The sequence below is a fragment of the Bos indicus genome, chromosome 8 (assembly GCF_029378745.1).
Source record: "Bos indicus isolate NIAB-ARS_2022 breed Sahiwal x Tharparkar chromosome 8, NIAB-ARS_B.indTharparkar_mat_pri_1.0, whole genome shotgun sequence".
NCBI classification, from domain to species: Eukaryota; Metazoa; Chordata; class Mammalia; order Artiodactyla; family Bovidae; genus Bos; species Bos indicus.
The window spans coordinates 41,377,407-41,665,764 of record NC_091767.1 but is presented as its reverse complement, the minus strand read 5'-3'; the positions used below and the strand labels follow the sequence as shown (position 1 = coordinate 41,665,764).

Below are 288,358 nucleotides of genomic sequence, written 5' to 3'. Positions count from 1 at the left end.
ACCCCATTCCTAATGGCTAGTCTTTCAGTTCACTAGGATGGGTCTGCAGTAATGTCTTTACTTTAAGAAGCTTGGGTCTAACTAATCTCAAAAATATACAAGCAACTCCTACAGCTCAACTCCAGAAAAATAAATGACCCAATCAAAAAATGGGCCAAAGAACTAAATAGACATTTCTCCAAAGAAGACATACAGATGGCTAACAAACACATGAAAAGATGCTCAACATCACTCATTATCAGAGAAATGCAAATCAAAACCACTATGAGGTACCATTTCACACCAGTCAGAATGGCTGCCATCCAAAAGTCTACAAGCAATAAATGCTGGAGACGGTGTGGAGAAAAGGGAACCCTCTTACACTGTTGGTGGGAATGCAAACTAGTACAGCCACTATGGAGAACAGTGTGGAGATTCCTTAAAAAACTGGAAATAAAACTGCCTTATGATCCAGCAATCCCACTGCTGGGCATACACACTGAGGAAACCAGAAGGGAAAGAGACACGTGTACCCCAATGTTCATCGCAGCACTGTTTATAATAGCCAGGACATGGAAGCAACCTAGATGTCCATCAGCAGATGAATGGATAAGAAAGCTATGGTACATATACACAATGGAGTATTACTCAGCCATTAAAAAGAATACATTTGAATCAGTTCTAATAAGGTGGATGAAACTGGAACCTATTATACAGAGTGAAGTAAGCCAGAAGGAAAAACACCAATACAGTATACTAACGCATATATATGGAATTTAGAAAGGTGGTAACCGTAACCCTGTGTATGAGACAGCAAAAGAGACACTCATGTATAGAACAGTCTTATGGACTCTGTGGGAGAGGGAGAGAGTGGGAAGATTTGGGAGAATGGCATTGAAACATGTAAAATATCATGTAAGAAACGAGATGCCAGTCCAGGTTCGATGCACGATACTGGATGCTTGGGGCTAGAGCACTGGGACGACCCAGAGGGATGGTATGGGGAGGGAGAAGGGAGGAGGGTTCAGGATGGGGAAAACATGTATACCTGTGGCAGACTCATTTTGATATTTGGCAAAACTAATACAATTATGTAAAGTTTAAAAATAAAATAAAATTAAAAAAAATAAATAGAACATGAAAAAAAAAAAAAAAAGAAGCAGCTTGGGTCTAACACAAGGGAGGATCCAAGATTCATAAGGCCGAAAGCTTGTATAATTCAGGATCTCCCCTTAAGAAAAAACTTAAATTACAAAGGCAAAATGAGGTAGCAGGCTTTTTGGAATGCCCAGCAAGCATGGGGCCCTGAGGTTTAAACCTTGCTGGTTTCACAGGAAATCTGCTTGCAGCCTACTGCCTCCCATCTGGCCCTGCTTGCTGACTGCATACGGGATCGAGGACACAGTTCAGGTGACAGCAATTAGTCAATCATGGACCCCTTTATCCAGAAGGGACGCTGGAGATGACACTATCAGTGGATTTTTGGCTTTTAACAGCAGAACCTGGTTACAAAAAGAAACCAAACTCTTAAGTGGAGTTGCTCTCATTGGAGCCCAGGTGGCTGGCTGGTCAAGAGTCCCTTCTCTCTGCCCCCACCTCCTACCACACTGCTGCTCCCAAGGCATCTCAGGGCTAAACCGGGACTCGAAGGGTCCCATCCCAAAACCACCAGGCACACATCTATCCAACGCCCTTTTCATTCAACTGTAATTATACTGATTTTTAGGCCAGCCCTCAAAAGCATTTTGCTGAGATCTCACCTAATTCCAAATGTAGGACTTGTTGAACTGTAAAGTCACAGTACAACGGAAATCAGCACAAGCCTGCCTGTCCCACCACAACCATGGTGGAGGAGGGCTGGGAGCTCCTTCCAGGTAAACCACCCAACATTATTCCCGTGAACTACCGACCCTCTTTCTCCCCTCCATCCAGCCAGCACCTCTGGCCGAGTCTCTGGCACACTGCAACCGCTGCACTTGGGAACCAAACAAGGCAAGGAGTATCTAATGGGCACCATCACATACATGATCTTGTTGGATTCTGAGTTCAATCCTCTGAAATTTTCAGGTACTATCTCTGTTTTCTGGACTATAAAGAAAGTTGAGCACCGAAGAATTGATGCTTTTGAACTGTGGTGTTCGAGAAAACTCTTGAAAGTCCCTTGGACTGTAAGGAGATCAAACCAGTCAATCTTAAAAGAAATCAGTTCTGGATATTCATTGGAAGGACTGATGCTGAAGCTGCAACTCCAATACTTTGGCCACCTGATACAAAGAACTGACTCATTTGAAAAGACCCTGATGCTGGGAAAGATTGAAGTCGGGAGGAGAAGGGGATGACAGAGGATGAGATGGTTGGATGGCATCACCAACTTGATGGACATGAGTTTGAGCAAGCTCTGGGAGTTGGTGACGGATAGGGAAGCATGGCGTGCTACAGTCCATGGGGTCACAAAGACTTGGATGTGACTGAGCAACTGAACTCTGTTTTCACAAATAAGAACAGAGAAATTTCTAGATTGTGACTTACCCACATTCCTGGTCAAGAGTCAGGGTGGAGCTTCCAAGCCAGGTCTTCTGTAAGCAAACTCCAAGTGCTTTTCACTGTGGTAAGGCACTCAAAACCCCCTCCCATTTGCAGTGAAACTTCATGTTAAAAAAAAAAACAAAAACAATCACCTGGAGTTAACCCACTGGGTCTCCAGGTGCCGACTCACACCCACCTCTGGATGCCTAGACCACTACCCAAGTTGAAACCCTGCACTTCTCTGCAGTTCTAGGCTTCCTGGCCGTGGGGAATGACCTCAAACTACCCCAGTCCTTCCCAAGGAAACAAACTCCCTCTTCAACCAGCCTAGCTCCCAGCATTCTACCTGAACAAGCTGATAGACTCTGAAGGAGTGTTGATCACAGGCGGCAGCTGGAGGTGCTGTTCCTACCAGGGTTATTTGCATTTGAAAAGGAGCCAATTTGGGATGAGTGCTTTCACCTTTGCTTCCTAACCTGCAGGCAGAAGAAAAGCTGGGGGCCTGCAAACACTACCTTGCCCCAAGCATTAGCTACTAACGCAGTAAGAGCTTTTCAAAGGCACTCAGCTGTTTTAAATTGTAAAAATCTGTATTTAAAAGTGATGAATTCATGGGCCTTCTTAGGTGATTTCTTACCCAATACAAACTCAAAAGAACAAATGTAATATTGCGTTTTGGGGCAAGGGTTGCTAAAATGTTTGATGTTAAAAAAAAAAAAAAAAAAACCCTCAAAAATGGGAACTTACTATTTGACTTCCAAGTCACAGCTGTGTGACAACAGCAGCCTTTCCGGCCTTGTCCAAGCCTCCCATGATTCTTCCACTAGGAAGCCTGGCCAAGTGTGAGGCCTACTGTGTATTCAGGCCCAGTTCTCCATCCTTTTCACATATAGACTCAACTTAAGCCTCATAGTGACCCAGTGAAGTGAAAAGACCCTGATGCTGGGAGGGATTGGGGGCAGGAGGAGAAGGGGATGCCAGAGGATGAGACTGCTGGATGGCATCACCAACTCGATGGACATGAGTTTGAGTAAGCTCCAGGAGTTGGTATGGACAGGGAGGCCTGGCGTGTTGTAGTCCATGGGGTTGCAAAGAGTTGGACACAACTGAGAGACTGAACTGAAGTGTGTATCATCTTTTTACAAATGAGGAAATGGAAGCCAGTTAATAGCCAGGCTTCACATCACAACATGACTCTAGCTAGGCCAGCACTCCTAACACTGTCCTCTACCACCTCTAATTTTACGTGATGTTCATTTTGCAAAGGAGTTATTATTTTTGTGTAAATATATGGCAGGAGACACCTAGGAGTTCAGCAATGAAGTTCTGAGAGAGAGAAAAAGCTGCCACAGGAATGAAATCAGGCTCATTAAAAAGAGAGGAAAAGATGGATTCGGTTTTTTACCAACTGTAACACCACCTTGATGTTAAGAAAATGACCAGACTGAGATGCCACTGACTATAAGGTGCATCCTTGCAGATTTGTTAAAATGTATGTTCGATGGGCTTCCCTGGTGGCTCAGAAGTAAAGAATCCACCTGCAATGCAGTGGACACAGGAGATGAGGGTTAGAAACGGCAATCCACTCCAGTATTCCTGCCTGGGAAATCCCATGGACAGAGAAGCCCAGAGGGCTACAGTCCATGAGTCGGATGCGACACACACACACACACTTGGTGGGTGGGCAGGGAGGTGGTGCACACATGCACACACACACACACACCTGGCGGGTGGGCAGAGAGGTGGCATGAGCCGGGGTGGAGAGTGCATTTTTAGAATTGATGAAATGTAACTACAGCCTGGTGGTGCTGCCTGGTGGTGCTGCCTGCGTAAGGAGCTTGAGACCCCAGGGAAAGGCGGACCATCTCTCACAAGCTGTCTCAGAAGCCCCAGAGCTCTAAATGCTGTTTCTGGTCTCATGCCAGATTCTGATTTGATGCAATTTATTAAAAAGAGTACTGTGCTTAGTTGCTCAGTGTCATTTGGGAGACTTGGGTCACATGCAACTGGTTAAAGCGGGTCATGATGGGTTCAGCCTACCTAGGGAGGATGGCTGTGAAATGTGGGAGGGGGGAACCCCCAAAGAGATGCCAGCCAGACCAAAACTCACGTCCACCAGGTTGTATCACATGCAGATATCAATATAGTGGGTTCCAACAGATCTACATTTAGAACTAGACTTAAGCGTTAAACAATAGATAGGACAGAATAGTTGATTTGGCAAGAAAAAATAAAACCCAAGACATGTTCAGTCCCTCAAAGGCACTTCCTTGCTGTTAGGAAGGTCTTTATAAATCATGTTTATTCTATCACCGTGTACTGTTGAAAGTAACAGCAGTAAGTGTCTTTACTGAAGGCTTATTAAGAACATGAGTTTTAAATGCAAGAGGATTTCTATGTAAAAGGAAAGTCTTGTTTTCAAGCATCTGGAAGTCATTTGAAATATCTAAATTATTCACTATGCTTAATTCTAGTCATCAAGAGCACAAAGTCAGATGATTCCCATAACCTTACCAGGTTTCTATCACCTTCCACATAAGTGTTGCACGTATCAGGCAGAAGAACTAATCATTTCCCCTAAGAAAGAATTAACTTCTCTAAAAACAAGAGCGCATGGGCCACAATTTCTCATTACTGTTTTTGCAGCTTTCTCTGTCCACTTCAGCAATAGGCATGGGTCCGTGTTTAAACACTAGAAAACATTTTGATGAAAGATTCCAAACACGATCCCTTCACAGGGATGGGAGTGAAAATATTGGCACCATCTTCCCAGTCACTGTTTTGGGTACAAACATGCAGAGTAATCAGTGTCTGTCTGTACACTCTGGGATGCAGAACAGAGGCCATTTAGTTACTATTCATAAAAGACACGTGATCCACAGAACACAGTGTGTATCTTCTGCTTAAGACTGCATTTACAACCCTAAGAATTCATCTGGGGAAAAAGGTTAGGGAATCTGGGGGCACTGTGGTGGTGATGGCTTTAAATTTAGAAAAGGGAAGATGGTGTATTAAGTTTGCTAGGGCTGCCCAACAAATACCACAGACTAGGGGGCTTCCCAGATGGCGCTAGCAGTAAAGAACCTGCCTGCCAATGCAGGAGACAGCGACATGGGTTTCATCCCTGGGTTAGGAAGATCCCCTGGAGGAGGAAACGACAACCCACTCCAATATTTTTGCCTGGAGAATCCCATGGACAAAGACTGGCAGGCGATCTTCCACAGGCTTGAAAACAGTCAAACACGACTGAAGCGACTTACCACCCATGGGAAGCTTAAAAAACAAGACGTTTATCCCCTCACAGGTTCTGAAGGCTGGAAATCCAAAGTGAAGGTGTAGCAGGGTTTGTTCCATTTACAGTCCTCTGTCCCTGGCTTGGGGAAGGACATTTTCTCTCTTTTCTCCTCACATGGCCTTTTATATGTTCCGATCTCTTCTTATAAGCACATACCCAGTCATACTGAACTAAGGCCCACTCATGGGACCGCATTGTACCGTAATTACCTTGTTAAAGACCCTATATCCAAATACAGTCACATTCTGAGGGGTGGGGGAGCACAGTTAGACTTTTTACACCCAGACTTGAAGGGGATACAATTAATTCAGTCCTTAACAGATGGAGATGGTTATAAACCTAGTTTCCTAAGGTTGAACAGTTCAGAAATGAAATAAAAAAAAGTTTAAGGGGCAGATTTTTATGTTTGTTAAGTCCATTAGCTTTTTTTTTTTTTTTAATGTTTATTTACTTATTTATGTTGCACTGGGTGTTAAGTTGCAGCATGTGGGATCTAGTTCCCTGACCAGAAATTGAACCTGGGCCCCCTACACTGAGAGAACAGAGTCTTAACCACTGGACTACCAGAGAAGTCCCAAGTTTATTAATTTTAATATAAAAATAGTTTTGATTAGTGGTTCAATGTAAATGGTTGCTGCTTTTTCTGAGACCTCGTCCTCTCTTAACCATTATTTTAAAAATAAAGATACATTCTTTGTAAGACATACTCTTAGGAGTGACTAACTTGCTTTAATTAAGATGTACCTTTTCAAAACTTCATTGCAAATAGAAACAGAAGTGCCATCACATTTTTTAAAGAACCTATCCTTTGCATGCAGGAAGCCTTATTCCACTAGGCTAATGCACATTACCCTAGTCTTAAAGGTCAGGAAGCAACAGTTAGAACTGGACATGGAACAACAGACTGGTTCCAAATAGGAAAAGGAGTACGTCAAGGCTGTATATTGTCACGCTGCTAATTTAACTTCTATGCAGAGTACATCATGAGAAACACTGGGCTGGAAGAATCACAAGCTAGAATCAAGATTGCCGGGAGAAATATCAATAACCTCAGATATGCAGATGACACCATGCTTGTGGCAGAAAGTGAAGAAGAACTAAAGAGCTTCTTGATGAAAGTGAAAGAGGAGAATGAAAAAGTTGGCTTACAGCTCAATATTCAGAAAACTAAGATCATGGCATCCAGTCCCATCACTTCATGAGAAATAGATGGGGAAACAGTGAAAACAGTGGCTGACTTTATTTTTCTGGGCTCCAAAATCACTGCAGATGGTGATTGCAGCCATGAAATTAAAAGACGCTTACTCCTTGGAAGGAAAGTTATGACCAACCTAGATAGCATATTCAAAAGCAGAGACATTACTTTGCCAACAAAGGTCCGCCTAGTCAAGGCTATTGCTTTTCCAATTGTCACGTATGGATGTGAGAATTGGACTACAAAGAAAGCTGAACACTGAAGAATTGATGCTTTTAAACTGTGGTGTTGGAGAAGACTCTTGAGAGTCCCTTGGACTGTAAGGAGATCCAACCAGTCCATCCTAAAGGAGATCAGTCCTGGGTGTTCATCGGTGGGACTGAGGTTGAAGCTGAAACTCCAATCCTTTGGCCACCTGATGTGAAGAGCTGACTCGTTTGAGAAGACCCTGATGCTGGGAAAGATTGGTGGCAGGAGGAGAAGGGGACGACAGAGGATGAGATGGTTGGATGGCATCACCAACTCAATGGACATGGGTTTCGGTGAACTCCGGGAGTTGGTGACGGACAGGGAGGCCTGGCGTGCTGCGGTTCATGGGGTCACAAAGAGTTGGACACGACTGAGCAACTGAACTGAACTGAAAGGGAACAGGTTCTCCTTTCTTCCAGGCAAAGTCTGTTAAATCCCTGAGAAAAGGATGGAAGTGCAATCTGAAAACTACAAAAGTTAAAATTTTAAATTAAAAACATTTCTCAAATCCAGTGAACTTTTCCATGGAAAATACAGCCTCCATTCAGTCAGGTAGGTTGTTCTCAATGTAGTTAAAACCATCTGTTGATTTCTGCTAAGAATAAATAAAAATAGTATAAAGTTAAAAACAACAGAGGAAACAGGGGAGAAGTCATCAGTGACTGAACAATAGCAACAAATATCTGGAAGAAGAGGAAGCTGTGGAGAAAGTAGCAGGGCCAAGAAAGCTGAATAACAGGTACATGCAGAGAAGCAAGCTAATTCTCTCTGTAATTACAGAAAATTTCAGCAAGAAGAGGTGCTAAGTACTGGAAAGAGCTGGGGTAAGGCCTAGGATAAAAATGGTGGATTGGCTCAAATGGGCTATCACTCCACACAATGGCAAAAGACTGAGTTTATTTTGTGGATTCCAGTGGTTCAGTTTCGCCAAGCTATGGAGTCCCAGATACAAGAGAGCATGACAGATAGGCACTGTATGCAAAGCAGGTGGGTGAATGAAGGCCTGAACAGTGCTGAGCAACCAGAATTCTGGCTGCTAGCTGGCATCCCCTCTAGAGGCACCGAGAGGTCCAAACAGAAGCCCTACAGATCCCGACATGGCGGACTCCAGTCCAGCAGCAGCCGCCACACCTCATCACCTGTGCAATGAACTGCCAACACTCCAGAAGGTCCTGCCATCTTTTCTCATCAGTTTTAGCAGTCTTATGTACATAAAGGGGGGGCTTTACATACATGAGGAGGAGATGCAGGTTTGATCCCTGGGTCAGGAAGATCCCCTGGAGGAGGAAATGACAACCTACTCCAGTATTGTTGCCTGGAAAATTCTATGGACAGAGGAGCCTAGCAGGCTATAGTCCATGGGGTCACAGAGAGTCAGACATGACTGAGTGGTTGGGCCCACACACGTGTATATAAAGGAAAGCCAAAGATCTCTCCCAGAAAGACTCAAACGTGAGAAACCAAAGTAAAAAGTGCAGACACCAGAAGAGAGACAAAACAGGTGGGTGAATGAAGAGACAAAGCAAAGTAAAACAAAATGAACATAAAAGACAATGGAAGGGCGGAAAGAAAAAGTGGAGGAAATATTTCACCTAGAAAGCAAATCAAAAGGCCAAAGAATTGAAAGAAAAAATTTGCGGATCAAATCAGCATTCAAAATCTGCAAAATAGGAGCTTCAAAGAAAAAGAATAGAGAAAACAGGGTTGGAGGAAGTGGGGGTTAGGGAGATAATACAAACACAGCCCCTGGATGAGAGGGCTTGCCTTCTCCAATGAAAATCCTAAACAATTACCCAGTATGAAGAATGAAGAGCAGATAACACACAATAGATAGCAATGCCAAGATCCTGAAATACGAGGATGAGGCTGGTGATAAAGTCCTGAAACCTTTCAGAGAAAACCCTTTCATCCCTCCAAAAAAGGCCACACACAAAAGACTGAGAATAAGAATGGTACTGAATTTCCAAAGTCACTCTGCAAGGTGAAGGAAATACTGACCCATGTCTTCAAAATTCCACAGCAAAATTAATTTCAAACTAGAATTCTATAACCAGCTAAAATAGATGCCCAGATGCAAAAGGGTAGAATAAAGACACTCAGACTTTAAATTTTGACCACATATGCATTCTTTCTCAGGAAGTTACTAGAGACTGTGCCCCATTCAAAAGAGGATGTTAAGCAAGAAGATGAAATGCATGGGATCCTGGAAATGGGCTTTCCATATGAGACATGAAGGGAAGGCCCAGGATGAAAGCCAGCTGGCTCCAGGAGAGGTGTCTGCCGATGACTTGATGTACTGGACAGAGTGGAAATTACTATCAGTGACAGATAAGCACACTTTGGGCTGCAAGTTTCCAAAGATTCAACTCGAAATGGCCTAAGTGATAAATGAAAGTTAATTCTCTCACGTAGCAAGAAGTTCAGTAGTAGGGCAGGTGATTATTCAGCAGTTCAACATCAAAGTTTCAGATTCTTCAGCCTTCTGCTCCACCATCCCCAGTGTGCTTTCTGCATATACTAAAGTCAGTCAGCAGGAAGGGGACTCTGTTCTTTGTGGGTCTGAGACCAAAGCAAACTTTTGCAGGAATATACTTCTCCTCTGAGAAGCATATTGGTCAAGACCCTCCTAAAACCCATCACTGACTTAAGGGAAGGGTCCCTGGGATTAGTTTGCAAAAGAACATTGATGTGAACTAATCAAGGAGATGTGTGTAATGGCTTTGTGGAATAAGGGTTAAAGCTGTTAAAATCTCAGCACATTTCTGACCCACCCGAAGCACATGAGGTGAGACATATCAGAGCCATGGGGAAAAGGGTAGATACCAAAATGACATGGGAGCCTTGCCAGGCTGAAAAAAACAGGAAACGGGGGCCTGCTGGAGAAGAGTTTAAACAATTCTGATGGGCAGTTTGAGAAAAATAATAGGAATGTAGGAAAGAAAGTAAATAAAAATAAACGAGGCAATTTATTAATCCCAGGAAAAAGAAATTAGTATAGGAAATGTCATGACAGTTCATTACTTCCTTCAGTATTTAAGAAGTGACGTCAGCATAATCATATAAACTGAACACCAATTTTTCAAAAATGATGCAATTCTACTGGGAAAATGGAAAGAAAGGAAGTAGGGGAACAGTGGTGGTAAAAGGTCTCACTCTGTATTTTGCCATGATAGGAAGTTAAAAGAAAATGTTTAAAACATATATATTTTTTAAAACCTCAAAAATTCTGTTTAAACACCTAGCAGAGCTAAAAAAGAACTGAAAGTTACTTCTGGGTAGGACAAGGCCAAGAGTGAAAAGAAGTAAGGCAGACGAAGGGTTTCTGGTTTTGAGATATGCTTCCTAATACTCTTAACCTTCAAACCTGCAAATGTTATTTTATTTTAGTCTTATAGATGGAACAAATAGCAGAGTTTTGTCCCCCTTCTTTGTAAATGGGCCCATTATATGGAAAACAGACTCACAATACACTCATAATCACAAAATTCACAATACAAACAAAAGCAAGCTTCTTCCCCATTATATCTCATCACCCTACCCCCAGACCCAGCAGTTCCACATCTCCACCCTTAGTTGGGAGTGGGGATAGGGGCAATCTACACAAAAGAGAACCACCGGGCATGGGCTCTTTTCAGGGCACCTGCCAGAAAGGGCAGCAGGTGACATCGCCTGCGTTAGAAGTAGTCCTGGGACCGGGCAGTCTGGCAGGAAAGGCTCCGCTGTTCTCGGGTGTAACCCTGGCGCAGAATCAAGTGGCTGTGCTGTCACAGCAGACTACTTAGAGAAAGCACTGAAGCTTGGTTTCAAAAGCAGCCAGTATTCATAGGCAGGGCTACGTGAACCTGACTACGAATCCTGCCAAGGTCTACCAATCCTTCCAAACTTGGTTCCTTGGGAGTCAAGTGTAGTTTTAAAATTCAAACACTCGACTTGTACTTAAATTCAAATTGCTGCATTATTAACAAATCCGCATAACCTTCCTTCTAACTCAAACCCTGGAGGCCTCAATTACTTTAGGGAAAAGTTCCAAAAGAGAAAGTCTCATTACAAACAGCTGGAAGGCCCAGTTTCAAAGACAGGAAGATCTTCCCTGTGACCCTGACATTCACACTGCGACCCAGTGTGATCCTTTCATTCATCCAGCACATTTTCCCCTACAAATCTTAATTTACTGCAGTCGCTTGTTTCCAACAAAATCTAACATGGTGTCCAATCCATCAGGCAGCTGGGAATGCAGCTGCCCTAGATGTAGAGAGGCCCCATCCCTGTGCCCATTGGGCCCCAAGGGTTCCTGAAGCACTGCTCCCACCAAGGACTCCCCAGGGCTCTCATCCACCACATCCTCGGGAAGATCCCCTGGAGGAGGAAACGGCAACCCACTCCAGCATTCTCACCAGAAGAATCCCAGGGACAAAGGAACCTGGTGGGCTACGGTTCATGGGGTGGGGTCACAAAGAGTCAGACGTGGTGCCCCTGAGCACCTGAGCACGCACACATGACCTCACCTGAAGCTCTGCGATGCCTCCTCCTCCAAGAAGCTCTCTCAGACTGTTCACTCAAGGTTCTTTCCCCCTGAATCAATGCATACAACTACCTTATATGAATTTGTTTGGTCCTTGTGTACGACTGTCAAACCTTTTCCACTGTGACTTGCTTACTATTCAATATGATAAAAGAGAAGGCTGAGACTGTTTTCTTAAAAAGGACGTTTTTAGAAACCATTTTATAAATAGATTCTTATACAAAGAAGAAACACATATACAGAGCACTCAAATTACCAGTAAGATGGACCCTAGCCCTTCTTTCCTGCACTGGGAGAACAGAACAAGAAAAATGATTCCAACTGGTTCTTAACTGTTTCCACCTAGGCAGTCAGTTTTTCAAGTAGCATTTCTATTCCTTTGCTGGTGTTTTTGCTTTTTTCCAAGGCAGGAATCAAGCTTTTCAGTCCAGCTTTGACTTTATTTGCAACTTCTTGATCAGAACTCTGGAGAAGGCTGAAGAGAGAAGACAGAAATAAACAACAACAAAAAAGTGTATTTCATAAAGCCTCCTAGATTGGTCTGCAAATACTACCTTCAGACACTGTAAAAAATTCAGAGCAGATAGTCAAGAAATGCTCAGAGTAGCTGAGTTAACATCTACGAGTAGGTGTACATGTAGGGAGGTGGGCAGCATAAAAGGTAAGCAGTTAATGAATGGCCTTCTTGCTGAACTCTGTTGCTAAAACATTGACTGAAGGGGCGAAGAGGTTTACCTTATACCTCACCTGTCCAGATTTGAGAAATGCCCCTGACACTCTAGTAACTATACAACCAAGAGCGTGCATTAAAATTCTCAAAGACTGCAATTTCCTGGCCTATAGAATGGAATCAACAAAAGAATCCACCTTCTACCTCACAGGGTTGTTTTTTGAGGCTCACATGATCTCGTACGTAAAGCACCTAGCCAGAGCCTGACACGTAGTTAAGTACTCGATGTGAGTCACTGAATAAGATAAGGTCAGCTCTGCTCTCTGATTCCTTGCTGGGGCACTCTATCCCAGGTAAGCAGGGCCCTGCAGGCTGGCAACAAGTAGGCCCCTTTCTCTAGATAGGGGCCAGGTCATAGGGACTCTGTTGTCAAACACCAGGGCTGAATTTCTTATTCTCCCCTGACTTCCTCATGACCACATTTACTGACCACTGAAGTACATCCTAGAAAGTAATCACTTGGCACTTTTGAAAGACCTTGGCTGCAATATTTCCATAATGTCCATAGAGAGGAGGGGAAATGAGCAGCCCCCAACAGCATTCCAATGCCTGTGGGAGACAAGCAACAAGTACTGCCTGCCACCTGCAAAGCTGAAAGGTGCCCTCTTAACAGACTTGTGACTCACTAGGTGTTTTTATTTTATATACCTTGGCTAAACACACAGTCACATTGTGCACAATAGTAATACAAGTTAATATTTACTGAACATACGCATTAGACCCACTGCTAAGCATCACGTATGCATTATCTCATTTAGTTTTCCTAACAACCTAGGATTATTATTAATCTCATTTTACATACAAAAAAAATTAAGGCTCAGAAAAGTCAAATAATTTGTGCAAGGCCACACAGTGAGCTGGGAATGGAACCCATGCTGAATAATGCTTCCCTGAGTTATTTTTCAGACTGCATACAAGGCTGTTTTTTTTTACCCAGAATGAGGCTTTTCCACTTACTCCTAAAAAGATTTAGCAAAACAAACAAACCAAAAATAAAAACACATACATGTACTGCATGAGTTTAAAGAAAAATATAAACAAGCAAAGAATCCTGCCAAACAAGTCAAGCACGTGACTGACAATAATCTATAACCAAATACACAATAATTATAACAATCAATTATTATCTACAGCTTCACTTCTCTTAGAACCTCAGATATTTCATATTTCAGTTTTAAGGAGTACTCCATAATAAACCTACAGTATCCTTCTCATGTTTGAAATCCATCCAAGGGGAGTTCTGATTGATGATCAATCTTAAAAAATTAATTTTATGGCACTGCCAGAATTTTTAGTTAATTGCATGTAATGAAAGAATATGTCAGTAGGTTGTTAATACTCCAAATGCCTGGTAAAGAAATCCATGTCAAAAAAGTTCAGGTTTCAACTAATGGACTCCAGCTGCTCAACATCAACTGGAAAATAAGCTAATTTTAATGAGGAATAATCTAGTGATCAATATCACCTGTGCATCTGGAGACACTGATATACCAAAAAAAAAAGAATGCCCATTTGGAATGTACATACTTGTGAGTACATGTGTACCAAATCAAAATATAAACTGAAGAAATACCTGTGACGTATAAACAATACAAATTAAATTGCAGAGGATCTTGCATGTGAAATACTATGGGAAATTTAAGCTGAAACTGGTAACTGTTTTTTCCAAAGCTTGATGACACAGCAGGGGTAAAAATCAACTGTGATGGCTTTAAAACAACACAGAATCTATTTTAAAATGAATATCCTTAATAGAAGGGTTTTACCTGGGAACAGAATACATGGCAATTTCAATGCCCTGTAAATTATAAACTCAACCTATGTCCAGGCAAAAATATACAAGTTAACCACATGTCTCAATTCATAAGTCATTAATTTTCTATCACCTTAATTAGAAACAAAGATAAGCAGATAGACTATAATAGCTAATGCTTCTCGAATCCTTTCAGAATAGTTGAAAACAAAGAATTATATGTAAAGTCAGTTGTGATTTAAAAAAAAACCTTCATCAGATTCCACAGGAACAAAAAACTAATACATTAAAAAAAGCATACAATTATACTGTGGTCAAAACCAAAAATATGGTGAAACAATCAAATGATACCTTGTAAACGCCCTAATTTTATGATCCTTAATATCCAAAAGAGGGCATATGGAAAAAGTGACATTTACTCTCTAATATTTGGCAAATTAAGACCAAGGGTGACTGAGAGGAATGCTGGGCTACTGAAAACAGACATTCCAACTGAGAAATAAATGTGAAGGAACCCCGTTTTGCACCAACAGGCGTTTGGATAAGAAGCCTCAGCAGGAAAGGCACACACTCTACATACCTAGAGAGAATAATGGCTCCTCGATTGACACTAGCCCAGGACTTCAGGTTCTTCACACCAACACGTTCTATGAGTGTTTTTGCAAAACAACCTGTAAAATAAACTGAAACTTCATGAACGTCATATACCAATATTTAAACTCCCAATCACTCTCTCTCTACTACTCTTAGAGTGGGAAACATGTTTTAATAAGAAAGCTAATAGAGTTCTCACCCAATATCACTTAACACGATATTGTTAAGCTAAGCTTGACAATGTTAAGCTCAGCTTGATACAACGCGTTTTTAATATAGCCATTTCTTTCAACTCTGACCCAAATCCCCAGCTATGTTTAGCAGTAATTACTCAAGAGAAACAATGAATTTTTATAAAATGCTCACTTGGTCAGGTTTGCATTTCTTTGTACTATTTAATGATTTAACCCTAATCTGAAAGTTATTCAGGAAGCAAAGGTTGTAATAGCAGTGTTTGGTTAAAATCAAGTTGCTCCTCAAGGAAAATGCTCACTCCAAAGGTGCCATGAACACAATTATGTTTTCTCTCTACAACACTAAACATTTGTTCTTCCATCAAAAATACCATTCATCTTTTGTTATTGCAGTACATCTGATTCCCAAGGTTTTAGAGTATATTACCGTATTCACTGGGTCATCTAAGCATGACTAACTCCAGGACAAAGGAGAAACTCTGAATACCAGGATCTGGTACAGATGGAAGTAGGGACAACCTATTTTAAAGGCAGATATCTTGGGTAGGTCCTAAGTATAATTCATTCAGAGATATCCAATAGTGAGGAACCTTTAAAAGCCAAGGGGTCTATGGCTATGTCACTCTGTGGCTTGTGCTCAAGAGGGACAGAAACCAGCTGGTGAGGCAGATGACATTTTGCAAAGGTGGCCACAGCAACATCTCCTTTCCTGTGTCTGCTTCTAGAATAGTGCCACTTCCCCATCTAGAGGTGGAACTGGTATCTTCTGTGAACTGGATGGGCCTTTGTGACTGACATGAAAGTATGGGACAAGTGACCTTAAATCACTCCTGAGGCTAAATCATGAAGTCCCACATACCTACTTCATTGTCCTGAAACTCGACCACTATGTTGTAAGGAAACTCAGCACACCAGAGAGGGGGACTGAGACTGCTGGGCTTAGCCACTGCCAGTCATGGTGTAAGTGGATACTCCAGCCCCAAGCCAAGCAGCCCTGGATGACTCAGGGCAGAGCTCCACCAAACACCACCAAATGAATGCCGTTCTGAATACGACTAGGTTTTGAGGCAGCTCGTTCCACAGCAACAGATAACCAAGACTGGTAGCCATGCATCCGGTGCTACGTGAAAATGACGAATACTTCGAGTCCAAGCAGATGTGTTTCAGGGTTGCCAGTGCAAGTGAAATAAGGAGAAAAGTCACTAGAAAATTCTTCACATTTTAAAAGCAAGAAAACTTTTCTGACATAAACTCAGCTCAACTGTGTATCGACTTTTTAATAATGAAAAAGATGATTCAATATATTATTTTTTCTTCAAAGTTTATTACAAGAAGATTTCTTTTTTACTAAAAAAAAAATTACAATGAGAAATAGGGCCAAGTCTATCTTCTTAAAGACAGAGTGAGAAGTGACAGCTCTACTGCTTCCGTGATTGCCTTGCTAGCCATCAGCACTGCAACTTGCCTCAAGACATAAATTCATGATCTGTCACTTTTTCCAGACACAGTAATAGAAAGGCTGAACTGTTTTAACTCAGTGGGAGGAAATCTCTTTAGTGGCTAAAATAGAGTCTGAATCGAGTTTGAATTTAGAAAGAGAAGGTCTGGTCAAAGAGACAGGACTAACAGGGGAAGGACATGCAACTTCTCACTTAGATAAAAGATGCCGTCGTCCTCCTGGGAGCTAAGTTTCTACAGAGCAGCTGTAAGGTTTATGAAAAACCGAGAAGTGCCAAGGACTGGCTTGCTCTTTGGTCATATGCATTCCAAGGCCAAACTGGCATCAGTTCAAAATTCTCTGATAAGGGTAATTTTCTTCTGGTTATCCTTTCCTCAAAACTAGAGATAAATATGTTTTTCAATTGGGGTGATGATACTCACAAATGGGCCCTCCTACTCAGCTCTCACCATCCTCAAATAAAATGGCATTTTAAAGCACTGGACAAGCCTTTTTTTTGAGGTCTGAAGTAGAAGAAGAGGGAGGGAGGGTGGGAAAGGGAAAGAAAATGGAAAGATTCAAGGAGACAAATCTCCAGAGGAAAAAGTAGTAACCACTAAATCATTTCTTACAGCTATCATGTCTCAACACTCAATAAGCTTTCATCTGAGCTCATAAAAGGCCAGCATAAAGTTCAAGGATGCCAGACATTACTGAAATTTCACATACATATCAGAAGAGGTCAAGTTGCATAGCCTACCTTCTCTTCCACGTTCTTTCATCTTTTTATCTTGCTCAATTAACCACTTCAGAACCAAATGTCCAGCAGGATGTTCTGCTATGTGAAGCTGTAAGTGGTCAAGAACACATTAATTAAGAAGCTGCCTTCATCCATCTGATATCACCACATACGGATAAGGTCTCAGGCGAGCTGCAAGTTCCACATGGCCTGCTGCTGCTGCTAAGTCGCTTCAGTCGTGTCTGACTCTGTGCGACCCCATAGACGGCAGCCCACCAGGCTCCCCGGTCCCTGGGACTCGCCAGGCAAGAACACTGGAGTGGGTTGCCATTGCCTTCTCCAATGCATGAAAGTGAAAAGTGAAAGTGAAGTCGCTCAGTCGTGTTTGACTTTTCGCGACCCCATGGACTGCAGCCTATACCAGGCTCCTCCATCCATGGGATTTTCCAGGCAAGAGTACTGGAGAAGGTGCCATCGCCTTCTCCATCCACAAGGCTTAAGAGGTCTTTATTGAGAATGACTACTACTCCTGGAGAGACAAGACCTACTCCAACCCCAACTGAAACAAATACAGTTATTCAAGATAACACAGCCACCAAAGCAGCTCACACTCAGCTTCGCGAGCTCCAGATTGAACAGCCTTACTACTAGGCTCGTCTTAAGATCACACAAACCACTTTTCAGATCATCATATGCAGTTCTGAGGAGCAACACAGTAGAAACACTGAAACCTGATGTTGAACGATGTTTAAGTACAGGTGCCTGAGGAGCACTGCCTGGTGAGCAGGATAAGAAACCATCTTTCTGCTTAACCTCCCTCCTTTTCAAGGGCCATATGAACTGTTTGCATAGAGATCAATCTCTCCATGTCCAGTGTGGGAGACAAGCTCTATCTTCTTACAGAGGAACTTTCAAGACACAAGCATCATCCCAATTTGTTCATAGGATCTGCTCCATGATGGCAGGAGTCAGGGCATCTCTAAGACCCCTGACCCATTTCTTTCCCCATCTCTTGTGTCAGACAACGGCCAGCTCCCCAAACATGTCTTTCCATCAGGAGCTCACAACCCTGCACGGGACGAGGCCCCAGCAGAACATGGCTTCTGCCTTCCTCTTCCCTCTGCTCACTGATTTCCAGCCCCCTGTGCCTGCTGTTCTCAAACATGCTGAGCTCTTTACTTCCTCCAGGAGGCTGCACATGGCTCTTCTCTCTGCCTAGAATCTTCTTCCTTCACTCAGCTACCGATCTTCTGGGTCTCAGCTTAGCTTTCACTGCCCTAGGAAGTCCTCTGAGGACAAGTTGGTTCTCATTCGTATACAATCCCATAGAACCTCAAGTTTTCCTTCACACCGCTTATCTCTATTCTACAATAAACAATCATTTGTGTACATATTTATTTAACTATAATGTTTCCCCAAGTGGTATTCTCTTTTTTAGGTGGGGGTAGGGGGAGTGTGGGCCACTGCCTAGCACGTAACTGATGCATGAACCGATAAGCTTGAGATACAAGACAGAATAATACAAGGCCCAAATAACATAAGCAAGAGCAATTAGAAAGAGCAAAGAGGATTCTCCTGATGGTCCAGTGGTTAAAAGTCTGCCTGTCTATGCAAGGGACATGGGTCCAGTTCCTGGTCTGGGAATTAAGATACCACGCGCCAATGGGGCAACTAAGCTTGTGCACTGTAACTACTGAAACCCACTCACCCACAGCCTGTGCTCTGCAACAGGAGAACTCACCACAGTGGAAAGCCTGTGCATTGCAGCTAGAGAGCAGCTCCTGCTCGCTGCCACTGGAGAAAGCCTGCACACAGCAACCAAGACCCAACACAGCCAAAAATAAATAATAATTCAAAAAAAAAAAAGGAAAGAGCATAGAGTTTCTGCTTGAGAGGGAATTAAAAAGACTTCATGGAGAAGGATTCTGAGGACTCGGAAGAATAGGCAGTTTCTGCAGGAAAAGTGCGGGAAAATGGAAGTATGGGCAGCACTTGCGACTGAGAAAAGAAGTACATACAAATGAAGAAGTACAAAAGTCCGCAGCAAATTCTAAACAGAATTAAGAACACAGAGAATGCTGGAAAGGCAGCCTGGGTCAGTCATGGACAATATTAACAGGAGTCTGTTTTCACTCTGCAGATAATGTAGAATCATCAAAAGACAGTGAGTGTTAAAGTCAGTGTTAACAGCATCGGTGTTCTGAATTCACAATTTCCAAATGAACTATGGGTAAGGCGTGAGTGAACAATCATTAAAAGGCTCTTTCTAGCAGTGCTCCCAGAGACGGGGGTTTCTGTGGCCATGGCGGCTTTCTCGCCTGTCTCACAGTGGCATCTTACCTCTCCGTCCTTGCCGCCAGGATGTAGCTCTGCCGCTGCCAGGCTGGCAACAGCGTCCATGGCGGGCTGCACGTCTCCCGTGGCGGTGCCCAGGATGTCAGCCACCAGCACGCACGCGGACTTATCCAGGACCACCTCCTGGGCGTGTCCCTGCAGGTAGCTTAACAAGGCTGGAGAAATGGACTCTAAGAGCTCTCGTCGGCGGATCTCTGTGTCTTTCTTACTGTGGGAACATGATGAATGAAGAATCAAGGTAAGATGAATAGCAAAGTTAATGTGGTGCTTTGCTCATACAGAAACCTCTAAGGCTTTTAAGAGTTAATGTCCTGCTCTGCTATAATTGTCTGATTTCTGCTGTGCACATGGATAAGCAATTGGAGGCTGGGATATCTTTCATTTTTGGGTCCCCAGGATCTGAACAGTGCCTGGCACAGAATGGGCACTCAGTAAGTGAAGCTCGCCTTGTGTAACACACACACACACACACACACACACCCCAAACCAAATAAAGACAACAACAAAATATCTCACAAGACAACACATGTTTAGATTACAGTATGGATTCTGCTCTCTAGAGGACCTGACTAACTGGTTGCTTTAAATATAAAGCAAAATCACAAAAACACCACACACCCAGCCACCTACTATGTGCTGGGTCCCAGAGGCATTCTTTTGGCAGGATACTTTCATTTCCTTTTCAGGATAAAAACTTTTAAGAATCTGCCACAACTACAGGCTTAAAAATGGAATTCACTTTTGGAGTTTGAGGGAGGAAGCATGAGATGTGGACACGTGTGCCACTCAAAATGAATGAACAACCAGAGTGGGCTTAAGCCCTTACCTGTGTGCATTACCGTCTCCCTTCTGCAGAACTTCAATGATCTCTCGTACCGTGTGGGCAGGATCTCTGGGGCTTAGTAAATACAATAGGACCTTCCTTCCATATTTGTCATTTACTATGTTCGGCAAGGAATTGATAATTTCCTGTAAAATTATAGAAACAGAAAGTGAAACTATACACTTAAACTATGCTTAGAATCTGAATGGAAAAGGATACATAACTTTCCCCCAACATAATGAAAAATGTACAGCTAGTTCTGAAATCGTCTCATTAAAGCTAAAGAAATTTCTTACACAAGGAACACAGAACTGCTTCTCTACTGGGACTAGCGTTACTGAACAATCCATTTATAGCTGACTGACCAAGCCCAAGGACTTAAGGAGCTAACTCATTCATCGTAACCAATATTTCTTAGGCGGCCATTACTTGGGACACTGCTTGCTGGGGCCACTGAGCAGATACAGTTAATTTGCAGCTGCACTTAAATGCAGCATCAGCATTGATCGGGACCATTCTTCCTAGAATTTCCCCACTGAGATGTATGTGAACGGAGATAAAGAAACTCTGTTAAATAGAACAAGTGGATAAAGGCTTTTAAAGTTAGGTTACTTATTCATAGCAAATGAAGTATCGCATGAAAAACAAAAAGAGGGGGGAAGGGAAATAACTGCAGAAAGACTCTATGGAGCAGCTACACATAATTGCTTTCTATGACATTTCCCATCAAGTTACCAAGAACAGTAACCTCCTTTTCTAGTTGTTTGAGTTTAAGGAACAAAGGCCATGTCATCCCCACCCGAAATGAGCTCCCATATAGATTTGGTGATGTCTACTAAGACAGAGAAATCACTGTGTAAAAATTCCTTTATTCTAAATATGAAACAAAAAAATCATTCGCCTTCCCCTAACATTCCTATTTGTTATAAACAAACCTAATAAATATTCAAAGCCATGTGCATCTGAACACCAGAGATTCTTCACAACTGGTTGGGGCCACAGAAAAACTCCAGCCCAACCACACACGTTTACAGAAATGAGGAACCCCGAAAGGGGGGAGGTGACCCACAGGATGACGCTGGGTGTTAGTAAAAGGGCCCTGACTAGTTTTGGTCCCCTGACTTTCCAACTCTAGTCTCTCTCAAACAGAACATGTACCCCCTCATCAGGAAAGGAATTCTCCAGGAGATGTTATACTCAGATCTGCTATTCTCTTTAGTGCCTATCAATTAGAATGAGATTAGTAATTTTAGTGGGGGCAAAAAAACAAGCTGGAAAATATGTACAATAGATATCACCACCTCAAAATGAATACAATTTTAAACCACTCAGAAAAAATGAACTTAAAATTTCAGTAAAAAAGGGGAAGACAGAAAAAAAAAGTACATAATTTACCACGGGGATGGGAGCTTTTCTCCAATTTCAAGGTAAACTTGCCTCAAAGTAGACTCAATATATGGATTTCTGATAAAGAACATTTAGTGCCACAAATATGGGCTATCTTTAATGTGGCTTTTTCAATTTCAATTTTAACTAAGGCATAAAAGAAAACAAATGCTTTAATCAGTTGAAGGAAGAGACTGAGAATTACATGTAGCTTAGGTGAATTTCTACAATCGTTAAAAGACCTCCATAACTTTGCTGTCTTTTTAAAAAACACTCTGGAGTATTATACCTTTAAAACATTTGATTTTTTGAAGGGAAAAAACCAAAAAGGGAAGGTGGGGGGTGGGGTATGCTGTCAAGAACTATAAATGGCTGCTATTTAGCTATTTTCTCTTGGTATAGGAAGAAAAGGGGGGTGGCATGAAGCCAGCATGTATTCTTCAATGGACTTGGTCTTCTCTACACTTACGGGCTAGTGCAGTGTATTTAGCTTAGGCAGAAATGGCTTCACTTTAACACAAGATGCATATAAAACCCATGCAAAACTACTACTCAAGGACTAGCCCCCAAATTCACTGAAATTTAACTACCTTTCAGTTTGCAATTAAGGAATTTAGAATCTACATTCAGCTTGGTCTGTTTCTTGAAATAGCATAATGTTTATAAACTAACAATCCTAAGAAACTAAAAAATGTTTACTTAAAAATGTGTCATTTAATTCTCCCCCAACTCCTACTATCTTGGGAAAAAAAGGCAGTCTGAGTGATGCTGTTTTATGGAATTCTAATTCATTTCTATTTAACCTGGGGTACACAAAGGAGAGAAAATTCTAGATGATCACTTGGGGAACACCGAGTGTCAGAACACGCAGAGACAAGAAGAGGGAGCTATAAAGCGCAGCTGATTTGTATTGAATTTGGTCTTTGAGTTCAAGTTGTGTAGCCTTTGGAAAAACCTTAAACCTCCCTACACATCAATTCCCTTCTCTGTGCAAAAGGAAATTGATATATCTGCCCAACCTGTGGGCCACTACCAGGAGTAAATCAAAGAATTCACTCTGCAAACTGGGAAGTGCTATGTCATTTTCTTCATATAAAAAACTCCTCTCAATGTACAGCACCTTTAACTATGGAGATTAAATAAAGCTGATGGGGTCATGAGTCTAGCATCCTCAAAAGAGAACTCCAACAACAAAGGTTCAAATGCACAGGTTTTCAATTCACTTTCCCTCTGACTTAGAGAAAATCAAAACAATTTTAATTGTTGCAACTTCTTTCCCTTATTTATTTTACTCTAAAGCAGGTATGCCCAAAGAAAGGCAATGCCAAAGAATGTTCAAACTACCACACACACTAGTATCTCACACACTAGCAAAGTAATGCTCAAAATTCTCCAAGCGAGCCTATAACTGTATGTGAACCGAGAAGTTCCAGATGTTCAAGCTGGATTTAAAAAAGGCAGAGTTCAAACTGCCCACATCCACTGGATCACAGAAAAAGCAAGAGAGTTCCAGAAAAACATCGACTTCTGCTTTATTGACTATGCCAAAGCCTTTGTGTGGATTACAACAAACTATGGAAAATTCTTAACAGATGGAAATACCAGAGCACCTCCCTCCCTCCTGAGAAAGCTGTATGCAGGTCAAGAATCAACAGTTAGAACTGGACATGGAACAACAGGCTGGTTCCAAAATGGGAAAGGAGTATATCAAGGCTGTATATTGTCACCCTGTTTATTTAATTTATATGCAGAGTACATCGTGCGAAATGCTGGGCTGGATGAAGCACAAGCTGAAATCAAGATTGCTGGGAGAAATATTAATAACCTCAGATATGCAGATGACACCTCCCTTATGGCAGAAAGCAAAGAGAACTCAAGAGCCTTTTGATGAAAGTGAAAGAGGAGAGTGAAAAAGTTGGCTTGAAACATTCAAAAAACTTAGATCATGGCATCCGGTCCCATCACTTCATGGCAAATAGATGGGGAAACAATGGAAACAGTGGCAGACTTTATTTTCTTGGGCTCCCAAATCACTGCAGATGTTGACTGTAGCCATGAAATTAAAAGATGCTTGCTCCTTGGAAGAAAAGCTATGACCAACCTAGATGGCATATTAAAAAGCAGAGACATTACTTTGCTGACAAAGGTCTGTCTGGTCAAAGCTATGGCTTTTCTAGTAGTCATGTACGGATGTGAGAGTTGGACCATAAAGAAAGCTGCTGCTGCTGCTGCTAAGTCGCTTCAGTCGTGTCTGACTCTGTGCGACCCAATAGACGGCAGCCCACCAGGCTCCACCGTCCCTGGGATTCTCCAGGCAAGAACACTGGAGTGGGTTGCCATTTCCTTCTCCAATGCATGAAAGTGAAAAGTGAAAGTGAAGTCGCTCAGTCGTGTCTGACTCGTAACAACCCCATGGACTGCAGCCCACCAGGCTCCTCCGTCCATGGGATTTTCCAGGCAAGAGTACTGGAGTGGGGTGCCATCGCCTTTTCCATTAAGAAAGCTGAGCACCAAAGAATTGATGCTTTTGAACTGTGGTGTTGGAGAAGACTCTTGAGAGTCCCTTGGACTGCAAGGAGATCAAACCAGTCCACGCTAAAGGAAATCAGTCCTGAATATTCCTTGGAAGGACTAATGCTGAAGCTGAAGCTCCAATACTTTGGCTACCTGATGCGAAGAACTGACTCACTGAAAAAGACCCTGTTGCTGGGAAAGATAGAAGGCAGGAGGAAAAGGGGACAACAGAGGATGAAATGGTTGGATGGCATCACCGACTTGATGGACATGAGTTTGAACAAGCTTCGGGAGGTGGTGACGGACAGGGAGGCCTGGCATGCTGCAGTCCATGGGGTTGCAAAGAGTCAGGCGCGACTGAACTGAACTGAAGTGAAAGAAGGTATGTACACAGAAGAAAAGTGAAGGAAGAACAAAAGAACTCCCTTGTGAAAACCTGTGGCCATTCTGACCTTGTGATGGACCCTTGTCAGACTCTTTGGCACTCCTGTTTCGCCACCCTCTTTTAAGAAGGAAAGGTAAAACTCAAAATGAAAGGTACACGCTGCAAGCAGGGTTAGAGCACACACGGATTTTCAATGGAAGAAAGAAACGCAAAATGCCCATCCATGGTGCTCGTTCCTCCATGGGAGGTTGTGTGTGGAACAAAAAGAAATGCAGGCTGGCCTTAACCTTAACGAGCTAAAATCTAGCAGAATAGGCAAGAAAACACAATAAAAAGTTAAAACTAAAAATAAGGGATTTAAATAATGAATAAAAACAGAAATGTAAAAAGAAAGATCACTGGCAGTGATTGAGTGTTTTGTTTAAAAAATACAGTGATTTATCCAGAAGTCCAACTTTTGGGCTGTACTCAAAAACTTGGGATGTGGTTATTAAAAGTAGTGTTTGGTTTTGTAAGATAGAAAAGCTATGGAGACTGGTTGCAGATCAATGTGAATATACTTAATATCACTTAACTGTACACTTAAAAATGGTTAAGATGGAAAATTTTATCACAATTAGAAAGAAAAACAAGTTGGAAGACCTAGCTCCATGGGGCTCACATTCCCAGAGATGGGAGCTGGGGATGGCTATTTCCTTGGACAAGGCACGGACACTCCCCACCTTTCTTCACAGTGTCCCCACCACCCCTCCAACTTGGCCTGCCTCACTCATTTACCTGCCTGGTCAATGAATGTTTCTGAGTCTGTAAGCCCTGGGTTAGATCACGACTAACTGCTAAATGAACAGACGGTAAGGACAAAAACCTGTAAGAATTGAGAGGATGTGGACAGCAGGTCCAGTTGGGAGATCAGAGAACACTATGTGGAAATTAAACTGGAGTTTGGTTTTAAAGCAAAAAGGAATGCTTGTTAGGCTACAATGTTAACCTGACATTTCAGGAAAACCAGTTACTCTGAATAGAGTGCTTAGCAACACTAAGCTTTCTTGGCTATTTTTATAAGCACTGCATAATGCAACAGGTTTCGTAGTGGCTGGGCGGGTAACACAGACACATGACTCTTTATAAACATATGGGCAGCATATCTGGCAAGCCTCAGTTCTGCTAAGGAAATGCCTCAGAGAAATGAGGAGACATGCAAGAATAATTATAGAACTGTTTGCAATAGCAAAAAATAATAACAGTGTTTAAAGTTTTAAACACTATAAACCACCTAAACATCCATCAACAGAAAAATGGAAAAATCAACTGTGGTGTATTCATACAGTAGAAAATTATTTGGCATTGAAAAACGAATGGTTTAGAACAACTGTGGGTAAACCATGGCCTGTGCTTCCTGTGAGTTAAGAATATATATTTTTGAACATTTTAATGTGCTGTTTAAAAAATAAAAAGCAAACAAGAATATGCTACAGAGACCAGATTTAGGCCCACAAATCCTAAAATAATTACTATCTGGCCATTTACTAAAAAAGTTTGTTGACCCTGATGATGAGTGACAAATACAATGCCAAAGCAAAGAGCAAGTTGCAGGAGAAAGCACACATCTCTTATATAGAATTTGTAAACATGTAAATACTGTAAACATTTACATATAGCAAAAGGATAAGGGAATGCATGCCAATAGTAAGTACCAATCCATCAGAACAGATATGAGAGGATGGGAAGGGGGGTGGCGTATATATAGATTATATTAAAAAAAAAAAGAGGACACAAGGGTCTTGAACTTCAACTCTATTTGCCAAGTTTTACTTCTGCATGCCCAATCAGTCGGGAGGCTGGGTGTTCACTGTTATTTTCCTTTATACCTAACTGTACAGCATTTTAGAGATAATACATGTAAAAGTATGCATCAATATTTATTCACTCTCGAAAAGCAACTGGTCAGTGTACTTACTTCCTTTCGAGAGACTCACTGCTCTCAAAGCAGCTGCACCACACCCACAATTCCAGGATTGGATTTTTAAGTCTGCTTATTTTGGAAAGCAAAATAGGTGGGAAACAGTGAGTATCCATTTTGAAAGGTGAGGGCTCAGCTGACCAGGCTGTGATTTCAACCTGCCATTTCAGAAGTCTGGTTACCCTAAACAGAATGCTTAGCAACACTAAGCTTTCCTGGGTATTTTTAAAAAGCACTGCATACTGCCACAGGTTTTGTGGTGGATGGGCGGGGGAAATGCAAGCACAATTAGCATTCCAGAATTTTATCGCTAGCCTCAGAGTTTAATGATACACAGAACCCAGTGAGCATTTGTCAGCTAGAGGCAGGACATCAGCAAATGAGGCCATTTTCAGCGTAAGCTACCGTAAGTATGAGAAAGTCACTAGGAATGTGGGTTAAACAGTTGTGGGAATCAAGCTGGTAAGCACCAGGAATTAACACTGCTTCAACAGCAACTGTAAGTGGGATAAATCTTTGGAAAAAAATAATCTAGCAGACAATCGTGGCAAATTCTGAAGGAAGCTGGGTTTCTCTTAAAATCCATTTGGAACAGTTATGCAAATTTTAGTTGTCATGAAAATATTAAACAAAAGCAAGTGTTCAATAGCCCAGTCTGTTTCCATTTTCATGAAACAACTTTATTCATTAGCCAATCTATGGCCTCACATTTCTGTCACTGGAATGAAAAACAAGCATTATTGATTGGAGTCAAAAGGGTAATAAAGTCACAAGGAACGTGTCAAAATACTCAGTTAGTGACATGAAAGTCTTGCCAACTTGTTTCTTCCCACAATCCTATTCCAGAGAAAGTCATCACAATCCTAAAACAGTCAAGGGAAAAGCTGGAAAATGACAGCAAGGGCATGAGAAATTCACACACTGGGACGTACAGCTGGCTTCTAAGAGAACAAATCTCCTGCCCCTTCACTAGTTGGGATACTCTCCCTGATCACCCAGCTCCACTGGTCCAGACAGGACTGAGAGAGGCCTCAGCACCACCACAGCCAACAGGGCAGTCCTCTTTCTGAACATTCACATGCTGCTCCCTGCAGAGTGTGTGGAAGCAGCTTCTGTCACTGAGATGTCTGCAATGACCCCCATCTATGTCTAACACCCTTCAGATGAACAACTGGTGTCTATACATAGGCGGCTTTAAAACCCTTCCCTTATCCCTTCCCCTACAACCTGTATCACACGCCCAACACCACTTGTCCGCTAGAAATAAAGGAAGGAAAAATAAAAGCAGATCACAGGATCAGAAGTCAGAAAAGTGGGCAGTAATTAAAGAACGAAGAAAATTATTTTATAATGTAGTTTCTATATTGGTGCAGGGTTTTTTTTGTTTTTTTTTTTTAAGAGAATATTCAGTTTTTCAGAGGGCAAATTTAGTCAGGACAATGTATTGATAAGGCAGGACAGATGTATTGATAAGCTATGCAGAGGTAGCTTCTCCAAAGGGCGAGAGAAAAAGGTCGTGGATATCTTCTGCCTGGGGGGACGTAAGTTCCTGAATAACTGAAGAATTACTATGTAAATAAATTTCTGATCAAATCTAAACACTGCATTGCTGATTTTTCATTTACTATGGGGTTGGCCAGAAAGTTCATTAGAGTTTTTCCGTAGTATTGTATGGAAAAACCAAAACGAACTTTTTGGCCAACCCCAAATCATATGGTCTAAGAAGTCATGCTATTCTAACTTAAGCAGTCTTTTACATGTTTAAAGCAATATTTATTAGTAATATCAAGTAACAAGATTATGGTTTGTATAGGAATAAAGCAACCCTCCAAATTAGGCTTAATTAAAGCAACTAAAAAATAACAAATACTGACAGAAAGCACACTTGACACATCTATGTGTGAAATCAAACTTAAATGTTAAAAAATGATATATCCATTTAACTTAAATTCAAGACCATGCAAATTACTTACTGATATGATTATCTGTTTCACAAGCTTCGTATCATCAATACAATCAAAGGCTGCCAGTAAAACCAAGTGGGAATATTGGCCCTGTTGGAATTAGAAACCAATAAAAGTTAAAAGATACACAGATTCTCCCTTTTCTTTCACCCATGGAGTTATTTTATTAAGGTTATCAACCTGACAACTTATCCAGCATAATAGAAATGGGATAGATAAAAGTCCCTCAAAGAAACGTGCTCTCTTATCAGGACCTAGTTAATTACATTCTAGGTTGAGTAACAAAAAGAAAGAAACAGAGGAGCACATTCTTCAGTATCAAATAGCTGAGACTCATTTTTGAAACTAACCAGATACCTCTTAAAAATAGGTATCCTGTTAATGAATAGCTACTTTAAGATTAAATTCAAAAGAAAATTACAGTCAAAGTGGGAGGAAAAAAAGGAATATAAAATAATACATTAAACTATGTATAGCATTTCAATTATGAAAATAAAAATAAAATAATATATATATAAAATATACATAATACACACAAAAAAAATCCTGGAAGGAAAAATCCTGTCACCTTTGGGTTGAAGGATTACAAATGATTTTTCACTTTCTTTTGAAAAATTACACAATTGCTTTAAAATAATCTTATATAATAAAAATAGAAACACTAAAAAAAACTAGAAGAATATACTTATATACTGCATATGAGAATAAGATGAAGTGAATTGCTTTTAAAAACTATAGCAGCACGAGAGTACATAAATATACATTAGGACTTTCACAACTGTCACTCTTTAAATAACAGAATTATTTTCATAATGCTGACAGTGTTCCAAAGATTTAAAGAATTTCTACTTTATGTTAAAGAAGAGTTTTCAAAGCTTGTGGCATATTTCTTTTCTATCCCAGATGATGATATCAATTTTTTTTAACTCTAGAGGTATTTGACTTTTGCTACCAACCAATGGATTTCTCTGGCGATATATAGATATATAGAGAGAGAAATAAAATGACCTCTGAGATGAATTAAGTGAAGGAAACAAAGTAGAGAACACTGTGCTTATAGTACACAACCACCGGTTTTCTGGTTCTTTAAGTCCCACACACGGAAGTGTATGCAGTGCAAAATATCACTGGGTGAATACAGAAGATGGAACAGAATTTAAGTGAGAAACAGACAATTCCACAATTATAGCTCTAAGTTTTACGACACTTCCTCAGCAACTGACAGAAGTAGACAGTGATAAATAAGTCAGCAAAAACATCCATGATCTGAAAACACTACCAATCATTTTGATCTAACTGACATTTATAGAGGACTATAGCCACACATTCTTTTCAAGACATTAAGACAGACCATATGCTGGGCCATAAGTCATAAATTTTAAAAGACTGAAACAATACAGAGTATATCCTAATATATGGAAATTAAACACTTCCAAATAACCCAGAGACCAAACCCATGGACAGTATTAGCTTATCTCACCTCCTTAGAAGCAACTCCTTAAGATAAAACAGGCACTGCATTGCTAATTTATTAACTTTGCAATGCCTTGCGGGGATTTGGCTCTCCAAAGAAAAATTATTGTTGATATAACAAAATTGGAAAACAATCTAACTTTATTACTGAAGACTTTTAATATCTTTCATAACTTTCTCTTTTGATGTCATTTTATTTTTAAATTTTTATTTTATATTGGAGTACAATCGATTTACAATGTTGTGTTAGTTTCAGCCGTAGAGCAAAGTGATTCAGTTATACATATACATGGAGTTCTCTGTGCTACACTGTAGATCTTTGTCGATTATTCACTGTCTATATAGTAGTGTGCATATGTTAATCCCAAAATCCTAATTTATCCACCCCTCCCAAATAAGGGAACTTTCCAGTAACATTCTATTTTTATTCATTTCTAAATCAAAATATTCAAATTAAAATGCTATACAAAAAGATTTAATGATGAATCATAAAAAATTCTCATACTTTGAAAACAACTCATTAGAGAATCTCTTACTCCATTTTGTTCCAAGCAAGTTGGCTGCCTTCTCCATGGTTTTATACTCTCTTCCTAGTCTAGAACCCTACAGAAGATGACAGGTATGTATATAATCTCAGAGCTCTAATTTATCTGAGTTTGAATTATCATTTACTATATCAAGTATTCATTAGATGCCAATAGTGCTTACTGGAATTTTTTATAGGGAAAAGTTGTTGATATCACTCATTTTTAGTTCACCTGCAAATTAGAAGCTATAAAACATAATATAAAAAACAATTAAAAATTGAAAATTAATACTTATTACTACATATATTTTAGAATTACTATGGAAAATGACTTAGTTTATTTAAATACAGAGATATTATTTTTTGAGGTAATTATTTCCTCAGAAGAAACACATTTTATATCCTCTAATTTCATTTGAAAAGCTGTTAAAACATCTCCAAAAGATTTCAAAGAATGAAAAAAAAAAAAAAGATTTCAAAGAATTATAAAACTTAGAACTAAAATTTTCTTTGACCATACTAAAGATTTAATTGAAGAAAAAAGAGAGACAAGTTTCACTTTGTTATGTTTTTGATGATAATGAAAACAGGTAACAAGTTTCTGAAGTGCAGTTTCCCTAAAGACTAAATATTAAGGTCTTCAAAATTATCTAATAAAAATGGAAAACTGCCAAAGTACAATGTCAAATGAAAAACAAACTCATTTTGTATAAATTTAATAATATGTAAAAATACATGTATATGCATATATTTAGATTATAATGAAATAAAATAACAAGTAATTTTCTTGATAATTTTCTAAATTTTTCTAATTTCCTATAATTTTACTATTCAAAAGTATTAAAAGAAATATGCAGTTTTTATACTTACATTAGCCACCTTTTCAATGTAAGTCTTCATTGTTTTCACAATCACTTTTCTGTCCTTAAAAAAGAAAAATTGTCTCAATGAACTTACAGTTACAGATTTAGTTATAGATAGCTATAGATTAAGGTATTTCGTAGTTAGAAATTTTATATAATCCTAAACTTCCACTGGAGTGGCATACTTTTCATTAGTGAAAACAGTTATTTAGCCAGAACAAAAAAATACAATATACTATAAGAATTCCTCTCAGAGCTACTATAATCTTAGACTTCTTTGTGACATTCCATTGAGACATAAATATGGAAGCATGAAATTATCAGCTGCAAGGCAAGCCTGGTAAAACTACTTTCCTTTATACTAAAAACTGAGATCCCTCTTCCAATATCTGAGCTGTCTTCAAATGCATAAAAGTCAAGCATACAGATGGCATTCAATACATTATTTATTGAATAGAAATTAAATTTGTATTAAAAACTGGACAAAGTACAACTGTCCTTTAAAGGAGAATATACCAATTAAGGAAATGAGGATCATTTCTATTAAGCTTCTATAATTAATATGGATCTGTAGCATTTCCCTCAAAGTACTTGAGATCCAGAGGAGCAATGCATGGCTGTACATTTTCTTTTCTTTCCTCTTCCTTCCCAGCACTAAAATCATTAAATAAGGAATCAAAGAAACTGACAGGTATCAAAACTTTTAAAAACCCGAACATAAACACTGTTTGGGCTTCCCTGATGGCTCAGTGGTAAAGAAACTGCCTGCAACGCAGGAGACACAGGTTCAATCCCTGGTCCGGAAGATCCCCTGGAGAAAGAAATGGCAACTCACTCCAGTATTCTTGCCTAGAGAATCCCTTGGACAGAGAAGCCTGGCAAGCTATAATCCACTGGGTCACAAAAGAATTGGATGCGACTTAGCAACTAAACAACAAATACTGTGTTTATCTGCTTGACAGATCCCTTCCCATACAATGGCAACACAAGGTTTTCAAACTTGAAGACTCCAGCAGAGAAGCAACAAGAAGCTCAAAGAGGAGCCGGTTTCTCTGAGGCCTTGAGGTACAACTTTGCAAAGACAATGCTGTGCACAACAGGGCAAGACCCCAAGGAGACTGAAAATGCAATTCCTGACTGACCCTTACCTTGGGCGTGCCATGCCAGAGGCAGTACATGGCCACTCTGGCGCCATCGTGCGTGTGTGCCAGGTACACCACTGCTTCTCGGATGGCTTCAATCATTTCCTGGGGAATAAATGCAGTCAGGGCTTTGGTTTACTCTTTCTTTTTGCTTTTCACAGTCTGTCTAGTAAGGAGCAGTAATGCACAGAGAATGAAAGGCAGAGAGTATAGGTAGCAAACAACTTAAATTTTAATTTTGTAGACAGGCATGCATATATATAACTGCTTCCTAGAAACATTCTTTTTCTATCAAACGCAGTAAACATTGCCCACAGGCAATTTCTATTAAAATACCTAAGTTTCATCAAAGTCTATTCAGAAAAGTATGTATACAGTGGACCCCTGAGTGTGATTTGAAGAAGGTTCACTTACACATGAATTTTTTTCACTAATATGTACTACAGCACTATACCATCTACAGTTGGGTAAATCCCCATCCCTGATAGGGTAGGGATGATTACAGGTGGGTTTCTGACTGAGGACAGAGGACAGGAGTGTCAGTACCCCTAACTCCCATACTGTTCAAGGGTTAACTGTATATGTATAGTATATTCTCAATGACTTTTCAAGAAAAAAGAAATCTAAGAACTGGCTGTGGTATAAGAAGAGAGCTTTTAACTTAAAAAGCCAGATAAATAAAACGTTCTTCCAAAAAAGTCAAAATAATAATTTTGTCTGAAAACATTTTTCTTTTTTTAGTTTATCAATGGATTACCTCTGGAAATCACATTAATAATTCACCATCAAGACACTTAAGTAACATTTCTCTTAAGAAAAATTAATCTCTATATTGACATTTAGACTAGGCCTTCACTTAAATAGATGGGGAAACAGTGGAAACAGTGTCAGACTTTATTTTTGGGGGCTCCAAAATTCCTGCAGATGGTGACTGCAGCCATGAAATTAAAAGACGTTTACTCCTTGGAAGAAAAGTTATGACCAGCCTAGATAGCATATTGAGAAGCAGAAACATTACTTTGCCAACAAAGGTCCATCTAGTCAAGGCTATGGTTTTTCCTGTGGTCATGTATGGATGTGAGAGTTGGACTATAAAGAAAGCTGGGCGCCGAAGAATTGATGCTTTTTAACTGTGGTGTTGGAGAAGACTCTTGAGAGTCCCTTGGACTACAAGGAGATCCAACCAGTCCATTCTGAAGGAGATCAGCCCTGGGATTTCTTTGGAAGGAATGATGCTAAAGCTGAAACTCCAGTACTTTGGCCACCTCATGAGAAGAATTAACTCATTGGAAAAGACTCTGATGCTGGGAGGGATTGGGGGCAGGAGGAGAAGGGGACGATAGAGGATGAGATGGCTGGATGGCATCACTGACTCGATGGACGTGAGTCTGAGTGAACTCCGGGAGTTGGTGATGGACAGGGAGGCCTGGCGTGCTGCGATTCATGGGGTTGCAAAGAGTTGGACACGACTGAGCGACTGAACTGAACTGAACTGACCTTTTAGTAAAACCCAGTCATTAATTACCTTTTAGTAAAACCCAGTCATTAAAGTATTATGAAGTAATTTTAGCTATTTTTAGTCTTTATTTTCTGTTTTCAATGTATGCATATATTTTGTAATTATATTTGGAAGACAAGCATATAGGACAAGATGAGTTCTGCCAGCTAACAGCTGCAGGGCCAGTTTAATCCATTCCCAATTTTAAAAATTTATATTAAATAAATACAAAGTCTCCTGCCAGGAAGGAGAAAAGTAGCCTATTTTTATCAATAAGGAACAAAAAATTCCACTTATAACTATCTTACAACCCTTTTCAAGAGTATAGCTTTCAGCTTACATATCTAAACTTATGAATCTCTTCAAAGCTATCCAGTTGGGGAGTTACACATATATTCCAATCATGCTTCTTTCATCTCCAAAGGTTTTTCTTTGTTTTTGTTTACATCTCTCTATTGAAAATGCCCCAGGGCCCACAAAGATTTGTCTGTTTACTTTATATTCACACTAAGTTCCCAATGATTTTTTTTGCTATTACTAAAACACATTCAACACTAAAGATAAACACTTTATGGAATATATTAAAATGATCATTTTCTCAGTTCTGAAAATAAAGTCCTGCCTCAGAAAATCCAGAACTATGAGATACTGTGCAGGAAACGAGAGCTCTTCTCCAAAGAGAAGCAGCAACTGCTACGTTCACTAAACTACGTGCTTAGATAGGTGGCTACACTTGGAAAACTAATTTGCATGTCAATTTTGAGAGGGTCAAAATTCCTATGTATGTTCAATCTGGCATATTTGTAAAAAAAAATGTGAATCTCATTATTTGGTTATTGCTTATTATTAGAATGAGAACAAACGGACAATGAATTCACAGTATGATGAAGCAAGCAAAATTCAAGGGACTAAATGAATTCTCATCTATAGTCCCATCATTGACTTGAAGGGCAGTGCAATTTACCTTCACTCTTATATAAGGTCCAGTCTTTCACGGTCCATTTAGTTTTACCTAAGTATCCTCCAGTCACCTTTTAACACCAATATAATTTCTTTTTCATTTTTTTTGGTATCAATAAAGGTGAATTTCAAACTCCTTGAATGCTGAATATTCCTCCATGTGTTAGTTAATTTTCTGATTATGTTAAGCTAGAGTATACTCTCCAGATTGTAATTAAAATATGAAAATTCAATGGAACTGATAAAACTATGGTCAGGTCTACTGTCTTTCTAGCAAAAGTCTAAATGGAATTTAGTCTAAATTCCATAGACTAAAAAGTCTAAATGGAAGAAGTAGACTTCTTCAAAGGAAGTAGAGAGCATTATATTTTCTAAATACGGAAACAATTCTTTAAAAATTTCAAAAACCAATATACATGAAAGAAGTATTTCACATTTTTACACAGCACTCAATGTTTCAGTTTAAAAACTAAAACCAAGAACTTACTGATCTTAGCTTTGGGGGTGCATAGGTGAAAAAGTCCAAAAATACTTTATGTACCAGTGAGTGCTTAATCACAGCTTCTCTGAAAAGAGAAAAAAAAAAAAAACGGTCAGAAATGGTAGTATAATAATACAGAGATAGGTAACTTTGGTTGTCCTAAGATAATCAAAACAACTGAAATGGTTTTAGCAAATGTTATTTGTCATAAAAAGACTACCTTCAGCAACACCAAGACTTGAAAAAAAACTTACAGACCTCTAAAAATATTAGTGCCATCTACAACCAAGACCAGAATACAAATTTCTAGTACCTAAACAGCAAATATGAAATTATTATTCAAAACACACTCAATTTTCTTCAATAAAGCCATTAACTTTCTTTTACCCAACAATGGACACGTGATTAGAAATCCACATGTGGACTACATTTTAATGGCTATTTTCTTTTTGTCATGCCTCCTTTATAATGTACCCGTTTAACAAAAACATTTCCGCAGTTAAAACCTAAACAGATCAAAGTGAAAGTGAAGTCACTCAGTCGTGTCCGACTCTTTGTAACCCCATGGACTGTAGCCTACCAGGCTCTCTGTCCATGGGATTTTCCAGGTAATAGTACTGAAGTGGATTGCCATTTCCTTCTCCAGGGGATCTTCCTGACCCAGGGATCGAACCTAGGTCTCCCGCATTGTAGACAGACGCTTTACCGCCTGAGCCAGCAATTGCAACAACACCTAATTGATCCAAGCCTCCTAGCGTGACACATGATGAATTCAGATGTACAGTGTAGGTTAATGATCAGGCACCAAATTTAAGTTCACATGGAATTTTCAAGTAGAAGGCAAAAATAAGCTGCTTTTAATGGCAAAGCACTATTCTGAGCGCTTTAGAAATATTAACTCGTTTAATTTTCATAAAACTCTATGAAATAAACACTGTTATTATAATTATCTGGATAGGGAAACTAAGGCACAGAGAAGTTAAGTTGCCCAAGGGCACAGAGTCAGTAATTGAGGAAAGCACCAGGATTCACAACCCAGGAAGTCTGGTTTCAGAGCAACGCCCTAATGCCAAGTAGGCCACATGCATGGACTTTTAAGTCTCACAATCTAATTTATATAGTAGACCGTAACTGGCAAACTATTCACCTTTCCTATGCAAAGGCTACATAAAACTTTCCCCTTTCAAATGCTATTTGTTAATAAAACACAAAAAAAGTTTTCTTACTTTTGGGCCATTGGAGTTAGAATCTGTTTCATTTCATCCATGATAAGCTCTAATTTTTCTGGCTGTACCTCTAATACTTTGTCCAGAGTTGGGTGATCTGCTGACTGCAACAGAAGAAAAATCAAGCCCCTCTAAATTTGATCACGTTTCTCCAACTTTAGACCAAAGAAAATCAATTAGAGTCATTTACCATAAACTTAAATTTTTAGATTTCCCATATTTACATAATAAAAGCACCTCTGTGGATATATTCAGAGTAATTCCTGATTACCTAATTCTCATTTGATGTACACCATTGTACTTTCAGGCTAAACAACCAACCAAATCAAAAGCTAGCCAGTAAAGACCTGCCAAGCACTTAATAAGTGCCTATTCACAAGACCAAGTAGTCAGTTAACAAAGTCTTGCCACCATGTGTTCTGTGATTAGCTGGATATTCCTAGAGTGACTGTGACAAAGGAGCACTAAGTTCAAGCCAGGAGCGGAACCTGACTAGCAGAAGCAACCCAGGAACCAATCCATCTCCCTTGAGATAAATGTGTGTACTTGTGTCTAAGGTCTGAACTAGATCCCTTAACTGTCCTAGTCCCACTACTAGCCTTGTAGTACACCCAGGGTTGGGTCTCTCCACTCTGCGTCCTCTCCACGTAGGACCCAGAGAAGGGTCAGCCACAGCCAACAGGGAGCTCGATGCCCTTCAACCAGGGCTGGTTAGCCGGTGTTTACAAAGCTCCATTAAGAATCTTCCTAGGTCTATCTGACTACTGTAGCAACAGAAGTATTGAAGCAGTACACAAGAGTACTTGCAAAGGAGTAATGCAAGCAGTTTTAATTTATAGGGGATTTAAAGATAGTGCTCAGGGAAAGAGAAATTTAAGTATGATCCCTTGCTCAATACACCAGAGACAAAATAGTCCAAGAGGATAAAGGCTAGGAGACAGTCTCTTTAAAGAACCACCAAAGGAAAAATACATTCTGAATACAGAGCACTGGAAGGTAAGGAACAGCACAAAGGAAAAGTAAATCTCGAGGAAAAAACTGTCTTGAAGCATCACCTTGTAAAGCTGGAACGTGTTCCCATAGAGTTCCTCCGTCAGCATGTTCCTCTGCTCCAGGATGGCTTTGTCATTGTAGGCGTACTCCACAATGGCGGACGCTTCCGCGTGCCGCAGGAGCTTCCTCACGTGGCCCTTAAAGCTTCGTATTATCTCTGCGATCTGTGCTTTACTCCTAAATCCGATGTGACCACAGGAAAAGTAAGTGATACAAGGAGAAAGCTGGGTGGTGACAAAACACACACACTTCTCCTGAGACCCCTCATCACTGTGTGTGTGGGAGTGACTACCCCAGAGAAATGCTGTGAGAAGGAAAACCAAATTGCCCTGTATTTCTACCTTGTATTTCCTTGCCTTTTTTCTTCTTTTTGGCCATGCTGTGCAGCTTATGGGAATCTTAGTTCTCCAACCAGGGATTGAACACAGGCCCTCAGAAGTGAAAGCATGGAATCCTAACCACTGGACCACCAGCAAATTTTCTCTATGACTTGAGGCGCAGCCTGCCTAGGTTTGAAACCTGGCTCTGCTGACCAGCTCAGACTGCCTGAGCAAGATATTTAACTGCTCTGTGCTTCAGCTTCTTCAGTCATAAAATGGAAAGAATAAGGTTACTGTGAGGATAAATGAGTTAAGGCACACTGAGAACTGTAAGCAGCACATAGTAAGTGCTCCATAAATGTCCGTTCCCATCAGGAAACTGTTTAGCTTGAAAGAAGTTGGGTAGAAGGAGAAAAGGAGAAGGTAAAAGTCAAAGTGCAGGATAATATGAATAAAATATATCCCAGGATTCTCTTTTAAAACAGGACTTAATCACAAGTATTTCTATTCTATCCTAAAATAATCAAGAGGCCAATAATTCCAGTCAGGAATACAGTTTTTAGGAATTTGCCAGCTGTACTGTTTGGTTGTTGGTTAGCACATTTTGGCACATTATTATACTTGGGAGGGCAAGACGAGTATTAATCCCACCTGGTTTAGGAAATCCTCCTATCTTGCCATTTCCTAACCCACTCACCCTGGTTTGGTCTACTCACCTGCCCCTCCCACCACTCCAACCTCTAAATAACTTGTGACGAATTACAAGTTCATTATAACCATTTCTCTTCTTCCAGGACTTCAAGATACACTTGTAAGGTCAATGAAGGCAATACTACTTTTACATTTTTTCAATAACTGTTTTTTAAGACCATATTCCTTGCAAACATTACCAGCATCTGCTTAAGGCTACTATCATGGTCACAGATTTTTAAGAAACATTTGCACACAATACGTTATCCAAATCTTAAAAAACTAATTAAAATATTTTATAAATAAAACAACTCACCCATACATGAGAAACTTCTTAACAATATTTCTGGAATATTTAGCTTTACTTAACTCAACCAAATCACCTGAAAAACAAAATACATTACAATGATTGGGTAACCTCCAGAAACAAGGAGAGAACTGAACGCACAATCCTGGGAACACAAACAAATCACTCCCTATTTGTCCCAGGCAAAAAACACACAAAAACAGAAAAGGTCCTGCCGAGGACACTCTGCTATTCCTCAACAGAATTCTTTTTCAACACAGTGTTGGGTATTTCAAGAGAAAACAAGCAACTTTATACCAATGATTACAAAATACATATAAGAAATACCTCGCAATTCTTCAAAAGCCTGTTTCCTTTGCTCTTCATTGCCGAACTGAATGTAACACTGGATCACTCGAGTTGAATCGTGTGCAAATGCAATCTGTAGGAAAACAGTTGGGGCCTTTAGACAAAATCTCCCTGAAAATGTATGTTTCTATCATATTACTTATGTTGTATTGCTCCCTCTTTTACAACTCCTTGTGAGAAAAAAAAAAAAAGGAGTCTTCATGGCTAATCAAATCTACATTACTTGGGAGTACAATTCTTTATTTAATTGTTCAGAGTGGCACTCTTTGGTTTTGCTGGCTACTGTATGGCATTGAGATAGGACTGGATTTAACTATTTTGTAAGATTTTATCATTATAATTAAAACCAAACCAAATCTGTACAATGATTATACATATTGTATTTCTCATTTCTCTGACAGTTACTTTACCTAAAAGAGGAATTTTCCAGGGCAAAAATTCTATTATGCTATGTTTTTTTTTTTTTTTTTAATATAAATGATCTAGGAATGTTTGGCTTTGCCAACCAAAGTCTTGCTACATAAATAATTATATCCTGATACACACTGCAATTACATTATGAGCTAATCACTCCATTTCTCACATTTTCATTATAATTCCTGAATATACATCCAGTTATATTCCTAGAAAAGTATTTCAAATCTGATTCTCCAACCTTAACCCCCTCACAACTACTGGATGGATTAGATCCTCATTGATGGACTTCCTGATTAATTTTCTAAAGCAATAACCACAGATAATCAGTCATGCACTATTACTTTTTATATACTAGTCTATTTTAATAGTGCTTATTACCTGTTGCTAAGTCTGTCTTTAAATTTTTAAATTCTAACAAATCTGAAGGTAAAGGTGTATCTTCATCAAAGTCACAGGTTGTAGAAGAATTTGCTTAAGGGAGATCTGTATAGACATTTTTGATAAAATTTTTTAAATAATTTTAAAAAATCAGTCTGAGATTTCCCTGGTGGTCCAGTGGTTAAGAATCCACCTGTCAATGCAGGGGACATGGGTTCAATCCCTGGTTTGGGAAGATCCCACACACTGTGGGACAACAAGGCCTGCGTGCGACAACTACTGAGCCTACATTCTAGAGCTGAGAGCTGCTACTACTGAAGTCCATGTGCCTAGAGCCCATGCTCTGCAACAAGGAAGTCACTGCAATGAGAAGCCTTTGCACCACCACTAGAGTAGCCCCTGTATGTCCCAATAGAGAAAGCTCAGGTGCAGCAACGAAGACCCAGTGCAGCCATAAATAAATAGTTATTATTTTTTTAAATTAGGCTGTTTTGTGCATATATTGATTACCTACTATGTAACCAATGTATGTGGTTTAAATTATTTTTCCGATGTCGAGTTAAAAGTGAGTTGGTGTTATTAGATATTTATAGATGAAAGTAAGTTTATGAGAAATTAAGAAACTTGCTATCCTTACGACTCTGGAATGAATTTCTTTGAGCCCAGATGCTGTTGTTGTTCTCCACTCCCTGCCCACCCACCCCCCCTCCCCATTTGCCATGCAGTAATGGGGCCAGATGCCATGATCTTAGTTTTAATATTTAGTTTTAAGCCAGTTGATTCACTCTCCTTCTTCACCTTCATCAAGAGGCTCTTTAGCTTCTCCTCGCTTTCTGCCATTAGAGTGGTATCATCCACATATCTGAGGTTGTTGATGTTTCTCCCGCCTGTCTTGATTCCAGCCTGTAACTCATCCAGCCTGCCATTTCTCATGATGTGCTCAGCGTATATCACGTCTCATGATGTGACAGCAGACAGCCCTGTCATACTTCTTTCATAATCATGAACCAATTAGTTGTTCCATACTTGCTTCTTGTTCTATACCGCATACACATTTCTCAGGAGACAGGTAGGATGGTCTGGTATTCCCATCTCTTTAAGAGCTTTCCAGTTCGTTATAATCCACATAGTCAAAGGCTTCAGAGTAGTCAATGAAACAGAGGTAGATGTTTTTCTGGAATTCCCGATCTCTATGACCCAGCAAATGTGGGCAATTTTCTCTCTGATTCCTCTTCCTTCTCTAAACCCTGCTTGGACATCTGGAAATTCTTGGTTCACATAATGCTGAAGCCTAGCATGTAAGATTTTAAGCATGATCTTACTAGCATGGGAGATGAGAGCAACTGTCTGATGTTAGCACATTCTTGAGTATTACTCCTCTTGGGAATTGGGATGAGGATTGACCTTTTCCAGTCCTGTGGCCACTGCTGAGTATTTCAGATTTGCTGACATATTGAATGTAACGCTTTGATGGCATCATCCTTTAGGGTTTTGAATAGTTTTACTGGCATTCTATCATATCCACTAGCTTTATTAACAGCAGTACTTCCTAAGGCCCACTTGACTTTGCTCTCCAGACTGTCTGGCTCTGGGTGACTGACCACATCATCACAGCAATCTGGTTCTCTTAGATCTTTTTTGTACCGTTCTTCCGTGTATTCTTTCCATCTCTTCTTGATCTCTTCAATGGCTACTAGGTCTCTACCGTTTCTGTCGTTTATTGTGCCCATCTTTGGGCAAAATATTCCTTTGATATTTCTAGTTTTCCTGAAGAGATCTCTGTCTTTCCCCTTCTGTCGCTTTCTTCTAGTTTCACGTACAGTTCATGAAGGCTTTCTTGTCTCTCTGTGCTGTTTTTTGGAAATCTGCGTTCAGTTGGATATGCTATTCCCCTTCTCCCTTGCTTCTTGCTTCTCTTCTTTCTTTAGCTATTTGTAAGGCCTCCTCAGATAACCACTTTGCCATCTTGCTTTTCTTTTTCTTTGGGATGGTTTTGTTTGCTGCCTCCTGTACAATATTACGGACCTCCATCCATAGTTCTTCAGGCACACTGTTTACAAGTTCTAATCCCTTGAATCTATCAAATATCTAATAGGGATGAAGACTAAGCTAAAGGATACAAAGTATGCACTTGTTACCAATGCTGCTGGCACACAGTAAAGAATAAATGGGCTGTCTTGTCTAAAAGCACAGATTAATTCCCAAGTCCATGGGCATCAGTAGTCACAATAACCTAAGGGTAAATGAGAAGGATCTTAAGCATGCATGATTTATAAATTGAGCATAAGAGGTTACTGTTAGAGATGAGTAGGTCTATCCTAAAAAGATCTTGCTGGCTTTAAGAACGCAGCAGCTGGGAACTTGCTATTGGAAAACAGTCCTTCAAATTTCAATACAGCATTTGTTTAGACCTATGTACATGGTTCGACAAAGGCAGGCCCCCAGGGTCTCCAAAGATACTGAGTCTGTTGGCTTATAAGTGAATATCACTAAAAGTGTAAAAGTGTTAGCATTCAGTTGTCTCCAACTTGGCAACCCCATGGACTGTTGCCCATCAGGTTCCTCCGTCCATGGAATTCTCCAGGCAAGAATACTGGAGTTGGTAGCTGTTCCCTTCTCCTGGGACTGAAACCACATCTCCTGTGTTGGCAGGTGGATTCTTTACCGTCTGAGCCATCAGGGAAGCCCAAATATCACTAAGTATTTATCCAAATATACAAGAATCAATAGAAGTTTACTATAAAACAGGATTAAAGAGCAATAATGAAAATCACTTTAAAACTCCCAAATCTACTATATTTTAAAGATCCTTTGTACAATGCTTATAAAAGCAAGGAAGAAAGTAATGTTTGCTTTGCACATTCAAAATAGCCAGCATTTAGAACTTACAGAGTTCACAGTAAGAGATTATAACAAGCACTGTTGAACTAATAAATTCCCTGAGATAACTTTAAGAGAACATTGAGTGAATGAAAGTCACTCCGTTGTGTCTGACTCTTGGCAACGCCATGGACTATATAGTTCAGGGAATATTCCAGGCCAGAATATTGGAGTGGGTAGCCTTTCCCTTCTCCAGGGGATCTTCCCAATCCAGGAAATCAAACCCAGGTCTCCCGCATTGCAGGCAGATTCTTTAACAGCCGAGCCAAGAACACACTGATTTAAATAAATTATTTTAAAATGAACAGCCAAATACTTGATAGTCTTTTGGTAATTTCCCAGCAGTAAGGTCTCTATTAAATTTTTCAGAGAGATTATAAAAGGTATTTGAAAACTGAAGCCAAATATATTAAAAACAGAAACAATTTCATCTGTAATAAATAATCAACTACCCTTTACTGAGAGTGAGTCAATTTAGTTCTTAAAATTGCAACTATGAGTACGCCCTACTTACAGTTTTAATCTTCCCTTGAATCAACTTCTGCAAATCACTCATCAACTTCACTCTTTTCTCTTTGTCACAATCTTTTCTATAAAAGAGTCAGGAAACATAGCCTAAGTAAAGACATTATTTTAAACACACAAAACTAAAAACCGTACCAGTGTACGTTCATGCAGTTCAGTATGATCTTCCCTTCAAAGAAAGCAAATCTTTGACATTAAAATTACTATTCCAGAGCAGCTAGAGAAAAGTAATTTTCTCAAAGGCAGAAACTCATCTCACAAGGTATAATTTCATGTATCAATCTAAATCTTAACAGCCAGAACTTAAAAGCAAAGCAAATAATAAAACAAGTCCAAGATACCAAATACTCAAGTATTTCAAAACCTAGCCAAAAAGAACTATCCTCCATTTTCTCAGAAATTTCTCAGGAAGGACATCAAATCCATTTTAACTCTCATACCGTTTCCTAAGCAGATCTTGATGCCATCCTAATGATTCCACGCATTTCTGTAAAGGGCACACATCCAGACAGTGATGCCTTTCTTGGTGTGTTATGCTGCTGCTGCTGCTGCTGCTGCTGCTGCTAAGCAGCATCAGTCGTGTCCAACTCTGTGTGACCCCATAGATGGCAGCCTCCCGTCCCTGGGATTCTCCAGGTAAGAACTCCGGAGTAGGTTGCCATTTCCTTCTCCAATGCATGAAAGTGAAAAGTGAAAGTGAAGTTGCTCAGTCGTGTCCAACTCTTAGCGACCCCATGGACTGCAGCCTACCAGGCTCCTCTGTCCATGGGATTTTCCAGGCAAGAGTACTGGAGTGGGTCGCCAGTGCCTTCTCCGGGTGTGTTAAGAAAAATCCCTAAATAACCAAAGTGCTATGTGATTTATTTTAGGACATCTCACTATTTACAAAGTATACTGTTACTCCTCCATCATCTCCAAGAGCTCAATAAAGATGTCATTAACTAGCATTACCTTCTTAAGATCTCCCAAATCTGCTTTGCCCGAATGACGATGTCATAGTTGGTTTTATCACTGAGTTGCCTGCTCTGCTTCAGTTCTTTCTTCTTTTTTTTGAATTCATCCCATTTGGGTTTCTTGGCCGCTGACTCTAGTCATTACAGAAATTATTTTCAATTACACTTAACATTCTCAGTGCCATAAACACAGAGCAAATTTGGTACCTATGGCAATCAGTAATCAAGATCAATACTCATTGTGGGAACTAGAAGGGGGAAAATCATTCCCTATCAACTTAAACTTTATTTCATTTTCCGAGCAGTTTACACATTTTAAATTTGGTTGACACCAACTGTTCATTCACTCAACAAATTGATTCTTAATAGAACACCTATTAGGAAAAAAAAAGGAAACTAAAAGGATTATAAAATCAATTACAAATTTTTAAGCATCTTTTTCCATTGTAAAATTAAAATTTTACTTTAGAACATAAAGATCATTGGACATTAGGTATAGTCAGTTCTCAATGAAAACAGAAATTAGTCCAAGTTAACATAGGAAAAACAATAGTCACAAATTCACTGAGTGCTGTTACGTATTAAGTAATTTTTACAACAGCTCTGTGAAGTGGGTACTGTTATTATTCCCTCTCATGTCAGGGAAAGAAAGATACTGGGCAGATAAGCTCCCTATCCAAGGTCACGTAACTCCTAAGTGGCAGAGACAGGATGTACACCCAGATATGGCTCTGAAACTTTATTCTCTGCTGTCTGTTACTCATGACAATGCACAGTGAAAATTTCTAAGTTCTCTACAATTAGGGTCATGCTATAAAAGTATCTTTCTACTGCTTATTTTTTTATCTTCACAATCTAAGCAACTTATTAATTGGATTAAAAAAAAAAAATCCCAATGAGGCCAAACAAAGAACTTAATAAGATGGGTATTATTTACATGAGTACCCTGCAAAAAACCCTTCGGAGAATTAGTTATTTCTAGATATTGCCCCGTCTCTTATTAGAAAATATATTCAAAAAACAAAATTCTCCTATAATCTTAAAACCTAGAGACTAAAATTTCATTTCCTTCTTGTTTTTTCCCCCCACACATATTTTATATTAATTTCCTTGATGTCTTTACTTAAACATCATTATACTCTAAGTATTCCTCCATGAAACTAAATATTCTCAAGAATGTAATTTTTAATGGCATATCATATACTACAATGTATTTTACTCCCCTTACTGCTCACTTACTTATTCCCAATCTAATAACAGAAGATTACAGGCAACAGAAGCATATTCACTATTAATATTAGGACATCGTGTACTACACAGCAGAGGATAGTAACCGATCCACAGTTCATTTAATTGTGAAAATATCTGGGCACCCTCAACATAAGCCATGTTTGGCTGCAGGAGATATAACCAGTTTTGGGAATGACTTGTATCCAGTCCCCCTCAGTTGCTGGTATTAAAATGAGAAAATCAGAGTTCCACTTTGAGATGCAGGGAACTTATCTTCTATAGCAAAAGGAACGAGGGCCACTCTTTAATGAGAATGTGTGTGCACTTAAAATGCAGGTATCAAGAAAGCCAGTGTAGGGACATCCCTGGTGGTCCAGTGGTTAAGAATCCTCCTTCTGATGAAGGGAACGCGGGTTCGATCCCTGGTCAGGGAATCCCACGTGCTGTTGGGCAACTAAGCCTGTGAGCTGTAACTGGATAGCTCATGCTCTCTAGAACGTGGGCTGCAACAAGAGAAGCCTGCACATCACAGCAAAGACCCAGCACAGCCAAAAATAAGAAAATTAAAAAAAAAGAATACCAATGTGGAAAGGAAGAATTAGGATCTATGAGAGAGAAGCAAGGTAAGAGTAGATAGGCCTGGAAGAAAAGGGGAAAAGAGAAAAGGGCTAGACCATGAAAAAATCCTTCAGGCCTCATGAAAAATAATGAAAATCTCCCTCCTTTCCTCTCTCCCTACGTCTCTGTCTTAAGGCTGCTGTCCCTCCAGCAAGCAACCCTAGGCAGAGCTGAGAGCAAGGACCAGGGCTCAGGGACTGGACTAAGAAGGCCCCTTGGCAATGGTCTCAGTTGGCAGCAAAAGGGCAGTGTCAGGCTCCAGCATGCTGGAGAAAAAGGGAATGAAAGACAGCAGAGAAAGTCTCCTGACGCTGCACAGAAGGCACCTGCAGGTCAGCAAGACGCACAGCAAGGGCAGGTTGTACAACAGACAGCAACGCTCTGAGTTAGAGACCACCCCTTGAACATCATCATGATGAAGAGAGTAGTAGTTTGTTTCAACAGACAAAGAATAGCCAGGCCAGCACTTCTAATCAGTTAGCAACCTAGCCTGCACCAGTTCAAGTCAAATCTATGACATATTATATACCTTCTCTGGAACGGTTTACCAGGTCTGAGCCGTATGATAAGCTAATACTCTTAGAATGGCCTGAGCTCTGTGAGAGCAGTATCTACATGTATCTCGTTCACCAGGACACTGGTTATTTAAGGCTGGCTTCCATGCTGATTACCTGGGGCTTGTACCCTCACTGGTTATTAATTTCTTTTCACTGTCTCTTGATGACAGTGTGCAGAAAACTCAAGTATTTGTTTGCTAAATGAATGAGTTCATTAATGTAAGCCTACAGAAAGGAATGCTTCATTGAGAGTCCAATGTATAAAGCCCATTACAACTTAGCCTAACTCCACAGCCAGGGGAATTTAGCAAGGGCCTAGGAATTCTAAGCACTAGAGGACAATTTTGTAAAAATAAAGAAGACAATAATAGCAACTCTCGAAAGTAAAAATAAAGACACCAGTAGCAACCCTGGAAAATGGAGAAGATGCTTTCTGTTGTTTATTTAATCCCATCTACCACCTTCCCATCTCCACCCGAGATACTGCCTGTCATGGAACAAGAACAGGAGGTCTCTAACAGACTTCAAGAGTCCCTGTGCACAATGGTTCAGGCAGGGCAGTTCAGGTCAGTTCAGTTCAGTCGCTCAGTCGTGTCTGACTCTTTGCGACCCCATGAACTGCAGCACGCCAGGCCTCCCTGTCCGTAACCAACTCCCAGAGCCTACCCATACTCATGTCCATTAGTCGGTGATGCCATCCAACCATCTCATCCTCTATCGTCCCCTTCTCCTCCTGCCCTCAATCTTTCCCAGCATCAGGATCTTTTCAAATGAGTCAGGTCTTCACATCAGGCAGGGCAAGCTTCTGCAAAAACCACACTGAAGAAATCAGTGCTTACCATCACTTTTACTGTCTGGCTGGAATTTCCTCTTCTGGTTGAATTTATTTGCCTGCTGGAATTTGTTCTTTGGTATTCTATCCCCTTGCTGCTTATTCTTGAACTGCTTCACACCTTTTTTCCCAGGTTTTGTGGCAGTTTTCTCAAAGTTCTTAGATGTGATTTTAGGTCCACCTTCCTTAACAACTTTTTTGGGGAATGTCTTTGAAGAACCTGAATCTAGTGACAATAATAAATAGTTATTAGTTCAGTGATCCTGGGCCTGGATCTTTTATCCACTGGGCTGTATTTGTTACAGAAAATTACACATTTTTTAGTGAAACATACTTTGTCCTTCTCTCAAAATGGAGCACAGGAGGACTTAAAAAATTACAACAAAATTTAAAAACTTCCTCTGATTATAAAATTATAACATAGGTTCATCATAGAAAACCTACAAAGTATAGAAATACACAGTAAAAACTGCTCATAATTCTAGAGATAACCCACCACTGTCAGGTGTATTTCTGTTTTAAGCACACATCACAAGATGAGATATTATTTATGTCTTTGTGTGTGTGTGTATTTTGGGGGTTAACGACATAATAGGAGTCTAAGAATAAAATGAACATTTAGAACTTAGGAAGTACATCATATAGACAAATTCAAAATGTTTATACCTCAAAATTTCTAGCTGAAAGAAAAAAAAAACATAAAGACTGCTTAGGAAATTCGTCATTGACTTTTCTATTTTGTAATACTGACACCTGATGGAACAGTAAAGACATCACAATGAGAAATCCTGAAGATCTGGCTTGCCAGTAAACATATCAATCACTCATACACAGTGACACTGGGTCCGCCATTTTAATCCTAACTCTAACCCATGAAGATTGGAATCTGCTACATCCCTTCTCATCCCACCAAACCCTCCCTCCAAGAGACAAAACCACCACAAGGGAAGCATGTTTTGAGTATCTTACCATTGTTTTTATGAAATTTGCTTTTTTCTTGTGACATCTTTGTACCTTTACCTGTTAATTTTTTTTTCCCTTTGACTTCCATTATAGCAACTCTGGAAAACAAAAACAAAATCCAGAAATGATCACTAAATTGCTCTCATCCAATGAAGGTCCTTAGTCATCACGGCTCCATTTACTCCTTGACCACAGATGCAGGAGAAATTATCTGTGCCCATGAGGAGTCCAGGAACTACACAATCACTATTTCTAAGATTGAGAAAGTAAAATTAGACACCAATACAGAAACTAAGAACACACACACACACCTTGACTAGTGAGTGATGTTTTGGAGGCAACATTATAGTGACAGTAAAGGTTACAAATAAATCATTATTTTCACTAAGCAGGCTACAACTGTCAGTGTTTGCATTTCTTACAACAGTGGGAGGATTTTTGTGACAAGAAACTGAAAATATTACCATTTCCCCAGCCAGGAACAAACAATACATTACACTTAATCACATTCAAATTTAATGAAATAATACAAAAGATTATCTAAAAGTTTCCTATGTAACCCAATGTAGCTAAAACAAAAAACAACTTCAAATGTTTGTTATTCTTTGAGAGGCAACAGATAATTTTCAAAGACCTCCAAGATAAGACTGTTGACATACGGAATATTTCATTTGAAAGGAATCTGGCTAGCAGGTCATTTCTGGATTGAGACCCCACTGTGCACAGGGCAAATACCAGCTAACCCTTCCGCTGCCCAATGCTCCTGAAAGCAGAATGTATCAAGAACAAAAGTTACTATGTGTTATTTGTCTATTTCTGTACCTTCCAAAGTTGCATGTTCAACTCATTTCAAAATATCTAAAGCTGACCATCTAGGGCAGATGTTAGAAATATCTGACAATTCCAGATATTTCTAGACAAGAATTGTCCATTGAAGAACACATTTCTCAAAATATTAATAGGTACACGAAAATAGGTTCTGGAGTGAAAGGCATTTGGGAAACACTTAAATGAAAATAATTAACGAGGCTTCTTTAAGGAAAATCAGATTCTTAGAGTCTTTTAATTTGCTAATTTAAGCCATTAATCACCAAGCACAAGCTAAAGTAAGCATGATTTTCCAACCAGGTTGGACCACTTTTTCCTGGAACATCACAAGGGACCAGTAGGGTCCCAAAGAATACTCTGGAAAATGAATGGCCTCTGACTTAGTTTCCTTCGGTCATTTGTAACTGCACGGTCCCAGCCACTTGGCTGAAGCCTTCATAACCACTTCTGCATCCCTCAGCTCCTCTATGCAGGAACTTTCTATTTCCATATGTTTAGTTTTAGAGAAGAGTTGGGAAAGATACACAGAAAGTTACAGTATATCCCTGTTTCCCCTAATGTGAACAACTTACCATGATGCATTAACCAAAACTAAGAAACAACCTTAATATAATGCTAAATTTGGATTTTGATAGTTTTTCCACTAATATACTTTTTCTATTAATATTCCAGAATTTGTTGTTGTTGTTCAATCGCTAACTGGTCTCTTTTTTGACCCCATGGACTAGGGCCCACTAGGTTCCTCTGTTCATGGGATTTTTCCAGGCACGAATACTGGAGTGGGTTGCATTTCCTTCTCCAGGGGATCCTCCTGACCCAGGGACTGAACTTTACTTTCCTGCTTGGCAGATAGATTGTTTACCACTGAGTCACCTGGGAAGCCCATGCCTTGCATTTAATTCAGTCTTCTTTTAATTTCCACTAATCTGTGACAGTCTATCAGTTTTCACTTGTTTCTCATGACCGAGACTGGCACTGTGCAGAATGAATATCCCATATTGGGGGTGGGTCCGACATCTTCCCATGAATCTACTGATATTACGGATTTGAGGGAAGAATACCATAAAGAAGTGCCCTTTCAACCCATCACATTAGGGGAAGCATGATATCGACATGACTAGTGTTAGTAACCTTGATCGCTTGGTTAAGGGTAGGGTTTGCCAGGTGTCTCCACTGTAACGTTAGTGTTTCCATTTCTATACTCTGTTTATTCAAAGCAAGTTACTAAATTCAGCCCAAGCTGAAGAGGAGGGGAATTAAGCTCCACTTCTTAGAGTGCGGAGTATTAACAAATTGGAATCAATAATACAATAAAATCTCCACAGCAATTAATAAATATTTTGGATGATACATTTTAAGAGCATGCAAATACCGTGTATCTTCCACTGATTATTTTTTAACTCTCTCCACTGGATCTTGCCTGCAGCAATTACTGTGGTGTTTTAATGGTGACTATTTTCCTACTTACTTTTACCTTTATTATTTTGAATTCTTCTGTATGTAAACTTTATTCCTTCTCTCCATTTATTCAATCATTTATTTACATCAGTATAGCCTCACAGACATTTTATTACTTGGGTTATGGACTCACAGTATCTTTATTTTGTTGCTAAAATTATTCCAGTTTTGACATTTCTAAGTTTCTGTGTCCTTTTACCATGGTCCATCCTTTTTTCTTCTTAGCATGTCTTTAATTTGTGGCACTTCTTTCAAGTTTACCTTTTCTTATCTCTGCACAAGTCCTAAAGTCAGTCATTCTTCAAGGAACCCTGATTCCTCTTATTGAGATCTGAGTGCTAGGTATGCCTGTCACTGCGGTGCCACTGCTTCTTGGTCTTTTGACTAGACAAGGCTAGGTAATATATGTATGTACATTAGTCTTTTGTGTACAAAGAAACCTGTATTTCTGTATCAAGTTCACACTAATGTCTTGAACACTAAACATGTACCACAGGGTTATGGTTGGTAAAAACAAATTTATCAACTACAGTATTTATTTACAGTTTGTCATTTCCTGACAGTATCCATTCAAAACACTGCTTTTCAAAGTTAGTTAGGTTACATCTTTTCCCTTCACTCCTTCAGTGAGGTCATTGGAGGCGTGGGGTGGGGTTGGCCAGGGTGGGGTGGGGGGGGGAGGGCGGAAGCAGGCGAAGCATAGCATGTGGGATCTCAGTACTTCGAACTCAGAGTCCCCTGCATTGGAAGCTTGGAGTCTTAACCACTGGATATACATCTGTACTAGTTAGATTCATTTTATTTAGGTCTGCATTCCATTTCCAGGCATGTCAGTTGACTTTCTTTTCATTCGCCTAGGGTCGATCATTCTTCTTGATGCACAGTGCTGATTTTGACAAACCCACAGTCATGTAGCCTCCACCACAGCACCTTACAGAACTGTCCACAACTCCCAGAGGTTCCCTGTGGAGCCCCTTTGCAATCATCCTCTTCTGGCTCTCTTGGCAACACCTGATCTTTCTTTCTACCCTCCAGCTTTGTGACTTTTCAAAAATGTCATGCAAATGGAATCAGACAGTATACAGCCTTTGGGGTCTTGCTTCTTTCATGTAACAAAATGCATTTGCTTGTAGACCCTGTGCCATAACATCCAACCATCACATTCCAGTGTCTTGGAATCATCTCCTCTTTTTCCCTTCCATTACTCTATTCAGACACTTTATCTCTTGTTCAGATTGCAGTTAGAGTCAATTTGCTATGATTCCACTCCCTGCTGCCTGATTAATCTTCCATTATTACATCTATTCCATGTTATTTACCTGCTCCAACACCTTCAGAAGTTTCCCACTGCTTACAGGAAAAATTTCAAACTCAGTCTGTGTGCTGTGTCCGACTCTTTGGGACCCGACAGACTGTAGCCGGCCAGGCTCCTCTGTCCATGGGGATTCTCCAGCCACGAATACTGGAGTGGGTTGCCATGCCCTCCTCCAGGCGATCTTTCCAACCCAGTGATTGAACCCAGGTCTCCCACATTGCAGTGCTGAACTCACTGCCTCTGGCTGAACGTAGTTTTCCCTGGGTCTCCAGATTTCAGGGGTGCCTCTAGCCACGCTCTGCGTCTTGGCTTAAAGATCAGTTCTTTAGACTCCCCTATCCTCTATCTCGGCACCTAGTTCATTTCTTCCTAGCGCTAACAACTTTCAACTGTACATTCAGATTGCAAACTGGGCATCTGGCCCTGACCGGGCGCAGAGTGAGTGAGTGTCAAACATACAACAGAAAGGCTGAAAGCGAACTAGCCCGGACCCGGACTTTAGAGGCTGAAGGTAATAAAAGCTAACCCAGCACTCTCTAGGCAGCGTGGCAGGGAGAGGAGCTGTACACCCGCCCTTCTCCCCAGGCTCCCGTCAATCCCCAAACTCCCACAACAGAGACGGCCACAGAAAGCCGCCCGGCTGGTGACAGGGTGAAACCTCTACCTCAGAAACCCTCCGACTCCAGCACCGGGCAGGGAGCTAGGCCCTCCAGAAGCACCGCCGAGTCCCCCCTCACTCACCGCACACGTGTGGCCCTGGCAGGCGCGGGTCCCGGCTCCGCCGCTGCGGCTTCCGCTTCCCCGCCTTGCTCCGCCCCCTAGCCTTTCCTCTTCCTCCTCAGCCGAGCTAGAGTTAAGGGGCTGGCAGTAGCCGGAAAAACGAAAATTCGGCATTTCTACTGGTCCGCGTCTAGTCATACGTCATCTAGAGGCGCGAGTGCGGCGCCACGGGAGTTTTGGCCCTAGAAAGTATCCGTGGGTCAATGACGTGATGGTGGCTACTCAAAGTGACGTAATTAACCCTTTCCCTTGCCGGTTGCAGAGCTGGCGGTTTCTAGAGGAGGCTGACCGATTGTGGAAGTTTGGTTGGCCGGGCTTCTCCTTGTTCTTCAGTCGCTAAGTCGTGTCTGACTCTTTGTGATACCAATGAACTGCAGCACGCCAGGCTCCTCTGTCCTCCACGATCTCCTGGAGTTTGTTGAGTCGGTGATGCTCTCTAAGCATCTCATCCTCTGTCGTCCCCTTCTCCTTTTGCCTTCACTCTTCCCCACCATCAGGGTAGCAGGGAGCATTACAGGGACATCTCGGTAGTTGGCTAGGATTGCGATCTCGTTTCTTTCAATTTCTTAGCTGGATAGTTTTGGGAAAATCACTCAATTTCTCTGAGCCTTGGTTACCTGATCAATAAATTATAGATGGCATCACTGACTCGATGGACGTGAGTCTGAGTGAACTCCGGGAGTTGATGATGGACAGGGAGGCCTGGCGTGCTGCGATTCATGGGGTCGCAAAGAGTCGGACACGACTGAGCGACTGAACTGACTGAACTGAACTGAAGTCATACATGGAAAGCGCCTAGCACAATAAATGATTTGAACAACCGCTCAAGAAATGCTTGCCATTTTAAACCTCTGCGAGTTCCTCCAGACGGTAGTTAGCCCACTTAAGGCTTTAGGAAATCAGACTAGTTAGGATGTTATCCCCATCTCACAGATGAAGAAACACACCACAAACTTGCTCTGGTCAAACAAAGCAATTTATTCCCTAACAGTTTTGGAACTCATGCTAGTAGCGAGGTTGTGCACCCTCTGGAGGTTCTAGGGTAGCATTCTTTGCCCCTTCCAGCTTCTAGCGGTTCCAGGCATTCCTTGGCTTGGACTGCATGACTGCAGTCTCTGCCTCTGTCTTCACATGTCTTTCTCTTCTATGTCTTCCTGTCTTCCATATATTATAAAGACACATGGCTTTGGATTTAGGGCCCATCAGGATAATCAAGGATGCTCTCATTCAGAGGTCCTTACTTAATCATACCTGCAAAGATCCTGTTCCCAAAAGCAGTCTCTTTCATAGGTTCTGCGGGATGGTATACTGATATATCATTTGGAGGGCCACTGGGAAAGTTGAGGAATAGGACTTGATCCCAGGGGTGTCAAGCATCAGATTTTACTGTCTTCCAAATCACATTTCCCACCTCTTAAGGCATCAGGCTTGAGACTGGTATTTCACTAGACTTGGCTTCTTGAGGACAGGGACCATCATTACTTCCCAAACACCTATGGCACTATTCAGCACATAGACAGTTGCTAAGTACGTTCTGTGAGCCTTAAGAATTACGTTTGGATAAGCTCTTTTAAGTCTCATAAGAACAGTTAAGCAGGTCTTTCCCCTCAAATTATGTAGAAAGGGGAAACATTCAGTAGTTTTGATCCAGTCAGTCTGACTCCAAACTCAAAATGACTGACTATGGACTACTATCTCTAATTCACAGATCCTCCAATGAAAGCTCAAGAGGAGAGAATACAAAACAAGAACGGCAGAAGGTCCATTGCAGCACCTATTAGGCAAACAGAATGGTATGTACTAGCCAATAATAATGATAAAATCTTCTTGTACACACCCTACCTGAAAGAGATATATTTATATTTTCAACACCACAGTTTGCATCAACCACATCCTCTCAGACACATCCATGTAGCTGTCAAACGTATTGGGTTGGCCAGAAAGTTCATTTGAGGTTTTCTATCTGATCTTACTGAAAAACCCCAGAGAAACTTTCTGGCTAACCCAATACATCAAACTCTGTTCATCTGCCTTCTCACCAAGAAGAAAAAAAAAAGTCACATACCTAAGTCCTAGATTATTATTAATGATGTTATTTATCCAATCTGTCTGCTGTCAAAAATTTCACAGTAAGATTGACTTGAGTGTTTGATTTGTTTGGAGTCAGTTGGAAGTATCTTGTGGTTTCACAGGACAACAACAACAAAAATTTTCTATAATTTTACAGTTAACCAAGTTAATTCTTCAAATATCTAATATCTGTCCATTTCCCCTATGCTCCATGCCCTCCCTTCCCTTCCAACCTCTGACAACCATCAATCTATTCTGTTTTTATGAGTTCAGGTTTTTGAGATTCCACATGTGAGTGAGATCACACCGTATTTGTCTTTTTCTGACTGACTTGTTTCTCTATTGTTTCCTGACTGCAACATGTAACTCTCAGTTTCCAGATCTATATCAGAGTTCAGGGCTGGGAGAATGGAGAAAAGATGAATGGAGAAAAGATGAAACCCACTTTTTTCCTCCCAATAGGGCTCTATCCTTTCATACCAGAGGGAGAAGACCTGGCAGTGTTTCCCGTCTATTTAAATGCCTAGAACTCAGTCACACGGCTGCTCCCTGGACTGGAAGACCATCAGACATACTGTTAACCAAGAATTTGGATTCCATTCCAGTACTGTAGTAAAATTACAGGTAACTTGGCAAATATGCTTTCATCCAGCAACAGAGATTTGTTATTTAATCTGGTTTAAAACTTAAAATAACTCTAGTTAAGCTAAAACTTAAAATTATTGTGGTATCCAAGGTAGGGGATCTCAATCTTGGCCACACATCAGAATCACCTGTGGATTAAAAAAAAAAAACAACCCAACAACAGTAATTCTGATTTAATTAGTCTGAAGTGGGACCTGGCCACTGAGAATTTGGAAAGTTCCCCCAGATCACACTAAGGTGTGGCTAAAATTGAGTTGCTTATTTAGGGAATGGAGTTCAAGTTGGTGATTTCATTTGATTTTCCAGTTAAATGAGGATTAAACCCTATAACCTTCTGGTTCCTCTTTTTGTGGTCACCAGAATTAGAGAATTAAATATAAAGTGCACTTGTTTCTCTAAGTAGAATTTCTTAGATGTAACTGTATCTCTCGTATTGCTTGAGGTCTCCTGCAGTGAGTTAACATCATTATATACTGAAAATGGTTTAAATTTGAACTATATGCTTTCAAATGTATTCTGGAAAAAGTTCTTTTTTTTTTTTTAATTTGTCACTATTTTGTGCAATTTTCCTCTTTTTCATAAAAATAAAGTGTTAGGTGTCAGCTCCCATACATCTCTCCTCCCTCCAAATCAATTCTTTAAAGTTTTAACTAATGGATTTTTAACTAACGATGTTCTTTTTGTGTCTCCCAATGCATAAGCAGGGATAAAGGGCATGTTATTGATGTAAAACATAAGTGGGACTTTGGCAATGATTGGGTTTTATTTTCAGGACCTATTAGAATCATAAATCCATGGAAACGGAGCAGTTGCCAACACATTTTCCTTTAGTAAAAAAGAACTGCTTCTGAGTAGAGCGGATTATGTCTTTCAATACCACATATTTGCTAAAAAGTGCACAAATATAAACATTAATTGTGCATTCCGAATTTCCAGTTACTGTGTAGTAGACATAAAATTGACCTGGTCCTAGTTTTACTTTCTTTGATGACATTGTTAAGAGCCACAGAAAAATCAGATCAATAAGATGGTGGCTCCGTTGGTAAAGAATCCGCCTGCAATGCAGGAGACCACCTGCAATTCAGGAGACCCAGATTCAACCCCTGGGTCGGGAAGATCCCCTAGAAAAGGGAATGGCAACCCACTCCAGTATTCTTGCCCGAGAAATCCCATGGACAGAAGAGCCTAGTGGGCTACACTCCATGGGGTTGCAAGAGTTGGACATGACTTAGTGATCAAACCACCAGCACCACCAAACATAAAATTGACCTTGTCCTAATTATACTTTGTTTGGTGACACTCTTAAGAGCCACAGAAAAATTAGATCAATAAGATAAAAGTGTATCTGATTGTAGTATAAAATACCACTTTTAATGAAAGATCATATCAAAGATTAGTTCGTATCACTTAAAGCCCATGAGTCATACTTAACACTGCACTATCATAGAACAGAACTCCTCAAGCAATAGGTACCAGCACTAGGTTTTAGCAGGTGGGAACAATGAACATGTTTTTGGTTTAACTTTTTGCTGAACTTGTTTGCAGGCTTTATGAAAGGTATTTCCTTTGCAAACTCGTGACTGGTTTTGACTTGTGATTTCCTTGACTTCTGAGCAAGCTCATTAATATATGAATCATTTTCTATTTCTCCCATTTTACTTTTAAAAACTATAGAAATGTTAAGTCAGGACTTAACAGTGATGTCTAGCTCTATATACCTACTCAGTTTTCCTCCTCATTTTAAGATGGTGAAAAGATTAACCAACAACCTAAGCCCGTTATGTCACTTTGAATTTTCCAGCAGATGCCGAGATAGTATTAGAAGGCCAAGACATGTATTGGGGGTGGGAAGCCTGTGAAAGACAAGGAGAGAGAGAACAGGATTAAGTCAGAAGCCTCAGGCCATAATACTGATCAAATCCTGATCTGAAGGGACTGATGGACAGGAGAAAGGTGTGGTAAAAAGATCTGTTGATTGAGACTCTGGTAATCATACCCTTGTAAGGTGAAGAATACTACAGAGATCCTTTTGCACTGACCATATCTGCTAAGAAGTACTGAGAGGCGCCTGAGTGGATCACCTGGGCTCTACAGTGATCCCACGCATCCCCCATGTAGAAAAGCAGCCTTAGCTCTTCCTGCTGATGTGAGTTCATCACTCTTGCCAACATGGTTGAGGAGTTCCTCTTCTCACTGTTGGTCCTGGACACAGTGAGTCCAAAACATCCAGGAGGCATCTATAGCTCAGTGGAACTCTTGCTCTATCCTCTGCCAAGAATGTGTCTCCTTTGCAGAGCCCAGAGCTGTAAGAACAGAAAGCACAAATTGCCCAGAGGACCATTTAGAATGATGGCAAGTGGGGCCATTCCTGCTTCTGCTCCTTAGTTCCAGGCCTGTGTGGTTGTCATCTTATAGCACCGTATAGAGATCTCTCACTTGGATTTATTCTGCATTCTGGAGGACAGCATCCCATTTTTGCAGATTACGGCCTCTGAGTTGGTGCTTCGGCTTCACCTTTAAAAAGCCAATGCACAGCTGTGTCACATGGCTGCCTCTGGGGGAGCAGTGTGAAATGTGTCTTGTGGATCACATGACCTCCTTTGCTGTGAAGTGTGTTCCCTATTCAGATGCTATGTTGTGTAGTTTTCCATGACTATAGATCAGGTACTTCTTAGCTTCTGGACAGTGGTCCTGGCCGAGGCTCTTGGGCAGGAAAAGCAAGTCCATACTTGAAATAGGACTCTATATTATGAGGAGAAACAGCTGGCCCTTCCAGAGTAATAGGGGCCCAATGTCATCAACTCATCAGTAGGTGACCTGCTGGTCTCTGGGAAACAGTGCCAATTCAAGGGCTCAGCACTGGTTTCTGTTGCTGGCAGGTCTACATTCAGAGGAATCAGTAGTTAGACTGGCTCTGGTAAGTGGGAGTTCACACTGCTTGGCCCACATGTAGCCTCCGTCACTGTCACTGTGGCCGCTACGTTCATGTACCCACCAGGCCAGCTCTAGAGTGTCTAGTGTTGCAAGCTCACCAATGTCAACTGGCTGAATCAGCTTGTCTTGTTGGTTGTTCCGTGGTTATTGTGGATGCCTTTTGATTGGGCTTCCTTTGTGGCTCTCATGGGAAAGAAACTGCCTGCCCTGCAATGCAGGAGACTTGGGTTCGATCTCTGGGTTGAGAAGATCCCCTGGAGAAGAGAATGGTTACCCACTTCAGTATTCTTGCCTGGAGAATGCCATGGACAGAGGAGCTTGGTAGGCTACAGTCCATGGGGTTGCAAAGAGCTGGACATGACTAAGAAACTAACACTTTGTTGGGTAGTATCATGTGAAAATGGTCACCTGCCATGTCCATTCCCATCTGCCTTTACCCTGGACCTTGTTTCCCACCGTCCTTTTCCTTCCAGGTGCTTGACTGGTTGGGGCATTGGCCAATGATAGCAATTTCTATATGCTCTCACCTTGGGCCATTTCTCCTTCCACATAACCTGGATGACTAGGTATACTCTTGCCCACTAGGAAGATTCCCTCCTCTACTGTCTCTCACCTGAATGAGGTTGTAATGCTACTATTTACTTTCAGTTTATACCCCCAAACCTTGCCAATTCACCTGTAAACTCTGCTGGAGCTTTTTCCTCCTCCATCAGCTATTTGTAAGGTACCCTGCTCTATGGCCACAGAAAAGAGCTGAGGAAGCAGGGCTGATGCAATCATGTGGGTGATGCAGAGATTGAGGCTTCCTATTTGTGCACCCGACTCATGCCCTCTGGTCTTACTTGGGCTCAAGCCAGGACATGCCATTTCCACGTTCTAATGGATTGTTGCTGGGCCCTTTTCACTTTACAGAATGACGGGTGAGACAGAACCCATCTCCCAGTGGACAGCTGTGGGAGGATGCTCATTGGACACTATAGTCAAGCACTGCCTCTCTCAGGTCTCAGTAACATGCTAGGAGATGCGTATAATTCCCCATTATAGATGATCTGGCCTTGCTCTAGAACCCCAAGGCTCTAAGCTGTGATCCTCCTTGGGCTTACCATGAACTCTGTGCTGCATTTTTTCTCACCACTGACACATCCTACACCACAGGGTCTACCAGATGCTCTGCTCTAAGTGGGGAGGCTGCTTTTGCTACATCTTGGCCCTGCTGTATAGTCCTCCCTGCTCCGGGTTCCACTCAAAGCTGGCAGTCTGTCATGCCCTCCAATGCATGGACCAGACAGAGCAGGATTCCTAGATGTGAAGTACTTGGCCGCCAGAATGTGAAAAGGCTCCCCGGGCATTGTACTTCCTTCTTTGTAATAGGGAATCTGAGATGCAACCATGTCTCTTCACTTTGGAGGGATACCCTGACATGTCCCTGACCCTAAAAATGTGCACCTCCTTTTTTTCAGTCCTAGTCTTAGGAATCTGTAAGCTTTACTGAAGTGGCCTGTCCTTGAAACTCTTCAGCATTTATTTCCCATCTTTTTGAACGCACATTTCTTACCAAGGTCTTGAGCGTACTAGTCGTGTCTTTATTTCACAAATGTAATGAATTGGTGTGCTGTTCTGCGGGATGTCCAGATGGCCCAGATCTCTTTGGACTATATTAAGACAGAAGGTGGGCGAGCTAACACAGCCCTGGTGCAAAACTGTAAATGAATACCGTTGTTCATTCCAAGGAGTGTGAACTGTTTCTGATCCTATTTTCCATCTACTTTTTCTATCCTGTTTTGCCATCTGCTGCGGTAACTCAGGCATTTCACCTCTGCTCTGCGACTGGAATAAAAACTTAGTGTTCGCCTCCTTCTTCCAGGGTCCATGCTGGAGTGTTAAATCCCATGTTCCTAGAAAGTGAGTCCAAGTCAAGGTTTTCCCATTTGTTCTCTTTGGCCTTCCAGCCCCCTCACACCCCAGTCCCTCGGTGGGGTTCTCCCCTGACAGTGGATGCTGGCCAACTCCTGCTGGTCCTCTGGGAGGTAATCTCTCCTCCCTCAACAGGCTCAGCATGTCCTCTGTTGGGTTTAACCCAAGTGACTGGCCAGGCAGCCAGGAGAGGCAGTGGGGGCTGCTCCTGAGGGCAGAGGTCGGGGAGCAGATATTGTCTTGAAGGGAGAGGCCTCTACGGTATCTTCCTGCTCAAGCAGAGTCTGGATCTTAACAAGGCAGTGCGGGCTACCTCTGCAAGTTCGCATGTTCAGGGCCGTCAGCAGAGCCAAACCGGGGGCACCCATTCATGCACCCATTCCACAGCTCATGGTCTCAGGTTGTCCCAGTCAGGTCTTTGGCTCCATTGTAACAGGATGCCCTGGCTAAGCACTTGAAACATTCTGGAGATGCACACTTCCTGAAATCTTGGGCTTGCTTTTCACATCATCCCCTTCCCCTGCCAGAGATAGCAGCCTCTTTGCAAGTAACCAGAGATGGCTCTGCCTCCCCCATGAGCCTTTAACCATCTGATTCCAGTTCTCATTGTCACTCTGCAGGGAATCCTCCATGTCCACTCTCCTTGTAGATACCTAACCGCCCTCCAACCCCCAATAACTTTCAAATCCCTGACCCACTGCACTGGCAAAGGCATTCCTCTCCACCAGATGACCCCATGCTCAACAGTAGTGACTGCTTTTTTAGCAGATGAACAACCATCTGTGCCAAGGACTAGCTGTGCCCCACATACCACTTGGACTGGGACCCTCCTTGCCAGCCTGGGATGAGTGATCTGGTCTCAAACCCCATCTTTTCATCAGCTTTCTGGAACCACTCCTGGTACCAGTGGCATTGTTTCAAGTTCTCTGGGAAACAAGAGCAGAGTTATAAATGTAAGATTTATACAAGGAATATTCCATAAAGCTAAAGGGAAGAGGCAGTGGGGTAAGAGGGAGAGCCTAGGACAGGGATGTGGGAAGGATCGTACAGGAAGAGCCCCCAAGAACAGCTTTGAGGATTCTTTGGCCTGGCTGGTGTGAAGACTCAGAGCCCAGACTGGCCATTACAGAGGTGGACAGGAATGTCCTGTTGTTGGCTTGGAGCAGCCCCAGAGCCCATGGTCTTGGTCTGGACACTGTGGATACTGGAGGTTTGAGAGCCTGGAGACCTTCAGCTAACCCACCTCTCACCTGCTGCAGCAGGTGTCCTCCTGAAGAAAGACCTGAGCTGTATACTCTGCCTTCAGTGTTATATGACTGGTTCAGTGGCAAGGTCAAGACAAGAACCAGGATGGTCACCAGGGTTTTGGAAGCCTAATCTTATGTCTTTTCTATATTTGGGGGGAGGGGACAAGATTAATTTCTGCCATATATTCTTTGATGTAGTATCTAGTATTTAGCAACTCAGTGCAATAGGTCCTCAAAAAGTCTCAAAAAATAGCTCCTTGGACAGTAAATTATACTATACAATTAAAATATGACTTCACACTGAGTGTAGAAGTCAGGGTTTGGGAGCTACACAATCCAGTGTTTGTTTTAAGACACCTTATTGGTGAGGTTGACTATGTGCAAGACAGGGCGCTCGTGGGGACTGTCCTCGAGACAGGGAGGTGAAAACAACAATCGAGAATTTTAAATTTGGTGGCCGAGTATCTCAAATACATTAACACCTGAATTTTTATAACATCAACATATCATTTCACAAGGATTAGCTAGGATTAGCTATCTGAGAGCAAGGAAACTGTCCTTTGTTTGTTGTAGTATCTCTAGTGAAAGTGAAAGTCGCTCAGTCGTGTCCGACTCTTTGCGACCCCATGGACTGTAGCCCACCAGGCTCCTCTGTCCATGGAATTCTCCAAGCAAGAATATTGGAGAATGTTGCCATTCCCTTCTCCAGGGGACCATCCTGACCCAGGGATCGAACCTGGGTCTCTTGCATTACTGACAGATTCATTACCATCTGACCTGCCAAGGAAGCCCACTGTATCTCTAGGGCCCTATACATTGCCTGGCACATAATTAGTTGTCGATAAGATTAGTTAGATGGGTATCACTGTTAAGCTGTAACTGCACAAGTTTAAGGATCACAGCTATTTTATTTGCGGGCACACAGTGAGAACTTAAGTCAACAAATTCAGCAACTGTATTCATTCAGTGGCTATTCTGTCCCAGGCACTGTCCTGGGCACTTGGGATATCTATTAGTCAACAAATCTAAGCGTTCCTGATAATAAACACCAAACAACCACAAGCAATAAACAAGGGCATGATAAGATATGTTAGAAGTACTACAGTAAAAAGAATGGAATTGAGTAAAGAGAGAACCAGACCAGGAGAATAGGTTATAATATCAAATAGGGTGGTCAGTGTAGGTCTCACTAAGGAGAGATTTGGAGAGTTTGGAAGTTTGCCAAGCACACATCTGGAAGAGGAGCCTTCCAAGCAGAGGAAAGAGCTGAAGCAAAGGACCGAGAGCAGGAGTCATCACCCTCATGACTATGTCTTTGAGGAACACGGGGAGGGGTGGGTGGCTGGAGTCAGCCAGGGAGGAAAGTAACAGGAAACAAGTTCAGGAGGAAGGTGGGAGTGGTTTGCAGGTGGTGAAAGGGTTTTTTAGGCCATTTTAAGGACCTTGGGTTTTACTCTTGAGTGAAAAAGAAGCGCCGTCTCAGGGTTCTGAGCAAAGGAGAAAAATGATCTGACATCCAAACAATAAACTTTTGCAGGATTAATGAATATATGAAGTAGATAGAATCATGCTATTTTATTGCTCATGAACTGGTTCTATAAAACTCATCATAATGATATATTATTTTTTTGCTGGTTTTTCCTGACACTCATTCTTTATCTCTAAGGAGCTGCTTGTCTTACGTAACTTGATCGTTCCCACTTCCAGCAGCAGCAGGAGGAACTATCTGCCAACCACTTAATCATGGCTAACTAGACACCATTTGATAGTTTTGAGAGCATTTTTCACATGTATTGTGTCACTCAAATCATCCAAACTGTATGTAGTATTACATTACAGATCTATCACAAATACAGAAACAAGCTCCAAGAGATGATGTATATATACTGCCCACAGTCACACATTTAATAATGGCAGAGTATGAATTTTGTCTCCTCATCTAGTATTTTGTAGAGCTACATTCCAGGTCCTGAAGACAGAAAATGGCTACATTACTCTAAGAGGGGTTTAGAGTTCAGGTGGGAGGCCAGGATGGGAATAAACACAAATATGGTAAATATCAGAATAAAGAAGTAGAGGTGAAGTACCAAAGTTTTGTAGTGTGTTCAGCAAAAACCCATAAAGAGGACGATGGTCACAATGGTTGGTGGCCTTAGATACACTGAAATGGGGCGCAGAGGGGGTGGTGGCGGTGGTGTACTTGGGTAGTGGGAATAACGCTGGCACATGCTTGGAGGTCCAGACGAGCACTGTGCCCCTGGGAATGGTTGGACGCTCCATTTTGAGTGGAAGGAAGTTGTAGGAAACAGGATTATAGCCAGTAGAAAAAAGCCACATTATATAGAATCTCAAGCCACAGACTAAGACCATATGTACTTTATCTACTGCAAGTTGCCAATGATTTATGAGCGGAGATGATGTTAACAAAGTTTTTGTTTTTTAACCTCCTTGAACTTTTTAAAAGTTCAATATAACACGACTGTTTAGTGGGAGCTGACATGAGAGGCAGTGTCTCAGAATGAGTTCCTTCAGAAGTCAACAATGAGATGAAGATTCAGGTGAAAATCCCTGATTATGGGGGTGATGCCAGGAAACACCAGTGTGGGACTAGTGGGGAGAGGTGGGAACCAGAGGCAGCCAGAAGCGTGTTCTCTGTCAGGCAGTTCACCACTCTGGGTAACTGGAGATTAACCTTGTTGGGGGACTCTGGGGGCCAGTGTGGAACACAGAGAGCCAAGGGATCCCCCCCAAGGGATGCAGGAGCCGGGGTGTTTATACGTGAGCTCCCAGCAGTCACTGATTGAGGCTGCTCTTGGGGGCGGGGATTTGAGGTTCCCCAGAACTCCCAGCCTGACACCCAGGCACTGTGATGGCATCTGGTAGCATCAGAGAAGCCCTCAGTCAGAAATGCATCTGCTGGCAATGGGGGGCTGGATAGTGTGCAAAATAGATAAGGTGCGTGGTCCAGACAGGCTGGTGGCAGGATTTGCTACAGGCAGCAACAGTAGTAGATTGAGACCTCTAAGCCAGAGAGTCACATGGGTTCAGACCAATGTGCTGACAACAGGGAATGAAAAGAAGGAACAGCTTAAGAGCTTTTATAAAGGGAGAATTGCAAGCCTTGGTCTTATAGACCTTTGTCTTATAAGGTCACAAGTAACTCAACCTATTTAATGACTGGAGTTAACCTCTGAAAAAAGTCTAACTGGTCCCACATGCATTCTTTTGAACATATTAGGCAAAATAAGTATCTATAAGACTAATCATTTAAAAACACCTATGAAAGAGAAAAGTGAAAGTCACTTAGTTATGTCCGACTCTTCATAGTCCATGGAATTCTCCAGGCCAGAATACTGGAGTGGGTAGCCTTTCCCTTCTCCAGAGGATCTTCCCAACCCAGGGATCGAACCCAGGTCTCCCACATTGCAGGCAGATTCTTTACCAGCTGAACCACAAGGGAAGCCCCAAGAATACTGGAGTGGGTACCAGTGGATCTTCCCAACCCAGGAATCGAACCAGGGTCTCCCGCATTGCAGGCATATTCTTTACCAAGTGAGCTATCAGGGAAGCCCAAAAACACCTATAAATTACACTTATTAGGGAAGGATCTGGGCAAAGGTGTGATAAAGTTTATATACTTATGGGAGAGCAACACACATCCAAATTCCAGATCTGCTCATTTTAGCCAATTCCTCTTTTTCATGGGAACACAAGGAAAAGTAATGAAGAGATAATGTAAATCAAGAAACATTACCTATGAATAATGGAGATAAAAAACAGTAAATACATGACTTCCCTAGTGGTCTAGTGGTTAAGAATTACCTGCCAATGTAGGGGACATGGTCGATCCCTGCCCTGGGGAAATTCCACACGCTGCAGGGCAACTGAGCCCACGTGCCACAACTACTAAAGCTTGTGCGCCCAGAGCCTGTGCTCTGCAACAAGAGAAGCCGCCACAGTGAGACGTCTATGCACCACAACGAAGAGTAGCCCCCATTCATTGCAACTAGAGAAGGCCTGCGGGCAGCAACAAAGACCCAGTGCAGTCAAAAATAAACACATAAATAAAAAAGAAGGCAAGTACAACCTAATCATTTGTTCACATATTTCTAGCAGGAGCTTTTGAGAAAACTCATCAAAGAATGCAGATAGAAAATGGAAACATGGGAGAGTAATTTATGGAGGCATTCATTCCGCTTCATTCTCATAGTTGTCACTAATAAGATAAGAGGTATTACCTCCTTTTCTCACCCCTCTGCTCCTTGGCTAGACGGTCAGACTTGGAAAGGAAAAGAAAGAGAAGAATAGGAAAAGGAAAGGGATATGCTCCTGGAAGAAAGGAGCTGAAATGTCCAGGAGGGAAAATGCTGAGGTACCAGAAGAGCAAAATCAGGGAAATATAACGTGCAGTTCAGTGGAGGTGGGTTCAGGGGCTCCAGAGATGCGGGGGATTCAAGGTGAACTGGAGGGACCTGCCTCAGAAGGTCATGAAACCTGGGAAATGGGCATTTCCTCAGGCACTGTCACAAACTAAAGATTAAAGTTCCCTTCCTCATTTTTGCGGGTGGCTAACCCTGATTCTGGGAAAGACTGAGGGCTGGGGGAGAAGGGGGCAACAGAGGATCAGATGGTTGGATGGCATCACCGATCAATGTTTGAGCAAACTCTGGGAGATAGTGATGGACAGGGAAGCCAGGCACGCTGCAGTCCATGAGGTGGCAAAGAGTCAGACGCGACTTAGTGACTGGACAACAACGATGTCCTATAGGACTCGTTAGGATGTATGAGGGAGGCAGAGGTTTCTAAGATCCAACTGAAAATATTTACTACCTTTGACGGGTGGACATGCAGCCAAATCAAGCTGATTTCAAAAGAAAAAATGCTGATTCTTGCAGCAAATTCATCCCTGCAGTAGAAGAACTATATAAGCTTGACTTTTCTTTCTCTGTTTGCTTTGTTGAAACTACATGTCCTGTCCTGAGACTCACATGGGAGGAGAGTGAGTGATATTCTGCCGAGTGTATGGATGGAACCATCCTCCGCGTGACTCTTCCCAGACCTGGTGCCTTTGTGGAGGCCTCTCCATGCTGACATTCTCATTAATGGAAGAAGAATCGATCTTACCCCCTTCTCCTAAATTTTTCTCTTCTTTCCATCAAATTTGATAGAAAAAGAATGGGTACATAAGCACAACGGGATGGAAATCTTTGAAAGGTACATATTTGAAAGGAAGAAGGAGAAAACAAGGAGATTAAGGAAACCAAGGAGGAGGCTGGGATGTGTGGGATGGAGATTGATGGGAAAAGGAAGTGGAGAAAAAGGCAGAGTAGAAAGGTGGAAGGAGGAAGGCAAGGAGCTTGGTAACTTTGATCCCTTTGCCTTTAGAATGCCAAGGATGCTGACTATTCAGGGTTCCTTCCTGTGTCAGCAAGACAATTTGCAAAAATACATTTGAGCCAAATTTATAGATAGAGGGAACCAGTCAAATGTCTCCTTGTGATGTTAAATTTATTTAGTGACATGAACAACTCAAAGGCACATTTAAAATAAGATACAAATTTGGAAATACTGTTTGCTTCAATTCACATTTCATTTAATAAAGCCTTCATATTCATTTTTGATGGAAGTATCCTTGTCATCAATAGAGGTACTTTTCAGTTCAGTTCAGTCACTCAGTCGTGTCTAACTCTGTGACCTCATGGACCACAGCACGCCAGGCTTCCCTCTCCATCACCAACTCCCAGAGTTTACTCAAACTCTTATCCATCGAGTTGGTGATGCCATCCAACCATCTCATCCTCTGCTGTCCCCTTCTCTTCCTGCCTTCAATCTTTCCCAGCATCAGGGTCCTTTCAAATGAGTCAGCTCTTTGCATCAGGTGGCCAAAGTATTGGAGTTTCAGCTTCAATATCAGTCCTTCCAATGAACACTCAGGACTGATCGATCTCCTTTAGGATCAACTGGTTGGATCTCCTTACAGTCCAAGGGACTCTCAAGAGTCTTCTCCAACACCACAGTTCAAAAGCATTAATACTTCGGTGCTCAGCTTTCTTTATAGTTCAACTCTCACATCCATACATGACTACTGGAAAAACCATAGCCTTGACTAGACAGACCTTTGTTGGCAAAGTAATGTCTCTGCTTTTTAATATGCTGTCTAGGTTGAACATCTGGAAGTTCATGGGTCACGTATTGCTGAAGCCTGGCTTGAACTTCCAGATGTTCAAGCTGGTTTTAGAAAAGTCAGAGGAACCAGATATCAAATTGCCAACATCTGCTGGATCATTGAAAAACCAAGAGAGTTTCAGAAAAACATCTATATCTGCTTTATTGACTATGCCAAAGCCTTTGACTGTGTGGATCACAATAAACTGTGGAAAATTCTTCAAGAGATGGGAATATCAGACCACCTGACCTGCCTCTTGAGAAACCTGTATGCAGGTCAGGAAGCAATAGTTAGAACTGGACATGGAACAACAGACTGGTTCCAAATAGGAAAAGGAGTACGTCAAGGCTGTATATTGTCACCCTGCTTATTTAACCTATATGCAAGGTACATCATGAGAAATGCTGGGCTGGTGGAAGCACAAGCTGGAATCAAGATTGCCAGAAGAAATATCAATAACCTCAGATATGCAGATGACACTACCCTTATGGCAGAAAGTGAAGAAAGAGCCTCTTGATGAATGTGAAAAAGTTGGCTTACAGGTCAATATTCAGAAAACTAAGATCATGGCATATGGTCCCATCACTTCATGGCAAATAGATGGGGAAACAATGGAAACAGTGGCTGGCTTTGTTTTTTTGGGCTCCAAAAATCACAGCAGATGGTGATTGCAGCCATGAAATTAAAAGATGCTTATTCCTTGGAAGGAAAGTTATGACCAACCTAGACAGCATATTAAAAAGCAGAGATATTACTTTGCCAACAAAGGTCCATCTAATCAAGGCTATCGTTTTTCCAGTAGTCATGTATGGATGTGAGAGTTGGACTATAAAGAAAGCTGAGCACCAAAGAATTGATGCTTTTGAACTGTGGTGCTGGAGAAGACTCTTGAGAGTCCCTTGGACTGCAAGGAGATCCAGTCAGTTCATCCTAAAGCAGATCGGTCCTGGGTGTTCATTGGAAGGACTGATGTTGAAGCTGAAACTCGAATCCTTTGGCCACTGGATGTGAAGAGCTGACTCATCTGAAAAGACCCTGATGCTCGGAAAGATTGAGGGTAGGAGGAGAAGGGGACAACAGAGGATGAGATGGTTGGATGGCATCACTGACTCAGTGGACATGGGTTTGGGTAGACTCCAGGAGTTGGTGATGGACAGGGAGGCCTGGCAAGCTGCAGTTCATGGGGTCACAAAGAGTTGGACATGACTAAGTGACTGAACTGAACTGAATTGAACTAGGTTGGTCATAACTTTTCTTCCAAGGAGCAAGCATCTTGTAATTTCATGGCTGCAATCACCATCTGCAGTGATTTTGGAGCCCAGAAAAATAAAGTCAGCCACTGTTTCGACTGTTTCCTCATCTATTTGCCATGAAGTGATGGGACTGGATGCCATGATCTTCATTTTCTGAATGTTGAGCTTTAAGCCAACTTTTTCACTCTCCACTTTCACTTTCATCAAGAGGCTTTTTAGTTCCTCTTCACTTTCTGCCGTAAGGGTGGTGTCATCTGCAAATCTGAGGTTATTGATATTTCTCCTGGCAATCGGGATTCCAGCTTGCAATTCATCTACCCCAGCATTTCTCATGAGGTACTTTTGGAGTCACCCAATGCTGTTTTCAGAAAGGACTTACAATATTCAAGTTTACCACCCAGGAATAATTGAATAATATTTCTTTGCCCCCTTAAACAAAACTGATTATCTCAGGATCCTTCTACTCATATTTAAAATCTATATTGATTTCAGCTAATTTATGGCTCATCTTCTCTAAATGATATGCTATTTATCAACACAAGATAACTGAGAGAAAGTCTTATAAATGAGAGTATCTATAAGGACTGGTGGAGAAGGCAGTGGCACCCCACTCCAGTACTCTTGCCTGGAAAGTCCCATGGATGGAGAAGCCTGGTGGGCTGCAGTCCATGGGGTCACTAAGAGTCAGACATGACTGAGCAACTTTCCTTTCACTTTTCACTTTCATGTAATGGAGAAGGAAATGGCAACCCACTCCAGTGTTCTTTCCTGGAGAATCCCAGGGATGGGGGAGCCTGGTGGGTTGCTGTCAGTGGGGTCACACAGAGTCGGACACGACTAAAGAGACTTAGCAGCGTAAGGACTGGATTTAAAGTTGATATGCTTTAATTTTTCTTTGAAGTAAAACTTAGGCAAATATGATACAGTTTTTCTAGAAGAGAGAATTTAATGGCTCAAGGCCAAGTTGACTAGTTTAAGCTCAAGATATTCCAGAGGTTCCTTGAAACCTCTGCTGTCAGACCAGGCTTGGAACCACACATAGAGAACACCTTCCAGAAAGTATTTTAGCCTCCATTTGGTTCTGGACTATTCTAGCCAGGTCAGCCTTTTCAGGAACTATGCCGCAAAAGAATGCCAGCCTCACCTGTCAGCAGCGGTGGTTCTCAACTGGGACTATTCTACCCCCTGGGAGTCACCTGGCAATGCCTGGAGATACTCTGGGTTGTTACTACTGGGTTGTATTTGTCAGAGTTCTCCAGAGAAAGAATCCAAAGGATCTGTGTATATATATACACACACACAGAGAAATTTATTTTAGAGAATCAACTCACATGATTATGAAGGCTGGAAAGTCTGAAACCTGTAGTTCAAGGTGAAAGGCCATCAAGACGGAGACCCAGGGAACAGCTGGCGTTGCAGTTCAAGTCCAAAGGCCATCTGCTGGCAGGATTCCCTGTTGCTTGTAGGAGGTGAGTCTTTTGTTATATTCACCCACCTGATAGGGGCAATCTGCTTTCCTCAAAGTTAACCAATTTAAATGTTATTTCATCCATATGTCAGAGCAAACCATAATTCAAAAAGATACATGCACCCCAATGTTTATAGCAGCACTATTTACAATAGCCAGGACATGGAAGCAACCTAGATGTCCATCAGTGGATGAATGGATAAGGAACATGTGGTACATATACACAATGGAATATTACTCAGCCATCAAAGAATGAAATAGTGCCATTTGCAGAGATCTGGATGGACCTAGAGACTGTCATACAGAGTGAAGTAAGTCAGAAAGAGAAAAACCAGTATCGTATAATATCGCTTAGATGTGGAATCTAGAAAAAATGGTGCAGATGAACTTATCTGCAAAGCAGAAATGGAAACACAGATGTACACAACAAACTTGTGGTTACCAAGCAGGGCAAGGGAGGGGTGGGATGAATTGGGAGAAGGGGATCGACATACATACACTGCTATGCATAAAACCAGTCACTAATGAGCACCTGCTGTAGAGCACAGGAAACTATTCAGTGCTCTGTGGTGACCTAAATGGGAAGGAAATCCAAAAAAGAGGGCATGTATGTAAAGGAGTACATCAAGGCTGTATATTATCACCCTGCTTATTTAACTTATATGCAGAGTACATCATGAGAAACGCTGGACTGGATGAAACACAAGCTGGAATCAAGATTGCCGGGAGAAATATCAATAACCTCAGATATGCAGATGACACCACCCTTATGGCAGAAAGTGAAGAGGAACTAAAAAGCCTCTTGATGAAAGTGAAAGTGGAGAGTGAAAAAGTTGGCTTAAAGCTCAACATTCAGAAAATGAAGATCATGGCATCAGGTCCCACCACTTCATGGGACATAGATGGGGAAACAGTGGAAACAGTGGCAGACTTTATTTTGGGGGGCTCCAAAATCACTGCAGATGGTGACTGCAGCCATGAAATTAAAAGATGCTTACTCCTTGGGAGCAAAGTTATGACCAACCTAGATAGCATATTGAAAAGCAGAGACATTACTTTGCCAACAAAGGTCCATCTAGTCAAGGCTATGGTTTTTCCTGTGGTCATGTGAGAGTTGGACTGTGAAGAAGGCTGAGCGCTGAAGAATTGATGCTTTTGAACTGTGGTGTTGGAGAAGACTCTTGAGAGTCCCTTGGACTGCAAGGAGATCCAACCAGTCCATTCTAAAGGAGATCAGCCCTGGGATTTCTTTGGAGGGAATGATGCTGAAGCTGAAACTCCAGTACTTTGCCACCTCATGAGAAGAGTTGACTCATTGGAAAAGACTCTGATGCTGGGAGGGATTGGGGGCAGGAAGAGAAGGGGACGCCAGAGGATGAGATGGCTGGATGGCATCACTGACTCGATGGACGTGAGTCTGAGTGAACTCTGGGAGTTGGTGATGGACAGGGAGGCCTGGCGTGCTGCGATTCATGGGGTCGCAAAGAGTCGGACACGACTGAGCAACTGAACTGAACTGAACTGATGCATATGCATAACTGACTCACTTTGTTGTACAGCAGAAACTAACACAACGTTGTAAACCAACAATACTCCAATAAAAATTGATTTAAAAAACCAATTAATTTAAAAAGAAAACATATACAAACTACTATACATAAACTAGATAAGCAACAAGGATATATTATATAGCACATGGAATTATAGTCATTTTCTTGTGATAACTTTTAGTAGAGTATAATCTGTATTGACTCACTATGCTATATACCTGAAACTACTATCTTAAATCAACTAGACTTCAAATATTACACTTACTTAACATTACATTATTTTTATTAGTATATACAAATATTAAATATGTTTATATAACATAATAAAAAATCGGGGCTTCCCTGGTGGTCTAGTGGCTAATACTCCACGCTCCCAAGGCAGGGTACCCATGTCCGATCCCTGGTGGGGGAACTAGATCCCACATGCTGCAACTAGAGTTAGAAGGCGCACCTAAAGATCCCACATGCTGCAACTAAGACCTGGCACAAGCAATGAATAAATCAAAAAATATATATATATATAATAATAAATAACAGGAAAAATAATAAATGTTATCTCATCCAAAGGACCCACACAGAAACAACCAGAATAACATCTGAGAGCAGAGCTGGGCACAGTGCCCCAGGCAGAAGCACAAAATTAACTATGACGGGATGGGGGTTATTGGCCTCTAGCGGGTAGAGGTGAGGGGGGGCTGCTACAGCCCTGTAACACACAGGACACACCCCCACAACAAAGGCTCATCCAGCCCCAACTGTCAATAATGCCGAGGTTGAGAAATGCTGTTCCCAGCTCCAGTCACAGACTTGTAATGTGACTATAACATCATTGAATGGAAGTGATGAGACTTTTCCTGTTTGTAGGGAGCTGTCAGAATCATCTAGAAAGAAAGTAACTCATGGATATGAAACCTCTTAATGAAGATCATCCTCCCCTTCTCTTTCCACTCTGACTTGCTGGGAAAGACAGCTAACTCCACGGAGGCCTACCTGTAACAGGTCTGCTGGTATGGGACTCTTGGGCAGACAGAAATTGAATTTCTTCATGCCAACGCCTCAGTCAATGTTTCAGCTGCAGAAATGTGCTGAGGAAAAGGGAAGAAAAGAGAGTTTGTGGCAGCTCCTCTGATCTAGATAAAATGTGAGCTCAGGTGTTTCTGGAGTAAAACCAGCATTTGAGTCCAACAGTCACTGGCCAGTGCAGCCACCAAAACAGGACAAAAGCACCCAATCTGACAATGAACTTGCTGAGAACAACAGAGCAAATGGGCCAGTGGTGCAAAGGCTGCATTCATTCATTCACTATTCATTTACTCAACAAATAACTTGCGCTAGGCTCTAAGTCGGAGAAGACAATGGCAACCCACTCCAGTACTCTTCCCTGGAAAATCCCATGGACAGAGGAGCATGGTAGGCTGCAGTCCATGGGGTCTCGAAGAGTTGGACACGACTGAGCGACTTCACTTTGACTTTTCACTTTCATGCATTGGAGAAGGAAATGGCAACCCACTCCAGTGTTCTTGCCTGGAGAATCCCAGGGACAGGGGTGCCTGGTGGGCTGCCGTTTATGGGGTCACACAGAGGCGGACACGACTGAAGCAACTTAGTAGTAGTAGGCTCTGAGTGAATAAAGCAGCCTGGTTTCTGTTCTCAAGTTTTGCAGTCTCATGGAGAATGAAACATAGAAACATGTCATGAAGGAGAAGGAAGTTCTGGATGGATTTACAACCTCATTTAGGGGTGACTTTTGCTCTGGTGGGAAAGAGTCCTGGATTTGGGGCCAAAACTGGATTCAAATCCTAAGTTAGACATCCTGGCTGGCAAGTCAGTTATCTTCGTGGATCTTCTATAAAAGGGGGCAAAAATACCTGCCATCCCATCTGTCCTGGACTTAATGTGAGAAGCAAATACAGTAATGCATGATAATGCTTTGTCAGTTGTAAAGTCCTGAATCACCGTTTTTGACCCCTGGTTGTACATTAAAATCACCTGGTAGTTTTTTAAAATTATCAGTTTTGTTGCTGTGCACTTGACACTGTCACACCATTGTTAATCTGGTATGCTGCTGCTGCGGCTAAGTCGCTTCAGTCGTGTCCAGCTCTGTGCGACCCCATAGACAGCAGCCCACCAGGCTCCCCCATCCCTGGGATTCTCCAGGCAAGAACACTGGAGTGGGTTGCCATTTCCTTCTCCAATGCATGAAAGTGAAAAGTGAAAGGGAAGTCGCTCAGTCGTGTCCGACTCTTAGCGACCCCATGGACTGCAACCTACCAGGGTCCTCCGTCCATGGGATTTGCCAGTCAACAGTACTGGAGTTGGTTGCCATTGCCTTCTCCATAATCTGGTATAGTCCAATAAAAAAAAATAAAAAAACTACTGATTCCTGACACCTTCCTCCCACTCCCACACCCACTACCCAGTAGCTCAGACTATTGGGGTAAGAATCTCTTGGAGGAAGAATCTAAAGCATTAGTATTTTTGAGACGCTCTCAGGAGAAAATAAAATGAAGCCATCATCTACAAGCATTGTCAATTTATATACTGTTACTTTCCCAAAGTAATCATAGTAAAAAAACTGTCACTTTTGTGTGATAGTGATCCTTGCATCCCAAGGTTGGTCAGACTTGACATAAAAAGTGGATGTGGGCTCTCTGCCCTGGGGCAGGGGGTGGTCTTGCTTTAATGCTATAAGCAGAAGCCTGCTACAGCTCAGGACCTGGATGCTATAGGTCACCAGTGGCCTCACAGGCCAGGAGAGTCTTGAGTGGCAGGCAGGCAACAGATCGCACTGCAGGTGCACAAAAAAAGGTCCATCTACCAGGTAGGGTGTGATTTTCTTTGGCGGGAAACTGGACTCATACAACAGACATGGGCTTTTCTGCTCTGTGACGGATCCTTTTTTAGATATTTGGGACATTATGATAACCTTAAGAGACAATAATCACTACCTTCATGGAGATAATGTTCTAGTAGGAGGAGGAAAACAATAAAAAACAATAAAATGCAAGTACTACAAGTATGACAAGCACCACAGAGAAAAGTAAAATAAGGGGGGGAGGGGTCTCCGGTCTTGAGAAAGAAGTGAAAAAAATGAGCCATGTTGGTTCCTGGAGGAACAGTGTTTGAGGCAGAGGGAACAGCAAGTTCAATGTTCTGACGCAGAGACACGCCTGGTTTGGTTGAAGAACAGCAAGGAGGGCAGTTTTGCTGCCAAGGGTAAGGACAGGAGGAGGTCAGATAAGAGTTAAGGGTAGGTCTGTATACAGAGCCTCAGAGGATCCCGTGAAGACTTCTATTTTGACTTCAAGTGAGAAGGATTTCGAGCAGAGGATTTGACTCGTGTTTTTATAGGATCACTCTTGGCCACATGGAGAATGGCCTCAGGGTACAGAGGAGGAAGGGATCCCAGTTAGGAGGCTGTTATGGCAAGCTGAGAGGCAAGGCTGTGGCTTGGCCCAGGGAGGGCGCAGCGGAGGTCATGAGAAGTGGTAGGCGAGCGGGGAAGAAGTAGTGGAGCCTGTGGGAGGAACCAGCATCACAAATCGAGGACAAGCTGACCAAAGCAAGAAAGCAAGCCCAGACTCGACGTGTCAGAAACCCAGAATCCACTAAGACCGACGCCACCTGAAGCCTCCGGACAGACAGGAAAGGACTCCCCCGCAGCCCTCCTATCTCTCTATGCACCTTACATTTGAAATGCTCCGGCTCAGATGGTAGAGTCTGCCTACAATGCGGGAGACCCAGGTTCGATCCTTGGGTCAGAAAAGTTCCCTGGAGAAGGAAAGGACAACCTACTCCAGTATTCCTGCCTAGAAAATCCCATGGATGGAGGAGCCTGGTAGGCTACACCCCACGGGGTCGCAAAGAGCTGGACATGACTGAGCGACTAACACACACACACAAGCACTATTAAAAAATGAAAATGCTTTTTTGAGGAGACTGTCACCATGACTGAAGCTCCATGAACACAAGAATTTAAACACTGCCAATTACTGCACGCTATAGAACATTTCTTAAGACATAAAGTGATTCTTCAGAACCTAGCTTTATTATTATTATGCATCAAATCTGTGATACTGGAATTGACAAGACTGGACACATGCAGTGGAAACAAATGGAGTAGAGCTATGCACGTGTGTGTGTGTGTGTGTGCGCGTGTGTGTGCGTGCGCCCGCAGGCGCGTTCACTGTGTCCAACTCTTTGCAACCCCACGGACTGTAGCTGGCCAGGCTCCTCTGTCCATGTAATTTTCCAGGCAAAAATACTGGAGTGGGTTGCCATTTTCTCCTCCAGGGCATCTTCCAGACCCAGGGATTGAACTCACATCTCTTTTATCTCCTGCACTGGCAGGTGGATTCTTTACCAACTGTGCCACCTGGGAAATCCCAGAGCTATATGCACAGATCATTCTAAATGCTAATATGTTCCACCTTGAAAGTTCCCTACCTGTAAGACAGAACAGTGTGGCTGAGGAAGAACATTAGCCACTAGATGGCACTATTTCCCCTGAAATGTCTGACAGTCTCTAAACCCAAAGGATGGGTGGCTCCCTAGCAAGCTAGAGTACAGTCTTCACTATCAGCCTCACCTAAAGTCCAGTGCCTGGAGCCCCAGAGGCAAGGAATGAATGTGGCCAGATCTGTTCTTAGGCAATTCTGCAGGCCCTCTTGGCGTGGAATAACTTGAAGGATTCTCTTCTTCCCAATCAAGCTCTTCACAAAGTTTAATATGGGAGTTATTAGCCCTCTGGCAGTCGGCTAGGCTTCTGAACTCCTCAGCATCATGTTTTTAAATGCACAGGATTTAAAATGAAATGATTATAAACTAAGCCAATTATACTGAAATGCAATCATAAGACTATAAAGAAAATGTGAGATACACTAATGCATGTGCTTCTTTAATAATGCAATAAATTAGATCCAGGGTGAGCCTCCTGTACATTGTAGTTCTGAAATAGCAATGAGCAAAAACGGTTATTTCAGGGACTTCTCTGGTGGTCCAGTGGTTAAGACTTCACCTTCCAATGCAGGGGATGCTGGTTTGATTCCTGATGGGGCAGCTAAGATTCCACACGCCTCAAGGACAAAAAACCAAAACATAAAACAGAAACAATATTGTAATAAGTTCAGTAAGACTTTTAAAATGGTCCACACTAAAAAAAAAGTTAATTTAAAAATAATATTTCAAAGTATTTGCAACAACTGTATGTGATGTTTGTGGTGATTATTTTTGATAAAATAGATTCATTTTAGTTAGTGGTAGTTAGTTACTAAGTCGTGTATGACTCTTGTGACCCCATAGATAGCCTTCCAGGCTCCTCTATCCATGGGATTTTCCAAGCAAGAATGTTGGAGTGGGTTGCCATTTCCTTCTTCAGGAGATCTTCCCAACCCAGGGATCAAACCCAGGTCTCTTGCATTGCAGGTGATCTTTTGCACTACAGGAAGATTCTTTATCAACTGAGTCACCACATTTCAAAGTATCTGCAACAACTGTAAAGTGATGTTTGTGGTGATTATTTTTGATAAAACAGATTTTTAGTTTAGAGGCCGAACCTAATGAAAATAAAGTATATTTGATTTTGCTCTCTCTCGCTATTTCACTTCATGGACTGCTTGAATTCTATTTAAAGACCTCTCAGAGACTGGAAGTGGAGAAGGCAATGGCACCCAATTCCAGTACTCTTGCCTGGAAAATCCCATGGATGGAGGAGCCTGGTGGGCTGCAGTCCATGGGATCGCTAAGAGTCAGACACGACTGAGCGACTTCACTTTCACTTTTCACTTTCATGCATTGGAGAAGGAACTGGCAACCCACTCCAGTGTTCTTGCCTGGAGAATCCTAGGGACGGGGAAGCCTGATGGGCTGCCGTCTATGGGGTCGCACAGAGTCGGACACGACTGAAGCGACTTAGCAGCAGCAGCCGCAGCAGAGACTAGAAGACCCCAGGTTAACAATCCTTGTTCAATGACTCTAACCAGTCAATCACACATATCGCCAACTGAAGAAAGCAAAACTTCATTCAGTCTAGTCAGGTTCCAGTTGAAGCAGGAGTGAGTTCATGACAACCCTTCCTTTCCTGGCCCTCCTTTCTGGTCATGCCTCTGAAGCACTGCAATTTCTTGACCACATTCTCTTCCTGAAGTCTCTCCTCTCCTCTTTGGCAGCTAAAGCCAAAGCCGCTTCCTGGCCCCCTTGGCTCCTCTTTTTCTTTCTTCATCCAAAATCAAGATGAGTCTCATTCAGTCCCAGAATCAACGCTCATTTGTCCTTTGCTTTTTCTTCCCTTTCTTCCCATTCCAGAGGTGGAGGAGGAAGAGGGAGGGTGTAGTAATTGATGAAAGCCTGCAAAGTCCAACTGTTAGAGTAACAGAAAACAGGCAGTTTTCAAGTCTCAAAGTTGTTCTTCCCTCATCCTGTTAATCTCTGTCTCTCATTCTGCTTTACTTTCTTCATCTCGCTTATCCTTATCTAAATCATCTATATACTTATTTTATTGTTGTCTGTTTCCCACACTAAAACTTGACCTACAAAAGGACAGAGACTTGTCTGTTTCATGGCAGTGTCCCTAGTGCCCAGAACAATAGGGCTGAATGTAGAGTAGATGCTCAAATAATACTCATTAAAGGGATGAGCCAAGCTGGAATGGAATGGGAATGTAAGTAATTCCTGGATTTCAATTTTTCAGTCATTTTTTCTACCACTGTATGCAAGAAGAACAAAAATACCCTGGGTAAGTTTCTCAGAGGGTGACTTAAGAATTAGATGAGTCCAACAGAGAATCTAAGTTTTGGTTTGGTCACATCCATACATGACCACTGGAAAAACCATAGCTTTGACTAGACAGACCTTTGTTGGTAAAGTAATGTCTCTGCTTTTTAATATGCTGTCTAGGTTGTTCAGAGCTTTTCTTCCAAGGAGCAAGCATCTTCTAATTTCATGGCTGCAGTCACCATCTGCAGTGATTTTGGAGCCCCCCAAAATAAAGTCTGTCACTGTTTCCATTGTTTCCCTATTTGCCATGAAGTGATGGGACCAGATGCCATGATCTTAGTTTTCTGAATGTTGAGTTTTAAGCCAACTTTTTCACTTTCCTCTTTCACTGTCATCAAGAGGCTCTTTGGTTTTTCTTCGCTTTCTGCCATTATGGTGGTGTCATCTGTGTATCCGGAGAAGGCAATGGCACCCCACTCCAGTACTCTTGCCTGGAAAATCCCATGGATGGAGGAGCCTGGAAGGCTGCAGTCCATGGGGTCGCTGAGGGTCAGACATGACTGAGAGACTTCACTTTCACTTTTCACTTTCATGCATTGGAGAAGGAAATGGTAACCCACTCCAATGTTCTTGCCTGGAGAATCCCAGGGACAGGGGAGCCTGGTGGGCTGCCGTCTATGGGGGTCGCACAGAGTCGGACACGACTGAAGTGACTCAGCAGTAGCAGCAGCATCTGTGTATCTGAGTATTGATATTTCTCCCAGCAATCTTGATTCCAGCTTGTGCTTCATCCAGCCTGGAATTTCACATGATGTACTCTGCATATAAGTTAAATAAGCAGGGTGACAATACACAGCCTTGATGTACTCCTTTTCCTATTTGGAACCAGTCTGTTGTTCCATGTCTGGTTCTAACTGTTGCTTACTGACCTGCATACAGATTTCTCAGGAGGCAGGTAAAGTGGTCTGGAATTTCCATATCTTGAAAAATTTTCCAGTTTGTTGTCATCCACACAGTCAAAGGCTTTGGCATAGTCAATAAAGCAAAAATAGATGTTTTTTTTAATTCTCTTGCTTTTTCAATGATCCAACGGATTTGATCTCTGGTTCCTCTGCCTTTTCTAAATCCAGCTTGAACATCTGGAAGTTCACAGTTCATGTATAGTTGAAGCCTGCCTTGGAGAATTTTGAGCATTACTTTGCTAGAGTGTGAGATGAGTACAGTTGTACGGTAGTTTGAATATTCTTTGGCATTGCCTTTGGGATTGGAATGAAAACTGACCTTTTCCAGTCCTGTGGCCGCTGCTGAGTTTTCCAAATTTGCTGGCATATTGAGTGCAGCTCTTTCACAGCATCATCTTTTAGGATTTGAAATAGCTCAACTGGAATTCCATCACCTCCACTAGCTTTGTTTGTAGTGATGCTTCCTAAGGCCCACTTGACTTCACATTCCAGGATGTCTGGCTCTAGGTGAGTGATCACACCATCGTGGTTATCTGGGTCATGAAGATCTTTTTTGTATAGCTCTTCTGTGTATTCTTGCCACCTCTTAATATCTTCTGCTTCTGTTAGGCCCATACCGTTTCAATCCTTTATTGTGTTTATCTTTGCATGAAGTGTTCCCTTGGTGTCTCTAATTTTCTTGAAGAGATCTCTAGTTTTTCCCATTCTATTGGTTTCCTCTATTATTGCTAAATAAATTTAGGTTGGAATAAATTTTATACAAACACACAATCTCTTAACAGTGCAAATGAAAGTTGGTACTTTTATTGTTAATACTTTCATTCCTTTGTAAGTCATCTTACTTCAGCATTATGCACAAGATGGGTAAGGACATTTTATCATTTTACCTTTGTGCCTTTTGGCCTAGGCAAATCAAGGATATGTACTGAGATCTGAATTGCTGCTTGTGGGACTCTTGTAACCTCATGAGTAACGTGGCTAACAAAAGAATGCCAATGGGAAATACGTATTATTTTAATTTTCTAAGAAGGGAGAAAATAAATTCTGCAAGCTGCAGAGTAGGGAGCTAAGTCAGTTCCAAAGAGACAGGCAGCCTGGAGAAGCTGTAAGACACCCTGGTGCCAGTGGGTAGAGCAAGTGAGCAGTGCCCAACCAAGGACAAGTGGCAGATAGGTAACTTCATTTCCCTCTTCCTGCAGCACTCTACACTGACCCGCACACCACAACCACGCATGAGTCCTCTGCAAGATGTCTAAGGACCTCACTAACAGTATACTTTGCCAAGTGGAGAGATGTGGGCTAAGCACAAATTAGGTGAGTTTGGAGCATTTAAAAAATTATTGACCATTCTCATATCCTATGAAATTGTTAAGATTCACTATCCTATCCTTTCTACAACCAACCAATTTCTAGATTCACACTGAATCACATATAAGATTATTTTTTTTATCAAATGAGTTAATAACAATCAGAGGGTTGATTTAGGCAATTTTAGGCTACATTAGGTAATAAAAATGAAAATAAACAAATGGGACCTAATTAAACTTAAAAACTTGTACAGCAAAGGAAACCATAAACAGAACGAAAAGACAACCCATAAAATGGGAGAAAATACACGCAAATGATATAATCCACAAAAGATTAATTTCCAAAATAAACAAAGAGCTCATATAACTCAAATATCAAAAAATTCAAACAATCCAATCAAAAAATGGGCAGAAGATCTAACAGATATTTCTCCAAAGAAGATATACAGATGGCCAAGAGGCACATGGAAAAATGCTCAACACCGCTAATTATCAGAAAAATGCAAATCAAAACTACAAAGAGGTATCACCTCACTCCAGTCAGAATGGCCATCACCAAAAAGTCTACAAATAATAAATGCCAGAGACTGTGGAGAAAAGGGAACCTTCGTATACTATGTAATGTATAGTATTTACTATACTAATACTAATTACTAGTAATTAGTAATTGCAGTGGCACCCCACTCCAGTACTCTTGCCTGGAAAATCCCATGGACGGAGGAGCCTGGTAGGCTGCAGTCCATGGGGTCGGTAAGAGTTGGACACGACTGAGCGACTTCACTTTCACTTTTCATTTTCATGCATTGGAGAAGGAAATGGCAACCCACTCCAGTGTTCTTGCGTGGAGAATCCTAGGGATGGGGCAGCCTGGTGGGCTGCCGTCTTTGGAGTTGCACAGAGTCGGACACGACTGAATCGACTTAGCAGCAGCAGCAGCAGTAATTACTAATTACTAATGTAAATTAGTAATACTAATTTACATTCCTAGTAAATACTAATGTATAGTATTTACTAGGAATGTAAACTGGTCAGCCACTATGGAGAACAGTATGATGGTTCATTAGAAAAATAACAACTAAAAATAGAGTTACCATATGATCCTGCAATCCTACTCCCAGGCATATATTTGGAGAAAACTGTAATTAGTCTACATTAAATGAAGAAGTATAATGTCTAGAATAAGAGAGATAAAGAGCTTATTCTTCTCTGAGTTAGTACACCTAGAAGGTCATACTCAGTTTGGAATATCACATTTATAAGTGGATACAGACAAATAGGAAAACTGCCAGCAGAATGACAAGGATGCTGATGATGTGGGATGTGTGTATGAAATCTGCACCAAAGGTCTGAGGCTGTTTCAACATGAGAATGAGGAGCACAGGCAAAGGTATAAAGCATGTTGCTCAAATCTGGAGGGAGACAAGTGAAACAGCGGATAGCGTGGCCAGCATGTGCAGTCACTGCTCCAGGACCGATAAGCCCAAGTTAAAGACCTGGAGTTAGGTCCAGCAGACAGAGGGACATTCAGATAGGAGAAGCTGTTCAAAGATGAAGAGGTGTCATCAGGAGGGAGTGAGTTCTCATTCACCAGAAGTATTCAGGAAAGCAGCACATCTCAGGGATTTGGGAAGAAGGCTCAAGTATTAGAGGAGAGGTTGACAAGGGCAAGGTTCACCATATGCTCATCTAGGGATGGCTGATGGTCCACTGCAAAACTTTTTACAAAATGCCTGGAAAGATACAGCCAACATGGTTCACAAACCTTCAATCTATTCAATGTAAAGGACTACCATTTGTTCTATTTTTTACCTCTTACTTTGTAAGGTGAAATGCCATTCCTTGAATGAAATCATGGTAATGATAGGGCTGTGTTTTTAAATATACCTTCCCCAGCAAAATTAAAAGTCTGGTAACCCTCTTTTGAAATCTCTAAACTGTCATGAAACATAATAAAAATTGAAATGAAAAAAAGGGCTACTTATTTTTTTTAATTGCAACATTCATATGAAGTTTAGCTGATTTACTAGAATATATGCTTTTCAGGGGGGTGAATAAAAACATAGAAAAAATTATAAATAAGACATTTAAAAATATGAATGAATTTTAGTGAACTTTTAGGACTCACTGAGAAATCACACAATCCAGCCTAACTGCTCAAAGAGCCATGAGTAGCAAAGGGCTACTTATATTAGTGACCTTTGAAGATTCCTTCCAACCCTGAGATGCTACATATGATTCTAGAAACAAAGTATTCTGCATCCTTAAGGGAGTGAGATTCTCTTATACTTGATTTCTATCCCCAGGGAGCCTAGAATGGCTTTAGTGCATGTGAGCCCCGACCCTTGCCCATCTATTTTAGGCTCATCACGTCCTGGGTTTTCTTCTCACTTTTACTGTGTAAACCTGTACCTCTAAACACTCACAGTGCAGATTCTGCATGTTTTCTGATTTAATGAAAATGGAGTCATAGAAAACCTGTCCTTTGTGTTGGTCTTCTTTGGCTCAATATTAAAAAAAAGAAATTGATCCCAACTACCTTATGTAGCTTTTATTTTGTAGCTGAATACAGCCAAAGTATAGTACAATTTATTAATTTCACTTTGATGGACACCGTTTCAGTTTTTTTTTTTTTGCTATTTTTTGAATATGCTTCTCTGAACATTCTTGCCCATGTCCCCTCATGCAGAGTGAAGACGAACTGATGTAAAATGAGTATTTTATTTGAAATACAACTTTTGTGAAAATCAACTATTCTTGCTACACAATCATGGATTCAAGTTATTACTGCCTAGGAGGAACACATGATGAAAAAACTTACAATGTCTTAACAAAGTCAGAAACAAACATCCCAATGTATGAGGGACATTATTTGAAGTATGAAGAGGTCATTTATCAACTTTATTACTTTTCCCTGATTAATGTATCTGCCTGAATTGAGCCTCTTCAGTTCTGTCAGATTTTTTTAAAACTTCATTTGGAAAAAACAATTACACATGTACGAAAATACATGAAACATAAATATGCAGCTTAATGAATTAGTGTAGAGTGACCATCTGAGTAATTACCATTCAGGTCAAGAAATAGAACATCTCTAGCATCCTAAAAGTCCCCACGAGTCCCTCCTGATCCCATACCCCCACTTTTGTGCTCTTCACTTCTTGATTTTCTTCCCTTTCACCACATAAGCTTGCATCCCTCAACACTGCATCTTAGTTTTTTCTTTCTTTTCTTTTTCTTTCTTTCTTTTTTTTTTTTCCGTTTTTGACTTCTGTAAAAATGAAACCAGAGGGAATTGTTATGGACTGAATGCTTGTGTCCTCCCAAGGTCCTGTGCTGAAACTCGACCCCACAGTAGTACGGTATTCAGAGGTGGGGCCTTTGGGAGGTAACTCAGAAGAGGTCATAAGGGTGGAGTCCTCAGAGTGATATTGGGCCCTTCCCTGGTGGTCCTGCAGTCCCAATGCAGGGGGCCCCAGTCTGATCCCTGATCAGGGAACTAGATTCCACCATACTGCAACTGAAGATCCTATGTGTTGCAATTAAGACCTAGTGCAGCCAAATAAATAAATAAAAATATTATTTTTAAACCCCCCCCCCAAAAAAAAAAGAGTGACATTGGTGTCCTGGTGGAGTCAGGAGAGAGTTTGCTTCCACTCCACTCTGCTCTCTGCCCTGTGAGGAGACAATGAACAGCAGCCCAGAAGAAAGCTCTCACCAGAGCCCAACTGTAACGGCCCCTAACCTTGCACTTCAGCCTCCAGACCTGGGAGAAGTAAATGTCCATTGTTTTCATGACACCTGTCTGTGGTACTTTGTTAGAGCAGCCTGAAGGGACTAAGCCAGGACTCACTTTGTGTTTACCTTCCTTTGCCAACATTAAGGAAAGAAACAAGATTTACTCTTATTGTTCGTAGCTGCTGTTCACTCACTTTTCTTGCTGTATGGAATGCAATAAAAATTCTGCTCTCAGTTTTCCTTTGGTCATTTTTTTCTGGTCTTTTGTTATTATGACTAGTGCTGCCCTGGATATTCTTCTACATGTCTCTTGATGCTTATGCAGACCTTTTCTAGGAGTAAAATTGCTAGATCAAGATGACGTGCGTCTTAAGCCATACTAGATGGTGTCAAGCTATTTCCCGATGTGAAAATACAAATGTATACTTCCTCCACCAAGGCATATGAGACCTCCTTGTTCCATGTTCTTACCAACTTTTGACATTATCTACTTGCTAGTGGTGGTACACGGGTTTCTCATTGTGGGGGCTTCTCTTGTTGCAGAGCACAGGCTCTAGGCGTGCAGGTTTAGTTGCCCTGCAGCTCGAGGAATCTTCCCAGAGTGTGCATCAAACCCATGTCCCCTACATTGGCAGGCAGATTCTCAACCACTGGACCACCAGAGAAGTCTTGCCTTTCATTTTTAGATCTTCAGTCCCTTAGAGCTGATTTTTGTATATGGTTTGAAGTAGTAATCAAGATCCTTTCCATTCTCCTTCCTTCTCTCTTGCCTTTCCTCTTTTTTCACTTAAGGATATTCAACTGTTACAGCACCATTTATTTAAAAAGACATCTTTCCCTATTACTCTATAATGGTTCTTTAGTTAAAAAGTGATCTTTTATGTATAAATCTGTGTCAGGGTTTTTTCTTTCAATTGAAGTATAGCTGATTTATAATGTTGTGTTAATGTCTGCTGAATAGCAAAGTGGTTCAGTTACATATATACGTTTTCATATTTTTCCACTATGGTTTGTCACAGGATACGGAACATAGTTCCCCGTGCTATATAGCAGGACCTCGCTGCTTATCCATCCCATGTATACTAGTTTGTATCTGCTAACCCCAAACTCCCAATCCTTCCCTCCTTCCCCCATGGCAACCGCAGGTTTGTTCTCTATGCCTGTGAGTCTGTTTCCGTTTGTAGATAAGTCCACGTTATATAAGTGATATGGTACCTGGCTTTCCCTTTCTGACTTACTCTGCTTAGTATGATAACCTCTAGGTCCATCCATGTTGCTGCAATTAGCATTATCTCGTTCTTGTTAGAGGCTGAGTGATAGTCCATTGGATATATGTACCACATTTTCCTTATTCATTCCCCTGCTGATGGACATCTAGACTGTTTCCATGTCTTGGCTATTGTGAGAAGTGCTGGTATAAATACAGGGGTGCATATATCTTTCTGAATTGTAATTTTGTCGGGTATGTGCCCAGTAGTGGGGTTGCTGAATCATATGGCAACGCTATTCTTGGTTTTCGAGGAACCTCCATACTCCATACTGTTTTCCATAATGGCTGCACCAACTCACATTTGTCTGTTTGGTATTTTGTGTGTGTGTGTGTGGAACTGTCTACTTGTCCTTCCTTGCACCCACACATGGCTGTGTCTCCAGCACAATAACTGGTCTTGACATACAACGGAGAAAGTTCTCTTGTCGTCTTCTTCAGCAGTGCTCTAGCTATTCCTTGCCATTTGCTTTTGTACTGAATCTTCAGTGATGAAGACACAGATCTATTTAGTCTGATTTCTTTCCTCCCTTTACCACTGTTTGCTCTTTTCACTCAAACCTATTTTATAGCAACATCTTGCTTACATAATTCTTGTCTCCTCCTTTAGGTTCAGAAAATATGAATTACAAAAAAATTATCTTCTCATATTTCTTTTCAGTAAAAAGCAGCATTTCTACTTATTTAATAGAGTGGGAAAAGAGATTACAGACAGACTCTCCTTTATGTCTTTATAGCTCATTTATAAATGAACTCAGTGTATCAAACTAACTTTATATTTCACGTGAAATTTAAACAAGATGACATAAAGCTGAGTGCCTGTGTTCCATCACCCTTATCCCACCTATGCCAGCCTCTTTGTTGGTCTCAGGCACCCCTTTCTTTCTTCCCAACCCCTCCTTGGTAATGTTTGGCCTCATTTATGTGTAAAATCTATCTTACAGATGTTCTTTCCATTTTAACTGCTAAGCCCTTTAACATCTGCTCGCTCTCGTGTATTACTTGGACAAGACCTCGCCATGCATCATCAACCACCTGCTCTAGAGCTGCCACAGAAGAACTGGATTTGAAAAATGTAAGTAGAAAATAAACTGCTCAATGATTAATGAAAGTCTCATGGCATTTCAGGAAATGGATGTCAGAATCACCCAAATGCCTGCAACCAAAGTTTATGGCAAGTGTGCTTGTGAACAGAAGTAACTAAACTCAATTTTTTATTAAAAGTCTTTTGATTTAAACTGCATTTGATGGCTGGTAATCAGAGACCTGATCTGAGTGGCTTCAGCAGATGAGGGGTATATTTTTTGACATAAAAAAAGATCCAGAGGTAGGCAGCCCAAGGCTAGTATGGCAACTCGGTGCCGCTAGGAATATAGGCATCTCCTTCTTTTGCCTCCCTACCTGGGCTCACGGCTGCATTCCCAAGGATGCTCCCAATCCCAGATGGCTGCCAGAGGGTGACTGTTCTCTGTGTAGTTTAGCAAAGCCCGAATGAAGTGAACAGGTTACTGTAAGAGCCAGAATGAAGGGGTTTTGCCTTTGAGAAGAGAGGAGTGAAATTTCCCTGACTAGGGCAGAATTTGGAAGTCAATGGAGATCACAAATGTTTGCTCACATTTATATATAGATCTCTGGACTGGTGGCTCAGGTGGTAAGGAATCTGTCTGCAAAAGGAGACCTGGGTGTCATCCCTAAGTCGGGATGATACCCGGGAGGTGGGCCTGACAACCTACTCCAGTATTCTTTCCATGGATTCCATGGCGGGCTATACTCCATGGGGTCACAGAGAGTCAGACATGACTGAGAGACTAACACTTTCACTGGGCTAACGAGAGGTCAAAACATTTAATTTGTGTTTTAAAAGTGTTCCTCAGAGAAGCTGTGAAGCAGCCATCTGCTAGAGTACCTACATCACTTGGCCTCATCACTAAGTAGCCAGCGCACACATGCTCCCTCTTCTCAATTTTCTATCAGGCCCAGTTCTAGGCATTAGACTAAAATCTGTATCACTGATAAAACCCATAACTCGCCCAGTGATATTTCTATTTAAACACTCATCAAAGGCATCCAAAGTTGATCACTGTAATTGTTTTATATTTTTTCCAATTTGGGATTAAAAGAGTATATCATTGCTTTATTTTATATTTATTTGATTATTGGCAAGCTTGGATTTTTTTCATGTTTATCAGTCATTTTTGTTTCTGTTGAGAATTTTTGCTCATATCTTTTGCACATTCACAAATTGGAGTGTTAAGAGGTTTTATTTTTAACTTACACAGTTTCCTTATACAGTCGGGTTATTAGCCCATTGTCTATATTTATTACAAACTAATCTTCCAATTGGGCTTCCCTGGTGGCTCAGCGGTAAAGAATCTGCCTGCCAATGCAGGAGATGCAGGTTTGATCCCTGGGTAGGGAAGATCCTCTGGAGAAGGAAATGGCAACCCACTCCAGTCTTCTTGCCTAGAGAATTCCATTGACAGAAAAACCCAGCAGGCTACAGTCCATGGGGTCACAAAAGAGTCAGACACAACTTAGCAACTAAAACAACAACACAACAACAATCTTCTAATTCCCTGCTTCATTCCTCAGCTATATCTGCCCTATTATTTACTCCATCTATTATATTCTCTTTAAAATATCATAGTTTTCACCTGGTTCTTTTCTGATTTTTTGTTTCGTATATCTATCACCCCTTATCACAGGCATTTCTTGTGTTCATTTAAAAATACCTGTGGCAGATTCATTTCGATATTTGGCAAAACTAATACAATATTGTAAAGTTTAAAAATAAAATAAAATTAAAAAAAATAAAATAAAATTCTTTTTCCAGCAATGCTGCTTTGGATGGAGTCTGAAGCGCCTGTCTACGTGAGTTCAGCTAACTTCGAAGAGAGCAAAGGACAAGCCCCATGGTGGAGCCTGGGCACCACAGAACCACAGCTGATCTCTGCCACTGGCTGCTATGGCAACACCTGTGGTCAGAAAGTCATCTTTAAAAACTGAGAGAAGCAGCATTTTGGGGAGGGCATCTCTTCACTACATTATGTTCTAAGCAGTGGCTCTGGGGTGGAGGCGGAGGAGGAGTGGAGTGAATCCTTCAAGACTGCCCTGACCTGTGGCTCCTTTCCTTCAACACCTTCCTCTGCAAGGCTTTGGGGCCTGCATCCATGTCACATGGACAGAGGAAATCTGAAGGGTCGGGCAGTGATTTCTCCAAGTTGCTCAGAGGAGAGGAGGGGCAGGTTAAAAGGCTTTCCCCCAACTTCTCACTGTGGCCTCAGGCCACCCTCTGACTGCAGGTCCCTGCTGAAAGATCTGAGTGAGAACCCATTCACTGTCTCTCTCCTAGCTTCTGGTGACTCTGGGCCATTCTTGGCACACACTGGCTTGTAGTTGCATCACTTCAATCTTTACACAGCCATAGTCTTTATATGGCCTTTTCCCCTGGGTTCGGGTCCTCTCTTCCTTCTACAAGGACACTGATCACTGGATTTAGGGGCCACGTGGATAATCCAGGAAGAGCCCATCTAGAGATCCTTAATCATTACATCTGCAAAGACCCTTTAACCAAGGACCTCCTGTATAGTACAGAGAATTACAGTATTTTGTAATAACCTACAAGGGAAAGGAATCTGAAATAAATAAATCTATCTATCTATATATATATATATAGAAACAATCACTTTGCTGTATCTGAAATTAACACAATATTGCAAATCAACTATGTGTGCATGTGTCCTAAGTCGTTTCAGTCGTGTCCGACTCTTTGTGACCCCATGGACTGTAGCCCAGCAGGCTCCTCTGTCCATGGGATTCTCCAAGCAAGAATACTGGAGTGGATTGCCATGTCCCACTCCAGGGTATCTTCCCAACCCAGGGATCAAAGCTGCATCTCTTACATGTCCTATGTATACTTCAATAAATTTTTTTTTTTTCATTTTTAAAAAGCCCCCTTTCCCAAATAAGGTCACATTCACTGATGTCCAGGACCATCATTCAGGCCACTATGGCCATCGTGGCAGGAGACACAACCTCCGAGGACAACTGGTTCAGCTACATCTATTTTTAGGAACGCATCCAAGCAGGGCATTGGTGCTATTCTGGTATCACCTGTCCCTCTTATAAAACATGCCTTCTTTAGCCCAGAGGTCAAGTTCTTCCAGGATCCACCAAAAGGTCCCTCTTTCTTTCTCAAGTCTTTGGGAGGTCAGAAGGATTCTTGTTAAGGAGACACTTCTCGGTCTGGCTTGGAGGAAAGCCATGCCTGTGTCCCAGGCCCTTTGATCTTCTCCAGTCTCTGACAATCTTAATAGAAACTTAACAGACATGCCTGGAGAGGCCAGACTCTAAAAATCTATAAGCCATTAACCATAGCTATATTAAACGAATAAGAATCCATTCCCACTCATGCCTTCAAAGCATGCCAGGCTCTAGAAGGGGCGAGAAGAGCGACAGTCTGCAGCCAGGCCCGTCATCTGTGGAGGGGCTGGTGGGGGATAGCCTGCAGGTCACTCTTCACAAACTGTCCGACCCTCAGAAGACTTCACCTGAGGAGACTTCACCTCAGGTGAGCTTCACCTGAGGAGACTATTGAGCAGGAGTGGAGAAGGCCATTCCTTCACCTGGAGGCAGAACGGAGGGCCGGGAAGGACTGAACAGGGAATCAGCAACGGCCAAGCTCCTGAAATCAGTGGGCTTTGAAAATCCTGAGTTTTGCTTTCCGAAATGACTCCTGGTTGCATGATGCCTATTGATGTTCCTGAGCTTCCGCGGCTGGTAACTGATGAGCCTTTTATCGCACTCCATGACTGAAGGGCACGCAACTGTGAGAGCAGCTCATTTCATTTTTTTCGATTTATACAAAAGATGTTGTGGCCCGAGCCCTCTAGGCACCCATCTCAATACATAAATATGCCAATTAAGCTAAATGGAAATCCTGCAGGTTAAAAGTGCCTCATAAAAGGAGGAGGCTTTTTCCAGAGCCAGAAAGTTGATCCATAGAGGAAATACCAGATCAACAAAAGTGGGTTTGTGCCAAACCCTGAAGATTAAAAAAAATAAAAAGAATTCTGCAATGCAAAAATGGAGAAAAATCGTTTTCCCCTCTCAAAGCCAATTGAGGGGGGAAATATCTTGAAGGTACCTTGAAGCTGTGAATTCAAGATTCTAAGCAACTGTTATTACTGAGCTTTTATTTATTGCATTTTCCTGGAGAGGGCTGGTAGTGTCGGGGGGCAGGGGAGGGGGAGGAGACCAGTGCCAGAATCAAACAGATACCAAGAATGTCTCGGGTATCCCTCCAAAATGTCATAGTGATGGGTGTGGGCAAACCAGGGTCAGATATGTTGATGGTTTTGTTACCCAAAGAGTGGCTCATTGAACTGATGCCCAGCAATACAAACAGCAGCACCAACAGGGAGCTTGTGGTTTATTTTTTTGGGCCATGCTGTGCGGCACGTGGAATCTTAGTTCCCAGACCAAGGATCGAACACATGCCCTCTGCACTGTAAGCACATCTTAAATTAACCACTGGACCACCTGGACAGTCCCTGGGAAATTTGCTAAAAGTAGAGACTCTAGGACCCCACCCAGATTAATTTGGGCAGAAAGGATTTTTTTTTACCTAATGCTCTTAGTAAAGATATATACCTGTGGCAGATTCATTTTGATATTTGGCAAAACTAATACAATTATGTAAAGTTTAAAAAAAAAAAAAAAAAAGATAAGCAGGGTTAAAAATACTGTGTAATCCTTGCAAGTTTTCTCCCACCAGTAGTACCAAAAGGCACATAATGCCACAGACTAAACAATGTCAATATCATCCACATTTAATCAAACCGCAAGCATCTTCACTCACTCAGTTGCTCTCTCAGCCCCCAATACTCAGTGAGTATTTATCAATCTTACACTTGACAAAACCCACTGCAGTTGGATTGCTGCCTCCTCTGATTTCTTTTTCTGCCACACTTCATGAAGAGTCCTCAGTACTACTTGTATTTTCTTAAGACCTTGCTCTGTTTCTCTGTCATCTGTCTGTCTCCCCTACTGCTTCACAGAAACAAGCCTTGAAAGCCCCCTGCATCTCTTTGCCAAATACAAGACAGTGATTCTTGAATGTCCATTAGGAGGCAGGACTCTGAGAAAACACCTCCTATTTTTGACTTCCATGACAGTGCCTTTTATTGCTCTCTTATCCCCATGACTTCTCTCTCCCTCAGCTGCCTGCCTTTCCTCTGTTTATCTACTCCAGGACACAGATTTTTCAGTTTTCCACTGCAGACTGATAACAGCTACGAATTTTGAGCTGATGTGCTATGGGGCAGGTACCCTGTTGGACATTCAATTGACACTCTTACTTAAACCCACAATGTAACAATAAGTACTCATTCCCTCCTTAAAGTTAAGAAACTCAAGAATCAAAGGAGTTCAATCACAAGGTCTCAGAGCTGGCGGATAGGGAGTCACCTGCATCTAAATTACGGCCATCAGGAGTCTGTCATCCTCTGAAGGAATCTGGAATAATGGGTGTGGGAAGGGCTGACTGAGACTTTAGGAGACCGGGAGTCCTGTATGGACGGAGTGCTGAGCAGAGAAGGCTGCAGGGCGCCCATGCCACAGGGGGAGTCCACGAGGAGTCACCATCGGAGCTGCCAAGCCGATGAATAAACCTGAGAAGAGGGGTGGCTCCACCGATGCTGACACTGAGACTGAGAAAAGGAAGAGTCAGTAGCACCAACTGGGAAGAAACTCGGGTCCAGAGACAAAGTCCTAACTGCATTGTCTATAAGCTCTGTGGTCCAGATTGCCAACTTTCAAGTAGGTGTTATCACTTTGGTTCAGTCCAGTGGGCAACACTATGGGTCTTTTCCACACCCCGTGCTGCCTATAGACAAAATAGGTAGAATCACGTTGACTTAGGGCCCAGACTTTGGTTATTAGAGAGACACGGATGTCAAGCTGGACTCTATCCATGCTTGCTATGTGGCTTTGTGTAAGTACCATCTCCCTCTGAGCCTCAGTTTTGTCATCTGTAAATGGGGATAATAATGATGCCTCCTCACTCTACTGACGCACTGTCCAAAGAGACCATGCAAGCAGAGCTCTCAGGACAACAGAAAGCCTCCCTAAAATGAGTGAGAGCTTGGAGGCTGGGGAGGGAGGGGAGGCTGATCAGGGGTAGGGGAGGAAGAGAACACACCTTGAACTGGGTAACTGAAGCATTTGACCGTAGTTTTCTCAAGGGATTTTCCTGGAGACGCATTTGTTGGGAAAACGTGTGAGGTAACAGATTCTATCTTTACAGCACAGAAAGGCAAGATGGAGAAAATGAATGGAGACTGTGGGGAAGCAGATTTCAGCTCATTATAAGTAATAGCTTTCTAACAATAAACACTGTCAAACAATTCTTGACAACGAAGGACTGAGTTTCCCAACACTGGGATTCAACAAGCCAAGAAGGGTAGCTGTGAAAAGGCCTTCAGGGCAATGAGTGACTGAACTGAAGTTGTTTCAGTCCTGCCCATCTTCCTAGCCTTTCTGTCTGAGAGACCCTCAAGGTTCAGGCATCTTCCTCCTCCTCCTCTTTACTTTCATTCACTCCTACCTCCCACTCCGCCACTTCTCTCTGAGGTCTCGCTTCTGAACTCCAGACAGGTGTCTCCTGTTACTAGCCTGCACTTGGATGGCACCAATTCCCCAAGTCCCAAGCGGAACTGGTCCTTCTCCATCAGTGAGCAAGGGCTCAAAGGCATTTCACAGGCCTGTCACTTTCAAAGGACTTCCCTGCTGGGCTTCGAGGGAACAGCGAGAGGAGGCCTTGTCAGTAGAGGGAGATGTCAGCTAAGAAAAGACTCTCAGAGGCCCTGTCAGTAGGATTTTCAAGCCTTTTTTTTTTTTTTTTTCCTAAACTCAAAAAAAGCTTTTAAAATTGACTAGTTTTTGAACTCTGAAAAAAATGAGTGTTGTTTTATAACTTCTGACATGGTATTTTCTGTAGGTGGGAGGGTTCTTTCTGCTAGTTTGCCTTATGCGAGTGAAGCGATAGTTGTGTCTGGTTCTTAATGCAAACAAGCCTCACCATGGCACATGCTTATTTAGGACTACCTTCCCCCTGCCACCCACGGCATAGAGATGCTACCCCATGAAGTCCAAGCCAGTGTGCCTAGTCCAAGCAAGACCCACGCCACAGGCCAGAGCTCCAGGTCTGGCAAGATGCTCACTTTGGTCACGAGTGTCCCTGCCTCTCACTGTCACAAGCAGCACTTCAGAGAGCAATCCAGTCCAGCAGGTGTGTGTGTATGTGTGTGTGTGTGTGTGTGTGTGTGTGTGTGTGCGTGCGTGTGCGTGTGTGGTCAGCCCGGCTCTTGGCGCTGTATTTCCCCATCCTTGTATTTCTCTGTTATTCTACACAACTATAGTTTCTACTACTATATCATATACAATTTATCCTTGGAAACCCACTTAAATTCTTTTGTAAAAAGCCAGGGTGCATGGACAGATAAGTGGATGGAGGAGTAGACAGATGAATAGGCAGGAAGACAGGCACTCTGTAACAGCCACCTGGGCAAAGGCTACTGATAAATCCCTACTGTCTCCACGGATTCAGTTACAGTTCCCCTCTCTTCTCTTCTCCCTCTAATTCACCTTCTCTTTGCTCTCAGTCTCCTCTCATGCTCTCTGTGTCCCATCCCCACCACTCTCCTCACCTCTGAGCCAGGATCGGGTCTGGGGTAACGAAGACTCAGCACTATTCAAACTTCCCAGGAGAAAAGCCCCTTCAAGTGTGTTCCAGAAATGCCAGGCCAGTGTTCACCTTCTTGGCAGCATTCCCCTTCTTGTCCCATTCTCTCGTCCACCCTGGTCTTCATTTTGGAGTGCTCACCCTCTACCTTGCGTCTGGCCCATTTTCACCTGAGGCTTTTGGGGACAACTGTAGTTAAACAGATGAGTTACGGAGGGAGGGGAATCTTGAGAACAGAACTGTTGGAGAAGAAAGAATTCTGAATGCTGGCTCCTGGTGAGAAGGATGCCCTGCTGGGAACTCCTACAGTCCTCGAATAAAGTAACGATGCCTTAGACACAGGCGGGTACTCAGACTCATCACACCTTAGGGATGCCCTCAACCCTCACACCTTCCCATACATTGACCGCTCACCCCCATGGTCAGGGGATAATCAGTCTTTTCAACAGTTCAGCTCCCATCAGGACCATGGCTTCACACAAGGGGAGTTCATGGGAAACAAAGCCCACTGAATGCGTTCAGCAGTGGAGCCTCATCATGCTCTAAGAAAGAGACTTTTCATTTGGTAAACATGTATTGAGCACCTACTGTATGCAAGGGACCCCGGTAGGCCAATGGAGAGAGAGTAGGGTACAGAAACACAAAAATGTGTTCAACTCAGCTCTCCAGGACTCTGGGGGAAAGGACCACAAAGGAAATATTTACTCACGATTGGCCCATCAAAGTGACCAGATGTGGCAAGTCACGCTTTTGCTCAGCATTCATCAAGCTGAATTCTCTCACAATTTATATGGACAGAGTGTGCATTTCAGCCTCTGAGACATTGGTAATTATGAGCACCAACCCTCTAGGACATGCAGTTATCATCAATTAAGTCCATTTCTGAGTCATCGACAGCTAGGAAAATGCTGATTCCCAAACCACTGGAAGAGAGAACAGGTTGGTAAAGACTTTACGGGGAACAGGGACAGAAGCAGAAAGCTGAGAGTATCAGTGGAGATGAGATTCAGGCAAATGCTTCCAAGAATGGGTCTGTAAGAGGAGCTAGACTGGGAAGCCTAAAATTTACTACTATTTTCTTTTGGGTTCATCTGTACTTGTTTAATACAAAGTTATGTATTATGAGGGCTTCCCCAGGTTGTGTCAGTGGTAAAGAATCCACCTGCAAATGCAAGAGACACGGGTTTGATCCCTGAGTCCAGAAGGTCCCCTGGAGAAGGGAATAGCTACCCATTCCAGGATCCTTGCTTGGAAAATTCAAAGGACAGAGGAGCCTGGTGGGCTACATGCCATAGGGTCACAGGGTCAGGCCTGACTGAGTGACTGAGCACACATGTATTATGTATGCGACAAATAAAAGAACAAGCAATCTACTTTGGCCGAACAGTTGTCTAATAGCCCTCCATTCTGACACTTGGTTACACGAGCTCAGTTTGGCTTGACCCTCCTCCCATGATGCCTATCTTAAGCTGGCAATGTTTTCATCTCAGCCTCTCTGGGTTTTGGTGCTGGTAATGCTCATTCTTTTGTGCTTAGCTCTGTGGTCTGCTTTTGAGATTCCCTTTTGTAAGAACCTGGCTATTTCCTCCCCTTTTCTGCGCTCAGGAGGAAAATACTTTAGTTTTTTTCTCCCCTTAGAGCCTCCATCACTCCCTAACATACATGATAACAGTGTACAAAAAAAGTGTTTTATCCCCAGTAAAGCGATGGACAACGTCAATAGATGTGATTCGAAGTAGCTGCTCTACATGTCTCAGGTTGATTTTCAATCACAATTTCTGCTACCAGATTAAATCTGAGATAAACTGCCCTCCTTGCTTCTGTGGTGACAGAGCCATCCAGGCACAATGCTATTGTGACAGCTGGGAATCATCTGAAAATGAGCTTCGCTTGGAATGTCAGATGGTAATGTAAAAAACACTGGGTCCTGTTTTGTTTTTTAATATTAGGATCGATTCACATTCAAGAGACACACACCCCCTGCCTGGAGAGGGGCTCAGATATGCAGCTGGTGGTGGGACATCAAATCGGAAGCACGGGGACCTGGTCACACAATAAACCCTAATGGAGGCATTGCAGGGATGGCTAGCCAAGAGGGAGGCGTTTGCGGTACCAGGCCAATCTTGACGGGGAACAGCTGGTGATCGTCGTAGCTGACTGACTTCAGAGGGAGCTGGCCAAGGACCCCCTTGGGTGTGCTGGCAGGAGGGTGAAGCCTTCACAGAAGTGCTGGAAGGGATCGGTGATGGCAAGGTTCCATGACAGTCCTGGGAACTTGGATGAGATTCTTAGGCACAAATGTCACATTTCCTATCTTTGTTCTCTCAGGCACCTTCCACCTCCTCATGGGTCCACCCCATTCAACGGATGCTCCCAGACACAGATCTCAATTTAGGCTCTGTTTATTATGCCTACTACTTCATACAAAACTGCTTTCCTAAAAAATGTTTATCACAAATTTCGTGGCTGTTTTGTAGTTGTGAGGCTGCAAAAATCCACTTTTTTCCCTGTGGCCACACTTCTGGCTTTGTAGAGGAAATGGCAACCCACTCCAGTATTCTTGCCTGGAGAATCCCATGGACGGAGGAGCCTGGGGGGCTACAGTCCACGGGGTCGCAAAGAGTCGGACATGAATGAGCGACTTCACTCTCTCACTTTATTTTGGCTAAAGTACCACTTGTGCCGAAAGGTGAGGGAGGGAAGAATGGGTGCTCCTGGCTCCCTGTCTACAGGATCAAGTCCAAAGTCACCACAGCACACATTTGGGGCGGAGCCACTGAACACTTGCAGAGAGCAATTAACCTCTTCATTGTCTAATTTCTTCCTCATCCTTGTAGATAAGCTCACGTATTCAACCAGCTTTTGTAGAACAGGATGACTTAAAACGGCACCTCTCTTCTCCATAGACAGAATTCACATTTGAGCAAGGGCCTACACCTCACTTCGACGGCCAGGGCGTGGGGTTAAGTGCAGTCTCACAGGTTCCTGTGCTGAGTGTTTGTGGTTTAATGCTCTGGAATCGCTGTCCTGAGATCTTTATTTTTATCTTTGAATCTGTGTTTTGTTAGTGCAGTGTGCTGGGACTTCAGTGCACGCACTTGAGGCTGGCAGCTTCAGTTCACGGGGACAGGATTCTGCCTTCCCTCTGCCTCTCTAGGATACAGCCACGAAGTCCCAGGTTCTGCCGGGCCTCCCCCTCCTTGCCCCTGCCCCTAGGACTACAGTAGCAATAGGTGGGGGTGGCCTGAGTTCTGTTACACTCTGTACCCATGGGGGTTCCTGGCAAGCCACAGGCAGAACTGGAATCAGGCATGTGTCCAGCTGTTTCTTGGGTGGGGAAGAGCAATGCTATTTCCTGCGCAGGGACTGAGGTCAGTGGCAAATCCAAGGGTCCTCTCATCCATTCTCCACCTCGACACTGGGAAGCTGCAGTCTTGGGAGTCACCTGTCCACCACGGTTTGGAACAAGGGGCTCGAAAGGGGAGACTGACTCATTTACCCAGCCTGGGTCTCTGCATCTTCTTTTTGCATTGGGTGGTACAAATTATGTAGCCTGCTCTGACTGTGGCTCTCTGATGTGTTTCTTTAAATGTAGTGGAAATGTCAAGTCATAATAAAATGGGACATTAATATTACTTCCAAGGGTGCTGAGTGCAAGACACTAACAATTTAATAAGTTTGGGCTTCTGCACTGACCTATGTTAATGTGTGATTTCACGCTATTTTGCATGGCAAGGGAAGTTCCCCAGAATTTATTTGATTGCTAGATCAATGTGAAAATGCATTATCTGTCTGCCTTGAGCATGGCCAACTGTTGACCTCTCCAATTAAGTAGACTTGAGAATGAAAATTCAGTTACAATGAACAAACGTTTCTTGAACACTTTCTATGAGCCAGGCCCTATGCCAGGCCCTGTGGGGAATATGCAAATTTGTGAGATCTGTTCCTATCTTTGGAGTGCTTGCAAGCAAGTGGGAAGAGGGAAAGATACGTATGTGGATGACTACGGTGCAATACACCATCTTACCTTGTAAATGCACAGGGAATGGAATTAGTAGAGCAGCTGGGCTATTTCTAGGCAGCCCCTCATAAGCAGATGACAGTGGTTCCTTGCTGCATGTCCATTATCCTTCTTGGGAAACAGAACCCTTTTTTTTTCTTTTTTTTTTTCCAGAGTCTATCTCTTGGGAAAGATGAGTCTATCTCCAGCTTAGTGATAAATCCTAACCAGCTCAGCTCCTCTGCAGTGATCCCATATCTCTTGGCAGTGACTGAGTTAGAGGTGAGCATGTGACTCAGGTCTGGCCACTGAAACAGGAAGACAAGTCTGTGGGCTGCTTCTGGAAAGGTTTTCTTGCAGTGCAGAGAGCTTTGTGGTTCTGCACGGACTCTGGAGTGGATTGAACTCTGGAGTAGACTGCCTGGTTGATGATCCTGGCACTACCACTCACTAGCTGTGTCATTTGGAAAGTTACTTAACCTTTCTGCCTCCATTTCCTCATCCGTTCAACAGGGTTAATAATAATACATACCTAACAGAAGTGTGGAGAAGGCAATGGCACCCCACTCCAGTACTCTTGCCTGGAAAATCCCATGGACGGGGGAACCTGGTGGGCTGCCATCTATGGGGTCGCACAGAGTCGGATATGACTGAAGTGACTTAGCAGCAGCAACAGGAGTGTTGTTAAGGATCAAAATTAATGTTTGTAAAGTGCCTAGAACATAGTAAGTGCTACATAAATGTTAACTACCTTTATCACCAAGAGGGGACACCAGAGGTGACAGCCTCTTCTTAAGACTCCAGACACTGGTGTGTCTACGTAGATGTGGCTCCTGTTACTTCCACAGTCACTTTGTGCCTCTAAGGGGAGTCTGACCTAGGAAGGGGGATGGCAGAGCCAAAGGAGGGAAGAACCTCAGTCCTTGAGGAAATCTCCAAGCTACTCAGTCACCAATCGTGGAGACCACTCTACCTCAGGACTTCTTGTTCTGTGATATGATGAAGTTACTGGTTATCTTCAGTCAGGGTCTTGTGTTACTGGCAGTCAAATGCACAATTTAACATCTACACCAACTGCTGGTATACATCCTGGAGCTCCTTAGCCTGTGCAACATCCAAGTCCCACAGCTGTCTGGCTAGATGCAGGCTACCTCAGAGCAGCTCCTGACATCAGCCCCTGACCAACTTGCTGACTTGCGAGGGCTTTGGACTTGTCTTTTTTTAATGTTCCAAATGTGATGGGTTTATGATGCAAAACCAAAGATTCAACTACTGCACAGGGACCAGTATGTTACCAGGTCATGAAAAAGTGGTGTGGGACATGCAGGAGGTGATGGACAACCGGAGGGTCGGGTCATCTCCTTTGTAACATGACACTGCATTGTCACGAGGAACACATTGAAAATAACACTGCAGAACTGAACTGAAATGAGACACGAACATGACAACTTTCAGGCATGCCTTCAAGCACCTCCCTGAAGATGGGCTTGGTGTCTAGGCTTCAGAGTGGGGAAGATTACAAATCTTTGGAAGAATAAAAAGTTCACCCTTTTGAAATTTCACAGAAGAATTTAAAAGCCAGAACATACTGGGTTCATTTCTCTTCACGTTCAGGAACAAAAATGATGCTTTATTCAAAACTCCATTAAGCTTCAAGTTCAAATCTCAGCCCGATCTTGTGCCCTCCTGCACTGAAGTTCTTTCCATCGATGAGAGCTGACAGAGTCAGTTTCACTCCTGGTTTGAAGGGTCTGAGTATAGCCCAGTCCAATCAGGCTGGCATTATTTACTTTACCAGAGAGAGAAGTTCTACAGTCCAACTTGTACTCAGCAGACATGCTGATACAGGTGTTCCTGCCGGCTATCTACACAAGGTTTATTGATGTTCTGATCTTCTCATTCACCTTCTGGTAGACCAACCCTCCAAATTCAGTGTCATAGTTCATGTAAGGGTGCAGCTAGAAGTCTGAAGCCTTGTAACCCAGAGTGAAATTACTCTGTGACAGTTTGGATTTGGCTGTGTCAAAACTCATGTGATAGCCAGCAAGCCAACCTTCAAAGATCAACACAGCTCAGTCATAGATAACTTGTCCAGAAATATCTATACCAACATTATTGCCAAGATGGAAACAAGCCCACTTATAGGAGGCCTTCAATTTCCTGCTCTTCTTTCCTATGTTTGATATAAACAATCTTTTTTCCAACTTGTACTCCAAAGAGATTTCTGTCCCAAGAGTACTGTCTGTGTTTCACTCTTGGGTGAAGGTCAGTCCACAATTACAGATCTTGTATTTGGTCTCTAGGTTGCCTGATGCTTTCCCTGAATCAGTGTAAGTAAGCAAGGCCAGAAGTAGGAAATTCCACTCCACTACATGACCTGGTTCTCTGATCTTTTTCAGTCATGCCAAATCCATATCCTCTGTTGAAGGCATTGTCGGTAGTCTTTAATGGGTCATAGTAAGTTGGGGTGTTATACATATCTCCTACTGAAGGGCCTGTCTACTCCACCAGGGCACGGCTGAAGGTCTTCTGCAGACCACTGATCTGACCTTGTCTTAAATATAATGTGATGGCTTCATGAAGGATTGAGGTTTCCAAGGTTTCCCTAATTCATTTTCTCTTGATATTCAGGGGAGACATGCTCTGAGGTCACTTTCAAACTTGCAAATACTATGGTAATGTAATTTCCTCATAAAACACGGTAAATTAGCACTTAATAAGTAATTCCCTTTGATTCTTAAGAATTCCATAGATACATGACTGAGATAAGAAAAAGTTGTTAAATTCCTCCATTAAAATAAGCTCTACCCTACATCATTTGTTTAGTGACACTAAGAGCTTACATTTCTAAAAATAAGGTGAAAGTGTTGAAAGTGCTAGTTGCTCAGTAGTGTCCAACCCTTTGCAACCCAATGGACTATAGCCCACCAGGCTCCTCTGTCCATGAGATTTCCCAAGCAAGAATACTGGAGTGAGCTTCCAGGGGATCTTTCCAACTCAGGGATCGAAGCTGGGTCTCCTGCATTACAAGCAGATTCTTTACCATCTGAGCCACCAGGGAAGTCCCAAAATAAGGTGAAGACAATGACAATTTTTAAGCAATACCTCAGGAGAGTTACTGATTACATGGAGGTGCATCCTCTGAGTTACCGACAAAAAGACACTCCCCTCATACTGACCTTGTAGCAGATATCAGTATCAAATTTGTGCTTCAGCAAAATTATAAATCCATAATAATACAAATCTTTAAGACTGTTCAAAGATTGGGAAATAGTATCAATGTTTAGAGTCATTAAAAGTGATTGGATTTCATCTCTTGTGCTCACTTCTACAGACTCATAATGGCTTCCCAGGGTGTCAGGCTAAGAACTGTGAGGTCATATCAGGGTTCAGTGGGAAAGAGTGCAGGGATTGATTACAAATGCCTGCCTTGGGTTCAGGTGGAGGCAGCAGCATCAGCCATATTGTTTCTATAATCCAGGTTAAAGTTTCTTGAAAAGCAATTAGAACATTATCAGGCTTCATAAATTGTACCAGTGTTTTCTTAGGTCAGTCTCCCAAGGCAATAAAAATTAAAAAAAAATAAACAAATGGGCAAACTTACAAGTTTTGCACAGCAAAGGAGACTATGAACAAAATGAAAAAACAACTTACATACTGGGAGAAAATATTTGCAAATTATGTGACTGACAAGGGCTTAGTTTCCAAAATATACAAACACCTCATATAATGCAACAACAACAAAACACAACTCAATCGAAAAATGGGCAGAAGGCCTAAATAGACATTTCTCCAAAGAAGACATACATTTGGCAAATAGGCATATGAAAAGATGCTTGACATCACTAATTGTTAGAGAAATGCAAATCAAAATTATTAATACAATGAGATACCATCTCACACCAGTCAGAATGGCCAACATTAAAAAGTCTACAAATGTGTATGGAAATACAAAAAAACCTTGAATAGCCAAAGCAATCTTGAGAAAGAAGAATGGAACTGGAGAAATCAACCTGCCTGACTTCAGGCTCTACTACAAAGCAACAGTCATCAAGACAGCATGGTACTGGCACAAAGACAGAAACATAGATCAATGGAACAAAATAGAAAGCCCAGAGATGAATCCACACACCTATGGACACCTAATCTTTGACAAAGGAGGCAAGAATATACAATGGAGAAAAGATAATCTCTTTAAACAAGTGGTGCTGGGAAAATTGGTCAACCACTTGTAAAAGAATGAACCTAGAACATTTTCTAACAGCATACACAAAAATAAACTCAAAATGGATTAAAGATCTAAATGTATGACAGAAACTATAAAACTCCTAGAGGAAAACACAGGCAAAACACTCTCTGACGTAAATCATAGCAGGATCCTCTATGACCCACCTCCCAGAGTAATGGAAATAAAAGCAAAAATAAACAAATGGGACCTAATTAAACTTAAAAGCTTTTGCACAACAAAGGAAACTATAAGTAAGGTGAAGCCTTCAGAATGGGAGAAAATAATAGCAAATGAAGCAACTGACAAAGAATTAATCTCAAAAATATACAAGCAACTCCTGCAGCTCAATTCCAGAAAAATAAGCTACCCAATCAAAAAATGGGCCAAAGAACTAAACAGACATTTCTCCAAAGACGATATATAGATGGCTAACAAACACATGAAAAGATGCTCAACATCACTCATTATCCTGCTAAGTTACGTCAGTCGTGTCCAATTCTGTGCAACCCCATAGACGGCAGCCCACAAGGCTCCCCCGTCCCTAGGATTCTCCAGGCAAGAACACTGGAGTGGGTTGCCATTTCCTTCTCCAGTGCATGAAAGTGAAAAGTGAAAGTGGAGTTGCTCAGTCCTGTCCAACTCTTAGCGACCCCATGGACTGCAGCCCACCAGGCTCCTCCGTCCATGGGATTTTCCAGGCAAGAGTACGGGAGTGGGGTGCCATTGCCTTCTCCTCACTCATTATCAGAGAAATGCAAATCAAAACCACAATGAGGTACCATCTTACACCGGTCAGAGTCAAGAAGTCTACAAGGAATAAATGCTGGAGAGGGTACGGAGAAAAAGGAACCCTCAACATTCCCTCTGTTGGTGGGAATGTGAACTAGTACAGCCACTATGGAGAACAGTGTGGAGATTCCTTAAAAAACTGGAAATAGAACTGCCATATGACCCAGCAATCCCACTGCTGGGCATACACACCAAGGAAACCAGAATAGAAAGAGACGAGTATACCCCAGTGTTCATTGCAGCACTGTTTATAATAGCCAGGACATGGAAGCAACCTGGATGTCCATCAGCAGAGGAATGGATAAGAAAGCTGTGGTACATATACACAATGGAATATTACTCAGCTATTAAAAAGAATGCATTTCAATCCATTCTAATGAGGTGGATGAAACTGGTGCCTTTATACAGAGCGAAGTAAGTCAGAAAGAAAAACATCAATACAGTATAATAACGCATATATATGGAATTTAGAAAGATGGTAATGATGACCCTATATGCAAGACAGCCAAAAGAGACACAGATGTAAAGAACAGACTTTTGGACTCTGTGGGAGAAGGCGAGAATAGGATGATTTGAGAGAATAGTATTGAAACATGTATATTATCATATGTGACATAGATCGCCATTCCAGGTTCAGTGCATGAGACTGGGTGCTCGGGGCTGGTGCACTGGGATGACCCTGAGGGATGGGATGGGGAGGGAGGTGGGAGAAAGGGTCAGGATGGGGAACACATGTGCACCCATGGCTGATTCATGTGACTGTATGGCAAAAACCACCACAATATTGTAAAGTAATTAGCTTCCAATTAAAAAAAAAAAGTCTACAAATGACAAATGCTAGAGAGGGTGTGGAGAAAAGATAACCTTCCTACACTGTTGGTGGGACCAGAAGTTGGTGCAGCCACTGTGGAAAACAGTATGAAGATTTCTCAGAAAACTAAAAATAGAATTGCCATATGACCCAGCAATCCCACTCCTGGACATACATCCAGATAAAACTCTAAGTCAAAAAGATACATGCACCCCTATGGTCACAACAGCACTATTTATAACAGTGAAGACATGGAAGCAATCTAAATGTCCATCAACAGATGAATGGATACAGAAGATGTGGTACATATATGCAATGGAATACTACTCAGCCATTAAAAGACAACAAAGTAATGCCATTTGCAGCAAACTGAATGCAACTAGAGATAATCACACTAAGTGAAGTAAAAAAGAGAAAAACCGTATGATATCACTAACGTGGAATCTACAATGTGACAGAAATGAACCTATCTTTAAAAAAGAAACAGAATCACAGACATAGAGAACAGACTGGTAGTTGCCAAGCAGAAGAGAGAGATTGGGAGGTTGGGATTAGCAGATGTAAGCTTTTATATAGAGAATGGATAAACAACAAGGTCCTACTGTATAGTACAGAGACCTATATTCAAAGTCCTATGATAAGCCATAAAACACTTTAAAATGTATATATGCATAACTGAATCACTTTGCTATACAGCAGAAATTAACACAGCATTATAAATCAACTATACTTCAATAAAATATTGATCAAAAAAAGAACATTGTCAGGTCTGATTCCATAATTCCAATTACTCTTAACTTCAGGATTAATTTCTTTCTTTTATCCATGTACATTTCTTGAGCACATTCCATGTATGAGGTGTACCGTTAGGCACTGTGAAAATTAAAAAGTGAATCGGTCTCTCATCCAACCCACAAAGAAGTAGTTAATAAAAGAGAAAGACGTGTGTGTGTTTAGGGTATGAAGTGATAAAATGCTGCATGAAGAGTTAGAGAAGGAGAAGGGCTGGAGGCGCATCAGTGGTAGGGAGGGGTACTTTGAGAGAGGCGTGCTGGTGAGGGTGTGGCAGGGAAGCCTTGCAGTGATGTGAGACTGTTGGAATGGATTCTAGGGGAAGGCTACTTCAAACTGAGTTGCCAGAAAGAGTGGAAGCACCAGAGTGGAAAGCTGACGGTGGTGGGTGACCGACTGACTGATGAGGATATGGAGCTGCTTTTTATCCCAGCTTCCCCCACAGAGCAAGCAGGGTGCCTGTTGGGCTTCTTTAGATGGTATGCTGACATGACTGACACCCATTTCTATAAGGGTTGTTCAGGTCCGGGGAAAACCTGCTCTCTGGAAATATCATCTTTCATCACCATTGGAAGCGGGACATAGAACAGATGTCTTCAGTAAAGGACAGGCCTCACTGGTGTCTCACACTGTACATTGTTTATTGTAAATCTAAGGGGACTGACGAAGGTTCCATCTTTATTCTCTGAACTACACACCGAGTCATCAAATGCGACCAACGAAGAACATTCCTGATGTAGTATTATTCCTTTACCTGGATAAGCTGTTGATTTACTGAAAATATTTGCCAGAATAGATTAAAACTGAAAATAGAGGATCACCCCTCACATGCTCTTATGTCATGATGTATATAAGCATACATTATAAACATGAGATAGCATTTCATTCAATTTCTTTTTTAAATACTTCAAAAATCAAACAACGCTATTGGCTTTACTTTAAAATAAAGAAACCAGAAAAGAAAATCATTTTTCAGCTACACGCAGAAAACTGTAAAGGGCCAGTCCAGGTAAAGAAGTACCAAGAAATAGATTTGTCCGTAAAATTAGGATGTGCATTTTAAAGCTAAGAAGGGAGAAAGGAATTTAAATAAATCTAACATCCTTGTAAAATTTAGAATGCATGTCCAGAACAGGAAGGATAACTTGCATGCCAGGGGACTTCTCAGGCCTTCACTTACTTATGGCTTGGCTTGTCACTATCTTCTAAGCAAACCTAAAACACAGAAGGTGATACTGTGATACTGAGTAAGTTCCATCAGGTCCAAAGCTACAGGCAAGCTGATTGTTCACGTCCCTCCCCAGCCCCTCCTACTTCCCTCTTTCCACCCCATGCCCTTCTCTGGAGTTTTTATGGGCAGCCTTAGATCTATATTTATCCACTATATTTAGTGAGTTTGATTATGCATAGCCTAAATTCAGATCTGAGATGACGATCCAGATTTTTGTTCACTGAAAGAACTTTTTTTTTTTTTTTAAATAGGTTTATAGCAAAGACTAAGCACTGACTTATTTCTCTCTTTTCTTGCTTTTCAATAGGCTCGTTTTGGCTCAGAGCCCTTCCTGTTCTCTTCTAGAAAGCTCTGTGTGCACACCTGCCCAGGCCACTTCCTTCCGGATATTTACCTGGCCACTCTCCTGCTACCTCTTTGAAGAGGCCTTGAAGATCACCCCACATAAATGACACCCACCCCCAGTCCCTGGCCTTGCCACGGTCCAATAGGTCACCCTGTCCATCTGTTTACTGCTATCTTTTTTTCATTCTTCTAAGTTTTTGTATAATTGAAATATTTTTATAGATATAGTAAAGTTCACCCTTTTTAGTGTCCAGTTCTGTAAGTTTTGACAAACACATAAAGACACACTGCCACAACCACAGTCAAGATTTAGAAAAATTCCAGCACCCTGCACAACATTCCTATGCCCCCTTTATAGTGAACCCTCTCCCAGCCGCAGTCCTCATCTGTTTCCTTATCTAGTGTTTCCTTTGTCAGAATGTCACAGAAATGGAGTCATGGAGTACGTAACCTTTTGAGTCTGGCTTTTTCACTTAGCATAAAGTATTTGAGACTTAAGTGTATCATTACATCTGTCAGTACTTCGTTTCTTTTGATTGCTGAAAATGACTCCATTGTATGGATGTTATTCATTCTCCATTTGAAAACCATTCGTTTCGAATTTTTCGTGATTATAAGATACAGTAAACATTCAAATATAGTTCTCGTTTCACTTGCGTAAATATCCAGAAGTGGGATTGCTGGGTGATATAGTAAGTGAATATTTAACTACAGAAAATACTACTCAACTGTTTTTCAAAGCAGCTGTACTGTTTCGTATTCTGACCAGCAATGAGTAAGAGTTCCAGCATCTTCCTCAGCGCTTGGTATTTTATTCCAGCCATTCTAAGAGCTGCACAGTAGAATGTCACTGTGGTTACAGTTTGCATTTTCCCTAATGACTAATTATGCTGAACATCTTTTCATGTACATATTTAATATTATATCTTTTCCCTTTGGAATTAATTTTTAGAGATGGTGTGAGATATGGAAGGAAGTTTGTGTTTCTAGCACCTAACATGTAACACTGCCATTACAAACTGCTGTAGGTAAGACTTTGTGCTCAAAGTATGAGGGGATGCAGACAAAGAAGATAGTAACTAATAATAACTGAGACAGAGCCATCCAGGTGCCCTAAAAGTGGTAGCTGCACACGGCTCTTTAGGTGATGTGGGAGGGGCACCTCGGTCAGCCTCAGGGCTGGAAGACTTCTCTGAAGAGAGCAAGCTTAATCAAAGTCTCAGGTTTCAATAGGAAACCTTGGGTCCCAGCTCCTCTTGGTGGGGCTTGGCCATCCTGTACCACAGAGCTCTCTCTCTCCTGGTGCTCTTCTGCTGTTTCTGGATTTGGGGTCCCATGGTGGTGGGATTACAGATTAACACTGTGATGGCAACCTCTACTTCTCCTTCACGCCACTTACGATGACATCATTAATTATGCAGTTAAGTATTTAATACCCACTTCTCTCCCACTACGAGGGCTTCCTGGGGCCCAGGGCTGCACCTGCCCTGGTCACAGCCGCACTTCCACAACCCAGCACAGCGAGTGGCCCAGCCAGGTCCTGGGACAGAGTGGGACCCAAAGGATGAAGGACCAATCTCACAGTTCCTGGAAAAATCGACTAGGTTACTGGAGAGTTTTCCCTCCCTGGTGGGGTAGTTTTGTACCTTTGCTCACTTTTAGAACCAGCTGTTAGCTCTTTATTTTCAAATTACTAAAATAATTAATAGTCAAAATAAAGGTCCCCCCACCCTGTCCAAGAGAAAACAAACTTTCACATTGTATATAATGGTGGGTGCTCATGCCTTAAGTAATCAATCTGTTGATCCTGGGATGTTTTCAGCATGTCACTGGTGGTCAGATGGCATTGGGGATTTGCCAAAACAAAAAATCTTTCGTCAGAAAGGTCTATTGTGCCCTAAGAATGGGTAGAACAAAAAGCAAATGGAGAGAAAGTTATTTTGAAGCTACATTACCTATCATTCCTCCACGTAATGCCATTCATTTTAATTCTCCTCAGTATTCACATACAACACACACACATACACACCCTTGGGCTGCTTCTCATTGATGCAGGGAAGCAGAAGGAAATGATCACTTTGGAACATTCAACCGAGCATCTACTACGTACCAAGTACTCGTCCAAGAGTCTCACTTAGCCCACACCTCCACTGAGGATGCTGAGGCCTAGACAGCAGGAAGTGGACGGTAAAGAAATAGAATCAAGCTCTGGAATTTCCAGGGGAGTCACATTTTTAAGCACAACATTGGCTTAATTAAATACATGAGTCAGACTTGCTGCTGAGTTGGGGAAAAGGGGAACAGGTATGGCACCACCGCTGGCTCCGCAGTCTGTCTGTCTGACAGGGCCGGGGCCATCTTCAGCATCACCAGACCTGTGACGAACTCTCACGTTGACCTTGTGGCCACTGTGTCTATGTCATCCTGCAAAGCAGGGGCTGGTCAAGGCTCAGGTCTTCTCCGTACGGTTTTCTGGTTCAGATTTTGTTCTTGTGTGATGAAGTGTAAGTGGGACTCAGGGTTACCAGTTGACATGGTTCTTGTATTCAAAAGGGTAGGTTTTTCTAAAACCCTACAAAAATTCATTTTTTTCCCCAAAACCCAAATGATTATGTTTGGAATGAACTACAAGTCAACATCTATTTACTCACAGAGAGAACTGGTGAGCAGAGAACAGGAAGAAAAGAAAGTGGCATTTATTGAGCACCAATTATGTGAATTATTAAGTATCTGGACATGTTATAGAAATCTTTGCAATTGTCCAGTGAAGTATGTTGTTTATCCCATTTTACAGATGAGAAAACTGAGGCCTAGGAACATTTAATAGTACAAGTAAGTAGTCAATCTGTTCTCTCTTGAGGCTAAAACCTACACCCTTTGCTTTACATGGCAGGACTATGCAAGGGGATGGGAGTGAGGATTTCTCCCTTCTCATGGAATTAGAGATAGACCTCTATCCCTAGTTGGCAATAGGTTTCAAAGAGTCATACCACGTGTGACAGCCTGTTCACAATGTACACAGTTATAGCCTCACCTGTTTTATTTCCTTCCCTGCTTCAAGGTCAACATCTCATTTTCCCAGCGTTGCCAAAGAGTTCTTGGTTTGGTTTCTTGAGTTTCCTCTTCTCTTCAAGTTTTTCAATATTATACAGACATGATGCTCTGAATTAAAGCCTTGGAAAGACATTAAAATATGGGGGGGAAGTCACTTTCTAGCCAGTAGCTTTATTTGTGTGCTTGACTTCATGTATGGATTTTTAATTCACTCATATTGAATAGATACAAAGATGTGGAGTTTTTCCAGAAGCATTTGTTGTATCCAACTCATTGTGGCAAGTTCTTCATATCAGACAAAATCTGCATAGCTCAAAGAGAGTTATGCCCTGACTCACATGATCTCAAAAAACATTCCAAAAATGAACCTTAAGTGGACTCATGTTTTAGGTGTTTTGGAATCACTGCTACATAAAATCATCCCATAGTGAATGAAGGTCAAAGGAGATTAAACTCTACATTTTGCATATGGGAAAACCAATGCCAGAAGGAAAGTGACTTTGCCTGAGGTTACACAGCTCATTATAGCTCAGCTAGAAGGAGAATTCACTTTGTAGGACTCTCCTGCACTCTCTGTTTTGAGATCGGATTACTATATATTGAATTCTGTTTAATGGAACATAAAACACTCAACTACATATCAGAATACAAGTCTCCTTAGAGAGGGAAGGATAGATGCTTTTTCTCCTCTTAGGGAAGACAGATTATTCTAAAGCTCTTTACCTTGTCATATGGGCAATTGAGATTCACACCTATATACATAGGTGTGAAATAGATGAGGGATTTCTTACCTAAAGAAAGGATTCTTTAAATTGAGGGTGTTCCCAGACCTGAAGCCTGTCTGGTTTACCAGCACCATGATCTGAATGTCACAGCTCTGTCTGCAAGGCAGGAAAAAAAACACATCATCTCACAAGGCTGGTGTCAGCCAGTCACATACATTAAGGGCATCTTCTACACATGCCTACTTCATGAAGGTTTTAAGAGTATGGGCTGGACATCTTATATGTGTCTACATCTGTTTAAACTTCCCTGGTGTCTCAGATGGTAAAGAATATGCCTGCAATGCAGGAGTCGAGTGTTTAATCCTGGGGTTGGTAAGATCCCCTTGAAAAGAGAATGGCTACCAACTCCAGTATTTTTGCCTGGAGAATTCCATGGACAAAGGTGCCTGGTAGGCTACAGTCCATGGGGTTGCAAAGAGTCAGACATGACTGAGTGACTAACACTTTTTGTTTTCAACATTAGTAGAGGCAACTGAAGGCTTGTTTGCTTGCAAATTGTTTGTTACAAAAGTTTGATACCTGTAATTTCTTGGTTTAAATATTGGAAATGTAATGGTGTTTCTGGTTGGTTAAAGTGATTTGTTTTTTTTTTTTTTTTTTAAAGCTTTACCAATATCAATGGCAGAAATGGCTTTACATAACAGAGACTCTTTATGGGTCACCACTGACGTACCAAAACAATCCTAATCATGTAAGAATTGGCTAAGCTAGTATCTCAAACGGACAAAAAGCAGCTAACAAATATGACTGATTTAATTTAAGATACCCCAGATGAAGGCTTAAGTAATTACAAGAAATGGCTAATAATAGCAAGTAGTATGCTATACCCTTAAGGACTAATCTGAAGGGGTGTGATTTGGGGATTTTAATTATTCATTCTTAAGAATATATGTATTTCTTTTGGTTATAAAAGTGTCACATATTCGCTGTAGAAAAATAAAGAAACGTTGAAATAAAATAAAATAATCCATAATATTATTAGACAGATTCTTTCAACTAACATTGTATAATATTTCCCTTCTGTGTATTTTTCACTCTATGTATTTATAAATGTAAATTTTTAGTAAAATGGTGCTTAAGTATTCCTTCATCTCTCTTTATTTAATGTTAGCAGTTATTCTATAATTCTTAACAATGAACTTTTCAATGGTATAATGTGGGTATAGCACAATTTAGCAATTCTTCATTATTAAATATTTATGCTTTTAAAATAACATATTATTACTTATGGTAACAAATATCTGGTTTTATGACAGAAATTCTGCTGTAAAAGACATTCTTATAATACATCTTTATGTGCTATCAAGGATTATAGTTTTTGGAATAAATTCTTAGAGGCAGACTCACCAGGCTAAAGCATATAAGGCATATTTAAGGTTCCCAATACCTGCTGCTAAAATGTCTTCCAGAAAGTGCACCAAATTACTTCTTCACCTACAAAGTATAAAAGTGCTAATTTCATTATACCTTTCCCAATCTTTAATATTTAAATGTTTGGGATTAGAATATTATTATCTGAATTTGAATTTCCTTCATAACTAGGCTTCCTTTTTAAATTCCACAAGTTAGCAAGGGACATACTTCCCTCCTACCAATAGTGGCCTGGGTAGGTTTAAATCCAACATCAAATTCTGTGAAACCAGCAACTCAAGGTCTAGCTTTTATTGAGGACAAACAAGAGGAAGATATATTCCAAATGGTTCCAAATTGGGCAAGGAGTACGTCAAGGATGTATACCGTCACCCTGCTTATTTAAATTATATGCAGAGTACATCATGCAAAATGCTGGCCTGGATGAGCACAAGCTGGAGTCAAGATTGCCGGGAGAAATAACAATAACCTTAGACACACAGATGATACCACCCTTATGGCAAAAACTGAAGAACTAAAGAGCTCCAGATGAAAGTGAAAGAGGAGAGTGAAAAGTTGGCTTAAAACTCAACATTAAAAAAACTAAGATCATGACATCCAGTCCCATCACTTCATGGCAAATAGATGGGAAAACAATGGAAACAGTGACAGACTTTATTTTCTTGGGCTCCAAAATCACTGCAGATGGTGACTGCAGCCATGAAATTAAAAGACGCTTGCTCCCTGAAAGCAAAGCTATGACCCTGGAAGCAAAGCTATGACCCTGGAAGCAAAGCTATGACCCTTGCTCCCTGGAAGCAAAGCTATGACCAATCTAGTCAGCTTATTAAAAAGCAGAGATATTTAAAAAAAAATAAAAAAAATAAAAAGCAGAGATATTACTTTACCGACAAAGGTCTGTCTAGTCAAAGCTATGGCTTTTCCAGTAGTCATGAATGGATGTGAGAGTTGGACCATAAAGAAAGTTGAGCACCAAAGAATAGATGCTTTTGAACTGTGGTGTTGGAGAAGACTCTTAAGAGTCCTTTGGCCTGTACGGAGATCAAAACAGTCAATCCTAGAGGAAATCAGTCCTGAATATTCATTGGAAGGACTGATGCTAAACTGAAACTCCAATGCTTTGGCCACCTGATATGAAGAACTAACTCTTTGGAAAAGACCCTGATGCCAGGAAAGATTGTAGGCAGGAGTAGAAGGGGATGACAGAGGATGAAATGGTTGGATGGAACACCAACTTGATGGAAATGAGTTTGAGCAAGCTCCGGGAGTTGGTGATGGACAGAGAGGCCTGGCATGCTGCAGTCCATGGGGTTGCAAAGAGTCAGACACTACTGAGCAACTGAACTGAACTGATAGCTAGAGATTAAAAAAAAGAAATAAGTAATGTCCTTTGAGGGCTTCAAGGGGGCTCAGTAGTAAAGAATCCACTTCCTGGCTATAGTCCATGAAATGGTAAGAGAGTCAGACACGACTTAGGGACTCAATAACAATAACAATGTCCTTTCCTATTTCAACTCATGTAACTGACTTGGAATTCTTTTTGTTTTAAAATGTTTCTTCCTGACACTCACATCCTGCAGTGCACTTCATTTATGATACTTGAGGGCAGATTTGAAGAGAACCAGACACTGAGACAGTGAGTTCTTTAGGAACAAGGTTTATAAAGCAATCAATAATGTATTATTTTCCAAGACTGCATCTACAGGATCTTAAATAACTATTCAGTGTTTTGAATCAGTTATTTGCCAATGTACATTAAAAGAAAATGCAAAAAAAATAAAAAAAAAAAAAAAGAAAAGAAAATGCAACCTAATTCCTTGCCAGAGTTACTCATTTAAAATCTTATGTGGGGGAGGAGCTAAGATGGCGGAGGAGTAGGACGGGGAGAACACTTTCTCCCCCACAAATTCATCAAAAGAACATTTAAACGCCAAGTAAATTGCACAAAACAACTTCTGAATGCCAGCAGAGGACATCAGGCACCCAGAAAAGCAACCCAAGTCTTCGAAAGGAGGTAGGAAAAAATATAAAAGACAAAAAAATAGACAAAAGAGGGAGGGACAGAGTTCCGTCCTGGGAAGGGAGTCTTAAAAAGAGAGAAGTTTCCAAACACCAGGAAACCTTCTCACTGCCGAATCTAGCCAAGCCTTGGAAGCACAGAGGGCAACATAACAGGGAGGAAAAATAAATAAACAATTAAAACCCGCCGATTGCGAGCCCTACAGTAACTCCCCCAGCGGAGAAGCAGTGCAGACGCCTGCACACGCCACTAGCAGGTGGGGGCTGGGCAGGGAGGCGCAGCGCGGGCTGCATCGCTTAGAGTAAGGATCTAACCTGAATACCCCCAGCGCTATCTGAGCGAAATAATTTGGGCTAGCAAACCAGACTGTGGGATATCTACCACGTGAAAAGCCAGCCGTAACCTAAGACACTGCCAGGCCCGCGCACGGAACAAAGGACTGAACAGAGATAGCTGGTTGCAGACCTTCCCCCTCCGGTGACAGGCAGCCAGAGCCGGAAGAGGGCAATCGCAGCCCCAGAGAGACATTATCTATAAAACTGTAAGCAGGCTTCTTTGCTAACTAAAACTTCTTGGGGGTCTGGATGGTCAACATCTGCCTGAGAAGGTGTGCCGGTTGTACACCCAGATAACCGAGCGGTGGGGAGGTGATAAATCGCAGCAATCACGCTTGCCAAACACTTCATCACCTGAGCTGCTCGGACCTGGGAAGGGCACAAAACGCAGGCCCAACCGAGTCTGCGCCTCTGAGGACTACCCGAGTGCCGGAACCTGAGCGGCTTGGACCTGGGAGGTGCATGCAACCCAGGGCCGGCCTCGGATGGTTCTCAGTGGAGCAACCTAGAGCCTGAGCAGTGTGGGCAGGGAGGCTACATGCGCTGTGAGCAGGGGCAGACCCAGTGTGGCTGAGGCACTGCGAGCACACGCCAGTGTTATTTGTTTGCACTGTCCCTCCCTCCCCACAGGGCAACTGAACAAGTGAGCCTAAAAAAAAAAATTGTCCACCACCGTCCCCTTTGTGTCAGGGTGGAAACCAGACACTGAAGAGACCAGCAAACAGAAGAAGCTATAACAGAGGGAACCGCCTTGGAAGCTACAGGCAATAGATTAAAACCCTGTGGTTAGTACCGAATACATAGGAAGGGGCCTATAGATCTTGAGAAATATAAGTTGGACCAAGGAACTAGCCGAAAATGAACTGACCCCACAATACTCACAACAAAACCAGAGAAAGTCCTAGATATATTTTTACTATTTTTACGATCATTCTTTCTTTTTTTTTTTAATTTTTAAACAATTTTTAAGTCCTCTATTATTCCTTTAATTTTCACTTTTATAACCTACTATTACTTTGCAAAAAAAAAAAAAAGACCCTTTTTTTTTTAAAGCAAACTTCATATATATATATTTTTATAATTTTTGTGACCTTGTTTTTCTTTTTTTTCTTTTCTTCTTTTCTTTAACATTGTATTTTTGAAATTCCAATCTCTACTCTAGATTTTTAATTTCAGCTTTTTGGTATTTGTTATCAATTTTGTACCTATATATATTTTTTTAATAATTTTTGTGACTTTTTTTTTTCTCTCTCTTTCTTCCTCTTCTTCTTTTATATAACATTCTATATCTGAAATTCCAAACTCTACTCTAGATTTTTAATTTATGCTTTTTGGTATTTGTTATCAATTTTGTACCTATATTTTCTTTATAATTTTTGCAACTTTGTTTTTTTTTTCCCTCTCTTTCTTTTTCTTCTTCTTTTTTTTAACATTGTATTTTTGAAATTTCAAAATCTACTCTAAATTTTTAACTTTTGCTTTTTGGTATTTGTTATCAACTTTGTACCTATATTTTCTTTATAATTTTTGCGACTTTGTTTTTTTTTTTCACTCTCTTTCTTTTCCTTATTCTCTTCTTTAACATTGTATTTTTTAAAATCCAAACTCTACTCTAGATTTTTAATTTTTGCTTTTATGTATTTGTTACCAATTTTGTACCTTTAAGAACCCAATCTTCAGGACCCATTTTTCACTAGGGAGCAAGATTACTGGCTTGACTGCTCTCTCTCCCTTTGTACTCTCCTTTTTCTGCACCAGATCACCTGTGTCTCCTCCCTAACCCCTCTCTACTCCACCCAACTCTGTGAATTGTGTGTTCCAGACGGTGGAGAACTCTTAGGGAACTGATTACTGGCTGGATCTGTCTCCCTCCTTTTCATTCCCCCCTTTTATCCTCCTGGCCACCTCTGTCTCCTTCCTCCTTTTTCTCTTCTCTGTCTAACTCCGTGAACATCTCTGAGTCGTCCAGTTGTGGAGTGCACATAAGGAAGTGATTACTGGCTAGCCCACTCTTTCCTCTATTGATTCCACCTCATCTCATTCGGGTCACCTCTAACTCCCTCCTCCCTCTTCTCTTCTCCATGTAACGCTGTGAACCTCTCTGGGTGACCCTCAAGGTGGAGAAACTTTTCATCTTTAAAGTAGATGTTTTATCAATGGTGCTATATAGAAGGAGAAGTTTTGAAACTACTGTAAAAATAAGACCGATAACTGGAAGCAGGAGGCTTAAGTCCAAACCCTGACTCCAGGGAACATTAATTGACAGGAGCTCATCAAACGCCTCCATACCTACACTGAAACCAAGCACCACACAAGGGCCAACAAGTTCCAGGGCAAGACATACCAAGCAAATTCTCCAGCAACACAGGAACACAGCCCTGAGCTCCAAGATTCAGGCTGCCCAAAGTCACCCCAAAACCATAGACATCTCACAACTCATTACTGGACACTTCATTGCACTCCAGAGAGAAGAAATCCAGCTCCACCCACCAGAACACCGACACAAGCTTCCCTAACCAAGAAACCTTGACAAGGCACCTGTACAAACCCACACACAACAAGGAAACATCACAATAAAGAGAACTCCACGAACTGCCAGAAAGGACACCCCAAACTCAGCAATTTAAACAAGATGAAGAGACAGAGGAATACCCAGCAGATAAAGGAACAGGATAAATGCCCACCAAACCAAACATAAGAGGAAGAGATAGGGAATCTACCTGATAAAGAATTCCAAATAATGATAGTGAAATTGATCCAAAATCTTGAAATCAAAATGGAATCACAGATAAATAGCTTGGAGACAAAGATTGAGAAGATGCAAGAAAGGTTTAATAAGGACCTAGAAGAAATAAAAAAGAGTCAATATATAATGAATAATGCAATAAATGAATTCAAAAACACTCTGGAGGCAACAAATAGTAGAATAACAGAGGCAGAAGATAGGATTAGTGAACTAGAAGATAGAATGGTAGAAATAAATGAATCAGAAAGGAAAAAAGAAAAACGAATTAAAAGAAATGAGGACAATCTCAGAGACCTCCAGGACAATATTAAATGCTACAACATTTGAATCATAGGGGTCCCAGAAGAAGAAGACAAAAAGAAAGACCATGAGAAAATACTTGAGGAGATGATGGTTGAAAACTTCCCTAAAATGGGAAAGGAAATAGTCACTCAAGTCCAAGAAACCCAGAGAGTCCCAAACAGGATAAACCCAAGGCAAAACACCCCAAGACACATATTAATCAAATTAACAAAGATCAAACACAAAGAACAAATATTAAAAGCAGCAAGGGAAAAACAACAAATAACACACAAGGGAATTCCCATAAGGATAACAGCTGATCTTTCAATAGAAACTCTTCAAGCCAGGAGGGAATGGCAAGACATACTTAAAGTGATGAAAGAAAATAACCTACAGCGCAGATTATTGTACCCAGCAAAGATCTCATTCAAATATGAAGGAGAAATCAAAAGCTTTACAGACAAGCAAAAGCTGAGAGAATTCTGCACCACCAAACCAGCTCTCCAACAAATACTAAAGGCTATTCTTTAGACAGGAAACACAAAAACGGTGTATAAATTCGAACCCAAAACAATAAAGAAAATGGCAACGGGATCATACTTATCAATAATTACCTTAAACGTAAATGGGTTGAATGCCCCAACCAAAAGACAAAGACTGGCTGAATGGATACAAAAACAAGACCCCTACACATGCTGTCTACAAGAGACCCACCTCAAAACAGGGGACACATACAGACTGAAAGTGAAGGGCTGGAAAAAGATTTTCCATGCAAATAGGGACCAAAAGAAAGCAGGAGTAGCAATACTCATATCAGATAAAATAGACTTTAAAACAAAGGCTGTGAAGAGACAAAGACGGTCACTACATAATGATCAAAAGATCAATCCAAGAAGAAGATATAACAATTATAAATATATATGCACCCAACACGGGAGCACTGCAATATGTAAGACAAATGCTAACAAGTATGAAAGGAGACATTAGCAATAACACAATAATAGTGGGAGACTTTAATACCCCACTCACACCTATGGATAGATCAACTAAACAGAAAATTAACAAGGAAACACAAACTTTAAATGATACAATAGACCAGTTAGACCTAATTGGTATTTATAGGACATTTCATCCCAAAACAATGAACTTCACCTTTTTCTCAAGCGCACATGGAACCTTCTCCAGGATAGATCACATCCTGAGCCATAAATCTAGCCTTGGTAAATTCAAAAAAATAGAAATCATTCCAAGCATCTTTTCTGACCACAAGGCAGTAAGATTAGATCTCAATTACAGGAGAAAAACTATTAAAAATTCCAACATATGGAGGCTGAACAACACGCTGCTGAAGAACCAACAAATCACAGAAGAAATCAAAAAAGAAATAAAAATTTGCATAGAAATGAATGAAAATGAAAACACAACAACCCAAAACCTGTGGGACACTGTAAAAGCAGTCCTAAGGGGAAAGTTCATAGCAATACAGGCATACCTCAAGAAACAAGAAAAAAGTCAAATAAATAACCTAACTCTACACCTAAAGCAACTAGAAAAGGAAGAAATGAAGAACCCCAGGGTTAGTAGAACGAAAGAAATCTTAAAAATTAGGGCAGAAATAAATGCAAAAGAAACAAAAGAGACCATAGCAAAAATCAACAAAGCCAAAAGCTGGTTCTTTGAAAGGATAAATAAAATTGACAAACGATTAGCCAGACTCATCAAGAAACAAAGGGAGAAAATTCAAATCAATAAAATTAGAAATGAAAATGGAGAGATCACAACAGACAACACAGAAATACAAAGGATCATAAGAGACTACTATCAACAATTATATGCCAATAAAATGGACAACGTGGAAGAAATGGACAAATTCGTAGAAAAGTGCAACTTCCCAAAACTGGACCAGGAAGAAATAGAAAATCTTAACAGACCCATCACAAGCATGGAAATTGAAACTGTAATCAGAAATCTTCCAGCAAACAAAAGCCCAGGTCCAGACGGCTTCACAGCTGAATTCTACCAAAAAATTAGAGAAGAGCTAACACCTATCCTGCTCAAACTCTTCCAGAAAATTGCAGAGGAAGGTAAACTTCCAAACTCATTCTATGAGGCCACCATCACCCTAATACCAAAACCTGACAAAGATGCTACAAAAAAAGAAAACTACAGGCCAATATCACTGATGAATATAGATGCAAAAATTCTTAACAAAATTCTAGCAATCAGAATCCAACAACACATTAAAAAGATCATACACCATGACCAAGTGGGCTTTATCCCAGGGATGCAAGGAGTCTTCAATATCTGCAAATCAATCAATGTTATACACCACATTAACAAATTGAAAAACAAAAACCATATGATTATCTCAATAGATGCAGAGAAAGCCTTTGACAAAATTCAACATCCATTTATGATAAGAACTCTCCAGAAAGCAGGAATAGAAGGAACATACCTCAACATAATAAAAGCTATATATGACAAACCCACAGCAAACATTATCCTCAATGGTGAAAAATTGAAAACATTTCCCCTAAAGTCAGGAACAAGACAAGGGTGCCCACTTTCACCATTACTATTCAACATAGTTTTGGAAGTTGTGGCCACAGCAGTCAGAGCAGAAAAAGAAATAAAAGGAATCCAAACTGGAAAAGAAGAAGTAAAACTCTCACTGTTTGCAGATGACATGATTCTCTACATAGAAAACCCTAAAGACTCCACCAGAAAATTACTAGAACTAATCAATGATTATAGTAAAGTTGCAGGATATAAAATCAACACACAGAAATCCCTTGCATTCCTATACACTAATAATGAGAAAACAGAAAGAGAAATTGAGGAAATAATTCCATTCACCATTGCAATGGAAAGAATAAAATACTTAGGAATATATCTACCTAAAGAAACTAAAGACCTACATATAGAAAACTATAAAACACTGGTGAAAGAAATCAAAGAGGACACTAATAGATGGAGAAATATACCATGTTCATGGATTGGAAGAATCAATATAGTGAAAATGAGTATACTACCCAAAGCAATTTATAGATTCAATGCAATCCCTATCAAGCTACCAACGGTATTCTTCACAGAACTAGAACAAATGATTTTACAATTTGTATGAAAATACAAAAAACCTCGAATAGCCAAAGCAATCTTGAGAAAGAAGAATGGAACTGGAGGAATCAACCTACCTGACTTCAGGCTCTACTACAAAGCCACAGTCATCAAGACAGTATGGTACTGGCACAAAGACAGAAATATAGATCAATGGAACAAAATAGAAAGCCCAGAGATAAATCCACACACATATGGACACCTTATCTTTGACAAAGGAGGCAAGAATATACAATGGATTAAAGACAATCTCTTTAACAAGTGGTGCTGGGAAATCTGGTCAACCACTTGTAAAAGAATGAAACTAGAGCACTTTCTAACACCATACACAAAAATAAACTCAAAATGGATTAAAGATCTAAACGTAAGACCAGAAACTGTAAAACTCCTAGAGGAGAACACAGGCAAAACACTCTCCGACATACATCACAGCAGGATCCTCTATGACCCACCTCCCAGAATATTGGAAATAAAAGCAAAATAAACAAATGGGACCTAATTAAACTTAAAAGCTTCTGCACAACAAAGGAAACTATAAGCAAGGTGAAAAGACAGCTTTCAGAATGGGAGAAAATAATAGCAAATGAAGCAACTGACAAACAACTAATCTCAAAAATATACAAGCAACTCCTACAGCTCAATTCCAGAAAAATAAATGACCCAATCAAAAAATGGGCCAAAGAACTAAATAGACATTTCTCCAAAGAAGACATACAGATGGCTAACAAACACATGAAAAGATGCTCAACATCACTCATTATCAGAGAAATGCAAATCAAAACCACTATGAGGCACCATTTCACGCCAGTCAGAATGGCTGCGATCCAAAAGTCTACAAGCAATAAATGCTGGAGAGGGTGTGGAGAAAAGGGAACCCTCTTACACTGTTGGTGGGAATGCAAACTAGTACAGCCACTATGGAGAACAGTGTGGAGATTCCTTAAAAAACTGGTAATAGAACTGCCTTATGACCCAGCAATTCCACTGCTGGGCATACACACTGAGGAAACCAGAATTGAAAGAGACACGTGTACCCCAATGTTCACTGCAGCACTGTTTATAATAGCCAGGACATGGAAGCAACCTAGATGTCCATCAGCAGATGAATGTATAAGAAAGCAGTGGTACATATACACAATGGAGTATTACTTAGCCATTAAAAAGAATGCATTTGAATCAGTTCTAATGAGGTGGATGAAACTGGAGCCTATTATACAGAGTGAAGTAAGCCAGAAAGAAAAACACCAATACAGTATACTAACGCATATATATGGAATTTAGAAAGATGGTAACAATAACTCTGTATACGAGACAGCAAAATGATGTATAGAATAGTCTTTTGGACTCTGTGGGAGAGGGAGAGGGTGGGATGATTTGGGAGAAAGACATTGAAATTCGTATAATATCATATATGAAACGAGTCGCCAGTCCAGGTTTGATGCACGATACTGCGTGCTTGGGGCTGGTGCACTGGGATGACCCAGAGGGATGATATGGGGAGGGAGGAGGGAGGAGGGTTCAGGATGGGGAACACATGTATACCTGTGGTGGATTCATTTTGATATTTGGCAAAACCAATACAATATTGTAAAGTTTAAAAATAAAATAAAATTAAAAAATAAAAAGTAAATAAAATAAATAAAATCTTATGTGGTCAGGGAATTCCCTGGTGGACCAGGGGTTGTGCCTTCCAATGCAGCAGGGGGCATCAGTTCGATTCCTGGTCAGGGAGCTAGATCTCACATACCTTGAGGCCAAAAAAAAAAAAAAAAAAAACCCAAAACATAAAACAGAAGTAATATTGTAACAAATTTAATAAAGACTTTAAAAATGGTCTATACCAAAAAATACCTTAAAAAATTTTTTTTAACTAAAAAAAAAAAAAAAAAACTTATAGGGCCAGAGGAGGTGACAAAGTGGTAACATACTTTAAGAACTAAATACAAAACGATTGTTTTATATATAAAGATTTCTTTTATAATATTCAAGAAGATTTTGGAAACCTGGGACTAACACAAGCAATCATGTTCTTCAGTTCAGTTCAGTTCAGTCACTCAGTCGTGTCCAACTCTTTGCAACCCCATGAATTGCAGCATGCCATGCCTCCCTGTCCATCACCAACTCCCGGAGTTCACTCAGACTCACGTCCATTGAGTCAGTGATGCCATCCAGCCATCTCATCCTCTGTAGTCCCCTTCTCCTCCTGCCCCCAATCCCTCCCAGCATCAGACTCTTTTCCAATGAGTCAACTCTTTGCATCAAGTAGCCAAAGTACTGGAGTTTTAGCTTTAGCATCATTCCTTCCAAAGAAATCCCAGGACTGATCTCCTTCAGAATGGACTGGTTGGATCTCCTTGCAGTCCAAGGGACTCTCAAGAGCCTTCTCCAACACCACACTTCAAAAGCATCAATTCTTCAGCACTCAGCCTTCTTCACAGTCCAACTCTCACATCCATACATGACCACTGGAAAAACCATAGCCTTGACTAGACGGACCTTTATTGGCAAAGTAATGTCTCTGCTTTTGAATATGCTATCTAGGTTGGTCATAACTTTCCTTCCAAGGAGTAAGCGTCTTTTAACTTCATGGCTGCAGTCACCATCTGCAGTGATTTTGGAGCCCCCCAAAAATAAAGTCTGCCACTGTTTCCACTGTTTCCCCATCTATTTCCCATGGAGTGATGGGACTGGATGCCATGATCTTTGTTTTCTGAATATTGAGCTTTAAGCCAACTTTTTCACTCTCCCCTTTCACTTTCATCAAGAGGCTTTTTAGTTCCTCTTCACTTTCTGCCATAAGGGTGGTGTCATCAGCATATCTGATGTTATTGATATTTCTCATGTTCTTACTGGAGAAATAATTCCTGGTCATTCATCTTAGAGAAAACAGAAGGTCCAGTAGTGGGATGGGTTCAGTGGTGACCATTAAGGAAGAATGGGATGGAGAACAGAAGAGGCAGGAAGCTTGGGGACCAAATGGCCCACGTCACCAAGGATTTACTGAGAGATAAAGGAAGGAATGAGAACCTCAGCAGATGTGAACTCTAGACCAGTGTTCTTCAAAGGGGTTGGACCGTGCCCCAGAAAGGACGTGGGATGGTACCTCATGGTGTGGAAGAAAATACTGAACTGTTATTTTCCATTTTTTCAGTTATTTGTTATAGTGGATTGAATTGTGTCCTACCAACATGTATACTCAAGTCCTAAAGCCCGGTATCTGTGCCTATGATTGTATCTGGATAGATCTTTGCACATATCATGAAGTTTACATGAAGTCATACTGGATTAAGGGAAAGTCGCTCAGTCGTGTCTGACTTTTTGTGACCCCATGGACTGTACAGTCCATGGAATTCTCCAGCCCAGAATACTAGAATGGGTATCCTTTCCCTTCTCCAGGGGATCTTCCCAACCCAAGGAATGAACCCAGGTCTCCCACACTGCAGGCAGATTCCTTACCAGCTGAGCCACAGGGGAAGCCCATACTGGATTAGGGTGAGCCCCAAATCCAATGACCAGTGTCCTTACAGGAAGAGAGGACACATAGAGACACACCCTGGGATAAAAACCAACTGAAGATGGTGGCGAGACTGGAGTTACGCAGCTGCAAGGAAGACCAAGGATATTCAGGCACCATCAGAAGCTGAAAGACCCAAGTTTCTTCCTTGGAACCTTCAGAGGAAACATGGTCCTGCTGATGCCCTGATTGCACACTTCTAGCCTCTGGAATTGTTAGAGAATACATTTTTGTTGTTTTAAGCACCTGGTTGGTAGTAATTTGTTACAGCAGCCCTAGGAGACTAGTGCAGTTTAACACAAGTGGATTGAGTAGGTAAATGCTGGATTCTAATCACCAGCTTAGAGTTAAGATATCTGTTAGTTCACCTAAGTTCCTCAGGCTTGGCTAAGGGGGGTTGGTTAGCAAGACTGTGATTACATCTTAAAATATATGTTTTAAACATGTTTACTCAGCCATGAGACTGTTAGACAGCATCATAGACTCAATGGATGTAAATTTGAGCAAACTTGAGACAGTGGAAGACAGAGGAGCCTGGTGTGCTACATACAGTCCATGGGTTGGGCATGAATAATCGCAAAGAGTTGAACACAACTTAGCAACTGAACAATGGCAACAACCAGCCATATGATGGACACATGGGCTAGAGTTTGAATAATCTGAGTAAGGGTGCAGAACACGGAAATGTCACTTAAAGCTGACCAACACATATCATTATTTCACTGAACCTAAGCATGCACAAGTTTCCCCCTGTAATTCCTTCTGCTGCAGCTGTCCAAATACACAGGGAGTGAGAGGATTTGTCTTAGCTGGAGTCCAAGGTGGAGAAGCTTAATGCTAAGCACTTGAAGTTTCCAGAGCATTAATTCTCTGGTCAGCATGTCTTCCAGTTTTATAAACCAAAAAGCTCATCCAACTCTCTGGAAACCACCTTCTCTGGCAGCATACCTGGGTAGTACAGACCTTTGCTAGGGATCCAAACATTTAAAACTATGCTTTAAAACATTATGCACAGGATAAGCAGCTGAGCTGGTCCAACAATAAGCCATATTTATTTTTTCAATTCATGTTTTTAGTTTTATTTTTGTATGTCTTAGAAAATGCACACTATATGAATTTCTATATGTGCATATACACAGACATGTCTATGCATGTGTGTATATATAGTATATATACATATATACATCCATATAGACCTATCTATATATCTATCTGGAGCATTTTGTTTTGTATTTTCTATTATTACTGTAGTACAGCCACACAATTAAAAGAGAAAGATTAATCTACGTGGAGCACACATAAAGAAAGTGATTTTACTCAAACGTGCACATATCCAATAACATTGGAGACCATTTCTGTGAACTTTAGGGATATAAATTTCATAAAGTTCATAAAAAAGAAATGTTCTCTTTTACTGTCCAGAGCAATAAAACAGAAGACAGCTCAAGAATGATAGGAGGCTGTCAGAAATAAAATGCTACCAGTACAATCAGAAATGCTGCTGGCAGGGAAGAAAAGGGCAGTCACTGTCACACTGGTGTGGTCGCACAGGGAGTTCTCCCAGGAGGTCAGAGTTTAAAAGAATATTTGACGATAAGGGAGGGGGAGATCCTCCCTGAGGCAGAATAAAAAGGTAGCCCCTTTCTGAAAAAATAGTGTGAAAACCTTGACATTAAGGAAGTGCTGAGGTTTGTAGAAAATACCAAGGAAAACAATTTTAAGACCAAAAAAAAAAAAAAAAATCTGATGAGATATAGTAAGATTAAGAAAGTAAGTAGGAGAAGAGGAAATGGAACTGAGGTTTACTGTGGACACACTGTGTGCTAATTATTATACTGTTTTCTCCCTTTCTATCTGCAAAAGCCTAGTGAGACAATTACCATAAAGTCTACTTTATAGATGATGAGGTGAGGAAACTGGGGTGCTGCTACTGCTAAGTCGCTTCAGTCGTGTCCGACTCTGTGTGACCCCATAGATGGCAGCCCACCAGGCTCCCCCATCTCTGGGATTCTCCAGGCAAGAACACTAGAGTGGGTTGCCATTTCCTTTTCCAAGGGATCTTCCCGACCCAGGGATCGAACCCGGGTCTCCTGCATTGTAGGCAGATGCTTTACCCTCTGAGCCACCAGGGAAGCCCACAGGTAAGGCACAAATATAGCAAATATTTTGTTACAATTTTTCAAAACTGCAATGAAGCTCTTACCTCTGTGAAGGAAGTAATAATATTTATGAAGGAAGACCACGATGTAGAAATACAATAACTCAAGGAAGAGGAAGAGAAAGATCTCAATGTACCAATATGGAAATTATTTGAGATACATTGTTAAGTGAGAATATTAAGATGTAGAAAACAGGTATAGAATGTTACTGTTTACGTATAAAAGCAGAGGAAAAATATCCCTACAAATACAGTATTTTCTAACCGTATATCCAAAATGAAACTCTTAAGAGGTATGCAAGGAACAGTTAACAGTGTCTACACAGTGGAGGAGAGGAAGGAATGAATGGGGTGTGGCACTGGGATGAACACTTTTCACTGTAAGCTTTTTTATGCATTTTTATTGTGAACAGCATAACTGTATTATTAAAAATTGAATATCCCCTTAAGGAGATAGAAAGTTGTGATAACTGGAGATATAACACAGTTTTATAAAGAACAGTAACAAAAGCGAAAACATTAGTCACTTAGTCATGTCTGACTCCTTGCGATCCTATGGACTGGAGCCCTCCTGGCTCCTCTGTCCACGGGATTCTCTGGGCAAGAATACTGGAGTGAGTCGACATTTCCTTTTCCAGGGGATCTTCCTGATCCACAGATCGAACCTGGGTCTCCTGCACTGCAGGCAGATTGTTTACCGAATGAGCAACCAGGGAAACTCTAAAAGAACAGTAATAGCTAGCCCAGTTAGTTTCATTTCTCTTTTTGGCAGTGTTATTCGACTGGGCTATGAGTGTAAAACCAGAGGTTAAACTCAAGTGGATCCCATTCAATAAAGGCTGGTCCATACTTCCTCTGGCCTGGATGGAGGAACATAGGCAGGATATGACGACAGGTGGAGGGTTTTGAGCTACTTCAACATCAGATCCAAAGGGTATAGACAGGGCTATGCATATTTTGAAGGAACATTTACACTTTGGACCTCTTTCTGCTGAATAATTTTTAAATAAATATTTGCCTATTAAATTTGCAAATGATAAAAAATGGTAGGCATCCCTAATGTGCTACACAAAAGAATGTTTAAAAGTAAGTAAAAGAATCCACTGGCTCTAGTAAGGATCTACAGACAGCACGATGAATGCATGAGTGGAATAAACACAAAAACTTGAACTGAAGCTGACAAAAATCAGCTGTGTACCAGGAGAAGACTTAAACGTAGATTGTATAAAAATAGGCTTTTTGCTTTGAATTATCCAAACACTCAAGTAAAGTGGCCCTCAACCTACACTTTGATTATATTATTATAAGTATGGTACTCAAGACAGCAGTGGTCACTATTGCTTTGTACTCAGCACATATCAGAAGATGTATGCTGTCCTGTTATTTTAAAGGGGACATTGAAAACCTGGCTATTTCCAGAGAGGACTTAAAGTTTTAAACTAGTTCAAAATCACTCTTAAAGAGGGGAGGAGCTGAGCATGTTAGCCTGAGGACAGGGAGACTAGGAGAATATTTTCTAAGACTCTCCTAATACTTGAACAACGGCCACTTGGAGATTGGAACAGACCTATTTCTTTTGAATTCTGAAGCACAACTAAGATTAATGAGTTGAATATACAGGAAGTAGATACAGGATCCATATCAAGAGTGATTTTTTAATAATTAAGAGATGTCTAAAGTAGAAGAAAGTAGTGAATAGCCCATGACTATATGAAAAGTTACTTAACTTTATTAGTGATTAAGGGCTTCCCTGGTGGCTCAGATAGTAAAGAATGTGCCTGCAATGCAGGAGACCCAGGTTCGATCCCTGGGTCAGAAGACCCCGTGGAGAAGGAAATGGCAACCCACACCAGTATTCTTGCCTGGAGAATTCCATGGACAGAGAAGTCTGGTGTGCTACAGTCTATGGAGTCTCAAAGAATTGGACACGACTGAGCTACTAACACTATTAGTGACTGCTACTGCTGCTGCTGCTAAGTCGCGTCAGTCGTGTCCGACTCTGTGTGACCCCATAGACGGCAGCCCACCAGGCTCCGCCGTCCCTGGGATTCTCCAGGCAAGAACACTGGAGTGGGTTGCCATTTCCTTCTCCAATGCATGAAAGAGAAAAGTGAAAGTGAAGTCGCTCAGTCGTGTCCGACTCCAAGCGACCCCATGGACTGCAGCCTACCAGGCTCCTCTGTCCACGGGATTTTCCAGGCAAGAGTCCTGGAGTGGGATGCCATTGCCTTCTCTAACACTATTAGTGACTAGAGAACTATAAATCAACTATAACCAGATGCAACTCTAAACACTTATTTTGGAGTCTATTAGATTTGTAAAAGCAGAGAGACTGGTAACATCCAGTCTTAGGAAAAATATGGAGAAAAGAGCCTGCTTATCTGTGGCTGGCATGAGTGTAAATTGGTGCTGCCACTGAAAAAGTTAGGATCTAGCAGACTGTAACATGTATGTACCCTCTGATCCAGCAATTCTATTTTTAAACATCTCACTTAGAAATATTCATGTCACTGTGCAAGTTCTATGTTCAAGTGTACTTAGTGTAAAACTTTTTGCAATGGTAAAAAAAAAAAATAATTGGAAGCAATCTAAATGTCAGTGGATCAGGGATTTTTTTAAAAGACATGATGGTATATCCATGTCCTTGACTGTCATTCACCCACAAAAAGAACAAAGCATATCTATCTGTACAGATTCAGGACTTACTACTAAGAGAAAATGTTAGTTGTAGACTGTTAGTATAACCTTCATATAAAACAATAGCAACTCCACAATGATATTATTTGTTGGTCCAGGCACAGAAAATCACTTGAAAGAATATGGACCAAGCAAGCATATCTGAGGAATGGGGTTAGGGGTGGGTGTGTGGCTTGACCCTAGACACTTTTGAAGTTTTCAATTTATATGTGAGCATGTTTAGGTTTTGTAATGAAATAAAGACTTTAAAAATGGAAAAGCACAGGCCCAAGGAAGCGGGATATGGGGAGAGGTAGGAAGGGAAGAAAGTTGGGTGAAATGACCTCTGAATACCCTTAATATCCTGAGATATAATATTCAAGTGTCCTTGAACCACACTCCTCTAGGCCCTTCTCTGCTAACTCACACAGGAGAAGCTCCCACAAGATGAAAGAAAACAGAGCATTCTAAAAATGAGCCAAGTTGAAGTAATCACAGCTGAGACCTCGTGTGTCCATGGGGAGCAGTGTCCTGCCTGACACACCGCATGTGCCCTTGTAGTACTCTCCCCGCTGCGGTACAGATGGACTTCCCGGCACTAAATTTGGGGATGTTTGGCCAGACAGATGCAAGTAAAGCCAGGAAGCTGTGGTGGGCTTTAGAGCATTGAGAGCTCAAGCTTTTGCCAGTGTCCCCACAAGTTGATGGGTTTCCTTCCTGGCTGTGCAGTCAGGAGTGGAACACTGCCTTTGACTTATCCTAAGCTCCCTTTCCTGGCTGTGATCAGTGCAAGGCGATGTGTGCCCTGCAGGCTTTGAAGCCGGGGGCACCTTTGCAAGCTCAGCCAGGCCTTGGTAAAGCCTGTTGGCCACTTCCAGTCCTGGGGTCTTGGGGGCCCACCGGCTTCCCACAGGCCCAGTAACCAGAGGTAGGATTGAGTCCATACTCTCTTGCTTACTGCTTATTGGTGACAAACAGCACTCTCCCTGAGAGGGTCTCTCCTTCCGTGGCCAAGAGAGGAGTCTGAAGAAGACACCGCACCTGATGCCAGTGAGTCAGAGGCTCAGTGGGGGCTGTTGACAGCCAAGCGGTTACCCTGTGGGGCAAGGAAAGAGTTAAAAGCCAATTAGGCTTCAGGCCCAGAACTGGGGACTAGTAGTTCACTGTTTGGAGAAGGAAATGGCAACCCACTCCAGTGTTCTTACCTGGAGAATCCCAGGGACAGGGGAGCCTGCTGGGCTGCCGTCTATGGGGTTGCACAGAGTCGGACACGACTGAAGCGACTTAGCAGCAGCAGCAGTTCACTGTTTATTGACTCATGGAACACTTTTAAAATAAGGATAGCTCAATTTATTGAGCAGTTACTATGTGCTGAGTATTGTCCCAGGACCATTAGGTATATTTTAGCCCATTAAATCTATACAGCAACCTTATGGAGTTAGGCCAGGCTTCAAATCCAGGGACTTGGTCACTCTATAAATCTATATGGCTGTATCAAAGTTCATTAGAAGCCCAATAATAACAAAGTTTGGGGAATTGACTTCTTGGAAAAGTCTGGCAGGGTGGAAAGTCTGGAGTGTGGCCTTTTATTGTCTGATGCCAACCCATTCAGGAGTCCTGATGGGCTTCTGGAAGCAAGAAAATCTACTGGGGCAGATGGCCTCTACTATCTTTCCAGCCCCAACGTGTGTGTCTGTGTGTGTCTATGCGTGTGTGCGTGTGTACGGGTGTCTGTGTGCCTATATGTGTGTGTGTGTATCTGTATGTGTGTGTGTGTGTCAGTGTGTCTATGTGTGTGTCTGTGTAAGTTGAAGGAGGACATCCTGCTGATACTCTGAACGGAGGTTACCTGTCCTGGGAATTGGCAGGGGTCGCAGGCTGGCAGGGAATCAGGCGCACACTCAGCACGGAATACATCCCTAGATAGGGGACATTCTGAATTGAAGATTTGGGGGGGGAAGTTTATATAGTCTAAATGCTAAGTAAAATGAACCACCTTTATATCAAAATACATACTCAGTTATATTATGAGGTAGAATGCAAATGTAGAAGCTTTTTAAAATAAAGCCTTTAACTTCAAAGAAATTTCCCCCATGAAGCAGGCCGCTGCAAGCTTATCTCCCTCACCCTTGCAGGAACAAATTCATTTACTTGGGATGTGAGTGTGGGGAAGTCTGAGAAATAGATGCACAGATTCCTTGAACACGCATGCTGTGTGGGATAGGAATCACTCACAGATAGTGTGCCTTCTCTCTGATTGTCAGTCCAGACAAGGCTTCTGGGGACCCCCCCTCCTGAGCCCCACAAGCCCCCTGAGCTGAATCACAGGCTCACAGGCACTGCTTTCTCAGCAGGTGCCATGGGGAGCCTGGATGCTTTCATAAGAAGTGGAGGAGGGTGTACTGTTAGTTTGCCTTCTGCCAGGTCACATGAGTCAGATCAACCCTCACTGCTGGTGGGACACATGGAGAAGTGTGGGGAGAGAGCAGAGACTGGGGGCTTGTGGAGTGGCACAGCCCTTAAGAGAACACCAAACACTGACAGTCAGCTTGTAGGTGGTCCTTCCCCTCCTCCCCCCGACAACTTTCAAACCTTTCCAGTAGGAGAGAAAGGGGTGCACTGAGCGGGAAGTTACCAATGCTGCAATTAGCATTGTTAGCACCTGCCTACCTGATCATTAAAAAAGGATTCTAGATTGTGAAACCAAAAGCTGTAACCTACTTGGGGAAAATCCATTGAGATATTACTCAGACACAAGAGGTTCTACAACCAGGGATGACGGAAACGAAGACAGGGGCTTGCTCATCAACCCCCCCTTCCCCACCAACACTCATCTATTTTGGAAAAGAACAAGTTGGCTGACAAAGCACAGACCTTATCTCACCACTCCAAATCCCAACCCAACTGGCTTAAGAGATTTTATTACAGATTTTATTTTATCCAGAGTTGATATGGCTACCACAGAAAACTGTCTTGTCTTTATTTCACTCTAAAAACTAAAAATAACATTAACATCAGTGTTTATTTTCTGGAAACCTGGAGAAAACAAATACTACTGTTTGAACCTAGTTTTTTAAAGCATTAAAGTTAAGATGACAAATAGTAGAGGATAACGTGGAACAGCACAGATGAAGAAGGGGAATGATACCTACTGAGAGCCAACAAAGGCCATGTCAGCCAGAAGGCCAGGCCATGATGAGGCCAGACTGCACCATCTGAAACACACAGGGAATTCCTACTCTGCAAGGAAATAAAAAAGAGAAAGAACAAAGAAACACTTGGAATTATTTTTCTGTTGACAGACATACTGGATACATTTGTGAGATCGGTGGGAACATTCACAGAACATTTTCTTTCTCTCTGAAGCATTCTTGCTTTGGCAGCAAGACTCTCTCAGTGGGTGATTAATGCTTCGGTAAGGCTGCACATTTGAGAATGTTGCTTCTTGATGAAACTCTGCAAGGGCCAGCCCACTGTGCTGCAGTGATCCAGAACTCCACAGGGAGAGTACAGCATTCGGAATGGGGTTTGACTACTGAACAGGAGGATGACTCAGGACACAGGCGACAACCGTCCTTCCAGAAGCCAAATCGTGGGCTGTGGCACCTCCCCTAGGCAGCTGTTCAGAAGGGAAGGGCTATTCAGATGCTTAAAGGATGAAATGGACCACAAGGGTGAAGATGAAGCTCCGAAGGTCTCTGTCACAGTTCATTTCTTTTTCACGGAGGCAATATAACTTCTCACCATGCTACTGCAAAACTCGTGCAGAAGTGGCCGTGGCTGATGTCAAATGTAGAGTAAGTAGGAATAGAAAGAATGTTGAAAAAGACATAACAAAATATAGAAGCTGGACCTGTTTTAGCCATGGAGCTTTGGAAAGTCATTTAAATTCTCTGAGCCTCAGTTTCCTCTTTTGTTGCATGCTTGTGCTCAGTCACGTCTGACTCTTTGTGATGCCATGGACTATAGCACGAGCTCCTCTGTCCATGGGAATATCCCCGCAAGAATACTGGAGTGGGTTACCATTTCCTACCTCAGGGGATCTTCCCGACCCAAGGATCCAATCTGCATCTCCTGCATTGGCAGGCAGATTCTTTTACCATTAAGCTACCTGGAAAGCTCATTCTGAGCGCTGAAATCTCTCTTCCCTCTCAAGGTTCTTGTGTAGGTCAAGTGGGAAAAAATGTTTATGAAAGTGCTTTGTAAACTTGAAAGTATTTCACAATTAAAAGATGATATTATTGGTCCTTTGCTGGAGCTGTACTGCTCCAAGGAGACACATTTTAGTGAATGCTGTAGAGACTGACAAAGGAAAATCATATTTTTAGGATTATTTGTATTTATGGTACCACCAAAGGCCTAACTTCTTCCATTCTGCAGTAGTCAGAACATTTCTCGAGTTTTCCATATTTGTCACACTGAATTTATTGGTATTGCATTACAATTATTTCATCCCCTAAATGGACCATGAGCTTCTCAAGGAGAAACTTAAGTGACTTAATGTACCTTTGCAGGCACCAGTATAGTACCTGGCACAAAGAACTGCAATCAACATTCACTGAATCTGCACAAATGACATCTCAGAAAAGCCAACATAGATACACTTTTCAAAAAATACCCTAAGGAGGCAGACAAGAGGGGCAAATAAAGCCATGGAAGTCAATTTTGTCTGGATCTTGATAGTTATTGGACTTCTCTGGTGGCTCAGCAGTAAAGAATACACCTGCAATGCAGGAGATATGGGTTCAATCCCTGGGTCTGGCAGATCCCCTGGAGAAGGAAATGACAACCCATTCCAGTATTCTTGCCATGGACAGAGGAGCTTTGCGGCATACAGTCTATGGGGCGGCAAGAGTCGGCCATGACTTAGTGAGTGAGCACACACATGGTAGTTATTAGAGTTGTTCCCAAATGCCTATTCTCTTGCTCTGAGCACACAGTAGGACTGCATTCATCCACCCTCCTGTGCTCAGGTACTGACCTGTGATTTGCTTTGACCAATTAAATGTGAAGTGAGTGGTGTGACTCCCCAGCAGAAGCTTTACTGCTAGTACACGCTTTGCCATGCTCTCTTTCCTAGGTAATCAGTATTGTCCCTTGTTCCAGATAGGGGCTGCGGCACCAGCCTGATAGCTGGGGTGGGTGATGCTGCATGGGGCTAAAGCTGGTGCACAAAGAATAAACAGTGTGGGAGAGAAAGGTCCCCGTGTTATCATAAGCTGCTGAAGACTGGTTTTGTTACTGCAGCATGCTCTAGTCTGTCCTTACTGATACAGCGTCCTCTGTCCATCATGATCTCAAGACAGATGATGGTCTGAGTTAACTAGCTGTACCTTCTGAAGTCTGTTTGACTCATGCTTCCTCAGTCATCCTGGCAAATTATAACCTGGCCTTATATTTATTAATTTTAAATTAATTTTTAAATTAAATTTATTATCCAGAAGAAAAAAAAAAGGTCAATCTTCTCAGGCAGAAAAGGGTAAAATTCTAATGAAAGGTCATTCAAAGGGGATTTATATTACCATCTGAGAAATGAGTCTTCATTTCAGAGTCTCTTCAAGTAGAAAAAAGAGGACAAAAACTAACACTTACTGAGGGCCTTCTTGGAAAATGAGGCAGAGCCTGTAAAATTTTTAGAATGTTACCTAGTATGAAGTAAGCACTCAAAAAATTGTAGCTCCTCTTCCTGTCATTAGTGTGGATACTCGCCTGGGTGAACGTTTAAGAAGTCCAGACACTGGGCTTCTGAAAGGTTCAACCCTAGCTTCAACACACATATTAATTCTGTACATTTTACATAATTTTGTATATGCAACTTACTGTTCCATTCTGCTTGATATGTGTCATTAGTTAAGTGGGGACAAAAACAGTACCATCTGCATAGGGTTGCTGTGAGGATTAAATGAGTCATTATATATACATACAAAAATATATACACATACATATGTGTGTGTGTGTGTGTGTGTATGGCTCAGAACACTGTATATAAGCATAAGCTACTATTCAATGTTTCTCGTTCAATTCCTAAAGCAATCCTAAGGAGGAGGCATCGTTATCCTCATTTTTCAATAAATGAAACTAGTATTAACAGACCCTCCCTGTGGGTGACTCACACCTGAAGTCTCTCCCCTGTGTGAGCTGAGTCTCTGCCCTGAAGCTTAGGGAATGAGAGAGGTAGAGGAGATTCTAAAAATCAAGAGCAGCATTGATCTGTACCAACCTATGGAGAGCTGCCTCTTGCGCATCCATAAAGTTTACTGTATGCTTGACTGAGCCATCAAAATCCTAATGTCAAATGTGTCCTTGGGGGAAAAAACCAAAGATGATATCTTTTTTCAGGATAAACTGAAGTCAAGCAAGATTGCTGTCTAGCTTTCCTCCTGAAATGTTAAGTCAGCAAGAGTGAGGATTTAGAGGGCATGAGTTTAATGAGAATAGTATTAACAATAAAAGCTCACATTTATTTAGTGCTTACTATACACCAAGCACTAAGTGCTCTGTACTTTACTAAGTTCTTTACTAGGTCCTATCTTTTAATCCTCACCAATGTCTCGGGAATAGGCATTTGGTGTTTTTTGGACCCTCCATATTTACCTCCTCTCCAGACTCCAAGAAGTTTCACAGCAAGTTGGTCTACCCTCAGCTCCACGTAGAAGCTGTAGCTCAGGTACCTGACATCAGAAAAGCCAATCAGAGCATCACTTTTTCCCTGAAGACAGGAACTGATTCACAGATGGAGGCATAAGCCAAAGTATGACAAACAGGCTCTATCTAAACTAATTCTGGGGCTTTTGCCTAAGTTATTAGGAAAAGGCAGGTTCTCCTGTGCAACTTAGTTACAAGGATCTGAAGTTGTAGCTTCTGATGCTACCTTGTTACCCTAAGGATAGACCCTGTCTGGCAACAGAGTAAAATCACAGGAAATGGAGATAAGTGGTAAGAGTAGAAAAACCAGACCCTTGTGACAATGCCTGAACTTGTGCAACAGGTCCCTGAAGCAAGCTCTGTCTCCAGGCTTTGTAGTATTGGAGAACCAATAATTTCATTCTAGTTTAAGCCAGTGTGAGTCAGGTTTCCTCCCACTAAAAACTGAAAGAGTTTCAGATAATGCAAACTTAAGTTGTCTAAGGTTACAGCTAGATGGGATAACAACTGAAACCCACATCTGTCTGACAACAAAACTCCTGCTCCCAGCTATTTATTATCCAAAACTTCCCCTTCTGTTATGCGTTTGGTCACTAGAATCAATGAGAGGATATGAATTATTGAACAAGTATGAGGGCTGAGTGTGTGCATGTGGTGAGTCAGGACACTTGGAGAATTAAAAGTTACTTATCAAAATGCAGTCAGAAAATCTCCTTGCTTTCAACAGTATCATTCTCTGAGAATTTTCCTAACTGATCAGGAGATGAGAGGTGGAAAACTTGAAACAGCATTCCAAGGAGCTTTTCCTTTGCTTCTGCGATGGCTTAGTGTAGAGCCTGGCAGCACAGCTTGCCCCAGGTGCATGAGTGAGTAAGTGGATGATCAGTAGATGAACACGGGAAGAGGAGCCCACTTACCACTACTGGCTGTCTGAAGTATTCCTCCACCGCGGCACCCTGGAGACTGGACAGGTCGACTCCGAAGAATGTTCCTAACTGGTTGCTGGTACCTGAAATAAATGGCAGAAAGCAATACCATGCATCTTGTCATGCTTCCCCAAGCCCCACTGAACTATAATGCTCTGCATGGCTACCTTATGAGTCCTCAGCCGTGGGGCAAGTATGAAAACGTGTGAAGGGCAAGAGGTTGATGGGGGACAAAGGAAGAAACTCTCTCTAAAGACTCCACACTTGCGGTGGCGAGAAAAGCAAGGAGGTAATTGAGGTGGAGGTAATTACTTGTGGGGAGAATAGAGGCTGAAAGGCCTTTGGGTCCCCACCCTTGACCTCATGCCACAAGGTGGCTGCCTGTTCCAGGACACATCTTTCATGTCCTGAAATACAATTCCTTGGCCTTCTCATTATCTCAACCCAGAGCACAACTGGAGACCTCCAAAGTCTCTTGATACTCCCAGCGTTTACAGAAATAGACTTCCTTTTCCTGTTCTTCCATAGCCACTCATGCACCTTGATGGCATTTGCCATGGTTCCCCACCTAGTCTAGTGGGAAACTGGAGCCCACTCATCACTGTCCATTGGGCACATTTCTTCTCAATTCTGGGGTCAGGGGCATCAGGACCACAGCAATGGGCACATTCTACAAATGATCCCTCCCTCCCCTCAGTGAGCCAGATGTGGAGCAAATGTTCCAGCACATGCCTGGGGTGGGAACACAGCAAGAACTCCCTGCTGGCTTGGCTAAAGGTCTTGGCTTTTAGCAAAGAGATCTGGGGTGTACATTAGCATTAGCATTAGTTGCTCAGTCATGTCTGATTCTTTGCAACCCCATGGACTGTAGCCCTCCAGGCTAGTCTGTTCCATGGAATTCCCCAGGCAAGAATACTGGAGTGGGTTGCAATTTCCTTCTCCAGGGGATCTTTCCGACCCAGGGAACAAACCCAGGTCTCCTGCACTGCAGGCGGATGCTTTACCGTCTGAGCTACTAGGGAAGCTGTTTTTAGCCTCTGAGCTACTAGGAGTGTGGATTAAGAGTGGCTTTACTCAAATTCTTCCACTGCCTGGCTGTGTGCCTTGGGTGAGTTATCTGAACTCTGTGCTTCAGTTTCCTTATTTCTAAAATAGGGATAATTATAAACTCATTTTGGAGGGTTACAGTAAGGGTTAAATGAGTTAATACAAGTAAAGCACTTTAAACAGTGCTTAGCATTTTGTTCCTACTATATAAGTGCTGGGTATTTAGAGGTATTTATTCTCTGAACTTCACCTTCTGAGATCGCGCAGGGGACTAAGGCAGTGGTTCCCAGTTGGACTGTACCATGGGATTACTTGGAAAGTTAATTAAAAATTCAAATTCCCAGACACAACTGCAGTGATAAGGCTGGGGGACCTTATCACTGGAGATGGAAGGCCTTTGAGATGAGAAAAAGGTTTCCCTACTAAGGCTGTGTGTGAGTGTGCTGTACAGCCCATGAATCAGATGGGAATTCAGTTCATTAGTTTCTATTCCTCCCCAACCCAATGCCTGCCGACCTGCAGGGAAGAGGAAAAAAAAAAAAAGAACAAACAAAAAATGTGATTACAGTTAGGTTTTAGCCAAAGGAAGGCTCGGAATCAGGAGACAATGCCTCAGATGCCCTGTGGGAGGCAGGAAGGCTTAATACAGTTGAGTCAACAGCCAGTCCCAAACCTGCAGGCGAAGCGCCAGGCCTCCAAGCCTCTTTTAGACCATGAAAGGCTTGTACCATTTCTCACCATGAGCCATTGCTTGCTTTTCCTTCTCCCTAGAATATTCCTTCCCCTCCTTTGCCCCATTAGTTCCTACTCAATCTTTATGACTCAGCTCAAATATTTCCACTTGAAAATGTAAAACCTAGTATTACAATTAAATATTCAAGTTTTACTCACTTAAAAGCAGAAGTTATTCTTTTTCTTTCAGTGTATATTTAACACTTAGCATGGGGCCTCGAACACTGTTAGCACATAAAAACATCTATATACCTATCTTTGTATTTAATGAATGAATGGAGAACTGGGCACCTAAACGGCTCTGTGTGTGGGCCAGTACAATAAGGACAATGTTGTGCTCAGTCATGTCTGACTCTCTGAGACCCTACAGACTATGGCCCACCAGGCTCCTCCTTCCATGAAATTCCCCAGGCAAGAACATTAGGGTTAGGGTTAGGCTTAGGGGTTAGGGGTTAGGGGTAGGGTTAGGATTAGTAGGGTTGCATTTCCTACTCCAGGGGATCTTCCCCACACAGGAATCAAATTTGCTTCTCCTGCATCAGCAGGCAGATTCTTCACCTCTGAGCCACCTGGGAAGCCCAATAAGCACAATGGGGAAATGGAAAATCATTTGCCAAAGTCTCTTCTGCTTCATCTCGTTCCTAACACTCTCTTCCATCATGGGCCAGAGACAGGCTGTCCATCAGTTCAGTTCAGTTCAGTTGCTCAGTCATGTCCAACTCTTTGTGACCCCATGAATTGCAACACACCAGGCCTCCCTGTCCATCACCAACTTCCAGAGTTCACTCAAACTCATGTCCATTGAGTCGGTGATGCCATCTACCATCTCATCCTCTGTCATCCCCTTCTCCTCCTGCCCCCAATCCCTCCCAGCATCAGAGTCTTTTCCAATGAGTCAACTCTTCGCATGAGGTGGCCAAAGTATTGGAGTTTCAGCTTCAGCATCAGTCCTTACAAAGAACACCCAGGGCTGATCTCCTTCAGAATGGACTGGATGGATCTCCTTGCAGTCCAAGGGACTCTCAAGAGTCTTCTCCAACACCACAGTTCAAAAGCATCAATTTTTTGGTGCTTAGCTTTCTTCACAGTCCAACTCTCACATCCATACATGACTACTGGAAAAACCACAGCCTTGACTAGATGGACCTTTGTTGGCAAAGTAATGTCTATGCTTTTGAATATGCTATCTAGGTTGGTCATAACTTTACTTCCAAGGAGTAAGCATCTTTTAATTTCATGGCTGCAATCACCATCTGCTGTGATTTTGGAGCCCAAAAAAATAAAGTCTGACACTGTTTCCCCATCTATTTCCCATGAAGTGATGGGACCAAATGCCATCATCTTCGTTTTCTGAATTGTTGAGCTTTAAGCCAACTTTTTCACTCTCCTCTTTCACTTTCATCAAGAGGCTTTTTAGATCCTCTTCACTTTCTGCCATAAGGGTGGTGTCATCTGCATATCTGAGGTTATTGATATTTCTCCTGGCAATCTTGATTCCAGCTTGTGCTTCTTCCAGCCCAGCATTTCTCATGATGTACTCTGAATATAAGTTAAAGAAGCAGGGTGACAATATACAGCCTTGACGTACTCCTTTACCAATTTGGAACCAGTCTGTTGTTCCACATCCAGTTCTAATTGTTGCTTCCTGATCTGCATATAGGTTTCTCAAGAGGCAGGTCAGGTGATCTGGTATTCCCATGTCTTTCAAAATTTTCCACAGTTTATTGTGATTCACACAGACAAAGGTTTTGGCATAGTCAATAAAGCAGAAATATATGTTTTCCTGGAACTCTCTTCCTTTTTCCATGATCCAGCGGATGTTGGCAATTTGATCTCTGGTTCCTCTGCCTTTTCTAAAACCAGCTTGAACATCTGGAAGTTCACGGTTCACGTATTGCTAAAGCCTGGTTTGGAGAATTTTGAGCATTACTTTACTAGCGTGTGAGATGAGTACAACTGTGCTGTAGTTTGAGCATTCTTTGGCATTGCCTTTCTTTGGGATTGGAAAGAAAACTGACCTTTTCCAGTCCTGTGGCCACTGCTGAGTTTTCCAAATTTGCTGGCATATTGAGTGCAGCACTTTCACAGCATCATCTTTCAGGATTTGAAATAGCTCAACTGGAATTCCATCACCTCCACTAGCTTTGTTCGTAGTGATGCTTTCTAAGGCCCACTTGACTTCACATTCCAGGATGTCTGGCTCTAGGTCAGTGATCACACCATTGTGATTATCTTGGTCATGAAGATCTTTTTTTGTACAGTTTCTATGTATTCTTGCCACCTCTTCTTAATATCTTCTGCTTCTGTTAGGTCCATACCTTTTCTGTCCTTTATCGAGCTCATTTTTGCATGAAATGTTCCCTTGGTATCTCTAATTTTCTTGAAGAGATTTCTAGTCTTTCCCATTCTGTTGTTTTCCTCTATTTCTTTGCATTGATCGCTGAAGAAGGCTTTCTTATTTCTCCTTGCTATTCTTTGGAACTCTGAATTCAGATGCTTATATCTTTCCTTTTCTCCTTTGCTTTTTGCTTCTCTTCTTTTCACAACTATTTGTAAGGCCTTCCCAGACAGACATTTTGCTTTTTTGTGTTTCTTTTCCATGGGGATGGTCTTGATCACTGTCTCCTGTACAATGTCACAAACCTCAGTCCATAGTTCATCAGGAACTCTATCAGATCTAGTCCCTTAAATCTACTTCTCACTTCCACTGTATAATCATAAGGAATTTGATTCAGGTCATACCTGAATGGTCTAGTGGTTTTCCCTACTTTCTTCAATTTAAGTCTGAATTTGGCAATAAGGAGTTCATCGCCAAACTGCTGTATATCACTTTATAAGTACATATAGTGGAAACAAGACTCCTGTCATCCTGGAAAATGTTTGGAAACAGAACACTGTAAATTTAAGCAATCTTTCTCAGTATTCAGAAAGAGAGTGAAAGTGTTCTTTGGAAATAAGCCATTGTCACAAAAGTTTTTATAGTAGGGAAATGGGGAGAGGGAGGGAGGGGAAGCGAGGAGGGTGGTAGGAAGAAGGAAAAAGAGGACAGGGAAGGGAGAGGAGAGGAGGGTCAGAGAGAGTCATCGAAGTTCCCAGAAAGCCCAGAAACACTCAACCTTGTCTGTCCTTGAGGAGCCCCTGGGAAGCTGTTACAACATGCTACAGCCTGGACTGAACCCCCTAGTTGTGATTTATTGGATCTGGGGGTGTAGCCCTAGCACTTATTTGTTTCCAAAGCTCAACAGGTGATTCTAATGCACGTCCAGGGTTGAAGACTACTGAGCCAGAGGTTCTAGAATCCTGGCCAAGTAGGTGAAAGGGAAAACCGAGAAGGCAAAACCGCCCTCTGCCTGGCAGTGGCTGAGGCTGGGAACTGCTCTCAGTTCTCTGTGTACTAGTCTCTGCATTCAACCTCAGCTGTGCCACTCGCTTTATGCCAATTAAAACCCAGCAGCCACGACCAGTGTGGTGCAAACGGGCACTGTTCCTGGGGCAGACAGAGAACGGTGGGCAGAGAGCCTACGGCCTGGGTTTTTAAAATTTTTCTGGCTGGACCATATTTCCAATTCTTAGAAATCTCCAACCTCCTTCTGAAATGCATCAGAAGATAATTAAAGCAGATGGGAGCTGGCATCGTTCTGGATCTCCTAAGATACATTGTCGGGGATGGATCAGGAAACGAATCTGTTGACTTGGAAGCTGGAGATAATTTCCATTGTTTTTATCATATGTGGGTTCTATTTTCCAAGTTAGCTTATGGCCTCTTTTGAGCGCATAAGGTAGAGTGTACACGCATTTTTTTTGTCCTGACTTCAAATTTCAAGTGTCCCCATCTCCTCTTCTCCACCATAATACATGCAACATCTTGAAAAGTCTTGCAGGTACAGTCCAGAAGGAAAACAATCCTACACTGGCCATACCTAAACACAACCAGAATACAGAGAAAGAGGCCAGCCATTCACCATCATATCAGCCTCTCCAAGGTCTCCATACAGAGCTGAACCCAGAAAAGTATCCATGAGAATCTTCCCTCTGGAGTCTCTTTGGTTCTTGCCTCTCCTCTGACTTACCATGGTCCTTTGTCCTTCCTCCTCCTTCACATCTCTCCTCCTGTCACAGTGTCCTGGATCTGTATTTGAAGGATGGTGGTACAGCCCACCACCCCCCGCCAGCCAGGTTCTCCTGCAGAAGTTAACAGTGGTGGTTTCTCTAACGCACACACTCCTTTGTCTTGCTAATATGAACACATGTTCTCAAAGCATAACTGAGACATTTCCCTATAATAAAAATCTCTGAAACTAACACAACATTATAAATCAACTATACTCTAATATTAAGAATCTTTGCTTCCTCCTTCTAGTCTGACCAAAAAAAAAATTCACTCTTCCCCATTAAAAACTTCCTTCCTTTAGAATGGCAAAAAAAAAAAAAAAAAAAAAAGAGAGAGAAGGGAGAAAAGTAAGGGAGGAAGGATAACCCTTTTCTGCTGTTTGACAATTAAGCGACTTTGGGGCATTTAGTGGAATATGTTCTACCAAAATTAACCACCAGTGACATGTTAACCCCGGTGAGCTACAGTCCATGGTGTTGCAAAGAGTTGGACACAACTGAGCAAGGACGTACGACCTGAGGAGAGACACATATAACCTGAAAAAACAGGAGACACAAGCAAGGATCCAAGGATGTCACCTAAGCCACACACAATGCTGACGATGCAGCCTAAGTGGGTGTGGTTGGAATGGCCTGCTGGGAATGCTTGGTAGGAGAAAGATACATGTCTAGAAACATATTGTGTCTTTATTTCTTATCCATTCCTTTTATATAGCAGGACTTGAAGATTGGTTGTTTCTGACAATTTTCTACATCAGTAGCATGTAGACATACCATTCTGTAAAGTGGTATATCTATAAAGATGCTCAGCTCATTATGTCTCTGGTTCTACTGGCTTAAACCTCAGCAAAGTAAAGTGGCTTATACTTTACATGTGTTGTATTTATATGCTTTTACATTTGTAAAAATAGGTTTTTTTAGTATAAAGCAGAAAGGGAAATTGATGCACAGGCTTTAAAAGAAACCAAGCTTCAGGCTGTCTCTTTCCTAAGAAGATAGGGGGAGCTGGGAATTCTGTAAAGGAATCCTTGGAGCATTGCTCAGGGTACCAACAGGAATCTAGACATTACTGGTTTGCATGAGAACAGGGCCCACAGAAACGGATCAGAAGAAACACTGCATCAGTCAAGACAACTATGGGGACACCTTTTGTTCATTCTACCCAGCAAATAGTTTCCTCTTCTGGTTATAGCACCAGATTTTCTTCTGAAAGACACCTCATCCTCACTCTCAGGTCTTGGGGTTTGGATGGTCTTCATTCTGCCCTCAGCAATAAAGTCTGCTATGTAGCTGAGTTGTAGCCAATCAGAGTATCTTATCTCCTTGGCCTTGATAATGGACCCCAGGGTTAGGCATGCGACCCCAGGATAGTCAAGTGAAAGACTTTTGTTCAAACTATTGCTACAGAGAAGTGGCCATGGAGCTCTGAGTCTATAAATCCAGATTTGTCAAAAACCACATTACTGCCATGAGGGAAGAGCCCTATCCAAGGATGGAGTTGAGCTGAGGGGTAGAGAGAGACCTGAACCCAGTGAGTGTCTGTGCCCTGGGATCCATTTGTGCCTGAGGAGCTGAATCTAGTCTTGGGCTTTTAAGATACATTAGCCAAAAATATTCTTTTTTGATAAACCATTGTTTCATTCTTTCTTTTTTTGTTTTTGTCACTTAAAACTACAAGAGTCTTAACTAAATAGAAAACAGCTAATAAGAGTCTGTCATATGTGTCATGAATATAATTCTGATGAATAGTTTGCCTAATTCAGGGGAGTTCTAATTCTATGAGTATGGAATTAAAGTGCTTTAGCTTAGAGTGTGCAGAACCAGACACATGGAAGATGAAGTAATGTCTACTGAACTTGAACTCTGTCTGAAAATGGACAGCTCTGATGCCAGAAGATCCAGAACTTGAAACAGTGTATCCCTGACTACACAGATCTGGATTTGTATGGGCCCAGCAGCAGAGTATTATGGAAGAGCAATGGATTTGATACAGGTTACCAAAAAGATGAATACTGAGGTCTATGTCATGAGCAAAAGTCAGTGAGTTCAAGAGCTGCAGACATAAAAGGAGCAGCAGAGGAAATATCAAGAAGAAATACTGGGTAGCTGAAAGAAGACTACAGTTCCAGGAATCACTGCAATATAAATGAAACAGGAATAATGGTATACGAAAGTCCAAACATGGTTACATTGCTGGTGGCATTCCTGCCAAAGTTCTCTGTGACGCTTTGTGCATATATTTGGCTTCCAGTTAAAATCTGGTTGTATCTCACGGTAATTTGAAATATTCTTCTTTGGTCCACATGGTACTTCTATGAACTAGTGACTATCTGGGCCAAATATATTTTTGGGAAAGACCAGAAGGCTTAAAACTCTAGCTTTACCAAAAGTATCTTTAGTAGAAATTTCAGTTTGGGGGCAGGATTGGCCCAGGAACAAACCCATCCAGTGCCTTCATGGTAGAATTGAGCAGCTTGTCCATTCAGTGGAATGGATTCCCTTCAAGATAATGTCAGCCATACCATGGTCAAGAAGGCATTCAGTAGAGTCAGAGTAGAGAGGTGCAAGAAAGGAGCTCTCACTGTCTGTGGCAGGATTCTGCTTACATTCATCTTCCCTTGTCCTTTTGCAAGCACAGATTGCAACTTCTGTAAAGCACAACTGACTACAGGCCCTCCACCACTGGCCTTCCTGCCATCGCTCTACCTGTTCTTTGTCAAGCATGATGAGTGCTCATCATCACTAAAAATACTCTGAAAAGGACACTGGGAAATCTCTTTCGGTTCCTTAAGTGGTATACTATGACCTTTTAAAGGTCAGCTCAGTTCCTCCGTCTTGCCTGCCTCTGGAGTCCTCAGCCAGGTGTTCTGGCCTCACTGTGTCAAGGTGTGGGTTCATCCGACTCTGTGTGAGCATGACCCAGCAGTGCCTCACCTCAGACCTGCACCATGAGCTCTCCCCTCCTGCTCTGAGGGCCCCTGAAAACTGTGGGGCATGAGGTGCCGTGACCCGAACTTGGTGTCCCTGCACACACAACCAGAAGTTCAGACTACTAAATGTTAAGGAGTAAACAGCTGGCCAATGAAGACGTAAGAGCCAATGCATGAATCCACTTCTTTCCAATCCTCTATATAAACGGTCCTGACATGTATTTCATGTGACTTCCTGAAGATGGTCCTCAGGGATCCAGCAATCTCTTGGTATTTGCTACCTGGTGGTGATCAGCTCCGAAATGCACTTTTGCATTAGTTCTGCCTCCTTCCTTGCCTCACTCTGGTGTCTCCTCATTCTTGTTTCACTGGGACTGCATCAGTTCAGTCGCTAAGTCATGTCTGACGTTTCATGACCCCATGGACTGCAAAACTCCGGGCTTCCCTGTCCATCACGAACTCCCAGAATTTGCTCCAAATCATGTCCATCAAGTTGGTGACGGCATCCAAACAATCCATCCTGTGTCATCCCCTTCTCTTCTGCATACATTAATAAAATAGCTTATGAGCTTTGCCTAAGACCCTGATTCCTGGGGAACCCAAGCTAAGACAATTAATATGGTTGGGATGGTCCCTGAATGTAGACCCTCAAGATGGAATTACTGGTAGATTGAGATCCACTGCACTGTTGCTCAATGCTTCCAGGCTAATGGCCCCTCATTGCTGTCCAGCTGGTAACTCCAGCACAGAATGAGCATTAAGTATATTCCTACTCCAGGAGGAGATAACTTATACAACAAAATGTTGCAGAAGCTGGTTAATGTTTTCTACTAAGAACCATGGAAATAGGTATTGGAGTGGATTTTTAAGGTGCTGGATTGGGGATTTGGAGGGCAGCATATGTCAGGGTAGTTCAGTCACTCAGTCACGTCTGACTTGTTGCAACCTCATGGACTGCAGCACACCAGGCTTCCCTGTCCATCACCAACTCCCGGAGTTTACTCAAACTCATGTCCATCAGTCATGATGCCTTCCAACCATCTCATCCTCTATCATCCCCTTCTCCTCCCACCTTCAATCTCTCCCAGCATCAGGGTCTTTCCCAATGAGCCAGTTCTTCATATCAGGTGGCCAAAGTACTGGAGTTTCAGCTTCTGCATCAGTCCTTCCAATGAATATTCAGGACTGATTTCCTTTAGGATGGACTGGTTTCATCTCCTTGCAATCCAAGGGACTCTCAAGAGTCTTTTCCAACACCACAGTTCAAAAGCATCAATTCTTCAGTGCTCAGCTTTCTTTATGGTCCGATTCTCATATCCAGACATGACTACTGGAAAAACCATAGCTTTGACTAGATGGACCTTTGTCAACAAAGTAATGTTTCTGCTTTTTAATACGCTGTCTAGTTTGGCCTAGATTTTCTTCTAAGGAGCAAGCATCTTTTAATTTCATGGCTGCAGCCACCATCTGCAGTGATTTTGGAGCTCCCCAAAATAAAGTCTGTCACTATTTCCATTGTTTCCCCATCTATCTGCCATGAAGTGATGGGACCATATGCCATGATCTTAGCTTTTTGAATGTTGAGTTTTAGGCCAGCGTTTTGACTCTCCTCTTTCACTTTCATCAATAGGCTCTTTAGTTCTTCTTCACTTTCTGCCATAAGGGTGGTATTATCTGCATATCTAAGGTTATTGATATTTCTCCCAGCAATCTTGATTCCAGCTTGTGCTTCATCCAGCCTGGAATTTCACATGATGTACTCTGCATATAAGTTAAATAAGCAGGGTGACAATATACAGCCTTGATGTACTCCTTTTCCTATTTGGAACCAGTCTGTTGTTCCATGTCCGGTTCTAACTGTTGCTTACTGACCTGCATACAGATTTCTCAGGAGGCGGTAAAGTGGTCTGGTATATCCACCTCTTGAAGAATTTTCCACAGTTTGTTGTGATCCACACAGTCAAAGGCTTTGGCATAATCAATAAAACAGAAGTAGATGTTTTCCTGGTATTGTCTTGCTTTTACAATGATCCAACAGATGTTGGCAATTTGATCTCTGGTTCCTCTGCCTTTTCTAAAACCAGCTTGAATATCTGGAAGTTCATGGTTCATGTACAGTTGAAGCCTGGCTTGGAGAATTTTGAGCATCACTTTGCTAGCATGTGAAATGAGTGCAATTGTGCGGTAGTTTGAACATTCCTTTGCATTGCCTTTCTTTGGGATTGGAAAGAAAACTGACCTTTTCCAATCCTGTGGCCACTGCCGAGTTTTTCTAATTTGCTGGCATATTGAGTGCAGCACTTTCATAGCATCATCTTTTAGGATTTGAAACAGCTCAGCTGGAATTCCATCACATCTACTAGCTTTGTTCATAGTGATGCTTCCTAAGGCTCACTTGGCTTCGCATTCCAGGATGTCTGCCTGTAGGTGAGTAATCACAACATCATGGTTATCTGGGTCATGAAGATCTTTGTTGTATAGTTCTGTGTATTCTTGCCACCTCTTCTTAATATCTTCTACTTCTGTTAGGTCCACACCATCCTTTGTTGTGTTAATCTGAGAGGATAACAGGCAGGAAGGCCAGGGGTCTCCAAATGGAGGAAATAGGCTGCAAGTGTCAGACATTCTTTAGCTCTCTCTTAAGCGGCAGGAGGAAACAAACTAATGTTACATTTTTTCCCCTTCTCTATACAAATTTAAAAAGAGGTTTCTCTTAAAATTCTGTGTTGCCATAAGGACACCTGGTTCCACCTGAACTTTTCTCAAACCTTGAGCCAACCAATGCGTTTTACTTATGTAAATGTTTGTCTTAAGCTATGTTAATATGCTCTGTATTTACCCCAGACTCTGCTTTCAAGACAGTTCTGCCTAAAGGCTCAGGCTCAGAACCAACTTGACAAACCAGTATGTTATACTCTTACATTGTTCTCCTAATCTATGTTAATGAAACTATATATTTGTATGGAAATCTGCCTTTCTTCAAGATTCAAGTCAATCATTTTATGGCCAGGGATGACTCACCTGGTGCCAAGGTTATCTCAAAATGCATTTTGTGGGTGAGGGGCCTGGCGCCATTCTCTGAGTTTTGAGACATTTCCTTTCTTTAATTCGCAGACTGCTAGTAGCTATGTAACATCCAGCTAAAGACAAGCAGGGGGACACTCTTTCTGCCCTCTTCTGATGTCTATGTCAGAAGCTTTCTATATCTCTTTTATACTTTAATAAAACTTTATTACATGAAAGTTCTGAGTGATCAAGCTTCCTCACTGGCCCCGGATTGAATTCCTCTCCTCCAGAGGCCAAGAATCCTGGCACCTTTCATGGTTCAGCAACAAACTTTCACATCTTTGCATGAAACACTCCCTTGGTATTTCTAATTTTCTTGAAGAGATCTCTAGTCTTTCCCATTCTATTGTTTCCCTCTATTTCTTTGCCTTTGATCACTGAGAAAGGCTTTCTTATCTCTCCTTTTTATTCTTTGGAACTCTGCATTCAAATGGGTATATCTTTCCTTTTCTCCTTTGCTTTTAGCTTCTCTTCTTTTCTCAGCTATTAGTAAGGCCTCCCCTGACAACCATTTTGCCTTTTTGCATTTCTTTCTCTTGGGGATGGTTCTTGATCCCTGCCTCCTGTACAATGTCACAAACCTCTATCCTTAGTTCTTAAGGCACTCTATCAGATCTAATCCCTTGAATCTATTTGTCACTTTCACTGTATACTTGTAAGGAATTTGATTTAGGTCATACCTGAATGGTCTAGTGGTTTTCCCAACTTTCTTCAATTTAAGTCTAAATTTTGCAATAAGGAGTTCATGATCTGAGCCACAGTCAGCTCCCGGTCTTGTTTTTGCTGACTGTATAGAGCTTCTCCATCTTTGGCTGCAAAGAATATAATCAATCTGATTTTGGTATTGACCATCTGGTTATGTCCATGTGTAGAGTCTTCTCTTGTGTTGTTGAAAGAAGGTATTTGTTATGACCAGTGTGTTTTCTTGGCAAAACTCTGTTAGCCTTTGCCCTACTTCATTTTGTACTCCAAGGCCAAATTTGCCTGTTACTCCAGGTATCGCTTGACTTCCTACTTCTGCATTACAGTCCCCTATGATAAACAGGACGTCTTTTTGGGGTGTTAGTTCTAGAAGGTCTTGTAAGTCTTATTGACAAGGCACTCCCAGGATTCAACATTCTATCAGATACCATTATTAAGTCTCCTGGGATGTCATTGTGAAGAACTGTCATCATGATGGCCTGTAGTTAATGAGATGGAGATTCCAGAATCTCTACAGCATAATTTTTTGAATTTATTTTTTAATTGGAGGAAAACTGCTTTATAATGTATTCATTGTAGCATAGTATTGAAGAAGGGGTCTAAAGGCTCAGAGAGGTGGAAAAGCTAGATGGATTTACTGTGGAAGACCTAAGAATGTTCCACCTAACTTTTCTCAGGCAAAGTCCAGGAAACTCTCATTTCATAAAGATAACACGAAACAAACCAGGAGAGAACAGAGGTATTTTTGAGACATTTAAGGTGGCCATTCTCAGGACATAAAGGACAGTGACATGGCATGTGGCCATTAAACTGTGGTCTTAATCAGCACCACCTAGATAGAATTTCAGAATGTAAGAATCAAGAAAGCAGTAATTAACCATCATAGGCAAGAATGACATAATTACTGTGTTGGACAGCAAGACTAGAGTGACAGTCAGGGAACCCTGATCCAGAGACATCTGTGCTGGTTGCTAAGAGATCCTAGTGTTATCAGAGAGGTGAAATAGATGCAGAATCACTAGGACAGTACTCAAACTCTGTAATAACAACAACATAAAATTTGTTATCTTATGAGTAGGATGATGTCAATTGTCACAATGGAGATTTGATCCCTCATCCAGTTTTCAGATCTGGTTTCTGGATCCAGTGACCACTGGCCCATGACTGAAGTGGAAACTCGGTCCCCTGAGGGAGGAATCTGGAGTGCCATCACAGGAACATATAGGAAACAATTCCCAAATCTTCTCTGTGGAAAAGCAACTGTGTTGGAGAAAGGAGAATATCTAGATTTGTTTGAGGAATGTGAGGTAAGAAGTCACATTGATATGAGAAATTTTAGAATATCTCTGGTTGATAACCGCTTATGAAGATAGCAGAGGAAGGTCTGACCAAGTCTACTGCACATGGTGTCCAGTGAGTTCATCCCTACCCTGTGGTAATTATCTCAGTCCCTGAATGTACAACTGGGAGAGAAATATTCAGCACCTGGTAAAGCCCTTACACTGGCCTGTAAAGAAAGGGCTATGACAGTAGTATAAGGAGAGGACCCATCCCTAAATTGAAACTCCCCATTCCCCAGGTAGATAACACTGATATCTTTAATTTATAAATAAGGGAACTTGTCTGGTGGCAAAGACTGTGCTCCCAATGCAGGGGGGCCAGGTTCAATCCCTGGTCAGGGAACTAGATCCCACATGCTGCAACTAAGACCTGACACAGCCAAATAAATAGACACATAAATATAAAAATTTTTATACATAAATTGCATCTAAGAGAAGTTAGATTAACTTGGCTAAGTGTTTACAGTTAGAAATGGACAGAACCAAGAATCAAATGCAGTTGAATCTGGCTCCAGAGTCTGATTTATCTATTAATAGTGTTTAACTACTGCCTACTTGCCTGTGTCCATGGACAGAGGAGCCTGGCAGGCTGCAGTCCACAGGGTCGCAAAGATTCAGATATGACTGAGGGATTAAGCATGCACGGACACACTTGCCTACACTTGTATATTCTATAACTGCAATAAATATAACAAGGTAAACAAGCACGATCTCAAACTTCTTGAGACTATCTGGTTACTCCTCTTAATTGTTCCTATATATATATATTTTCTCACATATTTATTTACAAGAATCCATTAAAATTTGTATTTAAAGACCTTGGTTTGCACCGGCTGAACCAATTATTTTCAGTAATATCAGTAGTACCTATCACATGAAGTTTTACAGATGAGAATAATGATTGTTCATGACTGAGCCTTACTCTGAAGAGATTAAGGGCAAAAAAATCTTAGTCAAGTGAGAAAAGAAAATTATTAATTTTGTAGGTGACTGCTACTAACATCAGAATGTAGTAATCTTGTCTATTTACAGAAAACACCATGACTCTTTATTTAAAAACAGTAAAGTTATATGCATACTGCATATTTAAATTAAAATGAATTTAGAGTTAAATGCATATTTGAAAGAAGGTTAAGTGAAAAAAGTAAAATGTAAAAGAAGAAGGAAGTGAATACCAAAGTTAGGGTAGGGAAGCCTTTTTTCAAATAAAGGAAAAGAAAGAAATTGTAAAAGAAAATATTGGGAGATTTACATACATAAAAGTTTCTAACTTCTTTTGTGATAAAAACCACCACAAAGAATATTACAAAGTGAAGTAAAAAGTCTGAAGAAAATACAACAAAGTCTTAATATCCCAAGTGCTGAAGAACTCGTCACCCGTGGTTTGTTGTTCACTTGAGCTCTAGAGAAGCAAAGCATCTTCCAGAACTAGGCCCTCAAGGTCATACACCTGACTGGTCATAGAGCTGATTCTAGAATCCAGGTTCAACTAAAAAAAAAAAAGAAAAGTCTTAATATCCTTAATATATAAGGAATTCTTATAAATAATGCATTTGTCTTTTAGTTAGCCAAAATGTACTGAATAATTATGATGAGCTAGGTCAATTTTCATTTCAATCCCAAAAAACGGCAATGTTGAAGAATGTTCAAACTACCCTATAGTTGCACTCATTTTTCATGTTAGTACGGCTATGCTCGAAATCCCTCAAGCTAGGCTTCAATAGTACATGAATGGAGAACTTACAAGCTGGGTTTAGAAAAGGCAGAGGAACCAGACATAAAATTGGCAACATTTGTTGGATGGTAGAGAAAGCAATGGAATTCCAGAAAAGTACCTACTTCTGCCTCATTGACTATGCAAAAGCCTATGACTGTGTGTATCAAAACAAATTGTGGGAAACTCTTAAACAGCTGGGGCTACCAGACCACCTTACCTGAGAAACCTGTATGCAGGACAAGAAGCAACAGTTAGAACCAGACATGGAACAACCAGCTGGTTCAAAATTGGGAAAGAAGTACAACAGGCTGTATAAACATTTCACATGCATATCATGTGAAACATTTCACATGTATATCATGTGAAATGTTGGGCTGGAAGAATTACAAGCTGGAATCAAGACTGCTGGACATCCAAGGTCTATGGTTCTGGGGAGAAGTCTGGTCTGGAGTTCTAATTATGAGACTTGTCAACATAAAGACAGTATTTACTGCCAAGAGCCTAAATGAGATCATTAAGAAAGTGAGCACAGACAGAAAACAGAAGACATCTAAGAACTAACCTGGAGTCAGTCTAACAAGGAAGATTTGAGTCAGGAGGAACGGTCAGCAAAGGAGACTTGGTGCCAATAAAGAAGGAGGGAAACCGGGCTTAGGATCCAGAAATGAAGAATCAAAGGTGTCGAGTGTTGTTGATATTAAGTCAGTTGAGGACTGATGATGAATTGTATCTGGTGATCTTATTTACTGAGTCTGTTAATTATTCCTCAGTCTCTCAGCTCACTCCCGTAGAACACACACAGACTCACGGTTTACACCCACCTCCTTCTCTCAGCCAGCATTGCCACTTTCTTTACCTCTTCTAATGGAAACTGAAAATCACGGAAGCTTTCACTACCTGTTCCTTGGATCCACGCAAGAAAGGACCCGCACACTAGCAATCTAAAGCAGAAACTTCCTTATACAGGGAGGGGAAGTAGAAGCAGAGTGAAGGCGATGAATTTTGATAACTATATATTAAAAAACTTTGTGTGTCTGTTGACTGAAAATAAAACCACTCAAATGTACTAGCTATCAAAGAAATACGGATTAAAAATAAATTGGCCACCATTTTTTTTGCAAATCAAATTGGCATTTAACAAAACATAGCCCGTATGGGCAAGACTCAGCAGACATTCTCATATACCACTGGTGGAAGTGTTAATTGGTGAAACTTCTCTACATGGCAATTTGGCAACATATAAGAATAATTTTTTTAAAGTTCATTCTTCACATCTTTTGGTCCAGTGATTCCTCTTTTAGCTATTTATTGTAAGGTAATAATCTGAATGCACAAGATTTCTATAATAGGATATTCACTTCATTGCTGCTTCCTATAGAATTTAGGATATAGAAGTCTATAAAATTCTATATTCTTGTGGAATATAGGAACAATACCTTAGTGGTGTTTCCTAATAGAAGGAATAGAATTAAAATGGCAGTGGGAGTGGTTTAATCGCTAAGTCACATTCATCTCTTTTGCGATGCCATGGACTGTAGCCTGCAAGTCTCCTCTGTCCATTGGATTTCCCAGGCATGGGTAGCCATTTCCTTTTCCAGGGGAGCTTCCTGACCCAGGGATCAAACCCAGGTCTCCTGTATTGCAAGTGGATGCTTCACCAACTGGGCCACTAGGAAGCTCACAGGGTTAAAGGAGTAATTAAATAATTTAATATCCAACATTGGAGCTTAAGTCAATAAATTATGAGACAGCCACCTGTAGCAACATAAAAGAGATGAGAATATGTCAATAAGGCACTGATCAAGTTTTTTAAAGTGCTATAAAGTATATTTATGGTATTCTAATTTTATAAAGAAAAAGAAAAATGAAAATGATATCAACTAAAATCTTAGTGGTAATTATTTCTATACATGCTTGAGATTATAGGAGTTTCTATTTATTCAGAAATATTTTCTGGGGGCCTACCATGTGACAGAATTCCAGCTCTTGCAGTGCTTATGTTCTATGCAGAGGGATACAGACAATAAACAATAATAAACAAACGAATGATGTATCTTTTAGGAAGTTGTAAGCACCGTGGGGGAGAACAATGAGCAGGCCAGGTGTGACTGGGAGTGGTGTGGCTGCCGCTTTAAATACAGTGGTCAGGGCAGGTCCTATTGAGAAGGTGGCATTTAACAAAGACATGTAGGGAAGGAATTAGCCATGTGACTTCAGAGGGAAAAGTATCCCAGAGGAGGGTCAGCACATGCGAGGCCATAAGAAGGGAGTGAGTTGGGTATGCCTAAGGATGGGGAGGGAAGCCTGGGTGGCTGGAGCACAGTGGACACAACAGTTGGGAGTGAGGAACCAGATTAGGTAGGACCTACTGGAAGGCCGTGAGGATGCTGGGATAGACAGGTGAAGAGCTGCTACAATAACGGAGATGAGAGATGGCACGGGTGGGATCAAGAGGAATCAGTGCACATAGGGGGACTGGTCAGAGTCTCCCCTGGACAGCATGGCACAGGGGTTGTTGGCACACCCACTCCTGGCACAGCTGAGACTCCTTGGTTAAATTTACAGTCAGCCCTCTGCATCCGTGGTTTCATAGCTGCGGATTCATATGTAGAACTACAGAATGTATTTATTGAAAAGAATCCACATATAAGTGGACACTCACAGTTCAAACATAACTTCTTCAAAGGTCAAATGTTTTAAAAAGTAAAACCAACATGATTTACTGATGGTTTAGGCATAGAGGACAAAGAAATAAGGCCTTCAAGATTTTGGACCTGAATTATTAGGAAGATAAAGTTGTCAGCAATTGCGGTGGGGAGACTGTGGGTAGAGCAGGTGTGGGCACGAGTGGGTAAGGTCAGGAGTTACATTTTGCACATGGTGAGATATCCAAGAGGCACTTGCTGTGGAAAAGTACGGAGTTCACAGGACAAGTCTGAGTTGGGGAGATACACGGGGAAACCATGAGCATAGCGATGGTATGTGAACTGTAAGAATCATCAAGGGAATTCTGTGGACAGAGAAGATGTCTAAAGACTGCATGCTGGGGCAATCCCAACATTAAGAGGTTGAGGAGACAAGTAATGACCTGAGAAAGACTGGCTGAGAAAGGGACCACAGAAGCAGAAGAAAAAAATCAAAAGAATGGGGGGCAAGGGTGCTCTGCTGATGACCTAGAGGGCTGGGATGCAGTGGTGGGAGGGAGGCTCCAGAAGGACGGGATATATGCATTTTTAGGGCTGATCACAGTGTTGTACAGCAGAGACCAACACAACATTGTAAGGCAATTATCCTCCAATTAAAAATAAATTAAAAAAAGAATGTGGGGCAAATATGTGTCTCAAATGCTGCTCAAATGCTGGTAGTTACATAAGTTGAGAAGTGATAAATGACCACAGGATTTAGCAATGTGGAGGTCAGGGCACTGGCCACCTTGGAAAAAATGTTATAGGTAGAACATTTGGAGAGAAATCAAAGTGGGGGCCGAGGGATGTGACTAGAGACCAGGAAACAGACAGCTCTTCTGAGGAACTTCACTGCAATAAGATCAGTGGTGGCTGACAGGGGAAGTGAGGTATAAAAAAAATTTTTTTTTCTGATGGAATGAATAGCAGAATGTTTGCAGGTTTAATGGGGAGACAGCCATGATTGTTAATACTGTCCATGTATTAATAAGTAAGATGGCAGAAGATGGTATGGTTGGGACATCACATAAGAAGTGCCTGGACAATTAACCTCCCCTCTAAGTCTGGCATACTCTGTCACCTGAAACTCCTATCTCTCCAACCTTTGCATTTAAAATAGAAATATTTAGGGTCTACATGACCTTACATGGCATAATTGCTGCCCCCTAACCACACACATACTCATACACTAAGAGGCCACTCATCCCCATTGGAAAGTCTGGCTTGTCGTTTCAAAATTACAGATTAAGCAGACTCCATAGTAAGAAAGCCAATTTTGCGAGAAAAAACTGGGGAGAAAGCAAAATCGTAACTCTCTGATCTCACTCCTCACAGAACTCTATATAACCCAGGAAACCAAAGCATCTCCTATTTGCTCCTCCTGCACCAGAAGATGGCATTACCAAGAGAAAGTCCTGGAAATCAACTTTGGATATCTCTGCTGGACAGCTCTGCATACTTCAGCCAGAACTCAAAGGTTGTATTTTAGCATGCATCCTAATCCATGTGTCGGCACACACCTGTGCTCCTTCCTACACACCTATCATTTGCACTCAGATGGTGCCTGTTCTGTTTCTCCCTCCCATGGGCCCAACACCATCATTCTCCTCTTCTCCTTCTAAAAACCAGTCTCAAGAAAGAAAGGCAGAAGGAGGACTTCCCTGTGGTCCAGATGTTGGGAATTTGCCTGCCGATGCAGGGGACATGGGTTTGATCCCTGGACCAGGAAAACCCTACATTCCACAGAGCAGCTAAACCCTTGCGTCAGAACTCCTGAGCCCGCTCTAGAGACCATCCACTGCAATAAGAGAAAGCGTGCGCACAGCAACAAAGACCCAGTGCAGCCAAAAATAAATACGTAAAAAAAAAAGGCAGAAGGAATGGTGCCTTAAAATGGTCAAACTGTCAGGGGTTTTATGTTAGCTTTCATTTAACAAATGGAGAAATCAAGTGTGGGGGGTGACATGAATTGCCCCAAAGTCACCAGCTAATTAGTAGGGAAGCTCCAAATTTTTTTGATCAACTCCTTTACATCAAGGTACATAGATTGATCTGCTCTCTGACAAAGGCATGTACTTGCAGAAACCATAGTTTGGGGCCAAAGGAATGGATGGAGGAAGTGGAAACAGGAAATGGTAGGCAGGGGAGGATACTATTAACTTTAGCATTCAGTTCAGTTCAGTTGCTCAGTCGTGTCCGACTCTTTGCGACCCCATGAATCACAGCACACCAGGGCTCCCTGCCCATCACCAACTCCCGGAGTTCACTCAACTCATGTCCATCGAGTCGGTGATGCCATCCAGCCATCTCATCCTCTGGTGTCCCCTTTTCTTCCTGCCTCCAATCCCTCCCAGCATCAGGGTCTTTTCCAATGAGTCAACTCTTCGCATGAGGTGGCCAAAGTATTGGAGTTTCAGCTTTAGCATCATTCCTTCCAAAGAACACCCAGGACTCATCTCCTTTAGAATGGACTGGTTGGATCTCCTTGCAGTCCAAGGAACTCTCAAGAGTCTTCTCCAACATCACAGTTCAAAAGCATCAATTCTTCGGCGCTCAGCTTTCTTCACAGTCCAACTCTTAGGGAAGTATTTTGAATGGTAGCTCCCTTATTTGTCTATTTCGGGGGCTTCTCTAGTGGTTCAGATGGTAAGAAATCTGCCTACAATGAAGGTGACCCAGATTCTATCCCTGGGTTAGCGAGATTCCCTGGAGAAGGGAATGGCTACCTACTCCAGCATTCTTGCCTGGAGAAGTCCAAGGACAAAGAAGCCTGGTGGGCTTTAGTCCATGGGGTCTCAAAGAGTCAGACATGACTAAGCAACTAACACTTTCACTTCTATTTCAGTAATTCTCAACAAGGGGTGATTTTGTCTTCCAAGGGGATGTTTGGCAATGTCTGGAGACATTTTTGGTTGGCACATTAGTGGGAAGGTGCCTTTGGCATCCAGTAATACATGCCAAAAAGGCTGTTAAACTTCTTACAGTGCCCAGGTCAGTCCCTGCCCCCAGTTTATGACCCACTGTGTCAACAGTGTAGGAACGCTGGTTTACTCTGAAAAGGAGGAGAAGAGAGAAAAGAACATTACCAAAAGTTGGCTCTGAAGAGGTGTTCCATGTACAGCTGCTCATCAGAAAAGGGGGCCAAGTGGATATCACTGAACGTTGGAAACATCATTCCTATTGAGTAAAAGACAACAGGCTCAAAGTGGACTCCTACTGCCTTCTGATTGAAGATGCTCACTTGCCATGCAACCGGTTCCATTCTTTCATTCTATCTCAGTTATCACGCAACAGGTGAATGTGTAAAGCTGCCTCAAAGCAGTGATAAGAAAACTAGGCAGCAGATTGGAGGGGATATAAGAGACTATCATAGCAAGTCACAGAGCTACGCTGTAATGAAAGCTTAGAGTACTTAGGTGAGGCCTTTAAGCTGGCTGACTGGCCTTCTCAGCTATTGGCTTTTTCCTTTCTCTATGCCTGGTGCTTAGAAATCTGGGCATTTCCTTCCTTCATTTATTTATTTACTCTTTTCATTTGTGTTTATTTAAACACAGTTCTCAAAACATTTGCGTGAAACTGGGCCTCCTTTGGTAAGCAAAGGGGACCTGAATATAATATTTAAAAAATGAACAAAGTCTTCAGATCATCCACAACACAGGTATAGTGCTCCCTTCTTTTTTCTCAAACTCTGAAGCACCCAGTTCTTCCATATAGTGTTAAAGCTAGAAGATCAAGAGCACATTTGTGGTGGAACGTATTCATCACTTGCTGATAACTAGTTGAAAGACCATTATCCTCTTGTAATAGCTTTAAGAAATAGCTTTCTGAAGGCATACATGGTGTAACTCATTCCCTGCTGTATATAATACAGATTACACAAAGGCTGACAGATTCGTATTTATATAAGCATTAAGCATTTGCTGTATTGAAAGATCTTTAGTTTTAATACTAGCAGTATAGAGTTATAAAGCATAATTTTTATCACTTAATTGCAGGTATAAAAAGTATGGTATGTTTCGTGGACTGTAGGAAAATGGGCCTTTCTGTCTTGAATTTACTACCGACAATCTAATCTGAACAGTTCTGCCAAGCATTGATATGTTAGAAAGAAATGTAAAAATCAAACTGTACTGTTGCTTTTTGCCACTGGTAGCATTTTACACACAGGTTTTGATCTTCAGAATACCCTGGAATCAGGAAGAAAACCATTTACATGAAGTTCTATACAACAGAAACTTCTCAGCAGTTAAAATTTTAGACTGTAAAATAATACATGCAAAACATACTTTTCTGAAAACACTTAACCTTGAACAAAGCACTGAACTACACAAATGCAGAATGGAAACAGCATTTCAACTCCACCAAAAGTAGTCATCATAAAAGGTGTAAGTTACCTAACTTCGCTAGGCACTGTTCACTTTTTAAACAGGAGATAATAAAAAATACTGTCCACAAACAATACCCCAACTCTAGGGCAGATGTCAGGAAGTCTTCATCTTCATGCTTTGGCAGTGACAAGGTGAGTATGATTAAGATTTGGAACATGATCTGTACCATCCACGACTATAAGAGGGAGGAGGTGACCATCTTCTCTATATCTGATCCCTGTCTTGAGCAGCTTTCCATCCTCCTCCTCCTTTATATGATATGCTTTAATAGTCCCAACCATCACAGCCTCAATCATATCCTCTGTCGTAAGTAAACTCAATGGTGTGAGCTGCCGCAGGTAGGTCTCCCCATGTAAATTCCTGGTTGGGGTATGTGTTCTTTTTGTTACAGAGAGATCAACTCTAATACTATGTCCATCAAGCTCAATTCCACTGGCACACCCTTTTGCTTCCTTGGCATCATTGACATTTTCCAAGTATATAAAGGAAAATCCTCTTGAATGTCTAGATTGCTGGTCATATACAATAGACATACATCAGCAACTGGGCCATATTTAGAGAACACTTCTCTTAGATCTCTTTCTGTAGTGTACAAATTCAACCCAAATACTCCAAAACAACAGTTGGGATCAAGATTTGCCTGATTCCCAACATGACGCCTGTGAGTTCACATGGGAGAATGACTGTGGCAATGCCATCTTCCATAATCTCTACTGTAAGATCTGCTATGTGGAACCTACTATGGGAGCGGGACTGAGATCGTGACCTTGTATAATGCCTTCAAGAACTTCTTCTGGATCTATACTTAGATTCAGATCTGGACTTGGACTTTGATCTGAAATGCCTGGCATCTTCCTTGGAGTGAGACCTTGCAGGGGTATGCCTTGCAGATTTCCCAGATCCATGGGCACCTTCACTTTGGAAGCAGAATGGTATTCCCACCTGCTGTAGCTCTGCTTGCCACTGTTGCTCAATACTTCTACTGCTGTTGCCACTCAATGTGCTTCAGTCGAAGCTGCCAGCCTCTCGTGCCTTCTATACAGAGGCTCAGACTCAGCCTTGCATCTCCTACCATGCACCAGTCCCCAGGCCGCTCTGCGCTGCCTCAGAGTTCAGACTCTCCATTTATTTTTTTATTTTCTGTAAAAACAACTTCGCCATGAACAAATCATTTCATTCATAGTATTTTCAGAGGTGATCAGAGAAAAATAATCTACATTCAATCCTCCTATCACATTATTGTTAGTATTTTCATTCTCGACCTTTGTTGATGTAAAACCTTACTATCTTTTTAAGTGCTATTAGAATCTATGCTTATGTGCTGGCTCACCATCCTCCATGCCAGGAAGCCACACTTGCATTTTGTTCCTGACATTTGCAATTAAAAGGGGAAAAGGCATTTACTTTAGCAGAAAACAGACACCTAGGCTAGCATGCCTGAAGTTGGGCCTTTCTGGGCAGGCAGACGTGGTGATCAGCATTATAGCTCTCATTATCTAAAAAACTATAAATCCTGTAATTATCATCATTGTTCTAATAATAGTATCTAAAATTTCTTGGTTATGTCAACCCTGTCTTGAACCTTTCCATGGGCTTTCCATGTATTAATTCATTTAATTCTTACAATAATATAAAGCAGGTACTATTATTATATTCATTTTATAAATGAGAAAACTAAGAAAAAACAGGGAAATTTAAATGATTCAGCCATAATCACAGAGCTATTAAGTAGAAGGAAAAAAACTCAGGGGAGAATTCCCTCCTATAGTCAATGGTCTCATACTTTAGCTACGTTCCCTTTGATGTCTCTTAAAATTGAACAAATCATTTCATTCATAGTATTTTCAGAGGTGATCAGAGAAAAACCATGGGTGTAACATCATTCACATTTCTCCATCTAAATCTCAAGCACTGTTGTCAAAACAGTAATGACTGCTGATAAGTTTTTCAAATTTCAAGGATATTAAACAACTTTGGAAAAGTCAAATGTATCATTATCTGTGTAAACTTGTCAAGTTTCAGAGCTCTGAGCCCAAGTCTAAGAGGAATTTCAAAGATATCAGACGAAATGGAGGAGAGGGACTCATCAAAGGTAAAATACAAGAAAAATTCCAAGAGAAGAAGAAAATGAGTCTTCTGATTTAGCATACCCATTACATGTCCTAGAGAAGGAAATGGCAACCCACTCCAGTATGTTTGCCTGGGAAATCCCATGGACATAGGAGCCTGGCAGGTTACAGTCCATGGGGACACAAAAGAGTTGGACAGGGCTTAGTAACTAAACAAATAACAACTACATGTACAGCATGGCAATTTAAAATGTTTCACCCTAAGAGAACTAAAGAAAAAATACTAAAAGCATCAAGATGGAAAAAGTACGCCATTCTAAAAGTTCAGAAGTCAGAATGGCATTGGACTTCTCAATAGTAACACAGGAAACCAGATACTAAAAAAGATGCCTTAAAAATACTGAGTAAAAGTTGTTTTCAAGTTAAAATTCTCTATCTAACAAAATGATAATGCAAGGACTCAACACACAAAGTAACTCTCAAGCATCCTTTCCCCAGAAGCTATTGGAAAATATTCTTTGCTGAAAGGAATGCTGTAAATCAAAAAAGAGAAGACAAAAAATGATGACCAAAAGTCAAAGTAGAGTAGCCATACAATAGGACTAGAGAGCCACCAGTTCGTGTGGTAGAGGAGGACAGAGAATTACAGGAGAATTCCACAAAATAAATACTGATAGGCAATCTGTCAGACCTGTTAAAGCATGGAAAAAATCAGTCATGAGTATACAGAAAACTAATAAAAAAAACAAGGCAATTAACTCTAGGAAGAACAAAAGATTTCATGAAAAAGATACATAATCATATGTAACCTGGTGGGCTACAGTCCCTGGGGTCACAGAGAGTCGGACACAACTGAACACACATACAGAGAGGATCCACCTACTGTATCACCTGACTCAGCGCTGAACAGTATTTACATTGGCATAATGATGTAAACACTGATTACTGACTTAAAGCAAGTAATAATCTAGGTCTATACTGCCTTATATTTTTAAAAACATTCTAAAATCCAAAAAGCTCTGCAAAGCAACAGATTTTTGTTAGGTTTCCAACATTATATGATGGCAAGACCTGACCCGAATTGACTTGAGTTTATAGTCTTTACGTATCCCTCCTGAGAAGCCTGTATGCAGGACAAGAAGCAACAGCAAAAATGGGACAAGCAACAGTGCTACTGCTGCTAGGTCACATCAGTCGTGTCCGACTCTGTGCGACCCCATAGACGGCAGCCCACCAGGCTCCCGTCCCTGGGATTCTCCAGGCAAGAGCACTGGACTGGTTCAAAACTGGGAAAGGAATACGTCAAGGCTGTATATTGTCACTGTGTTTATTTAACTTTTAAGCAGAGTACTTCATGGGACATGTCAGGCTGGATGAATCACAAGCTGGAATCAAGATTGTCAGGAGAAATATCAATAACCTCAGAAATACAGTTGATACCACTTTAATGGCAAAAAGCAAAGAGGAACTAAAGAGCCTCTTGATGAAGGTGAAAGAGTGGAGTGAAAAAGCTGGCTTAAAACTCAACACAGAAAAAACTAAGATCATGGCATCCAGTCCCATCACTGCATGGCAAATAGATGGGGACAACAATGGAAACAGTGACAGATTTTATTTTCTTGGGCTCAAAAATCACTATGGACGGTGACTGCAGCCATGAAATTAAAAGACACTTGCTCCTTAGAAGAAAAGTTATGACAAATCTAAACAGCACATTAAAAAGCAGAGACATCACTTTGCTGACAAAGGCCCATATACTTAAAGCTATGGTTTTCCAGTAGTCATGTACAGATGTGAGAGTTGGACCATAAAGAAGGCTAAGCACCAAAGAATTGATGCTTTCAAACTGTGGTTCTAGAAAAGACTGGAGAGTCCCCTGGACAATAAGGAGATCAAACCAGTCAATCCCAAAGGAAATCAACTCTGAATATTCATTGGAAGGACTAACACTGAAACTCTAATACTTTGGCCACCTGATGTGAAGAGCCGACTCACCGGAAAGGACCCTGATGATGGGAAAGACTGAAGGCAAGAGGAAAAGGGGGCGACAAGAGAATGAGATGCTGACATGGCATCATTGACTCAACGGACGTGAGTCTGAGCAAACTCCAGGAGATAGTGAAGGGCAGGGAAGCCTGGCGTGCTGCAGTTCATGAGGCTGCAATGTGATGGACACAACTGAGCAACTAAACAATAACAACAATCCATACCAATATGGACTTGGTATCCATATCCGTGTTTTGTTGCAGAAATATTATATGTTTCATTATGGAGTGTTGCCTCAGATCCCACTGGAGGAGTGAAGTATAATACATGTGTGATTCTACAGCCTTTCCAAAGTCCTCCAGATTCTGAATTCTGAAACGTACCTGGCCCCATCAAAGGTCTGGATAAGGGACTGAGGACCTGTATAAATACGTCAAGAGGATGGAGAGGGGGTGTCTCAACAAGAGAAGGAGTTGCTATATAGGAGAGCTAACATCTCAACCAGAGGGTGACAAGAAAAGCAACATGATAATTTTACATAGAAATATGTAGTTAAATAATAGAAGCAATAGAAAAGAGAGCTGAAAAGGAAAAAGCCTTCAGGGAGCAGTCTTGCGATTGGAAGAGGCATGGCAGAGGGTTACTATTTTTCACTGTCTTTTTATTATTATGTGATGTTGTAAACTATATCTTATTTTGATGGAAAATAAAAATAATTTGGAAAAAAATCAATCATCCTTTCCCCCAGGAATGCACAGGGTAGACGGCTGATAAAATCAGTATTCATTTCTACTTGTCTACTTAAAGATACATCACCCAATATAAAATTTCATATATGTTCCTAATATCTGGGGGAAAAGGATGCCCAGATATTAAGTCCAAATATTCAGCTTAGGGAGCAGCTCATCAGATGCATATTAATTAACTTTGTTTAAAATCTCATCATACGAAGACACCTAACCATTTGAGAAAAACCCAGAAAAAGTATAAAAATTCTTTCTGGAGGCACTGAGGAGGAAATCCAAACAGCTTTGTTCCTTTGCTTTCATCTCCCAGAGTTCAATTTTATCACATGACCACAAGGCTTCCAAGATCCTCCTTGGCTGTTTTATAATGGGAATGCTAATGAAGTTCTTAACATTATGTATACTTTACCTGAGCTTATTTATTTTTGCATGCATTTTTTAAAAAAAATGCCTATTGGTAAATCCCTAATTTTTGAAACCTGTAGGAAATTATAGACAAACGTCAACCTTTACTTATATGCATACATACCAGGTAATCTGGTGAGTACGTGTTATATTTTATTCGTTATTTTGTCTTCATTGGGAACTAGCAGTGAGCCACAACGACGGTAATTTCAGGTAAGTATAACAGGTAAGGAAGGAGCTGCCATTCTCACTAGAGGTACAACTGCTAAAACTGGCCAGTTATTTTTCTAACTCTCATTTGAAAAAATATGTGTTATTGGAATACGTCCCCTCTCTGGTGAAGAGTGGAAAGTTAGTGTGTGTGCAAGGGGTTGTGAGTGTGGGTTTTAGGGTCAGACAGATCTAGCATCAAATCCAGGCTCTGTGACTTATTAGAGTTCTGTCCTTGCCAAGCTGCTTTCCCTCATGGTGCTTCAGTGTTCTAAGTGGGGATTGTAATACTGTCTCCTACCAAGCCAGGTCTCAATCTTGGCACTATTGACATTTTGGCCTGAATAACTCTTTGATGTGTGGGGGTGATATCCTGCACATCAAAAGATATTTAGCAAGTCCCTGGCCTCCCCCATAGGTGCTGGTAGCACCTCCTTTGCCAGTTATGACATCTCAAACTGTCTTCAGACATAACCAAACGTCTCCTGGGAAAGGAGTATAAAATCACCGAGAATCTCTGCAGTAAACCTCCAAATAAACTGAAAGCTTTCATTACTCAAACTTTGTAAGGTTTTCATAAAATAATTTATACAAAGTCTGCTTAGCACACACAGATATTCGGTCAGCTGAACTTTATCTTATTATCTCAATTACATGTAGCGATCATAGGGAAAGAAACACAGCAGGAAGAGAATATGTTAGAAAGAAATGAACACCAGACACTTTCTCACACTACAGAAGGTCAACACTTGAAAGGGCTTTAGAGATTACTTTTAATACTACAGATGAGGAAGCCAAAGTCAAAAGATCAAGTGTCAGGCCAAGTTAGCTAAGAAAGAAAGTGATTGTATCAGGACAAGAACACAAAACTTGGAACTGGTCTTCTACACCATTCTGAACACCACGGCCATCAGGGTCTTTTGGGGACTAGCTCAATTATTATGGGAGAATAAGATGAGGAAGTCAAACACCTGGTTTAACAGAAATATTCTTTCCTCCTTTCTGTAAAGGATTGAATATAGGCGAAGGAAGATGGCAAATCTTACAGAAAAGTTAGCCTACTTTCAAAACCAGGAACTAGCCAGCTCACCATTTGTTTTCAGCCACTTTTTGGAATGAAGGTAACTTTCCAGCATCCTTTCATTGAACAGCATGTATCCCATTGGTTCTGAAATGATCACATCTACAGCCTCAGGAAGTGAGATTTCTTCAATTTTCCCTGGCAAAACAATGATCTTGTCTGAAAGGTTGTTACTTTCCACTAGCATCTGAAACAGATAAAACATACCAGTACTGTTATAAAGAATCTTATGAAAAGTAAGTTTTGTAGATTAGGGGTTGGCTGGTGATATGGATGAGAGGGAAGTGATTTCTTTGCTTCTATAATATTATACAGATATTTTTCTTACTGCACAAACATTTCATGTTTACTGTAAATTAGAAGATACAGATATGGAACAAATAAAAACATCTATAATCAATGCCACATACAAATAATAACTATTAATAGCTTTATATGTATCCTTCTAGACTCTATACAAACATACCCTTATATACACATACATACTGTATGTGTGTGTGAAAGTCAAAGTTGCTCAGTCATGTCTGACTCTTTGCAACCCCATGGACTATACAGCCCATGGAATTCTCCAGGCCAGAATACTGGAAAGGGTAGCCGTTCCTTTCTCTAGAGGATCTTCCCAACTCAGAGATGAACCCAGTTCTCCTGCATTGCAGATGGATTCTTTATCATCTGAGCCACAAGGGAAGCCCATGTGTGTGTATATATGCACATGTACTTTGGGAGGATTATTAATAGTTTCAGTCTATTTCCTATTGTTCTACTGGCATTAAGGATGCCCAAGAGTTCTGTACAACAATCTTGTGTAACATAATAATCCTGATCCTTATTAAATCATCCTTTGATCTTTTGATTCCAAAGATAAATAATACCATGCTCATTAGCTTTTTTGTTAAAAGCACATTTTACAGTTATGTATTCATTTTTCTTTGATGTCCTCTGTATTGTATTTAATAATTTTGAACTCTCTTAAAAGAAGGACCTTGAAGAGAAATATGGTTATGTATTTCTAACATATTTTTTCTAAATGTCAAATACAATAAGGTGATTATATTATTATATTTATGTCTTTCTACTGCCTGAAAAAATATTTCCTAATAAACATCTTATATGCACCATCACAAATACATACAGCATATTGCTTTTCAAGCTGTGCTTTCCTGAGATTCTTACGTCTTTGCTCATTGTCTTTATACATATTCAGAGACCCTCCATTTTGTATTTTTGCAACTTGACCCTTTCCTCATCCAAAATGCAATATACCAAGCATCTGTCATGATTCAGTTGCATTTTCTCAACTTCCGATCACTTCTTCCCAAGATTAGGATATCTTTCACTTTGAACTCGATCTTCTAGGATGCTGCTCAGTAACATTACACCACAAGCTTGTTGAATGTCTTTTCTACCTACATTTTCTTTAAAAGAAATGAAGTAGTCTCTGATCTAAGGGAAAACAATGAAAACTATTTGAACATGCCATCCACTGTCAACATCTATGCACGCACAAGGACTCGTGGAATTCCATTCTATTATTGTTCTACACATGCTTGTCAAGTTTAGGGGGTCTGTGGACACAAGCCCTAAAGGGTAAGGCTTTAGATGGCTTGATTTTCTGAGTACATTCTTTTCTCAGGAGAGCCCTTCTGAATGGCTGTAAGCATGGCTCCACATGGATGACTGTGCACAGCTTCAGGTTTTCTCTCTCACCTGAGCACTGGCCATTACCTGGACATTTCCACCAACCTGCTAGGTTATCTCCTCAGTCTCAACAAGTAAAGAGCCAATCTGAAAACTCCTTCTTGAAAACTAGCCATTTATCTAAATTCCTTTAAAATCTTCATATGATTTTGTATTTTCTTGATTCTTTTTTTGGTTACTAATGCCATAATGCTCAATATCCTGGAGGCACACATACTTGTTTCCCGTGGACAATTAGTTACTATTTCCTCTTATTTCTACTTTTCAGATATGTCTCATTTCCACCTTCTTCTTTTTGCCTGCATCAACTTGTCCTGTTCCTAATAACTTCAAATCTGAAATTTAAAAATAGCAGTTACATAATGAAATAATAATAGCAGTGCCTACACTTCACAGGCCTGCTTGAGGCTAAAACAAGATAAATCATATTAAGGGTCATGTAAGTATTAAATTACTATTGTCATATTATTTCTATTAAAGAAAAGCATTCACTAAAAAAGAGAAATGTAGATGAGCAAAAGCATGAGAATAAAAATCACTGCATTCCCATCACCTGGACATAGGCGGGGTATATTTCCTGGCACAATTTTGAGTGTTTCTCTGTTTATAAAAATATGTACTTTTGTAGTAATATCTCATAATCTTTTTACATGTAATATGGTTTAGATCAGTTTTCTGAATATTTTCTACATCATGGCATACACATAAAAAGTAACATTTTTATGAATAGTAGGGTTAACAGGGAAGGATGCCTGTAGTTTTGAGACATTGAACCTGGGGGTTCATGCCCCATGAGACCCTGACCATCTCCCAAGAAGGCAAAGGGCACCAAAACATTCTTCCTGGCACGTTTTTCCAGAAGCTCTGTTGTTGACATCTTTCCATGAACTGCTCTAGAACATAATTTTTATTGGCTGTAGGGTACTTCATAATACACTTTGATTCACTAACCAATACTATGCTACTGGACATTCAAGTTATATCAAATGTTTCATTATTACAACAGTATATTGACAAATAATAATGCTGTTCAATCTGGGGACATACTTCTTAACTCTGTTTCAAAGTTAAAGGGTCCAGAACTTTTAAGGGTTTCAGGTTCACACTGTCCCTTTGCCTAATGGAAAGGTGATTCCATCTCTAAATTACAAGCCCTTTTTAAATTCTACTTATGGGGTGCGAGGGTGTCCACATAACTGCAACGTGTAAGTGTGACGTGAAGTCGCTCAGTCGTGTCCGACTGTTTGCTACCCCGTGGACTGTAACCCACAAGGCTCCTCTGTCCACAGGATTTTCCAGGCAAGAATACTGGACTGGGTTGCCATTTCCTTCTCCAGGGTCTCTTCCCAACCCAGGGACCGAACTCAGGTCTTCTGCATGGCATGCAGACACTTTAACCTCTGAGCCACCAGGAAACCTCATCAATTTGGACCAGGATGTCGGAAGGGAAATTTTTCTGGCTAAATTTTGCTGGAGGGACTAATAAGATGATCAAGGGAGTGTGATATCCACTCTACATGGAGATTTTACAGAGAATAATCAGAGACTCTTAAACCCTCAGAAAGATCAGATATCTAAGAAGGGTTGAGAGAGAGGATGCTATGAGCTATCAGAAGGGTGATTTGAGGTTCACAGGAAAGAATTTGCGTCTTACTATTCTCACAGGTAAAAAAGGACATACCGCATATGTGTAAGTGAATAAAGAGGCTTGCCTTCAGGCCACTGCATCTTGTGACTTATTTTTCCTTAATTAAAAAAAAAATTATTGGAGTATAGTTGCTTTACAATGTTGTGTTAGTTTTTACTGTACAGCAAAGTGAATCAGCTACACATATACGTATATCTGCACTTTTTGGATTTCCTTCACATTTATGTCATCAAGTGACTTCATTTATTTTTGACCAGATTCGGAGAACATTAGATCAAGAATATGAAGATACAGATTCTAGACCTGCCATTACCATCAAAGAGCTGTGTGCCCTTGGGGAAGTCACTTAAACTCTCTACATTTGTTTCCCTCTTGAAAAATTAGAGTTTAAAATTGAGTCACTTTAAGGCTCCACTTAGTTGTAAAATTTCATGATTAGAAGAAAGCAAAATTTCTGCAAAGTCTGTTCCAGGAATCCATGAACACAAGGAGTTTCATGATCAAATATTATTGGAACTTTGTTATAATGCATATTACCTCTTACAAATTCAGAGAGTTCATTACCATAAATAGATTCAAAAAATTCTGCTGAAAACTGGTTTGGCTAAATCAAAGATATCCAAACTTATTTGAGTATTTGACGTATTTTTTCTTGAATGTTTATCTCAGATCAATCTTTAAGAAACAATAAAAATAGTTATTTGATAATCCTAGGTTGCAAAGGAGAAAAGGAAAGATATGCCCATTTTAATGCAGAGTTCCAAAGAATAGCAAGGAGAGATAAGAAAGCCTTCCTCAGTGATCAGTGCAAACAAACAGAATGGGGAAACAAAAAAATGGGAAAGACTAGAGATCTCTTCAAGAAAATAAGAGATACCAAGGGAACATTGGATGCAAAGATGGGCTCAATAAAGGACAGAAATGGTATGGACCTAACAGAAGCAGAAGATATTAAGAAGAGGTGGCAAGAATACACAGAAGAACTGTACAAAAAAGATCTTCACGACCAAGATAATCACAATGGTGTGATCACTCACCTAGAGCCAGACATCCTGGAATGTGAAGTCAAGTGGGCCTCAGGAAGCATCGCTACAAACAAAGCTAGTGGAGATGATGGAATTCCAGTTGAGCTATTTCAAATTCTAAAAGATGATGCTATGAAAGTGCCGAACTCAATATTTCAGCAAATTTGGAAAACTCAGCAGTGGCCACAGGACTTGAAAAGGTCAGTTTTCAATCCAATCCCAAAGCAAGGCAATGCCAAAGAATGCTCAAACTACTACACAATTGCACTTATCTCACATGCTAGCAAAGTAATGCTCAAAATTCTCCAAGCCAAGCTTCAACAGTATGTGAACCATGAACTTTCAGATGTTCAAGCTGGATGTAGAAAAGGCAGAGGAACCAGAGATCAAACTTCCAACATCCACTGGATAATCAAAAAAGTAAAAGAGTTCCAGAAAAACATCTACTTCTGCCTTATTGACTATGCCAAAACATTTTACTGTGTGGATCTTAACAAACTGTGGAAAATTCTTAAAGAGATGGGAATACCAAACCACCTGACCTGCTTCCTGAGAAACCTGTATGTGGGTCAGGAAGTAATAGTTAGAAATGGACATGGAACAACAGACTGGTTCGAAATCAGGAAAGGGGTACATCAAGGCTGTATATTGTCAACCTGTTTATTTAAATTATATGCAGAGTACATCATGAGAAACACTGGGCTGGAGGAAGCACAAGCGGGAATCAAGATTGCCGGGAAAATATCAATAACCTCAGATATACAGATGATACCACCCTATGGCAGAAAGTGAAGAAGAACCAAAGAGCCTCTTGATAAAAGTGAAAGAGGAGAGTGAAAGAGTTGGCTTGAAACTCAACATTCAGAAAACTAAGATCATGGCATCTGGTCCCAACACTTCATGATAAATTGTTGGGGAAACAATGGAAACAGGGAGAGACTTTATTTTTGGGGCTCGAAAATCACTGCAGATGGTAACTGCAGCCGTGAAATTAAAAGATGCTTGCTCCATGGAAGAAAAGTTATGACCAACCTAGACAGCATATTTAAAAGCAGAGACATTACTTAGCCAACAAAGGTCTGTCTAGTCAAAGCCATGGTTATGTAGTCATACATAACCATATGTATGGTTAAAGTCAGTAGTCATGTATGGATGTGAGAGTTGGACTATAAAGAAAGCTGAGCACCAAAGAATTGATGCTTTTACCCATGGTATTGGAGGAGACTCTTGAGAATCCACTGGACTGTAAGGAGATCAAACCAGTCAATCCCAAAGGAAATCAGTCCTGAATATTCATTGGAAGGACTGATGCTGAAGCTGAAATTCCAATATTTTGGCTACCTGATGTGAAGAACTGACTCATTGGAAAAGACCCTGATGCTGGGAAAGATTGAAGGTGGGAGGAGAAGGGGATGACAGAGGAGGAGATGGTTGGATGGCATCACCGACTCAATGGACATGAGTGTGAGTAAACATCGTGTGTTGGTGATGGACAGGGAGGCCTGGCGTGCTGCAGTCCATGGGGTCACAAAGAGTAGGTCACTACTGAGCGACTCAACAGAACTGAAGTTGAAAACAATTCATTGATAGAGATATTTGAAGATAGAACATAAACTCAGTCAGTAACACCTCCTAGACACAAGAGCAGCTAATTCCAGATGTGAGATGCATTCTATTCTGAGTCAGTCTTGCTGCCATACTTGCTCTTTTGTAATCAACAGCTAGTTGTATGTTAGTCTGTCACTTTGGACCCCATTCTTCCAAAACTAAATCCTGTAGAGCTATCCTTTCTAGAGAATACATACCCAATATCCAGGAAGAGAATATGTTATATTCAAATCATACATAACCATTTTGGAAAACCATCTGGCATTAGTTGATAAAGCTGAAGACGTCTATAACTTAGAAATATCACTCCCATAAATACACATTCTAGAGAATTTTTTGAACATGTGTACAATATAACCTATACTAAAACTTTATAATAATATTGGTAATTATAAATTTAAAAAATAAATATACAGGATTTACTAACTGATAGGGAACTGAATGAATAAATGCTGTTATATTCATATTATGAATACTACTGAACAGTGAGAAAGAAAGAATGAGAGGTTTTCATGTTAACAAATTAATTTCATAAGCAGAATTTTAAGGAAGACAAGAAACAGTTGCTGAAAAATATACACTATGTTTCCTTTTACTTAAAAAGTCAACTGTATCCAAAAGTAAACTGTATTGATTAGGATATACTGCTGCTGCTGCTAAGTCACTGCTAAGTCCTACTCTGTGCGACACCATAGATGGCAGCCCAGCAGGCTCCACAGTCCCAGGATTCTCCAGGCAAGAACACTGGAGTGGGTTGTCATTTCCTTCTCCAATGCATGAAAGTGAAAAGTGAAAGCGAAGTTGCTCAGTCGTGTCCGGCCCTCAACGACCCCAAGGACTGCAGCCTACCAGGCTCCTTCACCCATGGGATTTTCCAGGCAAGAGTACTGGAGTGGGTTGCCATTGCCTTCTCCATAGGATATAATACATTATTCTTAAAAACTCTTGTATCCTAACATGCTGGTAACTTTTGGGAGTGAAAAGAGGGCATGAAATTTGGGAGAAGCATAAAGGAACTTTAATACACAGTTACATTATCCTAGCTGTTACACTGCATTGTGGGCATATATGTGGTTTTTACATTTACATTCACCTTTATTTCTGGATGCAAGAGCATTGTATAATAGGAAGTACTTCTAACAGAAAAGTTTGAGGTAATCATAAAAAATGCAAGTTTTAAAAAACAAACTGATTTCTGCAATCAGAAGATAACAGATATGAAAGACAGACTTAAAACAAAGCAGCATAAAGGTAATTAATGTCTCCGAAGAATGGAAAAATCACTCAAAGGTATATTAAAATTCCCCTGAAATAAAAAAACTGAATCCATTAACAGAAAAAATACACAGTGCTCATAAGAAAATGCCATACAGTAATAGCAACATGGAAATATATTCTGCTCAAGATTTTAAATTTAAAGAAAAAATATTCCTTGGGTACACAGGCAGAAAGAAAAATCACCCTAAAACTGAAAGAAAATCAGGCTGGCATCAGGCTGCTCTATACTCATATTCATTTAAAAAAGAGAATGGAACAATATCTGCAAAATTTAGAAACAAAAATCTGTGATCAAAATAAGATTAAATCCAAAAATAATAATAGTAAAAAAAGATTAAATCCAGAGGAGGTACTATTCATATTTTCAACATGAGAAAACTCAGGATAGCACATATAAGACCATCCTCAAAAACTGATTTACCAAACACAAAAAATAAATAATTCATGTAATTAAGATATGAACTAAACAAAGAATTTGGTAATAAAGAAGTTATACACAAGAAAGATATATCCATCTGAATGCAGAATTCCAAAGAATAGCAAGGAGAGATAAAAAAAAGCCTTTCTAAGTGATCAATGCAAAGAGACAAAGGAAAACAATAGAATGGGAAAGACTAGAGATCTCTTCAAGAAAATTAGATACACCAAGGGAACATTTAATGTAAAGATGGACACAATAAAACAGAAACAGTATGACTCTAACAGAAGCAGAAGATATTAAGAAGAGGTGGCAAGAATACACAGAACTATACAAAAAAGGTCTAATGATCCAGATAACCATGATGGTGTGATCACTCACCTAGAGCCAGACATCCTGGAATGAAAAGTGAAGTGTGCCTTGGGAAGCATCACTACAAACAAAGCTAGTGGAGGTGATGGAATTCCAGCTGAGCTGTTTCAAATCCTAAAAGATGATGCTCTGAAAGTGCTGCATTCAATATGCCAGCAAATTTGGAAAACTCAGCAGTGGCCACAGGACTGGAAAAGGTCAGTTTTCATTCCAATCCCAAAGAAAGGCAAATGTCAAAGAATGCTCAAACTACTGCACAATTGCACACATCTCACACACTAGCAAAGTAATGCTCCAAATTCTCCAAGCTAGGCTTCAACAGTATGTGAACTGGGAATTTCTGAATGTTCAAGCTGGATTTAGAAAAGGCAGAGGAACCAGAGATCAAATTGCCAACATCCCTCAGATCATCAAAAAAGCAAGAGAAATCTAGAAAAACATCTACTTACGCTTCATTGACTACACTAAAACCTTTGTCTGTGTGGATCACAACAAACTATAGAAAATTCTTCAAGAGATGGGAATCCGAGAGCACCTTACCTGCCTCCTGAGAAATCTGCATGCAGGTCAAGAAACAACAGTTAGAACCAGACATGAAACAATAGACAAGGCTGTATATAGTCACCCAGATTACTTAACTTATATCATGCAAAATGTTAAGCTGGATGAAGCACAAGCTGGAATCAAGATTGCCGGCAGAAATATCAATATGGCAGAAAGTGAAGAAGAACTAAAGAGCCTCTTGATGAAGGTGAAAGAGGAGAGGGAAAAAGTTGAGGCTTAAAGCTCAACATTCAGAAAACTAAGATCATGGCATCTGGTCCCATTACTTCATGGCAAATAGATGGGGAAACAGTGGCTGATTTTATTCTTTTGGGCTCCAAAATCACTGCAGATAGTGACTGCAGCTGTGAAATTAAAAGACACTTACTCCTTGGAAGGAAAGTTATGACCAACCTAGATAGCATATTGAAAAGCAGAGATATTACTTTGTCAACAAAGGTCCGTCTAGTCAAGGCTATGGTTTTTCCAGTAGTCACGTATGGATGTGAGAGTTGGACTGTAAAGAAAGCTGAGCACCAAATAATTGATGCTTTTGAACTGTGGTGAACTGTGCTTTTGAACTCTTGAGAGTCCCCTGGAGTGCAAGGAGATCAAACCAGTCCATCCTAAAGGAAATCAGTCCTGAATATTCATCGGAAGGATTGATGCTGAAGCTGAAACTCCAATACTTTGGCCACCTGAAGCAAAGAGCTGACTCATTTGAAATGACCCTGATGCTGGGAAAGACTGAGAGCAGGAGGAGAAGGGGACAGAGAATGAGATGGTTGGATGGCATCACCAACTCAGTGGACATGGGTTTGGGTGAACTCTGGGAGTTGGTGGTGGACAGGGAGGCCTGGCGTGCTGTGGTTCATGGGGTCACAAAGAGTTGGACATGACTGAGTGACTGAACTGAACTGAACAGATATGCAGATGACACCACCTTTATGGTAGAGGGTGCAAAGAGGAACTAAACAGCCTCTTGATGAAAGTGAAAGAGGAGAGTGAAAAAGTTGGCTTAAAACTCAACATTCAAAAAACTAAGATCATGGCATCTGGTCTCATCACTTCATGGCAAATAGATGGGGAAATAATAGAAACAGTGAGACACTTTATTTTCTTAGGCTCCAAAATCACTGCAGATGGTGACTGCAGTCATGAAATTAAAAGACGCTCCTTGGGAGAAAAGTTATGATCAACCTAGACAGCATATTAAAAAGCTGAGACATTACTTTGCAGACAAACGTCTGTTTAGTCAATGCTATGGCTTTTAGAAGTCACGTATGGATGTGAATTGGACCATAAAGAAGGCTGAGCGCCGAAGAATTGATCCTTTTGAACTGTGCTGTTGGAGAAGACTCTTGAGAGTCCCTTGGACTGCAAGGTGCTCAAACCAGTTGATCCTAAAGAAAATCAGTACTGAATATTCATTGGAAGGACTAATGCTGAAGATCCAATATTTTGGCTACCTGACGAGAAGAACTGACTCATTGGAAAAGACCCTGATGCTGGGAAAGATAGAAGGCAGGAGGAGAAGGGGATGAGAGAGGGTGAGATGGTTGGATGGAATCACTGAATCAATGGACATGAGTCTGAGTAAGCTATGGGATTTGGTGAATGACAGGGAAGCCTGGCAAGTTCCAGTCCATGGGGCCACAAAGAGTTGGACACGACTGAGTGGCTGAACTGAACTGACAGGAGGAAGGTGGAGCTATGGGAACACTGATGATTTCACTTCTGTTATAGGAAGGAGTGAATTTTTATCATGACATTTAAAAAGATTCAGCTTCTTAATATTTTCCAAAACTTTACAGGAATCCATTAGGAAGCAATTTCTCTTAAAAAATTTTTTTTTTATTGGAGTATAGTTTATTTACAATGTTGTGTTAGCTTCAGGTATACAGTAAAGTGAATCTGTTATACATATATCCACTCTTTTTTAGATTCTTTTCCCATATAGGCCAGTACAGAGAACTGAGTAGAGTTCCCTGTGCTATACAATAGGTCCTTATTAGTTATCTATTTTATATATAGTAGAGTGCATATATTAATCCCAGTAGGAAGCAATTTCTTTTTATGTGACGAACTTATTCAAAGTTAAAACAATTTCTCTTTTATTCTTAGTTTTTTTTCCTCGTTAAATTCAATGAAATTCAATATTTTTTTATTCAGAACATTACAGATCAGATAATCTCATTTTTCTAAAAATATTTCTCTCTAAGCATTCTTCTCCTTGTATATTTGTATAGAAAAATGTCTGAAATGTGGATTCAAGTGATATTAATGACAACTATTATGGGTGGTTTAAATTTTTCTTCTTTGCTAAATTTCTCAATTGCTTAATTTCTTTATTATAAGGCATTATTTTTATACATACAGCCTATAAATAAATAAATTTTATAAAAAATAAATACATTTTTATAAATACAAATGATTTTTCTTTAAAGAAAACTATTAGTAAAACTAGGAATCTAAGCAAATATCACTGTCTCCTTTCTTTTCTGAGATCTCACAGAAATACAGGAAATGAAATAAATCAGAAAGAAACCTTAATATGTATGTACATTAAAAAGAACTATCAAGAGAGGAGACAATCTGAAAGAATTCTATAAGATAGAAAGCAGATTGGACTGGATTGATGGAAAAAACAGAGTACATTATTCTGAACCCCTAAATTTCAGAGCTAAAGACAGCTTTCTGTAAGGGAGTTTGGGAGGAAAAATTCCAAATTTCAAGTCAGGAAATGTCAAGAGCAGAAGAGCCCATGGGATTACTATCTAGGCTAGTATGTCCACTCTCCCACCCATTTTAGGAATATGGACTCTATGAGACTGGCCTCTGTGGCTTTTGTTCCTGGCTAAAGCTCTTAGCCGGAGGAGGCAATGGCAACCCACTCCAGTACTCGTGCCTGGAAAATTGCATGGATGGAGGAGCCTGGTAGGTTGCAGTCCATGGGGTTGCTAAGAGTCGGACACGACTGAGTGACTTCACTTTCACTTTTCACTTTCACGAATTGGAGGAGGAAATGGCAACCCACTCCAGTGTTCTTGCCTGGAGAATCCCAAGGACAGCAGGGCCTGGTGGGCTGCCGTCTATGGGGTTGCACAGAGTCGGACACGACAAGCGACTTAGCAGCAGTAGCAGTAAAGCTCTTAGCACGGCTTTTGTGATATGTCTTAGCAGGAATCCTAACGTGAATTTTAAAGTGCAAAAGAAAAACACAGAAGAGCTTGGGGAACTTTGGGTCCCAATGGGAAGAAAATTATGAGGCGGTGCCACCCAAAGTTCCATTCCCAAGGATAAAGCTCTTACTTTGGCAATAGCGCAGGTCACTAGGCTACCAGTGAGCTACACACACATCCATGTACACTTACAGGGAAGCTCACCTTCCAGGACATTTTCTCCATGGAGCAAAGGCTTTGATCTGCTCTCCCTGTTAAGGGGGAGATGTGTTGGAAACACAGACTCACACTCTCTATACTAAGCAACGTAGTTCTTCATCAGCTCAGAGTAAGTAAACAAGGATTTTGAGACATTGGAGGAAAGTAAATAGCATGAAAGAGAAAGTTGGAGAGTAACAGATAGAACAAATTACTCATAAGGAAACATCACTATTTTTAAAAAATGACTAAATTCAGAGGTGAGATTTAATAGCCATAAACCCACAATAAGCTGCTGTAAAATTAAGAATATGATTACTAGAAAATAAATTCAGTTGGTAAACTGTCAAAAGTTAAGACCAAGATAGTGAACTGTAAGATAACTTTGAGGAAATCTGAGAACAGAGCAAACCAAAGAGACAGACACCATAAAAGAACAGTCGAATTGACATGGGTATAATATCAATAGTTAAATAATAGAAAATATCCCAAAACTCAAGAAAGACTTAGTCTTCAAATTGAAAGAGCTTACTGAGAATGATGCAGAGTAGACAGTCTAAAAAGTTAGTTCGCATTTAAATACATAATGGCAAATTTGACAACCCCAGCAGCTAAGCTGGTAGAGCATCCACCTGCAATGCAGGAGACCTGGGTTTGATCCCTGGTTAGAAAGATCCCCTGGAGAAGGGAAAGGCTACCCACTCCAGCATTCTGGACTGGAGAATTCCATGGACTGTGTAGTCCATGGGGTCACAAAAAGTCGGACATGACTGACTGACTTTCACTTTCATTTTCAGGAATTATGACAAAGATCCCCAAAGCTTTTAAAGTTTTAAAAAGTCACAGCTTCTGATGAACAAAAATTATACTGATGCCAGAATTCTCACCAGTGGCACAGGCCATTAGCAGATAACAAAGCAAGTTCAGGGGGAAAATGACTTTTGAGCCCCAAATCCAAAAACTTTGAGGAAATAGAAAACTTTTTCAGATATAAAAAGCCCCAAAGATTTTGTGTGTCACAGTGAAAAAATACAAGGAATTAGTCAAGAGGAAAAACAAATATAAGAAATATTTCCTGGTGGTTCAGTGATTGAGACTTTGCCTTCCAATGAGAGGGGTGGGTTCATCCCTGTTTGGGGAGGTAGAAGCCCACATGCCTCATGGACAAAAGGCTAAAACATAAAACAGAAACAATACTGTCACAAATTCAACAGAGACTTTAAAAAAATGAGCTACCTAAAAAAATTCTTTTTAAAAGAAAAGGGATAACATAGATAACAACAATAGCAAAGACAGAACAAACGGTGGCAATCTGAGTATAAACTAGAGGAAGAGTAGAAATCTGAAAAGAAATAAGAATTATATCCATTTTTAATGAACTTTAATGTCATTCTTCCAGAGAAACAAGAGTTCAGTGTCACAGGATTCTTTTTCTATTAGTCTATGAAACTAGTTGGCTCCATAATGAAAGGTATTTATATGGTCATTATACTTAATATGCTTTTTGTACAGGGGGTAAATTTTCTGATGCAACCTATAAACAAAGCAATATTTAGTGAACTACACATTCTAAATCTTGACTACCCAGAGATAACATAACCAAACGAAATTGGGAGTTACATAGAAGAGGAAAGTTCTTCCTCTATTATACTGGGAGTCAGCAGTACATCCAGAGTAGATAGCTCAGGAAACAGAAGTATGAGTACCATGACATAAAGTTATCACAGTCATCAGCTAAAACAAGTAAATAACAGAAGGTCAGAGTAGATCACACCAGGAAATGTGATCAGGCACAAGTGGAGTGGGTGGAGAAAGCTGTTTTTTATTTTACACACTCCTATACAGTTTGACTCCCCTTCCTCATGTTCAATATTTGTTTAATTTTAAAAAGTCAGTGAGTAGTCCCCCAAACAACAGAATACCTAAACAATTCTTCGGTTCTCTCCTTTTAACCCCATTCCTTAGTGAACAATTCTGAACATCTGCTTAAATATTTCAAAAAGTCCTTTCACCTTACTTTTAAAAACCTCAGTGACTTTAGTTTACTGAAACAGAGTATTTATGCTAAAGTTCTTCCTAACTCGCTGTTTGTACCCCGTCATTTTAGAATTCAGGAAACTGCGTCCTGGGGAGGTCAGTGTCCAAGCCAAGGACACGCTACAAGGCAGTGGCAGGTGTACGGGGCTTAAGTGGTTTATGGCTACCCATTACTGTTATCAGAGGCAGGAGCATCATGGGTTGGCTTTCTGAGAAGGTTCAGAGAGGAAAGACCTGTGGTAACTTTTCCTCTCCCCTCCTCGGTGTACAGCTGCCTCCTGCCTGCAATCAAGGTGAACACTAAGCATCACACATCACCCTTCTCAGGCCACTGGTACGTCATTACTTTTGTGCAGATATCAGGGCCTCCTGGAGTCTGCGGTTAAGAGAGAATCAACGGGCCTCTGGAGGAACCAGTCAGAGCTGTGAGTGCAAAAATCCTTTGCAAACAAGAACTAGTTGGCGGGTCAATGAGGACATCACAGAGTGAGAAAGACTGACTGACAGAGGATGGGAAGGAGAGGCAAGGAGAAGGGCTTTTTCCTGTTTCTCTTAAGGGTGGCTTACAGGGACAGAGCCTGTGGGCTTCGGAAGTTTCTTTGCACTGGATGAGTATACACGCCTTTATCACTGCAGGATCTCCAAAGGTGCCAGAAGGAAATAACATGAGGCCTCTGTGAGGGAAATGCTACTGATCCTACAGCATGGCCGCCAACAAGAACAAAAACGTCCTGGCAACTTTAAAACACATTGTTTCCCTTTGATGTTCCAGGATGCTCAAGGACTGGGAAAGAAGAAGAACAGGAAGGCAGACAACCTGTCTAAACTTGGAAAGGATGCTTTGACCAAGTTATAAAATAAGCTCTAAGAAATATGTCTGCAGAAGCAGCTCAGAGCTGTGTGTATGTGTGTGTTGGGGGAGGGAGGGTTTGTACCTTTATTCATCCTATTAGCCAGCTAATCTGCCCTCCGTGGGAAGGTAAGTTGTCCCCTGCAGACTGCAAGTATCTGACAGCAGTTTCCATGCCTACTGTGCTCATCCAGCAGAGTATCTGGCACATGAAAGGCATCGGGTAAGCATCTGTTAATTACCTCACTAAAGGGGACATGGCAGCCCTTGGAATTCAGTCTCCATCTCAGTTTGAAGAGATGATTCTGTGTGCTTCTCTTCCTCTTTGCAGCTCCTCTGGCAGCAGATAAATGGAGGATAGGTACGTAAGAGGGGTCTAGGGGATATTCTTTATGTCTCTCTAAATGTTAGTACGTTTGGCAACAGAGAGAGGGTAATTCAGGTATGTCAGGAAAAGGTTTTTTTTTTTTTTAAGAATTTTTTGATATGGATCATTTTTAAAGTCTTTATTGAATTCACAACAATATTGCTTCTGCTTTATGTTTTCGTTTTTTGCACCCCCATCCCCGACCCCAGGCATGTGGGATGTTAGCTCCCTGACCAGGTATTGAACCTGCACCCCTAGCATTGGAAGGCGAAGTCTTAACCACTGGACCACTACGCAATTCCCAGGAAAAGTTGTTAAACTATATTTTAAAATGGACAAAAAGGACTGAGTGTCCTGTGCAGTATAACCTTTCAGGGTGTTCTTCACCCTTCCGAGTCTTAGAGTTATTTTTCAACTCTGTAAGAAAAACTAATGATGCAAGTAATTCTTGTTCTTAGAAACTGAATGGAATTATATCTGGAGGAATCCGAATGATGACTGCCCTAGAGATGGACCAGTCTTCCATCGATGTATAAATTCTTTCCAGCGTTCCTCATTGCCTACAAATGTGGTTCCTTGAGGTTGCCTTTGGACAGGTTTAACATCTTACTAGTTTACCTATTCATGAGTTAAATAAAGTATCTGTCACATGCTAATATTTGCATGAGAATCATGTCTTTATCTTTGTAAAAAAATTATCTTTTAGAATTTCAATACATTATTTTTCACTTTACTTCTAGGATGCAATTTATTGTCACCTCATCATGACTTTTCCTCTTTCCTTGTAGGTGTAACGCACAGCACATTAACAAACAGTATACTTGCTTTGGAGACGACTGATCTACTCTCCCTCTCTATCTCCTAGTAATCTTGGTCAAATTAATTAATCTCAAGCCTTGGCTTCTATATATGTAGAACAGGACTAATATTAGCAGTTACTTTATGGGTTGCTCTGAGACAATGAGTTAATGCATGAAAAACGATTATTCATGGCTTGGTAAACAGCAAGTGCACAACAGATGCACTATTCATCCTCTTTTATTGCCCTGTGGTTGGTGAGCCAGGCTTTCAGTGATTGGTGTCCAGTAAGAATGAGAGGGTAGAAGTGGACAGCTGGTCAAGTCACCATGCAACAATTCTCCTAGATCGTAATTTTTCCTTTCCATGCATTCCCTGGGAAGTCCCAAGAAATGTATGGTCTGTGTAGCAACTGCTAGTTGCCTATCCAAATCCATTCTTGCCTTTCACCTTATTAATAAAATGCCTACATTACTGTTGGCAAGAATGCACCAAGTGAAATACTATACTGTCCAGCCACTCTTGCAGCAAAGCCTGGCTAATGACTAAGTTCTGACCTTTGAGATGAGCACATAAATGTGCTGGGAGAGACTTCCTGGGAGGTTCCTTAAAAGGGGGAGGAAAAGCTAGGGAAAGACAATCTTGAGTCCCCCCTTTATCCATCTTATGGCCTACAACATGGATTTCTTGGCTGAAGCTCCAGCTGTCATCTTGGATATTGAGGTGACTTGAAGGAGATAAGCTGTGTACTAAGACAGTGTAGCAGGAAGATGCAAGCAGCCTGGGGTTAAACAAATTTTGTATAACTGCCACAGTACCCTAGGCTCCCTCAGTCAGACTTCTTTCACATAAGATAAAAAAACGTTCCTATGTGCTTAAGTCACTGTTAATTTGGGTTTTGTGTCAGTTACCTGGAGGTGAACTAACTGGTAAACACTATCCTGTTCAGACCAAGGGGCTTCCTAACCATGTGAGTCATAATGGAACCATGGGGTCTGAGAATGCAGATCTATTTCTCCCCTCTGCTTTTAGCTGGGTTACTTGCTGGATCTGAGGGAGCACACAGCAGTAAAGGACTCACGTCGACAGGTGAAGGGTCTCCCCTTCTGTCCGTGCTTCCACTTTTACTAGTGAGTCATTTCCCCAGTGAGGACTTTTTTCCATCCATAGCAATCTTCAGGACTATGAGTCTCTGGTGCAATTATAGAATGAAAATGCTAAATGAATGCTAAATGTTAGCATATTTAGAATATGCTAGGGTATTTTATGTTAGAATAAAAAATTAAATTATGATTTGCTTCTTCTGGGCAGATATAAACTATATGTAGTTACATGACTATATAACTGTGGTTATAGTTAGGTTATATAATGTCAGTCAGTTCAGTTCAGTTGCTCAGTTGTATCTGACTCTTTGCAACCGCATGGACTGCAGCATGCCAGGCCTCACTATCCATCACCAACTCCCAGAGCCTGCTCAAACTCATGTCCATAAAATCGGTCATGCCATCCAACCATCTCATCCTCTGTCATCCCCTTCTCCTCCTGCCTTCAATCTTTCCCAGCATCAGGGTCTTTTCCAAAGAGTCAGCTTTTCATATCAGGTGGCCAAAGTATTGGAGTTTCACCTTCAGCATCAGTCCTTCCCATGAATATTCAGGACTGATTTCCTTTAGTATGGACTGGTTGGATCTCCTTGCAGACCAGGGACTCCCAAAGAGTCTTCTCCAACACCACAGTTCAAAATCATCAATTCTTCAGCACTCAGCCTTCTTTAAAGTCCAGATCTCACATTCATAATGACTACTAGAAAAACCAGAGTTTTGACTAGATGGACCTTTGTTGGCTAAGTAATGTCTCTGCTTTTTAATATGCTGTCAGGTTGGTCATACCTTTTCTTCCAAGGAGAAAGCATCTTTTAATTTCATGGCTGCAGTAACCATCTGCAGTGATTTTGGAGCCCCCCAAAATAAAGTCTCTCACTATTTCCATTGTTTCCCCATCTAATCGTCATGAAGTGATGGGACCAGATGCCATGATCTCAGTTTTCTGAATGTTGAGTTTCAAACCAACTTTTTCACTCTCCTCTTTCACTTTCATCAAGAGGCTCTTTAGTTCCTCTTCACTTTCTGCCACAAGGGTGGTGTCATCTGCATATCTGAGTTTACTGATACTTCTCCCGGCAATCTTGATTCCAGCTTGTGCTTCATCCAGACCAGCATTTCTCATGATGTGCTCTGCATATAAGTTAAATAAGCAGGGTGACAATATACAGCCTTGACATACTCCTTTCCCTATTTGGAACCAATCTGTTGTTCCATGTCCAGTTCTAACTGTTGCTTCCTGACCTGCATACAGATTTCTCAAGAGGAAAGTAAGGTATTCCCATCTCTTTCAGAATTTTCCACAGTTTGTTGTGATCCACACAGTCAAAGGCTTTGGCATAGTCAATAAAGAAGAAGTAGATGTTTTTCTGGAACTCTCTTGCTTTTTCAATGATCCAATAGATGTTGGCAATTTGATCTCTGGTTCCTCTTCCTTTTCTACATCCAGCTTGAACATCTGGAAGTTCATGGTTCATGTACTGTTGAAGCCTAGCTTGGAGAAGTTTGAGCATTAATTTGCTAGTGTGTGAGGTGAGTGCAATTGTATGGTAGTTTGAGCATTCTTTGGCATTGTCTTTCTTTAGAATTGGAATGAAAACTGACCTTTTCCAGTCCTGTGGCCACTGCTGAGTTTTCCAAATTTTCTGGCATATTGAGTGCAGCACTTTCACAGCATCATCTTTTAGGATCTGAAATAGCTCAGTTGGAATCCCATCACCTCCACTAGCTTTGTTCATAGTGATCTTTTAAGGCCCACTTGACTTCGCATTTCAGGATCACATTCCAGTGATCACAATATTATGATCACTCACCTAAGTTATATAATATATATTTATATAATTATACTTTTGTGGCTTTACTTTTGGTAAAATCAATGAAAATATTAGACCCCTACGTTTCACAAAGTGTGTTCCATTTATTTCTTGGGATCTATTCCACAACACTGTGAATGAAGCATTAATGTTTCCAGTTTGTTGTTTAGTCGCTAAGTTGTGTCTGACTCTTTGAATCAGATACAGATACTCTTTGAGTACAGATACAAAAACTAAAATGCAAAATGATTAAATAATTCGATCAAGGGAATTCCTATTTCTCCGTAGCAACTGGTCTGTAGCAACTGATCACTAAAGAAACCCTTGACTGAACTGACATTTTTTAATAGCAAAAGACATTTTAAAATTTAAAACAAAGAAACATTTCTAACATTTGAAGTTAGAACTTTCAATATATAAAAGAGACCAACAAATTACATACTTGATTTTGCTGATTAAGAAGTAAAGCAACATTTTAACAATTTAAACATGAAGGAAGTGGGATTATTTGGATTTTATTTTCCACCAAATATGTGAATATAAAATCTGTCCCAGGTTTTACCGAATTTCAAATGTTTCATCTTCTCAATTGTTTTTCCTCTAATGTGAAATGCAACTAATTAGCTCATCCCTGATTTGATAGCAACTAGTGACTTGAGAATATCCAGGGGACCGACCTGCAGCCAGCTCTGCAGAGCCTGAAGAGACAACAGATGAGTAACTGGATTTGTTCCTCCAGGGTGAGAGCTGATGAAATGCACATGTCACACAGATGGAGCCAAGGCATCCTGAAATTTCTTTTCTCCAGGTCCCTTTTAAGAAGAATATTTAGTCTAAAAAAGCTGCCTGCCAATGAAAGAGTCACATTTCCAAAAGGTCATTCAAGCAGTATTACAAATAGGTAAAACATTTATAACAACCAAAAAACAGACAAAGAAGTATTAGAGTTCATGCACAAGTCCATTATGGAGTTAATATAATTAGGGGCCTATAGAACAAACACATTGGAGGCAACAGAGCTCTAATAAGAGACTAGGTCTGAATCAAACACATTTTTCTATTCTTAAAAATCACAGACTCTCGGGATCTGGGTCTGCAGAGGTGTCCTCCCCCTCTCCCCACACCACTTACTTCCCTTCTTACAAGCATTATTCAGTAGGTCTGGAGAGTTCAGAACTTCTCCCACATCAGAAGCCTTTCGGCTTCAGAGAAATATCCAGCCATCGAGCATCTTTCTTCCAAGATGATCCCAAATCACTCACTTTCTCAGTTAAGTTTGCCAAAGTAAATTTCATCCCCAGTCAGTTAGTGCCTTAACTGACTTGTGTGTGTGCTCAGTCATGTCCAACTCTTTGCAACCCCATGGACCGTGGCCCTTCAGGATCCTCTGTCCATGGGATTTTCCAGACAAGAATACTGGAGTGGGTTGCCATGCCGTTCTCCAGAGGATCTTCCTGACCCAGGGGTCAAACCCAGGTATCCCGCATTGCGGACAGATTCTTTACCATCTACAACCACACTGTACAAGAGAGGAAACAGATGCAGAAAAGTGAGATGACTTATCAATTTCAAGAAACCAAGGAGCAACCCAACCAAGGCTAGAAGCTGAACTGACGGTCCCCCTTGCAAGTATTTTCTTATGCCAGCCCTTAGAGTCCCACGTGGAGGTGGCCTGCTACTGCTGGAACAGAAGGAAGATCATATCATCAGGACGCACACTGTGCCTCACAAGTCTGCTGGATGACATTTGCATATTGTTTCCTTGTCCCTGGTTTACTCAGAATAATTCAACCACCTTCTCCATACTAGCTGCTGTGCTGACCAGCTGAGGAATTCTCCTGCTGATTTATTAGTCTTTGGTGAGCTGTGTTCCATATAATTTTCAAGCAAAAGCAAAAAAGATTCCTATCAGCTAGGAAGTTGTATGAAGCACAGAGGTTAAAACAACATCTCCCCTGAATAACACATATGAAAAGTCCCCCAAAGCATCTTATTCAATCTGGCACCCAGATAAAGATTGTCAGATGGCCCACCCAGGCCCCTGTGGAAGAAATGTTGCATTGGTCTTCCCTTCTTATTCCTGTCTTGACCTGAAAATACCAAAAACTTGTAGAGAACCACAGAACTGCAGCATTCAATTATGCTAATAATTAAAGGTAAGATACTCAGGCTGGATGCTCCCTCACTACCTGGAAACAAAACACAGCATTTGTATATGTAATACCAAATTCCCTGAGCATTTCTAAGAAAGCTGGAAACCTCAAGAAGAGATCAAGAAAGATGAGGGGTTTCAAATTCCTCCCAGGACAAGCCTCTGGAATGCAACTATGTGAACGGCATGATAAAGTGTAATCAACCAAATACACTATCTCACAAAGCCAGATGGACTTTCAATAACAGCCCTGGTATCACTCTGAATTGTTCTCGCCCTACATTTGCTTTAAACAATCAGTTCAATGATTAGGCATCAGGCACAAAGTGCTCTGCTCTGTTGTACCATACATGATGTGAGAGCATTATAAATATGACGAGCAGAGACCCATCCACTGTACGTTACTGAAGAAGATAGACCCACACGTGGCCCAAAACATCAGCTAATGCTAATGCATGGCTTACTTATGTTTTGCACTATCTCAGTATTCAACATATTCACTTGTTGAATCACACAGTATCTCTACACCATAGGCTATATTTTATTCTATTTGCTAAAGTGGAAATTAGGCAATTTGCCATGGGTCACTCTTCTGGGTTGACTGTGTACCCCCACCTTAATTAAAATGGCTGAAGTCCTAATCATGGGTACCTCAGGATGTGATCTTACTTGGAAATAGAGTTGTTGCAGATGTAACTAACTCAGGTTGAAGTCATTGGAGCCCCTAATCCAATATGACAGGTCTCCTTATCCAGATGGGAAACCTGGACACGGGCAAGCATACAGAGACAGTACCACATGAAGATGGAGGCAGAGACCAGGTGCAGGCAGCAAGAGCCAGGGACACCCAAGACTCCAGCAAACCTCTAGATGCTCGGAGAGAGGCACGAACAGATTCACCCTCACAACTGTCGTACGTGGCCAATCAGCCAACACCTTGCTCTCAGACTTCTAGCCTCCAGAACTGAGACAACAAATTCTGTCTAAGCCATCCAGTCTGTGGTACTTAATACAGCAGCCCTAGAAAACCAATATAGTCACCAAGCCAGTAAAACATGAACAACACAAACCCCAGCAGCCTGGTGCCAGAGTTGGCATTCATAAGCATTTCACTGAAGTGCTTATACTATTTAAAGCATTGAGCTAAACACCATACACTTTCCTACCCGTGAGGCCGAATGAGAACCACACAAGGTGTACAGAAGCCAAGTGAGTGCAAAGGAAGATCTTGAGTAGTCTCATTCAAAACATTCGTTCAGTAAGCATCTGTTGAGAATTAACAAATGTAAAGACTCAAAATGCAAGATGTGTCTCTATTCTCATGGAATTCAATACTCTAGTTGGATCTCTGAGCAACTAAATGACAATGTACTGAATTAGGGAGGCTTTACATCAGAAGTTTGTAAAATCCAGACGGTCATGCAGGTGCTAGGAGGTTAATACTGGAGTAGGAGGAGATTTTGAGCAGACAAAAAACAATATGTATGTCACAGAATCACAAACTGAAGATAGCAAGGCAAGGAAGAGAAAGTCCAGATTCTGAATAAAGTGTGTGAGGCTAGTGAGAGCCACTAAGATCTAGAAAGCAGCCCTGGCTGGAGCCTGCTGCTGCCTCGGGTGATGACCCGGGCCACCCTTCTGTCAATGCACTGATTTCCTCATTCATGTGAATCCCCTGTTCCTCATTCACGTCACTCTAGCTGCCTGACTCCACGGAGCTAAACCTCAGCTTCTGAGGACCGTTTCAACCCACCAGGCTTTTTACCCACCCCTCCCCCCCCCCCCCCGCTTCTAGGGCATCTTGGCCTTGTCTCCAGATGTTTTTGGGGAAACCATTTAGTTCTTCTCTCTAGCTTCCTACATCTAGATGGATCAGCCAAGCCTCCCTGGATCAGATGGTTAAGGGAGGGGAAGGGGCCAGGCCACCTACCAGGATAAGGGGAGGCAGGTGAGCTGTTATGGGCTAACTGTGTCACCCCCCCCAAATTCTATGTTAGAGTCCCAACTTCCTAGCACCTCAGAATGTGCTGTGTTTGAAGACAGGAGCTTTAAAGAAGTAATTAAGTTAAAATGAGGTCATGAGGGTGGGCGCTAATCCATGCACCAACACAGACACTTGTCCTAAGAGACACACACACACGGAAAGTCCATGGGAAGACACGGGGAGAAGACAGCCATCTCCAAACCAAGCAGAGAGGCTTCCCAAGAAACCAAGCCTGCTGACAATTTGATCTTGGACCTGTGGCCTCGAGAACTGTGAGAAAGTAAGTTTCTATTGTTGAAACCACCCAGTCTGTGGTACTTTGTTCTGACATCCCTAGGAGATTAATACACAGGTGATACAGGAAAAGCAAAGGGAGGTACCTCCCAGTGGATCCCCACTATCTCCGGGGCAGCTCTGATTCCTGGAATACAGTCAAGATTGAGACTGGGCCTTTCTGGATCTCAGTTGTGAACAAAGCCCCCAGTCAATGAGGGCTCTGGGAAGCGGGAGGCTCACGAAGAGGTGGATCTTATCCTTGTCTCCTCCTCTTACTCTGAAGACTGAATCAGACTCACCTTGAGGACTGTGGTCACAATAAGGGTAAGTGTGATTCCAGACACCTTGCCTGTGCCCTCAACACACATAATTCATTTTCTCAGCTGTCAATTACCCCAGTTCAAAGCTAAAATGCAAAGTAATTGAGGTGAAATTCAGTAACACAAGAGTAACACGGGTGATCAATCAACACAAGAAAGTGACAGTTACATCTTCTGTGTGTTTTGATTGGAAAAGCCGGCAGCACGGGGTGTTGGAAGCGGGGGAGGGTCCACAACAGAGAGAAATGCAGCACAGGTGTACTGTGGGCATGTGTGCACATGTTCGGGGAGACAGCTCTAGAAATGGTGTCTGGAGACGCAGCAGGAAGATTTTTTAAAAGTTCAACCTGCCATTGGTCCTATTTACCCTCAGCGGGGGCACTGAGCAAGTATTTTGGTTGCACGCATACATGGTCACTGCTGGGCTTCTAGGGATTTATGAAGACTACTTTCATGACTTCATTATAAAGGTGCCTCCTTCCCAAGGGATCCATACATCAAGGTGCCAAGGTAGCATGCTTCCTGCCTCTGGCCTGTCTACAAAAGGCCTTTTGAATAAACTAGGCACAGCTGAAATGTGGAGCGTGCTGCCGCAAGCACAGGACTTAAACATCATTCAGTAAGTACAAGATACAAGCTGTCAAGGTATCTGGAGGAAGAGTGAAGAATTCGGTCCATTTGTCCTGAACCTTCCCTGACAGAATCTGCATATTTGGAGCTGTTGGGGTCTGCTTGGGGTGAAACATTCCTCCGGGAGAGGGGCTGCATCTTATTCTTCCAGAACTTCCGCTAACCCCAAGCCAGGGTCACAGGAGCACCCAGCCAATACATGCTGTAGAACACGTCACCATGTCACCCTATATATCTGTCGTCTGGCAGGTGCAACCTCATTCCAAAGTGACAAGCAACCCTGTTCATAGGTTTAATACTAAAAGGTTTTTGTCACTGACTCAATTCGCTGCTAACCTCTTGCCTATTTATTGCAACTTTACTTTCACCTAAGTGAGTGAGTGGAACAATACAGGCCTGCCACCAACACTAATGTACCCTCGTAAACAACGGGACTTTTTATTCAACTTGAATAAGAACAGCAATTAACATTTGGACAATGCTTTGCAATTTGCAAAAGGCTTTCACATGCTTTATCTTATTGAGAGCTAGGCGGGTATGTGTTTGAGCCTTTGGGCTGATTTCACCAGAGTAGGCCCTGTTCTTCCTCTCCAAGAAGGGGGAATTTCTGGGAAATTCATCCTCCCCTATTCTGATCCTATGATCCCAGTGCCACTGCCAATTACAGCCAGCTTCCCACACCTTAGTCACAGAAGTGGGCAGGGGACCAGTGCAGGCCATCCTAGTACTCCATCGAAATCCTTCCCCAGGATCTCTTCAGGGCAGACATGGAGGAGAAGGAGAGCTCTTGTTTTCAGAGTCATGTAGCAGCAAGGATGTTTCCCGGGGCTGCTGGTGGTCTTCCCCACCACACATAGTCTGAGAGAGTATGGCAGGAGAATAAATCCAACACAGAGAGCAGGAAGGGCTTCCCAGATGGCTCAGTGGTAAAGAATCCGCCTGCAAAGCAGGAGATACGTGTTCGATCTCTGGGTCAGGAAGACTCCCTGGAGAAGGGAATGGCAATCCACTCCAGTATTCTTGCCTGGGAAATCCCAGGGACAGAGGAGCCTGGGGGGCTACAGTCCATGGGGTCGCAAGGAGTCAGATATAACTTAGCAACTAAACACCACCAACAGAGAGAAGGAAGGAGAGGTGAGGTGGGGAGGAGAGAGTGAGGGGGAAAGAGAGAGAGAACAAACCTCATTTGGATGCACAGCAACTCCCTGGTTATGCAAGGCAATCAATTCTTGTTTCTCTTAAGCTTAATGTGAGTTGTACTTCTGTGATTTGTAGTCTAAAGTCTAACAGATTTTACAAAATTACACTAATCTTTGAAGTTAAAAAAACCAAATTGTCTTCCTACTGTCCATAAATATCTCTTCCCCTTCCTACGACCTATTCACATCGGGCTTGGCCATGTGAGGTGCTTTAGTCAATAAGATAAACCACAGACATGGACATGTGAGCAAAAAATTAAACCTTTTGTTGTTAGGTTCGAGAAGTTGGAGTCTTTTGTTTCTGTAGCAGAACCTTGAGGAAAAACCTTGCCTATCCTGACAGATATGCCTACATGAAATCATACAGTCCAAGTATCAATGTAGACTGCTTGATTACAAACCCTACAGTTCTTATTTACACTAGGCCAGGCTGCCTGTGGCAAACCTATACTCTCCAAGTTTCCCAAAGTATCTGTGAAAAATAAAGACCATATCACAACAAAATAAAACCACAGTCTCATGGAAAACGCTACGTAGTGCCAGGTTAACTGACACAAACAATGATGATGCTAATAACTAGAACAGCTAATGATAACATCCACTAAAAGGGAGCCTTAATGAGAGCAGGGACCTAGGATGTCGTGCTCATTGCTATATCCTCAGGAGTTAGCAAGTGCCTGGCATGCTGTAAAGCTCAATAAATATCTGTTCAGTGTTAGAGTCCCATTTGCAGGCGCCGTGCTGCATGCTCTTCCCACTCTCATAGTATTCATTTACTCCACAGAAATGGACTGTGCACTTCCTTTGTGCCAAGCAGTTGTAACCACTGAGGACAGTGGAGACTGCAGACCAAGCCTTTGTTCTCATTCTGCTTCTGTTCTACAGTATGGCTGCTTATCTCACCATTAGTGACATTCGGGGCCATAGAATTTTCTGTTGTGAAATTCTGTGTGAACCATCTGAGCTTCTTACTCCCAACGTGACAACCCAGAATATCTCTAGACACTGGTTAGTGTCTCTAAGGAGGCAAATATCACTGCAGATTGAGATCCACTGGGTTAGTGGTAGGAGACAAGCAGGCTATTGACTTGAAATATCTGAAAGTATTAAGGTGCCACGAGTGAACACAAAGCAGGTAACAGAATAGTGAAAGTGAAATAGTGCATGGTCCAAAGGGAGGTGCTTCCTCACTGAGTGATCAGAGAAGACCTTGGTTCTATATTAAGGCTTGAGGAGAACTGAACGGAGTGAGTGCCAGCCCTGTAGCCACTTGGTGGGGAGAATTTTCCTGTAATAGGGAACAGTGAGAGCAAGGACCAAGAGGAGGAAATGCGTTGGTTGTTTCTGAGAAGAGCAACGAGTTCAGGAAGGTGGGTGCAGAACAAGCAAGGGGAGGTGCGGTGGGAAATGTCATGGTGGAGGCTGGGCTGAAGGACTCAGGACTTTGCTCAGGCTAGTCTGGGGAGTTACTGGGAGGTCTGAGCAGAGACACGCCAGATTCTGACTTACATTTTAAAGAATTACGCAGGCTGCAATGTGAAAAACAACACAAGGGACATGGACAGAAGCAAGAAAACTAGTTAGGCTGATCCGCTCTTCTGATCCAGGCACTGCCTGGAGGGGATTGGAGAGCAGTGGGTGGATTCAGGATATATTTTGAAGGAAGAGCTTGCTAGATCTGGTGTGTTGGATACAGAGAAGAGGGAAAGGAACAGATAACCAGATGTTCTATTATTAATATCCGCATGGTGTAGATGAGGAAACCAAAGTGCAGAGAGTTGAAGCAGCCTGGGCATGACCATGGCTTATAGATGTTACAGCCACCTTTCCCCCAGACATTGATCTCAGAGCCTAGTCTCTCTCTCTTTTGCTGGCTGCTTGAAGTATATTTTCCACTTGGTGCAGGGTTATGGGGTGTCAGGAAGGCTCTCATGTGGCTTAGATCATAAACAGTGGGGTTCTATCAAATTCCTTCTTGGTATTGTGCTTTTTTTTTTTTTTGTTTTTTTACTTTACAATATTGTATTGTTCTGTCACACATCAACATGAATCCGCCATGGGCATACACGTGTTCCCCATCCTGAACCCCGCTCCCACCTCCCTCCCTGTACCATCCCTCCAGCTTATCCCAGTGCACCAGCCCCAAACATCCTGTATCGAACCTGGACTGGCAGTTCTTTTCTTATATGATATTATACATGTTTCAGTGCCATTCCCTCAAATTGTCCCACCCTCTCCCTCTTCCACAGTCCAAAAGACTGTTCTATACATCTGTTTCTCTTTTGCTGTCTCACATACAGGGTTATCCTTACCATCTTTCTAAATTCCATATATATGCGTTAGTATACTGTATTGGTGTTTTTCTTTCTGGCTTACTTCATTCTGTATAATAGGCTCCAGTTTCATCCACCTCATTAGAACTGATTCAAATGCATTCTTTTTAATGGCTGAGTAATACTCCATTGTGTATATGTACGACAGTTTTCTTATCCATTCATCTGCTGATGGACATCTAGGTTGCTTCCATGTCCTGGCTATTATAAACAGTGCTGCGATGAACATTGGGGTACACGTGTCTCTTTCCCTTCTGGTTTCCTCAGTGTGTATGCTCAGTAGTGGGATTGCTGGGTCATAAGGCAGTTCTATTTCCAGTTTTGTAAGGAATCTCCACACTGTTCTCCATAGTGGCTGTGCTAGTTTGCATTCCCACCAACAGTGTAACAGGGTTCCCTTTTCTCCACACCCTCTCCAGCATTTATTGCTTGTAAACTTTTGGATCGCAGCCATTCTGACTGGCATGAAATGGTACCTCATTGTGGTTTTGATTTGCATTTCTCTGATAATGAGTGATGTTGAGCATCTTTTCATGTGTTTGTTAGCCATCTGTATGTCTTCTTTGGAGAAATGTCTGTTTAGTTCTTTGGCTCATTTTTTGATTGGGTCATTTATTTTTCTGGAATTGAGTTGCAGGAGTTGCTTGTATATTTTTGAGATTAGTCCTTTGTCAGTTGCTTCATTTTCTCCCATTCTGAAGGCTGTCTTTTCACCTTGCTTATAGTTTCCTTTGTTGTGCAGAAGCTTTTAAGTTTAATTAGGTCCCATTTGTTTATTTTTGCTTTTATTTCCAATATTCTGGGAGGTGGGTCATAGAGAATCCTGCTGTGATTTATGTCAGGGAGTGTTTTGCCTATGTTCTCCTCTAGGAGTTTTATAGTTTCAGGTCTTACATTTAGATCTTTAATCCATTTTGAGTTTATTTTTGTGTATGGTGTTAGAAAGTGTTCTAGTTTCATTCTTTTACAAGTGGTTGACCAGTTTTCCCAGCACCACTTGTTAAAGAGATTGTCTTTTCGCCATTGTATATTCTTGCCTCCTTTGTCAAAGATAAGGTGTCCATAGGGGCATGGATTTATCTCTGGGCTTTCTATTTTGTTCCATTGATCTATATTTCTGTCTTTGTGCCAGTACCATACTGTCTTGATAACTGTGGCTTTGTAGTAGAGCCTGAAGTCAGGTAGGTTGATTCCTCCAGTTCCATTCTTCTTTCTCAAGATTGCTGTGGCTATTCGAGGTTTTTTGTATTTCCATACAAATTGTGAAATTATTTGTTCTAGCTCTGTGAAAAATACTGTTGGTAGCTTGATAGGGATTGCATTGAATCTATAGATTGCTTTGGGTAGTATACTCATTTTCACTATATTGATTCTTCCAATCCATGAACATGGTATATTTCTCCATTAGTGTCCTCTTTGATTTCTTTCACCAGTGTTTTATAGTTTTCTATATATAGGTCTTTAGTTTCTTTAGGTAGATATATTCCTAAGTATTTAAGTCTTTTCGTTGCAATGGTGAATGGAATTGTTTCCTTAATTTCTCTTTCTATTTTCTCATTATTAGTGTATAGGAATGCAAGCGATTTCTGTGTGTTGATTTTATATCCTGCAACTTTACTATATTCATTGATTATTTCTAGTAATTTTCTGGTGGAGTCTTTAGGGTTTTCTATGTAGTATTTTGCTGTTTTGATACTAAAACCCCAACTGCTTCCACTGGCTGCAGCCTGCTTAGAAGCGAGGAGGGGCAGGCAGGGTGGGGAGGGCTCTGTGGGCTTGATGCCTCCGAAGGAAGCCTGGCAGTCGATGGTGGCCCCTCAGGACAGGGGCCTGACGTTGGTTTTGCCAGGCTGGTCGCCAGGCTGCTGCAGCCCCAGAGCTTCCCGAGCCAGGTCACACACAGGCGATCGTGCCAGTGGACCGCTGGGCAAGTCCCAAGTGCTCCAGGGACTCCAACACTCTGGCCACGAAGGGGGCGTGGACTTCCATCCAAAGAAGCTAGCCCACCAGTGTCTGGGGTCAGCTTTGAGGAAACTGGGGTAATGGGGGATGGCTTCCCCAGGAAGAGGACAGTTGCCTCGCTCGTGTTTATCGCTGGCGGAAAGCTTTGTGGTGGGGATTGCGGGAAACTGGGCCTAGGAAATCATTGGCAGCTGCTCCACGACCTAGAGACACGGGGCCCAGAGCCTATACCCTTAATCTCTATTTTATATCCCAATCACAGGGCTGGCAGTGGAGAGGAGGAGAAAAAACAGGGGAGCTCCAACCACCCAGTTTCTTCTGACACAGCACCCTGTTACCCTTTCTCAGGGTCCAGGACACCCCAGATGATGTGCCCATATAGACGTAATACAAAAACAAGCAGCCAAGACAGCAGTGGACCTGAGCCTTCTCACTACTAGCTCTTGTTAGGCCCATGCACAAATAATGGAGATTTAATTCTTACAAGAAGACAACTTAAAAAATTCAAAATTACCAAGAAAACTTCTTGAAATATATATTTACACCCCATATCATTCACAACAAAAGCTCACCTCAAGGTTATATATTGCACTAGAAAAAGCATCTGGATTTGTAAGACATTTAAACAGCTAATCAACTGAGCTATGAAGACACTTTTACAATTTTTTCAAATACCCATTTAAAGGTATGCATTACTCAACCCAGTTCTGCATTAAATTTCTCCAAATTTCATAAGCCATTTTTGAGGTTCCTTACATAATAACAAATCATTGAAGCCAAGTATCAATGAAAAATGCTCGTTCTTCCTACTGTGGTAAAAACGACTGAAATAATACACAGCAACAATATAAAGAAAAAGTAAAATGCATTCATCTGTTACTGAATAATACTGGTAATGCAGAGAAAATACTGTTGATAATCTAAGAAACAATTCAGAAAAAAATACATGTGGAAGGCTTGCCACATACATTTGTATTAAATACTGATGTTCCTAATGTAAGTTATAGCTAATGTAAGTTATAGCTTCCCCTGTGGTTCAGTGGTAGAGAGCCCGCCTGCCCATGCAGGAAACGTGGGTTCGATGCCTGGGTGGGGAAGATGCCCTGGAAAAGGGAATGGCAACCCACTCTAGTATTCTTGCCTGGGAAATCCCATGGACAGAGGAGCCTGGAGGCCTAAAATCCATGAGGTCACAAAGAGTCAGACATGACTGAGCGACTAAACAACAACGTTAAGTTATGTTAAAGTCTAGATTCTGTTTCAAAAACATTTACTGCAGCTGTTTTTCTGAGGGCCCACTAAATAAGCCACATACTGGAGAAGATTCATGATCTTCAATAATATCAATGTACGGGAAAACTGTGTACATGTAACCACTCATAGAGCAATTATTTTGGTGTGAATTTCTAAAAATTCACAGAGAGACTGTTTACATATGGATAGCTCCATATGTAAAATTCCTTCAGAGTATCATACATTAGCAAGTTATTAGAGACAAGATGTTGAGGTAAGAAATCCACATGCTCTATGGGGCTGTCATCAATGTAAATAATTTTATATATATTTTAAAAGTCGTAAGATGTAGATGGTTTATATTACTTTGTAATAATGAAAATGGCCTGAGAAATCTTGATAGCCATGAATCTTTGCTGGTTATTTCATTAACAAAGTTTTTAGAAGAACTGTTCCACTAACAGATGAATCATGAAATTTCTTGTTAAAGACAAGAGTTGTAATTTGCTGAAATTTTCTGTGATGACATGTAGCTGTCAGAATTATTCTACTAGCATGCATTTTTGAAGAAATAAACTTAATTTGCCCTTTCAAAGATGACTTTTTGTAATGAATGAGGGAGAGACAATTTTTTCAAGAGAAACTCATGCTATGGAAAGAATATTTTGAAAATAGTCGTCTTTATATATTTCATTGTTACATGATTACACTTCTGAAAATAATATAGAAAGTCTCAGATTGGAAAATTTTTTTTTAAAACTTAGAGATATGATTTTCTAATTTGTCAAAAATCTCCCAAGAGAAAAATTTTAATATTTTTATATCTATTTTTTTAACAATGTAAGACTTTCTGATTGACATCATCAGAGAAAATAGAACTGTATTAACTAAATTGTATATGCTTTGCATAATGGTAAATGGGTTAAAAATTGAGTACTGTGATTTATTTAGCTCAACTCATTTTGCTTTCCTTCCATTTGTATTTATATATTTTTGTATGCCTTCCATTCACCAGCAACACATCTCATAACTAAGTAAAATATATTTAATATAGAACCAGATGTTTAAGTCACATTATCACCAAACATTAAAATCAATATTTAAAATCACACAACTCTTTAGGTTTCTGGGTCCTATTAGCATAACATAGATGTTTTAATATATTAATAATTTTCATCCAGGTCTTATCTTCTCTTCCCTTTTCATCCATTTTATTTCTGGTTCTTATTTCATGAACTCTGACTTCCAGTACAAAAGTGAAGAGAATTTTACTTTTGTTTTTTAAAAAGCATGCTTACTGAAAGTTTGCTGAATAATTCACATACAATGAAACACTCACTTTAAGTGTACAGTTAAATGTATTTTAATAAATGTGTATTTAGGTAACTATCACCATAGTCAAAATATACAAAATAACCAGCACCTTCAATCTCCTTCACGTCACCTTTTGGTCAATCCAGACCCTTACTTCACTCCTACTCAAAACTACCTACTCCCTGGTAACCACTGATATGCCTTCTGACCATATTAGATTAATTCTGAGGCAGGAGATGGATGGGCTGCTGGGTAGACATTTACAACTGGCCTGTTTACATTTCTTGGGGTGAGAAAAAAGATGGGCTTCAGGCTGGACACTTATAACTAACCTCTTGTTTGCATTTCATGAGACAGGAGATAGGCGGATTTCAGGTTAGATATTTACAATCAGTGTCCTGTTTATACTTCAAAATAGAAATAGTAACAGAGGCTTCCCAAGTGGCTCAGTGGTAGAAGAATCCACCTGCCAATGCAGGAGGTGCAGGAGATGCCAGTTCAATCCCTGGGGTCAGGAAGATCCCCTGGAGCAGAAAATGTCATCCCACTCCAGTATTCCTGCTTGGAAAAATCCCATGGACAGAGGAGCCTGGCACACCACAGTTCATAGGATCACAAAGGGTCAGACACAACTGAGAGACTGAGCACGCTTGTACCAGGCCACCTTACCTGTCTCCTAAGAAACCTGTATGTGGGTCAAGAAGGAACAGTTAGAACCAGATAGGGAACAAATGACTGGTTCAAAACTGGGAAAGGAGTATGTCAAAGCTGCATATTGTCACCCTGCTTATTTAACTTATATGCAGAGTACATCATGTGAAATGTGCTCACAAGCTGGAATCAAGATTGCCAGGAGAAATATCAACAACCTCAGATATGCAGATGATACCTCTCTAATGACAGAAAGTGAAGAAGAACGAAAGAGCCTCTTGATGAAGGTGAAAGAGGAGAGTGAAAAAGCTGGCTTGAAATTCAACATTAAAAAAGCTAAGATCATGGCATCTGGTCCCATCACTTCATGGTAAACAGAAGGGGAAAAAGTGGAAGCACTGGCAGATTTTATTTTCTCGGGCTCCAAAATCACTGCAGATGGTGACTGCAGTCATGAAATTAAAAGACACTTGCTCCTTGGAAGGAAAGCTACGCAAACCTAGATAGCGTATTAAAAAGCAGAGACATCACTTTGTCGACAAAGGTCCGTATTTTCAGAGCTATGGTTTTTCCAGTTGAGCACTGAAGAATTGATCTTTTGAGTTGTGGTGCTAAAGAAGACCCTTTATTTTTATTTTTCCTGTTTGTTTTTTAACTTTACAATATTGTATTGGTTTTGCCATAATATCAACATGAATCCACCACAGGTATACACGTGTTCCCCATCCTGAACCCTCCTCCCTCCTCCCTCCCCATACCATCCCTCTGAGTAGTCCCAGTGCACCAGCCCCAAGCATCCTGTATCCTGCATCGAACCTGGACTGGCGACTCGTTTCATACATGATATTATACATGTTTCAATGCCATTCTCCCAAATCATCCCACCCTCTCCCTCTCCCACAGAGTCCAAAAGACTGTTCTATACATCAGTGTCTCTTTTGCTGTCTCGTATAAAGGGTTATTGTTACCATCTTTCTAAATTCCATATATATGCATTAGTATACTGTATTGGTGTTTTTCTTTCTGGCTTACTTCACTCTGTATAATAGGCTCCAGTTTCATCCACCTCATTAGAACTGATTCAAATGTATTCTTTTTAATGGCTGAGTAATACTCCATTGTGTATATGTACGACAGTTTTCTTATCCATTCATCTGCTGATGGACATCTAGGTTGCTTCCATGTCCTGACTATTATAATCAGTGCTGCGATGAACATTGGGGTACACGTGTCTCTTTCAATTCTGGTTTCCTCAGTGTGTATGCCCAGCAGTGGGATTACTGGGTCATAAGGCAGTTCTATTTCCAGTTTTTTAAGGAATCTCCACACTGTTCTCCATAGTGGCTGTACTAGTTTGCATTCCCACCAACAGTGTAAGAGGGTTCCCTTTTCTCCACACCCTCTCCAGCATTTATTGCTTGTAAACTTTTGGATCACAGCCATTCTGACTGGCGTGAAATGGTACCTCATAGTGGTTTTGATTTGCATTTCTCTGATAATGAGTGATGTTGAGCATCTTTTCATGTGTTTGTTAGCCATCTGTATGTCTTCTTTGGAGAAATGTCTATTTAGTTCTTTGGCCCATTTTTTGATTGGGTCATTTATTTGAAGAAGACTCTTTAGAGTTCCTTGGCAGCAAGGAGACCAAATCAGTCAATCCTAAAGGAAATCAACCCTGAATATTCATTGGAAGGACTGATGCTGAAGCTAAAGAAGCTCCAATACTTTGGCCACCTGATGCGAAGAGCCGACTCACTGGAAAAAACCTTGATCCTGGAAAAGACTGAGAGCAAAAGGAGAAGAGGGTGGAGAGGATGAGATGGTTAGATTGCATCATCATCTCAATGGACTGAGTTTGAGCAAACCCCAGGAGATAGCAGAGGACAAAGGAGCCTGGTGTGCTGCAGTATATGGGCTCGCGGAATCGGACACAACTTAGTTACTGAATAACAACATCATTTGCCAGGGACAGGGGGCACAGTTCTTCAGGTGCTAGCCTACTGTGTTCCTGCTTTGCCTGGCAAAGTAGTAAAGCCACACTTTCTTTCTCCTCCATAATATATATATATATATATATATATATATATATATATATATATATAGCAACAGAAACAGGGTAAATAGCTCTTCTCCTGAGGACAGTTTAAGATAACAATTATGGCAGAACAGAGAAGAGGTAAACCTTGTTTGAGTAAAAGATCAAGAGGTCATATATTTCCCATCCGTGGGTCAAGAGAGACACACTGCACATGTGCAGAAAGGCTCATTAGGGATCAAAAAGGAGGGTGCACCACCCCAGAATAGGTGATGCCAAAGCCCCCCATAGGCCTCTGGGCTGGAATCCATCTTGGAAAAAAGTTGTGCACATATGCTGGGGAAGGTCATAGGGCAGGTCAGATGCGGAAAAAGAAACCAGATTATTGGTCAAAGGTAAACAGAAACCTGGAAGAACTGCCCTCTGTAAATGATGTATCTGCCTACTTACTGAGCTCCTCTTCATTAGGAAGGATACCCCTTTTCTCTGGCTGTGCATTTCTGCCTTGCTTCTGTTTTATCTATACTGCTTCTCTGTGTGCTCTCCCACTTGCTGTACTGTGTCTCTAATAATAAACTTTGTACCTATCTTAGCAGTTTTTGCCTCCTTGAGAAATGCATTTTTCAAGGGGGGACGGAGCAAGGGCCAGGGAAATTTTGCTTCTAGCCTCTAGCCCCTGGTGGTCTAGTGGCTACGATTCCTGGTTTTCATCCAGGCTACCCAGGTTCAAAAATGGGCAGGGCACCTTGCAACTTCCTTGATGGTCCACTGGTTAAGACTCCAAGCTTCCCCTGCAGGTGGCATGAGTTCGGTTCCTGGTCAGGGAACTGAGATCCTGCATGCCGCACAGGACTATCAAAAATTCCTGGGTAGGGAACCAAGGTCTCCTTCCAAGCCTCTGCTCACTGCTGTCTCTCTGAGGTCGGTTCTCTTTATTTCAATATAACAAAACAATATGTCCTTTGTGTCTAGCTTCTTTCACTCAGCTTATGTTTCTGGGATCCATCCTTACTGTTATGTATAAAAGTAGTTGACTCATTTGTATTCTTAATAGCAAGCCATTGTTTGGATGTCCTAAAACTGACTTGTCTTTTCATCTGCTGATGGACATTTGGGTTGCTTCCAATGTACAAATCTTTGTGGAAACATATATTCTTATTTCTTTTTAGTAAATGCCAAGGAGTGAATTGCTGGGTCACAGTGAGAGTTCATGTTTAACTTTAAGAGAAACTGCCCAATTATTCTTGAAAGTTCTTAATGCCACTTTACATTCTCACCAACAATGTATGCGGGTCCCACTGGCTTTATTGTATTTTACATTTCAGCTCTGTGTGGGTGTATAGTGGGATATCATTTTAATTCTGGAGAATGTTTATAATGCACATAATATGTGAGCACAGTAGTACATAGTTTTCAAAATAAACTTATCTATAAATATATATTGATGGGATAGCTAAAAATGTGCACCAATTATGATACACACGCAGAGCTTTGCAGATATACAGTCACAGTTAATGATCAGGCCCCTGCCTTAAGAACCAGTCATCTAACACCTAGGAAACTGCTTTTTTAAAATATTACACTATGGTGGTTTTGAAATTTAAAAGAATCTCAGAAGGAGAGGGAACAATTTCCTGCCTTCAGGTTCCAGTCTGATACCAGTCAGCAGAAGCTGCCTATCCACAGGGGCAGAAGGGAGACTGGGCTGCGTGTTTTCACTCCAGTTCCGTGTGCCCTGTGGTGCTGGCTCTGGTTTCACCCCTGATTGAAGTTCTTGTCCACAGAGGATAACCCTAAAGAAAAACACGTTTCCCCTTCCAGCACTGCCCCAGGAGGTGGCTGGGCCCCAGGAGTTTCTCGGGCACTTTACCTGCGGCTCACACTCAAGTTTAGGGACACTCATCTATCATTTCACGGCTTGTTGGCAGAAAAGCAGCAGTGCAAATTCCAAGAAGCCTCAGTGGTGAGTCCGATTCAAGCAGGTCAGATGCACAGTAATATGCACAGTGTGATAGTTTAATCAGAGAATAGTGCAGTATTATTGCTCCTGCCTGAGAGGAGCAGACTTTTTTCTTTTCAAGAAAGCTCTTTTCAGATGGCTATTAGGTTGTTGAATGAGGAGAAGCACAAAAGAAATGCCGGCTCCTTGCGGTCTTTCAGATCATTAAAAAGTAACCCAGGTGGCAAAACCAGTTATAATTTCCTCAGCTTCAGTAGATGAAAAGAGCAAGAATGGACACCAGTCTGAGGCTATGGGACTGCCAAACCATCAGCCCAGAGCGAGAGGATTCATCAATCCTGCGGAAAATGAGGAGTCAAAGTGATTATGTAGCACTGAGCGTGGAGGCCAACCTGTTGATGTGATATGGCTGAATTTTTTCCTTCTCGGATGTTGGTCTGGTCTTTGAAGAGTCTCACACAGCTAAACACTGATCTTGGTGGGTTTTTTCAACGCACTCTTACAGGAATTCCTACAGGGTGAAGCTCTTGAGCTACCTGGAATGGGTTGGGAAAGGTACAGTAGGTGGGGTTGAGGGTGTGGGAGCGTGATGCACATTTACAGCCAGAGCTGACGGAATTTAGCTGTAAGATGTCAAGACATTTTTTAGCAATGATTAGTAATCAACCATCTGAATGCTTGTTCATTTCACTTACCTGCAAAGTTCAAACGACATTCTTTCTTATTTGGATGAATTCAAGTTACAGTCTGTCCCACCCTCCCTGCTCTGCTTGCCAAGAAAATGTGTAGCCTAAATCACAGTTCCCTTAAACTGTGTAGCTGCCATGGCAGACAAATGTTTTAGGTCAACAAACACTTTCTGCTGCTTCTCGCCCTTTACAACCAGAATCAAATGGGCCCTGAAGTGGGAGCCAGCAACAGCTCTGTATGTGGGGGCTGTGGGGCAAAAGGAGAGGGACAAGAGGTGACTGGCTGTGAGTAGAGACTCTGGCTTAGGGAGAGCAGATTTCAGAAGCAGTGAGGGAAGAAGCTGCTTGAATTATGGTTTAGACACATCAACACTAGACATGAGGACAGTTTCCCACAACAGAGGAATGGCAACTGTCGATGTAGGCAAGGCCCTTATTTCTCAAGGTCCCCCTCTGGAAGTTGAGGAAACTGGACATCAGTTTCAAAAGGCTGCTTTAGCCTCCAGAAGTGAAGCATTAGTTGCTCAGTTGTGTCCGACTCTTGTGACCCCATGGACTTTAACCCGCTAGGCTCCTCTGTCCATGGGATTCTCCAGGCAAGAGTACTGAAGTGAGTTGCCATTTTCTTCTCCAGGGGATCTTTCCGACCCAGGGATCAAACGCAGGTCCCTTGCGTTGGCAGGCGGGTTCTTTACCATCTGACCCACCAGGGAAGCCCTCCATACCCTTCTTCAAATAATGATGGTAACAATAACCCGGTGTACGAGACAGCAAAAGAGACGCTGATGTATAGAACAATCTAATGGACTCTGTGGGAGAGGGAGAGGGTGGGAAGATTTGGGAGAATGACATTGAAACATGTAAAATACCATGTAAGAAACGAGTTGCCAGTCCAGGTTCGATACACGATACTGGATGCTTGGGGCTAGTGCACTGGGATGACCCAGAGGGATGGTATGGGGAGGGAGGAGGGAGGAGGGTTCAGGATGGGGAACACATGTATACCTGTGGCGGATTCATTTTGATATTTGGCAAAACTAATACAATTATGTAAAGTTTAAAAATAAAATAAAATTGAAAATAGCATTAAAAAAAAAAATAGTTGATACAGAAACCCACTAAGTAAAGACACATAAAAAGGGTGTTGTTCAAGTTTCCTCCAGTTTAGGCATTTATACCTTTGTGCTTGTCGCTTCAGGATGTTACTGTAACATTGATATTTGTATAAACCATGTTTATGTACCTTATATGTGATCATTTAACACACTAGTAATTAAATGTATGATGGAGCTTTGGGAATTTTAAAAGCAACGAAAAATGTTCTTAGATGTGTGTCAGCTTCATTTCCAGAGATACTTCTACTAAAGTGAAACTGAGAACTTGATACTTTAGTTGCATTTTGAATTCAAAAATCCCTCTGCACCATTAGGAGCCTACAACATAAGCACCTTTTCTCATCTGCTTTAAGTAAAACGTTTGTCAAGAGTTTTACTTTGAAGAGTTAATTTTCTATAGCCTTGTATTTCTCATATATCTTTGGTAAAAGCTCCATTATACAATATGGCCAAAGCATGAAGGACCAATACTGTCCAATCATATACCATGATATCCCGTTCAATTTTTGTTTTCAGACACCCTCATAAACAAAACCCACTTCACCTTTTCCTGTAAACTGCATTTGCAGTCTACATTTCTGAAATTCCCTAAGTTTTAATTCCTTGAGGATCTCTACAATTAATCCTTAAGGCTATATAAGAACCAGATGCTGCTACACTATTCTGTATCAAGCATTAACATTTGGTTCCAAGTATTATCATAGTGGTCTCAATAATCTAGTTACTGGTCCTAACCAGCTAAGCAAGTAATCTCGTTAAGATCTGGTATCACCAGCAAGCACATTGCTTACACTTGAAGAAAATAAGTTTACATTCATTGTCGTCTGTAGGTTCTTCTTCTACATCCTACTTCCCCTTTGTCATTCCTCAAGTCTACACATCATTCATTCATCACATTTCCTTCCTTAAAGGAGATAGTGTATTTTTGAACCAACAGGATATCTATTTGCATGAGTTAATCCAACAGAATACTTTTTATAAAACATCTTTTCCAGTGTTCTAATTAATGGAGATATGGATCACTCATTTACTAAAAAAAAAAAAAAAGACATCTTCAGGTTGCTATAATTTGGAAACAGATTTTTTTTTCATCTAGGTAAAAGGTGCATATAATTTGAATTGTTAAATGACTTATTAATGAACAAAATAACCATTCAAGTAATTTAAAATCTACTGGTCTTAGATATTTGAAACATGGTAAAAGGATATATTCCAGTTTTGCCCAAAAGTCACTTAAAATATCTACAAATATTTCATCTGTGTATGGTATACACCATAAATGCCTAAACTGGAGGAAACTTGAAACCCTCACGTTAATTGTTAAATGTAGTATTTCTAACTTGTGACCAGACAGATTGGTAGGCAGCCATTTTTGTGTCTTAAAATAACTGGGGGCATAGTTAAAATTTTATACATCAAGTGATTGCTAAGGAATGTTGCAGGTGAGATGTGGTTATTTTTAGTTTATTTGAAATGTCTTAAGCTGGGGGGAGGAGGGGAAGCAAATATCTGAAATTTGGAAAACCCTAAATCTTTTGATAAGAAATTGTGATTTTCACTTACATTGTCTTTAAGGATATAAAAGGTTGATAAATTGGTGTAGTTAAATTGAGCCATAACCATTGGTGGTCATGGGGACCGGTAATTAAGCCTGCAGAAAAAAATTACAATCTAAGAATTTAAGAAATAAGATCCTGAAGATTTTGTTTAATTGCATCAATTTCTGTATTTTATGTGCATTTAAAAACTGCAGTAAGTTGAATGGGGTTAATCTTGTCTAATAATAAGTAAATGAGTCTGTAGACTGTGATCTCCCCAAACTAAAAAGTACAGTACTTGGAATTGTGTTCTTTATGGTTGTAGTGTTGGTAAAGCACTAATATGCAGAAAATAAAGGAATTACACAGTGAAAAAAAAAAAAAAAAAAGGGTGTTGTTCTCCTAATGATCAGGGAAATACAGAACAAAACCACAAGACATCACCTTAAGTAGGATTGCTGTTTCCTAAAGTTATGACCAACCTAGATAGCATATTCGAAAGCAGAGACATTACTTTGCCAACAAAGGTCCATCTAGTCAAGGCTATGGTTTTTCCTGTGGTCATGTATGGATGTGAGAGTTGGACTGTGAAGAAGGCTGAGCACCAAAGAATTGATGCTTTTGAACTGTGGTGTTGGAGAAGACTCTTGAGAGTCCCTTGGACTGCAAGGAGATCCAACCAGTCCATTCTGAAGCAGATCAGCCCTGGGATTTCTTTGGAGGGAATATGCTGAAGCTGAAACTCCAGTACTTTGGCCACCTCATGCGAAGAGTTGACTCATTGGAAAAGACTCTGATGCTGGGAGGGATTGGGGGCAGGAGGAGAAGGGGACGCCAGAAGATGAGATGGCTGGATGGCATCACTGACTCGATGGACGTGAGTCTGAGTGAACTCCGGGAGCTGGTGATAGACAGGGAGGCCTGGCATGCTGCCATTCATGGGGTCACAAAGAGTCGGACATGACTGAGCGACTGAACTGAACTGAACTGAATAATAGCCAAAAAACAAGTTGGTGAGGATGTGGAAAAATTGGAACTCTCCTTATACATTGGTAGTACGCATATAAAATTGTGCTGCCACTATAGAAAACTGGAGTTCCCACAAAAATTAAAAACAGAACTACTGTATGACCTTTGAATCTCAATTGTGAGTATATATCCACAAGAAGTGAAATCAGGACACTGAAAGGTATTGGCACCAATGTTCACTGCAGCATTACTCACAGCAGAAATGTGGTATATATATACAAAGGAGTAATATCCAGCCTTAAACAAAGAAGGAAATCCTGCCATTTGCAACAATGTGATCTGATCTGAATAAACATAGGGGACATAATGCTGGGTGAAATAAGCCAATCACAAGAGAACAAATACTGTATGATTCCCCATAAAGAGCCCACCTGCTAGTGCAGGAGACTCCAGTTCAATCCCTGGGCTGAGAAGATCCCTTGGAGGAGGAAACGGCAACCCACTCCAGTATTCTTGCCTGGAGAATCCCATGGGCAGAGGAGCCAGGCGGGCTACTGTACATGGGGTTGCAAGTCAGACATGACTGAAGCAACTTAGCATGCACATACCCCATATATCAAGTATGTAAAATAGTCCAACTCATTGAAACATAGAATAGTATTGCCAGGCACTACAGGAAGAGGAAACACAGAATTGTTTTTCAATGGGTATTTAATTTCTGTTATGCAAGATTTCAAACCCTAAAGATGATGCTGTGAAAGTGCTGCACTCAATATGCCAGAAAATTTGGAAAACTCAGCAGTGGCCACAGGACTGGAAAAGGTCAGTTTTCATTCCAATCCCAAAGAAAGGCAACACCAAAGAATGCTCAAACTACCACACAACTGCACTCACCTCACACACTAGCAAAGGAATGCTCAAAATTCTCCAAGCTAGGCTTCAACAGTACATGAATTGTGAACTTCCAGTTGTTCAAGCTGGTTTTAGAAAAAGAAGAGGAACCAGAGATCAAATTGCCAACATCTGCTGGATCATTGAGAAAGCAAGAGAGTTCCAGGAAAACATCTACTTCTGCTTTATTGACTGCGCCAAAGCCTCTGACTGTGTGGATCACAACAAACTGTGGAAAATTCTTCAAGAGATGGGAATACCAGACCACCTTACCTGCCTCCTTAAAAATCTGCATGCAGATCAAGAAGTAACAGTTAGAACTGAACTTGGAACAACAGACTGGTTCCAAATCAGGAAAGGAGTATGTCAGGGCTGTACATTTTCACCCTGCTTATTTAACTTATATGCAGAGTACATCATGTGAAATGCTGGACTGGATGAAGCACAAGCTGGAATCAAGATTTCCAGGAGAAATATCAATAACCTCATATATGCAGATGACACCACCCTTATGGCAGAAAGCAAAGAATATGTGTTACAGGACCCTTGTTGGGGGGGGATCCTAAGGCATCCTTGCCTGAGGGCTACTTCACTATTTTCTGATGCCAAAGTAGTGGGGTTCCTCCAAACAGTCATCAGTACTGAGGCCATCTGAGGATAACTGCATATTTGGGCCAGCAAGGGAAATTCCTACTACGAAAAGGACATTGGAACAGCTATGAATTTCTCAGAACTGGGTATCAGAGAACTGCTTATCAGGCTGCCCTGCCCAGTCTGCGGAAGCTTTGAGAAGAGTTGGGAACCTGTATATCTTGTAATGTTTTGATATTAGAAAAGGAATAATACCAGACTTCCCTTGTGGTCCAGTGGCTAAGAATCCACCTGCCAATGCAAGGGGCATGGGTTTGATTCCTGGTCTGGGAAGATCCCATATGATGTGGGGCAACTAAGCCTGTGTACCAAAACTACTGAGCCTGTGCACCCTAGAGACCATGCTCTGCAACAAGAGGAGCCTGAGCACTGCGACTAGAGAGGAGCCTCTGCTCCTGCTTGCTGCAACTAGAGAAAAGCTATGCACAGCAGCAAAGATCCGGTGCAGCCAAAAAGACATAAAGGAATTTTTTTGAAAAGGTTTAAAAAGGAGTAATACAAATTACAGTTTAGAGCACCCTGTACTTTTCTTTCATAACCACTACTTAAGAGTTTCTAATTATATATTTGTGTGGTTATTCTATCATGAGCTCCATGAAGACAAGGACCACATCTAAATACAGACATTACAGTCCCCAAGTATAGCATGGGACCTGACATATACCAGCTACTTAACTAAAAAAAAATTGCTCTTTATGAATTAGGGTTATGTTAGACCAGGAGTCAGCATTACCGCCCACAGGAAGATCTGGTCCACCATCTCTCTCTGCATGGCCTGCAAGCTAAGAATGGTTTTTGTATTTTTAAATGACTGGGAAAAAATTTTAAAAAAAAGATACAGCTTGACATATGAAAATTAAACAAAATTCCATTTAAGAAAAATCCATTTCAGTGTTCATAAATAAAGCTTTATTGAAATGTAAAAAAATGCAAAGGAGTAAGAAAGGAAATTTCAAAATTCAATTTAAACACACACATTTGAAAAATGTGCTCTGCCTGGTCCCATACTTCCCACTGTGGCCTGGCCTCCCTGCTCAGTTGATCTGTACAGAGATGAAATGAGACCCCCATAATGATACTGATAATAACCATGACGGCAATAACAATTGCTAGAGAATGTCAGACATTGATTTTCTCATTCAGTTCTCTTAATATCTTCATGAGGGATTATCATTATCTGCAATTTCATAGGTGAAGAAAATGAGGTAGAGAAAGATCAAGTAACTTATTATGGTTGGCAGAATAATCACAGCTCCCCCCAGTCCCCACAATCCCTACAAGTGTCTACATCCTATTCGCTGGAAATTTACAAATGTGTTACTTTACATGGCAAAGTGATGTTGTAAATGGGAGTAAATTAAGGATTCTGAGATGGAGAGATTACCAGGGTTATCCTGGTGGGCCCAATATAATCACAAGGCTCTTTATATGCCAGAAGCAGGAGAGTGAAAAAAAAAGTGATGCTTCCGAAGCAGAGTGATGTAGTCACTGGCTAAGTGAGGCCGGCAGCCTCCAAAGGCTGCAAAAGGCAAAGAACAGATCCTCCCTTACAGTCTCCAGAGTGAGCACAGCTCTGTGTCACTCTGATCTTACCCCATGAAACCCACTCCAAATGTCTAACCTCCAGAACTATAAGATAATACACATTGTTTAAAGCCACTAATTTTCTATGAATTTGTTACAGCAGCAATTAGGAAACTAATACACTTGTCAAGGTCACACATCCATTAGGCCATGGATCAAGAATGAAACCTCATGCTGTATGATTCCAGAACCTGCATAATCACTAATAATACTGGCAAAGGTGTTGAGGACCTACCCTACAGGGAAGAGAATATTGAGTGAGATGAAGAGGCATCGACATTCTCTCCCAAGAGGCCTTCTTGCCTTACCCATCACCAATCCAGCTATAAGAATTATTATTTTCTGGGCAGGGTTTTGTGGCAAATGGGGTGGCATTCCATGTAGACTACCTCAAACAGCTCCCCTATTAAGTGTGTTGCTACTTGATTTTGCCACAAAGGAAGGTTTCCTTCTTATACGGCAGACCTACCTGCCTGTTTAAGCACTTCACAATAGATAGCTTGAGAAGAAAAAGATGCTTTTCTCTTGGCTCCTGGATGAAATACCTACAGGGGTAAGAGCTCCAGCTTCTGGAAAACACATTCACCTCTTCACCTCCAAGGAAACCACTAGTCACTGCTTACCTGGATGCTGAAGAAGGAGGGGGCAGTGAGGGTCTGTGTCTCAGAAGCCATGTCCAATCCTCATGACCTAACTTCTCCAAGGTTCTTCCTCATCTGTCATGTGGATATGATATTATCTGCCCCAAGCACCTCAAAGACTCTTCCTGAAGAACTATGAGTTTATAGATATAGAAATGCAACCTAAATTCTAAAAAGCCAACTATGCAAAATGGGTATTATTATTTTTTTAATGGATTTGTTATGGCCACCTTTTAACTTTATTAACAGTGCAAAAATAAAAAGTGTTGATGCGCTGAATGGAATTTGGTGACTCAGACTTTTGGTGTCTAAAAAAACGGAGAAAAATCCTCCTTACCTCAAAGAATGAACTTGTATCAGAAAACTTCAAAGTATACATTCTTTCTAGTATTCAAGATTAAAAATTACAACGACCTTTTCAATAAATGACCTTCAATTATTTGTGAAAAGATTAGCAAAATATTTAGGGTAGAACCCCATGAGAACTCAAGGGTTTTTCAAAAATCTCATTGTTGGCAGTAAGAGGTGAAAATGGAAAGAGAGGCAGTTCATTTCTCTACATCTTTAAGGATTCAAGCCAAATCACACCTCTTATCTGATGGTTCTCTAAACAGCCAAGCTGATGGGAATTGTTCCTTACAGTGACATTTCTTGTCTCTACCAGTCATATGCACTTGGCGTTTACTGTCCTATGGCAAGAATTTCACTTGTGTGAAGCCCAACTGGAGGACAAATTACTGGAGGGGAGAAATCACAACTCATATGTACTCTGTGTCCGCACAGAGCTTAGAAAAGTACAAAGTGCATCAGATCAGATGTCGACTGAGTTTCTAGGTAACCTCTGCCCATCCCAAAAGCACACACCACAAATCACCCCTGGGCTCACACATGCCTTCAGTATCACCCCCTCTGCTCCATCACTTTGACCCTCCTCCTTGATTTACTATTATGTTTCTTCTCCATCAGCTTCCTGTCTGAAGACTAAAGTCAGGATCCTGAATCCTGATCCTGTAGTACTTGCTGTGGCACACCATGCAGATTCTTCCTTCAGGACCAAGGCATCATTCCCCAGAGGCTGGGAATGCTGCAGATGATGGCTCTCAACTGAGGTTTGGTCTACAAACTTCCCTTGGCCCAGGACAGCCACCTTCCCCCAGGTTCCTCTCCTTCCTGAGGAAGTGTATATAAAAAATGTGAAGCATAAAAGCCCTTGCCTCAAGGTGGTTCAACTCTGAAACATTTCCCCAGCTCAAGAATTCCCTGTGGGTTTGCCTGAGCTCTTTATTCCAACTACATTGCAGCTTAACTCCTCCTCTGCCCAATTTTATCCTAGTTCCTTCACAGGTCAGATTCCTGAGAGCCTTCTGCAATGAATTTCCTTCATGTAAATCTGTGCATCACCATCTGTTTCCTAGGGAACCTGTTCTAAGCCAGATCTTACACAAAAATAAGGGAAAGATAAACAATGCCCACAGCAAGAGGGACTGGGGAGGGCTGTCTCAGCTAACACCAAACCAGTCTGATCTGGCCATGGCTGCCAACACCTGGCACTGAACACAGCCACCAGCCTCGCCATCCCATGCCAGAGCAGTGACGTATGGCCACCTGCATTCTCTCCATCAGTACTACCCACTCAAACTTTCTTTGATGAGGGACATATTCCATCCTTTCACTGTCTACTACAATAGCCATTAGCTACTTGTGGTTACTAAGCACTTGAAATGCAGCTAGTGAGACTAAGAAATTTAATTTTAAAAATGAGTTTATATTTACATATAAAGAGCCATATGTGTCTAAAGGCTGCCATATTAGACAAAGCAGCCCTAGATTATGAACCCAGTAGATTTAGAAATGCAATGTCACAACATTTCCAATTCTACCTGCTTTTAATTCCACTACTCATGACCTAGAAATACTTGGTCTGGCTCCTTAAAAATCATCCTAATGAGACATCGGTAGGAACTATGTGCTAGTAAAGTCTAATTAAGTGGCCCACTAATGTTTATGAACATTGTGAAATTTAAGAGCCAGAGAGCTTTGCTGTAAGCTTAAGCTGATTACAATACATAAATCTATTCATGACTGCTTACTCTCATAGTCTTTTAATTTCCAGCCTTTCAAAGAATTTATCATTGAGATGGAGAGGCATCTGTGTACAATTTTAACTTAAGAAACACCCTCTTCCTTGACTATGTACAAGTATACATTTGATTAATGCCTTCTCCCCACTCCCATTTGGCCTATATGCTGAGGGCTTCAGCTTTATGTTTCATAAGAAAAGAAAAAGAGAACAAGTAATAGCTGCCCTTTTGAGGTAGGCCGACTCACAGGCTGGGAACTCAGGGGAGACCTTTAGTTCTGCCCTGTTTCTTGGACAAAGATGGTCTCTTATTACTGACCCAGAAATGTCAGATGGGGCCCAGGGTGAGAGCACACGACTGCACCTGGGCAGGTTCAAGACTATCCCGCAAAAAATGACTAAATGTGCGTGCCCTCCAGACAAGGAGTCATTTCCACCATCTCATCATCTGAGGGTCAGCCCTTACAAAATCTGCTTTAGCCACTGAATGCGACTGAAATTGAATTCAATGCAAACTGAAAATATTCTGTTTACTTAAAGCCCAGAAGCCTTTTGTGAGAAGAATCCAGGGGCAGGCAATGGTAGTTAAATTTGTACATTTTTCTTTCTTGTTACAGTTTTATCTTTTCCGAGCAATTTAATGAAGACTCCAGAGGAAAGAATTAAATGTCTGCTGGTTCAATTACTGAATAATGAAAAGGTGGAAAGGACCACCACGCGCTGTGTGCTGAGCGGCCAGCAAAGCCTATTCTTAGAGTGGAAATTTTTTCTGTGCTGTTCACACTCGCCTGTGCCATCCACAAGTTGTACAGACAAGTGTCGGCGGAAGAAGCAGAAACCAAGCCCTGGTGCAGATCTTCCTCCGCAAGGGTGACAGGCCTGGCCCACAGGGGCCATTGCATGACACCCACAGTAGCAGCCAGGAACATGGCCTTCCTTCAAGAAGATTCTAACCAGCCCTGGCCCCGAATGCATTCATAACTAGCCTGTCCTTAGGACCACACGCCAGGAAGGCCTCAGGGGCAGAGAAGACTTGCTAGCAAGGATTTCAAGGATACTTTACAGTCCCTGCAGCATTTGGAAAACTACCCCTGCCCCTCACCTGCCCTAGCCATACACAGGAAGATTACAGAAACACAAAAATCCTCCCTGCATGCTAAAACCAAAGATAAAATAAATGATGATGCTTCAGAATTCTTTAGAACATTGGTTTAAATGCTTTAAAAATCAAGTCTCCCCGGAAATACCATGCAAGGAAATAGGCAGTGAAGTGTAGACTGTTCTTGCTTCAACGCCCAGGATGACAGTGTATCTCTGCTCAAGTTGGGGCCTCCCTGAAACCTGTTCAGTAACATCAGAAGACTCAATGGACAAGTCATTGTATAGCTTCTCCTTTCACTTTTGAATTCTTCTCGGTTTATTTAAGAAAATGGTTTTGTTCTTGCAAAACACACACTGAAATGTTTAAGGATAAAAGGCTATGATGTACATAACTGACCCATAGGAAAAAATGTGTGTGTCTCTATCTGCATATACATATACATATATATATATATATATATATATAATGTATACATATACACACACACACCCATATTTGTGTATACAATGGTACCCCACTCCAGTACTGTTGCCTGGAAAATCCCATGGATGGAGGAGCCTGGTAGGCTGCAGTCCATGTGGTCGCTAGAGTCGGACACGACTGAGCGACTTCACTTTCACTTTTCACTTTCATGCACTGGAGAAGGAAATGGCAAGCCACTCCAGTGTTCTTGCCTGGAGAACCCCAGGGCCGGGGGAGCCTGGTGGGCCACGACTGACGTGACTTAGCACAGCACAGCATTCATGTATATGTGTGTTCGTGGATGGTGACAGTGGAGCAAGAGTAAATGATAAAGCAAATGGGATAAAACCTGAACAAGAGGTGAATCAAGCTAAAGAGAACTTGGGAAGCTTTTGAATTACTTTCTATTTTTTTACAACTTATTTGTAAGCTTGAAGTGAAATAGTTTAAAATAGTTTCAAAGTTTAAAACAATACAAAGTTTTACCATTTTAAATTCTTTCTCTTTTCTTCTCCATATTGGCTTCTTGCTAGAGACATTTATAATTAGCCAGTGGACCTACTGGGTAAAAGTGTCTGTGCGGGTAGCCCTGCTCTGCAAGAAGGCAACTGTCCCGCTGATGTGTTTAATCAGGCTGAGAATTCTCTTGGAGAAACCAATCACAGATGGTTCTGGAACAGCTCCTCCTATGGTGTGCTGGTGATGACTGGGGCTGTGTGCTGGGGCTGGGGACAGGACTGTGTCTAGGGAGTGCATGAGGATCTCAAGCTAATCTCTTCCTCTCTTCCCTTAAAATATTACAACCAAAGGCATTACATTTTTAAAAATAACTATCAAGAGTGTGTCTCAAGCTACCTTAAATATGTGAGAAAATAAACTATGAGAAAGAAGAAATCTCTAACGCTTCTATCTTTTTTTGGTGTCTGATACAAGAGACAACAACATCAATCTATCAGAATAGAAGCTCTTTAAACACAAGAATACTCCTTAATTATTTCTGTTTCTCCTATACTCTCCCAAGAAACAGAACTGTGGATGCAACTGAATGAAGATGTGATTAAATGAATGCACAACCCCCGAGGCAAAGGTCTACATGCAGCTCCTTCTGCTTAAGACTGCATTTTGAAATCTATCAAACAGTGAAGCAGAGACATTTTTATCTATGGGTTCTCTCTATGTAAGTTTATATTCTTCTTCTCTTTTCTCTTTAGAATTCTGTATTTAAATCTTATTTAGAACTCCATGAAGAGAAAAGGTGAGGTACTAACTGGGAGAAGATATTTTTTCCCATATAAAACTGAATAGAATTAATATCCAGAATATACACATCATTCCTACAAATGAATTAGACAATAAAACAATTCAAAAAAAAACATTGTCCAAAAAACTGGAACAGGTATTTCATGGAAGAGAAGAAATGGTCAAACACCATGCTCAAAGTCTTTAGTGGTTAGAAAATACAAATTAAAACCACAAATATGTGATAAACACCAGATTGACAAGAAGTCCAAAGCCTGAAAATATCAAGTGCTGACAACGTTGTAGAATAACAGCACGCTCATTATCTGCTGAAGGGAGTGCAAACTGGAACCACCACTTTGGAAAACCAGTTGGCATCACAGAACAGAGGTGAAGTATACATGCCCTATTACCCATCAATTCTACTCTTGGGTATATACTGAGATAGGTGGAGAGTGTGTACAAGAATACTCACAATAATACTTGTATAAGGGAAGTCATCCAAATTCTAACAGTATACTGCACTAGCAACTTAATGCATTTCATATAACAGAATGCTATCCAACATTGATGAGGGCTGTACGCATCAACAAAATGACCCTCAGAAGCAACATGCTGGGTTAAAAAAGCAAATTATAGGATACATACATTATGATCCCATTTATGGAAAGTTCATTAAGATTTGTTTTAGGAATAGAAACACGTGTGGTAAAATTATAAAGAAAGTGAAAGTAAAGTCGCTCAGTCATATCCGACTCTTTGCGACCCCGTGGACTGTAGCCCACCAGCCTCCTCTGTCCATGGGATTCTCCAGGCAAGAATACTGGAGTGGGTTGCCATTTCCTTCTCCAGGGGATCTTCCCAACCCAGGGACGGAACCTGGGTCTCCTGCATTGCAGGCAGACGCTTTACCCTCTGAGCCTATAAAGAACAGCATGCAAATGACCAGCAAAAATTCAACATAGTGGTTACCTCTGTTTAGGGCAGAAAAGACTGAACAGGACAAGACACATGAACCTTTAATAGAAATGCTAATGGCCTATTCCTTAAAAGACGTAGTGGACACATATTCATTGTATCGTTATTCTTGATATTTTACAAATGTACACATTTTACAAATACTAAAATGTATGGTAAGTGAGTGCTCACTCAGGCATGTCTGACTCTTCCTGACCCCACAAAATGTAGACCACAAGGCTTTTCTGCCCATGTGATTTCCCAGGCAAGAATGCTGGAGTGTGTTGCCATTTCCTACTCCATGGGGTCTCCCCGACCCAAGGATCGAATCTGTGTTTCCTGCATTGGCAGGCAGATTCTTTACCAATGAGCCATCAGGGAGGCCCCCAATAATAGGTATACATTTAATAAATATTCTTTTGTGTGTACTCAATATTTAATAGAAATGACTCTTAAGAATTGGTTAGCAAGCCAAAGACCAAAAATATTTTATCCAAGGCTTGTTGGAAGAAGGAAGTGAAACAACACGCTGGCCATCAGGCCCTGGCACTCCTTCCTTCCAAACACAGCATGCTGTTTACTGGTCTCCAGTTCCTCCTGGGTCATTCAATCCAAACTCAGCCATCACTCAGAGTTACCAACTGTCCCAGGTCAGAGGAAAGTTTCAGGATGTTCCTCAGAAGCAGCAGGCAAGCTTCCCTTTCTATCTGTAATTCTAGCCCTCACTTAAGCATAGGCCTCCTCCACATGTGAATGATAAGCACATCACTCTGATCACGTTTGTGCACACACACTTCCAACTCTGCAGCTTGACTGGGTTATTATTACATCCAAATATTACTGAAAGCTACTATTACTGACTCTTGACTTTGACTTATTCTCCAATATTTGTACACATTTCATAATGATAATGGAGCACCACATTTAAAACAAAGCATCTCCCTGTCCTCCAGTCAGAATCTGCAATCTGAAAAAGCTCCTTGAAACATACATGTCTCCATGCTCCAACTACAACCATGTAGCAACCATCCCTTAAACCAAAACTGAAATTTAAAGTGAGTGGCGCAGTTACTGTCAGTACAGCATTGAAGAAAAAAATCAACCTAGCTCCAGGGATGTCTGACTCCTCACCTTAGTGAAGTCGCTCAGTCGTGTCCTACTCTTTGTGACCCCGTGGACTGTAGTCTACCAGGCTTCTCCACCCATGGGATTTTCCAGGCAAGGGTACTGGAGTAGGTTGCTATTTCCTTCTCCAGGGGATCTTCCCGACTCAGGAATCGAACCCGGGTTTCCTGTATTGCAGGCAGACGCTTTACCTTCTGAGCCACCAGGGAAGCCCTCCTCACCTTAGTAGGTCATTTTTAAAGATAAGAAAGTATTTGCCTTCCCCAGGCCCATCTGCCACCCAGTGGATAGGGAAGAAGAAAGTTTTATTATATTTTTAGTATTGTGAACTTTTTTAGATAATTGTTTTCATTATCAATTACTACAATAAAGGCGGGTTCCTTTAGCAGTAACATCCCAACAGAAAAAAAGATCAGACTGGTAAAAAAAAATTCTTTTATATATGACTTACCTTGAAAAGTCCATCACTCAGTCCACTATAAAAATACAACCACTTACCTCAGCATATTGTGCTACTGAACCAGCCTCAACTGCATAGACTCTACAAGCTCCAGCCTGTACAGCAAAAAGTGACAGTATTCCTGATCCACAAACAACATCCAAAACAACCTGGAAGGAAATGAGAAGACAAAAAGCGGTGAAAACACACCGGAGCTTTGAGAGCAGACAAAGCACTGGCTTTGATTTTTACAAGCGGTCTTACTTTGGCCAAGTTATGAATCTTGCTGAGATTCCCTGTTCTCATATGTTAAACACGGCTAGTACCTCCCACCTTTTAAGTTTTGCTGTAGGGATCAATATGAAGTGTATCCAAAGTCCTTGGCACATAATTGGTTTTTCTCAAATTATTGCTATCATTACTACAGTTTCTTTGTTACATGGTTTGCTTTTAGGATATTTAGGACCAATAAAAGTAGAGCATCTTGAATGAACTTGCTTATCCTAAATATCAACATGAACAAAATGAAAACTGTCTCCAATAATTCTTAGAATTATATATATATACATACACACACACACACACACAGGGGTGTGTGTGTGTGTGTGTGTGTGTGTGTATACACATACATATTCAGAAGAAAACTGAAGATAAAGTCTTTCACCCACATAAACTGGGATATAAGCTTTCATTCTAGGTCCCCCCCAAAAAGTTGTGGTGGTTTATATGAAGGGTAGAAGGGTATTAAGACAGTGGACAGATATCGAATTTACAGAAACTTTTCTTCTAGGATTTAAATCAACAAAACCACCACTCACTGGCACAAAAGGACAAGCCAATATCTGGACCTGCATGCTGAGAGGAAGAGGTGGATGGTATGGGCTGGATCTCTGGCCCCACACACTGCTGAAGCTGAGGTCTAAAGCTCAGTCTGATGGTTGAAACCTTAGGATTCTGTATTTCTGCTGTATCTTTTATTCTTAGCATCTTTTAGCACTAGCTTTGAGCAAGGCATTTCACGTGGCTCAAACCCTCACAATAAATGTATGAATAGATAACATTATCGTGCCCACTTGTAAGATGACTAAACTGAAAATCAGAGACACTGAATGAGCCCAATTTCACCCAGCATAAGCAGGGGAACTAGGAGTTGAATCTGGGCATTTCTGCCTTCCAAGCTCATGTTTCATAAAATCACACGCTGATTACTTAAGTTCATTGTTATAAATCTGACATTTTAACCCAGCAATACCAAGAGGCAATGAATGACAAGCAAACAAAGTATTAATTTTTTTTTCAGGAAAATTTATAACAGTTTTTACTTTTACTTTTATAGCAGGAAAAATTTTCCAAAAAGTAGGAAATATTGGAGGTCACACATTCATGTGTGTGTGCGTGTGTTTTAATTGCAATATCATACTGTGCTGACACAGATTCGGTGCCATTATTCTAAGAGAACATGCTGTTAGTAATGGGCTCACAGTGCTCACTTGTATTAATTCTAGAGCTGTGGCTGTATTCCATACCGTCTCCTAGGGCCTGGGTAATTAGGAGCATTACCAATTTAAAATGTCACCCAGTCTCTGGAATTTGTCGTCAGGCTGCCTATCCTTTTAGAAATACCGCTATTTATTTCTCCCCATCCTCCCTAGGAGCATCATCTTCACATGGTCCTGGTTTACTGCAAGAACACTCACGACTGCTGGCTAAAGAACAGAGGCTCTGTAGGTTGGACAGTGCAACCCACGGCCCCCTCAAAAGATGCACCACACCCGGAAGACTTTTCCCAGAATCTTCTTCAATTAAAAATAAAACACCTTCGATTCTATGTTCAGTCCAAAATAGGGATACAAAATTAAGACACGACAGAAATTGCACCTGCTTGCTCTGGTGACAGGTGCCCCAGAAATGTGTGAAGGGAACATTTTATTAGGGTCTCACGAGGCACATCTTAGAGGAGTGTATTTCAGTTCTCTTGATCCTGCAGACTAAAAAAAAAAAGACATGTTTAACCACTAGGAGAGAGACAGTGGAGAGAGGGAATGAGGAGAGAGAGAAAAGAGGTGAGAGGGAGCCTGACGTGGTTCAACTTTTTGCCAAATTAGGACTTTAAGTAGGAAGACGCTTTGACAGACCCTGACCCTATCTAGAGAAGGGCTGAAAACTATTCCCAAATACCTTATTTCAATAACTAATTTCAAGTCAAAACAACTTTATTCATTTGGGTGATTTCAAAACAGAGCATAGACCTTGAAAAAGAATCTGATCGTTTTCTAGCATTATCCAGATAATGCCATCTGTTTCCCGCTTGTGTGTATATTTTAAAAGTTAACAAGTGAATTTTCAGTCTGGGGCTTGTAGAAGAGGGAGCGGAGAGGGAAGGACATTCTGCCTTGTCGACGTAGAGCCATGAAATGCTGGAAACAAAGCTGAGGGAGGCTGAGAATACATTCTCTGGTGAAAAATGAAACAGTCAAAGCAAATATTCAGCCTCTAATGGAAACAGACTCTCTTGGCCCTTTCCAACTGGGGTTTCCAACTAGGAGGAGAGAGGGCATTAATGCAGTAATTCTTTTACACCTTCTTATCTGGCACCTCAGGAAGCCTTGGAGCTGCCACTAATCACATTTTCTTGTCCTCACAGAAGATTATATTGAGCCCATTTTTTATTCTACCATTGGGAGGCCATCACAGAACTGGGTATGCTTGAGGACCTTATACTTCCTGGTCCCAGAGAAAACTCTCTCCCCTCAGACAGAGGCAAAAGGGAGTCATAAAATCCCCTTTCAAGTGTAAAGCAGTGTGTAGTTTCCAAAGGACGTTCCCTTGACGCTCTCTATGTGGTCCTTATGCCTCCCTGGGATACAGAGTACGTGGTAGGGCCCCACTGTACTGAGAAGGAAACAGGCTTGGAGAGACTGTTTTCAGCCAGAGGTAACGTGGCTGGTAAGGGGCAGGGCTGGATGGGAATGCAATGCTCAGCTCTCAGTGGCATCATGGCCACCCTTCTGCACAAATGGGAGGAAAGCGTGGACTAGGAAGAGAGCCCAGTCTGACCACACCACACTCTGACTAAACATTTCTGACGGCTCCATGTTATTGGACTCTGGCTGGGATCAGCCAAGGTCAGAGGGAGTGACAGGAGGTCAGGGGACCTATTCTCCTGACCATCTCCCTCCTGGGTCTCCACGGACTGGCTGTGTCTCCTCCACCAAAGCCATGGCTCTGCTGAGCTTCCATTCCTTACAGCTCTGACTATTGTCTCAGGTTTCCAGCAACCACTGCTTCCTCTCTCCTCCTTTAGGCCTAGGGGTGGTAAGAGGTCCCCACTCCTGCTAGTGCTAGGGAATTTCACCATCTCATGCTGGTTCCCTATATTCTGCCCACAGCATGGTAAATGGTCCTGTCCTTTAACTCTCCTGAAACACCTTGTCGGGTATGCCATGTCTCTCCTGCAAGAACCCTGGCTATTACACCAACTCTTCCTTCTGTTCCCCAGCAGGGAATATTTCTTTAACCTTTGCTCCCCTCCCAGGCTAAGTCGAGTGCTCCCGCTCTATGCTTTTTTATCATCACCTACTCAAGCCCTCCCTCTGCAAAATTCACCACAGTTATACTTTTTCATTCAAGGAGAAATTGTCTGATTAATTTCTGCTCCCTGTCCTGGATCCTAAGCTTCATTAAAGGAGAGACTTCTGTTTCTCAGGACATTCACTAAATCTTTGTTAAACAAACTGAACAAATAGAAATGGGTCTCACTACCACAGAGAAGGAACATATTCATGATCCAAAAGACACAGTGCAAATCCGTTACCTCCGTGGGAAAGCACCATCTACCAGCATAACACATCCACTTCAACCTTGTGATCTTAACAAGCATCCTTCAAAGGATGACTTTTCTTTGATGGTGCCATACCATCATCACATTACAATCTAGTTAGCTCTGGTTTACTACGTTCCTCTAGAGACAGAATTCATCCTCAGCTCCCCCTGGATACACAGGCAGTTAACTATAGAAGTGGCTACGTTGGGGTTCATATGGGGCAGTAGCAGAAAATGGTATGAAATCCTTGCCAGGACTAATGGGGAAAAGTCAACAATCGGTCCATGTAACAATGGTCCAAAGTTCTGTGAATATGTTTGTAAATAAAGTTTAAAAAATGTTAAAAAGATAAGGTCATTTCACATGTACAGATGATTTTAATTGCATGCTCTTATGGTTTCCTGGGCAAAGAAATCTTGCAAAATGTTTGGACAGGGCTAAAAAAGCTCCAAGAGGGTTCAGAGATATTTATCAGGATTTACTAGGTTAAAATTAACAAAGAACACCCAGGCCCTTATGAAAACATGAAACACAACTACCATGGAATAATAAAGTGAAAATAAACATGCACCATTATTATTCTTACTTTGTACTATGCTTGTTTAGCACCTTTACCTTATTTATGCATGATGGTGACCATCAAACGTGGGCACCTTATTTTCTCCATAGTACAAATAGAGAGACTGAAAATTAGACAGAATTGAAGTCATACACTTAATAAATGGGCAGAGATAAGATAAAAACAAATGTACCTAACTGAAACGTTATGCTATTAGCCACTTCCCCCAGTTTGGTTCAAAGCTTTTTCTGTGTGCTGTTTAGGCTACAGTAATATCGGTCACATTTAGTCTTCTTTTCATGCTACCAGCTTTACAACTATCTTCCAAGATTGAGGTCCCGACTGTCCTACAATCAATTCTTCAAGTTATGCCAGCTGTTACGTATTCACTGTTTCTTTATTTGCTTGAGGGTATCAGTGGCTGCCCTGAACTGCAAACCCTAACTGTCGTTTTTGTACGCCTCCTACTCCTAAATTGCGTCCTATCACTTGGCACTTTCATGGTCACTGCTGCTTCTTCCAGACATTATTGTATTACATCCACAGACACCACTATTGAACCATCCCAAGTTACAAGAACCCCATGCTTTCGCAATGTCACGTACTTTATCATCATAGCTATCTGGGTTATGATGGGCTCATAGCCCATAGTGATGGGCTCCCTGCCCCACAGGCTGCACCCAACTCTTCCAACAACCAAATTGCTAACTAATAGGTTGACTGAACAGCTTCTAGGCAGGAACAGAATGATTGAACTACACAGCCTTCTGCAGGCCACCACATCTCTCACTCTGGCTTTTGTCAGAGAAGAACAACTCCAGATCACCTCAAGAGCTACAGAAGACATCCCTTTGTGGGCTCCACAGCTAGGTTTAAATCCTGCTCAGATAATTGGCACTTTCACTACGGCAGAAGAGTTCCTCGGTGACAGCTCCTCATAAGACAGAACTCTACAAGAGTTGTGCAGTTAAGCTGGCTTTCAACAAAAGGGTTGCCTGTATTTAAATAACGAATGTTTAATACTTCTGAGCACCCTTGCTTCACCCCACCATGTTTCTTCTGGCAGAGGACAGATAAATTCATCAACAATTTTTTCACCACCCTTTCACCAGTTCTCCAACTACTTTTCTCTATTATTATGGAAAATACAGAGATGCTGATCACTCTCAGCTTCCCTGCCCATGATTATCCCCCTTCATATGCTGCCCACAGACTCAGACAAGCTCACTCAGCTCTAAACCCTTTGGCACACAATCATTCATCAGACATCAGAAGTGACTCCTACTACCCATTGTGCCAAATACTGCTAGATGCTGGAAATGCAGAGATGAAAATAACCTGTCTAGTAGGGAGAAGTACAATAATGTGTTCTAGTAGCAACGATAGTATTTTAACAGGCACAATGAAAACATGAAAGAGGAATAGTCTGCTCTACTAAGGAGCTGGTCATTGAGATGACCAGAAGAGTGAAAATCGACAGTTAAGTTGATGTGTGCATGTGAAGGGAGGGAGTGGCGGGAGTTCCAAGCTGAAAGCATATGAAGGCACCAGTGAATGACAGAGCCAGTCATGTTTGTTCTTCAGTCACTCAGTCATGTCCAGCTCTTTGCAACCCCATGGACTGCAGCATGCCAGCCTCCCCTGTGATGTTCGGGACTCAGCAAATTTTCTCAGGAGCATGATGCGTGTGGTAGAGACAGAAGTTGGGCAAATGGTTGAGAAATTAACAGCTCAAGAGCAAAGGGTGATGCTTGATTGTAAATGGTCTTGTATACGACACTAAGAGCTTGGACTTAATCCTTAAGCAAAGAAAGACCATAAAAATGTTTTCAGTGGAAGAATTATTTCATAGTTGGATTTCAGCAACATCAGTGTGGCATAGATTGGAGGGCAAGATATCAGGTAGTAAAGCAGACACTGGGAGTTCCTAATCACCATCATTCCCTTCTTCCTTCCTATCAGAACCTCCCTCTGTGTAATTAGCCATCCCCAGTCCCAGCCTGGGAAACTCAACATTCAAAAAACTAAGATCATGGCATCTGGTCCCATAATTTCATAGCATATAGATGGGGAAACAATGGAAACAGTGTCAGACTTTATTTTGGGGGGCTCCAAAATCACTGCAGATGGTGACTGCAACCATGAAATTAAAAGACGCTTGCTCCTTGGAAGGAAAGCTATGACCAACCTAGACAGCATATGAAAAAGTAGAGACATTACTTTGCCGACAAAGGTCCATCTAGTCAAAGCTGTGGTTTTCACAGTAGTCATGTGTGGATGTGAGAGTTGGACTATAAAGAAGGCAGAGCACCAAAGAATTGATGCTTTTGAACCATGGTGTTAGAGAAGACTCTTGAGAGTCCCCTGAACTGCAAGATCACACTGGTCCATCCTAAAGGAAATCAACTGTGAATATTCATTGGAAGGACTGATGCTGAAGGTGAAGCTCCAATACTTTGGCCACCTGATGCAAAGAGCTGACTCATTGGAAAAGACCCTGATGCTGGGCAAGATTGAAGGCAAAAAGAGAAGAGGGTGGCAAAGGATGAGATGGTTGGATGGCATCACTGACTCAAAGGACATGAGTTTCAGCAAGCTCTGGGAGATAGTGAAGGAGAGGGAAGAATGGTGTGCCACAGTCCATGGGGTCACAAAGAATCGGACACAACCGAGCAACTGAACAACAAGTCCCAAATGAAGGAGCCTGACTGGTTCAAGGCAATCATAAGTGGTTCTTTTTCTCTTGCCAGTGATGGCTTTTATACATGTTGTGTGTAATACAATATTGCTAATAAAACCAGAGGGGAAGTCTGTTGGGAGCTACTGGAAAATTTTATGCCTTTTAAGACAGACACACAAAAAAGATGTTACTTCCTTCTTGGAAATGATTAAATTTAAATGTGATGTTCAGAGGAATTGGATTAAAACACCTCAAAATCTCACTACCTCCAGCATTTCAGCCAATTTGAATAGGATTTCCTCCTACTTGAGGCCAAAGTTATCTTAACTGGTACAAGTGGGGAAACTAATTGGAAAATATTTGCAATACTCTAGAAAAGACACAGTAAGAATGAGAACTAAGAATCAGCTGTGGGACAAAGGGGAAGAGAAGAGCCGCAAAAATGCTGGATTCATAGACACGAAAGAATTTGGAAACTGGAAAGTATAAGAAAAGGTCGAGACTGACTCTGGGTTCCTGGCTGAGGTGATGTTTCTAACACCTTCAGTTTTTGCAGCTAGAATGGAATGCTTGCTTGCCTTGCTGACCAGCCATAGTGGCTGTAGAAACTGCTTATGCTGGTCTTTGAAAAGTGGAGCTGTTCCACTGCTGCTCACAGAGCCTGCAGCAGAGGCTTCTCCTGTCCCTCACATTGTGCATGGGTACAAGTGAACAGTGCCCACTTCACTGAGGCCACATGCGCTTTCTCCCCTGCCTCCTACTGCTGCTGAGGCACTACAGCCCCCATCTGGCACACAGGCAGCTGCACCTCAGAGAGTAAGGGAGGTAACCCTGGGGGCACGCTCCACCAGTGGGAGATGGCAGCCAATGGAGAAACCATTCTCCTCCCCAACCCATGAACTATCTGAAGACAAAGTGGTTTCCTATGATCTCTCTGAAGATGTGACACTGAGCATTCAGTTTTTCAAGCGTTGGCCAGCTCAGTAACACCCCCCTGCAACACACCTGCCCTCCCTCTTTCCCTGCCTTGCCCCTGCTCTGGGGAGACTGCCCTCCCTAAGATAGTCCTAGCACATAAGCCTTTCCTGCATGATCTGTGATTTGGAGATCTGAGGCTAAGAAAACAGTAGTCCTTAGACAAAATTCAATGTCTGTTGACATTTTTCTTTAATTCTGTCTTTCCTGGATTTTTGTTCTTCTAAATTCTAAACCTAAGCTATTACTCTGGAGTTGAGTGACTGTGTCAGCACCTCAGATTTAGGAAATTAAGCAAAAAGAAGACACAGGCACAAGCTCTAGGTTCACCGATGTCCAAGTCCTAGTTCAGTGCTGGAGAAGACCAGGTTCTGGTATAGTACTTTGCTTTGTCAAATTTAACTGCTTTTACTGACTTGATTCTCTTTATCTATTTACATTCTCATCTTGCAAAGTAGATATTAACACAAAGACATCTACGTTAGAAGTTCCTGCTGTACTGAGCCTTTAACAAAGTCAGTAACAAATAACAAAGTCAGTAGTTGCTCCAAATCAGTCTTTCGTGCCACTGTCTTATACGGAATGTGAAAGGTTCAGAAATTCAACCCTAGGATGTTCTTAAAATGCACTGCCTTTTGTGGGAAGGGACTCCACCAGGCAGAAGTTAATAGTAAGCTAACCAATAAAACCGTATCAGTGAAAACAAAGTTCTTTTTTGCCCTGGCTCCCTCCCATGCGCGGCTGAGGCACTGAGAATTTCCCCTTAGGCAATCTGTGCCTTCTTTAATGGTTTTGCAAAAGTGGCATCTGGTATGATCGCTATTAGCGCCACTTAGCAGATATTTCTGGTTCTCCTTATGGGCACATGGCTGGACTGCATCCCTTGCCCTTAGGAAATCAGGAATAACCAGGAGCCTGGTGGACTACAGCCTGTGGGTTGCAAAGAGTCAGACATGACTGAGCACGCACATGACTCGCTGTGGCCCATGTAATGTGCCAGGACTTAAGATGGGTCACTTCTGGGAGGAAGACTGAAGAATGAGGAGTGTGCTTTGCCACACACCCCTTCTCTCGGCAACAGGAATGTCACACATGGAGGCGGCTTCCTCAGCCTGGGTCTCAGGGTGAGAATGAGACAAAACACAGCCCTCAGCTGACCCACAGTGGATTAAACAAGCAATATATGACACTCTACTGGTTTAAACCACAGAGGTCTGAGGACTGACTGTTACAGCAGCATAACCTAGTTCACCCCAACAAGCCCAGCTAAACCATCCCCCTGCAGTGCTGATGATTTCTGATTCAGATTCCCCAGTGTGTTCACAGAACTCTGATGCTGTGCTGAGACTCTGGTACAGCAGTTGACTAAATTCTTACAGTCATCATATGTTAAGTGTTCTTAACTCATTTTAAAATTGACTTCCAAAAGATTAAGGTCAAATGTCAGCATCTTGAAAGGTACAGAGACTGGTTTGGAGCACAGTTATCTTGACTAGAAAACCCATCTACTACATTAAAGCCCCTAGCTCCCTCTTTTCCAGATGCCCTGAAAAACAGTCTGTGATTGTTGTTTATTCAGGCTTCTTGGCTCGCCTTGAAAGCTGCACTTTGCTTTCATACCAAATGAAAGCACTTTCCTGTGCTGGCTCTGGCATCTCTCTCCAGTGCCCTCACAGGAGCAGAGTCTATCCAAGCTCAGGAGAATCCTGGCTCAGACACACCATCTGCTTCACTCACTCGCATTCAGGAAATCTACGCGGGGGCCCCCTCAGGACTTCAGGGGCCAAAGAGATCGTTAAAACCAAGATCCATTTCTACCTCTACCTCCTCACCTGAACTACAGAGAATCGATCTCAGGGATGAGTTTTTGTGGCAGACGATCTAACATGAACCTTGGCCTCTGCATCAGGCTGAAGTAGTGTCCTCCAAAATTCATGTCTACCCAGGATCCGTGAACGTGACTGTATTTGGAAATATGGTTTTTACAGATATATCAAATTAAGAGTATCATAACTGGACTAGGGAGAGCCCTAAAGGCCTGGCGCCATTACAAGGAGAGGGAGATTTACACAGAAACATAAGACACACAGGGAGAATGCCACCCAACAAAGATGAGACTGGAGTGATGCATTTTTAAGGAACACTGAGGACCGCCAGCAACCCCAAGAAGCAGGGAAAGGGGAGGGAGGATCTTCCCCTAGAGCATTCAGAGGGAGCATGGGCTTGCTGGCATCCTGATTTTGGACTTCTGACCTCTGGAACTGGAAGAGAATAAATTTCTACTGTTCTAAGCTACCTAGTTTGCAGTAATTTGTTATGACAGCCCCAGGAAAGTAAAACAGCCTCCAAAGTCCAAGTCAAAGGGAAATATAATACAGACACAAAACAGACACACAGGATATACACAAAAAACATACACAAAACAGATACATATACATGTGTACATGTATCACAGAGACTGCTTTTCACAATCACATCCTATCCTCATACACATTCCAAAAATCACATAAATAAAATATCAGTCTGATTACCAACCCAGAACATATAAAGAATGATTTTACATTGCTCCTAAAATCACTGTGCAGTCCTAGCAGACCCAGAGTTCACATACAGCTCTTCCACTTAGGAGCCATGTACCTTAAAGCAAGTCAGTCAAATTTATGTATCTCTGGTCCCTTTATCTACATCATGAGGCTAATAACATATCTTGAATTTGTCAGGTGGTGTGGTTGGCGCTTATCATTCTTTGGTGCCTCTCTGAACTCTCATCTGAACCCTCTTCCTTTGCTTGGGGAATGGCCCACTTTGGAGGCACACACCCCCAACCTGGGAAGCTCAGGGGTCTCGTGCTCTTTCCCAGCATCCTTGTGGCATGAGTGAGGCTCTACAGGTAAGATGCACTTTGCACACAGAATCCACGCTGGTGGATCAAGGGCATCTCCAGGTTCCAGCAGCGCGACAGAGAACGGTTCTAAGGCCATCACTCAAGGGCAGTATTGGGTGAGGCTACGTATGCTGGGGTGTCAACGTCTGGCTACACTGATGTCTCCCAGAGATCAATTCTATAGCATGATTTTGGAAATTATTTTTGGTCTTGTAGCCTCCATGTCTAGTTATCTGATGATCTGCATACTTTTAGGAAATTCTTTTTTTGCTCTTTATTTTCTTAAGTTAGCAGAGTTGGTTTCTAATGCTGGCAGCTAAGAACCCTGACTAACATACAAGGATTATAACGAGAGAAGGTATGCAAAGCACCTAGCAGGAGTCACTTTCTTTCTTCCCACTTTCCTACATAGCTTTAAATAAGGATTCTGCTGTCAATGGTTAACAATACTTGGGGGTGAGAAGTGCAGGATTTGAAGAATGGATAAAGAAAATGTGGTATACACACAAAATGGAATATTATATTGTCTTTAAAAAGGAGATCTTGCCATGTGTGACATGGGGCTTCCCAGGTGGCTCGGTGGTAAAGAATCCGCCCGCCTATGCAGGAGACATGGGTTTGATCCCTGGGTTGGGAAGAGCCCCTGGAGAAGGGAACGGTAACCCCCTCCAGTATCCTTGCTTGGAAAATCCTATGGACATAAGAGCCTGGGGGACTACAGTCCATGAGGTCGCAGAGAGCAGGACATGACTGAGCATGCATGCATGCATGCACCCCATGTGCAACAACATGGCTGTGCCTGGAGGACATTATATTAAGTGGAATAAGTCAGACACAGAGGGATGAATACTGCATGATTTCACATATATGAAGCATAGTATAGAAGCAGAGTAGAATGGTGGTTGTTGCCAGTGGCTGGAGAGAGAGGAAAACAGGAAAGTATTAGTCAAAAGGTACAAAGTTTCGGTTATGGAGGATGAATCATTCTTATTTCCTAGACATCTATTTCACAGCTCAGTGCCTATAGTTACCAATACCATAGCTGCATGTGTACATGCTCAGTCGTGTCCAACTCTTTGCAGCCCCTTGGATGGTAGCCCACCAGGCTTCTCTGTCCCTGGGATTCTCCAGGCAAGAATACTGGAGTGGGTTGCCATACCCTCCTCCAGAGGATCTTTTCAAATCATAGATCGAACCCAAGTTTCCTGCATCTCCTGCATTGGCAGGCAGATTCTTTACCGTTGAGCCACATGGGAAGCCCCTCATGGGTGTATGCGTATCTCCAAACTCATCAAGTTGTATACATTAAATATGTACAGCTTTCTGTCTGTGCTTCATACCTCATTAGACAGTTTAACTTTTTTTTCAGGAAGTGAGACCTTTTTTTAACAGGTATCAACGTGACTATCTGGCAGGCATGTGCTGAGGCCTTTACTCCCTCTGTGATGAAGGCTGGCCCTCATTCATGCACCAGGCTGAACAAATAAAGCAGCAGCAGTGTTTTAAAGTCAGAGAATTTCAGAGCAGGATCAGGTACAGATATTCAACCAGACTGATGATAAGTTCACACCAAAGAAAACTCACAGTGGACAAGCCAGAAGCTGAGGCTCTGCGAATCTGCACATCATCTGACAATCCGAACAGGTGGCTTTGAATGTTTGTTGTAGTTATTTATGTTTTCTTTTAAGCCTTTAAATCCCTGAATCCCTTCCGTCTAAGTCCACCTCACTTGTGGATGCATGAAGCAGCTGGGGATTCTCTCCTTTACTGAAAATGATGATTTTTTTTAAAAAATAATAAGCTCCCAGCTCCTGCTTACTCTCACAAGTTTCCAGCAACTGGTACCCTGACAAATGAAGTGTCAAAACATTTCCAAATTAAAACCCTATGGCTCATATAGCCCCACACCTTCAGCAGGATGGACTTTCCCTGCTTGTTCCGAACGCATACTCAGACACTAAGAATAGCCAGATGGCAATTAACAGAAACTCTGAGGAGGGCAGTGGAGTGGGTTCCAGCAGGGTCAGTTTCTTGGACAGATTCCAAATGGAGTTCTCAGCCAGCAGTGCTCCTGCCAAGGAAGGATTTTCATTAAAACGGCATGGAGGAGGCAGAATGAAAAATCAAGATTCGAAAGATTTAAAATTATTGCTGAGGTGGAAACTTCAGTACCATCCCTGAGACCATTGATAACAATAATACTTGATACTAAGGACTGAAATGATATTTGAGGCCATGTACTGAGCACTTCCTATGCAGTGTATCATCCTGATCTCACAAGGACTCTAGGAAGTAACTGTTGCTCTCACAGACAAGGAAATGGAAGCCCAGAGATGGTAGATAACCTGTCAAGATCTCAAGGCAAACAGGATAAAGGTCTATGGCAGGTGCACAGTAAGTGGCCAAGTTGGAGTTTGAACTCAGTGCTCTGGCCCCAAAACCCACGAATTTAACCACGGTACAATGCTGCCTCATACATGCATGGGGATGTTTTAAGTAACCACAATCATTCCGTCCTAAGCCCAGAGAAACAAGTCTCTCTTTGCAATTTCAGCCAACATTCCCATGAGCAACCTCCCTTCCACAGGTTATGTGCACTAACTGGGTTCAACTTCTGGCCTTCTCATTTATTAGTTGTACAAATTCAGGTAAATTATCAACATTCCCAAGTCTTAGCTCTCTCATCTCTAAAATGGCAAAAGTACTAGTCTCTAATTAAGCTGTAATGATTAAAAAAAAAAGAAAAAACTGCTGCAACTGAATTTTTGTGCCCTCCAAAATCCCCAGGTTGATACCCCAACCCCCAAGGTGAAGGAATTTGAATACATGGCCTTTGGGTGGTGATTAGGTTACAAGAGCAGAGTCCTCATGGTGGGATTAGTGTCCTTATAAGAGGAAACAGAGGATGGCTTGCTTCCTCTCCCTCTTATGTGAGGACACGGCAAGAAGGTTGCTGTCCACAAACCAGGAAAGAACCCTCAGTCACCAGCTCTACAGGGACAATGATCTTGGACTATAAGAAATCAATGCTGTGTTAAGACACGCTTAAGACACGCTGTCTAGAGTATTTTGTTACAGCATCCTAAACTAGGAAATTGTGTATGAAAAGCTAGCTCTTGGTGTGGTGCTTGCACATGCTAAGTTCTTCAATAAATAGTAGCCACTGGGACGGAAAAGACCCTGATGGTGGGAAAGACTGAAGGCAGAAGGAGGATGAGATGAGTTTGAGCAAAGCCTGGGAGACAGTGAAGGATAGGGAAGCCTAGTATGCTGCAGTCGATCGAGCTGCAGAGTCAGACACGACTTAGTGACTGAAAAACAACAAAAAAATTTATCATTCTAAACCCAAGCCCTTTTAGGTAATCAGTTTCAATGAGCAAGAAAACAAGAACTTAGTGAAAATGTAGCATCTTCCATGGACTCAAGGGGGTTATTCTAGGATGGTCTTCAGTATGATGAAGCAAACAAAAAAGGACTGGTGGGTCTGGGGTTTGTGGTGGATCTGGTAGGTCTGGAGTTAGGGTGACCAACCATCCTGGTTTGTCTGGGACTGAGGGGATTCCTGGGACATTACAACTGGGATAACTTGTTCTTTCAGTTTTCAGAGGGGAGGAGATACTTTCAGGAGTGGACCGGACTGGAAACAAGAGAGCTCACCTCCCCTTCCTCTTTTTACCTCTTAACAGAAGTGACCTATCTGCCTGGTGATGCTGGAAACCAGTCTGAGCTCGCAGAGCACTGTACTTAGAAGAGGCCAGCCTGTGCAGGGCACTGTACTTGGAAGGGCCAGCCTGTCTACCCTCTTCCCAAGCATGTGTTCTTGAGTCTCCCATGTGGAAGCTTGCTGGGTGGGCTCAGGACCTGTCTGGGTAGACCAGACGTTCAGAACACAAGTGAGTGGAAAAATTTAATTTGGGGGAAAATGGGTGGGAACCCTGGACACATGTCCAAGCCCCATACTGCAAATAGCATTGCCAACAATAAAGCTGATACTGTGATTTCTACCTGACATCTGTGTCTATTTCTAAACTGGTTCAGAATTCAGAGGGGGAAAGGGATATAATTAATTATCAAACATGTCATTAGTTATCACCTTCATAAACCCCAACAGATGGATGCCTATTTTATTTCACTGTCAGAAAGACCCATTCCAGGCTGGCAAGAAGAAAGTATTTCATAAAATCCAATAAGGTTAGAGGAGGGAGGGACTTTAGAGAAGATCTGGTCAATATTTTTATTTTCATAGATGAAAAGAAATACAAATGAAATAGTAAAGTGACAAAATCCCTGTGAGATTCTGTGAAAAACTCATCAAATGCAGATTAGTAGTAGTTTGGGGAGTGGTCTTTAAAGCTACAATAAGAATTAAAAACAGATTATAGATAATATAGAAAATAGGCTACAGATTAAAGAAAACAGATTAGAGATTAAATTTCAGAAGGAGAGAAATTTCCCAAAAGTTTTACTTCCAAGAAACCTCTTCAAACCATCGAGAAGCAACCAACAGTTGAGAGCTGAATTATACCAACTGTCAAGATAATGCTAAGACTTAGGTCAGTTAGACTGCTTATCCACAATTCTGAATACCAGGTAGGGTGTCAGAATAAACAAGCTCTGTCCTTCTGTCCTCATCATGCCTACCTATCATAACTGATCCTGCTCAGTAGGAATGTTTACTTCCTCACTGTTGGTTAACAGTGAGGAATGCCCACTGGCAGAGGAAAGGTCCTGGTACCTCAACACATGAGACCCTTTGATTAGATATGGCCATTTCTGGTCATACCTTCTTCTCTTGCCCACCAGAGTACCTATGTTTGACTTTTTGAAAATGTCTAGTTTTGGGTAAGTCAGAGAAAGCCCACCTCACTCTGACTGTCTCACTAAATGCAGCTATAAAACCTGGACAGAATGCATGGAGCAGCTACCTGAAGCCTGTGAAAAGTCAACAGAGGTGGGGAGACTGGGGAAGATGATCAGAGTTTCAAATACTACTGAGCCATGTATCTCGTTACCCTCAACCAGGGCCTGAACTCAACACACCAGCTGAGGAGGCCAGGGTGCAGGCAAAGGAGCTCTAGCTGGGAGAAGGGAACCCCTAATGCCCAAAGAGAGTGTGAAAATTCTAGTTTTTCCCTTGCTCTTTTTTTTTCTTTTCCTCTCCCCACCCTTCCTTTCTTTTTCCCTTTTCGCCCTTCTTCTATGCTCCAGCCCAGAAATCTTAAGGAGTCATATCATTACATCAGCCCACACTATAAGAGAAGGGACACTTCCTCTGCCTTCAGTGGTGCCACAGATCTGAAAGGCAGGGACCAAGCCTCATTGCTTCCTTTCCTCTCTTTGTCCTCTCTCTGCTTGGTGATACCTAGGCAAGGCCATGGACGTGCGTGGCAGAGGGAGCCTTTTGGCCAGAGACTAAAAAGTGGTCCCAGGGAACCAGAAAGTACCAGGGAGACATGGAGAGGAAGGAACTGGGCAAAGAAACCCCAACATTCACCCTCAAACTGTACATGCACGGATCTGATCTTAATTAGCACATCAAAACTCTGAGAACTCTACCGAGGTGCCAGACTGACCGCTGGGTGACACGCACATGGGATAGAGCCAGATGGCACCGTGAAGACTTTGAGGTGAAATGACAGGGAAACCAGAGCCCCCAGATCAACTAGTGGTGTGAGTCTAACCAGGCTGAATGAATCCTCAACCGGAAATATCAACACTCTCTATAGGCTTCAAACAAGACCCAGGGTCTCCTAATATAATAACCAAGATGTATGTAAAACAACCCCAAATTCCCTGCCATAGGAAGACTAAGGGAAGTACCAATTTCCTGGGAACAGATAATTAACTGTAGTGAACACAGCAGTGACACAGATGTTAGAATTATCTGGCAAATCTTTCAAGTCACTATTATAACAAAAGTTCCAAGCATCAATCATAAACACTACTGATTCAAGGGGAAAATAAGTGGTCTTAGTCAAGAAATACATGACATAAAGAAGAGCCAAATGGAAATTTTAGAACTGAAAAAGTCAATAAACAAAATTAAAAGTTTTCTGATGGGTTCAATAGCAGAATGGATATGAGAGCAGAAAACAAACCAACTTCAAGCTGGGCACCTCTGTGTCACTATTTTTTCATGTGTCTTTTCTCTGCTTTAATTAACTATTTCACCACCATAAACTACATCAGGATTTAGCAGTTTACACTAGAACCAATATATTATTTCTCCCAGCTCTGTGGGAAGGCTGGGCAGTTTCTCTATGGGTCTTGCCTGGATTCACTCCTGTTTCTGCATTCAGCTGGAGAGGTGGTTGGACAGGAAGATCCAGCCTGGCCTCACTCATCAGCCTGGCAGTTGGCACTGGCTACTGACTGGACTTCCTCACTTCTCCACCTGACCTCCCAATATCAAGTGAGCTAGACGGGGCTTATTGTCATTATGGTGGTCTCAGTGTGCCAAGATGGTGAATGAAGCCAGAAGTCTCATGAAGACGGAGGCTCTGAAATGCACACAACGTCATCTTTGTCATATTCTACTGATCGAAATACATCCCAAGGATTGCACAGAGATGAAGGACAAAAAACAAAACTATCTGTTCATGAAAGGAGCAGCTATACAATTTTGCAAACATGTGTGAACACAGGGATGAGCTCCTGATTTCACTCTTCTACCACATTCCTCCTGCAGAATTAATGCTGCAAATCTCAAAGGCCACTGATCTACAGTGACTATGGCAGGAGATGAGATTCTGAGGCTCAGAGAAATATAATGCTTTGCCTAAGATCACAAAGCTAGTAAGTGGGAAAATATGAAACTAGATTCCAGGACTGCTGATTCACTGACCCCTGATCTTGTTTTCTGAGATGAGCTATATAGTATTTGGAACACTTTGGCTGTTTAACAGGTAGGAAAATAATGGACAACACTCGTACTGTGTGTTAGCAATCATTCATCATTCAGATCCATTTTGTGAAGGAAATAAATGCAGGCACTTATGGAGTTTATGAAAAAAAAGTGAAGTAAAGTGATACAATAAGAGCTATTCATTATGTAGCAATAAAGCTCCTAACCTGTTCTGTGCATCAAAACACGGTGCATTCAGCCTCTCGCGTTCCGGGCACTCCAAGCTCAACTCCCTTTGGAGGTAAAATTCACGTAACATACAATTAGCTATTAACCATTTTAAAGTGTCCAATTCAGTGGCTTTTGGTGCGTTCACTATGATATGCAACCATTACATCTAGCAAGACACCTTCAGCCCCTCACAAAAGGCACTGTACCCACTAGGCAGCCACGCCCCAAGTCCCTTTCCCCCGGCCCCTGGGAATCACCACACTGCCTTCTCTCCATGGATTTCTATTCTGGATACTTCCTATATATGGAATCATATGAGCTTTGTAACTGGCTTCTTTCACTGAGCATGTTTCCATAGTTCATCCGCATTGCAGCGTGTATCAGCATTACATTCCTTTTTATGAACAATATAAATATAAGCTGCTGCTGCTGCTAAGTCACTTCAGTCGTGTGCAACTCTGTGTGACCCCATTAGATGGCAGCCCACCAGGCTCCCCAATCCCTGGGATTCTCCAGGCAAGAACACTGGAGTGGGTTGCCATTTCCTTCTCCAATGCATGAAAGTGAAAAGTGAAAGTGAAGTCATTCAGCCATGTCCGACTCTTGGTGACCCCATGGGCTGCAGCCTACCAGGCTCCTCTGTCCATGGGATTTTCCAGGCAAGAGTACTGGAGTGGGTTGCCATTGCCTTCTCTATAAATATAAGCAATATTCACAATATTCCACTATATGGATATACCGTGCTTTGGTCATCTATTTATCAGTTGATGGGCATTTGGAATTCTTCCACTTTTTGACTAATGTGAACAGTGCTGTTATGATCATTCATGTACAAATGGTTATTTCAATATCTGCTTTTAATTCCTTCCATTAGGTATATAGTTAAAGCTGAATTTTGAGTCCAGTTTTTGATAAGGCTTCTTAAAATGGTTTGAGATTAATAACCTGATGCCAGTATTACCTTATTTCTAAAGTCAGTGTGGTTCTGGAGGATGGCTCTGTGGTAAGTGGCTGTCATCACAAAATCTTGTATAACGTTCTGCTGCTGGGAAAGGCTGCCATAAAACTTTAAGGGAAAAAGAAAGAGAGGGAGAGTAAACGTGCCACAAGGCAGGACCTTCACGAACACATACAACCACCAGGGTCAAGGCACACTTGAGGGGAGCTGAGGCTCAGAGGCTCTAACTCTCAGGGGAACGGAGGCTCTGAGACACGGGTGAACTGTCCACACCGGCCCTATGTATAAGGCCCATAATTCTAAGGAGACGCCAGACTTCACTCTTGCTCCATACTATGGATTCAGGCCTCGTTCTTGACCAACTAGTGTTGGGGGGTCCTTCCCAAAGCAGAGGCTGAAAGCACAGTGCAGTTCAGTCACTCAGGTGTGTCCAACCCATTGTGACCCCATGGACTGCAGCGTGCCAGGCCTCCCTGTCCATCACCAACTCCCAGAGTTTATTCAAACTCATGTCCATTGAGTCTCTGATGCCATCAAACCATCTGATCCTCTGTCATCCCCTTCTCCTCCTGCCTTCAGTCTTTCCCAGCATCAGAGTCTTTTTAAATAAGTCAGTTCTTTGCATCAGGTGACCATAGGATTTAGAGTTTCAGCTTTAGCACCAGTCCTTCCAATGAATATTCAGGACTCATTTTCTTTAGGATGGACTGGTTGGATCTCCTTTCAGTCCAAGGGACTCTCAACAGTCTTCTCCAACACCACAGTTCAAAAGCATCAATTCTTCGGCACTCAGCTTTCTTTATAGTCCAACACTCACATCCATACATGACTACTGGAAAAACCATAGACTTGACTAGATGGACTTTTGTTGGAAAAGTAATGTCTCTGCTTTTTAATATGCTGTCTAGGTTGGTCATAACTTTTCTTCCAAGGAGCAACCGTCTTTTAATTTCATGGTTGCAGTCACCATCTACAGTGATTTTCGAGCCCCCCAAAATAAAGTCTGTCACTGTTTCCCCATCAATCTTCCATGAAGTGATGGGACCAGATGCCATGATCTTAGTTTTCTGAACGTTGAGGTTTAAGCCAACTCTTTCACTCTCCTCTTTCACTTTCATCAAGAGGCTCTTTATTTTTTCTTTGCTTTCTGCCATAAGGGTGGTATCATCTGCATATCTGAGGTTATTGATATTTCTCCTGGAAATTTTGATTCCAGCTTATGCTTCCATCAGCCAGCATTTCTCAGGATGTACTCTGTATATAAGTTAAATAAGCAGGGTGACAATATACAGCCTTGATGTACTCCTTTCCTGATTTGGAACCAGTCTGTTTTTCCATGTCCAGTTCTAACTGTTGCTTCTTGACTTGCATACAGATTTCTCAGGAGGCAGGTCAGGTGGTCTGGTATTTACATCTCTTGAAGAATTCTCCACAGTTTGTTGTGATCCACACAGTCAAAGGCTTTGGCAGAGTCAATAAAGAAGTAGATGTTTTTCTGGAACTCTCTTGCTTTTCCGATGATCCAGCAGATGTTGGAAATTTGATCTCTGGTTCCTCTGCCTTTTCTAAATCCAACTTGAACACCGGGATGTTCATGGTTCACATATTGTTGAAGCCTGGCTTGGAGAATTTTGAGCATTACTTTATTAGCATGTGAGATGAGTGTAATTGTGCGGTGGTTTGAACATTCTTTGGCATTGCCTTTCTTTGGGATTGGAATGAAAACTGACCTTTTCCAGTCCTGTGGCCACTGCTGAGTTTTCCAAATTTGCTGGCATGTTGAGTGCAGCACTTTCATAGCATCATATTTTAGATTCAGCTCAACCTTAATTCTATCACCTCCACTAGCTTTGTTTGTAGTGGTGCTTCCTAAGGCCCATTTGACTTTGTATTCCAGGATGTCTGGCTCTAAGTGACTGATCACACCATCATGATTATCTGGGTCATAAAGATCTTTTCTGTATAGCTCTTCTGTGTATTCTTGCCACTTCTTAGTATCTTCTGCTTCTGTTAGGTCCATACCATTTCCATACCATTTCTGTCCTTTATCGAGCCCATCTTTGCATGAAATGTTCCCTTGGTATCTCTAATTTTCCTGGAGAGAGCTCTAGTCTTTCCCATTCTATTTTCCTCTATTTCTCTGCATTGATCACTGAGGAAGGTTTTCTTATCTCTCCTTGCTATTCTTTGGAACTCTGCATTCAAATGAGCACATCTTTCCTTTTCTACTTTGCCTTTTGCTTCTCTTCTTTTCCCAGCTGTTTGTTAGGACCTCCTCAGACAGCCATTTTGCTCTTTTGCATTTCTTTTTCTTGGGGATGGTCTTGATCCCTGTCTCCTGTACAATGTCACGAACCTCCATCCATAGTTCTTCAGGCACTCTATCAGATCTAATCCCTTGAATCTATTTGTCACTTCCACTGTATAATCGTAAGAGATTTGATTAAGTTATACCTGAATGGTCTAGTGGTTTTCCCTACTTTCTTCAATTTAAGTCTGAATTTGGCAATAAGGAGTTCATTATCTGAGCCACAGTCAGCTCCTGGTCTTGTTTTTGCTGACTGTATAGAGCTTCTCCATCATTGGCTGCAAAGAATATAATCAATCTGATTTTGGTATTGACCATCTGGTGATGTCCATGTGTAAAGTCTTCTTTTGTGTTGTTGGAAGAGGGTGTTTGCTATGACAAGTACGTTCTCTTGGCAAAACTCTATTAGCCTTTTCCCTGCTTCATTCTGTAGTCCAAGGCCAAATTTGCCTGTTACTCCAAGTGTTTCTTGACTTCCTACTTTTGCACTCCAGTCCCCTATAATGAAAAGGTCATCTTTTTTGGGTGTTAGTTCTAGAAGGTCTTATAGGTCTTCATCGAACAATTCAACTTCAGCATTACTGGTCAGGGCATAGACTTGGATTCCTGTGATAGTGAATGGTTTGCCTTGGAAATGAACAGAGATCATCCTGTCATTTTTGAGATTGCATCCAAATACTGCATTTCGGACTCTTCTGTTGACTATGATGGCTAGTCCATTTCTTCTAAGGGATTCTTGCCCACAGTAGTAGATATAATGGTCATCTGAGTTAAATTCACTCATTCCAATTCATTTTTAGTTTGCTGATTCCTAAAATGCCAATGTTTTATCTTGGCATCTCCTGTTTGACCACTTTCAGTTTGCCTTGATTCATGGACCTAACATTCCAGGTTCCTATGCAGTATTGCTCTTTACAGCATCAGACTTTACTTCCATTACCAGTTACATCCATAACTGGGTGTTGTTTTTCTTTGGCTCTCTCTCTACATTCTTTCTGGAGTTATTTCTCCACCGATCTCCAGTAGCATATTGGGCACCTACCAACCTGGGCAGTTTATCTTTCAGTGTCCTATCTTTTTGCCTTTTCATACTGTTCATGGGGTTATTAAGGCAAGAATACTGAAGTGGCTTGCCACTCCCTTCTCCAGTGGAGCACGTATTGTCAGAAGTCTCCACCATGACCTACACGTGGCCCTACAGAGCATGGCTCATAGTTTCCTTGAGTTAGACAAAGCTGTGGTCCATGTGATCAGATTGGTCATGAAAAATACAGGGGCCGTTCTGGTGGTCCAGTGGTTTAGAATTTGCCTTGCAATGCAGGGGATATGGGTTCAATCCCTGGTAGGAGAATTTAGATCCACTATGCCACGGAGTAACTAAGCCCACATGTGGCAATTAGAGAGTCCGTGTGCTGCAATCATGGGTCCCACAGGAGGCAGTGAAGATCCTGCATGCTACAACTAAGACTCACTCCAGTGGAAAAAGAATTAAAGAGATAAGTGAGAGAGAAAGGGGCCAAGGCCAAAAGGGATGGCCCTGAAGAGTCCCATCAGCCTAGAGAGAAAGCAAAGTCTTGGATAGAAATCCCAGGAGAGGGTGGGGATGCAGCAGAGGGCACTGACAGTAGTAGCCTGAGGAAGCACATCAGCTGGGTGGTGTGTGCATATAAGTGCACGAGCATGAGTCAGGAATAAATATTTTGACTTTAATGGTCACCATTTGGGAGAGTTTGCTATGTGCTGGGCACCATCCTAAGTGCTTCACTTATATCCTCTAATCAAATTACATAACCACAACAATCAGATGAAATATGTTCCCCTCGAGGAGCTAAGACGGCAGAGGAGTAGGACAGGGAGAACACTTTCTCCCCCACAAATTCATCAAAAGAACATTTAAACGCAGAGTAAATTCCACAAAACAACTTCTGAATGCCGGCAGAGGACATCAGGCACCCAGAAAAGCAACCCAAGTCTTCGAAAGGAGAGAGAAGAAATACAGCTCCACCCACCAGAACACCGACACAAGCTTCCCTAACCAAGAAACCATGACAAGCCACCTGTACAAACCCACAAAGAGCGAGGAAACGCCACAATAAAGAGAACTCCACAAACTGCCAGAATACAGAAAGGACACCCCAAACTCAGCAATTTAAACAAGATGAAGAGACAGAGGAATACCCAGCAGATAAAGGAACAGGATAAATGCCCACCAAACCAAACAAAAGAGGAAGAGATAGGGAATCTACCTGATAAAGAATTCCGAATAATGATAGTGAAATTGATCCAAAATCTTGAAATCAAAATGGAATCACAAATAAATAGCCTGGAGACAAAGATTGAGAAGATGCAAGAAAGGTTTAACAAGGACCTAGAAGAAATAAAAGAGTCAATATATAATGAATAATGCAATAAATGAAATCAAAAACACTCTGGAGGCAACAAATAGTAGAATAACAGAGGCAGAAGATAGGATTAGTTAATTTAGAAGATAGAATGGTAGAAATAAATGAATCAGAGAGGATAAAAGAAAAACAAATTAAAAGAAATGAGGACAATCTCAGAGACCTCCAGGACAATATTAAATGCTACAACATTTGAATCATAGGGGTTCCAGAAGAAGAAGACAAAAAGAAAGACCATGGGAAAATACGTGAAGAGATAATAGTTGAAAACTTCCCTAAAATGGGGAAGGAAATAATCACCCAAGTCCAAGAAACCCAGAGAGTCCCAAACAGGATAAACCCAAGGTGAAACACCCCAAGACACATATTAATCAAATTAACAAAGATCAAACACAAAGAACAAATATTAAAAGCAGCAAGGGAAAAACAACAAATAACACACAAGGGAATTCCCATAAGGATAACAGCTGATCTTTCAATAGAAACTCTTCAAGCCAGGAGGGAATGGCAAGACATACTTAAAGTGATGAAAGAAAATAACCTACAGCCCAGATTATTGTACCCAGCAAGGATCTCATTCAAATATGAAGGAGAAATCAAAAGCTTCTCAGACAAGCAAAAGCTGAGAGAATTCAGCACCACCAAACCAGCTCTCCAACAAATACTAAAGGATATTCTCTAAACAGGAAACACAAAAACGGTGTATAAACTCAAACCCAAAACAATAAAGTAAATGGCAACAGGATCATACTTATCAGTAATTACCTTAAACGTAAATGGGTTGAATACCCCAACCAAAAGACAAAGACTGGCTGAATGGATACAAAAACAAGACCCCTACCTATGTTGTCTACAAGAGACCCACCTCAAAACAGGGGACACATACAGACTGAAAGTGAAGGGCTGGAAAAAGATTTTCCATGCAAATAGGGACCAAAAGAAAGCAGGAGTAGCAATACTCATATCAGATAAAATAGACTTTAAAACAAAGGCTGTGAAAAGAGACAAAGAAGGTCACTACATAATGATCAAAGGATCAATCCAAGAAGAAGATATAACAATTATAAATATATATGCACCCAACACGGGAGCACCACAATATGTAAGACAAATGCTAACGAGTATGAAAGGAGAAATTAACAATAACACAATAATAGTGGGAGACTTTAATACCCCACTCACACCTATGGATAGATCAACTAAACAGAAAATTAACAAGAAAACACAAATGTTAAACGATACAATAGACCAGTTAGACCTAATTGATATCTATAGGACATTTCATCCCAAAACAATGAATTTCACCTTTTTCTCAAGCGCACATGGAACCTTCTCCAGGATAGATCACATCCTGGGCCATAAAGCTAGCCTTGGTAAATTCAAAAAAATAGAAATCATTCCAAGTATCTTTTCTGACCACAATGCAGTAAGATTAGATCTCAATTACAGGAGAAAAACTATTAAAAATTCCAACATATGGAGGCTGAACAACACGCTGCTGAATAACCAACAAATCACAGAAGAAATCAAAAAAGAAATCAAAATTTGCATAGAAATGAATGAAAATGAAAACACAACAACCCAAAACCTATGGGACACTTTAAAAGCAGTCCTAAGGGGAAAGTTCATAGTAATACAGGCATACCTCAAGAAACAAGAAAAAAGTCAAATAAATAACCTAACCCTACACCTAAAGCAACTAGAAAAGGAAGAAATGAAGAACCCCAGGGTTAGTAGAAGGAAAGAAATTTTAAAAATTAGGGCAGAAATAAATGCAAAAGAAACAAAAGAGACCATAGCAAAAATCAACAAAGCCAAAAGCTGGTTCTTTGAAAAGATAAATAAAATTGAGAAACCATTAGCCAGACTCATCAAGAAACAAAGGGAGAAAAATCAAATCAATAAAAGTAGAAATGAAAATGGAGAGATCACAACAGACAACACAGAAATACAAAGGATCATGAGACTACTATCAACAATTATATGCCAATAAAATGGACAACGTGGAAGAAATGGACAAATTCTTAGAAAAGTACAACTTCCAAAAACTGGACCAGGAAGAAATAGAAAATCTTAACAGACCCATCACAAGCACGGAAGTTGAAACTGTAATCAAAAATCTTCCAGCAAACAAAAGCCCAGGTCCAGACGGCTTCACAGCTGAATTCTACCAAAAATTTAGAGAAGAGCTAACACCTATCCTGCTCAAACTCTTCCAGAAAATTGCAGAGGAAGGTAAACTTCCAAACTCATTCTATGAGGCCACCATCACCCTAATACCAAAACCTGACAAAGATCCCACAAAAAAAGAAAACTACAGGCCAATATCACTGATGAACATAGATGCAAAAATCCTTAACAAAATTCTAGCAATCAGAATCCAACAACACATTAAAAAGATCATACACCATGACCAAGTGGGCTTTATCCCAGGGATGCAAGGATTCTTCAATATCTGCAAATCAATCAATGTAATACACCACATTAACAAATTGAAAAACAAAAACCATATGATTATCTCAATAGATGAAGAGAAAGCCTTTGACAAAATTCAACATCCATTTATGATAAGAACTCTCCAGAAAGCAGGAATAGAAGGAACATACCTCAACATAATAAAAGCTATATATGACAAACCCACAGCAAACATTATCCTCAATGGTGAAAAATTGAAAGCATTTCCTCTAAAGTCAGGAACAAGACAAGGGTGCCCACTTTCACCATTACTATTCAACATAGTTTTGGAAGTTTTGGCCACAGCAATCAGAGCAGAAAAAGAAATAAAAGGAGTCCAAATTGGAAAAGAAGAAGTAAAATGCACTGTTTGCAGATGACATGATCCTCTACATAGAAAACCCTAAAGACTCCACCAGAAAATTACTGGAACTAATCAATGATTATAGTAAAGTTGCAGGATATAAAATCAACACACAGAAATCCCTTGCATTCCTATACACTAATAATGTGAAAACAGAAAGAGAAATTAAGGAAACAATTCCATTCACCATTGCAACAGAAAGAATAAAATACTTAGGAATATATCTACCTAAAGAAACTAAAGACCTACATATAGAAAACTATAAAGCACTGGTGAAAGAAATCAAAGAGGACACTAATAGATGGAGAAATATACCATGTTCATGGATTGGAAGAATCAATATAGTGAAAATGAGTATACTACCCAAAGCAATTTATAGATTCAATGCAATCCCTATCAAGCTACCAACGGTATTCTTCACAGAGCTACAACAAATAATTTCACAATTTGTATGGAAATACAAAAAACCTCGAATAGCCAAAGCTATCTTGAGAAAGAAGAAAGGAACTGGAGGAATCAACCTACCTGACTTCAGGCTCTACTACAAAGCCACAGTCATCAAGACAGTATGGTACTGGCACAAAGACAGAAATATTGATCAGTGGAACAAAATAGAAAGCCCAGAGATAAATCCACGCACATATGGACAACTTATCTTTGACAAAGGAGGCAAGAATATACAATGGATTAAAGACAATCTCTTTAACAAGTGGTGCTGGGAAAACTGGTCAACCACTTGTAAAAGAATGAAACTAGAACACTTTCTAACACCATACACAAAAGTAAACTCAAAATGGATTAAAGATCTCAATGTAAGACCAGAAACTATAAAACTCCCAGAGGAGAACATAGGCAAAACACTCTCCGACATACATCACAGCAGGATCCTCTATGACCCACCTCCTAGAATACTGGAAATAAAAGCAAAAATAAACAAATGGGACCTAATTAAACTCAAAAGCTTCTGCACAACAAAGGAAACTATTAGCAAGGTGAAAAGGCAGCCTTCAGAATGGGAGAAAATAATAGCAAATGAAGCAACTGACATACAACTAATCTCAAAAATATACAAGCAACTCCTACAGCTCAACTCCAGGAAAATAAATGACCCAATCAAAAAATGGGCCAAAGCACTAAACAGACATTTCTCCAAAGAAGACATATAGATGGCTAACAAACCATGAAAAGTTGCTCAACATCACTCATTATCAGAGAAATGCAAATCAAAACCACTATGAGGTACCATTTCATGCCAGTCAGAATAGCTGCGATCCAAAAGTCTACAAGCAATAAATGCTGGAGAGGGTGTGGAGAAAAGGGAACCCTCTTACACTGTTGGTGGGAATGCAAACTAGTACAGCCACTATGGAGAACAGTATGGAGATTCCTTAAAAAACTGGAAATAGAACTGCCTTATGATCCAGCAATCCCACTGCTGGGCATACACACTGAGGAAACCAGAAGGGAAAGAGACACGTGTACCCCAATGTTCATCACAGCACTGTTTATAATAGCCAGGACATGGAAGCAACCTAGATGTCCATCAGCAGATGAATGCATAAAAAAGCAGTGGTACATATACACAATGGAGTATTACTCAGCCATTAAAAAGAATACATTTGAATCAGTTCTAATAGATGGATGAAACTGGAGCCTCTTATACAGAGTGAAGTAAGCCAGAAAGAAAAACACCAATACAGTATACTAATGCATATATATGGAATTTAGAAAGATGGTAACAATAACCCTGTGTACAAGACAGCAAAAGAGACAATGATGTATAGATCAGTCTTATGGACTCTGTGGGAGAGGGAGAGGGTGGGGAGATTTGGGAGAATGACATTGAAACATGTACAATGTCATGTATGAAACGAGTCGCCAGTCCAGGTTTGATGCACGATGCATTCCAGGGCTGGTGCACTGGGACGACCCGGAAGGGAGGGTATGGGGAGGGAGGAGGGAGGAGGGTTCAGGATGGGGAACACAGGTATACCTCTGGCGGATTCATTTTGATATTTGGCAAAACTAATACAATATTGTAAAGTTTAAAAATAAAATAAAATTAAAAAAAAAAAAAAAATATGTTCCCCAGATGAGGGAATGTCCCTGCTGGTCAGAGGACCACATGTTAAAAACCACTGCACTCTATTCTCTACCCACCGCCCCACCCAGGTGTATGCCACTTTGAAATGACACAGTTCTGCCAGGGGCCACTTCCTTGACCTCTAAGTACTGTGGGGCAGACACCTGTTCTGTCCACTGGCTGAAGCTGAACACCGATTGTTACCTTGAGAAGATACTAGCGTGAGAAAAAGTATTTGAAAATGCACTGAACTCTGCAAGGATAAGAGAGAATATCTATTTCTACATCTTGGAAACCATAGCATTACCCTTCAAAAAATTCCAACTGAGAAAATATTAGACGATTAAAACAGCACGTTCACCCTAGAACACATGAGTGATAAGGAATGGCAAGGTGGGAATGGGTACTACTCTGAGCTGTGACACCCTTATTTACACTTGTCAGACATATCTGCATTCACAAATGTCAAGTGCGAGAGTGGAATGGAACACGGGCAGAGTTTGCGCTCAGCGAATTCTCCTGGTACCATGCTAACAGGGCTCACAGGCTTATCCTCAGTACGTGCACTGGGGAAGGCAGCTGCTGATGGTAAGAAAAATAACGTATATGTGAATACAAACTACAGATGCATATAAGTAAATATATACATATATAATCTCAGTCTAATGGGCTTCCTTGGTGGCTCAGAGAGTTAACAATCTGCCTGCAGTGCAGGAGACCTGGGTTCAATCCCTGGGTCGGGAAGATCCCCTGGAGAAGGGAATGGTTACCCACTCCAGTATTCTTGCCTGGGAAATCCCATGGAGAGAGGAGCCTGGGGGGCTATAGTCCATGGGGTCACAAAGAGTCAGACATGACTTAGCAACTAACACTTTCACTTTCAACCTCATTCTATTATCATAGTGACAGTTTTGTTTTTTTTCACATTTAGTCCCTAAGTGTACAGAGAAAGAGTAAAATAACTGGGAATATGTGATTATATAAGGGAATGATTTTATTATATGAGAAAAAAAATAGAAGTGAAAGTTCAAAAACTACCAGAACTGATATTACTAATAGACAACACAGCATGCACAGTTATCGAATTCTGTGACTTCTGCCTTAGAAATGTCTCTCCAAGTCCTGCCCAGTGGCGCTCATCGCCTGTGGTCTTGGCCCTCTCCACTTCTGGTGCTGTGAGCAGGTCTCTCCTTCCAGCCCACATCAGATCCCTAATGCTCACCCAGGCCGGATTCGCCATGAGCTCCAGTCGCTCACATTCTGTCTGCCCCGTGTACGTGCCCTCCACACCCGCTTTCTGCACATACAAGACCTGCCCGATGCCTTTACACTCCTGCCATGCTGGAGCACTTACACATTCCCAGGTCAACCTGGGCCTGGCCTGGCTTCTTGATTTTGAAACCCCCATCTCTTCTGCTTAGAGTTCCTTCTGACCTCAAACTACTATTCATCATCCAAGACTCAGTTTAACAAGCATTTCTTCACTGCTGTGTTCCATAACACCCATAGGCAGAATGAACTGCTATAAACCCATTGGGCCTCAACACTTGGCTACAGATCAGAATCACCTAGGAAGGTTTTTTTTTTTTTTAATATACATGCTGGACCCTCATTTTATACTTGGAAATTCAATGCTCTGGTGTGGGGACAAGGCATCTCTATTTTTTTTTTTTCAAAAACTTCCACTTAGTTTTTATGTGCAGCCAGGGAGAAGAATGTGTTTTCTCATCTCAGGCTCTCAGCTTACCATTTTATTTCATATTTTACTGAATTTATCAATTTTTGAACAGTCTATCTCTCTATCTATATCAAATTCTTTTAGGGTATGGTTTAGGGAGGTGGGTCAAGACTTATTACCTCTAGTCTTTAGAATAACAGCTGCTGCTGCTGCTGCTGCTGCTGCTAAGTCACTTCAGTCGTGTCCGACTCTGTGTGACCCTATAGATGGCAGCCCACCAGGCTCCCCTGTCCCTGGGATTCTCCAGGCAAGAACACTGGAATGGGTTGCCATTTCCTTCTCCAATGCATGAAAGTGAAAAGTGAAAGTGAAGTTGCTCAGTCGTGTCCGACTCTTAGCGACCCCATGGACTGCAGCCTACAAGGTTCCTCCATCCATGGGATTTTCCAGGCAAGAGTACTGGAGTGGGGTGCCATTGCCTTCTCCAAGAATAACAGCAGCCACCCAATAATAGGTCAAAATGTGAGTTCAATAAATTTGGGGAGATGATGAATGAATTTGGTGAAGCTATTTCATGTGTCAGCAGAGGAACAGATTTTAAGAAGATGTGATATATATTATATAATATATATATTCAGTCAATGGAATATCATTCAGCCACAAGAAAGAAGGACATCTTTTTACAACATCTTGTTGTAACAGCAACACGGATGGACTTGAAGGGCATTATGCTAAGTGAAATAAAATAGATAGAGGAAGGGACTTTCCTGGTAGCTCAGTTGGTAAAGAAACTGCCTGCAGTGCAGAAGACATGAGTTCAATCCCTGGGTCAAGAAGATCCCCTTGAGAAGGAAACGGCAACCCACTCCAGTATTCTTGCCTGGAAAATCCTATGGACAGAGGAGCCTGGTGGGCTACAGTCTATGGGTCACAAGAGTCGGATGTGACTTAGTGACTAAACCACCAGATAGAGAAAAACAAATATTATATTATTTGTATGTGGAAACTTTTTTTTAATGTGGACCGTTTAAAAAATCTTTATTGAATTTATTATAATATTGCTTCTGTTTTATGTTTTGGTTTTTTTGGCCACAAAGCATATGGAATCTTGGTACCCTAACCAGGAATTGAACAGGAGCCCCCTGCATTGGAAGGATAAGTTATAACTATAGGACCACCAGTGAAGTCCCAGGAACCTTTTTTTAAAAAGTCAAACTTACAGAGTAGAAAGGTAGTTACCAGGAGCTAAGGGGAAAGCAGTGGCACCCCACTTCAGTACTCTTGCCTGGAAAATCCCATGGATGGAGGACCCTGGTAGGCTGCAGTCCATGGGGTCGCTAGGAGTCGGACACAGCTAAGCTACTTCACTTTCACTTTTCACTTTCATGCTTTGGATAAGGAAATGGCAACCCACTCCAGTGTTCTTGCCTGGAGAATCCCAGGGACGGGGGAGCCTGGTGGGCTGCCATCTATGGGGTCACACAGAGTTGGACACGACTGAAGTGACTTAGCAGCAGTAGCAGCAGCAGCAGCAGCAGCAGCAGGAGCTAAGGGGTGGGAAAATAGGGAAACATTGGTAAAGAGGTACAAACTTTCAACTACAGAATGGATGAGGCCTGAGGATCTGGAATATAGGATGGTAACTATAGTTGTTAACATGTATTATACAATTGAAATTTGCTAACAGAGGACTTAGATGTTCTCGGCAAAAAAAGTAACAATAAAGTAAAATAAAATATAATAACAGGGCTTCTCTGGTGGCACTTGTGGTAAAAGAACCTGCCTGCCAATGCAGGAGACTAAGAGATGCAGGTGTGGTCCCTGGGTTGGGAAGATCCCCTGGGGGAAGGCATGGCAACTCACTCCCATTGACAGAGAATCCCAGTGAGAAATCGTCCCATGGAGGAGCCTGGTGGGCTATGTTCCATAGGGTCCCGGAGTCAGACAGGACTTAAGCACTTAGCATACATGCACAAAATACAATAACACCCTGAAAAAACAAAGATGATACTGGACACTATTCACCCAGCTCTAGTCTCCTGGGCCTTCTCCAATTCCCTCTGAGCTCTCAGAGACTGTCAGCAGTGTCTGTGTCCCCCGTCTGTGAGTTCTTTGAGTCCTGGACATCTCAGTTGTTTGGGCTTTCAAGTAGCGTAGTAGTGTTAGTCACTCCGTCGTCTCCGACTCTTTGCAACTCCATGAACTGTACCCTCCAGGCTCTTTTTTCCATGGGATTCTCCAGGCAAGAATACTGGAGTGGTTTGCCATTCCCTTCTCCAGAGGATCTTCCTGACCAAGGATAGAACCTGGGTCTCCTGCATTGTAGGCAGATTCTTTCAAAGCCTATGGTAAATTCATTTGTCCAATAAATAGTCTTTTGAATCTTCTCTAGAGTTGCAGGTCCCCATCCTTTGGTGGAAATTTGAACTCTCATACAGTCAGTTCTAAAGAAGGATGAGCACCGAAGTACTGATGCTTTTGAACTGTGGTGTTGGAGAAGACTCCTGAGAGTCCTTGGACTGCAAGGAGATCCAACCAGTCAATCCTAAAGGAAATCAACTCTGAATATTCATTGGAAGGACTGATGCTGAAGCTGAAGCTCCAACACTTTGACCACTTGATGCAAAGAGTTGACTCCTTAGAAAAGATCCTGATGCTGGGAAAGACTGAAGGCAGGAGGAGAAGGGGATGACAGAGGATGAGATGGTTGTTTGGCATCACTGACTCGATGGACATGAGTTTAAGCAAGCTCTAGGAGATGGTGGCAGAGAAGGCAATGGCACCCCACTCCAGTACTCTTGCCTGGAAAATCCCATGGACGGAGGGCCTGGTGGGCTGTAGTCCATGGGGTCACTAAGAGTCGGACATGACTGAGCGACTTCACTTTCACTTTTCACTTTCATGCACTGGAGAAGGAAATGGCAACCCATTCCAGTGTTCTTGCCTGGAGAATCCCAGGGACGGTGGAGCCTCGTGGGCTGCCGTCTATGGGGTCGCAGAGAGTCAGACATGACTGAAGCGACTTAGCAGCAGCAGGAGATGGTGGAAGCCAGGGAAGCCTCGCATGCTATGGTCCATTGGGATGCAAAGAGTTGGACATGACTGAGCGACTGAACAAAAACATACAGTCAGAAGTCAGTCAGTCAGTTCAGTCGCTCAGTCATATCCCCGTAGCTTGCTCAAATTCACGTCCATCCAGTTGGTGATGTCATCCAACTATCTCATCCTCTGTCATCCCCTTCTCCTCTCACCTTCAATCTTCCCTAGCATCAGGGTCTTTTCAAATGAGTCAGCTCTTCGCATCAGGTGGCCAAAGTATTGGAGCTTCAGCTTCAGCAACAGTCCTTTCAATGAATATTCAGGACTGATTTCCTTTAGGATGGACTGGTTGGATCTCCTTGCAGTCCAAGGGACTCTCAGGAGTCTTCTCCAACACCATAGTTCAAAAGCATTAATTCTTTAGTGCTCAGCTTTCTTTATAGTCCAACTCTCACATCCATACAGTTCAGTTCAGTCACTCAGTTGTATCCAACTCTTTGTGACCCCGTGGACTGCATTACACCAGGCTTCCCTGTCCATCACCAATCCCTGGAACTTGCTCAAACTCATGTCCATCAAGTCAGTGATGTCATCCAACCATCCCATCCTGACTACTGGAAAAACCATAGCCTTGACTAGACAGACCTTTGTTGGCAAAATAATGTCTCTGCTTTTTAATATGCTGTCTAGGTTGGTCATAACTTATCTTCCAAGGAGCAAAAGTCTTTTAATTTCATGGCTGCAGTCACCATTTGCAGTGATTTTCGAGCCCCCCCCAAAATAAAGTTTGTCACTATTTCCTGTTTCCCCATCTATCTTCATGAAGTGATGGGACCAGATGCCATGATCTTAGTTTTCTGAATGTTGAGTTTTAAGCCAACTTTTTCACTCTCCTCCTTCACTCTCATCAAGAGGGTCTTTAGTTCTTCTTCACTTTCTGCCATAGAGTGGTGTCATCTGCATATCTGAGGTTATTGGTATTACTCCTGGCCATCTTGATTCCAGCTTATGCTTCATCCAGTCTGGCATTTCAGATAATGTACTCTGTATATAAGTTAAATAAGCAGGGTCACAATATACAGCCTTGATGTACACATTTCCCAATTTTGATCCAGTTTGCTGTTCCATGTTCAATTCTAAGCATTGCTTCTTTACCTGCATACAGATTTCTCAGGAGGCAGGTCAGGTGGTCTGGTATTCCCTTCTCTTTAAGAATTTTCCACAGTTTGTTGTGATCCACACAGTCAAAGCCTTTAGCATATCAATGAAGCAGAAGCAGATGTTTTTCTGGAATTCTCTTGCTTTTTCTATGATCCAATGGATATTGGCAATTTGATCTCTGGTTCCTCTGCCTTTTCTAAATCCAGCTGAACATCTGAAATTTCTTAGTGAAGAGGATGCATGGCAAGTTGCAAAGTACCATTTGGGGTTGAAAGCAAGATTCTGATTATAAAGTAACAAGAAGAGTCTGCTTGTGTACCTCACCAATTGTCTCCAAAGGACAAAGTGAAAGAGAATCTCCAATGAAGTTCTGTGTTACAACCAGCATTCAGGCAATGCACATACAGCCTTCTAAAATCAATATAATTTGGATGTATCAAGTCTGTGTTTGCTATTTTTAAAAAGTCCAAGCTCACTACATTCCACACTATAATCGCAATCCTGTAATCCTGGCACAGGGACCATATGTGACAAACCAAAAATCAGGGTCTCTAGTTTGACAAGTTTGAGATGTGTTTATGGGATTTTAGGAAGTTAGAAGCCAATCCTCTACAAGCCCAGGAATCAGCATCATTCACTACTGTGAGTTCTGTCACAATGGTTGCCAGGAGAATGTTCTTTTCATAAGTTACCCTTACTTTTATGGCTATTTAATGGTTAAATAAATAAGTGTAAATAAATCAGTGTCAGGCTTACATCTTTCCATACACAGAAGAACATTACTTGGTACCTGATTTTCCTTACCTCACAATAATCTTTGATGTTCAGACTGTCTGCCCCCTTTTTTTACAAACCACCATATAGCCTGGCTCCCCCTCCCGCGTCCTTGGAACAGTTTTCTCCAAGTTACTGAGAAGATATCTCTGGGGCTTGGGGTCCTTAACATCCTCACCAAGTAAAATACCTCTCCACTTTAAGGTTGTGACTAAATTTTTTGTCGACACTGTGTTTCCACATGACGTATAAAGACAGAAAAAAAGAACCATCATATTTTAAAAAGGAAAAGAAATTTAATTGCTGATATCTCCCCTTCCCTCAGCCTCTAGAAGAAAGGACTCTTAGCCACTAGAGATACAGTCTTAGTCCGTCTGGGCTGCTATAATAGAGAACCACAGACAGGGGAACTTCTAAACAAGGGAAATTTGTGTCTCACAGTTGTGGAGGCTGGAAGTCTGAGATCAGGATGCCAGCATGGTTAGGTTCTGGTGAAGGTTCTCTTCTGAGCTGCTGAATACAGACCTCTATCTGTGTCCTCACCCGGCAGTAGAGGCACGGATCTCTCTGGGATCTCTTCTAAAGGACACTAACCTCATTCATAAGGGCTCCACTCTTTTGATCGAATCACTTCCTGCCTACACTTGAGACTGCTTTGCTTTCTCTGAAAACTCACACACACAGAGTATATCTATACAGGAAATTTCCTGAAATTCAGTTTGCATTTATCTAACTTTGGGAGCAAGACCAAAGAAGGTATGGATATTTTCTTATGAAAATACTATTAATATGTTCCTCTTCATTATAAAAAGAAGAAAAACAGTAATGACATTTAGGAGTTCAGATGGTGAATAGATTTTAATTTAAAATGCATCATAGACCAAAGATAATTTAGTTCTGCCAGTGGTAGCTACCTAGAACTTTTGGATTAATTAAACTTTCACTCTAAGTAAGCTAGAACAACCAGATCCAAATAGTTAAGTTCACACACCTCTGATGAGGGAATAAATAGGAGAAAATAAATCCTTGATTCTAAGGACGATGAAATCAGGAGAAGCAGAACTCAATGGAAGCAGATGGTAAGTTTTGTTCCTTTTTTTGAAAATAGGTATCTTTTACTTTCTTCCCAGTAAGAAGACCTTAATTTTGCATATTTGAGCTGATGAACCATAGAGAATTAAGATGGGCTATTTGCAAATTATTCAAGATAGGCCACAGGCAGCTCTGCAAGAAAGTCTGAAGTTGGACTTTTCTTTAAAAAAAAAAAATGTATACCATGGTTATCATATTGTCAGTTTGGGATTTTTCAGTATAATTCTGGGACATGTGTCCAGAACAGCTGAGGCAGCCAGACAGGTATTACCCGCTCCTGGCACAGAAAGATGCTAGCATCTTGGTAAACAAACTCTGTGTGGCAAGTACCACAGACAGTATCACTTGTAAACAGCAGCTTTTTAAGGAAAGCAAGAAAACAAAAACGGGTCCCTTCAATGTTTTTTTTTAGCAATAACAGAACAAAAAAGAAATTGCTGTGTCTGAGTAGTCTTTACTGATCCATGAGTACACTACATGCTAAAGCTGAAAGTAATGGTTTGTCAAGAAAGAACCTAAGTCAAGCCTGAGAAAGTAGAATAATTAGAATCATGACTGAGGCATGAAACTGTCATGTCCTTGGTTAGTATTTATATGATAGAGAAAATGACATCCATGTATTGCGGTAAGAAATGATAAAACATGATGGTTTACAGCCAGAGTGGTTGCAATGGCAGTTCCACCAGGCCATCCTCTTCAAAAACAGTCAGGATAAATGTGTCCTTCGAAGGGAGTTCTCAACAGCTGGCCTTTCTTTACTCTCCTCTGGGAGTCATCCTGGATCTACAGAATTAATGTCATTCAAACAGATGATGCCTGCAGATCAAAAGTCTCCTTCATCCAAAAAAGAAAAATATTTTCCTTGCCAAAATATTTTCCAAAGGCAAAACTACTTGCTGATTTAAAGATTCCTTACTTCTCCTACCAAAAGTCTCTCTCTCTAGTTTGGAGAACTGAAGAAGACATGATGGGTTATTACTGCCTCTTATTTTGGAATCCCCAATGAGCACTGCCAAAGACAATGTTTGTCCCCCTAAAATCATACGTTGAAACCTAGTCTCCAGTGAGGGTAGTTAGAGGATGGAGCCTTTGGGAAGTGATTAGACATAAAGTAGATTCTTGGAGTGCCCACCATAGATAGCATTATGATAAGACACAGGTTTCTATTGCATACCTGAGAAAACTAGAAAAATGGAGAGCTTCCCCAAACTTCAAGCCCGGGCTTTTGTCTCTTTAAAATAAATTTGTTAGGACTTCTCTGGTGTTCTAGTGGTTAAGACTCCTCCTTCCAATGCAAGGGGTGTGAATTCGATCCCCAGTTGGGGAACTAAGGTCCCATGTGCCATGGAGTGTGGCCAAAAATAAATAAATAAATAGTTGTTTAAGTTGCCTCTTAAAAAAATACATTAGCATTTCTTGCAAGCAATTGCCAATCAATTTCTCTTAAAGATACTTATAAGTTCTAAGAAATCAAATGTATTATTTGGTTTTGCTTTCCCCTCAAAGCTTTACAATTAGAAACTAAACATATAATTCATAATCCATATAACGCTCAACTAAAATTATTTTGTACAAATAAAACATTAGTATAAAGCACTGGGAAGGGCTATTTGGGAGTACTTGGTATAGTTGTCGTTATCTCTAAACATTTAGAATCTTACACAAAAACAACTGGATCACAAATCCCATCAAGTTTCAGAGGCAATCTACACACACATCTTAAAAACCAATTAAATATTTTCTGAGATGACCAGCAGTGACCTAAACACTAGTAAAATAGTGAGCTTCACCATTTACAAAAATAAAGATGGTTTGCTCATTTGTTTGAATGTTGAACCAGTTCCCTGATCCCTGTGGGATCTTAGCACACTTGTCCTGACACTCAACCCATCAGCAAGGAAAAACCAAGATCGAAGAACTGTGTGGTTTCCAATAAGCAGAAGGATGAGGAGTCAGCCTTGGACAGAGGGATAGGTGACTGAGCCAAAGTACAAACAAGATTCTAAGGAAAGGATATCAGTGAAAACTCTTGTTGGCAAGAGGTGGAAACTCAACCAAGTTGAAAGGAAATAGGAATTTTATGGCTCATGAAACTGAAAAATCCAGGATTAAAATTCAATTTTCAAGAACGATTGTATCCAGGAGTTTGAATGATTTTAAGACCCTCCCACTCTCGCTCTGGCTCTCATGCTCTCTCAGTGTTTCTCTATTTTAGTTTCCTGTTCAGCCGGGCTTCCCCTCCCACAGGACAAGATGATGGTCATCATCTCCAGAACACTGCCACCAGCTCAGCAAGCCCCGTCCTTCCAAAATGTTCCAACAAAAGCCCCAGGCTGAGTCTCACTGAACCAAGCTAAATTAAAGACCCATCTCTGGATCAATGGCTATGGTCAGGGATCAATGCCAACTGACCAGACTCAAGTCAGCCCTATTTAAACACAAAGAAAACTGGGCTTCTTTTATCAGAGGAAAATAGAGTAGATTAAACAGAGTTGATCACTGCTGAAAGAGAGGTAGAACCATCATAGACTAAGTTGAAACTGACAAAATAGGAGTGAGAAAATACACGTACTCCAGGAGACAAACTGGAGGATGGAGAGCCACGAAAGCTAAACATTAAGTCTCTTGGCTTCAGAAATCTTTGAACTGGGGCTAGCTTAAACCCACCTTTTGCTCCCAGAGCAGGCTGCTATTGTGAAAGGCTACTATAAAGCAATTGATCTAACATTTCTGGACCTAGAACATGCTGAATCTCTGACACTGTGCCAGTTACCAGCTTCTTCTTCCTGTTCATACTCTTAAAGAGTAACTGGCCCTGCTCGGAGCTCCTGATATTCTGTTTGCACTGCTGGATCCCATACCTTATCCCATAGATTAGTTAGGAATGAGATGCTGATTAAAAGATCTTTCAGTCTGGACCAACAGACCCAGATACTAATAAACAGGATAGGTTCTGGAGCTCCAAATTGGGGGTGGGGGGTGATCCTACATCCTGGCTTACCTGGGACATTTCAGTTTGTCTGCCCTCCTGTAGGGACTACTAGTTACATTTCCTCTCATACTCAAAGAGTCCTGGTTGGAATGATAAATTACTGAGTCACCTTAGTTACAAGATGATGCAGTCTTACAGGAGGGAGCCAGGCAGGGTCAAGTGCAAGAGGCACAGGAAGCTGAGAGAGATGATGATACAGAAAGATGCAGATGGGGGAACCATGCAGAACATACCTGTTTCCTCACGTAGTTCCAGTACACTGTGTTCCTCTGCCTTAAATGCCATGAAACATTTCCTTACAGCAACTCCTTTTTTGTCCTGAGCTACTCTGTGTAGGTAGCCTCCAGTAGGCTCTCCCCATGTTATGATAATGTTTTTTATTTGTTTTTTTTTTTTCTGAGTCATTGTCAGTTGACTCAGGATTACTGAGAGTTTTTTGGTTTGGGTTTGGTTTGGTTTTACAAACAATTTTACATGTTTTTATGCTGTGCTCATTTCAAGGGTTGTCTTTTTTTTTTTTTTTTTAAATCTACACCATACTTTGCTTGACCCCAGAGGTGAATCAGCTGATTTACAGTTGGGCTCATTTCTACCATTATATTTTAACCTATTACAGTGAAGGCCCTCCCATATGTGCATTATTTAGGATCAAGACTGAATTCCACAAAGCCGCCTAGTCATTTGAAGGTCATCAGACTTGCAGAAAGACAAATGGTACCTCAGTTCACTAAGTGAGGCCAGAATATACCTTCTAGAGCTTTTAGCATACATTCACAGAGGGACTAATTTATTTATGTGGCAGCACAAGCCATGATTCAACTGGTTTTCATGGCTTCCTAAGGTCTCTGTGTGATTCCCAGCAAGCAAAGCAGCACAGGTGAGCACTGAACAGGTGGCAAGGAGGCACATTTCCAATTTGGTTAGATTTACACAGACTTTAAAATGATGTTTAACAACTTAAATGCACATTTTCAGATGCTTATGCCATACTCCCTACACTCCCCAAAACAGTTAACTTTGAGTAAGCATTAACGTAATGCAGCATAAAACTTAAAAACTTGAAATAGAAGCCTGCACTTTCAGTATATAATGTTCGGGGCACCTCACTTCGCCAAGAGAAAATTTAGCATAATAAGTAGACACAAAAATCTCTCTAGGCTTTCTCTTTATATATTATCTCTACACGAATGAGACAAAAATATCCACAAATTCAGCTGAGAAATTCTGTACCTGTTGTAAAGCAAAGACAAGACTTTGCATCTGGCAGACTTGAGATTTGAAGTTACATTAAGGGAAAAAAAAAAACAAAACAGTTTCAGATGACAGGTAGCATCTTTGGTTTTGCAATACAATTTTTATGATCTGGCTCTCTTCCGACTCAAATATGGCTTTAACAACAATACTACACATCATACTTTCATGCAAAGATGGGCACAATAAAGGACAGAAATGGTATGGACCTAACAGAAGCAAAAGATATTAAGAAGAGGTGGCGAGAATACACAGAACTATACAAAAAAGATTTTCATGACCCAGATAACCATGATGGTGTGATCACTCACCTAGAGCCAGACATCCTGGAATGTGAAGTCAAGTGGGCCTTAGGAAGCATCACTATAAACAAAGCCAGTGGAGGTGATGAAATTCCAGTTGAGCTATTTCAAATCCTAAAAGATAATGCTGTGAAAGCGCCGCACTCAATATGCCAGCAAATTTGGAAAACTCAGCAGTGGCCGCAGGACTGGAAAAGGTCAGTTTTCATTCCAATTCTAAAGAAAGGCAATGCCAAAGAATGCTCAAACTACTGCACAATTGCACTCACCTCACATGACAACAAAGTAATGCTCAAAATTTTCCAAGCCAGGCTTCAAAAGTACATGAACCGTGAACCTCCAGATGTTCATGCTGGATTTAGAAAAGACAGAGGATCAGAGATCAAATTGCCAACATCCGTTGGATCATAGAAAAAGCAAGAAAGTTCAGAAAAACATCTACTTCTGCTTTATTGACTATGCCAAAGTCTTTGACTATGTGGATCACAACAAACTGGAAAATTCTTCAAGAGATGGGAATACCAGACCGTCTGACCTGCCTCCTGAGAAATCTGTATGCAAGTCAAGAAGCAACAGTTAGAACTGGACATGGAACAACAGACTGGTTCCAAATCGGGAAAGGAGTGCATCAAGTATATTGTCACCCTGCTTATTTAACTTCTGTGCAGAGTACATCATGAGAAATGCTGGGCTGGATGAAGCATAAGCTGGAATCAAGATTGCCGGGAGAAATATCAATAACCTCAGATACACAGATGACACCACCCTTATGGCAGAAAGCGAAGAGGAACTAAACAGTCTCCTGATGAAAGTGAAAGAGAAGAGTGAAAATGTTGGGTTAAAACTCAACATTCAGAAAACGAAGATCATGGCATCCGGTCCCATCACTTCATGGCAAACAGATGGGGAAACAATGGAAATAGTGAGAGACTATTTTGGGCTCGAAAATCACTGCAGATGGTGACTGTATCCATGAAATTAAAAGACGCTTGCTCCTTGGAAGAAAAGTTATGACCAACCTAGACAGCATATTAAAAAGCAGAGACATTACTTTGCCAACAAAGGTCCGTCTAGTCAAAGCTATTGTTTTTCCAGTAGTCATGCATGGATGCAAGAGTTGGACTACAAAGAAAGCTGAGTGCCGAAGAATTGATGCTTTTGGAGAAGATTCTTGAGAGTCCCTTGGACAGCTAGGAGATCCAACCAGTCCATCCTAAAGAAGATCAGTCCTCAATATTCATTGGAAGGACTGATACTGAAACTCCAATCTTTTGGCCACCTGATGTGAAAAGCTGACTCATCTGAAAAGACCCTGATGCTGGCAACGATTGAAGGCAGGAAGAAAAGAGGACGACAGAGGATGAGATGGTTGGATGGCATCACCGATTTGATGGACATGAGTTTGAGTAAACTCCGGAAGTTGGTGATAGACAGGGAGGCCTGGCGTGCTGCAGTTCATGGGGTCACAAAGAGTCAGACACGACCGAGTGACTGAACTGAACTGACACAGCACACTTACAGGAAATTAATCTTGTCTTCATTTTTTAGAAAGCAAAATGCATCTACTATAGTTCTCTCAATGACATGAACCTATAATCGACTAAAAGCATGGATGTGAAGTTGTTTTCTTAGCCTAGTCTCTTCTTTTCCTCTTGTTTCCTCTTTCACATTTAGCCAGCTGGTCTACTGGGCACAAAACCACTGAGCAGAGGCTAAATCTAGCCTATAGACACTTTTAAACTTGGTCACCATATGTCTTAATAATCAGAAAAATCTCACAGAAAATATGAATTTCTGACTAAAATGGCACAGCATGAAATCCCTGGGTCTGACTTTCTCTAGGACAGCAGTCACATGAAGGAACTAGTTGCCACCACCATTAGAATGTATCTCCAGGTCACCACAGTTGCCACCATTCATTCATTCTTATTTGCAACCAGCTCCCTTTGTGAATTGCCATGACCTGCCTGGGCCCTGTAGGCTTTTGGGTCTGTGATTCCATATCCCCAGGGGTCGACTACAAACCTTAGTGGAGAGCAAGTCTGCAACTTAAAATATCAACTATTTCCCTTCAATTTTTAAGCACTGTGAAACCATAAAAACTAAGGAAAATGAAACACATTTTATCATGCTGTCTTTTCAATCAATTGTTAGTTGCATTTTAAGCTTACAGAAGAAGCTGTTGAGTTTCCTGACAGCGATTTTATTTGGCTATTTTGTACAGACACTCATCAGTGCAGGTTCAAACTCTAACTCTAGAGCTCTTAGATAAGCTCTGGTAAAATGATCACTATCATTCCCAAACAATTTCCATATGAAAGGGTACTACTGACTGACCCACAGGGTTATTTTAGCCGTGAAAATGACCTTCATTACACCATCCACTTCGCCCAACCTTCCCCTGTAATTAGAGATAATCTAGGAGACTCAGGAGAGTGACATCTACAGTGAAGAGCAACTCCACTCAGGAAGGATGCCCAGAGCATGCACTGCATTTGTCTTCATCCCCTAACAAACTGATCCCACCATCCACTTTGCTGACAAATCATTAGTGGATTTATTAATAGAAGAATGAATGCTTCCTGGGTGATATCTGTCTATACTTTCCTCATATAGAATGGTGGATGACACTGACCATTTTAATTTTCTGAAGTCAGGAAAATTAAATCCAGGGATATTGGTTATCATTCAGTACTTTGATAACTACAACCAGCAGTTTGTTTTATATGTGGGGTTTACCTGAAACTTTAACTGCATCCTAGCTCTAGAATGAGCATTAAGTTTAGAGCCCTTAATACTCTATTCTGAAGACTGCTCCAAATCCTATTAGGAGCCCATTTGAAAAACTTTCTTCAGAGCAAAATGCCAAGGGAAACTTTGCCGGACATTCTGCCCACCTACCATTGATCGGCCCCTCATGGACACCAGGAATCTTGTAGGTCAACAGCATTGCCTCTTTTGCTAGGGTGCCAGGATGCTCAGAGCCAAAATCATGGGTTGACAGTAATATTTATGGGTCCTGTAATATGCAGGACCCATATGGTTTCAATTGTTTCAATTTCCTCTTAGCCTCAGTCCTTCTATATTTTCCCTGATTTTAAAATGTATCTACTTGTATTTTTTAATATAAATGTGTAAGGAAACAACTTATCAGTAGGAAAAAAAAATGAGAAATGGATGGATGATGGATAGAAAGATCTATTGTTTTCATCATTACTATATGAAGATGTAACAAAGACTGGTTGTTAAATCATTCTGCAATTTTCTGCCTCACTTTCCACACAATAACCCACCCCTGCTCTGAACAGAAAATGCAAGGACTGTGGAAGCAACAGCGTTGGTCCCATATGCTAAAAGCAGATGGGATCTGCACTGTCTTCACAGTAGCAGCTGCCCAGGAACCAAAGTGAAGAGGAGGGGGTTGGGAGAAAGAGCACAAGGGGAGAGAAACACAAAAGAGCAACCAGGAGTAGACAAGAGAGATACTTCCTGCTACCATTCTCAGCCACAGTTATAAAGCAAGAGCACATTTATGAACTGCTCCATTTGATAATGTTTGCACATTTATGATGTCACTTCATTCCAGTCCCACTGCCAGGAGGTATTCTGATCGCCACTATACACAGGAAGGAAAAGGAAGGACATAGTTTATTCTGATTAAAATTAGCAAGGCCAGCGTTCATTCCAATACCACTATCTGCATTCCAGAAATTCTAAAATATAGAATTTTAGAGGGGGAAATTCTAAAATATAGAAAATCCTTGAGGAGTGTGTTCTACATTGGAAGAAGCTGTCTATGTACTAAGTGAGAATGGCCGGGGAAAAAAAACAAAAACAAAAATTAAGATATAACATATCAATGTAACATAAGAAACAGGGAAATGATTTCAGCTGCAGCCAGAGTGATTGGCTAAACAGGGAAATGCTTTTGATTTCAAGTGTTACAAAATCACGATGGCAAACAATTCTCTGTGTGCAACTGCAGAATTTCCTTATTTGGAGATGTTGCTTTCAACACTAGCTATTTTTTATTCTAGGTTGGCAAAATTTTGCCAAAAATTTATTTAAAACACTATAGCTAATCTCTCATTGTCCTTATAAACCAGGTAACTATCAATACACAAGTATGAATATCAAATGTAGAGTGATATCAGCAGCATAGCTGAATAAGATGGCCTTTGTTCCTGTCTCCCCCCGACCACAACCCCCAAAACAAGAACAATTTGGTGTCCATCCATGGACAAAAGTGCCTTTGTGGGAGCTATGGGGTCCAACACAATATACTAAGAAACCCAGAAGGAGTCCACCCATGTGCTGGGTAATAGGTGCACAGATCTTAGTTCTAGCTGTAGACTATGAGTGGCCTATGGACTGGCTGCAGCCCCTCCAAGACATGGTCTGGGACGCTCTGGAAAAGACTGTCTTAGACAATCAACCATGGACAAGAGATCTTTTGTGGAAATCCAGGTTTCCAATAGTGCTAGCATACCACTGGAACAAAACAAAAATGTGAATTTGGACACGCTGGAGAGGGTAAGAGAACCAGTGTGATATCACTCAAACTACACTTCACCCAAGGCTAAAACATGTGAAAATATGCAACACACTGGTAAAGGTAAGTATATAGTTAAATTCAGAATACTGTCATACTGCAATATGATGTGTTACCCATTTAATTCCAGTACAAGGCTTAAAGGACAAGAGTTGTTAGAAATAGCTAAAATAATCTATTAATAAATACACTATATAAAAAGAGGTAATTGAGACAAGAAAAACAAAACAGGGTGGAGGTATATAAAAGGGCATGGTTTTTATGTTACTGAACTTGTTGTAGGTGTAAAATAGACTATAATATTTATAAAATGTTCTGTGTAAGCCTCCTATTAACCAAAAAGCAAAAGCCTACAACAGATTCACAAAAGATAAAAGGAATCAAAGTATACCACTACTGAGCATTATCTATTCACAAATGAAGGCACCAAGAGAGGAAAAAAGTAACAAGAGAATCACAGAACAAGAAAATAATAATATCGTATTATTTTAAGTCAAGTCCTTACCTATCAATAACTATCAACGGTAACTCTAAATGTAATGGATTAAATTCTCCAATCAAAAGGCACAGAGTAGCTGGATGGATTAAAAAAAAAAAAAACAAGACTCAACTATATGCTGCTGACAAGAGACTCACTTCAGTTTTAAGGACTCACAAATGCTCCAAATGAAGGGATAGAAAAAGATACTCCATGCAAATGAAAACCAAAAGAGAGCAGTAGTAGCTGTAGAGTAGACCCTTGAAAACTCCAGGGCTTAGTGCTGCCAAACTCACCCCCATGCAGTTGAAAATCTGCATATAAATACAATCAGCCCTCCACATCCATGGTTCCACATTCAAGGATTCAATCACTCAAGTGATCATGTAGTAACACACTATGTAGTTACCGAAAAAAAAATGTATATAAGTAGACTTATGCAATTCGAGCCTGTATCATTTAAGGGTCACCTGTACTTGTATCAGAAAAAAATAGACTTTAAGCCAAAAACTATAAAACCAGAAGACCATTATATAATGATATAAGGGTCAATAAATCAAGAAGATTAACAATCCTAAGTATATATTTACCCAACACTGGAGTCACAAGTCAGATAAGAATACTAATCAGATAAAATAAGTTCAGGAGTGTTTCCTCTTCTTCAATATTTTAGATAAGTATGAGAAAGATCAGCATTAATTCTTTAAATATTTGATCGAATTCATCTGGAAAGCTATTGGACCCTGGGCTTTTCTATGTTGGGAAGTTGTTTTTGTTTTTTTACTGATTCAGTCTCCTTATTCATTATTGACCTGCTCAGATTTTCTAATTCTTCATGGTTCAGCTTGGTGGTTTTTATGTTTCTAGAAATATATCCATTTTCTTCTAGGCTATCCAGTTTGTTGACATGTAATTATTAATTATAGTCTGTTTGATTATTTAGTCTCTTTGACCTTTTGTATTTCTGTGGTCTAGTTGTAATGTCTCCTCTTCCACTTCTGAAATAATTGAGTCTTCATTTTGATATTTGGCAAAACTAATACAACTATGTAAAATTTAAAAATAAAAAAATAAAAAAAAAGAATACTAAATACAAAAGAAGAGAAAACTATAGGCAATTATCCTTGATGAACATAAATGTAAAAATTCTCAACACAGTGTTACCAAACATAATTTAACAGTACACTAAAAGGATTTATCTCTTTTAGTTAAAAGGAATGTACCCCCAAATAAGAAAGATAAGGGGACACATAAAATTATACTTAATGGTAAAAGGCTGAATGCTTTTCCTCTAAGATCAGGAATACGATGGAAGGTGCCCACTCTTACCGATTCAGTTCAACATAGTATTATAATTATATTATATTATATTCAGCATAGTCCCAGCTAGAACAATTAGGAGATAAAGAAAGTAAGGAAAGAAGAAGTGAAGAGAGAAAGAAAAGGTCCATAAATCATAAAAGAAGATCTGTCTTTGTGTTCAGATAATTTGATCTTATACAGAAAAAATCCTAGACTCCATCAAAACACTGTTGGAACTAATCAACAATTTCAGTAAAGTTGCAGGATACAAAATCAACATACAGAAATCAGAATCATTTCCATACAAAAACAATGAAATACCTGAAAAAGAAAAAAACCAAACTCACTTACAAGAGCATTAGAAGCGATAAAATACTTAGGAACACATTTAACCAAAGAGGTGAAAAGCTGAAACTGTAAGACATTGATGAAAGAAATTGAAGATGACACAAGTAATGGAAACATATATATGTTCATCATTCAGAAGAATTAATATTATTAAAATGTCAATCCTACAGATTCCAATTCAGTGCAATTTCTATCAAAATTCCAATTGCATTTTTCATGGAAATAAGAACAATCCTAAAATTTGTAATGGCGCTATATAAGACCCTGATTAGCCAAAGCAATGCTGAGAATGAGGAACAAAGCTGGAAATGTCACACTCCCTGATTTCAAATGTAGTGAAAAGTTATATTAACCAAAACAATGTAGTACTGACATAAAAATACACAGATTAATGAAATAGAACTGAGAGCCCCAAAATAAACCCTCACATACATGGTAAACTAATATTTGACAGGGGAGCCAAGAATAATCAATGAATAAATGATAATCTATTTAAAAAACGGTGTTGGGAAAACCAGATAACCACATACAGAAAAATGTGATTGAACCCTTTCTTATACCATTTACAAAAATTAACTCAATATGGATTACAGACTTAAACATAAGACCTGAAACCATAAAACTACAAGAAGAAAACAAGAAAAAACTTCTTGATATTGATCTTGGTAATGATTTATTGGATATGACAGCAAAAACAAAAATAAACAAGTGGGACAACATCAAAAAGCTTCTTCACAAAAAAGAAACAATCAACAAATGAAAAGAAAATCTATATAATGGGAGAAAATACTTGCAAATAATCTATCTGATAAAGGGTTAAAAATATATAAGGAACTCATAAAATTCAACAGCAAAAAAAACAAACGACCTCATTAAAAAATGAGCAGAGGGCCTGAATAGATATTTTTCCAAAGAAGATACCAAGGTGGCCAACAGATACATGAGAAGATTGTCAATATCCTAATCATCAGGGAAACACAAAACCTCCATCACCTTACACCTGTCAGGATGGCTGTCGTGAAAAAGACAAGCAGTTGCAAGCACTGGTGAGGATGTGGAGAAAAGGGAGCCTTTGTGCACTGCTGATGGGAATATAAACTGGTAGGGCCATTATGGAAGACAGTATGGAAGTTCCTCAAAAAATTAAAAACAGGACTACACATACAATCCAATAATCCTACTTCTGGGTATATATCCAAAGGAAATGAAATTACTACCTCAAAAAGTTATCTTCACGCCCGTGTTCACTGAAACATTATTCATAATAGCCAAGGTATGGAAACAACCTTAGTGGTAGATGAATACATAAAAGTGATGAATGGACAAAAAAGATGTGGCATATACATTCAATGGACTATCATTCAGCCGTGAGAAAGAAGGAAATCCTGCCATTTATGACAACATGGACATACTGTGAGGGTTTTATGGTAAGCAAAACAAGTAAAACAGAGAGACAGATACTGTGTATCACTTACATGTGGACTCTGTAAAAGGTGAATGCATAGAAACAGCAGAATGGTGTTTCTCAGGGGTTTGAAGTCAGAGAAGTGTTGTTAAAAGATACAAACTCCAGCTGTTAGATAAATAAGTGCCAGAGATCTAACGTATAGTATGGTGATTACAGTTAACAATATGGTATTAAAGACTTGAAATTACCAAGAGAGTAAACCTTAACTGTTCTCGTCACAAAAAGCAAATGGTAATTATTTGAGGGGATGCAGGTGTTGACTGACCCTACTGAGGTAATCGTTTCACAATATATAAGTGTATCAAATCAACACACTGCATACCTTAAATGTATACAGCGTTATATATAAACCATACCTTGATAAAGCTAGAAAAAATCTAATTTATAAAATATTACACTTCAAAATTGTTTCCTGTCTTGTCTACACACAGGTACACACATACATACACTCCCTCTCTCACAGGATGCGAATTAACCCTAAGAGGTCGAGTATAGAATACTCTATAGTGCAAATGCCAAGAGCTCAGACTCAAAGTAGCCTGCCTGGTGTACAGATCTGGCTCTACCATTTGCTACTGTGTGACCTCAGACAGGTTACATAAAGGCATCTTTTGTAAGATGAGAATAGGTAATAACACTTTTCCCCGAGCGTGCTTGCTGAGTATAAATATATACACATATATATTTGCATTTACTTACAAATGTATCTATACTTATATGCATATTTACATGTCATATAATAAGCACTCAGTGCTTGCTCCGGCTGGAGATCATTTTATTTTGCTAAAGGAAAATGAGCAGACATAGCTGTGAATTTTATCTGAGTGAGCCCTAGGCCTCCTCTCCACTGGGGATTTGTTTCTTTCGCAATTACTCAAGGGTAGGACGGCCCTTTCTGAGTTTTTTCTTTGAAGGCCTAGTATTGAAATTCATTCCAGTACTATGGAAGGAAGCCAAGAAAGTCAGCTTTTCTTGGAAGGCTGCAAGCCTTAGAACAACTTGAGCCAAGGGGGCCAGAATGCTGGCAGTGAGTCAACTCCTTATTAAAAAGCACTTATTGATCACCTGCTGAGTGCTGGGTGCTGAGTGCTGAGGAGCAGGGGCTATGGAGGGGGTACAAACAAAATTAGAAATGAGGTTTCCACCCTTCAGGAAGATGTAACTAGACAGATACATATACATACACACACACACACACAAACTATTACAAAACAAAGCATTATTACACACAAAATATGGGATAATTTTTATTAAAAAATCCAGGGAAACCAAGCGCTGTGTATTCATCTCATCAGGGAAGGGTGCTCAGAGGAGGTGGATGGTGAGCTGAAGGATTCAGGAAGAATTTGGAAAGGCAGAGCAGGAGGAGAAGCGTCGTGGCCTGGAAACAGAGCTCCCAGCAGGTAGATTTCTGAGTACCTGTGAAGTGGGGGGAGAAGGCGATGGCATCCTACTCCAGTACTCTTGCCTGGAAAATCCCATGGATGGAAGAGCCTGGTAGGCTGCAATACATGGGGTTGCAAAGAGTTGGACACGACTAAGCGACTTCACTTTCACTTTTCACTTTCATGCTTTGGAGAAGGAAATGGCAACCCACTCCAGTGTTCTTGCCTGGAGAATCCCAGGGATGGTGGAGCCTGGTGGGCTGCTTTCTATGGGGTCGCACAGAGTCAGACACGACTGAAGGGACTTAGCAGCAGCAGCAGTGCAAGTGGGGAAGCGGCCTAATTTTCCAGTGTGGACGGGCCAACATACAGACTTACAGAGAAAATTAAAGCTGGACATAAAGGCCACTTGGTGCTGCAATGTACAGTATAAGGTTAGATTTGTCATCTCACAAAACAGATAGCCTGTGTGGATCTTTGAGGAGGGTCGGATAACCATTTCAGCAATTTTCTTTGCCTTGAGCTTTGGTGTTACAACAGATGTCACAGTTAACTTTTTGATCAGTTCCCTCAAAACTCATTAGATTGCATCCTGTATGAGGGGAAAAAGTCTATTTCTGGCCCGTTCACCATTGTCCAGGACGGGGGTTGCACTGTGTAGGAGGGACAAGAAAAATCTCCAGTTTGATAATTAAGTAAGTTAATATACGTAAAGTACTCAGAAGAATGTCAAACACAAAAGAAGCTCTACAAAAGTACTGCTATTCTCCCTCTTCCTCCTTCTTCACGAATAAGGCAGAAGATAAGTGGGTTGTGCACGGCACAATATCCCCACATAGACCACGAAGAGAAGTTTGTTGTCTGAAACTGTTTTACACAACAGCCCTGCACAGGCAAGATTTCCATGATATACTGAACTTGGAAACTCCTCTCACGCTTTCAAATTCTAGAATAACCTCAAAACCCCTTCCCAGCATCACAGTAGAAGGTAGATCAAAGAGTGGACAGAGTAGAAAGAAACTGTAACAGTGCAAAAATGAAAGAAGGCATTCTGGTAACTGGCAGCTGCAGCAGGCATCCTTTAAGTGTATTGGAAGAAAAGGACCCTCCTAAAGGTTTTGCAAAAAGGAAGAATAGGAAGATCACTACTTTAAAGGCTTGAACTTGAGTACTGCAGTCGAAGATAGAGAAAACTTTGCAATCGGTATAAAACATCTGACAAAGGGTATAAAACATCTGACTCAGGAGTGTGTGAGGTCAAGTTAGGATGAACAGCCCAGGATATGAGTAACATGGGACATAAAAGGATTTGTGGGTGATATAAGGAAAACTTCAGGAAACAAACTGTAAAGGCTCAGGACTGTTGCTAAGGGATTCACCAATTCTTTCTGGAAGTAAGATCAGCTGTTAGCATGTGAATATCGCTAGGTATTATTATACTCAAAGAAGTATGTCTGTGATTCATTTGTTGTATAAAAAGAAACAATTTAGAAAGCTGCATGCTATTAAAACCATATGGAGGTTCTAGTCATTCACAAGTCACTTTGTTATCCTTTGTCTTTAAGGGCTGAGTTAAAGAAATTCTCTAACAAGGCTAGGATTATAGGTAGGTGGCCCTCAGGTGACAAGCCCAGATAGCATTCCAGTTGGTGGCCACATTGAGCAGAAGAAGAAACTTTACAGAGAAGTAAGGGTAAGACTGATTTTCAAGTGGAAATTAAAATAAAGCTCTGGGCTTCCCTGGTGGCTCAGTGGTAAAGAATCCTCCTGCCAATGCAGGAGACATGGGTTGGATACCTGGGACAGGAAGATCCCCTGGAGAAGGAAATGGCAACTCAATCCAGTATTCTTGCCTGGAAGACACCATGAACAGAAAGCCTGATGGGTTACAGTCCATGGGATTGCAAAAGAATCGGACACAATTTAGGGACTAAACAACAACCCCAAAGGTCAATAACCATACATATCATTTTGCTTGTAAAGTGGCATACCAGCACACTGTGTATTAATACATCAGAATGACTTCAATGTAATGTAAACTTACCAATGACAACGTGCTAACTTGCCCCAAACTCAACTGGACTACACGAGGAAGAGTGGAAAGTGGAAGCTCTACCTCTGTGGCTGCCGAGGGACAGTGAGCAGAGGGAATGGCAGGGAGGCTGGCAAGGGTGACGGGGAAGCCGGGAAGCCGGGCTTCGGTGCGACAGCGCCACCGTGGGTGGCTGGGGATTAACAGAGGCACAGGGACCGGCCTCGCCAGGGCACTCCCAGATGGGTCTGTGTTCTCTCTGAAAGAACACCCCACATGTTCCAAAGCCCGAGAAGCAGCACTGCGAACATCAAGATGACAGACTGTCCCTGCTGTGCACCTCTGATAGCTATGATCACTCTGCCATGTGTGTGACAGCTACTGGGGCATACGGCCACCTTCCTGCTAGACTCCCAGCTCCCAGAGAGTGCGGCTGTGCCTGCTTCATTTCGGATCTCCCAGGGTGACTAGTCAGCACTGGGCCTGCGGTGGATGCTGACAGTGTGCTGGGCCATGGCCATGAGATCCTTCGTCTCATTTAATTCACCAGCAGTCCTCTGCAGTATGCACTGTAGTCATTCCTATTTCACAATGAGGAAACCAAACCTCAGGAGGATGAAGCGACTGCTGTTAAGTTACATGGCTGATTGGTGAAAATACCAGGATTTGCACCAAAAGAAATCATGTGTTTTAACTACCACATTACCGTTCCTCTAGATTGCTGCTGCTGCTAAGTCGCTTCAGTCGTGTCCGACTCTGTGCAACCCCATAGACGGCAGCCCACCAGGCTCCCCCGTCCCTGGGATTCTCCAGGCAAGAACACTGGAGTGGGTTGCCATTTCCTTCTCCAATGCATGAAAGTGAAAAGTCAAAGTGAAGTCGCTTAGTCGTGGGCAGGCAAACTACTACCCACGGGCCAAACCCAGCCTCCGGTCTGTTTCTGTACTGGCCACAAGCTGAGAACAGTTTTTACATTTTCACATAGTTTTTTTTTTTTTTAATCAAAGCAATAATAATATTTTGTGACAAATGAAAATTACATGAGATTCAAATTTCAGTATTCCATAAAAGATGTTTAACTGGAGTATGCCATCTTCATTCTTCTACATATTGTCCAAGGCTGCTTCCATGCTACAAGGGCAGAGTTGAGTGGTTTTGACAAAGGCCAAATCATCCATGAAACCAAAATATTTAGCAGCTGGCCCTTCACAGAAAAAAAGTTTACCCAGTTCCTTCCTAGATACAGTCAAGCAGTAGGCATGCTCCTCTGCTCGGCTGTGCAGGAACACTGGCACACAGGGTCAGAGAAGGCATGGAGCCATGAGCATCAGGTCAGCTCAGAGGCACTGTCTGAAGGCCATGGCTACAACCTGGCCACACCTGGAACTCAGAGGCACAAAGCACTTGGCTCAGGACCATTTACTGGCAGAGGAGACGTTGCTGATGGTATTTCCTAAGGTCAGTGAGGATGCTCAATAAACCACTGATTGCAAGTAAAAAGGATCTTGCAGATGACTGAGCCGTGCAGACGATATGAAAATGACATTAGCCTTGAGTCAGCAACCTCCTCTCCTGCTGAGCTCTCTGCTGAGATGCCAACAAGTCGCAGAACTGACAGATTTGAGTACCACCATCCTGCGCTAGGGATGCTAATTGAGCAGTGACATAGCCAGGGGGCAGACAGCAGGATGGGAGAAAGACAAGCCAGATGCCCCTGCAATCCTGTACCTGCAGGATGAGAAGGGCCCAGATGACCCATCTCTCTGCACAGCCAGGAGAACACAATGCAAGCAGCCACAGAGAGCCCCAGAGGCAAGAAAACAGCTCTGGGCAGGAGGGAGGGGGCTCAGGAGAAAGGGAGAGATGGTCATTACTTGGTTTTATGTTTTATTGGCCTCCTGCCATATGGTCAAGGCAAAGGATACCCATGCTCAGGAAGGGGCTGGGACAAAGCGGTCAACACACCAGGTCTTACCAGATGCCCCACGCAGGACATAACATCATTAACTGTGACCTGGTACTCTAAGGTCAGTCTTCTGCATGGCAGTTCTCCTGAAAATGTGCAGTAATGGAGGAGTGGGGGAATTAACAGAAATCACATCTTTGGCAAACAAGACGGTACAATAAATAAAACACAGGCTTTGGGGCCAGAATTCCCAGGCTTCAGTTTTGTCTCTGACACTAGTACTCCTTGCATAGTCCTTATCAGATCACTTAAGTTTTCATTTCAGATTTCTGGTAAACTCCTCTGCAAAATGAACTAACAGAGTTAATCAATGGGTTATGTATCCTATGTAAGTCCAGACTAGGCTTGTCTGCATATAATAAAAATTCAAATAAAAGTGACCTAAATGACAGAGTGATTTACTTTTCTCTCAGACAAAAGAAGTCCAGAATTAGGCAAGGTAAGACTGGCTCAGCAGTTACACAGTCAAACAAACACAGGTACCATGTAATGCTCCTCTGATGTTCTTAGAACCTACTTTCCATCCTCAGGGTGCCTCATACTCAAAAATGACTGCTGCAGCTCCAGCAAGCACATTTACACTCCAGGTAGCAAGAAGCTGAATGGGGCAATGGATAAATGATGTACTTCCTCTCTGAATCAGCTCATGTTAAGGAGATTTCCTAGAAACCCTATTCAATCAACTGCCATCTTTATTTGCAAGGCTGGCTGGGAGGTGTAGATTTTTATTATAGTCATTATTACCCCTAGAAAGACAGAACTTCATAATGTGGAAGGAGGAGACAATAGAAGAGAGGCAATAAGCAGTCTTAGCCACAAATGCTCACCTCAAGGGCTGATACTGTTTCCAAATGACAAGTTCCCAACATGTATGAAAGGCCATTATAAAGTTGCAGAGGCATACAAAATAAAGCCCACAGCCCTTGGTTTCCCATACGAGGCCCTTTATGACTTGGCCCTGATCCCCCTGCCAAGTCACACCTCCTACCCCTCTTCCCACCTTGCAGTTTCTGTTCATCAAAGCAAACTGCCAGAAGTTCCTTGCATGGTCTGCCTCCATGCCTTAAATCTCTTTCTCTTTGCCCAGCCCAGGTACCATCTTCCAGAAACCCCCTGGAGCGCCAGGGTGAGGTAAGTGTTCATTTGCTGTCCTCCCACAGTGCCCCATGGACATTCTATCACACCATCCCCCTCATCACTCTGAAATATGACGGTATGACTAAGGCCAATGAGAGGCTAAGATGACAGCAGTCAAGGGCAAGGGTCTAGCAGGACCAAAACGTGCTCATTTTGGGGCCTTGAGAAAGACTGGGACGAACCAAGGTAGTCCCTTGTGAGCAGTGGCCAGTGCACAGCCCCCACAGACCCAGGTTCAAACCCTGGTACTGCTATTAACCAGAGCATGACCTTGACAAGGATGTGTACTCTGAGCCTCCCTGTCTTCACCTATATGATGACAGCACTGACCTCCACATGGCAAGGAGAAATAAGGAGAGTCTGCTGGCACAGTCCCTGAAGCAGAAAGACGATCCATAAATGTTAGCTTTTTTTTATTAGCTTTTATGGGCCCATCGTGAAGGAAAAGCAATTTTTTAAAAGCTGCCTGAAGCCAACCCATATTAAGTCATTTCCCAGCTGAATATTAAAACAGTCTTTAATCTGAGATGACAAAAATAATTTGAGCTGGCAGATGGCAGGGTGCTGTCACCCACTTTGCTGCTTGGAACTGAATGGATCGTACATAAATACCACCAAACCCTTGCCTTGTTTGGAAAAGCACTTGACTTGAAGGGCTGCTGCATGTTTGGTGGTGCTGAAGGGGCCCCGAACGTGGGAGCAATGGCACAGCCATGCAGGCAGGTGGAGAGGCTGGGCTTGGCTGGGCCACCCAGGCAGGTGGGTTATGTTGCTAACTCACCACCGCCACAATCTCAGGGGCTGAGCACCACCACATTTGCTTCTCATTTATGCCACATGCACAGTTCAGTGCGGGGCCGTGACTTCATGTTATTCTCACCAAAGGACCCAGGCAAGAAGTGCCCAGGATTGTGGCTACATGGAAGCAGGAACGTGGCAATGCTCACACTGGCTCCTGAAACACTCCGGCAGAAATGACACATCTCTCTTGCTCACATATATTGGCCAAAGCGAGTCACATGTCTGCGTCTGACTTCGGGGGAGTAGGGAAATGGAATCGGATTGTATGGCTGGGAAGAAGGAATGAAAAGTAATACCCATGTAGAGTTCTGATTTCCACTGTCTGGTAGATGGTCATGTGATGGCAGAGATATGATGCCATCCAGTGCCCTGAAAGTCTGGGATTCCTACACAACTGCCCTCAATTTTGTTATGAACAGAAAGCAACAAAATTCAAACTGAAATGATGTACTATTTTTAAGAACAACTGAATCAGCAAATTTACAGCATGCAATTTTGTTAAGGTTTCAGTGAAAGGATACACCCAGACACTCCTGGAGTCAGCATAAATCAGAACGTGTGTTGTGGAAAGCAGTCTGACAGTACGTATTAGAGCAAGAAGTGAAAGCTTACATCCTTTGGCACCTTTGTTCAATTTCTGAGGACTGATCCGAATGAAACTATCCAAAAGCTATAGGTTCAAAGACATTCATTTACTTGTAATATAATGAATTTTGCTTTTACCAATTATAATTGCAAAAATATTTATAATTTAAAAAGTAGAAACAAAACATCCTATTACAGATTCTGGGTTAAGTAAGCTAGAGAAACTCTTTGAGGAATATAATTTATGTATTTTCAATGATGTTTATAAAGTCCAACAAATAGAGAAATATGCTTACGATGGAGTAGTACATGAAAATAGTAGGATGCAAAATAATATGCAAATAATCATCACAACCAAATGCTAACAGTAGATACATTAACATTTTCATACCATATACCATGACTCCATAGGAAACACTAAAAATAGCCTAAGATGAAATGAATCAAATTGCTTTCAGGGCATCACTATCTTATCTGGGAACCATAGAAAGTCTTCCCTTACAAAGAGAAGGTGGGAAGGTTGGGGGAGGCACTTGCCTGGTAAAAAGTCGCTCAACAAATGAAAATCAATGAAAGGGAATATTATATCCCTATCATCCAGCATAGTGCTTGAATGATTGAGGGTTTTAAACATTAAGTATTTTTCCACTGAAAAACATATAAATTGATGACAAATAATCCTTCCCATTAAAATTTTTTTTAATTTAACAGTGTATCTATAAGTTTTTCTCCAAAGTATGCCTAGGGTTTTGTTTTTAGACAGCTATATCACATTTCAAATCACCAATAGTCAGATGACAGACATTTTGGTTGTTTTGAGCTATTTAAAAAATGAGTTAATTTCAATATTTTCTTAAATTTCATTTCTGCCATTTATGAGTATATTTGTAGATTAAATTCCTAGAAGTAAGATCAAAAGAGGCATCCATTTTAATTATGAAATATATTGCCAAATTGTGCTCTCTATCTTCTCAGGTGGCGCTAGTGGTAAAGAATCCACCTGCCAATGCAGGAGATGTAAGAGATGTAAGTTCAATCCCTCGGTCAGGAAGATCCCCTGGAGAAGGAAATGGCAACCTACTGCAGTACTCTTGCCTGGAGAATCCCAGGGACAGAGCAGCCTGGAGGGCTACAGTTCAAAGAATCGGGCAAGACTGACGTGACTTAGCGCGGACACATACCCTCTACTAGACTATCATAATTTACACTCTTCAGGAATCTGTGACAATGCCTATTTCCCCACATCACTACCAACATAGTGCAGCTAACACTTTTTTACAATATTTATTTGGCTGCATCAGATCTTGTGGGATCCAGTTCCTTGACCAGGGATCAAACCTGGGCCCCCTGCACTAGGAGAGCAGAGACGGAGCCACTGGGCCACTAGGGAAGTTCCAACTTTGTTTTTAATGAATAAATAAATTCAAATATTTACATATTCTCTTTTGTGTTAGCCATTTTATGACATAAGTTTCTTTAATAACTCTCAAGAGTGCTAAAGCATTTAAAGGCACTTTAAAGAAGAATGGGGAGATGGGACTGGGGAAGACTGATAAAAACAATATTGCTGAGCCCAGATTGTCCTGTATTATTCATAAATAACCTTATGTTTTTCCAGTAACTATGCAATAAAGCCCAAACTACAAAGGGTCTCAAGTTCTATTTTTCAGCCACCTCAGCTTCCTGCCATTGCTACTCTAATCTGAAGAGGGCATTTGAATGCAGCTTGAAAGCTCATGATCAATAATCATACCTCAGATGACCAGCAGGAAGATAAACGTATAGGTAAATGAGATGTTTCCTGAAAAATGTCTATATCTCTTGATGCTCCAAATCATATTTTTATGGACTTATTCACATATTTTTACTTTCATTATGAAGATTTTCAAAAGCATATAAAATACATAGATTAATAAAGATTTCTATCATCAAGATTCAAAATGTACTAAGACTTTATTGATCTTAATTCATTTCTGCTATCATGTAATTTTTGTTTTCTAAGCTGGACATTTTAAAGTAAAACACAGACATGATGTCATTTCATCCGTAAATATTTCAGCAGTATGCATATTTTGTGCACATGTTCAGCAGGAAACAGGGGCCAGAGAATATGTAGTAAATACTGAGAGCAGAAAAGCATGGAAAACCACACTCCAACTGAGTTTAAGCGAGGTCTGAGTTTTCCTCATACGAGAAAAAATTGAAATACAGTTTCAGGAAACTTGGAATCTTTACTTTTTGGTTTCTTGATTCACTATCTGAAATGTAATCTCACATATACTCAATAGAATATACTCAAATTTTATACAGCAAAAGGGGCATCCAGTTATAGCTGGTCACTCCAACTCTCCTCTCTATATAATTAATAAATAAGTAGGCTAAGAATTGTTAAAGATCAATTTGACTTAACTGATATTTAGACAACAGTCCACCCAATAATAACAAAGCACATATTATTTTCAAATGCATACTGAAAATTCACCAAGATGGACCATACTGTAGACCAGAAAACAAACTTGAACAAATCTGAAACCACTAATAATCATAAAAACCACTTCTCAGACCACAAAAGAATCCAACTAGAACACTAAAGCTATTAGGGAAGTGTCCAAATATTTGGAAATTAAACAATATACTTCCAAATAATCCACAGATCAAAGAAGAAACCCATAGGCCCAAAACCAAATAACACAAATTATTTTTAACCATATGACAAGGAAAACAGAACATAACAAAATTTATTGAATGCAGCTAGGAGAAGGCATTGGCACCCCACTCCAGTACTCTTGCCTGGAAAATCCCATGGACGGAGGAGCCTGGTAGGCTGCAGTCCATGGGGTCACCAAGAGTCAGACACGACTGAGCGACTTCACTTTCACTTTTCACTTGCATGCATTGGAGAAGGAAATGGCAACCCACTCCAGTGTTCTTGCCTGGAGAATCCCAGGGACGGGGGAGCCTGGTGGGCTGCTGTCTATGGGGTCGCACAGAGTCGGACACGACTGAAGGGACATAGCAGCAGCAGCAGCAGGGCATTGCGTAGAAAGAAATGTAGAATGTAAAATGTGTATATTGGAAAAAAAGAGAAAGGGTTGAAATGAATGATCTAAGCATCTAGCTAGAGCACAAGAAGCTCAGTTTGGTTCTCTGTGATGACCTAGAAGGGTGAGATGGGGAGAATGGAAGGAGGTTCGACAAGGAGGGGATATAAGTGTACACATAGCTGATTCACTTTGTATACAACAGAAGCTAACACAACACTGTAAAGCAATCATACTCAAATTTTAAAAAGACAAGAGTTAATCACAGGATCAAATTTCATGAAAGATGTAAACAATTATAAAAAACAGATACATTATTCACTCAGTTATTCACTTAATAAACAACAGATACATTAAACAGACCTATATATATTAATAAACTGACTCTGTAGTTAACTATCTTCTCTCAAAGAAAACTTAAGGTCCTTTTGGCTTCAGTTGTTAATTTTAACAAACATTTGAGGAAGAAGCAATGCCAAATTCTATACAAAGTCTGCAGATTAGGGAACCTAACCTGAATTTTATAAGGCCTGTATTACTTTGATACACAAATCAAACTAAAACATTAAGAAAGCAACACCTAAGAAATATGAACGTGAAGTTGCTCAGTCATGTACAACTCTTTGTGACCCTGTGGACTGTAGTTTACCAGGCTCCTCTCTCCGTGGGATTCTACAGGCAAGAATACTGGAGTGGGTTGCCATTTCCTTCTCCAGGGGATCTTCCCAACCCAGGGATCGAACTCGAGTCTCCCACATTGCAGGCAGACGCTTAACCTCTGAGCCACCAGGGAAGCCCAAGGAATATAGACACAAAAATTATTTATAAAATTCTAGCAAATCTAATTTAGCAACACAAGGAAAGGATCATACATCATGATAATGAGGCAATCATCACAGAGTCAGAAACAGAATTTCACAAAAATTATTCATAAATTAGAAATAGAATGGACTTTATTCAAACTGATATAAGACATCGACAAAAACAGAACTATAGCTAATAAATGCTAGCCCTGAAGACAAACAAGGTAAGGATGTCCTCTCTTTATTTCTTCTATGCAACATAGTACTAGAGGTCCTGCTGCTGCTGCTAAGTCACCTCAGTCGTGTCCGACTCTGTGCGACCCCATAGACGGCAGCCCACCAGGCTCCCCCATCCCTGGGATTCTCCAGGCAAGAACACTGGAGTGGGTTGCCGTTTCCTTCTCCAATGCATGCAAATGAAAAGTGAAAGTGAAGTCAGCTCAGTTGTGTTCAACTCTTAGCGACCCCATGGACTGCAGCCTACCAGGCTCCTCCGCCCATGGGATTTTCCAGGCAAGAGTACTGGAGTGGGGTGCCATCCTACTTGGTTCAATAAGCAAGAAAAAGAAACTTTAAAGCACACACACATATATATATATATGAAAGGAAAAAAGTAAAACTGTCTTTTTTCACAGATTCTGTCTTAATCACAGAATACATAATCATTTATGCAGAAAATCCTAAGAATCTACACAAGAAACCTACAAGAACTAAGTGACTTACTAAGATCGCAGGATCTTGCCCACAAATATATTTTATAAAGTAAACTGTCTTTCCTGGAGAGGGCAATGGCACCCCACTCCAGTACTCTTGCCTGGAAAATCCCATGGACGGAGGAGCCTGGTGGGCTGCAGTCCATGGGGTCGCTAGGAGTCGGACATGACTGAGCGACTTCACTTTTCACTTTCATGCATTGGAGAAGGAAATGGCAACCCACTCCAGTGTTCTTGCCTGGAGAATCCCAGGGACGGGGGAGCTGGTGGGCTGCCATCTATGGGGTCGAACAGAGTCAGACATGACTGAAGCGACTTAGAAGCAGCAGCAGCAGCAAACCATCTTTAAGCAATAGATAATAAATGAATACTAACGAGGAACAGGATATTTGAGTAATTTCAAAATGCCTTCCTAGAGACTGCTTGTTAGTTCTATCTATCAGGGAAAGCACAGTAACTTTATAGCGGAGAAACTAAAAGTATCTTGACCTGGTGATTGAAATTTCTATTATCAAAAAGGGGGAGATAGATCTCAGTGCTCCCTGATGCGAAATCCTGAGAAGGACATAAGAACATTTACATAGTTTACTGACAGGGGATGCATAACCTGAAGTTTTCCATGAGGAAACATCAGAAAAACTCAAACTAGGGAATAGTCTATAAAATAACTGGCCCCTGTTCTCTGAATAACACAATGACATGAAAAGAAAGGTTGAGGAACTGTTACAGCAAAGGGAGTCTAAAGAGAAGTGACAACTAAATGCAATATATGATCCTGGACCAGATTTAGAAATAGAGAAGGGGAAAAATGCTCTAAAGGACTGTGTGTGTGTGTGTGTGTGTGTGTCTGTGTGTGTGTGTGTCTGTGTGTGTGTGTGTCTGTGTCTGTGTACTCAGTCACTCAGTTGTGTACAACTCTTTTCAATCCCATGGACTGTAGCCCACCAGGCTCCTCTGTCCACCGAATTTCTAGGCAAGAATACTGGAGTAGGCTGCCATTTCCTATTCCAGGGGATCTTCCCACCCAGGGATTGAACCCAAATTTCTTGCACCTCCTGCACTGGCAGGTGGATTCTTTACCACTGCACCAGCTTGTACTGTATAAAGGACATTACTGGTGTAATTTATGAAAATGGGCTGTAGATGGTAAAATAAACATAAATATTGTATAGATGTTAGATTCCTGAATCTAAGTAAAGAGTAAAGAACTATGACATATGCAAGTTACTCTCCAATGATTCAGAAATATAATACGTGTTTATATATATGTACACATATATAAAGAGATAGATAAAACACGAAAAATGTTGTAAATTAATGAACCTGTTCAAAGGATATTCAGAAGTTCTCCATTACTCCCAGAATAAGGTTTACCTGTGTCTTTCTTTTTCTCATGTAGTGGAATGTTGATAAAAGTGGGTTTTCCCATGTTTGTATTATCATCCCAATTAAAGATATGAGTTTTCTAGATTAATGTCAACTCATGAAGAGTGCAGGGACAGATGGGAAATTGTTGAAAGAACATGAGCCTAACATTTTCTCTGTCATTTGGGAAACTTCCTTCCTATCTATGAATCTTAGTGTCTTTGTGTAACAATAGGAATGTTGTTTAGCAGCTCAGTCATGTCCGACTCTTCATGGCCTATAGCCTGCCAGGCTCCTCTGTCCATGTGATTTTCCAGGCAAGAATACTGGAGTGGGTTGCCATTTCCTTCTCCAGGGGATCTTCCCGACCCAGGGACCGAACCCTAGTCTCTTGCATCTCCTGCACTGGCGAGTGGATTCTTTACCACCGAGCCACAGGGAAGCCCACTAACAATGGGAATAAGTAATAATAAATATACCAACTTTACAGGGCTGCTGTGAGAATGGCAATAAGAGAAAATATAAACACATACCTTTCAAAGTATAAAAAAGTACCTATATAATGCTCAGGCAATGCTGGGCCTCTGCTTCCTGACCTCAGATGTTTTCAATATCCCTTAGCATCCTCACCATGACTTCCAGTGTCTCCCCTGACTGGTTTCTAATTCTCTGAGCTCACCATTCTCCTTCTCTGTTCTTAGTGCCATTCTGTAAGTGTACTCTGCCTCAAGGTCCTTGCAGTTCTCCTCACCTGTCTGTCTCACCAGATAAATACAAGGGTCCTCCCTTCCAGCTCCCTGCTTATACATCAGACATCTTATCAGTGATTTCTCCCCAAAATAACCTATACAGTAAACATACTTAATCCTTATTGGTTGCCTCTTTGCCTGATTTTTGTATTCAATATTTATCACACACAATCCACCATGTATGTATGTTCATTTACTAATTGCCTGTGTCCTTCTCTTAAAATGTCAGCTATACAATTTCAAGGACTTATATTTACTCAGTACCGCATTTTTAGCACATAAACAAGTGCTTGGAACATTAACAGACTCTCAATAAATCTTTGTTAAATGAATGAATGAACATTAACAGACTCTCAATAAATATTTGTTAAATGAATGAATGAACATTAACAGACTCTCAATAAATATTTGTTAAATGAATTAATGATTATTAACAGACTCTCAATAAATATTTGTTAAATGAATGAATGAACAGGGAAGCCTTGCACATATCTAGTAGATACATAATGCTTCACAGAAATTATCTCAACTCCATTTAATTAAAATGTCATTTTTTTCTCTGTCGACATCTGTCACTATTAAATATCCCCACTGTTTTTAAGGTCCATCTAGTCAAAGCTATGGTTTTTCCAGTAGTCATGTATGGATGTGGAAGTTGGGCCATAAAGAAAGCTGAGTGCCGATACTTTTGAACTGTGGTGTCGGAGAAGACTCTTGAGAGTCCCTTGGACTGCAAGGAGATCCAACCAGTCAATCCTAAAGGAAATCAGTCCTGAATATTCACTGGAAGGACTGATGCTGAAGCTGAAGCTCCAATACTTTGGCCATCTGATGTGAAGAACTAACTCACTAGAAAAGACCCTGATGCTGGGAAAGATTGAAGGCGGGAGGAGAAGGGGACGACAGAGGATGAGATGGTTGGATGGCATCACTGACTCAATGGACATGGGTTTAAGTAAGCTCCAGGAGTTGGTGATGGACAGGGAAGCTGGGCACGCTTCAGTATCCATGGGGTCGCAAAGAGTCGGACATGACTAAGCAACTTAACTGAACTGTTTCTAAAATAAAATGAATTTAAGTGCACTGGATTTCACAGTAGTCTTTCAGATTACTGGAGATTATTTAACATGTAACCGAATCAGGCCTGGAGATCACTGAGTAACAATTCTGAAGAAGGAAAGAAGGGAAAGAAGAAATATTCCTCACACAGACATTTGAATATTGGCTCATTTCTTTCTTAGTGGTTCCACCTAATTATCAAGACAGGGCAATCCCCAGTACAGTTGGATTTTCTTTCTTACCCAAGTTACAGATAATTGGCAGCTGCTCACTCACTTCTAAATATAAAATAGAACTCTCACATTTCAAACGCCACATCCTCTTACTCCAGAAAAGCACAGCACATCTCAAAAATTCAGCAATTGTATCTGATGGGCAGTGACACCAGTAGACAGCCTTCTGTCAACACCCAGGCTGACAAATGACAATCAATATCCCACTGCCACCTGGGATCTGGGCCACCTGGGACCTCTGAGGCACAGCCAGCTTGTTCCTCACTTGCGACTACCTTCCTGCAGCTGTGGACTCGGGTCTGCGTTGCAACCTGCCCTGACAGATCCAGAATGAGGGATCAGCTGCTTGGTTTGTTCAGTTTCCAGGGCCAGGAAAATCAGACAGGCAACCAACTCCCCAGGGACGTTCATTGAGTCTGAAAACTACTATTAAATTAAACCATGGACAACCACCAATTTGCAAACATCTGCATTTGCAATCCTTTTGGTGCTGGTATTCACTTCAGCAGAGATCAAGAAACACACGAACTCCAGAAGAGGAAACTATTATAAGGCATCCCTGGCAAAATTCTCAAAACAACAGAAATTCCTGTTAACAATTATTTTCCCTTCCTACTAATAATAAATAAGACTAATAAGTTATAGCCAGTGCTCTAAAGCATGGTGAGACCAGGTCTTTATGCTCATTCCTAAAACACAGAATATACACTGAACCAACTAAGAATTCATGATACAGAATTCGTCCCACCTAAAGGGCTCCTTATTTAGGAACTTACTCTCTTGCCTTTTCTTCCCCCCCACTGGTATAAACAGTTTTAAAAGCACCTCAGTATTTTAAATTATTGAACCCAAATTTTCTGTCTCAAGAAATGTAATAGAAGAGGTCTGTATACTATCTTTCCTAGTCAAGTAAGTCAACAGAATGACAGCAGGAACCTTGGTGTAGGATCAAGGCCCCCAACACTCAGTGAGCCATGTTGGTTCTGGGTCTTATAACTTTCCAGGCTATTTATGATTATCTCATTCAGGTAGAGAGATGGAAGTTGTATGGGAGTAGTACATGGAAACTGCTTGGTCACTGGATGCCATAAGGAATAAAACACATCCCGAATTATTTACACTTTGTCTATTGGTATCTCGAAATTTCCATTTCACTGCCATGCAAAGATTCAAAGAAAAGTTTCATCCAGAAAATGAAGGCAGCTTCAACTTCAAGAGTACCTAAAACCTGAAGTTTCCAGGCCTGCTCAGATTTTGGTACCAATTCTGAACAGTACAATAAGCTTGAAACATAGATATCTTTTTTTTTCCCCCCTGGCTGTGCCTCAGGGGCATGCAGGATCTTAGTTTCCTAACCAGGAATGGAACCCCCAGACCCCTAGCGGTACAAGCATGCAGTCTTAACCACTAGACCATCAGAGAATTCCTGAAGCATGGATAACCTCAAGCATTAAGTACTCTAAGTGTGAACACATTAAAGGAGAGGTTTTTCCATTCAATTGTGCAATTGCACCTTATTCTTTCACCGGTTTCTTTCTTTCTTAAAACTAACTGTGTGTCATTACAGAAGGATGCATTGTGGTGTGGGAAGAGTACATGAGCTCTGGAGTAGGTAACTCTAGATTCAAATCCTTGGTCAGTTAATTATTGTCATATTACCTTGAGCAAGTGACCAATTTTCTCTGAATCTCAGTTTCCTCATCAGTAAGATGATCTGATTAAATTCTCCCTTAAGTGAATGGTATATGAGATGAGATAATATATTAAATGTTTATAGTATAGAAAGCCAAAATCATAGTCTGCTTTTAATCTGGTTATGTCTGATCACATGACTCAGAAAAATTCCATTTATTAAGGCCTTCAATTACTGAAATCCATAAAGTACCAAGAAATTATGAAACATTCACATGCTGAGGTAAGCCACATCCTGATTTTCATGATCAAAAATAGGAATTTCTTATTTTTATGAAAATTGATTCAACTATAACCCAATCAGAACTGCGGACTGTCAAACAATTATACCTCAGCAAAGTGAACAACTGCAAGAAATGGATAAATTCCTAGAAATGTACAATCTGCTAAGACTGAATCAGGAAGAAATAGAAAATATGAACAGACTGATTACCAGTAATGAAACTGAACCAGTCATTTAAAAACTCTCAACAAACAATAGATTCCCAGGTAAATTCTACAGAACATTTATTTTTTAAATTAATTTATTTATTTTAATTGGAGGCTAATTACTTTACAATATTGCAGTGGTTTTTGCCATTCATTGACATGAATCCACCATGGGTGCACATGTGTTCCCCATCCTGAAACCCCCTCCCACCTCCATCCCCATCCCATCCCTCAGGGTCATCCCAGTACACCAGCCCTGAGCACCCTGTCTCATGCATTGAACCTGGACTGGTGATCTATTTCATATATGGTAATACACATGTTTCAATGCTATTCTCTCAAATCATCCCACCCTCCCCTTCTCCCACAAGGTCCAAAAGACTGTTCTATACATCTGTGTCTCTTTTGCTGTCTCACATATAGGATCATCATTACCATCTTTCTAAATTCCATATATATGTGTTAGTATACTGTATTGGTGTTTTTCTTTCTGACTTACTTCACTCGTATAATAGGCTCCAGTTTCACCCACCTCATTAGAACTGATTCAAATGCATCCTTTTTAATGGCTGAGTAATAATCCATTGTGTATATGTACCACAGAACTGACTCACTAGAAAAGACCCTGATGCTGGGAAAGACTGAAGGTGGGAGGAGAAGGGGATGACAGAGGATGAGATGGTTGGATGGCATCATCAACTCAATGGACATGAGTTCAAGTAAACTCTGGGAGTTGGTGATGGACAGGGAGGCCTGGTGTGCTGCAGTCCATGGGGTTGCAAAGAGTCAGACACAACTGAGTAACTGAACTGAACTGAAGTCAGGGAGTTGGGACAGGCACAAAACTTACCAGCATGAGACGAAAACTTCAGCAAAGCACTGTGGTAGCCCAGAGTAATCAAGATGGACTCCTTCCCCACCCAGCAACATTCAGTGTCCCCGCTGAGTGAACATCTGAAGACACAGAGGCCATCAGCTATAAAAGGAAGGGGGAAAAAAGGGATTATGAAATTCATTTTGAGCTCTGTAAAAAAGATTCAGCCAATCCTACATTTCTGTTTTCAAGGCTCCCCATTTCTATCTTAATATAATATAATGCATATGTAGACATATGTGAACATGAGCAGGAATGCAACCATGGCCAAAAAATAATTCTTCGCATATGGGCTAATACAGGGCTCAAAACTGACTCTTATCTCTTGCCACTGTGTACATCATTCCATCCCCTACAACTCTTTATTCCCCCAAACATTTTGTGTCTCTTGACACCATTCCAGGAGAGATCAGGTAATGGTTTTCTAGGTGATTCTGGAGCACCGACTACATGCCAGAGATTGCACAACAAATCTGCACTGTATGTATTATCACTGGCAATGTTAGTTGAATACCAGGAAAAGAGTTTAGGTCCAAATACGCACAGCTAATAAGTGGCAGAATTAGAATTCAAACCCAGTTATTTTACTCCTAAGCATGTTCTTCCTACTGCAATGTGCAAGCACGATTAAAAAGGGAGATTTGTTTCTACAAGCAGAACCTGTGATAAGGGGCTATAGTCTCATTAGATTCACCCACAGATAATTGGGAACTAGCTCTCAACTTTTTTCCTTACTGGGTAGACAGGCCTAGGTAGAAACAGCAATGAAACTTGCAGTTCTGTTTTCATCTTTGATATTTACTAACCTGGAAACTTCAATTACCCAATCACCACATTTCTTCATTACGTAAAATAAAAAGAGTGGTTCTTATTTCACAGGCTTTTTTTTGCGAAGACTGAATAATAAAGGTAAATAATTTCTAAAATCCTATTAAAACAAAAAAGGACTATTATTTCTCTCATTATAAAGTAGACCTTAGTTTCTATTCTTAATGGTTTCCATTCTCCTTAACAAAATTAAATAATCGTGCTAACTGAAAAACATAATTATATATGAAATTCTACACATGAGCATGTGCACATTCAAAACACACACACACAGAGTTAAAATGACAAAATATTTTAAATATTTTCATGCACTACTTCAATTAAGTGAGCACCTCCTAATGGAGGCATTCACAAATATTTTTCACAAAGCATCTTGGCTGATTAAATAGTACAGATGTTTTGAAAACATTTTCCTGCCATAAAACATGACTACAGGTTTAGATGTTATGACACAGGGAGTGTCTCAAAGGCATAAGTGTCTCCCTGCAGAGAGACTGCCGTGAATGTAGATACACAAGAACAGTTTGGAGTCTTTTAAGCAATGTTTTCATCAAACTCCTTCAAGAAAGCAGGATTTCTAGCATTTACCAATTATTTCTTTGATGGTTTAGAAGCAGAATAACAGAGAAGGAAGAAGGAATGAGGAGCCAAGGGTTCCACAGTCCCTTGTCCCTACATGACTATTATAGTCTGTGAACTCTTCGTGGGCAGGGGCAATTTTACTTATTTTTGTAATCAATATCTTTTTCTCTCTGAATCAAAACCTAGCCCAGTACCTGGTACTTAATATTTGTTGAATCAGTGAAAGTATTTCTCCATGTACTGATAGCACACCACCATAGAATGGGTAAAAAGCTTTAACTTTTATCTGATTAGGACTTCCTGTGTGGCTCAGACAGTAAAGTGTCTGACTACAATGCTGGAGACCCAGGTTTGATTCCTGGGTCGGGAAGATCCGCTGG

General features: G+C 41.3%; 1 protein-coding gene, 2 long non-coding RNA genes and 2 pseudogenes across 6 annotated transcripts; 1 reads left to right on the top strand and 4 right to left on the bottom strand.

Annotated features, from left to right (window-relative positions):
- Positions 1-11,935: 11,935 nt before the first annotated feature.
- Positions 11,936-53,321, bottom strand: PUM3 (pumilio RNA binding family member 3). Of its 2 annotated transcripts, none has more exons than XM_070794596.1 (18): positions 53,184-53,321; positions 48,848-48,939; positions 47,886-48,104; positions 44,640-44,775; positions 43,678-43,753; positions 39,468-39,561; positions 39,150-39,216; positions 37,826-38,000; positions 36,771-36,874; positions 35,551-35,629; positions 32,612-32,710; positions 31,471-31,524; positions 28,611-28,691; positions 20,396-20,538; positions 19,555-19,777; positions 17,236-17,323; positions 14,830-14,932; positions 11,936-12,241 (listed from the first exon to the last, which is right to left on the bottom strand). In XM_070794596.1, exons 2-18 carry the CDS (start codon positions 48,927-48,929, stop codon positions 12,109-12,111), a joined length of 1,956 nt encoding a protein of 651 aa, XP_070650697.1. In that variant the 5' UTR covers positions 48,930-48,939; positions 53,184-53,321; the 3' UTR covers positions 11,936-12,108. The 2 variants fall into 2 exon arrangements, with proteins under 2 accessions (XP_070650697.1, XP_019821575.2); XM_019966016.2 differs by having other exon boundaries at positions 14,830-14,920.
- Positions 53,322-53,448: 127 nt separating this feature from the next.
- LOC109562919 (uncharacterized) lies at positions 53,449-72,697 on the top strand. Of its 3 annotated transcripts, none has more exons than XR_011568043.1 (5): positions 53,452-53,644; positions 54,931-55,015; positions 55,755-55,916; positions 67,015-70,920; positions 71,588-72,697. It is a non-coding gene; the product is annotated as an uncharacterized lncRNA (long non-coding RNA). The 3 variants fall into 3 exon arrangements; XR_011568042.1 differs by having other exon boundaries at positions 66,146-70,920; XR_002181247.2 differs by having other exon boundaries at positions 53,449-53,644; positions 55,755-70,920.
- Positions 72,698-100,842: 28,145 nt separating this feature from the next.
- On the bottom strand, positions 100,843-101,912 carry LOC109562684 (voltage-dependent anion-selective channel protein 3-like; annotated as a pseudogene).
- A 57,919-nt stretch (positions 101,913-159,831) lies between these two features.
- On the bottom strand, positions 159,832-160,411 carry LOC109562421 (transformer-2 protein homolog beta pseudogene; annotated as a pseudogene).
- Positions 160,412-166,250: 5,839 nt separating this feature from the next.
- LOC109562481 (uncharacterized) lies at positions 166,251-286,664 on the bottom strand. The gene is made up of 3 exons (XR_011568041.1): positions 286,545-286,664; positions 218,762-218,872; positions 166,251-166,422 (listed from the first exon to the last, which is right to left on the bottom strand). It is a non-coding gene; the product is annotated as an uncharacterized lncRNA (long non-coding RNA).
- Between the last annotated feature and the right edge of the window lie 1,694 nt (positions 286,665-288,358).

Excerpts from the sequence above, each read along its gene's own strand:
- PUM3 (XM_070794596.1), bottom strand. The coding sequence starts at position 48,929 with ATGGAAGTCAAAGGGAAAAAAAAATTAACAGGTAAAGGTACAAAGATG. Across the intron at positions 36,875-37,825 it reads ACACGTTCCAGCTTTACAAG|TCAGCAGATCACCCAACTCT; the intron begins GTGATGCTTCAA and ends CTTCTGTTGCAG. Across the intron at positions 17,324-19,554 it reads CTGGCGGCAAGGACGGAGAG|CTTCACATAGCAGAACATCC; the intron begins GTAAGATGCCAC and ends GACCACTTACAG.